This window comes from Chiloscyllium plagiosum, unplaced genomic scaffold, assembly GCF_037043375.1.
Source record: "Chiloscyllium plagiosum isolate Xiang-an unplaced genomic scaffold, Cpla_swu_hap1 HiC_scaffold_38, whole genome shotgun sequence".
Taxonomy (NCBI): Eukaryota; Metazoa; Chordata; class Chondrichthyes; order Orectolobiformes; family Hemiscylliidae; genus Chiloscyllium; species Chiloscyllium plagiosum.
Window position 1 is genome coordinate 12,215,473 of NW_028270176.1, and position 240,000 is coordinate 12,455,472.

At 45.9% G+C, this 240,000-nt stretch overlaps 3 protein-coding genes and 3 long non-coding RNA genes across 18 annotated transcripts in view; 4 read left to right on the plus strand and 2 right to left on the minus strand.

Annotated features, from left to right (window-relative positions):
• The first annotated feature begins 27,463 nt into the window (after window positions 1–27,463).
• Window positions 27,464–37,252, plus strand: prr19 (proline rich 19). The gene is made up of 4 exons (XM_087980874.1): window positions 27,464–27,538; window positions 32,762–33,568; window positions 34,346–34,488; window positions 36,357–37,252. The coding sequence occupies exons 1-4, from the start codon at window positions 27,472–27,474 to the stop codon at window positions 37,197–37,199; spliced, it is 1,860 nt and encodes a 619-aa protein (XP_087837000.1). The 5' UTR covers window positions 27,464–27,471; the 3' UTR covers window positions 37,200–37,252.
• A 24,831-nt stretch (window positions 37,253–62,083) lies between these two features.
• Window positions 62,084–115,365, minus strand: LOC148138994 (uncharacterized). Of its 13 annotated transcripts, none has more exons than XR_015753698.1 (5): window positions 115,251–115,365; window positions 82,940–94,084; window positions 76,224–76,338; window positions 68,925–69,134; window positions 62,084–64,704 (listed from the first exon to the last, which is right to left on the minus strand). XR_015753698.1 is itself a non-coding variant. In XM_087980990.1 (5 exons), exons 1-4 carry the CDS (start codon window positions 85,422–85,424, stop codon window positions 68,995–68,997), a joined length of 582 nt encoding a protein of 193 aa, XP_087837116.1. In that variant the 5' UTR covers window positions 85,425–98,348; the 3' UTR covers window positions 62,084–64,704; window positions 68,925–68,994. The 13 variants fall into 13 exon arrangements, 1 of the variants encoding a protein (XP_087837116.1); XR_015753697.1 differs by lacking the exon at window positions 115,251–115,365 and adding an exon at window positions 97,513–98,349; XR_015753688.1 differs by lacking the exon at window positions 115,251–115,365 and adding an exon at window positions 73,361–73,490 and having other exon boundaries at window positions 82,940–98,349.
• On the plus strand, window positions 110,569–132,015 carry LOC148138995 (uncharacterized). Its single transcript, XR_015753699.1, has 4 exons — window positions 110,569–117,020; window positions 118,072–118,969; window positions 121,604–121,661; window positions 131,514–132,015. It is a non-coding gene; the product is annotated as an uncharacterized LOC148138995 (long non-coding RNA).
• Window positions 132,016–136,780: 4,765 nt separating this feature from the next.
• On the minus strand, window positions 136,781–157,218 carry LOC122544226 (phospholipase A2 inhibitor and Ly6/PLAUR domain-containing protein-like). The gene is made up of 6 exons (XM_087980986.1): window positions 157,030–157,218; window positions 152,877–152,993; window positions 150,279–150,416; window positions 143,410–143,532; window positions 139,847–139,987; window positions 136,781–137,113 (listed from the first exon to the last, which is right to left on the minus strand). Exons 1-6 carry the CDS (start codon window positions 157,076–157,078, stop codon window positions 137,058–137,060), a joined length of 624 nt encoding a protein of 207 aa, XP_087837112.1. The 5' UTR covers window positions 157,079–157,218; the 3' UTR covers window positions 136,781–137,057.
• A 25,705-nt stretch (window positions 157,219–182,923) lies between these two features.
• The window catches only part of LOC148138996 (uncharacterized), a 70,590-nt gene continuing 13,513 nt past the window's right edge, over window positions 182,924–240,000 (plus strand). Inside the window, exon 1 of the long non-coding RNA XR_015753685.1 lies at window positions 182,924–183,103. This is a non-coding gene — a long non-coding RNA (uncharacterized LOC148138996). The remainder of the gene's footprint in view (window positions 183,104–240,000) is intronic.
• LOC148138997 (uncharacterized) lies at window positions 200,020–207,749 on the plus strand. Its single transcript, XR_015753684.1, has 2 exons — window positions 200,020–200,308; window positions 207,487–207,749. It is a non-coding gene; the product is annotated as an uncharacterized LOC148138997 (long non-coding RNA).

The following is a 240,000-nucleotide window of genomic DNA, read 5'->3' on the forward strand; positions in this document are numbered from 1 at the left end:
AGAGAGTGAGTGAGGGGAGGAAGGAAGGAAGGGGAGAGAGAGTGAGTGAGGGGGGAAGGAAGGAAGGAAGGGGAGAGAGAGTGAGTGAGGGGGAAGGAAGGAAGGGGAGAGAGAGTGAGTGAGGGGGGGGAAGGAAGGAAGGGGAGAGAGAGTGAGTGAGGGGGGAGAAGGAAGTAAGGGGAGAGAGAGTGAGTGAGGGGGAAGGAAGGAAGGAAGGGGAGAGAGAGAGTGAGGGGGGAAGGAAGGAAGGAAGGGAGAGAGAGAGTGAGTGGGGGGGAAGGAAGGAGTAAGGGGAGAGAGAGGAAGTGAAGTGGGGGGAAGGAAGGAAGTAAGGGGAGAGAGAGTGAGTGAGGGGGGAAGGAAGGAAGGAAGGGGAGAGAGAGTGAGTGGGGGGAAGGAAGGAAGGAAGGGGAGAGAGAGTGAGTGAGGGGGGAAGGAAGAAGGAAGGGAGAGAGAGTGAGTGTGGGGGAAGGAAGGAAGTAAGGGGAGAGAGAGTGAGTGTGGGGGGAAGGAAGGAAGGAAGTAAGGGGAGAGAGAGTGAGTGAGGGGGGAAGGAAGGAAGTAAGGGGAGAGAGAGTGAGTGAGGGGGGAAGGAAGGAAGGAAGGGGAGAGAGAGTGAGTGAGGGGGGAAGGAAGGAAGGAAGGGGAGAGAGAGTGAGTGAGGGGGGAAGGAAGGAAGGAAGGGGAGAGAGAGTGAGTGGGGGGGGAAGGAAGGAAGGAGGAGAGAGAGTGAGTGAGGGGGGGAAGGAAGGAAGGGGAGAGAGAGTGAGTGGGGGGAAGGAAGGAAGTAGGGGAGAGAGAGTGAGTGAGGGGGGAAGGAAGGAAGGAAGGAAGGGGAGAGAGAGTGAGTGGGGGGGAAGGAAGAAGGGGAGAGAGAGTGAGTGGGGGGGAGGAAGGAAGTAAGGGGAGAGAGAGTGAGTGGGGGAAGGAAGGAAGTAAGGGGAGAGAGAGAGTGAGGGGGGAAGGAAGGAAGGAAGGGGAGAGAGAGTGAGTGGGGGGAAGGAAGGAAGGAAGGGGAGAGAGAGTGAGTGTGGGGGGAAGGAAGGAAGGAAGGGAGAGAGAGTGAGTGGGGGGAAGGAAGGAAGTAAGGGGAGAGAGAGTGAGAGGAGGGGAAGGAAGGAAGGAAGGGGAGAGAGAGTGAGTGAGGGGGAAGGAAGGAAGAAGGGAGAAGAGAGTGAGTGAGGGGGAAGGAAGGAAGGAAGGGGAGAGAGAGTGAGTGGGGGGGAAGAGAAGGAAGGGGAGAGAGAGTGAGTGAGGGGGGAAGGAAGGAAGGGAGAGAGAGTGAGTGAGGGGGGAAGGAAGGAAGGGAGAGAGAGTGAGTGAGGGGGGAAGGAAGGAAGGGGGAGAGAGAGTGAGTGAGGGGGAAGGAAGGAAGGGGAGAGAGAGTGAGTGAGGGGGGAAGGAAGGAGGGAGAGAGAGTGAGTGAGGGGGGAAGGAAGGAGGAAGGGGAGAGAGAGTGAGGGGGGGGGAAGGAAGGAAGGAAGGGAGAGAGAGTGAGTGAGGGGGGAAGGAAGGAAGGGAGAGTGAGTGGAGGGGGGAAGGAAGGAAGGGGAGAGAGAGTGAGTGAGGGGGGAAGGAAGGAAGGGGAGAGAGAGTGAGTGAGGGGGGAAGGAAGGAAGGGAGAGAGAGTGAGTGAGGGGGGAAGGAAGGAAGGGGAGAGAGAGTGAGTGAGGGGGGAAGGAAGGAAGGGGAGAGAGAGTGAGTGGGGGGGAAGGAAGGAAGGAAGGGAGAGAGGAGTGAGTGAGGGGGGAAGGAAGGAAGGGGAGAGAGAGTGAGTGAGGGGGGAAGGAAGGAAGGAAGGAAGGGGGAGGAGGAGAGAGAGTGAGTGGGGGGGGAAGGAAGGAAGGGGAGAGAGAGTGAGTGGGGGGGGAAGGAAGAAGGAAGGGGAGAGAGAGTGAGTGAGGGGGGAAGGAAGGAAGGGGAGAGCGAGTGTGGTGAGGGGGGAAGGAAGGAAGAGGAAGGGGAGAGAGAGTGAGTGGGGGGGGAAGGAAGGAAGGAAGTGGGAGAGAGAGTGAGTGGAGGGGGAAGGAAGGAAGGGGAGAGAGAGGGTGAGGGGGGGTGGAAGGAAGGAAGGGGAGAGAGAGTGAGTGGGGGGGAAGGAAGGAAGGGGGAGAGAGAGTGAGTGGGGGGAAGGAAGGAAGGGGAGAGAGAGTGAGTGGGGGGAAGGAAGGAAGTAGGGGAGAGAGAGTGAGTGGGGGAAGGAAGGAAGTAGGGGAGAGAGAGTGAGTGGGGGGGAAGGAAGGAAGGAAGGGGAGAGAGAGTGAGTGAGGGGGGAAGGAAGGAAGGAAGGGGAGAGAGAGTGAGTGTGGGGGAAGGAAGGAAGTAAGGGGAGAGAGAGTGAGTGAGGGGGGAAGGAAGGAAGGAAGGGGAGAGAGAGTGAGTGGGGGGAAGGAAGGAAGGAAGGGGAGAGAGAGTGAGTGGGGGAGGGAAGGAAGGAAGGGGAGAGAGAGTGAGTGAGGGGGGAAGGAAGGAAGGGAGAGAGAGAGTGAGTGGGGGGGAAGGAAGGGAGGAAGGGGAGAGAGAGGTGAGTGGGGGGGGAAGGAAGGAAGGGGAGAGAGAGTGAGTGAGGGGGAAGGAAGGAAGGGAGAGAGAGAGTGATGAGGGGGGAAGGAAGGAAGGGGAGAGAGAGTGAGTGGGGGGAAGGAAGGAAGGAAGGAAGGGGAGAGAGAGTGAGTGAGGGGGGGAAGGAAGGAAGGGGAGAGAGAGTGAGGTGAGGGGGGAAGGAAGGAGGAAGGAAGGGGAGAGAGAGAGTGAGTGGGGGGGAAGGAAGGAAGGAAGGGGAGAGAGAGTGAGTGGGGGGGGAAGGAAGGAAGGAAGGGGGAGAGAGAGAGTGAGTGAGGGGGGAAGGAAGGAAGGGGAGAGAGAGTGAGGTGAGGGGGAAGGAAGGAAGGGGAGAGAGAGTGAGTGGGGGAGGAGGAAGAAGGGGAGAGAGAGTGAGTGGGGGGGAAGGAAGGAGAGGGAGAGAGAGTGAGTGAGGGGGGAAGGAAGGAAGGGGAGAGAGAGTGAGTGAGGGGGGAAGGAAGGAAGGGGAGAGAGAGTGAGTGGGGGGAAGGAAGGAAGTAAGGGGAGAGAGAGTGAGTGAGGGGGGAAGGAAGGAAGGAAGGGGAGAGAGAGTGAGTGAGGGGGGAAGGAAGGAAGGAAGGGGAGAGAGAGGTGAGTGTGGGGGGAAGGAAGGAAGTAGGGAGAGAGAGTGAGGTGAGGGGGGAAGGAAGGAAGGAAGGGGAGAGAGAGTGAGTGAGGGGGGAAGGAAGGAAGGAAGGGGAGAGAGAGTGAGTGGGGGGAAGGAAGGAAGGGGAGAGAGGAGTGAGTGAGGGGGGAGGAAGGAGGAAGGGGGAGAGAGAGTGAGTGCGGGGGGGAGGAAGGAAGGGGAGAGAGAGTGAGTGAGGGGGGAGGAAGGAAGGAAGGGGAGAGAGAGTGAGTGGGGGGAAGGAAGGATAGGGGGAGAGGAGAGTGAGTGAGGGGGGAAGGAAGGAAGGGGAGAGAGAGAGTGAGTGAGGGGGGAAGGAAGGAAGGGGAGAGAGAGTGAGTGGGGGGGAAGGAAGGAAGGAAGGGGGAGAGCGAGTGAGTGAGGGGGGAAGGAAGGAAGGGGAGAGCGAGTGAGGTGAGGGGGAAGGAAGGAAGGAAGGAAGGGGAGGAGAGAGAGTGAGTGGGGGGGGAAGGAAGGAAGGAAGGGTGAGAGAGAGTTGAGTGGGGGGGGAAGGAAGGAAGGAAGGGGAGAGCGATGGTGAGTGAGGGGGAAGGAAGGAAGGGAGAGGCGAGTGAGGTGAGGGGGGAAGGAAGGAAGGGGAGGAGAGTGAGTGGGGGGGGAAGGAGGAAGGAAGGGGAGAGTGAGAGGGGGGGGAAGGAAGGAAGGAAGGGGAGAGAGAGTGAGTGGGGGGGAAGGAAGGAAGGAAGGGAGAGAGAGTGAGTGAGGGGGAAGGAAGGAGGGGAGAGAGAGTGAGTGAGGGGGGAAGGAAGGAAGGGGAGAGAGAGTGAGTGAGGGGGGAAGGAAGGAAGGGGAGAGAGAGTGAGTGAGGGGGGAAGGAAGGAAGGGGAGAGAGAGTGAGTGAGGGGGGAAGGAAGGAAGGGGAGAGAGAGTGAGTGAGTGGGGGGGAAGGAAGGAAGGAAGGGGAGAGAGAGTGAGTGAGGGGGGAAGGAAGGAAGGGGAGAGAGAGTGAGTGAGGGGGGAAGGAAGGAAGGGGAGAGCGAGTGAGGTGAGGGGGGAAGGAAGGAAGGAAGGAAGGGGAGAGAGAGAGTGAGTGGGGGGGGAAGGAAGGAAGGGGAGAGAGAGAGTGAGTGGGGGGGGAAGGAAGGAAGGGGAGAGAGAGTGAGTGGGGGGGGGAAGGAAGGAAGGGGAGAGCGAGTGAGTGAGGGGGGAAGGAAGGAAGGAAGGGGAGAGCGAGTGAGGTGAGGGGGGAAGGAAGGAAGGAAGGGGAGAGAGAGTGAGTGGGGGGGGAAGGAAGGAAGGAAGGGGAGAGAGAGTGAGTGGGGGGGAAGGAAGGAAGGGGAGAGAGAGTGAGTGAGGGGGGAAGGAAGGAAGGGGAGAGAGAGTGAGTGAGGGGGGAAGGAAGGAAGGGGAGAGAGAGTGAGTGAGGGGGGAAGGAAGGAAGGGGAGAGAGAGTGAGTGGGGGGAAGGAAGGAAGTAAGGGGAGAGAGAGTGAGTGGGGGGAAGGAAGGAAGGGGAGAGAGAGTGAGTGGGGGGAAGGAAGGAAGTAAGGGGAGAGAGAGTGAGTGGGGGGAAGGAAGGAAGTAAGGGGAGAGAGAGTGAGTGAGGGGGGAAGGAAGGAAGGAAGGGGAGAGAGAGTGAGTGGGGGGAAGGAAGGAAGTAAGGGGAGAGAGAGTGAGTGAGGGGGGAAGGAAGGAAGGAAGGGGAGAGAGAGTGAGTGTGGGGGGAAGGAAGGAAGTAAGGGGAGAGAGAGTGAGTGGGGGGGGAAGGAAGGAAGGAAGGGGAGAGAGAGTGAGTGAGGGGGGAAGGAAGGAAGGAAGGGGAGAGAGAGTGAGTGGGGGGGAAGGAAGGAAGGGGAGAGAGAGTGAGTGGGGGGGGAAGGAAGGAAGGGGAGAGAGAGTGAGTGAGGGGGGAAGGAAGGAAGGAAGGGGAGAGAGAGTGAGTGGGGGGGGAAGGAAGGAAGGGGAGAGAGAGTGAGTGAGGGGGGAAGGAAGGAAGGGGAGAGAGAGTGAGTGAGGGGGGAAGGAAGGAAGGGGAGAGAGAGTGAGTGGGGGGAAGGAAGGAAGGAAGGGGAGAGCGAGTGAGTGAGGGGGGAAGGAAGGAAGGGGAGAGCGAGTGAGGTGAGGGGGGAAGGAAGGAAGGAAGGGGAGAGAGAGAGAGTGAGTGGGGGGGGAAGGAAGGAAGGAAGGGGAGAGAGAGTGAGTGGGGGGGGGAAGGAAGGAAGGAAGGGGAGAGCGAGTGAGTGAGGGGGGAAGGAAGGAAGGGGAGAGCGAGTGAGGTGAGGGGGGAAGGAAGGAAGGAAGGAAGGGGAGAGAGAGTGAGTGGGGGGGGAAGGAAGGAAGGAAGGGGAGAGAGAGTGAGTGGGGGGGAAGGAAGAAGGAAGGGGAGAGAGAGTGAGTGAGGGGGGAAGGAAGGAAGGGGAGAGAGAGTGAGTGAGGGGGGAAGGAAGGAAGGGGAGAGAGAGTGAGTGAGGGGGGAAGGAAGGAAGGGGAGAGAGAGTGAGTGAGGGGGGAAGGAAGGGGAGAGCGAGCGAGGGGGGAAGGAAGGAAGGAAGGAAGGGGAGAGCGAGCGAGGGGGGAAGGAAGGAGGGAAGGAAGGGGAGAGCGAGCGAGGGGGGAAGGAAGGAGGGAAGGAAGGGGAGAGCGAGCGAGGGGGGAAGGAAGGAGGGAAGGAAGGGGAGAGCGAGCGAGGGGGGAAGGAAGGAGGGAAGGAAGGGGAGAGCGAGCGAGGGGGGAAGGAAGGAGGGAAGGAAGGGGAGAGCGAGCGAGGGGGGAAGGAAGGAGGGAAGGAAGGGGAGAGCGAGCGAGGGGGGAAGGAAGGAGGGAAGGAAGGGGAGAGCGAGCGAGGGGGGAAGGAAGGAGGGAAGGAAGGGGAGAGCGAGCGAGGGGGGAAGGAAGGAGGGAAGGAAGGGGAGAGCGAGCGAGGGGGGAAGGAAGGAGGGAAGGAAGGGGAGAGCGAGCGAGGGGGGAAGGAAGGAGGGAAGGAAGGGGAGAGCGAGCGAGGGGGGAAGGAAGGAGGGAAGGAAGGGGAGAGCGAGCGAGGGGGGAAGGAAGGAGGGAAGGAAGGGGAGAGCGAGCGAGGGGGGAAGGAAGGAGGGAAGGAAGGGGAGAGCGAGCGAGGGGGGAAGGAAGGAGGGAAGGAAGGGGAGAGCGAGCGAGGGGGGAAGGAAGGAGGGAAGGAAGGGGAGAGCGAGCGAGGGGGGAAGGAAGGAGGGAAGGAAGGGGAGAGCGAGCGAGGGGGGAAGGAAGGAGGGAAGGAAGGGGAGAGCGAGCGAGGGGGGAAGGAAGGAGGGAAGGAAGGGGAGAGCGAGCGAGGGGGGAAGGAAGGAGGGAAGGAAGGGGAGAGCGAGCGAGGGGGGAAGGAAGGAGGGAAGGAAGGGGAGAGCGAGCGAGGGGGGAAGGAAGGAGGGAAGGAAGGGGAGAGCGAGCGAGGGGGGAAGGAAGGAGGGAAGGAAGGGGAGAGCGAGCGAGGGGGGAAGGAAGGAGGGAAGGAAGGGGAGAGCGAGCGAGGGGGGAAGGAAGGAGGGAAGGAAGGGGAGAGCGAGCGAGGGGGGAAGGAAGGAGGGAAGGGGACAGAGAGCGAGCGAGGGGGGAAGGAAGGAGGGAAGGAAGGGGAGAGCGAGTGAGGGGGGAAGGAAGGAGGGAAGGAAGGGGAGAGCGAGTGAGGGGGGAAGGAAGGAGGGAAGGGGACAGAGAGCGAGTGAGGGGGGAAGGAAGGAGGGAAGGGGACAGAGAGCGAGTGAGGGGGGAAGGAAGGAGGGAAGGGGACAGAGAGCGAGTGAGGGGGCAGGGAAGGGGGGAAGGGGACAGAGAGCAAGTGAGGGGGCAGGGAAGGGGGGAGAGAGAGAAAGTGAGGGGGGAAGGAAGGAAGGGGGCAGAGAGAAAGTGAGGGGGGAGGGAAGGAAGGGGGCAGAGAGAGTGAGGGGGGAGGGAAGGAAGGGGGCAGAGAGAGTGAGGGGGGAGGGAAGGAAGGGGGCAGAGAGAGTGAGGGGGGAAGGAAGGAAGGGGACAGAGTGGTTGTCGGGGGAAGGAAGGAAGGAAGGGGACCAAGAGAGAGAGAGAGAGTGAGGGGGGGAAAGGAAGGGGACAGAGAGTGAGGGGGGGAAGGAAGAAAAGAAGGAAGGGGACCGAGAGAGAGAGAGTGAGGGGGGGAAGGAAGGGGACAGAGAGCGAGTGAGGGGGGAAGGAAGAAAGGGGACAGAGAGCGAGTGAGGGGGGGAAGGAAGGAAGGGGACAGAGAGCGAGTGAGGGGGGGAAGGAAGGAAGGGGACAGAGAGCGAGTGAGGGGGGAAGGAAGGAGGGAAGGGGACAGAGAGCGAGTGAGGGGGGGAAGGAAGGAGGGAAGGGGACAGAGAGCGAGTGAGGGGGGGAAGGAAGGAAGGGGACAGAGAGCGAGTGAGGGGGGGAAGGAAGGAAGGGGACAGAGAGCAGTGAGGGGGGAAGGAAGGAGGGAAGGGGACAGAGAAAGTGAGGGGGGAGGGAAGGGGGGAGAGAGAGAAAGTGAGGGGGGAAGGAAGGAAGGGGGCAGAGAGAAAGTGAGGGGGGAAGGAAGGAAGGGGGCAGAGAGAAAGTGAGGGGGGAAGGAAGGAAGGGGGCAGAGAGAAAGTGAGGGGGGAAGGAAGGAAGGGGGCAGAGAGAAAGTGAGGGGGGAAGGAAGGAAGGGGGCAGAGAGAAAGTGAGGGGGGAAGGAAGGAAGGGGGCAGAGAGAAAGTGAGGGGGGAAGGAAGGAAGGGGGCAGAGAGAAAGTGAGGGGGGAAGGAAGGAAGGGGGCAGAGAGAGTGAGGGGGGAAGGAAGGAAGGGGACAGAGAGAGTGAGGGGGGAAGGAAGGAAGGGGACAGAGAGAGTGAGGGGGGAAGGAAGGAAGGGGACAGAGAGAGAGTAAGGGGGGAAGGAAGGAAGGGGACAGAGTGGTTGTCGGGGGAAGGAAGGAAGGAAGGGGACCGAGAGAGAGAGAGAGTGAGGGGGGGAAAGGAAGGGGACAGAGAGTGAGGGGGGGGAAGGAAGAAAAGAAGGAAGGGGACCGAGAGAGAGAGAGAGAGAGTGAGGGGGGGAAGGAAGGGGACAGAGAGCGAGTGAGGGGGGAAGGAAGAAAGGGGACAGAGAGCGAGTGAGGGGGGGAAGGAAGGAAGGGGACAGAGAGCGAGTGAGGGGGGAAGGAAGGAAGGAGGGAAGGGGACAGAGAGCGAGTGAGGGGGGGAAGGAAGGAGGGAAGGGGACAGAGAGCGAGTGAGGGGGGGAAGGAAGGAGGGAAGGGGACAGAGAGCGAGTGAGGGGGGGAAGGAAGGAAGGGGACAGAGAGCGAGTGAGGAGGGGAAGGAAGGAAGGGGACAGAGAGCAGTGAGGGGGGAAGGAAGGAGGGAAGGGGACAGAGAAAGTGAGGGGGGAGGGAAGGGGGGAGAGAGAAAGTGAGGGGGGAAGGAAGGAAGGGGGCAGAGAGAAAGTGAGGGGGGAAGGAAGGAAGGGGGCAGAGAGAGTGAGGGGGGAAGGAAGGAAGGGGACAGAGAGAGAGTAAGGGGGGAAGGGGACAGAGTGGTTGTCGGGGGAGGGAAGGAAGGAAGGAAGGGGACCGAGAGAGAGAGAGAGAGAGAGAGAGAGAGAGAGTGAGGGGGGGAAAGGAAGGGGACAGAGAGTGAGGGGGGGAAGGAAGAAAAGAAGGAAGGGGACCGAGAGAGAGAGAGAGAGAGAGTGTGAGAGGGGGGGGAAGGAAGGGGACAGAGAGCGAGTGAGGGGGGAAGGAAGAAAGGGGACAGAGAGCGAGTGAGGGGGGGAAGGAAGGAAGGGGACAGAGAGCAGTGAGGGGGGAAGGAAGGAGGGAAGGGGACAGAGAGAAAGTGAGGGGGGGAGGAAGGAGGGAAGGGCACAGAGAGAAAGTGAGGGGGGAGGGAAGGAAGGAAGGAAGGGGACAGAGAGAAAGTGATGGGGGAAGAAAGGAGGGAAGGGGACAGAGAGAGTGAGGGGGGAAGAAAGGAGGGAAGGGGACAGAGAGAGAGTGAGCGGGGAAGAAAGGAGGGAAGGGGACAGAGAGTGAGGGGGGAAGAAAGGAGGGAAGGGGACAGAGAGAGAGTGAAGGGGGAAGAAAGGAGGGAAGGGGACAGAGAGAGAGAGAGAGTGAGGGGGGGAGGAAAGGGACAGAGAGAGAGTGAGGGGGGGAAGGAAGGAGGGAAGGGGTCAGAGAGAGAGTGAGGGGGGGAAGGAAAGAGGGAAGGGGCCAGAGAGAGAGAGAGAGAGAGAGAGTGAGGGGGGGGGGGGGAAAGGAAGGAGGGAAGGGGACAGAGGAAGGAAGGAAGGGGACAGTGAGCGGGGGAAGGAAGGAAGGGGATAGAGATATGAGTGACGGGGGACGGAAGGAAGGAAGGTGACTGAGTGAGGGGGGGGGGAGGAAGGAAGGGGACAAAGTAGGTGGGGGGGGGAAGGAAGGGAACAGAGTGAGGGGGTGAAGGAAGGAAGGGGACAGAGTGAGGGAGGAAGGAAGGGGACAGAGTGAGGGGAGGGGACGGAAGGAAGGAAGAAAGGTCGGGGACAGAGGGAGGAAGCAAGGGGTCAGAGAGTGAGGAAGGAAGGGGTCAGAGTGAGGGGGGGGGGAAGGAAGGAAGGAAGGGGTCAGAGTGAGGGGGGGGGAAGGAAGGAAGGGGTCAGAGTGAGGGGGGGGAAGGAAGGAAGGGGTCAGAGTGAGGGGGGGGGAAGGAAGGAAGGGGTCAGAGTGAGAGGGGGGGGGAAGGAAGGAAGGAAGGGGTCAGAGTGAGGGGGGGAAGGAAGGAAGGGGACCGGGTGGGGGTGGGGGGGCGAAGGAAGGAAGGGGACAGAGAGTGGGTGTGGGGGGAAGGAAGGAACTGGACAGAGAGAGAGAGAGTGAGTGGGGGGGGGGGAGGAAGGAAGGGGACAAAGTGAGCGGGGGGGGGGGAAGGGAGGAAGGGGACAGAGAGAGAGTGAGGGAGGGAGGAAGGAAGGGGACAGTGAGCGGGGGGTGAAGGAAGGAAGGGGACAGTGAGCGGAGGGGGGGGAAGGAAGGGGACAGAGTGAGGGAGGAAGGAAGGGGACAGAGTGAGGGAGGAAGGAAGGGGACAGAGTGAGGGGGGGAAGGAAGGGGACAGAGTGAGGGGAGGGGAAGAAACGTAGTGGACAGAGGGAGGAAGAAAGGAAGGGGTCAGAGTGAGGGGGGTGAAGGAAGGAAGGGGTCAGAGTGAGGGGGGTGAAGGAAGGAAGGGGTCAGTGAGTGAGGGGGGGTGAAGGAAGGGATGGAGGAGGGGAATAGAGAGTGAGGGGGGTGAAGGAAGGGATGGAGGAGGGGAATAGAGAGTGAGGGGGGTGAAGGATGGAGGGGGACTGAGAGCTGGATGTAAAAGAGAGAGAGGGGGGATAATCGACGGAAGTGAGGAGTTGGCATTGAGTGAGTCAAAAGATATAAAGGGAATAAAGAAAAGGAATAAGAAAGGGAGTGATGGGGGTGTATATGTGTTTGCATTTGTATATGGGAAGGAAGGGGATCGAGAAACATGTAAATATAATATATTGTAAGGAAAATGTAGTTTGGTAGACTATATATCGCAGCTGACTATATGTAGCGAACGCAGTGGTGTATACGTTGAGGGAGAAAGACGATAAGGCGATGTTGACTGTAGGGACAGTGTGTAATGGACTCAAACCAAAACCATGTTTCTAATTTGACCTGAGAGCTTCAGTTCAGTTAACCACAGCCCACAATGAGGAAAAAGTGGGCCTGTTGCTAGTCTGGCAACCTCAGCAGGATTTGAATTCAACAAATGTCTGGATATCAAGTTTAATGATGGCCATGAATCCACCATCAAGTGTCATTTGAAAACAACCCACTTGATTCATTTTATGCCCTTTCGGAAAAGAAGCTGCCATTGATCTGGCCAAACATGACTCCAGACCCTTAACTGACTCTTCGTTGCCTTCTGAATTGGCCTCTGAGGTATATGACAACAAGAAATGGACAATAAATGCCAGCCACAATTCACGCATGAATATAAATAAACTCACCGCTCCTACTGATTACATCTCCTCATATCTATTCATTCTTGGGGATAAAAGCATAGAAGGTTGTGGGGAGAAAGCCTGAATTAGATGATCAGCCGTGATCATATGAAATGGCAGAGTCGGTTTGACTGGCCTCCTCCTCTTTTTTTTGTTGTCTCTATATTTCAATAATCAATTGAAACCCAATTAACTCTTCATTAACATATCCATCACTCTGCCCTCATTCATTTTGGTCTCAGGCATTCCTTTAAAATATACTATATGGAAGCAGGTTCCTCATTTTCATTTTAGATCATTGTGAAAGAAAGTAAAGACATACATAATGGCATACAGATTATCTTCCCTTTTCTTTTTCCTTACACATTGGTCCTTTACCCAGTATATTGAGTATAAAAGTTGCTGGTTTCTTTGTGAAACAATCAAATAGGTGACTTTTGCTCCCCTCACGTTTGGAGATCTTCCCATTCTTCTCTCTCTGTTTTAATCCTGCATTATTGATCCTCAATCTTTTTCATTTATATATTCTATTGAGTGCATGTTATCCCATAGTGACTTATTATTGACATGGCACTCAACGGATGTTGCTGCAGGATATCTTTTTCTTTCCATATTTTCACAAAACCTGAGCAAAAGAACATAGAACACAAAAACGTTAAGAGCGGGAGTTTCTGCTTCTGGGGTACGTTTTATCACTCTTCTCATCCTTTCCACTTTCCAAGCCAAAGGGCAGCATTTATTTCCCTTTCTGTCAAAAGAAATTATGCACCCTCCTGCCGTTGGCAACCCATTGAGACTTACAAAAGAAGCATCACTTAAGTTTCATGTTCTTGGCATCTCCCAAAGATGAAAATTACAAAACAAAATGCTCCACCTTAAATCTTTTTCAATATTTTGTTTGCTGGAATAATATCTTCCACCTTGGGATTTTGCGTAGCCAGACTCCGCTCAAAGCTAAGATTGCTGATGGGAAGTGACCAGTGATTCATTCTGCCTGATTTCCAATCAAATGTGCTTAAGAACCCTTCGACTTCTAATTCTGAACTCTGCTTTAAGCCCATTTATGTTTTCAACTTCACTGCTCTTACCCTAAATAAAACAGCTATGTGCGTCGCAAAGATGCCTACAGGCCGTCACTCACAATGCCATTAAAACATGACAGGGTCTGCTTTTCCCTGAAGACAACCCACGAAGCATCAAACCCACCCAAGGCCAATTTCTAGTTCTTTGAGACTTTGATTTGAATGAAAGCCTTGTTGTCTACATGCAGTGTATTCAAATGCTCCAATAACATCGAACTATGGTGGGGATCAGGCTTGGGAGGATGGGCTTTGATCATTTACTGCTGATGGAACTCTAGAATTCCTATCAGAAACTTATCAATCTGGATTGTATTCTCCTGAAACAAATTCTGAATGTGTACAACCTGTGCTAGTGCAAACAATAATTTACAAGTTGGCTGATAATTTGATAAACCATTTTGTCTATTATTGAATGGTTCATTTCACACCTGCCATTGCTAAAAGGGCTTTCTGCTATTCATAACTATCATGTTTACATTCACATACACACACACCTCTGAATATTCTTCTTGATAGAACGTTCCCCTGTCCGCATCGTTGACAGCGAGAAACATTTCCAATGGTCCAAGTCCCGACCCTTTGGGTGGCATGGTGGCTCAGTGGTTAGCACTGCTGCCTCATAGCGCCAGGGACCTGGGTTCGATTCCAGTCTCGGGCAGCCGTCTGTGTGCAGTTTGCACATTCTCCCTGTGCCTGCATGAGTTTCCTCCCGCAGTCCAAAGATGTGCAGGCTTGGTGAATAGGCCCTGCTAAATTGCCCATAGTGTTCAGGATATGTAGGTTCGGTGCATTAGTCAGGGTGTGAGAATGGGGGGAAGATGGTGTAGGCTTGTTGGGCTGAAGGACTTGTTGGGCCGAAGGAGCTGTTTCCACACTCCAGAGATTGTATGATTCCAACCACAGTTCCATTAACTTATCCACAATCTTTTTCTTACCTTTACTTTGCATTATTGTTGATTGATAAAATCATTTTGCTAAATCTATGGCCATTACTTGCTGAGGGCAGACTTGTTATTGGCCAGGACTCCTGTAACATTGAATAAAAGGTTTAATCTTTTAGAAGATAGACGAATTGCCTGTGTTATGAATTACAGCATTTAAAATGGATATGGATGGGTATATGAATAGGAAGCGTTTAAAGGGAGATGGGCTGGGTGCTGGCAAATGGGACTAGATTAGGTTGAGATACCTGGTCAGCATGGACAAGTTGGACCGAAGGGTCTGTTGCCGTGCTGTACCTCTCTATGATTCTAATACAATTGACTTTCTGTCTTCTAAATTATGGCACCCCTGTTGTCAGAAACACTTCTCTAATTTCTTTACTGGAAGTGTTGCATTTTTTATTCATTTGTAGGATATCTGCATCGCTGGCTGGGCCCAGCATTTATTGTCCATCTCTAGTTGCCCTTTGACAAGGTGATGGTGAGCTGTCTTCTTGACCTGCTGCAGTCCCTGTGCTGTAGGTAGACCCACAATGCCATTAGGCAGGGAATTCCAGGAGTTTGACCCAGTGGCACTGAAGGCACAGCATATTTTTCCAAGTTAGGGAGATGAGTGGCTTGGAGGGGAACTTGAAGATGATGGTGTTCCTATAAATCTCTGTCCTTATCCTTCTAGGTGGAAGGTTATGGTCCATTAAAGGAACCACAATTGTGAAAATTGCAAATTCGTAAATCTTCTCAGTGCAATATCTGTTGTTTTCCGTATCTGGTTTCATCTATGCTTTCTTCATCAAGGGTTTTTAGTGGATGCTACATTCTTGCTAATAAAATAATTGATTCTGGCTTTTTTGCAAGGAATAACTTGAATATTCTTTTCAATGATTTTAATACATTAACATCCCCAAGCCTAAAACTGGTGGAGCACTCAGATTCCTTAACTTTGTCCCGATCATTTTTACTCTCAAAATCTGGCTAACATTTTAGTCAGTCTATTCCACACAGTAGAGAAATGCATCTACTGTCTCATACTGGACAATTGAAAGACTCTGCCAACAATACATTCATCACTGGGCTGAAACTTCTTATGACCAATCTTTGATCTCCATCTTCTTCCTCCAAATCCTCCATTTCATGTTTCATGGTTTCGAATACTTTATTACAGTGTCCGTGACATAGTGATATTTTAAACTGAACTGAAAGATAACTGACTACAGTCTGGGCATTTCTGGGCATTGTTCACTTCATATAAATTGCAAATTCTCTTTCCTTCTCAAAATTATTAATGGCTTTTCTGTCTGCTTTTTCTATTAGGTTCAATTCTCATTTAATACTGAGGTTTGCAACCTGGAACTAGACAGTATCGCCAATTTGTTAATGTTGTGTCTTCCATTTTCTGTTGTAGGCCAATTATAAAAGTGTTGTTACAACTATATAAGGCATTGGTGAGACTACACTTGAAGTATTGTGTCCAGTTCTGGTCTCCTTACTTGACAAAGTATGTGGTTGTATTGGAGGCAGTTCAGGGGAAGTTCACGAGATTGATTCCAGGGATGAAGGGGCTGTTTTACAAGGAGCTTGGGCTTGTACTCGCTGAAGTTCAGGAGAATGAGGAGGAGATCTGATTGAGGTATATAAATGCTAAAGGGGATTGATAAAGTGGATGTTGACAGATGCTCCCCCTTGTGGGACAGTTTCAAACAACAGCACATATACATAGAGTGAGGAGGGTAGGTTTCAATTGGAGTAGAAACTCGAGGGTTGTGGATCTGTGGAACTCACTGGCCCAGGGTGCAGTGGAGGCAGCATCAATCAACACATTCAAGAAAGGCTCAGATATGCTTCTGATGACAAACAGGATAAAGGGCGAAGGGGATCAGGCGGGAAAGTGGAGGTGTGACAAGGATGAGATCAACTTAAATACCATTACAGGCTCAAAGGGATAAATTGCCTACTCCCATTTGTCCTGTCTGATGAAAGGAATTCTATGCAGGAATTTTTTTTTAGTGCCTCTGACATTTGTTCAAGAACTACATGTTTATCTGTAAGTTTAATGCTTATTAAAAATAGAAATCTGTCCTTGATACTCTGGTACTGTCTAATAGCTCAAATAGAGATTGGCATATGGTTAGAGATCAAACCATCCTCTTCTACCAACATTACAGTGTAACTCCAACAGAGATCATACCTAACACATTTATGTGAGATCTCTGTTTCAATTAGACACACTTCGTAAAACAGCTCTATTCCTGATGAAGGGCTTTTACCCGAAACGTTGATTTTCCTGATCCTCAGATGCTGCCTGAATTGCTGTGCTTTTCCAGCACCACTCTAATCTAGAATCTGGTTTCCAGCATCTGCACTCATTGTTTTTACCTATACGCCATAAAACAATCAGCCCACTGAATACAGCTCCCCATATTTATCATTCTAGCCAAGTTATCCTTCATTAATATATCTGTCACCAGTTCCTTCATTCTACTTGGTCTCAAGCATCCCTCCAGACCATACTAAATGATGCTTCAGATCATTCGGAAGGCTGAGGGGGTGATAGAGAGGGGTTTGTAGGGAGACAGTCACACCAGAGTTACAGGATAAAAGTAACTGCGTGACCATCAGGAGGGAGAAAGGGAATAGGCAGACAATGCAGGGATCCCCTGTGGCTGTTCCCCTCAATAATAAGTATACAGGTTTGGATACTGTTGGGGGTGGGGGAAGTGGTGGGGAACCGTACAAGGGGAAAGCTACAGCAGCTAGATCTCGGACACTGAGCCTGGCTCTGTGGCTCAGAAGGAAAGGAGGGAGAATAGGAGAACGATAGTGTTGGAGATTCAATATTTAGAGGAACAGGCAGGAGATTCTGTGGTCGCAAACGAGACTCCCGGGTGGTATGTTACCTCCTGGATGCCAGGGTCAGGGATGTCTCAGATCGAGTCTACAGGATTCTTAAGGGGGAGGGAGAGCAGTCACATGTTGTGATACACATCGGGACCAATGACATGGGTAGGGAAAGGGAGGAGGACCTGCAAAGTGAATATAGGGAGTTAGGTTGGAAGCGAAAAGGCAGGACGAGCAGTGTAGTAATGTCAGGAATGCTACCAGTGCCACAGGCTAGTGAGGCTGGGAACAGAGAGCGAGTGTAGTTGAACACGTAACTGCAGAGCGAGTGTAGGAGGGAGGGCTTCAGATATATGGATCACTAGGATACCTTCTGGGGAAGGTGGGACCTGTACAAGGAGGATGGGTTGTACCTAAACTGGAGGGGCCCCAATATCCTGGGCAGGAGGTTTGCTAGAGCTCTTCAGGAGGGTTTAAACTAGTAAGGGGGATGGGAACTGGAGATACGGATCAAAGGGTGGGGTAGCTGGAGAACAGGCAGATACAGTGCGCAGAGAGTCTGTGAGGATGGATAGACAGTTGATAGGACAAATTTGCAGTCAGTGTGATGGGTTGAAGGGTGTCTATTTTAATGCAAGAAGTGTCAGGAATAAGGGTAATGAACTTGGAGCATGGATCAGTACTTGGATAGTGGTGATGTTGTGACCATTACAGAGACTTGGGAATCATAGGGGCAGGAATAGGTGTTGGATGTTCTGGGGTTTGGATATTTCAAAAGAAATAAAGAGGGAGGTAAAGAGGTGGGGGCGTCCTAATCACGGATAGTATCAGAAAGGGAGGTCGTCAAGGAGGGTTTGTGTACTCAGCATGGGTGGAAGTCAGAAGCAGGAAAGAAGCAGTCACCATTTTGGGAGTTTTCTATATATACCTCAATAGCAACAGAGACATAGAGGAGCAGAATGGGAGACAGGTTTTGAAAAGGTGCAGAAGTGACAGAGTTGTTGTCATGGGTGACTTCAACTCACCTAATATTGATTGGAACCCCCTTAGGGCAAATAGTTTGGATGGAGCAGATTTTGTCAGGTCTGTGCAGGGTGGATTCCTGACTCAATATGTGGATAGACTGACTAGAGGGGAGACCATATTGGGGTTGGTGCTTAGCAACAAACCAGGCCAAGTGTCAGATCTCTCGGTGGGAGGGCATTTCAGTGATAGTGATCACTGGAGACGGATAGGAGCAGATGGTATGGGAAAGTATTTAATTGGGAGGGGGAATTTACAATGCTTTTGGGCAAGAACCATGGAGCATAAATTGGGAGCAGATATTGCTGACAGTGCTGGACAGGTTTGTCCCACTGAGGCAACGAAGGGAAGGTGGGTGAAGGAACCTTGGGTGACCAGGGATGTGGAACATCTTGTCAAGAGGAAGAAGGAAGCTTACTTAAGGTTGAGGAAGCAAGGATCAGACAGGGCTCTAGAGGGTTACAAGGTAGCCAGGAATAGCCTTAGGAGAGCTGGAAGGGGGCATGAAAAAGCCTTGGGGGGTAGGATTAAGGAAAACCCCAAGGCGTTCTACACTTACATGAGGAACAAGAGGATGGCCAGAGTGAGGGTCAAGCTGATCAGGAACAGTGGAGGGAACTTGTGCCTGGAGTCGGAGAAGGTAGGGGAGGTCCTTAATGAATACATTGCTTCAGTATTCACTAGTGAGAGGGAACTTGTCGTTTTGCCTTTGGTGATGATCTTTGCGTCCTCACTGGAGTAGTATCAGACGATTGTAGGGTGGCAAATGTTATTCCCTTGTTCAAGAAAAGGAATAGGGATAACCCTGGGAGTTACAGACCAGTCAGTCTTACATTCTGAGATGTATAGTTTATGATTATTTGGAAAAGCATTGTTTGACTAGAGATAGTTGGCATGCCTTTGTAAGGGGCAGGTGATGCCTCATAAACCTTAATGAATTGTTTGAGGATGTGACAAAACACATTGATGAAGGTAGAGCAGTGGATATGGTGTACATGAATTTTAGCCAGGCGTTTGATTAGGTTCTGCAAGGTAGGCTCATCCTGAATGTAAGGAGGCATGGATTCAGGGAAATCTGGCTGTCTGGATACTGAATTGGCTGGCCCATAGAAGGCAGAGGGAGATAGTAGATGGAAAGTATTCAGCCTGGAGCTTAGTGACCAGTGGTGTTCCACAGGGATCTATTCTGGGACCCCTACTCTTTGCGATTTTTATAAATGACTTGGATAAGGAAGTGGAAGGGTGGGTTAGTAAGTTTGCTGATGACAGAAAGGTTGGTGGAGTTGTGGATAGTGTGGAGGGCTGTTGTAGGTTGCAATGAGCTATTGACAGGATGCAGAGCTGGGCTGAGAAGTGACAGATGGAATTCAACCTCGAAAAGTGTGAAGTGGTTCATTTCAGAAGGTTGAATTTGAATGCAGATTACAGGGTTAAAGAAAGGATTCTTGGCAGTGTGGAGGGACAGAGGGATCTCGGGTTGCACCTCCATAGATCCCTCAGAGTTGCCACCCAAGTTAGAACATGGAACAATACAGCCCAGTACAGGCCCTTCAGCCCTCGATGTTGCGCCAACCTGAGAAACTAATCTGAAGCCCATCTAACCGACATTATTCCATTATCATCCATATATTTATCCAGTGACCATTTAAATGCCCTTAAAGTTGTTGGGTCTACTACTGTTGCAGGCAGGACATTCCAAACCCTTACTACTCTCTGAGTAAAGGAACTACCTCTGATACCTGTCCTACATCTATCACCCCTCAGTTTAAAGCTATGTCTCCTCGTGCTAGCCATCACCATCTGAGGAAAAAGGCTCTCACTGTCCACCCTATCTAATCCTCTGATCATTTTCTTACCTCTGTTAAGTCATCTCTTACCCTTCTTCTTTGAATGAAAACAATCTCAAGTCCCTCAGCCCTTCCTCACAAGATCTTCCCTCCATGCCAGGCAACATCCTAGTAAATCTCTTCTGAATCCTTTCCAGTGCTTCTACATCCTTCCTATAATATGGCGACCAGAACTGTACGCAATACTCCAAATGCAGCCACACCAGAATTTTGTACAGCTGCAGCATGACCTCATGGATCTGAAACTCAATCCCTCTACCAATAAAAGCTAACATATCGTACGCCTTCTTAACACCCCTATCAACCTGGGTGACAACTTTCAGGGATCTATGTACATGAACACCGAGATCTCTCTGCTCATCTACACTACTCTGTATTCCTGTTACTCCTTTCAAAGTGAATCACCTCACACTTTTCCTTATTAAATTCCATTTGCCACATCTCAGCCCAGCTCTGCAGCTTATCTATGTCCTTCTATAACGTGCAACATCCTTTCGCACTATCCACAACGCCACTGACTTTAGTGTCACCTGCAAATTTACTAACCCATCCTTCTATGCCCTCATCCAAGTCATTCATAAAAATGACAAACGGCAGTGGCCCCAAAACAGATCCTTGTGGTATACCACTAGTAACTGAACTCCAGGATGAACATTTCTCATCAACCACCACCTTTCAGCCAGCGATTTCTGATCCAAACCGCTAAATCACCCTCAATCCCATGCCTCCATAGTTTGTGCAGTAGCCTACCATGGGGAACCTTATCAAACACCTTACTGAAATCCATATATACCACATACCACTTTACCCTCATCCACCTGTCTGATCACCTTCTCAAAGAACTCAATAAGGTTAGTGAGACACGACTACCCTTCCCAAAACCGTGTTGATTGTCCCTAATCAACTTATTCCTTCCTAGATGATTATAAATCCTATCTATTATAACCCTTTCCAACATTTCACTCACAACCGAAGTAAGGTTCATTGGTCTATAAATACCAGGGTTGTCTCTACTCCCCTTCTTGAACAAGAGAACAACATTTGTTATCCTGCAGTCTTCTGGCACTATTCCTGGAAACAATGACGACATAGGCGGCACGGTGGCACAGTGGTAAGCACTGCTGCCTCGCAGCGCCAGAGACCCGGGTTCAATTCCCGCCTCAGGCGACTGACTGTGTGGAGTTTGCACGTTCTCCCCGTGTCTGCGTGGGTTTCCTCCGGGTGCTCCGGTTTCCTCCCACAGTCCAAAGATGTGCAAGTCAGGTGAATTGGCCATGCTAAATTGCCCGTAGTGTTAGGTAAAGGGGTAAATGTAGGAGTATGGGTGGGTTACGCTTCGGCGGGTCGGTGTGGACTTGTTGGGCTGAAGGGCCTGTTTCCACACTGTAAGTAATCTAATCTAATCTAATCAAGATCAAAGCCAAAGGCTCCGCAACCTCCTCCCTACTTCCCAGAGAATCTTAGGATAAATCCCATCCAGTCCAGGGGACTTATCTATTTTCACACTTTCCAGAATTGCTAACACCTCCTCCTTATGATCCTCAATCCTGTCTAGTCTACGAGCCTATATCTCAGTATTCTCTTCATCAAAATTGTCTTTTTCTGTGTGAATACTCATTTCGCACTTCCCCCACCTCCTCAAACTCCACGCAAACTTCCCACTACTATCCTTGATTGGCCCTAATCTTACGCTAGTCATCCTTTTATTCCTGATATACCTGTAGAAAGCTTTAGGATTTTCCTTGATCCTATCCGCCAACGATTTCTCATGTTTCTTCCTGACTGTTCTTAGCACTCTCTTTAGGTCCTTCCTGGCTAACTAGTAACACTTAAGTGCCCTAACTGAGCCCTCACGTCTAATCCTAATATAAGCTTTCTTCTTCCTCTTGACAAGAGATTCAACATCTTTAGTGAACCACGGCTCCCGTGCTCAACCACTTCCTCCCTGCCTGACAGGTACAGACTTATCAAGGACACGCAGTACCTGTTGCTTGAATAATCGCATTTCAATTGTGCCCATCCCCTGCAGTTTCCTTCCCCATCCTATGCATCCTAAATCTTGCCTAAACACATCATAATTGCCTTTCCCCCAGCTATAACTCTTGGCTGCAGTATGTGTCTGTCCCTTTCCATTGCTCAAGTAAATTGTGGTTACTATCATCAAAGTAATCACCGACCTCCAAATCTAATACCAGGCCAAGTTCATTACCCAGTACAAAATCCAATATAACCTTGCTCCTTGTTGGCCTGTCTACATACTGTGTCAGGAAACCAACCTGCACACATTGGACAAAAACTGACCCATCTTAGGTACTCGAATTATAGCATTTCCAGTCAATATTTGGAAAGTCAAAGACCCCATAACAACTACCCTGTTACCTTCTCTCCTATCCAGAATCATCTTTGCAATCCTTGGGAGTCCAGAACGAGAGGGCATAGGTTTAGGGTGAGAGGGGAAAGATATAAAAGAGACCTAAGGGACAACTTTTTCATGCAGAGGGTGGTGCACATATGCTGCCAGAGGATGTGGTGGAGGCTGGTACAATTGCAACATTTAAGAGGTATTTGGATGGGTATATGAATAGGAAGGGTTTGGAGGGATATGGGCCGGGTGCTGGCAGGTGGGACTAGATTGGGTTGGGATATCTGGTCGACATGGACAGGTTGGACTGAAGGGTCTGTTTCTGTGCTGTACATCTCTATGATTCTATGACTCTATCTCAGAAACATTTCGGAGGCCTATAGGAAACTCCCAACAGGGTGACCTCTCCTTTCCTGTTTGTAACCTCAGCCCATACCACCTCAATGGACAAGTCCTCATCAAACATCCTTTCTGCCACCATTATACTGTCCTTGATTAACAATTCCACACCTCCCCCTCTTTTACCACCTTCCCTGTTCTTACTGAAACATTAAATCCTGGAACCTGCAACAACCATTCCTGTCCCTGCTTTATCTATGTCTCCAGATGCTGCAGGTTCACCACCTTATTCCAAATGCTCCTGGTGTTGAAGTAGATGCACTTCAAATCATCTTCCTGCCTGCTGGTACACTTCTGCGAGCTTGAAGCTTTATTTATGACCTCACTACTCTCAACCTGCTGCACAGTGGAGCTTCAATTCCTGTTCCCATTCCCCTGCTGAATTAGTTTAAATCCCACCCTCCCAAAGATCATTAGCAAACCTCCCAGCCAAAGATGATTGGTTGATAGGGTTGTTAAGAAGGCATATGGTGTGTTGGCTTTCATTAGCAGGGGGGATTGAGTTTAAGAGCCGCAAGGTTATGCTGCGGCTCTATACAGCACTGGTTAGACCACATTTGGAATATTGTGTTCAGTTCTTCAGTTCTTATAGGAAGAACGTGGAAGCTTGAGAGAGGGTGCAAAGGAGATTTACCAGGATGCTGCCTGGGCATGTCTTATGAAGAAAGGTTGAGGGAGCTCGGGCTTTTCTCATTGAAGTGATGAAGGGTGAGAGGTGACTTGATAGAGGTGTACGAGATGATGAGAGGCAGAGATAGAGTGGATAGTCATGGTGGAAATAGCTATCGTGAGGAGGGCATAATTTTAAGGTGATTGGAGGAACGCTTAGGGGAGATTTCAGAGGTAGGTTTTTTACGCAGAGAGTGGTGGGTGCATGGAATGCACTGCCAACAGTGATAATAGAGTCAGATACATTCGGGACATTTAAGCGACTCTAGGATAGGCACATGGATGATAGTACAATGAAGGGTATGATCTTAGAGTAGGATAAAAGGTCGGCACAATTTCGAGGGTCAAAGGGCCTATACTGTTTTATGTTCTATGCTGAAGAGATATATCACATAGTTATATTAAGACAGGTAGTGATGGAAGGTGCTATTAAACAAGCTCACCAATAACCTACTCAGTGATGCCCAGTTTGGGTTCTGCCAGGGCCACTCAGCTCCTGACCTCATTACGCAGCCTTGGTTCAAATATAGACAAAAGAGCTGAATCGCAGAGGGGAGGGGAGAGTGACAGCCCTTGGCATCAAGGCTGCTTTTGACCGAGTGTGGCATCAAGAAGCCCTCGCAAAACTGGAATTAGTGGGTATAAGGGGCAAACTTCCTCTTGGTTGGAGTCATACCTTTCACACAGGAAGATGGTTGTGGTTGTGTCATCTCAGCTCCAGGCCATCTCTGCAGGAGTCCCTCAGGGCAGTGTCCTCAGCCCAACCATCTTCAGCTGCTTCATCAATGACCTTCCCTCCATGACAAGGTCAGAAGTGGAGATGTTCACCAATGATTGCACAGTGTTCAGCACCATTCATGGGTTTGAATCTCATCATGGCATTGAATTCAACAAAAACCTAGAATAAAAGTGGGCGGCACGGTGGCTCAGTGGTTGGCACTGCTGCCTCACAGCGTCAGGGACCCGGGTTCGATTCCAGCCTCGGGCAACTGTCTGTGTGGAGTTTGCACACTCTCCCCGGGTCTGTTGAGGTTTCCTCCGGGTGCTCTGGTTTCCTCCCACAGTCCAAAGATGTGCAGGTCTGGTGAATTAGCCGTGATAAATTGCCCACAGTGTACATGGAGGTGTAGGTTAGGTGCATTAATCAGAGGTAGATGTAGAGTAATAGGGTAGGGGAATGGGAATGGGTGGGTTACTCTTTGGAGGGTCGGTGGAGAAATCACCGGCATCAGAGTCGGGGTTCAACGACAGAGTTTATTGTACAAGGAAATACCGGAGCTCCTGGGAGAGAGAGAGAGAGAGACACCAACACCACAGGGGTCAGCTGCAAGTCTTCTCTCAACCCAGAACGCATGTCAAGAAACTTTTATACAATTTCTAATACAATAGGTCAGTGATGAGGTTATTGTGTCTGTAACATAGTTTGTTTATTGTAAACATTGCAGAATCGTTGATAGTTTCGGTGCAGTCATTGTCAGTTCCAGCGCAGCCTCTGTTAATTTCAGCATGGTCATTGTCAGTTTCAGTGTAGCCATTGTCAGTTTCAATGTCTGTGCTGAAGTCCATTGCTGTAGTAATGGGCACTAATTGCTCTTCCAGAGAAGGATAATTACTGCAGCTCTGGCTATTAGCATTTCGTATTGAGTTGGCTGGACCCAGACACTTTGGTGGGCAGCATATGCTATTCATGTATTCACTCCCCCACCTACCCACCTTAAACTAATCAACTGGGCTGTGAGTACCTTGTGCTGGCATTCTGGTGACCCCAGGCAGTGTCTGTGTTTGCTTTGCTGTCTCTCTCCATATTGTGGTCCGGCGGCCATCTTGTGTGTCCATGTGCCTAGTGTCACCCTGCCCCATGCCATCTCCCACTTCAGGCCGAATGGCCTGTTTCCACACTGTAGGGATTCGATGATTTTATGAAAAAGCTGGTCTGAAGACGACCATGATCATTGTCACTTATTGTAAAGGTTCACTAATGCCCTTCAGGGAATAAAATCCGCCATCCTTACCTGGCCTGACCTACATGTGATTCCAGACCCACAACAATTGATTTGACACTAAAGCTGCTCTCTGGGCAATTAGAACATAGAAGAATACAGCGCAGTACAGGCCCTTTGGCCCTCGATGTTGCGCCGATCCAAGCCCACCTAACCTATACTAAGCCACTATCCTCCATATACCTATCCAATGCCCGCTTAAATGCCCATAAAGAGGGAGAGTCCACCACTGCTACTGGCAGGGCATTCCATGAACTTACGACTCGCTGAGTGAAGAACCTACCCCTAACTTCAGTCCTATATCTACCCCCCCTTAATTTAAAGCTATGCCCCCTTGTAATACCCGACTCCATACGCGGGAAAAGGTTCACACTGTCAACCCTATCTAACCCCCTAATCATCTTGTACACCTCAATCAAGTCACCCCTAAACCTTCTTTTCTCTAATGAAAACAGCCCCAAGTGTCTCAGTCTTTCCTCATACGATCTTCCTTCCATACCAGGCAACATCCTGGTAAACCTCCTCTGCACCCGTTCCAGTGCCTCCACATCCTTCCTATAGTATGGCGACCAAAACTGCACACAATATTCCAGATGCGGCCGCACCAGAGTCTTATACAACTGCATCATGACCTCAGGACTCCGGAACTCAATTCCTCTACCAATAAAAGCCAGTACGCCATATGCCTTCCTCACCGCACTATTTACCTGGGTGGCAACTTTCAGAGATCTGTGTACATGGACACCAAGATCCCTCTGCTCATCCCCACTACCAAGTATCCGACCATTAGCCCAGTACCCCATCTTTTTGTTATTCTTCCCAAAGTGAATCACCTCACACTTAGCTACATTGAATTCCATTTGCCACCTTTCTGCCCAGCTCTGCAGCTTCTCTATATCCTGCTGTAACCTGCCACATCCTTCCTCACTGTCAACAACTCCTCCGACTTTCGTATCATCCGCAAACTTGCTCACCCAACCTTCTAACCCCTCTTCCAGGTCATTTATAAAAATGACAAACAGCAATGGTCCCAAAACAGATCCTTGCGGAACACCGCTAGTGACGGCACTCCATGAAGAAACTTTGCCATCACCTACTACCCTCTGTCTTCTTCCATCCAGCCAATTCCTAATCCAAACCTCCAACTCACCCTCAATGCCATATCTCCGAATTTTCTGCAGTAGCCTACCATGGGGAACCTTATCAAACGCCTTACTAAAATCCATATATACCACATCTACCGCTTTCCCCTCATCAACCTCCTTCGTCACCTTTTCAAAGAATTCAATAAGGTTTGTGAGGCACGACCTGCCCTTCACAAAACCATGCTGACTTATCCTTGATCACATTATTCCTATCCAGATGTGCATAAATCCTATCCCTTACAATTCTCTCTAAGACTTTGCCCACAACAGAAGTGAGACTCACCGGCCTATAGTTACTAGTACCAACAATTGTTGGTCTCACCAGCAGTGCCTATGTCATATTAAATCATATATATATTGTATTTGTATGGAGAGAAAAAGAGACAGGAGGCCTTCTAGAGGGAGTATGTGTCGAAATAGGAGGTGATTGGTTCTGAGAGGTATGTGCGATGCGGATTTAAGGTTATCATGAGATCAGCAATTATCTTATTGAATGGTGGAGGAGGGGCTGAATGGCCTCTTGCTGCTCCTGATTCGTATATTCGGAGAGGGAAGGTTAGAGACAGGGAGGTTGTTGGGGCAGGGGGAAAGGTGGGATATATATGTATATATATATATATAGAGAGAGAGAGAGAGAGAGAGAGAGAGAGAAAGAGAGAGGGCTAAAAAGGGGGAAGGGTCGATAAAGAGAGAGAGAGAGGCTGGAAGTGAAGGTGATCTTGACCACATTTACATCTTCCTGGGTAATCGCCCCACCCCGAGTCCTGAAGCATCGATTGCTATCTGTTTCTGTTCTGAATTTCATCAGCCACCCATACTTCTGCAGGCTGGAGAATTTTAAAGATTCTCAGTTACAGAGTCATCGGGCACAGAAGCAGACCTTTTGATTCAACTCATCCACACCCATCAGGTTTCCCAAACTAAACCAATCCCGCTTGCCTGCATTTGGCCCATATCCTGTCAACCTTTGCTCTTCATGTACTTATCTTAATGTCTTTAAAATCTTGTAACTGTACCTGCATCTACCACTTCCTCCTCTGGCAGTTCATTCCAAACATGAACCACCTTCTGTGTGAAAAATTTGCCCCTCAGGTCCCTTTCCCGAGAATGTTTAATGGATTTGAAATTTTATGTGTCTTCAAACCTTCGTTGTAGCTCATAACTTGATATTCCAATGCTCTCTCAGGCTGCTCCCTCTTGTTCTACCCTCTATAAACCCAAGGTCATCTGAAAGGTGTCTGAACTCATCATGTATCTCAGTCCCCCATCAGCCCCGTGCTCACTGAGTCACATTGGCACCAGCCAAGCAATTCAAGGCATTGGTTTCCGTTCCTGGCCTGATCATTGCCCCTGTCCATCTCTGTACATTCCTCCAGCCCCAAGATCTCCGAGATCATTGTTGTTGGAGAAATTTGCCCGATAGGTTAGAGATCACAAAGCACAGCTCGACGTGAAACTGACAAACAGTTTATTACAAGCAATATCGCTGGGAGAGAAACTGACTAGGCTGACACAGCACTGACAGTCTGTACAGGTAGATCAGACTTTCTCTTCCCAGAGCTGAGGATGAGACCAGTTTTTATTATAATGCTGCACAATAAGGCTGATTAAGAAATGGGGAACATACAACGTATCTGCAAATGGAGTAATCTAGTTGCAAGGATGCTAAATGGAAAACAGTTATCGGATGAATGTCCTATTCCTTCACACAGTGGAACATCCTGACAGTATCGATGGTTCCATTCCTCTTCATAGGTAAGTGTTAATATCTCCTCTGAAGTGGTGAGGTTCTTTCATTGTCCTGTTCCTGGAGCATATCCTTGTTGGTGCCTCTCTGTCTGACGTGCTCTTTGTGTGGCTTTGGTATTGCTGGGTTGTGAAGCTGCCCTTGGGGCTTTGAGATATCTGTGGTTTGAAAGCACAGCGCAGATACCACACCGGGGAGACTAAGCATCGGGGAACTCTGTGTTAATTTGTAAAGTGCTCATGCTGTTTTGTTTCACCTGCCCAGCAGTGCTGTGCCTCCCCATGATGATTGGCTGCTGTTACCTGATCTCAACAACCTTGAGCCTCGATTACAGACTGCTCCTAGTCTGTGAGTAAACCCCACACTCTTGCATGCTGTGCAGACTCCTCTGTATTGAATTCTCTTTCAATCATTCCCTGTGTGTCTGTGCAACTTCCACACCTCGCCACGGTCACTGCCTTTTGGATGTCGTCAATAAATACTGTCCTGGCTTATATTCCTCACGGGCTTTCTCTGATTTGCCTTTCCGCAAGCTTACTTACACTTCCTTTTCAACTAAACTTTCAATATCGTTCCTCATGCAAGTTTCCCAAATCTTGTCATCCTTCTCTGTCTTATCTCCAGGCATATGCAGGTCCTAAACTCTGATCACCTGGGCCTTTAAAAGACTCCCAGGTCAGATGTGGATTTACCCCCTCCCCCCCAGCAGCTGCCCTAACCTCATTTCTCCAGTTCCTACCAAATATTGTTGTAATTAGCGAATTAGCCTGCCCCCAGTTTAGCACTTTCGTCTGAAGGCTAGTCTTATACTTAACGCTAACTATTTTAAAAGTTAACTAAGTTATGATCACTGTTCCCAGTATGCTCCACCACTGAAACTTCAATCATCTGGCCAGGTTCATCCCTCAATACAGTAGAGAGGGAAAGTTCAAAGTAAAGGTACAAGGGGTGTGTTTTATATAGAGGGCAGTAGATGTCTGGAATGTGCTGCCAGGGAAGTGGTAGAAGCAGATACAATAGCAATGTTTAAAAGGCATTTAGACAGACACATGAACAGGCAGCGAATAGAGAGATAAGGACCATGTCCAGGCAGATGGGATTAGTTTAGAATGGCATCATGGTAGTGTTATATCATGGAGGTTAATTAAAACCAGACACCCAGAAAAATACACCTCGTAATCTGTTAAAAGTATGAGGGAGTGGAAGAGAACTCCTAATTTCCACGATTTATTTTCCTAACTCCAGTAGCGAACACCAAACAAAACCATTAACAAACTGAAATCCCATTCCCCTAACTGAACACAATCCTATTACCACACTGCTCCAGTAACACACTTATTACCTTGACTTCATCTTAAATCCACACAGTCTCTGTCTTCTCTGCTGCCTTCGATGTTTTATCTGCTGATCTCCCTGGTTCATCGTCTTTCTTCCATTGTGAGTATGTTTTACAAGAAAAAGGTACCTTTTCATATAGAGTGCTTTCTAATTTCTTTGAGAGTAAGATTTTAGATGGGCAGTTAGCTCTCTGAGTGTACAGCAATTGCTCTGCTGTTCTGTGGCAGTTGCTCTGACCAATTTTCATTTATACCCCCAACATCGTTCCCTGTCATTGGTCTGATATTGTCAAAACAATAAATTCAAACTTGATTGGGGTTAATTTAAGCTAGTTGGTTAAATTCAAATTGTTGTCAAAACAGCAACCAAAACTCAGGTATCCATTTCATGGCCAATTGTTACATGTATCTATTTTGGAACGTGTTCTTCCCCAGCCTTTCCATTTGGGCAGCTGAGCCTGCACTTGAAGTTTACTTCAATATCCAGAAAACACTCTCTATTTTAAAGTGAACATACATGCTTTTGGCCTAATAACAGTCGACACAGGTAGGATATAGGGTCTGTTCCTGTGTTTTATTTAATTCACTCATGAGATGTGGCTGTCACTGGCCAGGCCAGCATTTGCTAATTAGTGTGAAGTTTTGGGTCTGGAGTCACGTTTGGGCCAAACCAGGTAAGAATGGCAGTTTTGTTCCCTAAAATAATCTGACAACCGAGAATGGTTTAAATGAGTTCTAATTCCAGATATTTATGGATTTCACATTTTTGGAATCCACCGTCTGCCATGGCAGGATTTGAACCCAGGTCCCCAGGCTCTCTGGATTAGTAATACCACTAGGCCAACATCTGCCTACTATTTACATTATCTTTGTGCTGGTTTGTGAAAAGGATGACTTGTTGTAAAGACCAGATTTTAGCAATTTTGTATTTCCATAATTGTGGTCTGAATTGAGAAAATAACTGTTTGCTGACTGGTTTGACAGCAAGTAACTCGACCCTCATTGTGAGTACTGTTGGCATAGCTATGGGTTATAGCATGTTTGCAGACAAGCTGGAGTCAAGGGCCTGTGTATTGATGAAGATGCATCTAGAAGTGACTGGTTTGCAAGCTGGTGAATCAGTGACAACCATGTGATCGGCAAATGGAGTTTAATGTGGAAAAGTGTGAGGTGATTCACTTTGGAAGGAATAACAGGAATAAAGAGTACTGGGCCAATGGTAAAATTCTTGGCAGTGTAGAAGAGAAGAGAGATCTCGGTGTCCATGTACATAGATCCCTGAAAGTTGCGACCCAGGTTGATAGGATTATTAAGAAGGCATGCAGTGTGTTAGCATTTATTGGTAGAGGTATTGAGTTTCAGAGCCACATGCTGCAGCTGTAAATAACTCTGGTGCGGCCGCATTTGGAGCGTACCGTTCTGGTCACTGCATTATAGAAAGGATGTGGAAGCTTTGGAAAGGGTTCAGAGGCGATTTACTAGGATGTTGCCTGGGGAATGGCGAGAAGGTCTTGTGAGGAAATGCTGAGAGACTTGAGGGAAGAAAGTTGAGAAGTGATTTAATTGAGACATACAAGATAATCAGAGGGTTAGATAGGGTGGACAGTGACAGCCTTTTTCTTCAAATGATGATGGTTAGCATGAAGAGACATAGCTTTAAATTGAGGGGTGATAAATATAGGACAGATGTCAGAGGTAGTTTCTTTACTCAGAGAGTAGTAGGGGCGTGGAACGCACTGCCTGCAACAGTAATAGACTCACCAACTTTAAGGGAATTTAAATGGTCATTGGATGAAAATGGAACTGTGTAGGTTCGATAGACTTCAGATCAGTTTCACAGGTTGGTGCAACATCAAGAGCCGAAGGGCCTGTACTGCGCTGTAATTAGATTACATTACAGTGTGGAAACAGGCCCTTCGGCCCAACAAGTCCACACCGACCCGCCGAAGCGTAACCCACCAATACCCCCACATTTACCCCTTACCTAACACTACGGGCAATTTAGCATGGCCAATTCACCTGACCTGCACATCTTTGGACTGTGGGAGGAAACCGGAGCACCCGGAGGAAACCCATGCATCCACGGGGAGAACGTGCAAACTCCACACAGTCAGTCGCCTGAGGCGGGAATTGAACCCGGGTCTCTGGCGCTGTGAGGCAGCAGTGCTAACCACTGTGCCACCGTGCAGCCCACTGCCACTGTGCCGCCCACCAATGTTCTCTGTTCTGTTGGTTCCCAGGTAGAACCAGCCAGAAGCACTCTCCCTGTCTCTGCAGTAAGCCACTTTAAACCTGAAGAAAGCCAGGTTTTCTATCTTTCTGTCAGCAGTTGCTGTAACTTTTAATAGATAAGTTGGGCGCTTTGCCATCAGTGAAATAGCCACCCTGTGCCTCATACAAACCAGAGGCATTATCAAGATTCTGAATAAAACCTGAATCATAGAATCCCTGCAGTGTGAAATCAGGCCATTTGGCCCATCAAATTCACAGCGATCCTCTGAAGAGCAACCCACCCATATCCCTGAAACTGTGCATTTCCCCATGGCTGACCCATTTAGCCTACACATCCCTGGACACTATGAGCAGTTTAGCATGGCCAATCCACCCTAACCTGCACATCTTTGGATTGTGGGAGGAAACCAGAGCAAACCCACTCAGACACGGGAAGAAGGTGCAAACTCCACACAGACAGTCGCCCAAGATGGAAATTGAACCCGGGTCCTTGGCGCTGTGAGACAACAGTGCTAACCACTGAGCCACCGTGCTGTCCCAAACCAGAATCACTTCAGCAACCTTTGTGGAAGTTGAGTTCTTTCTCCAGGCGTTGGGTGGTAAGGGAGTGGCGGTGAAGGAGGCCCAGGATCTCCATGTCCTGAGTAGAGTGGGAGGGGGAGTTGAAATGTTGGGCCACAGGGCGGTGTAGTTGATTGGTCCGGGTGTCCTGGAGATGTTCCCCAAAGCGCTCTGCTAGGAGGTGTCCAGTCTCCCCAATGTAGAGGAGACCACATCGGGAGCAACGAATACAATAAATGACATTGGTGGATGTGTAGGTGAAACTTTGATGGATGTGGAAGGCTCCTTTGGGGCCTTGGATGGAGGTGAGGAGGGAGGTGTGGGCACAGGTTTTGCAATTTCTGTGGTGGCAGGAGAGGGTGCCAGGACAGGAGGGTGGGTTGTTGGGGGGCGTGGACCTGACCAGGTAGTCACGGAGGGAACGATCTTTGCAGAAAGCTGATAGGAGTGGGGAGGGAAATATATCCCTGGTGGTGGGGTCCGTTTGTCGGTGGCAGAAATGTCGGCGGATGATGCTGTTTATGTGGAGGTTGGTGGGGTGGAAGGTGAGGACCAGGGGAGTTCTGTCCTTGTTATGGTTGGAGGGGTGAGGTTTGAGGGCAGTGGTGCGGGACATGGATGAGATGCGTTGGAGGGCATCTTCAACCACGTGGGAAGGGAAATTATGGTCTTTGAAGAAAGAGGCCACCTGGTGTGTTCTGTAGTGGAACTGGTCCTCTTGGGAGCAGATACGGTAGAAGCGGAGGAATTGGGAATACGGGATGGCATTTTTGCAGGAGGTAGGTTAGGAAGAGGCAGAATCCAGGTAGCAGTGGGAGTCGGTGGGTTTGTAAAACATGTCAGAGTTGAGTCGGTTGTCATTGATGGAGATGGAGAGGTCCAGGAAAGGGAGGGAGGTGTCAGAGATGGTCCAGGTAAATTTAAGGTTGGGATGGAACGTATTGGTGAAGTTGATGAACTGCTCAACTTCCTTGTGGGAGCATGAGGTGGCGCCGATGCAGCCAGCAAATGTAGCAGAGGAAGAGGTGGGGAGTGGTGCCGGTGTAACCGCGGAAGATAGACTGTGCCACGTAGCCAACAAAGAGACAGGCATAGCTGGGGCCCTGAAGTTTGTCCATCCCAGTCCAACACCAGCACCTCCAAATCATGGCCATCAGCTTTATCATTTATAAGTCAGGGTTTAATAACTTTGTAACGAATGTCAATTCATATTGAGTGAGGCCACGTGCTCCTTCCTCTCCGCCAACCTGCTTGAGAAGACAGGAGATACTGGACGTGTTTTAAAATCTTTAATTTTTGTGACAACTGTGGGAATAGATTCCCAGTGAGGAGTGACGCCCAAACTGAAAACAGAGTAAGGAACTTGGAGAGTTTGATGGAAGGGTCAGTGCAGAGAGGGCCAAATGGTGTGAGTTATCAATGGCAGTCTTCGTCTTTTCAGGTCATGGGATCGGGCTGACAATGAGCCACCATCACACAGCAAACAGGAGCAACATCCTGAAGTACTTTGAGTCAGCGCTGAGGGGATCACCCCGTGAGAAGGGCCGCCCCCCCTCGGCCGTCACGAACACGCGTCCTGCACCAGGACAGACCTGCAACGCGGCCGTCAAAGTGAAGCGCAGGAAGACGCGGCGAGAGCTGAACCGTGCCAAGTTTGGCCGGGACCTTGACGAGAAGCCACCTCGACGCAAACCCTGGGCTCAGCGAGCGGGCAAAGCCAGCGGGTGTCACTGCCAGCGGGTCAGGGCTGAGCCGGGGGCTGCTGCCAAACCCTCCGCCTGTTCCAGTTGGGTGATCACCCAGAACCGCCTCACCCAGCGGCACCTGGGCATCTTCAACAAGGAGGTCAAGTCTGTCGCCGCCGAGAGGCTCCCCCTGAGCGACGGGCAAGGTGATGCCAGAGAGCCTGCACCCCAAACTGCCAAGGACGCCTCGCTGGGCGGCACACCTCTGCCAGGGAAGGAAGTCACCCCGCTGCCGGCCCCAGTGGAGGAACCGAGGTCCCCGACACCAGAGCCAGCGAGGAAGGGGTGCCAACCGACGGTCACACACCGACCCCCCGCACCCGTCGACGAGGTGGCACAGAAGCTCCTCCGGGCCCTGGGCACCCAGCGGGCATTCCCAGGTCAGACCCTGGTGCGGCAGACGCAGCAGCAGCTGCTGGAGCTCCTGGTCAAGAGGCATGGACGCTGGGCAGCGAGGCTGCTGGAGGGCAACACTTCTGCCACCAACGCCCCAGAGATATCAAGTAAGAGCGGCCCCTTGCAAATCAGTGTGACCCCCTCCCCCCCCATATTGCCCCCTTCACAGCTGATGGAACCGTCACACAGACAGACAAAGGGAGGTAAATGCCAAGGCGTAGCCTCGCATGTGGCTGCTATTCTGAACAGAGGTCCTGCAGTGCGGAAAGTAGTCGTTCGGCCCATTGAGTCTGCACCGACCATCCGAAGGGCCGCCTGAGGCCCAGTCCCTCCTTTCAGCAGCAATCTATTTGCAGTTTTTCCAATCAGATTGCCAGGGTCCGCTGTCTGCAGTGGGGTGGCTCTCCTCACTGGGCAGACCAGGCGCAGCCCAGGGTGACGGATTCACAAAGCAGCCCCGCTCAGGCCATGACATGAGCCTGACCTTGCAGTCACCCAGCGTTGCAAAGTCCTGCCTGGTGTTACTGTCCGCGGCTCACCGTACTGTGAGCCCAACAGTGAAGCCCAAAGCAAGCTGCCGAACCCAACTCCCCCTTTCCTCGCGGGCACTCTCCAGCCTCAGGACTCTACATGGCATTTAACAATTTCAGCGCGTAAGCCTGTTCTTGGTGCTGAATTCCCCCCCCCCCTCCGCCCCCACCATTTTGTCTGTCTAGTTTTGCTTTGATTTATTCTGCTGTTAACACCCACACCGTGTCCCTTCACTATAATCATCACCAGCCCCCTTCCCTTTCGTTCTGTGATCGTATTACTGTCGAATCTCCTGATGTTCTCTCTCTTTCTGATTTTGCTGCAAACTGACTGAACCCACTATGTCTTCTCAGGGCCACATTCAGGCACCGACCCACCTAAAGGGCACGTCATTGCCAGTAACACCTCACCTTCGGGGGACCAGCTAACACAGAAGACCTCCCTGGTCCGCAAGGAGCAGGATTGTGAATTTCCTGTGCATTCAACACCACTGATGGTAACAGGACCTTTTGAAGGGAGATGTCTGGGATTGGTGCTGGGTCCCCTTTTGTTTGTTATTTATATAAACGATTTAGATGAGAATACAGAAAATGGTAAGTAAGCTTGCAGACGGCACCAAAATTGGTGGCATAGTGGACAGTGAAGAAGGTTACCTCAGATTACAACGCGATCTTGACCAATTGGGTCAATGGGCTGAGGAGTGGCAGATGGAGTTTAATTTGGATCAATGCGAGGTATTGCGTTTTGGTACAACAAACAAGGATAGTAGTTAAAAGTAGGGCCCTGGATAGTGTTGTAGAACAGAACACGGAAACAGGCCCTTCTGACCATAATCCCAAACTAAACTAGTCCCACTTGCCTGTGCTTGGCCTCCAAACCCTTTCTCTCCATGTCCTTATCCCAATGTCATTTAAACATTGCAACTGTACCTAGGGGTTCAGCTATATCATTCTTTGAAGTTTGTGTCACATGTCGACAGGGTGGTGGAGAAGGTGTTCAGCACACTTGCCCTCATTACTCAGAGCTTTGAGTATAGGGGTTGGGAACATCATGTTGAGGTTGTACAGGACGTTGGTGAGGCCTCTTCTAGAATACTGTGTTCAGTTCTGGTCACCCTGTTACAGGAAGGATATTATGAAGCTGGAAATGGTTCACAGGAGATTTATGAAGATGTTGCCGGGTCAGGAGAGTGTGCGTTAAAAGGAGAGGCTGGATAGGCTGTGACTCCCTTCACTGGAGCACAGGAGGCTGAGGTTTAGAAAATCATGAGGTATATCGATAAGGTGAATGGTAGTTGTCTTTTCACTAAGAGTGGGGCATTTCAAGATTGGGAGCACATTTTTAAGGTGAGAGGAGAAAGACACTTTTTTTACACAGAGAGTAGTTCGTGTGTGAAATGAACTACGAGAGGAGGTGGTGGATGTAGGTACAGTTGCAATGTTTAAATGACATTGGGATAAGGACATGGAGAGGCCAAGCACAGGCAAGTGGGACTAGTTTAGTTTGGGATTATGGTCAGAAGGGACTGTTTCTGTGTTGTCTGACTGTGTGACTAGGTGGGGAGAGCTGTGACAGTCTCACTGTGTGATCTTACCCAATATCCTGCTGATAGTTACAGTCTGCTGAGAGCAAAGAAAAGTGAGAAAGAGGTGTGTGTGTCTGTCTGTGTCTGTGTGTGTGTGACTGCATGTCTGTCTGTCTGTGTGTGTGTGTGACTGCATGTGTGTCTGTCTGTCTCTGTGTGTGTGTGACTGTGTATCTGTGTGTGTGTCTGTGTATCTGTGTGTGTGTGACTGTTTATCTGTGTTTGTGTATGTGTGAGACTGTATCTGTGTGTGTGTGTGTCTGTGTCTGTGTGTGTGTGTGTGTGTGTGAGACTGTGTATCTGTGCCTGTGTGTGTGTGAGACTGTGTATCTGAGTGTGTGTCTGTGTGTGTGTGACTGCGTGTCTATGTGACTGTGTGTGTCTGTCTGTGTGTGTGTGTGAGAATGTGTATCTGTGTCTATGTCTGTGTGTGTGTCTGTATGTGTGTCTGTATATCTGTGTGTGTGTGTGACTGCGTGTCTGTCTGTGTGTGTGAGACTGTATCTGTGTGTGTCTGTGTCTCTGTGTCTGTGTGTGTATGACTGCGTGTATGTCTGTCTGTGTGTGTGTCTGTGTCTATGTGTCTGTGTGTGTGTGACTGTGTGTCTGTCTGTATGTGTGTGGTAGTGTTATGTGTTGAGGTGTAGTTTTTTTCCCCAGCTCTCCTTATAGGGCAGGTTGTGAATCTGAGCAGTCAGCATCATCCTTTATTCCAGCTACTGTCTCTTCCTGAGTATGTCTGCCTCTCACTGACACCTTCCCTTTGGTTTGGTCCCCAGATGAATCGCGTTTGGTATAGACAGCAGCAGAGCGATGGTTTCTCAGTATGTGTCCATGCTGCCACTGCCACAGCCTCTCCAGCCCCTTGTCTCCAGCAGGAAGTGACTGACGGAGCCACTCTGATCACTGCCTCTCAGGCCAGTCACCATCTCCTGAGGCCTAGGAGTCAGGTCCAGGAGAGGCCTACATCGCAGCACTGCGCCAGGCCTCAGCAAATGTGCTTTTGGGCAAACGCTGGGCCCTTGCAGACAGCCCGAGTGGGTGGTGCCATTTTTCCGAGCCCTGTCCTCTCCCCGAGCCGGTCAGAGAGCGCCTGGGATCTGCTGACCAGAGCAGTGAGCGGGATGGAGAGGAACTGTGGCCTGTCTCCACTGCCACCAGCCGCCAGCACACCCGAAGGTCAGCTCTTCACTCTGGGGAAGGACAGCGGCTTCCGGGCGAGATGCTGGGAGGCCCGGGATGGACCAGGCCGCAGCCACTTTCCCAAACGGTTACAGGGCCCTACCACTGGCGATCCCGAGGGGCACAGGATCAGGGGTCTGCCCTTAGGAGACATTGGCAACTTGTACCGCCCACAGGTGTTGGAGGGGGCCACTGAGTCAGCCACCGGTACCAGGGGGCGCCAGTCCATCTGTGGCAGTGCCGGTCTGGACCCCTGGCTGTGGCCAGCTCAGGCCCAAGCAGGGGCTTTGCCGCTTCCCCTGGCCTTTTATTACCCACCGTCAGGGGCCTTGGAGTGGGCTGATTCTCCAGTGCCAGGCTGGGGCAGAGCCTCTCAGACACCCACCTGGAAGCCCACAAGCCCTGAGCCCTGGGTCTACCCCAGGATGAAGCTGTACTGACCACTGACTGGGCAGGGGGCACTGCCTGGTCTGACCACTGCGTGGGGGGAGGGGAGGGTGCACTAACCACTGCCCAGGGTGGGTGGGGGGAGAGGTGGCACTGACCATCTACCAGCGAGGGGGCACTGCCCACACTGCCCGGGGTTGGGGGGGTGGTGGAGAGGGCATTGATGGCTGCCTGGGGGAGGGGAGCATTGATGGCTGTCGGAGGAAGAAGGTAGGGGAGGCGGAGAGGGAACACTGATGGCTGCCCGGGGGAGGGGGCACTGACAGCTCCCTGGAGATGGTGGGTTTGGTTATTATGTTACCTTTCCTTCACCCTCCCCCCCCCCCCCCCACCACCCCAATCCTCCACCCTCCCCCTCCCAATCCAGCCCAGAGCTGACCTCGATGGGGGTGGGTTTATTGAGGGAGGTTTCCTGTCCGCCTCAGTCTGGAGATCAACCATTTGACAGAATTAAATTTAACCCTTTTTTTGCTGAAAACTTTCTGCTTTCTTGTTTTTTGTCCCCATCCAACAATACCCTGGGCACCAGGGATATCCAGGTGAGGAAGGGGAGGGCGAGTCCGAGTGAGGGAGTGAGGAGAGTTGGAGCGAGGGAGGGGGAAGTCTGAGCAAGGGATGGTAGGGAAAGTCCCAGTGAGGAGGGACTCTGAGTGAGGGGAAGTCCAAGTGAGGGGGCAGTCTGAGTGAGGGAGGAGAGAGAATGTCCCAGTGAGGGGGAATCCAAGTGAGGGAGGGGGAGGGAGAGTCCCAGTGAGAGGGGACTCCGAGTGAGGGAGGGGAGGAAGAGTCTGAATGAGGCTGGGGTCTGAGTGAGGGTGGACTGGGACAGTCCGAGTGAGGATGGGTTCGAGTGAGGGAGGGGAGGGAGAGTCCCAGTGAGGGGGCATTCCGAGTGAAGGAGAGAGGGGAGAGTCCCAGTGAGAGAGGCATCCAAATGAAGGGGGTGGAGGGGCAATCAGAGCGAGGGAGGGGGCGTCTGAATGAGGGGTGTAGGGAGAGTCCCAGTGAGGGGGGATTCCGAGTGAGGGAGAGAATGGAGTGTCCCAGTGAGGGGGATGTCTGAGTGAGGGGGGGTGGAGGGAGATTTGGAGCGAGGGAGGGGTTGTCTGAATGAGGGGGGTAGGGAGAGTCCCAGGGAGGGGGGAGTCTGAGTGAGACAGGGGTGGGAGAGTCAGAGCGAGGTAGGGAGCATCTGAATGAGGGGGGTTTAGGGAGAGTCCCAGTGAGGGAGGGGAGGGAGAGTCCTAGGGAGGAGGGAGTGTCCCAGTGAGTGTGTGGTCTGGGGGAGGGAGGGAGAGTCCCAGTGAGTGTGGGGTCTGGGTAAGAGAGGGGAGGGAGTGTCCCAGTGAAGGGGGTGTCCGACGGAGGGAGGGAGTGTCCTCGTGAGGGAGGGGAGGGAGTGTCCCAGTGAGGGGAGTGTCCCAGTGAAGGAGGTGTCCGACGGAGGGAGGGAGTGTCCCAGTGAGGGAGGGGAGGGAGTGTCCCAGTGAGAGGAGTGTCCCAGTGAGGGAGGGGAGGGAGTGTCCCAGTGAGGGGAGTGTCCCAGTGAGGGAGGGGAGGGAGTGTCCCAGTGAGGGGATTGTCCCAGTAAGTGTGGGGTCTGTGTGAGGGAGGGGAGGGAGTTTCTCAGAGAGGGGGGAGTCCGAGTGAGGGAGGGGAGGGAGTGTCCCAGTGAAGGGGGTGTCCGATGGAGGGAGAGAGGGAGTGTCCTAGTGAGGGTGGAGTCCGACTGAGGGAGGGGAGTGTCCCAGTGAGTGTGGGGTTTGTGTGTGGGAGGGGAGGGAGTTTCCCAGAGAGGGGGGAGTCTGACTGAGGGAGGGGAGGGAGTGTCCCAGTGAAGGGGGTGTCCGATGGAGGGAGGGAGGGAGTTTCCTAGTGAGGGTGGAGTCCGACTGAGGGAGGGGAGGGAGTGTCCCAGTGAGGGAGGGAGTGAGTGTCTCAGTGAGTGTGGGGTCTGTGTGAGGGACGAGAGGGAGTTTCCCAGAGAGGGGGGAGTCCGAGTGAGGGAGGGGAGGGAGTGTCCCAATGAGTGGGAGTCTGAGTGAGGGAGGAAAGGGAGTGTCCCAGTGAGGGGTGAAGGAGTGTATCCGAGCGAGGAAGGGAATGGAGGATCCCAGCAAGGGAGGGTAGGGAAAATTGAGGGGGAGCCTGAGTGAGGGAGAGTTGAGGGAAACCTTGAAGTGAAGAGGTCTGGTGGACAGTTTGACTGCACGAGGACAGTCTATGTAAGTGTTCCGCATTTGACCCAGAAAAAAAGACGCTAAGGATTAACGTAGTAGTCACTGAGCACTTGACTGAACCTTGTGTTTGGATGCTTTTAGAGAATGGTGGTGTGATGTGAGACAGTTAACAGCCACATAGCAATATTTCTTCATTGTCAGGATGTGATTGTCCTAACCTCCCCAGGAGAGTGGCTGGGTTGTAAAGACAGCCACAGAGCTGTTTGAGAGAGGGGGTGGGGGAGATTGTAAATGATTTACAATAAATACCAGCACAAGCTGATTGAAGCCAGATTCTGTGGACCAATGGCTGTGTTAATGAGGGAACCGAGAGACTAACGGAGAATGAACATGGAGCCCTAAAGGAGGGTCGGTGAAATATACCCCGGCTGAGTCGGAGGGAAAACCAGGATTGAGACATCAAAAGGAGGTAGGATCAGGTGGACAGACATTGGGCTGAAGTACAGTTATGGTGTATGCTGGGATTCCTTGGAATCCGGAACGGCTTTTCCTGCTATCCAATCTTCAACATGGCTGTTCCCCAACAATATCGGAATTGGGAGCTGTCACGGGGTTCGGGGCTGATGGAAGAGGATTACAGAGTCAGGTCTAAATCCTTCTTCAGTGTAATGAGGGTTCCTGCCTGTCCCACCCTCACAGGCAGTCAGCTCCAGATTCCCCACCAGCCTCTGGGTGAAAACGATTTTCCTCACATCCCCTGCAAACCTCCTACCCTTTACCGTAAATCTCTGCCCCTTTTCATCAATCCCTCCATCAAGGGGGTAACATTTCTTTTTCTCTACTCATGCTCCTTCTGATGTTATTCATCACAATCCTGTTCCCTCTCAATCTCCTCTGGTCTAAGGAAGACAACCTGAGTCTATCCAATCTCTCTCCATCCCTGAAACTCTCCAGCCTCCACGGTAACATCCTGGTAAATCTCCATGTGTACCCTCTCCCAGTACGATCCCATCCCTCCCACAGTGTGGATTCCCGAACTGCACACAATACTCTCACTGTGTGGCCTAACCAACATTTTACACAGTTCCAGCGTCACCTCCCTGTTCTTTAACTTGATGCCCCGCCCAATAAAGGCAAGTATCCTGTGAGCTTCTTCACTACCTATCCACCTGTCCTGATCCTTTCAGGGTATTTGACCCTCAGTGTTTCCCAGGGTCCTATTGCTCATCATGTACTCCCAAGCCTTGTTGGTCCTGCCTGAGTACATCCCCTCACAGTTTTCTGGAGAGGATTCCGTTTTTCACTGAACAGCCCATGTGACTTGCCCGTCTATATTCAATTTTTGTAACATAGAATGATCAAATTTTACAGAAGGAGGCCATTCAACCCACTGTGTCTGTACTGGATCCTGAAAGAGCTACCCAGCTAGCCCCATTCTCCAACCCCATCTCTGTACCCTTCCAAATTCAACACTTTAAAATATAGATCCAACTCTCTTTTGGAACTTTGTATGGAATCCACCCCCATCACTCTCCCAGCGCGTTCCAAATCCTAACAACTCTCTGAGTAAAGAAAGTATCTCCTCATCTCACTCCTCATACTCTCACAATCTTGAATTCAGGTCACTTGTGACCTGAATAGTTTTTAACATACAATTTAGTGTGAACAGAATATCCTTCCTTACCCTGTCAAAATGGTTCATCATTTTGAACACTTCAATAAGGTCACCCCCTAATCCCCTCTGCTCCAAGGAGAATAAGGCCAATCTCTCTAACTTTTCCTTGTATCTAAAGTCCCTCGTTCCTGGTATCATTCCAGTAAAATCTCCTTTTCACTCTCCCTAGGGTTTTAACGTCCTTCCTTAAGTAAGGTGCCCAGATCTGAATACTCCAAATACGGTCTGACCGATGATCCATGAACTCACTTTCAATGTTCAAGCCTAAATTGTTTATATAAACCACAAATGGCAAGGGCCCCAAGACTAACTCTGTGGGACCCCACTGGACACAGCCTTCCAGTCAGAAAAACCATCCTCTCAACCTTTGCTTTCTGCCACTCAGCCAATTGTGGATCCAATTTGCCAAATTCCTTTGGTTTGAATGCAATCTTATCTTTTCTATCAGTCTGCCATGTGGGGGACCTTTCTTAGTCTGTGTTTTACGGTAATGGACCAGACCAACACCACCTCCCCCGCACCCCATCCCAAACATATCAATGAGATAGCTGAGACCCTGCATTTTTCTTATTTTAAAGGTGTTGGGGAAAAGTAAATCTTTGCCGGATCGTTTAGATCAAAATAGTCAGGAGTCGAGACCTTGAGCAATTAACTAGCTTTTAATCATGGCCGTGGGGCATGATCATCTTTGTTTGGAGAAGTCCAATGCACTCCAATGAAATACAGAATGTTGCAAGTTATATAGTATATCACAAGCCCACTGCCCATTATTTATGCAACCGAGGGGCAGTCGTAAGGTCCACATCCATTGTCCAGATCTACATTTCTTAATGTCTACAAAACTGAATGTTACCTTATACTGCAGGTTTAGTTAGGCAGAAATAAACCGATAAAGGCCTAATGAACAATACATCATTTATGAAGCAGAACTGTGTCTCAGGGGCCAGAGGAATGGAGCCAGTTTGTAGCTGCAAGGGCGTGTTATCAAAACCAATTCTTCAGCTTAGGCTCTACCAGCACTTTGTTAGCAGTCTACATTCTACTGCAAAGATTCTTTGTGACAAAGATGGCTTCCACACATATGTGTCAATTCTGGTCAAATTCTTCCACAAAAAGCAAGTCCCAGGCATTGCATTCCAGATATAATTCTATTTGTCAAACTATCAGGCTTGAAGCAAAACACACTTTATTCATACACGATCGTTAAAGAAAGAATTAGAATAACTTAGCCATATTGGAAAACATAACAGAACAACAGATTAATTAATTACTAAGCAGTAACTGTTCCAATATAGTAACTTCCCAAAAACCCACCCTTTCCAAAGGCAAATTCAGTAAAACAGATTGTCTCACATGCAATTCCAGCAGCAGGAAGAGAACCCCAGCTTCCAGCTGTAACCGAGAGGGAAATAACAGCTCCCTTACCCAGCTTCAAGACCCCCGCAACAGCTACTGAAAAATTAAAACTAAAAATCCTGGTTCTGTGGGAGCTGGGCTCCACCCATTCAGGCTGCTTCTATTGTTCCACTTCAAACCAAAACCCAGTGCTTCACAAAGTGTTTACTGGCTTTGAGCAGACCGCTTTTACCTCCGTCTCAACCTCTCTTCATAAAAACCCAGGAGAAAATATACCTCTTTAATCCATAGTATCGTCACATTGTTATAAAGATGTAGAGGATGGTTTCATTCTTTGCCTGCCAACTGATATATACAGCAGCAACTGCAGAAATCTACCCATGTTTCCTAGTAATCACTTTGAACTGAGATAGCTGGACCTTGATAAGATTGGAGTGGTTGTGCACAGGCCCATGTTGTACATGGGAATATGTCTATGATTTACCAGGAGGGATTCTAAATGCTCTGCACTTGGGCGGTCCCAAATGGAAGCCTCAACGGAGAGAGGAGGACAATTGCCAGCACAATACGGGTTGTCGCCATTGGCTGGAGGACTAAAATCAGGAATCACAGCAATGCAGCAAGGAAGCTGAAAACAAGGCAAGAGCATTGAAAACAAACAATACAGAGGTACATTTTGCCATTCCCTCAGAATCAGAGGTCTCTTTGTGTTTTTGTGCAAAGTCAAATGATTATAGATTCATACAGCATGGAAACAGACCCTTTGGTCCAACCAGTCTATGCCAACCAAACATCCCAATCTGACCTAGACCCATTTGCCAGTATTTGGCCTCTCTCCCTCTAAACCCTTCTGGTCCATGTACCCATCCAACTGCCTTTTAAAGGTTAGGATTGTGAGGTTTGATTGAGAATTCCATATTCAGCTGTAGTCTGAAGAGTCATAGACATCGCTGTCCTTTAGAAAAATCGTTGGTTGTATCACTTAAAGGTTTCAACTTCATATCAAAATTGGGTGAGGGTGAGGAGAGGGCACCCCGTGAAAGGCCGTCCTGCAATTGACCTAGTGCTATGAACAGTGCTCTATCCTCTACCCAATGGGCTCCAGTCAACTTGGAGTTAGACTGTTTTCTGTTTAATCTTTCAGAGAACCTAATGGTCTTTATTATCATTACTTTAATCTGGGCTTTGTGTGGGTGAGTGGCAAATTATATTCACATCACTCTTTCACATCACATCACCTGTTCTCTTTCCCTTCCAATTCATTCTATCTCTCCTTTCTTCTCTATAATTCCTCCCTCCGTCCACCTACCTCTCTCTCTATCCCTCCCCATCTCTTTCTCTCCTCCCTCCCTATCCTCTCCCTTTTTCTTTTCCTCTCTCTCTCCCAGTATCCCTCCCCCAGTTTCCATCTCTTCCATTCTCCCTCTCTAATCTTCCCAAACTCTCTCCATCCATCTCTGGCTGTCACTATCACTTTCTCTATCCCTCCCTCACACTCCAACTCTCCCATTGTTCTCTCTCTCTCTCTCTCGCACACACACACACATACACACACACACGTTTGCCTTCATTCTCAGCCCTTTGAGTATAGTAGTTGGGACGTTATGTTGAGGTTGTACAGGACATTGGGGAAGCCTCTTCTGGAGAACTGTGTCCAGGTCTGGTCACCCAGTTATAGGAAGGGCATTATTAAGCTGGAGAGGGTTCAGAAAAGATCTCCAAGGGTGTTGCCAGGAATGGAGGGTTTGAGTTATAAGGAGAGTGTGGGAATTTTTCACTGGGATGAAGGAGGTCGAGAGGCGACCTAATAGAAGTTTATAAAATTATGAGGGATATAGATAAGGCAGATGTCGTTTCCCGAGGGTGGCGGATTTCAAGACTAGGGGGCACATTTTTAAGATGAGACGAGGAAGATTTAAAAAAGACGAGGGGTAATATTTTTACACAGAGGATGGTTCGTTTGTAGAATGAACGTTCAGAGAAAGAGATAGTTGCAGGTACAGTTACAACATTTAAAAGATGTTTGGACAAGTACATGGATAGCAAATGTTTGGAGGGATATGGGCCAGGAGCAGGCAGCTGGGACTGGTTGTGTTTGGGATTATGGTCAGCACAGACTGGTCAGACCAAAGGCTCTGTTTCTATGCTGTATGATTCTATAACCTGCTATAGCATACAGTAGGATCATAGCTGATCATCTATCTTATTGTACGCACCCATCTTCCCCTTTTATGCCTGACTTTCCATTGGATCCCAGTACCTGTTGCCCTATGCCAGACGTGTACTCAATGACAAGGCAGCCACGAGGCTCGGGAGGAGGGGATTCCTGAGGGAAGGAAAGTCTCCACATCTCAATCCAAAATGTCCGCCTCCTCATCATGATTGCCCCATTCCCCAGATGGTGAGGCTCTTTCAAAGCTGGGAAACTGCCCCTTGTCTTTTCTCGGTCAAACACACTTGGACCTTTGGTATTTCGATGAGATCTCCTCACAAATTCGAAGAGTGCTGACCCACCTTACACAACCCTTCTTCATTGGACAATAGCTGATCTCACCAAACAGTCTGACGAATCAGAATTCAGGAGGTCATAATTGTACACAACACTCCAGGTGCTGTCTCACTCAATGGGCTGATTGGCCTACCTCATTCCTCTTTTCTGCACTTTCATACCCCAAACCTCCTCTGGGATTGGATTCTGGGTAAGCCAAGAATGGACGATGGGAAAAATTTCTGGCTGTAAGAGCTGCTCCTTGTTTTGAGGTATTTTAGGTGTTGGAGGTGACTTCCTCGAATTCCAGGAGCAGCAATTACTGTTTTATATGCTGTTGCATTGTTTTGGAACTTCGGAAACAAAAAGTCAAAACAACAGCAGTTTTAAAAGGGAGAAGAGCAGACAAAGGAAACACATGGTGAGGACAGTGCAGGAGAGAGAGAGACAGAGAGAGAGAGAGACAGAGAGAAAGACAGAGACAGACAGACAGAGAGACAGAGAGAGAGATAACACCTGCACAGTTACTGCCTTTGCTGTTTTGAATTCATGTGTCGCTGGACATCGGAGTGCGTCTGGGAAAATTAACAAACAGTGAATTTCACAACTAATCTTGAAGGATCCGGTTTGGGCGAAGTTCACAACACAGAATCAGATAAGTTAATTGTTGTTTTAAGTCTGACCAAGAGAAAGACTGTATTAGTGAGTACAGTGGGTTCTTTCTTGATTATATGTTTTTAGAGATAAGTCTCTTGATTAAACTTAAAATATGAGCCATAGCTCTTAATTTAATCTGGGTCAGTGTTTTGTAGAGGAATAAGACGGTGTTATTTTCTGGGTCTGTAGATTGTGAAGGAGCAAAAATGGCCTTTGCAGTGATATGTACTTCTTGTCAGATGTGGGAGTTTAAAGAGAGTTTAAAACTTACAGCGGATTATATCTGCAATAAATGCTGTTGGATGCGAATCTAATCAGATCGACCTGGATCGGTTGGAGAGACAGAGAGAAGTGATGAGGAATTTGCAACAGCAACAGTATGTGATGGATGGTAGTTATAGGAAGGGGAGGGGTGAAGTCTCAGATACAGTCACATAGATGGGTTAACTCCAGGAAGGGTAAGAGAGGTTGGCACCTAGGGCAGGGGTCTTTTGTGGATATACCCATTTCAAATAGGTATGCTGTTTTGGGAAATGTCAGGGGTGATGGATTCACTGGGGAACGTAGTACGAACAGCCCAGTTTCTGGTTTTGAGACTGGTTCTGATGCAACGAGGGATACGTCAGCTTCCAAGAGATCAATTGTGTTAAGGGATTCTGTAGTCAGAGGTACAGACAGACGTTTCTGTGGCCAGCAGAGAAAAAGCAGAATGGTGTGTTGTTTCCCTGGTGCCAGAATCAAGGATGTCTCCAGAGAGGGTGCAGAATATTCTCTCGGGGGAGAGGGGCCAGCAGGAGGTCATTGTCCACATTGGAACCAATGACATTGGAAGGGAAAAGGTTGAGACTCTGAAGGGAGATTACAGAGAGTTAGATAGAATTTTAAAAAGGAAGTCCTCAAGGGTAGTAATATCTGGATTACTTCCAGTGCTATGAGCTAGTGAGGGCAGGAATAGGAGGATAGAGCAGATGAATGCATGGCTGAGGAGCTGGTGTATGGGAGAAGGATTCACATTTTTGGATCATTGGAATCTCTTTTGGGGTAGAAGTGACCTGTACAAGAAGGACGGATTGCACCTAAGTTGGAAGGGGACTAATATACTGGCAGGGAAATTTGCTAGAACTGCTTGGGAGGATTTAAACTAGTAAGGTGGGGGTGGGAGGGACCCAAGGAGATAGTGAGGAAAGAGATCAATCTGAGACGGTACAGCTGAGAACAGAAGTGAGTCAAACAGTCAGGGCAGGCAGGGACAAGGTAGGACTAATAAATTAAACTGCATTTATTTCAATGTAAGGGACCTAACAGGGAAGGCAGATGAACTCAGGGCATGGTTAGGAACATGGGACTGGGATATCATAGCAATTACGGAAACATGGCTCAGGGATGGGCAGGACTGGCAGCTGAATGTTCCAGGATACAAATGCTACAGGAAGGATAGAAAGGGAGGCAAGAGAGGAGGGGGAGTGGCATTTTTGATAAGGGATAGCATTACAGCTGTGCTGAGGGAGGATATTCCCGGAAATACATCCAGGGAAGTTATTTGGGTGGAACTGAGAAATAAGAAAGGGATGATCATCTTATTGGGATTGTATTATAGACCCCCCAATAGTCAGAGGGAAATTGAGAAACAAACTTGTAAGGAGATCTCAGCTATCTGTAAGAATAATAGGGTAGTTATGGTAGGGAATTTTAACTTTCCAAACATCGACTGGGACTGCCATAGTGTTAAAGGTTTAGATGGAGAGAAATTTCTTCAGTGTGTACAAGCCAATTTTCTGATTCAGTATGTGGATGTATCTACTAGAGAAGGTGCAAAACTTGATCTACTCTTGGGAAATAAGGCAGGGCAGGTGACTGAGGTGTCAGTGGGGGAGCACTTTGGGGCCAGTGACCATAATTCTATTCATTTTAAAATAGTGATGGAAAAGGATAGACCAGATCTAAAAGTTGAAGTTCTAAATTGGAAAAAGGCCAATTTTGATGGTATTAGGCAAGAACTTTCGAAAGCTGTTTGGAGGCAGATGTTCACAGGTAAAGGGACGGCTGGAAAATGGGAAGCCTTCAGAAATGCGATAACAAGAATCCAGAGAAAGTATATTCCAGTCAGGGTGAAAAGGAAGACTGGTAGGTATAGGGAATGCTGGATGACTAAAGAAACTGAGGGTTTGGCTAAGAAAAAGAAGGAAGCATATGTCAGGTACAGACAGGATAGATCGAGTGAATCCTTAGAAGAGTAGAAAGGAAGTAGGAATATACTTAAGAGGGAAATCAGGAGGGCAAAACGGGGACATGAGATAGCTTTGGCAAATAGAATTAAGGAGAATCCAAAGGGTTTTTACAAATATATTAAGGACAAAAGGGTAACTAGGGAGAGAATAGGGCCCCTCAAAGGTCAGCAAGGCGGCCTTTGTGTGGAGCCACAGAAAATGGGGGAGATATTAAATGAATATTTTGCATCAGTATTTACTGTGGAAAAGGATATGGAAGATATAGACTGTAGGGAAATAGATGGTGACATCTTGCAAAATGTTCAGATTACAGAGGAGGAAGTGCTGGATGTCTTGAAACAGTTAAAGGTGGATAAATCCCCAGGATCAGATCAGGTGTACCCAAGAACTCTGTGGGAAGCTAGAGAAGTGATTGCTGGGCCTCTTGCTGAGATATTTGTATCATCGATAGTCACAGGTGAGGTGCCGGAAGACTGGAGGTTGGCAAATGTGGTGCCACTGTTTAAGAAGGGCGGTAAAGACAAGCCAGGGAACATTAGACTGGTGAGCCTGACCTCAGTGGTGGGCAAGTTGTTGGAGGGAATCCTGAGGGACAGGATGTACATGTATTTGGAAAGACAAGGACTGACTCGGGACAGTCAACATGGCTTTGTGCGTGGGAAGTCATGTCTCACAAATTTGATTGAGTTTTTTGAAGAAGTAACAAAGAAGGTTGATGGGGGCAGAGCAGTAGATGTGATCTATATGGACTTCAGTAAGGCGTTCGACAAGGTTCCCCACGGGAGACTGGTTAGCAAGGTTAGATCTCATGGAATACAGGGAGAACTAGCCATTTCGATACAGAACTGGCTCAAAGGTAGAAGGCAGAGGGTGGTGATAGAGGCTTGTTTTTCAGACTGGAGGCCTGTGACCTGTGGAGTGCCACAAGGATCGGTGCTGGGTCCTCTACTTTTTGTCATTTACATAAATGATTTGGATGCGAGCATAAGAGGTACAGTTAGTAAGTTTGCAGATGATACCAACATTGGCGGTGTAGTGGACAGCGAAGAGGGTTACCTCAGATTACAACAGGATCTGGACCAGATGGGCCAATGGGCTGAGAAGTGGCAGATGGAGTTCAATTCAGATAAATGCGAGGTGCTGCATTTTGGGAAAGCAAATCTTAGCAGGACTTATACACTTAACGGTAAGGTCCTAGGGAGTGTTGCTGAACAAAGAGACCTTGGAGTGCAGGTTCATAGCTCCTTGAAAGTGGAGTCGCAGGTAGATAGGATAGTGAAGAAGGCATTTGGTATGCTTTCCTTTATTGGTCAGAGTATTGAGTACAGGAGTTGGGAGTTCATGTTGCGGCTGTACAGGATATTGGCTGGAATTTTGCGTGCAATTCTGGTCTCCTTCCTATCAGAAAGATGTTGTGAAACTTGAAAGGGTTCAAAAAAGATTTACAAGGGTGTTACCAGGGTTGGAGGATCTGAGCTACAGGGAGCAGCTGAACAGGCTGGGGCTGTTTTCCCTGGAGCTTTGGAGGCAGAGGGGTGACCTTATAGAGATTTACAAAATTATGAGGGGCATGAATAGGGTAAATAGGCAACGTCTTTTCCCTGGGGTGGGGGAGTCCAGAACTAGAGGGCATAGGTATAGGGTGAGAGGGGATAGATATAAAGGAGACCTAAGGGGCAACTTTTTCACGCAGAGGGTGGTACGTGTATGGAATGAGCTGTCAGGGCATGTGGTGGAGGCTGGTACAATTGCAACATTTAAGAGGCATTTGGATGGGTATTTGAATAGGAAGGATTTGGAGGGATATGGGCCGGGTGCTGGCAGGTGGGACTAGATTGGGTTGGGATATCTGGTCGGCGTGGACAGGTTGAACCGAAGGGTCTATTTCCATGCTGTGCATCTCTATGATTCTATAATTAATGGCTAATTATTCAATTAACAATAGGATGGAAAATCAACAGAACGGAAAATGGCAAAACCATTAGCAAGTGTCTGATTTGATTTGTGTGCTTCATCAGATGAAGGTGTCATTGGGCCTGTTATTTATTGTCTGTCCCTAGTTGACCCCTTGGGAAGATGATGGTGGTGAGCTGCCTTCTTGAACCCCTGCAGTCCATGCGCTGTAGGTAAACCCACAGTGTTGTCAGTGGGCATGTCCAAAAGTGAGTGTCTGTGAGAGAATACGTGTATGAAGGAGTGTGTTTGAGTGTATTTCTACACCCTTCCCTATTTCTGTCACTTCCTCCACACAGTGTGCCTCTCTTCATTCTTTGTAACCCCCTTCCAGCACCTACACCCCTCCCTATATCTGTAACCCCCTCCAGCCCCTACACCCTTCCCTATTTCTGAAACCCTCTCCAGCCCCTACACCCCTCCCAATCTCTGTAACTTCCTCCAGCCCCTACACCCTTCCCTGTTTCTGTAAACTCCTCCAGTCCCTACATGCCCTCCCTATCTCTGTAACCACCTCCTCCAGCCCCTACATCTCTTCCTGACTCTGTAACCTTCTCCAGCCTCTACTTCCCTCCCTATTTCTGTAACTTCCTCCAGCCCCTACACCCCTCCCTATCTCTGTAACCCCCTCCAGCCCCTACACCCCTCCCAATCTCTGTAACTTCCTCCAGCCCCTACACCCCTCCCTGTTTCTGTAAACTCCTCCAGCCCCTACATGCCCTCCCTATCTCTGTAACCACCTCCTCCAGCCCCTACATCTCTCCCTGACTCTGTAACCTCCTCCAGCCTCTACTCCCCTCCCTATTTCTGTAACTTTCTCTAGCCCCTACACCCCTCCCTATCTCTGTAACCCCCTCCAGTCCCTACACCCCTCCCTATCTCTGTAACCCCCTCCAGCCCCACACCCCTCCCTATCTCTGTAACCCCCTCCAGCCCCGACACCCCTCCCTATCTCTGTAATCCCCTCCAGTCCCTACACCCCCTCCCTATCTCTGTAACCCCCTCCAGCCCCTACACCCCTCCCTATCTCTGTAATCACCTCCAGTCCCTACACCCCCTCCCTATCTCTGTAATCCCCTCCAGTCCCTACACCCCTCCCTATCTCTGTAACCCCCTCCAGCTCCTACACCTCTCCCTATCTCTGTAACCCCCTCCAGCCCCTACACCCCACCCATGTGTATCACATGGAATCACACAAGCCCCTTGACTGACTGGAAGGGGTGTTGGGGTCGGAGGGGGTTACAGAGATAGTGAGGGGGTGTAGAGGCTGGAGGAGGTTTCAAAGATAGGGAGGGGATGTAGGGGCTGGAGGAGGTTACAGGGATAGGGAGGGGGTGTAGGGGCTGGAGGAGGTTACAGAGATAGGGAGGGGGTGTAGGGGCTGGAGGAGGTTACAGAGATAAGGAGGGGGTGTAGGGGCTGGAGGAGGTTACAGAGATAAGGAGGGGGTGTAGGGGATGGAGGGGGTGTAGGGGCTGGAGGGGGTTACAGAGATAGGGAGGGGATGAGAGCAAGGAGGGCAGTGACAAATGAGAGGTCGATAATATTGTGATGAAATTGTTGCTGATTGGAACATTACAATGATCCTTTCTCCATTCCTCGGTTTGTAACCTCCTATACTCGCCAATGGAAATAAAGAATGTGACTGGGATGTGACCAGAACTGGAACAACTACAAAACGGGGGCTGGACAGAAGAGGATTCAGAGGGAGAGAGAGAGAGAGAGAGAGAGACAGAGAGAAGACTGTGGGAATCCAGGGACAGTACTGCAGCAGATTATGTTCCTGATTAACGTCCCAAGGTAAAGTCCTGAATGAATACCATTGCGATTTATATTCCAGAGTACAGTCATAGAGGGATTATGTTATTATTTCATATTCCAGAATATAATAGTGTAAGGATTAAGTTATTAAATAATAATCCAGGGTACAATGCTCTAGGGATTAATAAACCAAGGTACCGTAATGTAGAGTTTATTGTACTGAATAATACTCCCCAGTCGAGAGTGTAGGGATTATATTACTGACACAACAGGATACAATAGTGTAGAGGTATTGTTACTGATTTAATATCCAGGGTGTAGTAGAGTAGGGATTATGTTACCATTGACAGTAGTGTAGGGTTTTTTATGTCATGGATTAATACTCCAGCGTACAGTAATGTCAGGATTACTTTGTTGAATTTCTCAGTTTTTTGTTGTGTTGCTGACATTGTCCATCTTTCACTTCATCATACCTTCTGTCAGGGGTGTTGATTCCCTTAAAAGCTGCCAGGATGTTCTGTCTTCATCAGATGCCTCCAGACCCCCAACACTGACCAGATGTGGTCCCCAAAGTGTCTCTTTGGTCTTAAGTCTTCAAAGAGAGAGAAGGCAGTGCCTCACAAACTGACAATCAGAAGCAGCGACACACAGATACACAGCGATACACTTCCAGCAGGCAGGTCTATCTCCCACCCTCCTTCCTCCTTCTCGGACCCTCATTTTATCTCTCTCTTTGATTTTCAGTTCCACCCCAGCTGTCTCTCTATTTCTCTCTCTGGCTCTGAGGGGCTAACTTGAATACAACCCACTCCACATGGATAGTGAGGGCTCAGACAGCAGACTGAGAGAACGAAAAATTGAAAATGATAAATTAATGGAGAAAATGTGAGGCACAGGGCTTTGGATAGAGAGATAGTGAGTTACTGAGAGAGAGAGTGAGTGAGTAATCTACACACAAGGCTGAGAGATCATTTTTGTTCTCAGTCAATATCTAACTCATTCCCCTCGGCTTCTCTGCTCACTTCTCTCCTTCTCAATCTCTCTCTCTTTCTCTCAGTTTCCCTCTATCTCACTCTCTCACGCACAGTCTCTCTTTCTCTCTCTCTCTCTCTCTCTCTCTCTCGCTCGTTCTCTCAATCCAGCTCTCTCTCTCTCGGGCTCCCCATCTCTATCTCTTTCCCTCTGTCTCACTCACACTTTCTCTCAGTTTCTGTCTGTCTCTCTTGATCTCTGTTTCACTCTCTCTCTCTCTCTCTCTCTCTCAGTCTTTGTCTCACTCATGCGCGCTCTCTCAGTATCCCTTTTTCTGTCTCTCTCTCTCACACTCTCAGTTTCTCTGACTCACTCACTCATTCTCTATCTCTCGGTCTCTCTGTCTCTGTCTGTCTGTCTGTCTCTGTCTCAAAGTTCACCTTGGAGGACGGTCACCCGAAGATCGGAGGCTGAATGTCCTGGACCTCTCACATTCACACACACACACACACTCTCTCTCTTGCGAGCGCATGCACACATGATGAAGGGGTTTATTTAATTTAAGATTCTTCTCTGTCAAAACAAAGCTGGATCTCAGCTTAAAACAATGATTTGAAATGGGATCTCATACCTAAAGTACATTATGTTATAGACGAGCCAGACCATTCAAAACATTCTTAAGCAGGCAGCCCCAGACTATAATTTTACAATTTGTTTCGGTAAGTGTACAGTGAAAATTACCCAGATTAAGTTAGCTAGGTTGACTACTAGATTTTAAAACAGACAAAAATTTACTCATAAAATTACACAATGAAACCCAAAAAGCAGAATAAAGAATCCCTACAGAACTCAGCCTATCCAACTAGACTTAATTATGCTGTTCCGAATGTACACAACAGTCCCAATAAGCAAACTCCCTTTAAAACCCAGTATAAATGGAACACATTCTTACAGGTTGAAGTTCAGAGGCAGAAAAGAGAGAGAGTTTCCACACAGCTCCCTGCACAACTTTCCAGTTCAGGGCTGAACTAAAACTGCTCAGCTCAGCTAGAAAGCTGACCACTCTCCTTTCATTATACAGGGCACTTCTAAAACATGACCACCTTGGCCTGAAGTCTCACCTGTTTACATATAAACAAAAGGCCTCTCAAAATCCTTTCCATCTCTGTGCCAAACCAGACTGATCGGAGCCCAGCCCGGTCTATTGCCCCTCCAAACAAAATCAAGGACAAAATCCTTGAGCCAAGGAACAGCTTTTAGGAAAAAAAGGGACTAGCTTTGTGACACCTCCCCCCTTAAAAAACATCAATACCAAAAGATGGCTTCATTTTTAACCCTTCAAAACCTGATTAGTAGTCTAAACACACATATACATTATACTGTAAAGATGCAAACATGCACAACCACATGCAAATTCAGGCTGTGATACACCTGCCACTGAACACCTCTGTATCTCATTTGAGTCTCAATAACACATCGGCAATCACGTTTTCACAACATACCGCATGTGCACAATTGTCACACTGAATGGCGGCAACAACAAGCTCCGTCTAAACAGTCTGGTATTTTCGTCTGTAAACTTTTCCACAAATGTCAGTGGGTTATGATCAGTGTATACGATTGTATCAGATGCATTGTTGGTAATATAAACACTGAAATGTTTTAATACCAACACCAAGCTTAAAGCCTCTTTCTCCACCGTTGACTATTTCAGTTGATGAACATTCAAATTCCTGGAAAAATACTCAAAGGGTTTTTCTATTCCCTCGTCATCCTCCTGCAGGAGCACCACACTGACATCCACATCACTGGCATCGATAGCCATCTTGAAAGGCTTCATGTCATCTGGTGTGGCTAATACTGGGGCAGTGGTTAACACAGTTTTTAGGCTGTCCAATGCCTTTTGACAGTCGGCTATCCATTGAAACTTTTGACACTTTTTTAACAGTTCGATGAGTGGAACAGCCACACTGTTAAAGTTTGACACAAACTTTCAGTAAAATCCGCTCAACCCCAGGAACCGTAGTACTGCTTTTTTTGTCAGCGGTGTGGAAAATTTCCCAATTACTTTCATTTTCGCATCCAATGGGGCCATTTGCCCATGTCCAGTAACATGGCCCAGGAAGGTGACTTGGGCTTTGGCAAATTCACCACCAAGCCTGCCTTCCAAAGTCGATCGAACAAGTCTGATAAATGTTCCTTCCATGAGTGACTAAAAATCACCATACAGTTGAGTAATCCAGCAAATAGCTTATTAGTCAATCTCTGAAATGTGGCTGGAGCATTCTTCAAACCAAATCGCATGACTTTGAACTGATATAGTCCATTTGGCATTACAAAAGCCAAAATTGCCTTTGCTCTCTCTGACAGAGGTACTTGCCAGTAGCCTCTGAGCAAGTCCAACTTAGAAATCTAAGTTGCTGGTCCCACTTTTTCAACACAGTTCTCTAACCATGGAATTGGATATGCATCAGTCTTTGTAACGGCGTTGACTTTGCAATAGTCCACACATAACTGTTGGGTACCATCTGGCTTTGGCACTATGACCATAGGTGAGCTCCAGTCACTGTAATTCACTTGGATTATGCCATCTTGGAGCATGCACTCTATCTCCTTCTAAATCTGTGCCAACTTTAGAGGGTTATGCCAATAAAAATGTTGCTTAATCAGAACAGCATCTCCTATATCTACGTCATGCACAATTAGGTTAGTACCTCCCAGTTTATTTCCGCATATCTCCCCATGTGATCGTAATAACTCTTTCAGGTCATTTCAATTTTCTTGTGGAAGGTAACTCAATAATGTATCCCAATTTTTGACAACTTCCTCACTGTCCAATTTGATTTGAGGAATGTCCAATTCAGAATCCTCTGAGCTTGGCTCTTCCTTCTGTGCTGTAATCATTAACACCTTCTCCACTTGCTTTCCTTCCCTCTCAAAATACCTTTGATACACTCTGTGAGATTTCTTCCTGTCTGGAGTCCTTATCAAGTAGTTCACCTCACTCAATTTCCTCTCAATTTGATAAGGTCCACTAAACCTTGCTTTTAAAGGCTCACCTGTTACTGGAAGTAAAACCAATACCTTATCCCCAATTGCAAAATTGTGAATTTGTGATTTCTTATCCGCTTCCTGTTTCATTGTATGCTGTGTTACCTTTAAATGCTGTCTAGCCAACTCACCAGCTCGATTTGATCGTTCTGTAAAATTTGACACATAGTCCAAATGGGTGGCCTCTGAATTCTGACCTATTAATTTCTCCTTAGTCAGTTTTAACGGTCCTCTTAGTTCATGCTCAACAATTAATTCAAATGGACTGAATTTGTTCGATTCATTCGGTGCATCTCTGATCGCAAAAATTACAAGCAGCATTCTCCTATCCCAATCATCTAGATATTCCTGACCATAAGCCCGCAACATGGTCTTTAGTGTTTGATGCCATCTCTTCAGCGTTCCCTGTGATTCCGGATGGTACACAATAGATTTGAATTGCTTTATTCCCAAGTTAGCCATAACCTCCTTGAATAGTTTAATGTGAAGTTAATCCTTGATCTGACTGGAACTCTATTGGCAGTCTGTATCTAGTAAAAAATTTAAGTAATTCTTCTACAACCCTTTTAGCTGTGAAGTTGTGTAATGGGATTGCCTCTGGAAATCTAGTCGACACATCCACTATTGTTAGTAAATACTTCTTCCCACTTTTTGTTTGAGGTAAGCAATTTGGCACTTTCTCTTTAAACAACCTCTGATCATCTTACACACTCTGAGGCAGTTTCTAACTTCCCTTGTGCTTTTTATTACTAGTCCAACAAAACTTCCAGGCTTGTCTGGTTTTCTACAACTGACTTTCTCCTAGCCCACCAACACTGATTTTATGTGGCCCATTTTATTACAATGAAAACAGCAGAGCTTTTTAACTTCTTTGTCCCCCTCAAGGGTTTCCTTTTTACCCTGTAGTAAGTTCTCCTTATGATCTTCACTGAGATCTACCTTTCCCTTTCCACGTGAGGATATGTCTTTGCCCCAGTTTCTATCCCTCATGGACTGAAATTGATTCTGAAAGTCAAACCGTGTTTTATGGACCAGCTCATAATCATCAGCCACTTCAGCTGCTAACCTTGCTGTTTTAACTCTCTGCTCTTCCACATGAGTTTGCGCTACTTCAGGCAGTGAAATTTTGATTTCCTCCAAAATAATGACCTCTCTAAGGGCATCATAGGTTTGCTCGATTTTTAAAGCTCTTATCCATCTATCAAAATTACTCTGTTTGATCCTTTCAAACTCAATATAGGTTTGACCAGGGTCCCTCCTTAGATTCCTAAAACGTTGTCTATAGGCTTCTGGTAGAAGCTCATATGCACTTAAAATGGCTTTTTTCACCTCCTCTGATGCTGATGCAAATACCTCACTAGCTCTACCTACAAGTTTCGTTTGAATCAACAAAACCCACATTGCCATTGGCCACTGCATTTGTTTAGCCACCTTTTCAAATGAAATGAAAAAGGCTTCCACATCCTTCTCATCAAATTTAGGCAATGTTTGAGCATACTGAAACAGTTTCTCACTCGGCTTCTGAAACCAGGGGCTTGCTCATCCTCACTCTCTTCCTCGGTAAGCCTCCCCTCAGCCTTTATCTCCACCCTTTTACGCTGACTTTCTTTTTTGAGTGTCAGTTTTTGAAGTTCAAAAGTTCTCTGTTTTTCTTTCTCTGCTGTCTTTTTCCCTACCTTCTGCTTTTCATCATACCTCAAACGGTTTCATTTCTGCTGCCCTTTCCCTTTCTTTCGCCTCTAGCTCAAGCTGCTTCATTTGCAATTGAATGCTTGCCATCTCTATAGATTCTGATGGGTTTCCCCAGCAAGTTTAAATGCTGACCTCCTGCTGTAATGATCTCTCCTTTCCTCGCAGAAGCAGGCAGTTCCAATTCCAGCTTCTCTGCTAATTCTTGCAACTTGGTCTCATTCACTCTTTGCAAAACATCCAAAGTCACCGCATCCACACCTAGAAAACATTTGGCGACTGAAAGAGCCATTCCTATCCCAAGCTTTGTCTACACAACCAAACCAACACCCGAAATAAAGACACTAGCACCTACCACTCGCTGTTTAAAATCCTGCAAAGAACCCCCAGGCTGTTATGGACTAGGCCAGACCACTCAAAACATTCTTAAGCAGGCAGCCCCAGACCATAACTTTGCAATTTGTTTTGGTAAGTGTACAGTGAAAATTACCCGGATTAAGTTAGCTAGGTTGACTACTAGATTTTAAAACAGACAAAAATTTAGTCACAAAATTACACAATGAAACCCAAAGAACAGAATAAAGAATCCCTACAGAACTCAGCCTATCCAACTAGACTTAATTATGCTGTTCCGAATAGACACAACAGTCCCGATAAGCAAACTCCCTTTAAAAACCAGTATAAATAAAACACATTTGTTAGAAACGAAAATCGCTTCTCAATAATCGCTCTCGACAAATTCAGGAAAACAAAGTTTTATTAGCAAGTCTGCAGAGTTGGGCACCCTTCTGAGAAAAGGCGAGCCAGGCTAACAAAGTTTCTGATTAAATACATCACAAGTCCCTCCCCCCTATAGCTCTAAAGAGTCACGAGGTTCACATTTTAAACCGTCAGTATTTTTCCATTCTGGACCCATATCACAAAGTCTGCAGCAGATGTCTCCCGAGTTGTTTTTCTACCCTGTAGTCTTATCAGTCAAGGACTTATTCTTCTCTGTCAGAGTTAGTGGTCTTATCAATCAAGGACTTGTTTTTCTACTCTGTCAATGTGAGTGGTCTTATCAATCCGTAGCAGCAGATGTCTCGTCCTTTATTATAGAGAAGCATGTTTTACCCTACCCCTATGGCTCTATTCCCCTTAGACTCTGGGGTCATGCACATCTCAATTGTTTGTACCGAAATCGTCTCTCACACATTCTTACAGGTTGAAGTTCAGAGGCAGAAACGAGAGAGAGTTTTCACACAGTTCTCTGTTGAACTTCTCCGTTCAAGACTGAACTGAAACTGCTCAGCTCAGCTAGAGAGCTGATCACTCCCCTTTCTTTCTACAGGTCATTTCTAAAACATGACCACTTTGGCCTGAAGTCTCATCTGTTTACATATAAACAAAAGGCCCCTCAAAATCCTTTCCATCTCTGTACCAAACCAGACTGATCAGAGCCCAGCCCGGTTTATTGCCCATCCAAACAAAATCAAGAACAGAGTCTCCTTGAGCCAAGGAACAGCTTTTAGGAAAAAAAGGGACTAGCTTTGTGACAATTGTCTAACCTAGGATATCACCCCTTGTACATTGATAAAAATTTAATTATCTAAAGATAAAGACTTGAAAGGAATCTGTTTTTTCCATTTTAAGCAGCAGTTTACCTCCTAACTGATTAAAGGATTCAACAAGGGCAGCTGGTTTAAAAGTTGTTAACTTTTTGTTTATAAATAAAAAAGTGAGTATGCGTGTGTGTGAGTTGTGTGAGTATTAGTCTGAACAGTTAGATAACATGCCTTTACATAGTTCAGCAACAAAATTGACCTGTTTCCACACTGTAGGGATTCTATGATTCTAGACAGTTCTTTCATTGACAAGTGAAACAAAGCTTACAGAGACAGGGAGGAGAGTGCAGGTACGACCACAACCAGGCCATCCTTTCTCTTATTGAATGGTCATGAGGCAGCAGGAAATCAAGTCGTTGTTACCCTCCCTCTCCCAGAAAATAGGTCATGTTGCTTCAATTCCCTTTTCCAGGGTTAATTGGCATGTTGTCTTTAATTCCTCTAGTTCGTTGCTGTCCCTTTCATCTCAGCAACCAGTTTACTCTAGAAAGAGTTATTGTTAATTATTTAAATCCATGGATAGGTATTAAAGTTCTGAAGGTTACACAACTAATGTCAAACCCTGGTGACATAGATCCAACACAGGGTATGTGGATACAGTACTGAAGAGAAGCAATTTTATAATCATAGAGTCAGACAGTACAGAAGAGGGCCTTTGGCCCATCAAGTCTGTACTGCCAAGAATAAACAACAGTCAACAACAGAAAGGGTAATCTGGGATATTTGCTCCGGAACATAATGCAGGGGTTACGTTGTAGGAGGGATTGTAGTCTCAATGGTGCAGCTGGAGGTGGGGAGTGGGAGTAGGAAGGAATGCTGTTGGGGATAGTGAACCTACAAGGAGTTTCTACAAGGTAGGGCCTTCATGCATATCAATGCATTTTACAAATGGACATTAAGTGGTTACACAGATCTATTGCACAAATTTATTGAACAAATGGGCATGAGATTGTTCATACATTCATTAGATACAGGAGCAGAATTAGGCCATTCGGCCCATCGAGTCTGGTCTGCCAATCAGTCACGGCTGATGTGCTCCTCACCCCTATTTTCCTGCCTTCTCTTCACATCCTTTCAACCCATTACCAACTAAAAATCGGTCGAACTCCCCCTTAAATTTACTAACTGTTACCAGCATTCCACTGCACTTTGGCGGAGCAAATTCCACAGATTCACAACCCTTTGGGAGAAGTATTTTCTCCCACATTCCATTCACTTTCTTTATTATCTGCTGTACTTGTGTGGTAGCTTTCTGTGACTCATGAATGAGGACACCCAGATCCCTCTGCACCAGAGCACCCCGAAGTCTCTCCCCATCTAGAAAAACAGGTCGCCTTCCCATTGTTTCAACCAAAATGCATGACCTCACACTTAGGCGAAAGTAAGTACTGCAGATGCTGGAGATCATATTCGAGAGTGTGGTGCTGGGAAAAACACAGCAGGTCAGGCAGCATACGTTTCGGGCAAAAACCCTTCATCAGGAATCTGATGAGGAGAGACTTTGGGGTGCTCCGGTGCAGAGGGATCGAGGTGTCCTCGTTCATGAGTCACCGAAAACTAGCACACAGGTACAGCAGATAATAAAGCAAGTGAATGGAATGTGGGCTTTTATAGCTAAAGGAATAGAATATAAAGGTAAGGAAGTATTGTTGCAACTGTACAGCCTGCCTGATGAAGGGCTTTTGCCCGAAATGTCGATTTTCCTGCCCCTCGAATGCTGCCTGACCTGCTGTGCTTTTCCAGCACCACATTCTTGACTCTGACCTCACACTTATCCATGTTAAACTCCTTCTGCCATGTTTTGGCCTGGTCTCCTAACCTATCTATATCCATTTGGAAGGTTCTTATTTCCTCATTGCAATTTACCATCCTACCTATTGTTGTGTCATCCGCAAATGTGGCTATAGAGTCTCCTATCCCTGCTTCCAAGTTGTTAATGTAGATTGTAAATAGTTGGGGTCCAGGGACCGAACCCTGTGACCCCCACTAGGTACTTCTTGCCATCCAGACAAAAACAAATTTATCCTGACTCTCTGCCTTCTGTCCATCAGCCGGTGGTCTATTCAAGCTAATAAATTACCCCAGGGAACAGGAGAATCGACGTTTCGGGCATAAGTCCTTCTTCAGGAATCCTGAAGAAGGGCTTATGCCCGAAACGTCGATTCTCCTGTTCCCTGGATGCTGCCTGACCTGCTGCGCTTTTCCAGCAACACATTTCCAGCTCTGATCTCCAGCATCTGCAGACCTCACTTTCTCCTAATAAATTACCCCAATCTCATTTGATCCAACCTTGTCAATTAACCTTTTGTGCGACACTTTAGCAAATGCCTTCCAGAAATCCAGATATATTACAGCTACACGATCCCCATTATCCACTATCACTGTTCTTCACTGTTGTTAGTCTGCTCAACCTCTTCCCTGCCAACAGACGGAGGGACATTGTGTCTGTCTATGTGTGTGAGTGAGTGTGTGTTTGACCAGCTCTGCCTGCAATGGGACACACTTCTTCCTGGGGGGAATTAAGACTGTATGAATAAAAGTCTCAAGAGTTTTTTTGAAAACAACAAATGTTTCCAGCATTTGTTACATTGGGTACAGATTCCATCTGCAATAACTTGCTCCTTCTCAGAGCCTCTCTCTGCCTCCTTATGCCTTTCCCTATTGTGCTGAAAATGATACAATGCTGCAGTCTGCTGATCACTCCACTTCAATGTCATTCATGTAGTACGGCCCCCACCCTCTCTCTCTCTATTGGACAGACCTGCCCCCAGTCATCGCCTCTTTCAATTACTATTGGGCAGATCATCCGTCGGTCAAGGTTTTCCGTTTTCCCCCATGGTCAGTCCCGCCTTCAGGTACGGTTTCGCTCTCACCAATGGCCATGCCTGCCGTCAGTCACTGATTACCCTCGTTCTATTGGTCAACCCCGCCTTCAGTCACTGCATCTCTCTCTCTCTATTGGTCACTCCTGCCTTCACTCAACGGTCCGCTCTTTTTATTGGTCTATCGACAATTAACGCACGTGCAGAGGGCGGGTCCTTCGGTGTGCGATGACGATTAATAAACCGTCCGTGGCGGCGGGAAACAGAGGGATTCTTCAAAAATGAGAAAACTTGTATTTATTCAGTGAAACTCCAAACTGTAAGTGAACCTGTAATGGTTTGTTTATTAATTACAGAGCACGGTGATGGGTTGAACGGCCTGAGTCCCGCTTCCTACTGTTAGAAGCAAAATCAATAAAATTTAGACGAGACCACCAAAACTGGAAACAAGACAATTTATTCTACGATCTTGCAAGAAAGGGCATCAAATGCAGAAGCAAATGAGCAATGAACATTCAAACTAGTACAGTTATACTTTTGAGTTGCGTGAGGTCACCCCTCCTGACTCTTGTGGACACCTCCTCCTACTGCCCCCTTGACCATGACTCCACCTCCCACAACCAAACCATCATCTCCCAGACCATCCATAACCTCATCTCCTCAGGGGATCTCCCATCCACCGCCTCCAACCTCAGAGTCCCACAACCCCGCACCTCCCGCTTCTACCTCCTGCCCAAAATCCACAAACCTGACTGCCCCGGCCGACCCATTGTCTCAGCCTGCTCCTGCCCCACCGAACTCATCTCTGCGTACCTCGACACGGTCCTGTCCCCCTTAGTCCAAGAACTCCCCACCTACGTTCGGGACACCACCCATGCCCTCCACCTCCTCCATGATTTTCACTTCCCCGGTCCCCAATGCCTTATCTTCACTGTGGACATCCAGTCCCTGTACACCTCCATCCCCCATCACGAAGGACTCAAAGCCCTCCGCTTCTTCCTTTCCCGCCGTACCAACCAGTACCCTTCCACTGACACCCTCCTTCGACTGACTGAACTGGTCAACACTCTGAACAACTTCTCTTTCCAATCCTCCCACTTCTTCCAAACCAAAGGAGTAGCCATGGGCCCCAGCTATGCCTGCCTCTTCGTAGGATATGTGGAACAGCCCATCTTCCACAACTACACTGGCCCCACCCCCCATCTTTTCCTCTGCTACATCGATGACTGTATCGGTGCTGCCTTGTGCTCCCACGAGGAGGTTGAACAGTTCATCCACTTTACTAACACCTTCCACCCTGACCTCAAATTTACCTGGACCATCTCAGACTCCTCCCTCCCCTTCCTAGACCTCTCCATTTCTATCTCAGGCGACCGAATCAACGCAGACATTTACTATAAACCGGCCGACTCCCACAGCTACCTAGATTACACCTCCTCCCACCCTGCCCTCTGTAAAAACGCCATCCATATTCCCAATTCCTTCGTCTCCGCCACATCTGCTCCCAGGAGGACCAGTTCCAATACCGAACAACCCAGATGGCCTCTTTCTTCAAAGACCGCAATTTCCCCCAAGACGAGGTCGACCATGCTCTCCACTGCATCTCCTCCACTTCCCGCTCCTTCGCCCTTGAGCCCCGCCCCTCACTGGTCCTCACCTACCAACTATTCCTCACTATGGAATGGGATGAAAGTGCAGCATTCTTCACCAATCAGAGAATAGGTTCCCCCTTTTTCAGCCAAGAGATAGTCCAAAGCCATTCGATTCTGTGAAGCTGTTAGTCTTGTAGCAATCATTTCGGTGATTATGGCCGATATTTGGGACTGAGTTTCTCCCAGTGCATCGACGGTATCATTAATTAAATTCTCAAGGGCAGCCGCCAGTTTCTGTATTTCTACCCCTGCCCTTGCAGTACCGTAGTTTGGGAATAGTGTCCACAGCAGACGGTCTCCTTCAGAGACCTCTCGAGCCTTGCGTCTTATTTCCCCCTCCTTTCTCAGGTTGTGCTCATGTTTTCTAGTCGGAGGTGAGGAACTATATAAGCGAGGTAACAGCAGCCACTCCAGCCTTTCTAGCTTTGAGGCAGTGTTTCATCAACATCATAACATGCATGCATTCCTATACATTTGATCACACGAATTTATTTTTCCCCGGGAATAAATGGATAGGCCTTCAGGCTGCATACACAATATGTTCCGTTTAATATTCGGGGAGTGGTCGTGGCAGTGGCTTGGCTGGTGTAGACACAAGATGATTTTCCTAATTGGAAGGGTAAGGCATCATTCTGATTACAGAAACAGGTGGTATTTACTGCTCCTTTTGGTGGGGAAACCCTAAGGCCATCGATAGCACCCTGGGTTTTCGGGGCTGGTCTAGGGAATCATCCCACGAAGTTACATTTACCCCTGTCAGATCTCCACTTTGTATCATTTGAGCCTGAGTCAAATTGTTATACATCGTACACTTTTCTCTTTTGGTGAGCGGTATTTCTGCGGTGGGGAGCCCACATTCGCCATTGTGTGGGACCTCTGCACAGACCCAACAGTCGGGAAGTCCCTCTTGTTCAGCATAATTTTGGCATAGTGTAGTGAAGTGATTTTTCCCGCCTCCTTGAACAGTTAGTACTACTAACATTACAATACTATACCAGTGTCCGCCCATCTCTGACCCCTGCCTACCGTCCTGTCTATCTGTCTTAATCTTTTAGGCACCAGGGAGAGGTGAGTCCACACAGCCCTTACAATTAATAACAATAGATATCATCCGACGTTTAAAGAGTCTTTTGTCTCAGTTCATTCCTTCTTTCTTAGCTTAATTTTCAGAGGGTTATCTGTAGGTTGAGCATGCCACTCCGCCAATGGGGTGTTCACGGGACCTTTAATGTGAGTGTGATGACTCCACCCTTTCTCAGCAGTTCGGATAGCTGTCTCAGTAGTCAGGAGGGTTAGGAATGGTCCCTCCCAGCTCGGGTGCAGTTTGGTATCTTTCCAGGTCTTGATCAGGACCCAATCACCCGGTTGTCGAACTCAAGTGGAGGTGCCTGGGTCAACAGACTCTTCTTCCTAAGGACAGACAAAGAAGAGTCGAGTACCACAATATAGTTCTTTAAGAACTTATCATTGAACTCTACAGTTGGTAATTCCCCTCTTCCACCCAAGAAAGGTAATCCAAACATCATCTCATAAGGAGAGAGGCCTATATCACGTCTAGGCGCAGTCCCAATGCGTAGCAACGCGATAGGTAAACATTTTGTCCATGGTAATCGAGTCTCTAGGACTAGCTTAGACAATTGCTTCTTTAAGGTTTGATTCATTCGTTCCACCCGTCCAGAGGAAGGCGGGTGTCAAGGAGTGTGGAATTCTCCAAAAGATTTCTAATCCCGCCATTACTTCTTGTAGGATCTTAGAGGTAAAATGGCTACCTTGGTCTGAATCTATACTTTCCACCACTCCATATCGAGGAATTATTTGTTCTGAAAAAGTTTTCACTACTCCCTTTGAGGTAGCTGAGGACAATGGAAATGCCTCCACCCACCCAGTTAGGTGATCCATTAGGGCTAATAAGTACTTTTGTTTCCCTACTGGAGGTAATTCTGCTTAGTCGACCTGTATTCTTTGAAAAGGTCCTACCCCAGGGTTTCTTCCACCTCTTGGCCCCCCCCCCCGTTACTTTTTTATTAATCTTTTGACAAGTCAGGCATCCTGAGCATACCTGCTTAGCTAAGGTGTATATCCCTTTACATCCATACTTCCTTAACACTATGTCACACATAGCTTGCGCTCTCCAGTGACTCCCCTGATGTAGGACAGCCATACTCTCTTGCATCATCATTTTATTCAACATTTCCCTCCCATCGGGTAACATCCAGCACCCAGCTGCTGTCTTTGCAGCTCCTAAATCTTTTAGTCCCTTTTCCTCCTTTGCAGTAAACAACGGGGCACCCTGGAGATCTGGAATTGTAGGTATTAGGGAGTATATCACTGCTCCTTGTGGATTCAGGGTCACTTCTTTAGCTACCGCATACTTCCGGTTCATTCCCCTTCTGATGTAACTATTGCTATTTCTCTCGGGAGTAACAGGGATTCCAGCACTTGTTTTATCAATTTCTCATGAGCTAGTTCTTTTCCTTTGCTATTTATCAGTCCTCTTTCTTGCCAAATTTTTCTCGAAGGTATGTACCACTCCAAACGCATATTTGGAGTCTGTTCCTTTTTTGTTTTCTAAGGTTCTGAGAGCTCTTTCTAGGACAGAGTTCACAAGTTTGGGCTGACCAGCCGTTAGGCAGTCTATCAGCCTCGCTAACGCTTCTCTCTATCCCGCCTACTACAGCATATCCATTGTGCCTTTTACCCTCAATCATCCGGGAGGACCCATTGATAAACAACTGAGCTCCCGCATGCAACGGTACGTCTCAAGTCCATTCACACTTTAGTCTGATATTCAGTAATATCAAGGCAGTCATGTTCTGGATTGCCAAGGGCCACCCCCTCTCCCTGCCACAGAAATGCAGCTGGATTCAAGCAACTGTCTGTGACTAACACAAGGTCATTCTGCTCTATTAAGATTGTCTCATATTTCAAGATCCTTGAGTCTGTGAGCCATTGACCTGGTTTCTGATTTAGTATGGTCTGTACCTGATGTGGGGTGCTGACTATTAAGGCTCCCCCAAAAGTAAGTTTCTGACTCTCCTCTACCAATAAGGCTGTTGCTGCCTCTGCCTGCACACACTCTGGCCAGTAATGTAGCTTTCCATTCTTTAATTAACAATGAATTAATGCAGTCATGTTTTAAATTAACCATGACTCAATATGACAGGTCACTGAGAATGTGTGAAGGAATCTTGCCAATTAATATTGATTCAGGCTAATACAATTGATTTATTATAAATATTGATTATTAATGATATATATTATATAATTCAGGGCGGAAATGCCACAAGTGACTAAAACATTTTAACAACTGTAATCGCGCAGTTCTGTTTGTTTACCAGTCACTTGTGATTTCTCATTCTGTTTCTGTAATTGTTTTGCTCGAGCACATTCATTTTTAAGAACCTCAACAGATTCTATAGCACCATTTGCAGTAAATTCGATCCCCAATTTGGTGGCAATATCTTGTCATGAACACAAAACTCATTCTTCGTGCCTCTCATCACAAAACTGTTGCCATAATCCAATTAACTTTTTCGTTCCCACTCCCTTGGGCTTAAAATTTAAGGATGACCTTGCTGCCCCCGTATCGACTAGGAAAACTACGTCCTCTTTGTAAGGCCCCACCTTTAAATTTATCAAGGGTTCCTGGTGGGTCCCCAGGAGCAGGAACCCCTGACACCCCTATTTTTCATCAAGGTTCATAAACGGCACTGCCTTTACTTCTTTTTTCAGATCTGGACACTCTTAAAGTAACCTGTCTTTCCACAGTAATAACATCCCGCCTGTGGGGATTTCCACTTTGATCCTTGTTCCCGTTTACCAGACCCCTTACCATCTCCTCCCCGATCCTTTTTCCTCCCTTTATTTTCAACATGCTGCCCACCACCATTTTGGTTTCCTTCTCCTTTTAGTTTTGTCCTTTTCTTTATTACCTCATCAACCGTGGCTATCATTATTTTTGCCTTCTGTTTCTGCTTCTCATGTTACGTTGCCAGAGCCGATTTAACCAACTGAACCGCTTTACGGCCACCTCGTGGCCATTCCTCATCACCCAATGTTTTGTTTAGACCTTGATTTTTTTTTAAAAGAAATATTGCAATATTTCTTGCTCCCTGTAATCTCAAATATCATTTATCAATTTATGCTTTCTTTTCTTTAAAGCCTGTTCCTAACTATACATTTTGGAATCTTACTTGTAAATATATATTTATATATTGTAAATTTATTTACTCAGTGTTTAATATTCAAAATGCACACAGTTCCCGACTCTGAAATCCACCACCCGGTTCCAGTCCCCCGTTTCAAATCCAAAACTAGTCCTCCCAAGTAATCCTGACCTGTCATTGCTCAATTACAATGCTAGAGGTCGTGGAATAACCAGAGCTGCCTTAAAAGGATTTGTCTATTTAAGTTAAAACTTCAACTGTCCTCCATAAATCGCTTTTATGTAAGGATAAGAGATTAGTTAGAAACTAATAGTTAGGCAGTCATGACCTGTAAAAAGAGCAGGAGTTAACATTTTATTTCATAATCTGTAAAATCCTTCACCTTAAACGAAATCATGTTAAAATTTCCATAATAGAAATCAGATTCAAAACAATCCCAGATCTCAAGCTGCAGGGAACAAAGCACAAACATTCAACCTCCAACAAACGAATGTGCATTCAAACCGAATCACAAAGGGTTAAACTTTCTGTTAGCTGTACAGCGTTTTTCTCTCACACCCACACTCTCACACTCACACACAGTACCTCACAGACACTTTGAGCTTCCCGCAACGACTCCTCTAGCTTTTGAATACTTTTCTGGATGTCTGGCTATAAGTTCGTAACGAAGTGTACCATTAGTAGCCCTTCAGCTACTAGCCCTTCTGACACGAAGCATAATCTGATTCCTCCTGACTGTAAGGCTGTTTTTTCATTGACATTTTATCATTTGTTTTTATCCTTTCCTCGCGTCTGAGGATTGTACTTCCAATCTCTTAACATTTTTCCGAAAGGACTGTCCGTTGGGATGTGGTCCTCGGACGTCCCTCTCATGTCCCCTTCGACACTTAAATCGCTATTATTATTTCTCATTTCAATACTCGGCCATTTCTTTATGTAATTTAATTAACCTGACTGAGGTCCGGTGTCACCTTCTTCCACACCCACTTCAGGGTCCTGACCTTCGCGTGGGGGATTTCCCCTCTTAACAATCGGTCTAAGGCTGGGTGATCGAATCAGGTAGACACCTTAATTGTCAGATTAATCTAGCCAATTAAATACTTTATTTTATATGTTGCCAATTCCCCGTACTTCTTGTACGTCCCCGACCACCAAGGTAATACTTAAAGGTCAATTTTCTTACCTTGGTCTGTGCACAAGAGTTACCTGGTCGAATCAGCGCAACCTTTCCTGCGGCAATACCTGGCAACCACTACCGTTGCCTATCCCGGTCGCTTACCCGACCAAACCTCCCACTGCATGTCAGCGCGCCCTGTCCTGCAGCAATTCCCCAGATATATCCAACTGGCAGCAGTAACTATCGCTGCCTACCCTGGTCCCCTGGATCCCCGGATATATCCGACTGGCAGCAAATACCGCTGCCTACCCCGGTTGCCCGGATAAATCTTTTAAGACCCTTCTTACCCGGGTCTTGTGCACACAAGAGTCACCCGACCGAACCTGCCGCGTCTGCCCGTTTTGTTTCCAGGGTCTATCAGTCCGGATCACGCTCGCCCAAGCCACCGCCGCAAGGAGGGAAACTAGAGACCGCTGAAATCAGCGAGGTGCACCTTCTCAGTTTTCCCAAAAATGCCAAGTGACCGGAGCTTGGGATCCCGGAACAAGCCCCCAAATCTGTTAGAAACAAAATCAATAAAATTTAGACGAGACCACCAAAACTGGAAACAAGACCATTTATTCTACGATCTTGCAAGAAAGGGCATCAAATGCAGAAGCAAATGAGCAATGAACATTCAAACTAGTACACAGTTATACTTTTGAGCTGCGTGAGGTGACCTCTCCCGACTCTTACATTATCCAATCTTTCTTATTGTATTCTACCACTACCCAGCTGCGCTCCGCCCTTTATTGCCCCCTTTTCTCCAAGTTGGCAACCTTTCCCTCTAAGTGCTGACATAAGGCTAAACTTGTATCTTGATGTTCTTTTACTTTGCTTGTAACATCTTCCGTTGTTCATAGGTACATTCCATTCCTGAACATACGTTTTGACAATGTATCTTTTCTTGCCTAGTTTATGCGTTTCAGCTATCTCAGCTATTTTGCTGAGACTAAATGATTTAAAACACGATTAGATTAGATTACATTACATTACAATGTGGAAACAGGCCCTTCGGCCCAACAAGTCCACACCGACCCGCCGAAGCGCAACCCACCTATACCCCTACATTTACCCCTTACCTAACACTACGGGCAATTTAGCATGGCCAATTCACCTGACCTGCACATCTTTGGACTGTGGGAGGAAACCCACGCAGACACGGGGAGAACGTGCAAACTCCACACAGTCAGTCGCCTGAGGCGGGAATTGAACCCGGGTCTCTGGCGTTGTGAGGCAGCAGTGCTAACCACTGTGCCACCGTGCCGTGATGAAAGAAATTATTTGCTTTAATAATTCTGCACTAAAGTTAGTATTCAATTATCCACAATTATATATTAAAGATAAAGATATATTTCCCTAATGCTTGCCTAGTTGATATTTTTCCCTGTTCCCCTTTTCTGCACATAACCACTCTCTTGCTTTTCTATATCTGCAAAAACAATACACTTCCCCATTTCTTACACTACCTCCCTCCAGTGGGAGGTTTTAGTTTTAAAGGAGAACATCGACCGTAAACAGTGAGTTAGGCACAGAGTGCGGTAGAGGGATGATGCGCATTTAAGTAGTGCCTGAGTCTGAGACGAGACACATCGACTGGGATCCTAAGCCCTGGACATATGAAGATTTGGTCCAGCTGGGAGTTGGGGAAAACGGTGTGGGTGTTGGTGGAGTAAAGAACAGGAGGCCCTAGGGGGTGGTGGGTGGCTGTTGGAGCTGGGTGACGTTACAGAGATGGGGAGGGGATGTAGGGACTGGGTGAGGTTACACAGACAGGGATGAGTAGAGTTGGGGTCGCAGCGGATGAATAACTACTGTGACGTGAGATGGGAGGTGCTGGGACTATAATCTGAGTGTGTGTGTGTGTGTGTGTGTGTTTATGGGGATGTGCCTCTGTTCATGCATGTTGGTGTATATGTATATTGTGAGAGACGATTTCGGTACAAACAACTGAGATGTGCATGACCCCAAAGTCTAAGGGGAATAGAGCCATAGGGGTAGGGTAAAACATCCTTCTCTATAATAAAGGACGAGACATCTGCTGCTACGGATTGATAAGACCACTCACATTGACAGAGTAGAAAAACAAGTCCTTGATTGATAAGACCACTAACTCTGACAGAGAAGAATAAGTCCTTGACTGATAAGACTACAGGGTAGAAAAACAACTCGGGAGACATCTGCAGACATTGTGATAAGGGTGCAGAATGGAAAAATACTGACGGTTTAGAATGTGAACCTCGTGACTCTTTAGAGCCAAGGAGGGGAGGGACTTGTGCTGTATTTAATGAGAAACTTTGTTAGCCTCAGGGCGCCTTTTTCTCAGAACGGTGCCCAACTCTGCAGACTTGCTAATAAAACTTTGTTTTCCTGAATTTGTCTAGAGCGATTATTGAGAAGCGATTTTCGTTTCTAACATATATGAAAAGGTTCAGAAAAGATTTACAAGGGTGTTGCCAGGGTTGGAGAGTTTGACTGTAGAGAGGCTGAATAAGCTGGGGCTGTTTTCCCTGGAGTGTCGAAGGCTGAGGGGAAATCTTTATAGAAGTTTATAAAATCATGAGGGGCCTGGATAGGATAAATAGACAAGGTATGTTGTGGCCATTTCAGAAACATGGGTAGAGTAGGGACAGGAATGTTTATTGCAGGGTTTGGGATTTAGATGTTTCAGTAAGAACGGAGAAAATGGTAAAAGAGGGGGTGGTGTGACACTGTTAGTCAAGGACAGTATTACAGTTGTACAAAGGATTTTTGAGGACTCATCTACTGAGGTAGTATGGGCTGAGATTAGAAACAGGAAAAGAGAGGTTACCTTGTTGGGAGTTTTCTATAGGCATGCAAATAGTTCTAGAGATGTAGAGGATAGGAGAGCAAAGATGATCCTCGATAGGAGCGAGAGTGACAGGGTAGTTGTTATGGGGCCTTTAACTTTCCAAATATTGACTAAGAATACTATGGTTCAAGTACTTTAGATGGGTCAGTTTTTGTCCAATATGTGCAGAGGGTTTCCTGACACAGTATGTAGACAGGCCAACAAGGGGCCAGGTCGCATTAGATTTGGTAGTGGGCAATGAACCCAGCCAGGTTTTAGATTTGAAAGTAGGTGAACATTTTGGAGATAGTTTACCTTCGTGATAGAAAGGGATAGGTATATACTGCAGGGTAAATGTTATAGCTGGGAGAAAGGCAATTATGGTGCAATTAGGCAAGATTTGGGATGGACAGAATGGGGAAGGAAATCCAGTTACTGCAGGTCCTTGATGATAAATATATACCGTTCAGGCAGGGAGGAATGAACCTCAACTAACCACAAAGACATGACCCACTCTCACTAGTATCTTTACATACAGATGAGGAAGGACACCACTTCGACTGGGACAATACATCCATCCTAGGACAAGCCAAAGAGATGCACAAGAATTCCTAGAAGCATGGCATTCAAAATGGAACTTTATCAACAAACACATTGACTTGGATCCCATTTTCCACCCCCTGAGAAAAGGAACAGGAAATGACATCACCATAGGAAACTATATCACCAGCCCAAAGAAACCTAAACACACAAATAAAAAGCTGGCCATACAACTACTGCTTCACTGTAGGCTCACTAATTATATTAACTATTGTGGTGACGCAACATCTCAAAACAAACCTTCCAGCTCAGCGAGCAAACTTACATCCATGGAGGAAGTTGTCAATCGAGGGAGCTGTGGTTTACTAAAGACGTTGAATCTCTTGTCAAGAGGAAGAAGGCAGCTTACATTACGATGAGATGTAATGGGTCAGTTGGGGCACTCGAGACTTGCAAGTTAGAGTGATTTAGTGGTTTTAATCAGAAATTGGCTAGCTGAAAGAAAAGAGGGTGGTGGTTGATGGGAAATATTAATCCTGGAGTTCAGTACTAGTGGGGTACTGCACGGATCTGTTTTGGATCCACTTTTATCATTTTTATAAATAACCTGGATGAAGGCATAGAAGGATGGGTTAGTAAATTTGCAGATGCCACCAAGGTTGGTAGAGTTGTGTATAGTGACGAAGGATGTTGTAGGTTATGGAGAGACATGGATAATCTGCAGAGCTGGGGTGAGAGGTGGCAAATGGAATTTAATGCGGAAAAGCGAGGTGCTTCACTTCGGTAGGGGTAACAGGAATGCAGAGTACTGGGCTAACAGTAAGATTCTTGGCACTAGAAGAGCAGAGAGATCTGTGTTCATGTACAAAGATCCTTGAAAGTTGCCACTCAGGTTGATAAGGTTGTTAAGAAAGCATGCGGTGTGTTAGCTTTTATTAGTAGAGGCATTGAGTTTCGGAACCACAAGATCATGCTGCAGCTGTACAAAACTCTGGTGTGGCTGTACTTGGAGTATTGCATACAGTTCTGGTCACCGCATTATAGGAAAGAATGTGGAAGCTTTGGAAAGGATTCAGGGGAGATTTACGAGGGTGTTGCGTGGTATGGAGGGAAGGTCTTGCAAGGAAAGGCTGAGGGACCTGAGGCTGTTTTTGTTAGAATGTTGGCAGGTTGGTGCAACATCCCTCATGCATGTGCTCCCTCTCCTTACGCACCTATACCAACACTGGGAGAATATGCAAACACTGCACAGATGGTCTTTTGAGGCTGGAATCAAACTCACCTCCCTGGTGAGGGAGCAATGCTAACCACTGAGCTACAGTGTTGCTTGTCTATGAAGGTTCACATGAAGTGACTGAATACAGACTTGGAAAATATGTTTGTCATTGTTACCTGGAAAGAGTGTGGCCTTGTTGCACAGGTTGCTCTCACAGCACTTAGGCATATGACTGAACTGCATCCTCATGTGTGATGTCAAATCTTCCTGGGGATGAACAGCCTCTTAATTCTGCTTCAACTCCCCCTGTTCGGCACAGAGTCATTTATGATATGTTGATATCTTCTTCAACAATAAGAACTATTACCTCATTGAATGTTGCTGTACCACCACAACTGAATGATAGAAACTGCACAGCAGGACAAGCTAGAAACTGATGTTTTACTTCATTCAAATGAACTGCAAACACTTGGCATAGGAGGTCAGGCCAGGCAAACCAGTCTAGGAATACACACTCCTTGCTAGATCTTGCATATAACTGAAAGTAATTTGGTGGAATTTTATAAAACTTCCAGATGGATACAACAAGAGAGGAGGGTCCTGAGACAGGCAGTTGGTATCACCTTGAGGAGCAAGGGGGCGAGAGAGGTGGTGTCCTGAGCCAGGTAGTCAGCAGCACTTTGAGCAGGGTGCAGGAGTGGTGGACGGGTCCTGAAATTATTGTTCAAGGTTCTCTGTAAGCTAATTTTCAAATACAATAAAACTTTTTATTAGCTACTTAAAGACCATTAACAGGAAAGTAAATGGAATTTTAAGCTGGGGCAAATACTGGTAATACAACTATTCCAATGGAAAATTAAGTGAAGTTGTGTAAACTGAATGAGTGGGAGGACAGCTCTGTTACATGAAAATGTGCATGTGGGAGTAGCTGATGTCAGCCCTCTGTTTTGTTAATATTCCCCCCCACCCAATCTGTTTAAGAAGGGAGTAAGACAAATGACAAGAAATTGTTGGCTGATTAACTTGACCTGGATTGTTGGGAAGATTTTTGGAGTCCGCTGGAGATTTCTGAATGCTTGGAAGTGCATGGTAAAATAGGGCAAAGTCAGCATGGTTTCATCAAGGGGAAGTCATGCCTGGCAAATCTGTTTGAATTCTTTGAGGAGTTAAAAGAAGTTTTGCAGATGATACAAAGATAGGTAGAGGGACAGGTAGTATTGAGGAGATGAAGATGCTGCAGAAAGGTTTAGATACGTTAGGAGAGTGTGCAAAGAAGTGGTAGATGATATACAATGTGGGAAAGTGTGAGGTCATGCATTTTGGGAGGAACAATGGAGCCATGAACTGTTTTCTAAATGGAGAGAAAATTCAGAAGTCTGAATTGCAATTGTACTTGGGAACTCTAGTCCAGGATTCTCTCAAAATAAACCTGCAGGTTGAGTTGGCAGTCAGAAAGGCAACTGCAATGTTAGAACGAGAGTATTAAAGCAAGGATGTACTCCTGAGGCTTTATAAAGCTCTGGTCAGACCACATTTAGAGTGGTGCAAGCAATTTTGGGCCCCATACTTCAGGAAGAATGTACTGGCTCTGTAGTGGGTCAAGCGGAGGTTCACAAGAATGATCCCAGTAATGAAAGGTTTAACATATGAGAAATGTTTGAGGAGTCTGAGTCTATACTTGTTGAAGTTTAGACTGAACTCCATCTGCCACTTTTCGGCCCATTGACCCACTTGATTCCCTTTGTAATCTTAGAAAACCTTCTTCGTTGTTTATCATCACCATCTACAAACTCACTAACCATGCTTTCTATATTCTGATCCAAGTCACTTGTATAAAGGACAAAACATAAGAGGGCCCAGTATTGATCCCTGTGGAACACTGCTGGTGACAAGCCTCCAATAAGAAATACATCTTTCGGCTATCACTGTTTCCTGCTGTTAAGCCAATTATTTGTCCGATTGGTGGAGGTGGCCCAGGACTTGCATGTTCTTGGGGGAATTGAAGTGGTCGGCCACAGGGTGGTGGGTTTGTTTGGAACGTGTCCCAGAAATGTTCCTTGAAACGTTCAGCGAGTTGGCATCCTGTCTCCCCAGTGTAGAGGAGACCTACAGATGGCCTCCTATTTCAAACACCGCAATTCCCTCTCCCATGTAATAAACAATGTTGTCCAGCGTATCTCCTCTACTTCCCGCACCTCCCTCCTTGAACCTCACCCCTCTAACCCCAACAAGGATAGACAACCCCCGCCTCGACCCTCACCTTTCACCCTTCCAATCTCTAGATTCAGCACATTATCTTCCGCTATTTCTGCCACCTACAATCAAACCCCAGAGATATTTTCTCCCCACTCCTATTGGCATTTTGCAGAGACCACAGAGGAGACAGGACGCCAATTCACGGAATGTTTCAGGGAACGTTCTGGGATACGCACAGTAAACAACTTCACCGCCCTGTGGCTGACCCCTTCAACTCCCCCTCCCACTCCGTCAAGGACATGCACCGTCAAATTCAAGCTGCCCGATGCCTGGGGGAAGAACACCTCATCTTCTACTTTGGGAACCTACAACCACATGGCATCAACGTCAACCTCACCAGTTTCCTCATTTCCCCTCTCCCCACCTCATCCCAGATCCAACCATCCAACTCGGCACCCTGCCCTCTTGAACTGTCCTACCTGTCCATCTTCCTTTTCACCTATCCACTCCACCGTCTCCTCTGACCTATCACCATCACCCCCCACCTATTGCTTTCCCAGCTTCCTCATCCCCAACCCCATACTCCTATTTATCTCTCAGCCCCCTTTCCCTGCCCCCTGATGAAGGGTTAATGTCTGAAATGTTGATTTTCCTGCTCCTCAGATGCTGCCTGACCTCCTGTGCTTCTCCTGCGACACACACTTTTCATCTGAAATATTTTCTGGATCCAGCTCCCAGCCACCCCCATGATATCCCTTTAACCAACTGAATTAACTCCTTGAACACAAATGAAGCATTTAAATCTGTTATCTTAACTCTGTAGCAGTTTAAATGTGTAATTACCAAATTGGGTAGAAGTGCTAATGCAGCGATCCTCAGTCCCGGAACATTTCACAGTGCTCGTGGCATTGGAGTCTTCAGGTGAAGTAGTATAGCACTCAATTCTGGATCAGTGGTGCTGGAAGAGCACAGCAATTCAGGCAGCATCCGAGGACAGGCAAAATCGACGTTTCGGGCAAAAGCCCTTCATCAGAAATAAAGGCAGAGAGCCTGAAGCGTGGAGAGATAAGCTAGAGGAGGGTGGGGGTGGGGAAAGAGTAGCATAGAGTACAATAGGTCAGTGGGGAAGGAGATGAAGGTGATAGGTCAGGGAGGAGAGGGTGGAGTGGATAGGTGGAAAAGGAGCTGGGCAGGTCGGACAAGTCCGGACAGGTCAGGGGATCGAGTTTCTGGAGGTTAGAAGCTAGGATGAGGTGGGGGAAGGGGAAATGAGGAAACTGTTGAAATCCACATTGATGCCCTGGGGTTGAAGTGTTCCGAGGCGGAAGATGTGGCGTTCTTCCTCCAGGCGTCTGGTGGTGAGGGAGCGGCGGTGGAGGAGGCCCAGCACCTCCATATCCTCAGCAGAGTGGGAGGGGGAGTTGAAATGTTGAGCCACTGGGCGATTTGGTTGATTGGTGCGGGTGTCTCGGAGATGTTCCCTAAAGCGCTCTGCTAGGAGGCGCCCAGTCTCCCCAATGTAGAGGAGACCGCATCGGGAGCAACGGATACAATAGATGATATTGGTGGATGTGCAGGTAAAACTTTGATGGATGTGGAAAGCTCCTTTGGGGCCTTGGATAGAGGTGAGGGAGGAGGTGTGGGCGCAGGTTTTACAGTTCCTGCGGTGGCAGGGGAAAGTGCCAGGATGGGAGGGTGGGTCGTAGGGAGGCGTGGACCTGACCAGGTAGTCACGGAGGGAACGGTCTTTGCGGAAGGCGGAGAGGGGTGGGGAGGGAAATATATCCCTGGTGGTGGGGTCTGTTTGGAGGTGGCGGAAATGTCGGCGGATGATTTGGTTTATGCAAAGGTTGGTAGGGTGGAAGGTGAGCACCAGGGGCGTTCTGTCCTTGTTGCTATTGGAGGGGTTGGGTCTGAGGGCGGAGGTGCGGGATGTGGATGGGATGCGTTGGAGGGCATCTTTAACCACGTGGGAAGGGAAATTGCGGTCTCTAAAGAAGGAGGCCATCTGGTGTGTTCTATGGTGGAACCGCTCCTCCTGGGAGCAGATACGGCGGAGGCGGAGGAATTGGGAATACGGGATGGCATTTTTGCTAGAGGTAGGGTGGGAAGAGGTGTAATCCAGGTAGCTGTGGGAGTCGGTGGGTTTGTAGAAGATGTCAGTGTCAAGTCGGTCGTCACTGATGGAGATGGAGAGGTCCAGGAAGGGGAGGGAGGTGTCAGAGATGGTCCAGGTAAATTTAAGGTCAGGGTGGAATGTGTTGGTGAAGTTGATGAATTGCTCAACCTCCTCGCGGGAGCACGAGGTGGCGCCAATGCAGTCATCAATGTAGCGGAGGAAGAGGTGGGGAGTGGTGCCGGTGTAATTACGGAAGATCAACTGCTCTACGTAGCCAACAAAGAGACAGGCATAGCTGGGGCCCATACGTGTGCCCATGGCTACCCCTTTGGTCTGGAGGAAGTGGGAGGATTCAAAGGAGAAATTGTTAAGGGTGAGGACCAGTTCGGCCAAACGAATGAGAGTGTCGGTGGAGGGGTACTGTTGGGAACGTCTGGAGAGGAAAAAAACGGAGGGCTTGGAGGCCCTGGTCATGGCGGATGGAGGTGTAGAGGGATTGGATATCCATGGTGAAGATGAGGCATTGGGGGCCGGGGAAACGGAAGTCTTGGAGGAGGTGGAGGGCGTGGGTGGTGTCTCGAACGTATGTGGGGAGTTCCTGGACTAGGGGGGATAGGACAGTGTCGAGGTAGGTAGAGATGGGTTCAGTGGGGCAGGAGCATGCTGAGACAATGGGTCGGCCAGGGTGGTCAGGCTTGTGGATCTTGGGAAGGAGGTAGAACCGGGCAGTGCGGGGTTCCCGGACTATGAGGTTGGAAGCTGTGGGTGGGAGATCTCCTGAGGTGATGAGGTTGTGTATGGTCTGGGAGATGATGGTTTGGTGATGGGGGGTGGGGTCATGGTCAAGGGGGCGGTAGGAAGAGGTGTCCTCGAGTTGGCGTTTGGCTTCAGCGATGTAGAGATCAGTGCGCCAGACTACCACTGCGCCCCCTTTGTCTGCTGGCTTGATGGTGAGGTCAGGATTGGAGCAGAGGGATTGGAGGGCTGCGCGTTGTGAGGGTGAGAGGTTGGAGTGGGGGAGGGGGGTCGACAGGTTGAGGCGGTTAATGTCCCGGCGGCAGTTGGAAATGAAGAGGTCGAGGGCAGGTAATAGGCCAGCGCGGGGTGTCCAGGTGGATGCAGTGTGTTGGAGGTGGGCGAAGGGGTCCTCGGAAGGTGGGCGGGAGTCCTGATTATGAAAGTAAGCTCAGAGGCGGAGGCGATGGAAGAATTGTTCGATGTCACGGCGTGTATTAAATTCATTGATGCGTGGACGGAGGGGGACGAAGGTGAGTCCTTTGCTGAGGACCGATCGTTCGTCCTCAGTGAGGGGGAGGTCTGGGGGGATGGTGAAAACTCGGCAGGGCTGGGAGCTGGGAGCTGGTGTGGGTGTAGTATAGCACTCAAGGCCATTCAAGTTGGAAGGTACCTCTGAAAAGTTGGCACAGAATATTGTTATGAAGGTGTAGTTGTGAACTGTACCTTTTTGAGAGAGAGGAAGCTGGCAAGGACTGAAAGCACAGGGTGTGCTGAACAATTTAAAAATGTACTTCTGGTTGACACAAATAGCTGTGCCGTGTTGCCATGGTACATAAACAAATTCAAATTTAGCCAATCAGTTTAAGTAATGCCCCAGAGACCAAAATCCAATCTAATTTGAATTTAATGTTTTGATGACATTAAACCAATGAAATGGTCCGATGTTTTGAGGTCTAAAACTGGACATTTTGAACTGTTAGGGAGAGAACGGCTTAGAACACCAACAAGTATAGATTGCTAGCTGAATAGCTGTCTGTTCAGGTGTCTGTCCATAAGAAATTTGTACAGCAGAAGACCGAAGAAAACCGACTTAGAAATATCTACAGAGGAAAATGACTTTTTTTATTTGTAAATCTTAATTTTTTTTTAATCAGACTTGTAGAGTGGGAGTAAAAGATAGGTTTAAGACAAAGGTGTTGTAAGTAGTTGTCTCATGTTCTCTTTTGGACTTAAAAATTGACAATTTTTATTCTTTACTTTAAATAGTGACCTCTAGGAAAGTTCTTTGCCTCTCCAAATGTAACAGATTATGGGGCGAAGTGAGCTGTTGGGTTTAAATTTGCAGAGGAGTTTACCCCATGTTGTAACAATATTTAACTTTAGGTAAACTTTGGCTGCACACACATGGGCTGGAAGACTTTGCGGTAAACGTTACATCTCAGCATTTCAAATACAACATGCGCAGATATGTGAAGCTTCTCACAATCCGTGCTGAAGTAGGACATGGCTAGATCTTTGAACTTGCTCTGCCATTCAGTACAACCGTGGCTGATCTTGTGTATGAGCTCCAAGCTGTTTCTCATATCCTTGAGAGATTTAAAACTCTCTTGAGATCTGACTGAAATATACTCACATTGAAACTCTTATTGCAGATGTACTGAGATACAGTGAAAGATATTGTTTGCGTGCTCTCCAGACAAATCCTACCTTGCACAACTACACCCGGGTAGTAGAACAGAATGCAGAATGTAGTGTTACAGCTACAGAGAAGGTGCAGAGAAAGGTAAAGTCTAATATGAGAGGTGTATTCAAAAGTCTGATTACAGTGGGGGTGGCGGGGTGGCGGGAGGAAACTGTTCTTGAATCTGTACATATTTTCAAACTTTTGTATCTTCTGCATGATGGAAAAAAGTATAACTGGGTTGGGAGGGATATTTGAATAAGTTGGCTGCTCTGCCAAGTCAGAGGCATGTATAGACAGAGTCACTAGTTGGAAGGCTGATTTGCGTGATGGACTGCATTCACAGCTTTCTGTAATTTCACGTGGTCATGTGTAGAGCAGTTGCCATACAAAGTTGTGATGCATCCAGATAGCACACTTTCTATGGTGCAGTTAGAAAAAAATCAATTAGAGCAGTGGTGAATTTCCTTAGCCCTCTGAGGAAGTAGAGGTGTTAGTCTGTTTCCTTAACTGTAGCATCAATGTGAATGGGCCAGAATTGATCATTTGGTGATACTTGTCCCTCTCGACCATCTCCTTCTCAGCACCATTGATACATACAGGAATGTGTCCTCCACTCTACTTGCTGAAGTCAATGATCAGATCCTTCATTTTGCTGACATCAAAGGAGAGGTTGTTGTCTTTACAGCATGCCACTAAGCACTTTCTCTTTACTAACTTGTCTCATCGTCGTTTAAGATCCAATCCGTTATGGCCATGGTTGTATTGAATGACAGAGCAAGTTCAAAGATCTAGTTCTATTCCAATTCATATATCCTTGGAGCATGGGTGTACCCAGTGCTTGCTTCTTAATTGTCAGAGAGAAGACAATGTAATCCCAATTCTTGGTAATGAATTTCATTTGCTTTCCCTCCTATTCCCTCACTGCACTTAACTGTAGCACAGGCTGCTGTCATTTTTGTGAGTACACACACCTAAAATGCTCGGAGAAAGTCAAGACTGCAGATGGAATGCCCTTCATCAGGAATGATTTGGAGATGCCGGTGTTGGACTGGGGTGTACAAAGTTAAAAATCTCACAACACCAGGTTATAGTCCAACAGGTTTAATTGGAAGCACACTAGCTTTCGGAGCGACGCTCCTTCATAAGGTGATAGTGGAGGGTTCAATCCTAACACAGAATTTATAGCAAAAATTTATAGTGTGATGTAACTGAAATTATACGTTGAAAAATTGATTGTCTGTTAAGCCTTTCATCAATTAGAATACGGTGATAGTTTCACTTTTTTCATGTGTAAATCACAAAACCTTTTTTTTAAAACGTTGTATTCTCGGGTTAGCTGTTAACAATGGTGATAGCTAGACAATATGTTGAAGGTGTTGGCCCCCTGTGTTCTCTGTCTATGCCATGATGCTTAGATTGATTCTAATCTAAGCATCATGTAAATTTTTGCTCTATATTCTGTGTTAGGATTGAGCCCTCCACTATAACCTGATGAAGGAGCGTCGCTCCGAAAGCTAGTGTGCTTCCAAATAAACCTGTTGGACTATAACCTGGTGTTGTGTGATTTTTAACTTCATCAGGAATGTATTTTGCCTGAAACGTTGACTCTCCTGCTCTTTGGCTGCTGTTTTTTCCATCACCACAATCTTTAACTCCTAAAACGCTGACAGTGTACAGCGCTATGAAGATATTTTATCTGAAATATTAATTTAGAATATCATTGACTAATTTTTAGACATTCTAGAAAGCACTCTTTTTGCAAAGTGACAAATCACACCGTCAGATTATAGTCCAACAGGTTTATTTGGAAGCACTAGCTTATTAAGCACTGCTCCTTCATCAACCACCTGATAAAGGAGCAGCACTTCAAAAGCTAGTGCTTCCAAATACAGAGGAACCTTGATTATCTGGCATTCAATTAAACAATTTTGGATTATCAGAACAAGATTGCAAGGTCCCAATGCTTGGCTAACTGTTGTCTGGCATTCGATTCTCTGGAATTTGATTAACCGAACAAAATACTTCCCATCTGTGCCCTTCGGGTAATCAAGGTTTCATCTGTAAACCTGTTGGACTATAACCTGGTGTTGTGATTTTTAACTTTGTCCACCTCAGTCCAAAACTGGCACCTCCAAATCATGACTTTGCAAAGTGAAACAGATTAGCTGCAGTATCCCAACTTGCAAAGCTGTTTGACTGGACTGAGTGTTCAAAATGTTCAGAGAGAGGTAGTTGTGGGTTTGAAGTTTTGGATTTGAACACAATCTGAGCAATCCTGTCTCCCTCTTGCATGTTTATTTTTCTCTTAAAACTTTTGTTATTAATGTTTGAGTTGATCTCTCATCTGAAGTGCTCGAGGGGAATTTGGAATACAGTGCCACTACCTTCAGAGAAAGCATGTTCAGCCAGCCACAACTGAGCCAGGAAGACATATTATGGATTGTGTGCAAAGTGACTTTGGCTGCAGTTGGGCATTTGATTTCACAATTTTTTTTTCTTTCTGACACTTGGCAGAATTGTACTTCCAAGATCACATTTTTATATGTTTTCACCTGAACCAGAGATGCTGTGTGCGCATGTTGGTCAGTATGACTTTGTGCAGCATTGTCTGTGTTGTGTTGAATTTGTATAATAGTGATCCAACATATACTTGCAGTTCACCCTTACTGAATTATTTCTAAACTTTGTTCCTAGAGTAATTTTTGTTTGCAATCCGCTAATTCTTCATTTGAAACCAAAACAAAATGCTGTAGATGCTGCACTTCTGAAATGAAAACATTTGGCACCTCAGTCTTTGGGAAAGTAGGCAGTACCACTCAGCCAATGTAAACCCTATATCTTTAATGGTGGCTGGGCTGGATGGGCCGAATGGCCTACCTCTGCTCCTATTTTCTACGTTTTGAGAGAGGTTGAAAACCAGAATGTGAGGACTGTTTAAACTTCGAAGGATGTACCACAAAGGGTATAGTTTTGCGACAGTGAAGATTTTGGTTTGTTCGTCTGCACATTTCTGCTCACCTGTGAAAGGCTCATTGTTACACAGATTAGTATTGCAGTTTTTGCGTGTCTGTTTGACATTCTTGAAACCAAAATGCATTGATATGTTTCCTTCACATGTTCCACAGTCTTTAAAAAGTGTGGTTTGCTTAATTCCAGCTGCAAACATAAAGAACATGGTTCACCTTCCAATATTTAAGGTACGTCCTTCATCACTTTACAACAATGTGTTTACTCCACCCGTTTCCCATCCATCTATCCACCTATTTGTTGATTATACCTGTTCATTAATGTATTTGTTTGCCTATTTGATTAGTAACTCTCCAAATTACTTCATCCATTTGTGAATTGATAAATATGTTTTATAGCATACCTTTGAGGTAAACTTGCTCTTGTCCCAGCAGAGCTTCAGGCTGCTCAATAATCTAAAAGGCATTTGAATCAGTGCCAACACAGAGCTGAGGAAAGCCGTTTGGGGGGACTGGCATTAATCGTTCAAAAACCGCGCACACAGATGAAAGATATTAGAGGCATTCAGTTTTGGCAAAGAGGAGGGAGGGGCAGAGAGAGAGAGAGACTGACTGACTGTGTTACCCCAATTTTTCATGACAAATTCATGTACTCTGCATATCCCTGCACACTATGGGGCAATTTATCTTGGCCAATACACCTAACCAGCACATGTTTGGACTGTATGAGAAAACCAGAGCACCCAGAGGAAACCCACCCACACACCGGGCAGCACGGTGGCACAGTGGTTAGCACTGCTGCCTCACAGCACCAGAGACCCGGGTTCAATTCCCGACTCAGGCGACTGACTGTGTGGAGTTTGCACATTCTCCCCGTGTCTGCGTGGGTTTCCTCCGGGTGCTCCGGTTTCGTCCCACAGTCCAAAGATGTGCTGGTCAAGATGTGCTAAATTGCCCGTAGTGTTAGGGAAAGGGGTAAATGTAGGGGAATGGGTGAGTTGCGGGTCGGTGTGGACTTGTTGGGCCGAAGGGCCTGTAAGTAATTTAATCTAAGTAATCTAATCTAATCTAATCAAACACCACACACAGCCACCTGAGGCTGGAATCTAACCTGGGTCCTTGGTGCTTTAAGGCAGCAGTGTTAACCACGGAAGTTACATGGAAGTCATTAGGGTAAATATTAATGGGTCTGGCCCTAATTGTGTTACTATACATTCTAGATCAAGAATCCCCAACCAATTGAAATAGTTTATCTTTATTTACATTGTTTTTTCCTGTTGCTATCATAAAGATTTGAAACAGATTGCCCTTTAACTTCCTAAGTTCTATAGAAAATGGGCCTGGTTTGCAATTTCTCCTCATAATGTAACTCCTAAAGGTCAGCTATCATCTTGTAAACCTATGTTGTACTCCCTTCAAGGCCATCTATCCTTCCTAAGGTCTGGTAGTCAGATCTGGTCACAGAGCTCCAAGTAGAGTCTAACCAGAATTTTGTATAATTACAGCATAACTTCTGCATCCTTATACTCCAGTCTTCTAGATACAGCATTTCATTGGCTTTCTTTCTATTTTCTATATCTGTTCATGGCATTTTAACTGCCAAATCTCTTAGGACATTCACTGTATTTAACTTCATAGTATCTTAAAAAGTATCCCATCTATCCTTTTTATGTCTACAATGGATAACCTCACATTGCATGTTAACTTTACATACTAGCTTGTGTAACATATAATACAATGATTGGGTTCTTACTGAGACAGAGATATCTTGAAGTTTTTTTTGCACTATTTATATTTCTATATGACCTCAGACTTCGAACATAAAACATAGAAAAGTACAGCACAGAACAGGCCCTTCAGCCCACGATGTTGTGCCGACTTGTGTATAGAATGTGTTCTATTCTTACTGATATTACTGTAGGTTGTATGCACATAACTGACTGAACACACTCCACTGACCCCATTATACTCCAATAGTGACTGAAACTGAGGCTAATGCTTTTATACTGCAATGTCACATGTTGTCATGACATAGAACTGTCTTTAAATGTACACTGCCTCTCTGACCTATAAGCTATGCTTGACACAACAGATTCAATCAATGACAACAAGCAAAAGTTAGAATCTCCAGAAAATTACCAGCCCTTATTGAGATTGAAATTGTCTTGCAGCTGTTGATTCCAGAGACCCAAGTGATTTGTTTGGTCATGCATGTACGCCCTTGGGCGTTGCAAAAGTAACAGGTGAGAGATTGCACTGGAAAGAGAGAGAGAGAGACAAATTTAGCCAGTTAAATACTGTGGCTACAGGAGCAGGTCAGAGACAAGGAATGCTGCTGCATGTAACTTGCCTTCTGATTCCCCAAAGCCTGCCGCCATCAACAAGGCACAAGTCAGGATGTGATGGAATATTCCCCAATTGTCTGGATGGATGCAGTTCCAATGACACTCAAGAGACTTGACACCATCCAGGACAAAGCATCCACTCCTTCCACCATCGATGCTCAGAAACAGCAGTGTGTACCATTGACAAGACATTAAGCATTGTTCCTTAGCTAGCACTTTCCAAAGCCACAGCTACCATCATTCAGAAGGACGAGGGGTCAATCCTTCATTTAAAAAAAACATGGTGCAGCCAATTTAAGACAGGGATGCATTAGTTTATGACTTGGAAGAAGAAAACAAATGTACCACAGCAAAATTTGCAAAACTAGGTGGAAAATAGTTTGAGAGAGGCAGACACATAATTTACAGAGAAATATTGAGAGATGAGTTGCAGGACTCTAAATCTTAACTACTAACAATTTCTGTTTTTGGCCTACTCCTGTTCCTATTTCTTATGGTCATATTGTCTTAATATAGAGTAAAAAGGAACAAAAAAAATCAGGAAAGGAACAGGCCCTCTAAGCTTGCGCAACACATTTTACCCTTCTATATTAAAGCTGTCTTCAGTTACAGGATCTGTATTCCTCCGATCCTTTCCTATCCATGTGTTCATCCAGGTGCTACTATATCAGCTTCTACCAACTCCTGGAGGAGCAACTTCCATGCACTCACCATACTTTGTATAAAAAGACCTGTGTTAATTTTTAAAATGGCTTCTAAAGGGATGGTGGGCCAATTTGAGGTAATTGTCATCCTAGGCGGACTAGTTTCCTCTTCTAAGTGAACTTGGGACCTTTGGAACATGCTTCATGGAGTCTTTAAACTTTCTGGTGGAGTAAAGGCACACATAATGGCCTGGTTTCTGCAGTGATGATTCATCTGTCTCCTGTCACAAAGCAGGCAGAACCTTGTAAAGTCATAAGGTTTTCAAAATTTGAACATTTTTCTCCATTGATTCATCATGCCATGACAAACCATTGACACACAATGGAGAGCGATTGATAGCACCTGTTCCTACTCACAAGGGCTCTGATTGAAGTGCGCAAAGGTCTGAGGGTCATAGACTGAGTACACAGGAACCTCGATTTTCCAGCATTCAATTATCTGAATATCAGATTATCCGGCAAGATCGTAAGGTCCCGATGCTTGGCTAAACTATGTTATCTGGAAGTCAATTATCTGGAATTCAATTCACCAAATGAAATACTCCCTGCCTATGATAAATGGATAAATGATAGGGAGAATCCTTTCCCATTAATAGAAGGGCCAATAACCAGGTGGCACAGTTTTATGAAAAAGAGCAGGAGTGTTTGAGGGGATTTGAGGAATTTTTTTTTCACCCAGAGGATGATAGGAATCTGGTATATACTGCCTCCAAAGGGTGGTAGTGACAGGAATCCTTGCAACATCGAAGAGTATTAGGTGTACAATTCAATCATCACAGCATACAAAGACTATAGACCAAGTGCTGGAAAATATGATTAGAATAGATAGGTGTTTGATGACCAGTACAGCCATAATTGGCTGAAGGGCCCCCTTCTGAGTTTTAAAATAATCTTCGACCATCTAGAAGCACAAGGGCAGCAAATAAACAGGAACGTTATGCCCTGTAAGATCTCCAAGCCATTCAACATCCACACTTGGAAATATGTTACCTTTCCTTCAATGTCACTGGATCAAAATCCTGGAATTTCTCCCCTAAGGACGTTGTAAGTCAACCCACAGCATATGAACTGCAGAGGGTCAAGAAGACAACTTGCCAACACCTTCTCAAGGGGCAACTAGGGATGGGGCAATAAATTCTGGCTGAGTAAGTCATATGCACATTCCACAAATGAAGTGAAGTTGCTGAGTTTCAGCCCACTTCCATCAACTGAATAAACCATGATTTACAACACCTGTATTGAGCATTTCCCAATGTTCTCAGGCTACTGCCATCATTCAAGAAGACTGGCACGCTAGCACTGTGCTGCTGTTTCGAAAAGAGAGAACTGGACAGTTTGAGTTACCCGAAGCAGACTGCCCTCACCTCACTGCTGGGCAAATAGTAGGTCACATTGCTGCATAAGTCATCCCTTCAAAAGGCACACATTAGCATTAAATGTCGGCAGGGTTTAGTCAAATGAAAGTCAAATCTGATGAGTTGGATTGAATTTTTCAAGCAAGCTCACAATGAGAGCCAATGAAAGTCAGGCATTTAACATGAGAAGTTGACCTTAGCAAGGCTTTGGCACAGAAGGTTATAATCTTCTGTCTGGACTGGGAAAGGACTAAAAATGCAGGTCTTTCAGTATCCAAAATAAAAAGTAACAGTTGACAGGGGGTTTCCACCAGGATTTCAGTACTTGCTGTTTTCCTGCCATAAAGCAGGATGAAGAATCTTTCTGACAATCTGGGAGTTGGTTACATGGTTAACAATGAGGAACAAGTTGTGGACTTCAGGCTTGTTACAGGAGACTGAACGGAGTAGGCTGAAGTTGTCTCTCAGGAAAACAGAATTGAAATTTGTGACCTGTAAAATTACAAGGAAACACATGAAGTGGATAAAAAGGACTTATTTCTGTTAGCAGGATGGTCAAAGCAATTCATAGAGGTTTTGGAGGGATGTTGAGGGGAGTCTGTGAGCGTAGAGTAAGTCCACTAACTCAATGGGTGGCCATGTGAGAAACCATCAACACACTTCAATAACCCTCATTTGCACATTTGACATCCCTGAACCTTTGAGATTTTAGAGCAAAGGGGATATTGAAAACTTTAACACTTCTCTGAACAGTACTTGATATCCACCAGATTCAGAAACTGGCACAAGGGAAGAGGCAGTCACCTCACTTCAAGGTTAAATGTAGCCGTGTGACTGAATCTTGAATACAGTTATACAAATTCTGATTGCCCAAGACTACAAGAAAGTATAAGAGAGTTGTGAATGCAGCCCATCATGCAAACCAGCCTTCTGTACATTGACTCTGTCTAGAGTCGTAGAGTTATACAGCATGAAAACAGACCCTTCAGTCCAACCAGTCCATGCCGATCATAATCTCAAACTAAACTAGTATCACCTACCTGCGCTTGGCCCAGATCTCTCCAAACATTTCTTTTCGTGTATTTCTCCAAACATTTTTTGAACATTTGTAACTGTACCCGGATCAACCACTTCCTCTGGAAGTTCATTCTACATGAAACACTTCATATGTAAAAAGGTTGCCTTGGCTGAGGGATGACCTTATAGAGGCTTATAAGATCATGAGGGGCATGAATAAGATAAATAGAGAAAGTCTTTTCCCTGATGTGGGTGAGTCCAGAACTACAGGCCATAGGTTTAGGGGAAAGATATAAAAGGGACCTAAGGGACAACTTTTTCACACAGAGGGTGTGTGTGTATGGAATGAGCTGCCAGAGGAAATGGTGGAGGTTGGTACAATTGCAGCATTTAAAAGGCATCTGGATGGGTATATGAATTGGAAGGGTTTAGAGGGTTATGGGCCAAGTGCTGGTAAACAAGACTATATTAGGGTGGGATATCTGGTCGGCATGGACGAGTTGGACCGAAGTGTCTGTTTCTGTGCTGTACATTTCTATGACTCTGTCTCTTTTGAATCATTCTCCTTTCACCTTAAAAGTATTCCCCCAGACTTAAAATCTCCCAACATGGGAAAGACATCTGTCATTCACCTTATCTAACCCCTCAAGATTTACAAACATCTATAAGGCCACCGGTCAACCCCTATGCTCCAGTGAAAAGGTTCCAACCTCTGCTTATAACTCGATCCTTCCATTCCCAGCAACATCCTGGTAAATCTCTTCTGAACCCTCTCCAGCTTCCTAATATCCTTCCTGTAACAGAACTGCAGGTACTACTCCAGAAGAGGCCTCACCAACGTCCTGTACAACTTAGCATAACCTCCCAACCCCGATTCACAAATGTCTGAGCAATGAAGGCATGCACTAAATGCCTTCTTAACCACCCTGTCTATATGTGATGCAAATTTCAAAGAATTATGAACCTGAACTCCTCGGTCTCTCTGTTTTACAACACGACCCAATGCCCAACTTCTAATGGTATAAGCCCGACCCTTGTTTGTTGTACCAATTTGCATTTGCCCAAATTAATCTCCATCTGCCATTCCTCAGCCCATTAGGACTCTTGATCAAGTTCCATCTTTAAGCTTTTATCATTTTCTTCATTGTCCTGTCATGATGCTGTTCCTTTAAGAAGGTTATGTTGTCCTTAGTTTTTTTTTTGGTGCAGCTATAAAAACACAGGCTCCAGGAGGCCTAGGTTTGAAGGGTTTCAGTGCCAATTTGATTATATCTAACAGATACTGCTGTAGGTAAAAGGCTTTCAAGTTTTTTTTAAAAAGTGTACAATGAAAGGGGAATGGTCAGTTCTCCCAGCTCAGCTTTTATCTGGGTTTGGTCTTGGTTTTAGCAGGCAGAGTTGTGAAGTTGCTGGATCCAAAGAAGCAAATCCATGCTGATCCTCCTTGTCCTTGACATCTCTCCTGTAAGACCCTGTGTTTGATTTTTACCTTTTTTGCCAAGGGGTGTTTATGGGGATTGTTGCAAATATTTGGAACAGCATCATTAAATTGGGATAATCTGTTGGGTTTTTGGATAGGTTTAGTTATTCTATATACTGTTCCATTTTGTTCGCGTTTCATTCAGTAATCTTGCAAATAAATTCTGTTTTGTTTAAAACTAAGTGGTTGGGTCAGCTGCATCACTCCTGGGATATCCACTGTACACCTGCTTAAAACAATGAGTAAAGTTACGGTCTGAGCTACTTTCTTGAAATGTTTTGATGGGGTCTAGCCTGGCCTGATCCATAACAGTTCACTATACCACAATTTTGGTGTCATCCACAAACATACTAACCAGGCTTTCGATATTTTCATCCAAGTCATTTACATAAATGTTATCAGACTTGTGAATGGACCTCTTGTATATTAGACTTGATCTTTCTCCACCCCTTCTTTGTAGCTGCAACATTATATTCTGCATTCTATTCTGTTACCCTGATGTATGATTTGTCTGGTTAGCATGCAAAACAATACTTTTCACTGTATTTCACTGTACTTTTCATGGGCAGTGCGTGGTTAGCTGCTCATACCACCAGGGACCCAGGTTTGATTCCAGTCTTAGGCAACAATCTATGTGCAGTTTTCACACTCTCCCCATGTCTGTAGGGGGGTTTCCTCTGGGTGCTGTGGTTTCCTCCGCACTCCCGAGATGTGCAGGTTTGGTGGATTGGCTATGCTAAATTGCCCATATTGCCCAGGCATGTGCAGACTAGACGGGTTACAGGGTTAGGATGGTGGGAGTGGGATACTCTTCAAAGGGTCGTTGTGGATTGAATGGGCCAAATTGCCTACTTCCACAATGTAGGGATTCTCTGTATATCGATACATGTTGCAGTAGTGAATGCAGGAACAAGATTAGACTCAGCCTCTTCAGCCTTCACCACCATTCAGTGTTGTTCTGGATCTAGCCTCAAATCCACATTCCCAATTACCCCTCATAACCTTTCACCCCTTTGATTAACAAGAATCTATTCACCTCTGCCTTAAAAAGAGAAAAATGAAACTTGCCCAATCTCCGGTTTAAATGGCTGAGCTTTGATTTCGAAACAGTAGCTGCTTTTTCTCCCAGCAGAGGAAGTATCCTCTCCACAGCTGCTCTGTCAAGAACCCTCGGGATCTTTTTATGGTTCCTTCCAAGCCACTCACCATACTGATTTGGAAGTTTTTTGCTGTTCCTGCAGTGTCACCGGGCCGAACTCCTGGAGGTCTGTTCCTAAGTCATGGAGTGGTTTGAGAAGGTCCGTTTTAATCGATGCGCCACATTATGGATTGGCACTGCACCTGTCCAGTGACAACCTCTTCCTATGACAGAATTTAAAAACAATGTTCCAATCGAGTCACTTCTTATTCTTTGAAAGTCCAGCAGATACAAGCCTGGCCTGTCTTGCCTTTCCTCATAAGATAGCAGACTCACTCCCAGTCCACCGAACCTTCTTTGAACAGCCTTCAACATGTGAGAAACAAAAGCTCACTCACTGTAATAATTTCAGTCCGAGACTAATTTCTGATCAGCCATTTATTTGTACACCTATAGATGGGTGCTTTGTCTAATTACCTGGTAAGGTAATGACAAAATGCACACCAAATCCAACAAACTCTCGAAATTTATACAGTTTGAATCCCCATATTTTTCCTTATTCCATTGTTTGTTCCCTGCTTCGCTTACGTCACAGATTTACTTAAGACTGATCCCACAACTTCTGTTTATCCTGTCTTGTCCGTGACAAACTCTTATCTCTGACTTCCATAAGGGTGTTTTACGTCAGTCTATTGTAGATTATTGATTAGGCATATCTTTTCTTCTATCAGCATCTATTTCCATCCAGAGGCCACTTTGACCTCTTTGATTAGGGTTTGTTCCTGTGTCCCCGTGTAAGGGGGAAACAGATGCTTTCCTGTTTGCCCATATATCCACCATTGTTCTGTATTCACGTCTCATGCTAACATATCCTTTCTTTTTGCTGAATATGTATTTCTCATTCCTATTCTGTATCAGAATTTATACTTGCAGAAATAACATTAATTGATTTATATCCCACAATTTCCCCTTTTTCTTTTCATTACTATCTGTTATCTTCTGCATTTTTGTCTCTTTTTTTTTAAACATTGTTCCCAAAATTCGCAAGCATCATTTCAGAGATTTCATCCATCTTAGTCTCACTCATCTCCTTATTATTTAGTTGATAAAGTTCCTCTGTCTCATTCTCCTCAGGGGCATTCGTTTCACCAAGGCTGTTTCAATCAGCCTCTGGGTGAGCCCTCGTATACAGGGTATGACCTGCTGTGCTGTTCCAGCAATAAAGTTTCAACTTTGATCTCCAGCATCTGCAGACCTCACTTTCTCCTCTATGACACAACAGCCAATGGCCACCAATACCCCGACTACTACTATCAGGGAAGTAAGGATAAAAACCACCACCCCCTTTCTCTGCTAAAATCATATCAAGGGCTATTCTGTTTTCCCATGCCATCCTACTTGTCGCATCAAGCTGTTCTGATATTCCTTTAACCGCCTCTCTTGTATAATTTTATAAATCGCTGTTGATTATAAAAAAAATGTAATTTATACAGTCTACATTTTTATTAATTGTTGCCCACCAGAAGAGAGCTGACTCAAAGCCTGCTGCAATCTGGTTACGAGCTTTGAATTCAGGTACTCCCCTAGGAACTCCTACCGAATCAAGATAAATCCCGTCATCAAAAGAAGTATCTAACAGTAATCTCTTACCCCTTCCCTTTGTCCCTACTATCTTTTCCTTCTCAAATGCCAAGGTAAATGGAATTGCCAATTGTACAATTGCACATATCCCTTTCCAATCCGGAGGTAGGGTGGGTCACAATATTTTTCCTCCACAGTACCACCACAGATCCGCTCGGGGAACCTTCAGTGCTGAGTAGTTCCCTCCCTTCTCCGTTTCGGTAACATTCTTAATCTCTGTACATAATTTCAGCTCCCCCAAATCTCTCGACCGACTCGTACCTCGCCAGTGCACACATGACATGTGATTTCCAACTGCGGCGGAAAATGTGGGGGGAACTTTTGCATCTTTCTCCTCCAAGGGAGGGAACATCAGAGATAGGGAGGTACAATTCCTATCATTCCATGCAGTCTCATCCTGATACAGGGCTATCATACATTTCATGCCCTTCCTGTCTTGCTTCCACCCGAGCGGAAAGGGAACCACCTGGGCCACTGGCCTACCGGAGGCACATCCATAGCAATTGCTTTTGTTCAGACTTTTTACAGTATACTTTACCAATTCAACCCAGGCATTTGCATCCCCGTACCCAGTTTCTATCTCGATGGTCTGTTTCAAATCATTTACCTCTATAATTTTTACTACTTTAGGATCATCGGGAGGGGTGAAAGGTTGTATCTCATTACCCAGTAATTCTACCCATTTTTCCCTGTCCTATGCTAATTCGAAAACAACAGCCCACGAACTCCTTCCCATTTGCTTTCATTTCAATCCCAAATGTTTCATTTAATTGTACCTCATATGTGCCACCTCCCAAAACTGCTTCGTGCCATGTGGTTTTTCTTATTGTTAAATATATGGGGTTACACTTTTTATCGGGACAATCGGTGCTGGTCGAAAGGGGGCCTGGTGTATTGTGACAAGACCATTATACCAGGTACCATCCCTGAGGCCATCCCCATAGGACTTAAGATGTATCTCCGAGTTGCGGTATTGTCTCTGATTAGCTACATTCCCACAATTTACTAAGCTACATATATCAGTGTCTATTACTTGTGGATTATCAGATTCAGGAACCATTAATAATACATATGAAAATGATAAGTGACAAAATCCTAATACCAAGAGGGCTAGCATCATAACTCTAAGCATTCCCAGTATTCTGATCATTATGCTAAAACACAAAAAGGCTTAATATACAATCTTACAGAAATAATCCCGCGCTCGCATCGCCACTGTATAGTCAGTTACTCAAAGTCTCTTTAGTCTGAGTTTCAGCGGGTCTTGCGTTGATTCGGCTGTCCAGACTTCTTCCTCAACTGGAGGGTCCACTGGCCCTTTGATCCGAGTGTAGTGAGTCCAGCCTTTCTCTGCCGTCCTTATTGCCGTTTCGGTAGTCAAAAGAGCCTGGTACGGCCCTTCCCAGTCTGGCTGCAGCTTAGTCTCTGTCCATGATTTTATTAAGACCCAATCTCCTGGCCGGATGGGATGAACAGCAAATTCAAGGGGCGGAGTCTGTGCCAATAGACCCTGTTTTCTGAGGAAAGATAAAGAGGAGGACAAGCCCAGTATATACTTCTTTAAAAACAAATCTTTAGTTTCGGGAATTGGCAATTCTCCCTGTGTTCCCAGATAAGGTAATTCAAATAAGATTTCATAGGGGGATAGTCCCAAATCTTTCCTCCGCCAAGGGACAAGCCCAAAAGGCATCCTTTAAATCTATCACACTAAACCATTTGTGATCATGAGGGATCTTACTTAATAATGTGTAGGGGTTTGGCACCGCTGGGTGCCTGACCTGTACTATCCGATTTAATGTTCTCAAATCCTGCACCAATCGATAAGTTCCATCAGATTTCCGCACTGGTAGAATTGGGGTATTATAAGGAGACATACATGGCTCCAACAGTCCATCTCTAATCAGTCCCTCAATTACTGGTTGCAGTCCTCGTTTACCTTCTATGGAAATAGGATATTGTCGTTCACAGATAACGTCTCCTTTTCGTTTTAAATTTATTGTAAGGGGAGGGATCTGTAGTTTTCCACGATTCCCTTCTCTAGCCCATACAATAGGGTCTATCTTTCTCTCAGCATCCTCTGTCAACATCGCCAGTTGTACAACTAATTCTCTTTCCTGAACTCCAATCTCCAGTCCTAAAAGGATAATTAAGTCTCTCCCCAGTAAGTTACTTCCTATATCAGGGATATACAGCAGTTCCCCTGTAACCCTACCTTTAGGACCTTCTATCACCATAGGTTCAAATACTGGAACAGTAAATCCTTCCCCTTTCACCCCCGAAACAGTAATTGACCGTGTAAACATTTCTACTTTCTTTGGTTTAAAATTCGGCGATGACCGTGCTGCCCCGTATCTACTAGGGAGATTACCTCCTCTCTACACGGTCCCACCTTCAAGTTTATCAAGGGTTCCTGGTGGGCCCCTGAGGGCAGGAACCCCTGACACCCCTATTCTTCATCATAATTCATAAGCGGAATTGCCTTTTCTTCCCTTTGTAGATCAGGATACACCGTGCCACCTGAGGCGGCACGGTGGCACAGTGGTTAGCACTGCTGTCTCACAGCGCCAGAGACCCGGGTTCAGTTCCCGCCTCAGGCGACTGACTGTGTGGAGTTTGCACATTCTCCCCGTGTCTGCGTGGGTTTCCTCCGGGTGCTCCGGTTTCCTCCCACAGTTCCAAAGATGTGCAGGTCAGGTGAATTGGCCATGCTAAATTGTCCGTAGTGTTAGGTAAGGGGTAAATGTAGGGGTATGGGTGGTTTGCGCTTCGGCGGGTCGGTGTGGACTTGTTGGGCCGAAGGGCCTGTTTCCACACTGTAAAGTAATCTAATCTAAAGTAAAGTAATCTAATCTAAAGGATACTCCCGCTTAAAATGCCCTATCTTTCCACAATAATAGCATCCTGCCTGTAGCGACTTCCATCTCTGCCCCTGTCGCTCAAACCCTCTATCAAATGTTCCCCCTTGTCCTCTCCCTCTCCCCTTTCCTCTCTGTCCTACATGCTGCCTCCCGCCGCTCCGGTTGCCCACTATCGGTTCCATTCTCCCCTTAATTACCCTATCACCCATAGCTACCATCATTTTCACCTTCTGTTTTTGTCTCTCATCCTCCCTCTTTACAAACACTTTCTGTGCCTCTCTCAACAATTCATCTAATGGTTTTTCGCTCCATCCTTCTATCTTCTGTATCTTTCTCTGTATGTCTGGCCATGCTCTTGTCACAAAATGTACTTTCAAAAGACCCTGTGCCACTGGGTCCTCAGGGTTCATTCCAGAGTAGTTCCGCATTGAGTCCCTTAATCTTTGCAAGAAAGCTGAGGGAGTCTCATCTTTCTCCTGTCTAATTTCAAAGGCTTTAATCAAATTCTGTGACTTCGGAACTGCCTCTCTTATTCCTTTTAGAATCAGGTCTTTCAATTCCCTCATTTCTTCTCTATGCTCCGGGTTTTGGTTTTCCCACTGGGGGTCTCTGAGGGGAAACTTCACCTCTCCCTGTCCAGCATCCCCATCTCCAATCGGGTGTTCCCTGTCCCATATTTTAATGGCAGTTCCTCGTATAAGTCCCCTTTCCTCCCCAGTAAATAATATATTCAAAATAGACATTAATTCAGCCCAGGTATACAGACTGGGCCCCAAAAATTGATCAATTTGTTCAGACAACCCCACCGGATCCTCAACCAGGACCTCCATTTCCTTTTTAAATGTTCTGACCTCCCCACTGGTGAGGGGGGTGCACTTACAAACCCAATCTCTTTGTCCCCTATGGGTACCTCCCAAAGGGGATAAGTCGTTACGTTTTTCCCCTTTATCTTTTTTTTTAAAAAGAAATATTGCAATATTTCTAGCTCCCCATAACTTCAAACACCAATTCATCAATTCATGCTTGACTAACCTTCAAAGCCTGTTCCTAACTTATAAATATATTTATATATATTTACGTTCATTTCTTCAGTATTTAATAGTCAAAATGCAAAATGCATACAGTTCCCAATTTTGCAATTTACTGTAATTACCCAGTTTTAGTCCTTTAATTTAGATCCAAAATTAGTTTTCTTAAATAGTCCTGACCAATCATTGCTCAATTACAATACTATAAGTCATAAAATAATCAGAGCTTGCCTTAAAAGAATTTGTCTACTCAAGTTTTTTTAAAAAAAAACTTCTAATGCATGAACAATGGCTGAATCCAAGGTCACAGATATTAACCATAGAATTTTGCTTTTACCACAATCTAATGTTGAACTGAAACTTCAACTGTCCTCCATAAATCGCTGTTATGTAAAGATAAAAGAGATTAGTTAGAAACTGATAGTAAGGCAGTCATGATCTGTAAAAAGAACAGGAGTTATCATTCCTTTTTTTTTAATCTCAATAGAATCCTTAACCTTAAAAGAAATCATGTTAAGTTTCCATAACAAAATCAGATTCAAAACAGTCCTGGAACACAAGCTCCAGGGAATAAAACACAAACATTCAATCACCAACAAACAAATGTTCACTCAAACCAAATCACAAAGGGTTAAACTTCCTACCAGCTGTACAGCTCTTTTCATTCTCTCTCTCTCTCTCTCTCTCTCTCTCGCACATGGACATATAAACTCAGATATTCACAAACCCAGTCTTCGTCCGATCTGTACTTTGGCCAGAAGACAGCGGGACGAAGAATGGAGTCCTTAGTCCATACAAAGCAACAATATTTAATCATCTTTCTCCCTTGTACAAGTATTATTTTGCCAATTTCCACAACATCCTGCCCAAAGGACTTTCCGGAGGAATGTTGTAAGGGACCCCGCCTCCATTTCCATTGCCGTTTCCTTACTTTGTTTCCCCGGAGGCTTTTTCCTTACCCAAAGCGCAAACCACAGTGAGTTCCTTCGTTAGTCCCTTATTAACTACTAAAACTCAATCCCGGCCACCAAGGCAATACTTAAAAGTCAATTTTCTTACCTTGGTCTGTGCACAGAGTTGCCTGGCCCCTTTTGTCACCGTATTTTCTATCGAGCTCCTATCACTGTCTGATTCAGATGTCTCTCTTATAGGATTCACATCAGTCACCCAAGGGAGCAGACCAAACCGGGACACGAGACGGTTCCTCAATGGGGAACGGGACGCGTCTTCCCAGTGTCCAAGGCCAGCCACTCCCCCCGGTGATGGAAGAAAATCCCGGACACGAGCCCCCAATTGTGAGAAACAAAAGCTCCCTCACTTTAATAATTTCAGTCCGAGACTAATTTCTGATCAGCCATTTATTTGTACACCTATAGATGGGTGCTTTGTCTAATTACCTGGTAAGGTAATGACAAAATGCACACCAAATCCAACAAACTCTCGAAATTTATACAGTTTGAATCCCCATATTTTTCCTTATTCCATTGTTTGTTCCCTGCTTCGCTTACGTCACAGATTTCCTTCAGACTGATCCCACAACTTCTGTTTATCCTGTTTTGTCCGTGACAAACTCTTATCTCTGACTCCCATAAGGGTGTTTTACGTCAGTCTATTGTAGATTATTGATTAGGCATATCTTTTCTTCTATCAGCATCTATTTCCATCCAGAGGCCACTTTGACCTCTTTGATTAGGGTTTGTTCCTGTGTCCCCGTGTAAGGGGGAAACAGATGCTTTCCTGTTTGCCCATATATCCACCATTGTTCTGTATTCACGTCTCATGCTAACATATCCTTTCTTTTTGCTGAATATGTATTTCTCATTCCTATTCTGTATCAGAATTTATACTTGCAGAAATAACATTAATTCATTTATATCCCACAAATATATTTATATTGTCCCATAAATCAAACACCTAAGGCTCTATCCAGTACTCCATGTGTGGTTTCACTTGTATAACAAAAGCATAACTTCCTAATTTTTGTATTCAATTCCCCCCACATTAATTATAACACCCTATTCGCTTTCCTGGCCATTTGCCTGATATGCACAGTACCCTTTTGTGCTTCAAGCAGGACAACATGCTTCTATCTAAGTGGGCAGTTGCACATTTCCAACACCTTTGTGCACACCCATGGCTTATCTGTATTGTTTTTGGAAATGTCCTTATCGCCACTTCGCCGCTTTCCTTCCTCATCATTCTTTGTGTGATCCGTAATTTTCTCAACCATGCCTTCCATTCTTGCATCTAGTCTTTTTGATTTTATTTCATTTAATTTACTGTTGTCACATGTACTGCGAAGCAGTGATAAGTCTTGTTTTGCATGCTCCACACAAAGTACTTCAGGGAAGCAGAACAAAGTGCAGAATACAGTGCCCCAGCCACAGAGGAGGTCAGAGAGAGATCAACATTAACACTTGAGAGGTTTATTAATAAGTTTGATAACAGTGGGGATGAAGCTATTCTACGTGTGTTCAAACTTTTAGATCTTCAGCTCAATGTGAGAGGGTGAAAGAACGTTTAATTGGGTAGGAAGGGTCTTTGATTTTGTTAGTTGCAGTGGGAACTATAGACAAGAGTCAATGGGAGAAAGGCTAGTTTGTGTGACGGACTGGATTATGTTCACAAATTCTCTGGAGTCTCTTGCAGTCTTGGGAAGAGCAGTTGCCATACCACCCTGTGATACATCCTGTGCTTTCTGTGGTGCATCTATTAAAACTGGCAAGTGTCTTTGTGGATATTGAAAAGTCCACTTCTTTGAGGCTTTTTCAATCCAGAAGTGATATCACTTCAACTGTCTCTACCCCTCACCGCAGTAAATTGCTGGTGTCTCCCACCCAATAAATTACAGACACTCTCCGACATAAATGATCTCTTGCCTTGGTTCTCACTGCATGCTGTGATAAGCAATGCCCTCACTTCGAGGAACTGCCTATTATTCAGTTTGAATATTGTCTAAAGTTTAGACATTTTAGGACATATCTCCAATTAAGCAATTGAGCATAATTACAGTTATTCAGCTTTATCAGTAGCACACAAATTGCAATCACTAATTTAATTAATAAACTCTCACTTTCAGCAACAAAAATACTGATAAGAATGCTTTCAAACAGCTGCATTTTGAACTGTTACTTTATCAGAGCAGAAGTCCCTCCTTCTGAACTAACGAACCAGAGATCAGAAACTGCTGGTTCACAGCAATTTATTGAAAGCTTGCTTGAAATGTCAATGTCAGCGGAGCAAGAGGATGTCTTCATGAAACAGGGTGGTTGTTTTTTCCGGTGGCAAATGCTTTAAATTGGTTGAATAAGAGAAGAGAAAGAAGTTTCAGTTTGCACACAGGATGTCTGAAAGGCTGGAGGTTATGAGACTTTACACAAGTAAATAGTTGGTGCTAGGAGAAAGCGAGGACTGCAGGTGCTGGAGACCAGAATCGAGAGGGTGGTGCTGAAAAGCACAACAGGTCAGGCAGCATCCGAGGACCAAGAGAATTGATATTTCGGGCATAAGGAAGGGCTTATGCCAGAAACGTTGATTCTCCTGATCCTCGGATGCTGTCTGACCTACTGTGCTTTTCCAGCACCACCCTCTCGACTCTGGTCTCCAGCACCTGCAGTCCTCGCTTTCTTCTATAGGAGTTGGGACGTTATGTTGAGGTTGTAGAGGACGTTGGTGAGGCCTCTTCTGGAATGTTGTGTTATAGGAAGGATATTACCAAGCTGGAGAGGGTTCAGAAGAGATTTACTAGAATGTTTCTGGGTATAGAAGGTTTGCCTTATAAAGAAAAGCTGGATAGACTAGGACTTTTTCACTGGAGTGTAGGAGGTTGAGGGGCAACCTGATAGAAGTTTATACAATAATGAGGGATATATTTGATTTAATGATAGTTGTCTTTTCCCTAGGATGGGGGATTTCAAGATTAGGGTACATGTTTTTAAGGAGAGAGAATTAAAAAAGACGAGAGGCAAATTTTTGTGGAATGAACTTCCTGAGGAAGTGGGGGATATGGGTACAATTACAGTGTTTAAATGAAATCTGGATAGATACACGAATAGGAAAGTTTTGGAAGGATTTGGGCCAGGAGCAGATAGGCAGGACTTGTTTAATTTGGGATTGTGTTTAGCATGGACTGGTTGGACCAAAGGGTCTGTTTCCGTGCTGTATGACTCTATGGCTTTATGATCATCCTCAATTCCATTTTCCCAAGAACCTTTTGATTCCCTTGCAGATTCAAAATCCATCTTGAATGTACTGGACGATGGACCCTCGTCAGCCTTCTGCAGCAAAGAATTCCAGAGACTCGCTCCCCTCTGAGTGAAGAAATTCCCCTCATCTCTGGATCATGGGTGATCCTTATTCTGAGATTAGAACATAGAATATTACAGTGCAGTACAGGCCCTTCGGCCCTCGATGTTGCGGTGACCAGTGAAACCAATCTGAAGCCCATCTAACCTACACTATTCCATTTTCATCCGTATGTTTATCCATTACACCCTCTGGTCCTAGCCACTCTCACATGGGGAAACAACCTTTTCATATCTACCCTGTCAAGTACCCGAAGAATCTCGTATGTTTCAAGAAGGTCTCCTCTCATTTTTCTAAATTTCAGTGAGTCCAGGCCCAATCTCAAGGCATCATAAAATTTGTAGGGGGGTAAATACAGAAGGATATAGATGGGCTGATCAGTGGCTCATGGAATTCAATCCAGATGAATGTGAGGTGATGCACTTGGGCAGGACAAAAAAAACGACAAAGGAATATATAATGGGCCGTAGGACCCTGGAAAGCATTGAGGATCAGAGGAACCTTGGTGTGTCTGTCCACCGATCCCTTGAGGTATCAGGTCAGGTAGATAAGGTGGTTAAGAAGGCACATGAGATACTTGCCTTTATTAGTTAAGGCACAGAGTTGAGGAGCTGAGTGGTTATGCTGGAACTGTATAAAACTTTGGTTAGGCCACAGTGACAGTATTGTGCACAGTTCAGGAATCTACATTATAGGCCGGATGTGATAGCACTGGAGAGATTTCAGCAGGAGATTGTGGGAGAAAATCCGCTTCCCTGTCCACCCACAGCATGGCCACAAAGAGCAGAAGGAACCATGTCTGCGTGAGCCACAACAGAAACTACCCAGAGTGCTTCAGTCTTGACCAAACAGGCTAGCTAAGACACAAGGCAGCAAACAGGAGATGACTCAAGCCACTTCCAGACTGGGGAATACACTTCCCGAGACAGCCTGACAATAGAGTTCCTAGCACTCAGTAAGCACAACTGTTCCTGAAGCCCTAAGGGCAGCCTCACTTCTCACACGTACTGGAACTCCACAAAGGATGCTCAGACTGAAAGGTACCTTGCTTGCAGACTAACTACAATGGAAACCCATTGATGCCAGGATGAGAGACATTAGCACCTGCACTCACAGAGGATCGGGATCTTCTAACTCAATCATGGACGGATTGCTGCTCCTGGATGGCTGATTGTCCTCCCATTGATTGTGCTTTACTCTTGATTGTACTGTAATTCACACCACATTACCCCTGTAAAACTGCCTGTGCCCACTGCTCAGGGAAGAGAACCCTTGATCTACCTGTAGAGACCCTCAGTTCTGTGTCAGCCTAGTCAATTTCTCTTCCAGCCATATCGCTTGTAATAAGCAGCTTGCCAATTTCACCCGATCTGTGCTTGTGTGGTCTCTGTTCAATTGGGCTCAATTCTCTGACAGAGATTGACAGGGCATAGCCTGGGCTGGAGAGTTTCAGTCATGACGAGACATTGGACAGACTGGGGTTGTTATCCTTAGAGCAGAGGAGGTCAAGAGAGAATATATTGAGAAGTATAACGTCAGAAGAAACATATATAGGGTAGAGAGGAAGAAGCTTTTCCCTTGATGGATGGATCAATGAACAGGGGACAAAGGTTTAACTTAAGGGGCAGAAGGTTGGAGGAGATGTGAGGATAACTTGATCACCCAGGGCTGGTGGGAATCTGGAACTCACTGCTTAAAAGGGTGGGAGAGGCAGAAACCCTCATCATCTTGAGGAAGTGTTTGAATATGCATTGCAATGTCAAGGCACACAGGGCTATGGGCTGGAAAATGGGATTTGAATAGTTAGTTAGTTGCTTTTGACCAGTATTGACTGGATGGGCTAAAGGGCCCTTTTCGGTGCTGTCGGTCTCTGTGACTCTATATTCATTTCCTCTGCTGATAAAAGCCAGTTTGGCCTTTCAGAAGTGCAGCAACAAACTAACTGCAAAATTAAGATAGAGTTGAAAGAATTCAGTTGATTAGTTTGTGGTTCAACACATTTAAACAGAAACTAATACCTGGAAGTTAGCTTTCGATTCATCCCTTCACTTTTGATTTCTCAGATGCTACTTCTCTCAATTCTGATTATGTAAGTTTTAATTCTCCAGTTTCAAGGTACTTGATGTGGTGTCACATGGGAGGCTGGTTAGCAAGTTTGAAATGCTTGGGATTGATGGATTCTTGGCAACATGGATTAGAAGTTGACTAGACAACAGGAGATGGAAGGGAGGTGTTGATTGGCATTTCTCAAACTGGTTGATGTTCCCAAGGGAATGGTGTTGAGGCCCTTGCTTTTTCTGATTTGTATGGAGATTGGTGTTGAGGGCAAAATCTCTAAATTTGCAGATGACACTAAGCTAGGAAGAACAGTGAGGATGATGCTGAGTGACATCAGAGGGACATTGACAAGTTGGTCAAATGGGCAGACACCAGCCAGAGAAATGTGAGGTGATGCATTTCAGTAGAAGAAACATGGAGTAGGCAAGACAATGCAGATAAACATTTGTAAACCGTTTGCTTATCACACTATGAGCTAAAACTCTAATCCTGTCATAAATTCACCCTTACACACATCTACATGTGCACACACACACTAACACAGAGTCATATACACACACGTGCAAATGCGCACACATACACGCACACACATACTTGCAAACGTGGACAAAAACATAGGTGTAATGGATAGTGGGAAAGACTAGGGAAGCAGTATTGGTGGTTCCTGTTTACACGATCTGCTGGGTTGGTTCTTGTGCTGGTCAGAATGCAGCTTTGAGATGATGATTATCAGATCAGCCTTAATCTCATTGAATGGCTGAGCAGATTAGATTGGATCAGATTACCTACAGTGTGGAAACAGGTGTTCAGCCCAACAGGTCCACACTGACCCTCCGAAGAGTAACCCACCCAGACCCATTTCCCTCTGACTAATGCACCTTGCACTATAGACAATTTAGCATGGCTAATCCACCTGACCTGCACATTTTAGGACTGTGGGAGGAAACCGGAGCACCCACACGGGGAGAATGTGCAAACTCCACACAGACAGTCGCCAGAGGTTGGAATCGAACCTGGGACCCTGGTGCTGTGAGGCATCAGTGCTAACCACTGAGCCACCGTACCGTAATGAGTCAATTTGTCCAGCTTGGTAAATGGTGAGTGAAATGTTGCTTTGATGTCAAGGACAGTCACTGTTTGATTTGTCATGTTTGTGCCAAGAGATGCCTGGGGTGAGTGGTTCTAGTGGAACCCAAACTAAATGTCGGAGAACAAATAATTGGTGTGTGGCTGAGAGTATGTACTAATAGGATGGGAATTTGCTGCTTTTGATTTCTCTGAATTGTATGGCCTGATCGATTGGCCATAACTGGGCAGTTTCCACATTCTCAAGCAGATACCAGCTGGTCCAGCTGTACCACAGGCTGACCCCAGGGAAGGGGAGTGAAGAAGTGGGTATGGGAGATGGATTGTTCTAGAGCATTTTGAGGAGATGCCATTGGAGTCTTTGCTGCTTCAACCACTTCCAGCGATTGGATAGAACTGATGAAGATCGGCAGTTGCGACAAAGAAGGCTGATGTGAATCATTCACTTTGCATCTGGTCCTGAGGGAACTGGTAACTATTTCCACCTTAACATTTGGGCAAACATCATCATCGCACCTTTCTCTTCTCGGTTGTGTAATTGTCCGCTATCGTTCTCGATTGGAAATGTCCAGTGAAGAAGATTGCCTTAGAGTACAAGGGGACCTTGATCACATGGGCCAATGGGTCAAGGAGTTTAATTTGGACAAATGTGAGGTGTTGCTTTTTGGTAAGGCAGACAGGGTTAAACTTATACTGTAAATGATAGGGCCCTGGGAAGTGTTGCTAAACAGAGAAACCTTGGGGTGCAGGTGCATAGTTCCTTGAAAGTGGAGTCACAGGTAGACAGGGTAGTGAGGAAGGCATTTGGCATATTTGCCTTCATTGGTCAGTACATTGAATATAAGTATTGGAATGTCATGTTGCGACTGTGCAGGATATTGGTGAGGCCACCTTTGGAACACTGCATACCGGTCTGGTCCCCCTACTGTAGGGGGACGTTGTTAAATTTGAGAGGGTGCAGAAAAGATTTATAAGGACGTTGCTGGGACTGAAGGGTTTGAGCTATAGGGAGAGCTGCATGGTTACATAGTGGTTCGCACTGCTGCCTCACATTTCTAGGGATCCGGGTTCAATTCCAGCCTCGGGTACTGTGTGGAGTTTCCACGTTTTCCATGTAGCTACATGGGTTTCCTGCAGGTGCTACAATCTCCTCCCATAGTGCAAAGATGTACAGATTAGAGTGGATTGGCCGTGCTAAATTGCCAATAGTGAGCAGGGATGTGCAGGCTAGGTCAGTCAGCCATGAGAAATGCAGGGTAGCTGGGACAGCGTCGGGATGGATGGATCTGGGTAGGATGATCTTCAGAAGGTTGGTGTGGACTTGGTGGCCAAGTGACCTGCTTCCACACTGTAGGGATTCTGAGAGAGGCGGAATAGGCTGGGTTTTTTTTCCCTCGAAGTGGTTTATAAAAATGAGAGGTCCCGATAAGGTATTTTTTTCAAGGATGGGGCGGAGATGGGGTGCAAAACTAGAGGGCATGAGTTTAAGAACAAAGAAAATCTACAGCCCAGGAACAGACCCTTTGGCCCTCCAAGCCTGAGCCGATCCAAATGTACTGTCTAAATCTGTCGGTCAGTTCCTAAGCATTTGTATCCCTCTGTTCCCCACCAACTCATACATCTGTCCAGACGCATCTTAAATTAATCTACCGTGCCTGCCTTTACCACCTCTGCTGGCAGCATGTTCCAAATGCCCACCACTCTCTGTGTGAAGTACCTGCCACATGTATCCCCCTTAAACTTTCCACCTCTCACCTTGAAAGCGTGACCTTTCGTTATTGAATCCTTCACCCTGGGAAAAAGCTTGGCTCTCTCCACCCTGTCTATACCCTTCATGATTTTGTAAACCTCAATCAGGTCCCCCCTCAAACTCTTTTTTTCTAGTGAAAATAAACTTAACCTACTCAACCTCTCTTCATAGCTAGCACCTTCCATACCAGGCAGTATCCTTATAAACCTTCTCTGCACCCTCTCCAAAGTGTCCATATCCTTTTGGTAATGTGGCGACAGGAACTGCACACAGTATTCTAAATGTGGCCGAACCAATGTCTTGTACAATGTTAACATGACTTGCCAGCTCTTATACTCAATACCCCGTCCAATGAAGGCAAGCAAACTATATGCCTTCTTGACCACTCTATCCACCTGTGCAGCAACCTTCAGGGTACAATGAACCTGCACTCCCAGATCTCTTTCCCCATCAATTTTTCCCAAGACTCCTCCATTCATTGTATAATTCGCTCTATAATTAGACTTGCCTAAATGCATCACCTCATATTTGTCTGGATTGAAAGCCACCTGCCACTTTTCCGCCCAACTCTCCAGTCTATCTATATCCTCCTGTATTCTCTGACAGTCCGTTATGCTTTCTGCTACTCCACCAATCTTTGTGTCATCTGCAAACTTGCTGATCGTACCAACAGTCCCCTCATCAGGATCATTTATGTATATCACAAACAACAGTGGGCCCAACACTGACCCCTGTGGAACACCACTGGTCACCTTTCTCCATTTTGAGAAGCTCCCTTCAACTACTGCTCTCTGTCTCCTGTTGCTCAACCAGTTCTTTATCCACCTAGCTAGAACACCCTGCACACCATGTGACTTCACTTTCTCCATTAGTCTACAATGCCTTACTAAAGTCCATGTATATGACATCAACAGCCCTTCCTTCATCTAAGGTTAAGAAGGGAAGGATTTAAAAGGATCTGAGAGACAACATTTCCAGAGATCACAGCAGGTCACAATTTTAGCTTGCTATCTCTCCATGGATGCTGGCTGACCCACTGTCATCTCCAGCATTTGTTGTTTTCAATGCAGATTGCAGTGTCTGTGGTAATTTGCTCCTTTTTCACACAAACAGTGGTGTATTCATGGAACGAGCGAAGAGGTGGAAGCAGATACAATGACAACATTTAAAAAGCATCAGGATGGGTATATGAATAGAAAGGGTTGAGAGGGATATGGGTCAAGTCCTGGCAAATGAGTCTAGGTCAGATTGGGATGTAGACGTGGATAATTTGGACCAAAGGGTCTGTTTCCATGCTGTATGACCCATGTCTATATGTCCATCTAATCTGCTAGTTATCAAGTTGCTGTTTTATCTGGACCTTTAAGTACACCCACTGCTGCTCTTGACATTGTCTCCTATAGAACTTGTCGAGTCAATATTGATCCCAGGCTCGATGGCAGTCAGAGAGTGAGAGATGGAAGGAGTAACAGGAATGCACACTACTGGGCTAATGGTAAGATTCTTGGTCGTGTAGATGAGCAGAGAGGTCTCAGTGTGCATGTACATAGATCCCTGAAAGGTTGATAGGGTTGTTAAGAAGACATACATTGTGTTAGCTTTTATTGGTAGAGGGGATTGAGTTTTGGAACCGAGAGATCATGCTGCAGCTGTGCAAAACTCTGGTGTGGCCGCACTAAGACTAATGCGTACAGTTCTGGTGACCGCATTACAGGAAGGATGTGGAAGCTTTGGAAAGGATTCAGACGAGATTTACTATGATGTTGCCTGGAATGGAGTGAAGCTTTTAACGAGGAAAGGCTGAGGGACTTGAGGCTGTTTTTGTTAGAGAGAAGAATGTTGGGAGGTGACATACTTGAGACATATAAGATAATCAGAGCGTTAGATAGGTTGGACAATGAGAGCCTTTTTCCTCAGATGGCAATGGCTAGCACGAGGGGACATAGCTTTAAAGTGAGGGGTGATAGATGTAGGACAACAGTGAGAGGCTGTGGGACCCTGTCCCAGTTAGAGTCAGTGTGTGTGTTGGAACCTGTCCCAGTAAGAGTCAATGTGTGTGATAGGGGCAGTGTCGAGGGGTGAGGTATCTGAGGTAGTTTCTTTACTCAGAGCAGTAGGGGCATAGAAAGCACTGCCAGCAACAGTAGTAGACCCGCCAGCTTTAAGGGCATTTAAATGGCATTGGATCGGCATCTGGACGAGAATGGAATAGTGTAGGTTAGATGGGCTTCAGATTGGTTCAACACTTCAACTCCCCCTCCCACTTCACCAAGGATATGCAGGTCTTTGGACTCCTCCATCGCCAGACCACAACAACACGACGGTTGGAGGAAGAGCGCCTCATCTTCCGCCTAGGAACCCTCCAACCACAAGGGATGAACTTGGATTTCACCAGTTTCCTCATTTCCCCTCCCCCCACCTTGTCTCAGTCAAATCCATCGAATTCAGCACCGCTTTCCTTACCTGCAATCTTCTTCCTGACCTCTCCGCCCCCACCCCAGTCTGACCTATCACCCTCACCTTGACCTCTTTCCACCTATCACATTTCAGACGCCCCTCCCCCAAGTCCCTCCTCCCTACCTTTTATCTTAGCCTGCTGGACAAACTTTCCTCATTCCTGAAGAAGGGCTTATGCCCGAAACGTCGATTCTCCTGTTCCCTGGATGCTGCCTGACCTGCTGCGCTTTTCCAGCAACACATTTTCAGCTCTGATCTCCAGCATCTGCAGTCCTCACTTTCTCCTTCAGATTGGTTCCACAAGTTGGCGCAACATCGAGGGCAGAAAGGCCTGTATTGCGCTGTAATGATCTATGTTCTAGATGTGTCGAGCCATGAGGTGGCAAAGCATGCTGCAGGGGAGTTGCTGTTAAATGATGGCCACGGCACTGACCGGATGCCTAGTTTTGATTCATGACCTGTTTTCTGTGGTTAAAGCTTTTATTGGTGGTGGCACACAACATGATCATGTCCTCAATGTTGATTAGATTACCTACAGTGTGGAAACAAGCCCTTTGGCCCAACAAATACACACCGACACTCCGAAGAGCAACCCACCCAGACCCATTCCCCTCCATTTTCCTCTTCACCTAACACTATGGGCAATTTAACATGGCCAGTTCATCTAACCTGCATATTTTTGGACTGTGGGAGGAAACCGGAGCAAACCCACGCAGACAGGGGGAGAATGTGCAAACTCCACACAGTCAGTTGCCTGAGGTAGGAATTGAACCCGGATCTCTGGCGCTGTGAAGCAGCAGTGCTAGCCACTGTGCTGCTTGTGTTGAGACAGAAGTTTGTTTCTGGAAGGATTTGTGCGCTCATCAGTCTTGATGGTACTGTCAAGCACAGAGGCATCAATCAGCAAATGACTGAGGATCACGTCAAATAGGATTATCCAACACTGGGGTACGGCTCCCACACAAATGCTGTCTCTCACTGAGGTATGGGTCCCACACACACTGACTCTCATTGGGGTACAGGTCCCACACACACACTGACTCCCACTGGGGTTTGGGACCCACACACACTGACTCTCACTGTGGTATAAGTCCCACACCCACACTGTCTCTCACTGAGATACAGGTCCCACACACACACTGACTCACACTGGGGGTACGGGTCCCATACACACTGACTCTCACTGGGGTACGGATCTCACACACACATTGGCTCACACTGGGGTACGGGTCCCACACACACTGACTCTTAGTGGGGTACAGGTTCACCACACCCTGACTCTCACTGGTGTAGGGGTCCCACACACACATTGACTCTCACTGGGGTACAGGTTCAACCCACCCTGACTCTCACTGTGGTACAGGTCCCACACACACTGACTCTCACTGGGGTACAGGTGCCACGCATACACTGACACTCACTGGGGTACAGGTTCCACACACACATTGACTCTCACTGTGGTACATGTCCCGCACACACACTGTCTCTCACTGAGTTACGGGTCCCACACACCACTGACTCCCACTGGGATAGGGGTCCCACGCAGACACTGACTCTCACTGTGGTACGGGTCCCACACACGCACACAATCTCTCACTGTGGTACAGGTCCCACACACACTGACTCTCACTGGGGTACAGGTGCCACGCATACACTGACACTCACTGGGGTACAGGTTCCACACACACATTGACTCTCACTGTGGTACAAGTCCCACACCCACACTGTCTGTCACTGAGGTACGGGTCACACACACACACTGACTCTCACTGGGGTAAGGGTCCCACACACACACTGACTCTCACTGGGGTACAGGTTCCACACACACACACACTGACTCTCACTGGGGTACAGGTGCCACACACACACTGACTCTCACTGGGGTACAGCTCCCACACACACACTGACTCTCAGTGGGGTTTGGGACCCACACACACTGACTCTCACTGTGGTACAAGTCCCACACCCACACTGTCTCTCACTGGGGTACGGTTCCCACACACCGACTGACTTACTGGGGTACAGGTACAACCCACCCTGACTCTCACTGGGGTAGGGGTCCCACATACACACTGACTCTCACTGTGGTACAAGTCCCACACACACATTGACTGTCACTGGGGTATAGGTTCCACACATACTGACTCTCACTGGGATACAGGTCCCACACACACACTGACTCTCACTGGGGTACAGGTCCCACACACACACTGACTCTCACTGGGGTACAGGTCCCACACACACACTGACTCTCACTGGGGTACGGGTCCCAGACACACACTGACTCTTACTGGGGTACGGGTCGCACACACACACTGACTCTCACTGGGGTACGGGTCCCGCACACACACTGTCTCTCACTGTGTTACGGTGCCACACACCCACTGACTCCCACTGGGATAGGGGTCCCACACACACACTGACTCCCACTGGGATAGGGGTCCTATGCACACACTGACTCTCACTGGGGTACAGGTTCCACACACACACTGACTCTCACTGGGGTACAGGTGCCACACATACACTGACTCTCACTGGGGTACAGGTCCCACACACACACTGACTCTCACTGTGGTACAGGTTCCACACACACATTGACTCTCACTGGGGTACAGGTCCCACACACACACTGACTCTCACTGGAGTACGGGTCCCACACACACACACAGTCTCTCACTGAGGTATGGGTCCCACACACACACACTGACTCCCACTGGGATAGGGGTCCCACACACACACTGACTCCCACTGGGATAGGGGTCCTACGCACACACTGACTCTCACTGGGGTAGGGGTCCCACACACACATTGACTCTCACTGGGATACAGGTTCCACACACACACTGACTCTCACTGGGGTACAGGTGCCACACATACACTGACTCTCACTGGGGTACGGGTCCCACACACAACTGACTCCCACTGGGGGTACGGGTCCCATACACACACTGACTCACACTGGGGGTAGGGGTTTCATACACACTGACTCTCACTGGGGTATGGATCTCGCACACACATTGGCTCACACTGGGGTACGTGTCCCACACACACACTGACTCTCACTGGGGTACAGGTTCAACATACACTGACTCTCACTGGGGTACAGGTTCAACACACACTGACTCTCACTGGAGGTACGGGTCCCATACACACTGTCGGACACTGGGGTACAGGTCCCTCACACACACATTGGCTCACACTGGGATAAGAGTCCCACACACACACTGACTCTTAGTGGGGTACAGGTTCAACACACACTGACTCTCACTGGGGTATAGGTTCCACACACACATTGACTCTCACTGTGGTACAGGTCCCACACACACGCTGACTCTCACTGTGGTACGGGTCACACACACTGACTCTCATTGGGGTACAGGTCCTACACACACACTGACTCTCACTGGGGTACAGGTGCCACACACACACACTGATTCTCACTGGGGTACAGGTGCCTCACACACACACTGATTTTCACTGGAGTACAGGTCCAACACACACACTGACTGTCACTGTGGTACAGGTCCCACACACACACTGACACACACTGGGGTAAGGGTCACACACACACACTGACTCTCACTGGGTTACGGGTCCCACACACACACTGTCTCTTACTGGGGATACAGGTCCCATACACACTGACTCTCATTGGGGTACGGCTCTTACACACACACACATTGGCTCACACTGGGGTACGGGTCCCACACACACACTGACTCTCACTGGTGTACAGGTCCCACACACTGACTCTCACTGGGATACAGGTGCCACACACACACACTGACTCTCACTGTGGTACAAGTCCCACACCCACATTGCCTCTCACTGGGGAACGGGTCCCACACACACACTGACTCACAGTGGGGTGCTGGTCCCACACACACTGACTCACACTGGTGTACAGTCCCACACACACGCTGACTCTCACTGGGGTACGGGTCACACACACACACTGACTCTCATTGGGGTACAGGTCCTACACACACACTGACTCTCACTGGGGTACAGGTGCCACACACACACACACACACACACACTGACTCTCACTGGGGTACAGGTGCCTCACACACACACACTGATTCTCACTGGAGTACGGGTCCCACACACACACTGACACACAATGGGGTAAGGGTCACACACACACACACTGATTCTGACTGGGGTATGGGTCTCACATACACACACACTGACTCTCACTGGGGTATGGGTCCCACACACACACTGTCTCTCACTGGGGTACGGGTCCCACACACACACTGACTCTCACTGGTGTACAGGTCCCACACACACAATCTCTCACTGAAGTATGGGTCCCACACACTGACTCTCACTGGGGTACGGGTCCCACACACACACAGTCTCTCACTGGGGATACAGGTCCCATACACACTGACTCTCACTGGGGTACGGGTCCCACACACACACACACACACACATTGGCTCACACTGGTGTACAGGTCCCACACACACACTGACTCTCACTGGGATACAGGTGCCACACACATACACTGACTCTCACTGTGGTGCAAGACCCACACCCACATTGCCTCTCACTTGGGTACGGGTCCCACGCACACACTGACTCACACTGGGGTACTGGTCCCTCACACACTAACTCACACTGGTGTATAGTCCCACACAAACACTGACTCTCACTGGGATATGGCTCCCACACACACACACTGACTCACACTGGGAAAGACGTCCCACACACATTGACTCTCACTGGGGTACAGGTTCCACACACACTGACTCTCACTGGGGTACAGGTCCCACACACACAGACTCTCACTGGGGTACAGGTTCCACACACACTGACTCTCACTGGGGTACAGGTCCCACACACACATTGCCTCTTACTGGGGTACAGGTCCCACACACACACTGAATCTCACTGGGGTACAGGTTCCACACACACACTGAATCTCACTGGGGTACAGGTCCCACATACACACTGTCTCTCACTGGGGTACGGGTCCCACACACACACTGACTCTCACTGGTGTACAGGTCCCACACACACAGTTTCTCACTGAAGTATGGGTCCCACACACTGACTCTCACTGGGGTACGGGTCCCACACACACACTGTCTCTCACTGGGGATACAGGTCCCATACACACTGACTCTCACTGGGGTACGGATCTTACACACACACATTGGCTCACACTGGGGTACGGGTCCCACACACACACTGACTCTCACTGGTGTACAGGTCCCACACACACAGTCTCTCACTGAAGTATGGGTCCCACACACTGACTCTCACTGGTGTACAGGTCCCACACACACACTGACACTCACTGGGGTACAGGTGCCACACACACACACTGACTCTCACTGGTGTACAGGTCCCACACACACACTGACACTCACTGGGGTACAGGTGCCACACACACACACTGACTCTCACTGTGGTACAAGTCCCACACCCACATTGCCTCTCACTGGGGTATGGGACCCACACACACACTGACTCACAGTGGGGTACTGGTCCCACACACACTGACTCACACTGGTGTACAGTCCCACACACACTGACTCTCACTGGGATATGGGTCCCACACACACACACTGACTCACACTGGGGTAGGCGTCCCACACACACTTACTCTCACTGGGGTACAGGTTCCACACACACTGACTCTCACTGGGGTACGGGTCCCACACACACATTGACTCTCAGTGGGGTACAGGTTCCACACACACACTGAATCTCACTGGGGTACAGGTTGCACACACACACTGACTCTTACTGTGGTACAGGTTCCACACACACTGACTCACTGGGATGTGGGCCCCACACATACACAGACTCACACTGGGGTAGGCGTCCCACACACACAGACTCTCACAGGGGTACAGGTTCCACACACACTGACTCTTACTGGGGTATGGGTCCCACACACACACTGACTCACACTGGAGTACAGGTCCCACACACACACTGACTCTCACTGGGGTACGGGGACCACACACACACTGACTCACACTGGGGTACAGGTTCCACACACACACTGACTCACACTGGGGTATGGGTCCCAAACACACACTGACTCTCACTGGGGTACGGGTACCACACATACACTGTGGCTGGTTTGAGTGAATGGCTAGTGAATAACAAAGTATATAATGTGTGAAAGCTCAGAGGCTGTCACATTGGCAGGAAGATTGGTGCACCACAATGTTATTTCAAGCGAAAGAGAAAGCAGAGTGTGGCCTTTAGTACATAGAACGTTACTGCACGGTACAGGCCCTTCAGCTCTCGATGTTGTGCTGGCCTTTTATCCTACTCTATGTTCAAATTAACCTACATACACTTCATTTTACTATCGTCCATGTACCTATACAAGAGTCGCCTATATGTCCCTAATGTATCTGTCTCTGCTACCACCGCAGGGAATGCATTTCATGACCGACCACTCTCTGCATAAAGAACCTAACTCTGACATTTCCCCTCAACCTTCCTCTAATCACCTTAAAATTATGCCCCCTCATGATCGACATTTCCGCCCTGGGAAAAAGTCTCTGGCTATTCACTCTATCTATGCCTCTCATCATCTTATACATTTCTATCACGTCACCTCTCATCCTTCTTCACTCCAATGTGAAAAGCCCGAGCTCCCTCAACCTTTCTTCATAAGATATGTCCTCCAGTCCAGGCAGCATCCTGGTAAATCTCCCCTGCACCCTCTCTACAGTTTCCACATCTTTCCTATAATGAGGCAAACAGAATTGAACACAAAGTTCCAGGTGTGGTTGAACCTCATGGCTCTTCAACTCAATCGTCCCATTAATGAAAGCCAGTACACATACGCCTTCTTAACAATCATATCAACTTGGGTGGCAACTTTGAGGGATCTATGGACATAGACCCCAAGATCCCTCTGTTCGTCCACACTGCTAAGAATCCTGCCTGAGGGATTTCTGAGGGATCAACTATGACACAAGGAAATGTTGGGACAACTGACTGGAAGCATTGGTCAATATTTGATTTATTTAGTGTCACATGTATTTTGTTACAAAATACAGTGAGACATGTTGTATACTGTCATCGCTCTCCCGTGACTTCTTAGAACTCAGAAAAATAAACCAAAATATAGAAGTAAAGGCAGAAAAATAAAGACCTGGTGTTCACCTTTACAGTCTTTGTTAAGTGCTGGGCCATGGGCCGTGGTCAGGCACGAGTCCCCTCTGCCAATGGAGTGAAGGTTGCCCGTTCTTCGGTGCCATCTCGCCTCCACCAATGCCCTTGACACAGACTCCTCGCTGGACCTCACCAATGCAGATGGTACCGGGTACCGCACCAGCTCAAACCCAACTCCACCACCACCACGAGTCCACTTCAGGTCCACCTCACTGATGCTGCCAGGTCTCCTCTCATGAGCCTACACCTGAAGCTCTGCATTGCAGTTGGGTCTCCTTTCTAAAGAAGCAGTTCAGAGAAGCTTTATTCAGCTGATTCTTGGTGTGGTGATGCAGTGTGTCCCCACAGAGCTGAAACAAATGTGAGATCACAGTGGAAGACATAGGGGCCTTGTTGGGATTGATGATGACAGAATGCTCTTCCTCTTGGTGAGAAGCTCCAATGAAGGGGTTCATTTCTATGTGACCTTACATTCACCTCTTTGTTTCCTTCTCCCCAACTCTAAACTAGGGTAGAGTTTGTCCCAAGTGTTAGATTGGTTAGAACCATTGGAATGGGGTCAGTGGACTTTTCATTTGCCAGGCAACACATAGAATGAGAAAGCCCCTATACCCAAAGGAATTGGCCAGAATAAAACCAAGGACAGCGCAGATACAAAAAAAAAGAAAGATAGAAAGTTCTGGAGGAATTCAGCATCTGTGGGGAGAGAGAGAGAGAGCGAGAGAGAGAGAAAACAGTGCTAAAGTTTGAATTACTGTTCTGATGAAAGTGTTGCAAAATGAGGCGAGCAAGGAAACAAAGCCATCAACTAAATTCAGGGAAATATTTCCAACTCCCCAGAAGGAAATGATAGCTGCTGTTAATTGTCAGAAATAATCCACTTGAATCACTAAGGTCTTTCAGAGAAGAACCTTAGGAACGGCCTGAAGAGAGGAAGTATGATATTGTTGACAGATTTTGCTTCAAGGTATTTTTTTTCCCCTGGAGCTCAGATTTTTTTAAAAAAACAACCTTTTCTGTGCCTGGCAATTGCCTGGGAACATTCCTAGTCTCCCGCCCACTGGAAATACGTAAACAGAATGTATCTAATTCTGGAATGTTCCAATTCAACATGAAACTTAGCGAGAAACGAAACTAATGACTTTTATCAGTAGTTTACAGAGTCCAAGTTATCTCACTTCACTTCCCTTCCCTCACTACTTTTCTGCCACCAATTCTGTAAAAGGTTTCACTTCCCATTCCTGTTGTATTTTTACAAACCAAATTTAGCACTTAAAACATATTTTTGGGTACATGTTCTGAATAGCTGTAGAGGATGCAGACTCTGTATTGGATAGGAAAGCCATCAGACAATCTAATTAAAATTGTGATTTGGAGATGCCGGAGTTGGACTGGGGTGTACAAAGTTAAAAATCACACAACACCAGGTTATAGTCCAATAGGTTTAATTGGAAGCACACTAGCTTTCGGAGTGATGTTCCTTCATCAGGTTATAGTGGAGGGCTCAATCCTAACACAGAATTTATAGCAAAAATTTACAGTGTGAAGTACTTTGCTCAAAAACTGCATGCATTCATGTAGAACTCTGAGCTCAAAAACTGCATCAATTTATGTAAAACTCCATTATCTCTCTTTTTAGATAGAATCAATCTAAGCGTCATGGCATAGACAGAGAACACAGGGGGCCAACACCTTCAACATATTGTCTAGCTATCACCATTGTAAACAGCTAACCCGAGAATGCAACTTTTTCAAAAAAAGGTTTGTGATTCAAAGTTTGTGCAAAGATTTGTAGCTCGGGTGCTCGTTGTTGTGGTTCTGTTCGCCGAGCTGGAAGTTTTTGTTGCAAACGTTTCGTCCCCTGGCTAGGCGACATCATCAGTGCTTGGGAGCCTCCTGCGAAGCGCTTCTTTGATGTTTCCTCCGGTGTTTATAGTGGTCTGTCCCTGCCGCTTCCGGTTGTCAGTTTCAGCTGTCCGCTGTAGTGGTTGGTATATTGGGTCCAGGTCGATGTGTTTGTTGATGGAGTTTGTGGATGAATGCCATGCCTCTAGGAATTCCCTGGCTGTTCTCTGTTTGGCTTGCCCTATGATAGTAGTGTTGTTTCAGTCGAATTCATGTTGCTTGTTGTCTGCGTGTGTGGCTACTAAGGATAGCTGGTCGTGTCGTTTCGTGGCTAGTTGATGTTCATGTATGCGGATTGTTAGCTGTCTTCCTGTTTGTCCTATATAGTGTTTAGTGCAGTCCTTGCATGGTATTTTGTACACTACGTTCGTCTTGCTCATGTTGAGTATCGGGTCCTTTGTTCTGGTGAGTTGTTGTCTGAGCGTGGCTGTTGGTTTGTGTGCCGTTATGAGTCCTAGGGGTCGCAGTAGTCTGGCAGTCAGTTCCGAGATGCTCCTGATGTATGGTAGTGTGGCGAGTCCTTTTGGTTGTGGTATGTCCTCGTTCCGTGGTCTTTCTCTTAGGCATCTGCTGATGAAGTTGCGCGGGTATCCGTTTTTGGCGAATACCTTGTATAGGTGTTCCTCTTCTTCTTTTTGCAGTCCTGGTGTACTGCAGTGTGTTGTGGCCCTTTTGAATAGTGTCCTGATGCAGCTTCGTTTGTGTGTGTTTGGGTGGTTACTTTCATAGTTTCGGACTTGGTCTGTGTGTGTGGCTTTCCTGTATACTCTTGTAGTGAATTCTCCGTCTGGTGTTCTCTGTACCATCACGTCTAGGAATGGGAGTTGGCTACCCTTTTCCTCTTCTCTCGTGAATCGGATTCCTGTGAGTGTGGCGTTGATGATCCGGTGTGTTTTTTCTATTTCAGTGTTTTTAATGATTACAAACGTGTCATCGACATATCTGACCCAGAGTTTGGGTTGAATTTGTGGTAGGACTGTTTGTTCTAACCTTTGCATAACTGCCTCTGCTATGAGTCCCAAGATTGGTGATCCCATGGGCCACAACACACTGCAGTACACCAGAACTGCAAAAAGAAGAAGAGGAACACCTATACAAGGTATTCGCCAAAAACGGATACCCGCGCAACTTCATCAGCAGATGCCTAAGAGAAAGACCACGGAACGAGGACATACCACAACCAAAAGGACTCGCCACACTACCATACATCAGGAGCATCTCGGAACTGACTGCCAGACTACTGCGACCCCTAGGACTCATAACGGCACACAAACCAACAGCCACGCTCAGACAACAACTCACCAGAACGAAGGACCCGATACCCAACATGAGCAAGACGAACGTAGTGTACAAAATACCATGCAAGGACTGCACTAAACACTATATAGGACAAACAGGAAGACAGCTAACAATCCACATACATGAACATCAACTAGCCACGAAACGACACGACCAGCTATCCTTAGTAGCCACACACACAGACAACAAGCAACATGAATTCGATTGGGACAACACTACTATCATAGGGCAAGCCAGACAGAGAACAGCCAGGGAATTCCTAGAGGCATGGCATTCATCCACAAACTCCATCAACAAACACATCGACCTGGACCCAATATACCAACCACTACAGCGGACAGCTGAAACTGACAACCGGAAGCGGCATGGACGGACCACTATAAACACCGGAGGAAACATCAAAGAAGCGCTTTGCAGGAGGCTCCCAAGCACTGATGATGTCGCCTAGCCAGGGGACGGAACGTTTGCAACAAAAACTTCCAGCTCGGCGAACAGAACCACAACAGGTTTGTGATTTACACATGAAAGAAGCGAAACTATCACTGCATTCTAACAGATGAAAGGCTTAACAGACAATCAATTTTTCAATGTCTAATTTCAGTTACATCACACTGTAAATTTTTGCTATAAATTCTGTGTTAGGATTGAGCCCTCCACTATCACCTGATGAAGGAGCGTCACTCCGAAAGCTAGTGCGCTTCCAATTAAACCTGTTGGACTATTACCTGGTGTTGTGTGATTTTTAACTAATTAAAATCAACCCTTGACATAAACAAGGTGTGCTTTACGGCATGTGATGAGAGGCTTGGTATGAATGACATCCATCAGATAGATATTGTAATATGAAATCATTGGAGAGCTGGGATAACTACTTTCACATTGTGAGGGTCAGCTGCTTTCCTCATGGCACCACACCACATGTCTTGTTGGCATCATCCAATTGGGCGGAGCTCAGTGCCAACTTCGATTACCTTACATCATTGCATGCACATAAAGCAATCCTGGTACCAGCCAGTGAATGCAGGCCAGTGTCTATGGTGGGCACTCGTGTTGGCATACGCACAACGGCTGGTTGTGTATCACTGATTCTGTCACCTTGGCCAGGAATTACAATACTCAGCTCAAGGTAACACCTTCTGTTTCCATATGGTTTCATCTCAGTTGAAATAGCAGGGAGGAATTTAGCTGAATGAAGCACTCCAAGACGACTCACTGCAGGATGATAACGTAAAGTGTGCTACTGAGCCACATGATGAGGTACTAACTCAGAATACAAAAACCTTAGAGAACTTTTAGGGGGAATCTTACAGGTCAGCATGGAGGGTTGGTAGAAATGACAGTCGGGAGGTTGGCTTTATTTACTTGTCTGTACTTATGCTAATTGATTAGCTAAACATTAAAAGATTGATGATCACAAAGGGTTACCTAAGGCATTGAGAAGCTGGTATTGCACAGTTGGAGAGCTTCTGAATCATTGAATCCCTACAGTCTGGAAGCAGGTTATATGACACATCAAGTCCACACTGACCCTCTGACAAGCCAACCATCTAGACTCACACCCCAACCCTATTTCTATAGCCCTACACTTCCCATGGCTAATCCACACAACCTGCATGTACCCTCGATATCACGGGATAATTTAGCATGGCCGATCTACTTAATTTGTACAGCTTTGGACTGTGGGAGGAAACCGGAGCACCCTGAGGAAGCCCATGCAGACACAGGGAGAATGTGCAAACTCCGTACAGTCAGTCGCTTGAGGGCATAGTAGCTGTAAAATATCATAGTGCTGCACATCACCCTGTTGTAGGAAGGATATGCTCAAACTGGAGAGGGTTCAGAAAAGATTTGCCAGGATATTGCTGGGAATGGAGGGTTTGAGTCATAAGGAGAGCCTGGATTGGCTGGGATTTTCTTCACTGGAGCATTGGAGGTTGAGGGGTGACCTTTTTAGAGAGGGTGAATGGCAGGTGTCTTTTCCCTCGGGTGCGGGATTTCAAGACTAGATAGCATATGTTTGAAGGTGTGAGGAGAAAGATTTAGAAGGGAAATGGAGGCACATTTTTCCACAGAAGTGGAAGGAACTGCCATAGTAAGTGGTGGATGTTGGCACTGTTATAACGTTTAAAAGACGTTGAAATAAGTTATTGAATAGGAAAGGTTTGGGTCAAGTACAGGCAGGTGAGGTTAGTTTAGTTTGGGAATATGGTCAGTGTGGACTGGTTGTATAAGTCTTGCCTTTGTGTGTTTTATGAAAATACAGTACCAATTAAATTCCATCTGCCACTCCTCAGCACATTGACCCAATTGATCAAGATGTCTTTGTCATCTTTGATAATCTTCTTCACTGTCCACTCTACCACCAATTTTGTTGTCACCTGTAAACGTACTATCCATGCCTTCTATAATCTCATCAAAATGATTTATACACTTATATTTGTGGTCTCACAAGTATTGATCATAAGGAAAGGCTTGGGTGTTATAAGCAGATGGTGGGGGCAGATAAGCTCTGAAGACAGAGTCATCAAGTCGCAGAGTCATACAGCACGGAAACAGTCCCTTCAGTCCAACGGATAAAAGAAAATTACTGCGGATGCTGGAATCTGAAACCAAAAGAGAAAATGCTGGAAAATCTTTGACAAGCTTTGACAAAGGGGCAGTTAAACTCGAAACGTCAGCTCTTTTCTCTCCTTACAGATGCTGCCAGACCTGCTGAGATTTTCCAGCATTTTCTCTTTTACCTTCAGTCCAACGGTTTGCCAAACTAAACTCGTATCATTTGCTTATGTTTGCCCCATATCCCTCTCAACCTTTCCTATTCATGTACCAGTTTAAAGCTCTTTGAAATGTTGTAACTCTACTTGCATCCATCACTTCCTCTGCAGTTCATTCCACAAATGACCCATTATTTTTGTGAAGAAAGTTGCCCCTCAGGCCCCTTTTAAATCTTTCTCCTCTACCCGTAAAAATATGGCCTCTGGTTTTGTACTTCCACACCCTTAGGAAAAGATCTGTCCAGTGGAAAAAATGTGCCAGTGTATCTACCCTCTCCTTGTAACTCAAACCCTCCAGTCCTTGTAACGTCCTTGCAAATCTTTTCTGCACCTTTTTCCAATTTCATAATATCCTTCCTATTGCAGGACAACCAGGACTGTACACAATAATCCCGTTGGAATTAGAGGACTCAACACCATGCAAGTAAATAAGCTGCATCCTGCTTCTACAGTAAAGAACTGACATAGAGTTTATTTTATGCCAATGCTGCATGTAACCATTGTGATCCAGATATGTACGAATATCTTGTTTTGACCTGTAAATGGTCCTTTGCTCCTCTATTCTATGCCCAGCTAATGAGGACAACCATCCTGTATGCCATCCTGACACCTTCAGGGATTATGGACTTGGATACCAAGGTCACTTTGTTTCTGAGTACTCCTTAGGGACCTACTCTTCTTTATGTACATCCTTTCCTTATTAGACCTTCCAAAATGCATCACCTCACTCTTATCAGGATTAAATTCCATCTGATATTGCTCTGCCTAATTTACTTGCTGATAAATATCAGTCTGCATCCTGAGACCATCCTCTTCACAAACACCAATTTTTGTGTCATCTCCAAAATTAATAATTTTACTTTCGACATTCACATTCAAGTCATTAATGTATATAACAAATAGCAAGGGTTCGAGAACTGAGCCCTGTCGTAGACTGCTGGTCACAGGCTTCCAATTACAGAAATGTTCCTCCACCTTTACCTCCTAGTTTGAAGCCAATTTTAGACCCGGTTTGCCAATTTGCCTTGGATCCCATGGGCTTTTATCTTTTGGACCAGCCTTCCATGTAGTATCTTGTCAAAGGCCTTATTGAAGTCCATGCAAACCCCATCAACTGCAATACTCCCATCAATATATTTAGGCATCTTTTCAAAAACTTCATTTCAGTTAGTCAGGCAAGATCACCCTCTAACAAATTCTGGAATATTATCCCTGAACAATTCCTGCCTATCCAAGTATTGATTAACCCCATTCTTTGAAACATTATCCAATAGTTTCCCAAGCACTGGTGTCGGACTAACTGTAATGACCTGGCCTACCCCCTGCAGTCCTTCTTGAACAAAAGAACCACGTTAGCTATCCTCCAGCTATCTGGCACTTCGCTTGTAGCCAGTGATGTAGTAAATACCTCAGTGCTGACCATCCGACAATGCGGCATTTCCTCAGTACTGACCCTCCGACTGTGCAGCACTCCCTCAGCACTGACAGTGTGGCACTCCCTCAAGGTTTTTGATAAGGTTCCTCACAGTAGGCTCATTCAGAAAGTAAGGAGGCCTGAGATACAGGGAAATTTAGCTGTCTGAATACAGAATTGGTTGTCCCATAGAAGATAGAGAATGATAGTAGACGGAAAGTATTCAGCCTGGAGCTCGGTAACCAGTGGTATTCCATAGAGATCTGTTGTAGGACCTTTGCTCTTTGTGATTTTTATAAATGATTTGAATGAGGAAGTGGAAGAGTGCGATAGTAAGTTTGCTGATGACAGAAAGGTTGGTGGAATTGTGGATGGTGTGGAGGGCTGTTGTAGGTTACAACGAGACATTGTTTGGATGCAGAACTGGACTGAGATGTGGCAGATGGAGTTCAACCTGGAAAAATGTGAAGCAATTCATTTTGAAAGGTTGAGTCTGAATGCAGATTACAGTGTTAAAGGCAGTGTGGAGGAGCAGAGAGTTCTTCGGGCCCATATCCATAGATCTCTCAAAGCGGCCAGCCAAGTTGATGGGTTGGAAGAATGTGTATGGTGTTTTGGCTTTCATTAGCAGGGAGAGTGATTTTAAGAGGCGCGAGGTTATGCTGCAGCTCTATAAGGCCTGGTTAGATCGCACTTGGAATATTGTGTTCAGTTCTGGTTACCTCATTATAGGCAGGATGTGGAAACTTCAGAGAGGGTGCAGCAGAGATTTACCAGGATGCTGCCTGGACTGGAGGGATTGTCTTATGAAGAATGCTTGTGGGAGCTAGGGGTCTTCTCATTGGAGCAAAGAAGGATAAGAGGTGACTTGATAGAGGTGTACAAAATGATGAGTGAATAGCCAGAGACTTTTTCCCAGGAGGAAATGTCTATCACGAGGGGGCTTAATTTTAAGGTGATTGGAGGAAGGTTTAGGGGAGATGTCAGGGGTAGGTTATTTACAGAGAGTGCTGGATGTGTGGAATGCACTGCCAGCAATTGTACTGGGGTCAGATACATTAGAGACATTTAAGTAACTTGTGGATAGGCACATGGATCATAGTAAAATGTATGTAGGTTAGTCTGATGTGAGAGTAGGATAAAAGGTCGGCACAACATCGAGAGCCAAAGGGCCTGTACTGTGCTGTACTGTTCTACGTTCTAAGTTCTATGTTCTTCAATGTTGTAGTGTGCCCAGGCAGAAGATGATGTGTTGTTCCTCTAATTTGTGGTTTGATTCACTGTGGCAATGGAGGAGGCCTTGGTTTGTTCCACTCTCTCCACCAACACCCCAATCCGCTTGGTAATTTCCCCGTCACCAAAAAAGATGCAACGCCTGCTGGCATATCACTTCCCTCACCTGCATTCAGGGCCCTAAACAGTACTTCCAAGTGAAACAGAGGTTCACAAGCTTCTCCTCCAACCTGTTCAACAGTATCTGGTGCTCCCGTTATGTTCTTACCTACGTCGGTGAGTCCCAATGAAGACCAGGTGACTGTTTCACAGAATATCTTTGGGTTCCTCCTGGTCACCTCCCATTTCAGATCCCCCTCCTGCTTCCTGACCAACATGACCATCCTCGGCATCGTCCTTTGCCACAATGAATCAAACCACAAATTGGAGGAACAACACCTTATCTTCTGCCTGGGCAGCCGGCAGTCTGGGGATTTAACATTGAGTTTCTAATTACACATAATCTTCCCACCCATCCTCCGGCTCCCTTCACAGCCCCAGCTCCTTCCTTCCAGCTGCCGACCTGAATCATCCACCATCCCCCCCCTTCGAGCAACCAGGCCGTACCCACTGCCTGTGTTCACCTATCAATACCTCACAATTCCAATACCTCCCCACCTCCAAGACCCCTACCCTTTATCTGTAGGTCTCCCAACTCCCACATCTAGTCCTGAAGAAGGGTTAATACATGAAATGTTGGCTTCTCCACCTCCTGATGCTGCCTAGTTTGCTGTGTTTTTCCAGCTTCCTCTTTGTCTACTTTGGATTCCAGCATCAGCAGTTTTTTTTGTCCCCCACTCCCTCAGCACTGACCCTCCAACAGTGCAGCACTCCGTCATCACTGACCCTCCAACACAGCACCACTCCCTCAGCACTGACCCTCCAACAGTGCAGCACTCCCTCAGTACTGACCCTCCAACAGTGCAGCACTCCCAGAGCTCTAACCCTCCAGCAGTGCAGCACCCCCTCAGCACTGACCCTCCAACAGTGCAGCACTCCCTCAGTACTGACCCTCCAACAGTGCAGCACTCCCACAGCACTGGCCCTCCAACAGTGCGGCACTCTCTCAGTACTGACCCTCCGGCAGTGCAACACTCCCTCAGCACTGACCCTCTGGCAGTGCAGCACTCCTTCAGTACTGACCCTCTGACATTGCAGCACTCCCTCAGTACTGACCTTCAAACAGTGCAACACTCCTTCAGTACTGACCCTCCAACAGTGCTGCACTCCCTCAGCACTGACCCTCCAACGCAGCACCACTCCCTCAGCACTGACCCTCCAACAGTGCAGCACTCCCACAGCACTGACCCTCCACCAGTGCAACACTCCCTCAGCACTGACCCTCTGGCAGTGCAGCACTCCTTCAGTACTGACCCTCTGACATTGCAGCACTCCCTCAGTACTGACCCTCCAACAGTGCAACATTCCCTCAGCACTGACCCTCTGGCAGTGCAGCACTCCTTCAGTACTGACCCTCCGACTGGGCAGCACTCCCTCAGTACTGACCTTCCAACAGTGCAGCACTTCCTCAGTGATGATCAGCAGGATATTCACCTTCCTTCAGTATCGTCACGTGCTGGTGGTTGCCACTGGTTCCCAGGTAGTTGTATTGGGGTCTGCACCGTGACCCTCTGAGTCTGACATGATATTGGTATAACTACAGATTCACAATTCCTTGAAGTGGAATAGGAAGTAGACAGGATAGTTAAGAGGACTTTTTATTAATTTCAAAAATATACTTTATTCATAAAAACCTTTTGGTATCTGTACAGTTAGTGATGCCATTCATATGTATACATTGCATGTCTTTACATACAGAGGTCTGTATGTTAACCGTCCAGGTGTTTAGCCGAGGCATTAGAAGAGCCCAATTACTGAGTGGGCACCGCGTTCTTCTTCGGCAGGCAGGCCTTACCCGGTGGTCTTTCCCCACCGCGCCTTGGCAGCTGGCCCAAGCTTCAGTGCATCCCTCAACACGTCCTCCTGAACCTTGGAAAGTGCCAGTCTGCAACACTCAGTTGAGGTCAACTCCTTCAGCTGGAAGACCAACAGGTTTCGGGCAGACCAAAGAGTATCTTTCACCGTGATGATGATCCTCCAGGCACATTTGATGTTTGTTTCAGTGTGTGTCCCAGGGAACAGGCCATAGAGCACGGAGTCTGCAGCTGCTCAGGACGAACATCGACAAACACCACTGCATTCCCCTCCAGATTTCCTTTGCGTAGACACATTCCAGAAGGAGGCGTGTGACAGTCTCGTCCCCCCCCGTAGCCGCTTTGAGGGCAGTGTGTGGTGTGGCTGAGAGTCTGGGCGTGCATAAAGGATCTCACAGGCAGAGCCCTTCTCACCACCAGCCAAGCCATGTCTTGGTGCTTGTTGGAAAGTTCTGGCGATGAGGCATTATGCCAAATGACTTTGACAGTCTGCCGGGAACTGCTCAACAGGATCCGCCCTCTCCTTTTCCCGAAGGGTCTCAAGGACACTGTGTGCTGATCACTTCCTGATGGACTTGTGGTCAAAGGTGTTTTTCTTCATAAGTTTCTCCATGAAGGACAGGTGATACAGAATGGACCAACTACTTGGAGCGTTCCGCGGCAGCGAGGCCAGGCTCATCCTTCGTAGCACTGGGACAGGTAGAACCTCAGTACGTAGTGACACTTGGTGTTTGCGTACCGGGGATCCACGCACAGCTTGATGCAGCCACACACAAAGGTGGCCATCAGGATGAGGTTGCCATTGGGTGTGTTTTCTCCCCCATTGCCCAGATCTTTATACATGGTGTCCCTTTGGACCCGGTCCATCTTTGACCTCCACATGAAGTGGAAGATGGCCTGGGTGACTGCGGTGACACAGGTTCTGGGCATTTGGTACGCTTGCCTTTATTGGTCAGTTCATTGAATATAAGAGTTGGGAGGACATATTTTAACTGCACAGGACAGGTTACTCTGAAGAGTAACCCACCCAGACCCATTTCCTTCTGACTAATGCATCTAACACTGTGGGTAATTTAGCATGGCCAATTCACCTGACCTGCACATCTTTGGACTGTGGGAGGAAACCAACGCAGACACAGGGAGAATGTGCAAACTCTGCACAGACAGTCACCCGAGGCTGGTATTGAACCTAGGACCTTGGTACTATGAGATAGCAGTGCTAACCACTGAGCCACAAGAGTTGGGAGGTCATGTTGTAGCTGCACAGGACATTGGTTAGGCCACTTTTGGAATATTCCTGATGAACGGCTTTTGCCCAAAAGTGCTGCACTGTCAATTGTCCTACTAACTACCACACTAGATCTTGACCTTGACCACATGGCGATGATCATCTGGTCTTCTTCCCCTGCTGGTCTCAGGGGTGTCTTCTCTTCACGGTAGTTGGTCTCGAATTATTGCTCCTGAGGGTGATGTTGCAGCCTCTTATACTTAAGGGTCTTGGCCCCGTTTTGTGAGGGTCTTCACTGCTCACCAATAGCTCGATAACCTAATCGATCGGACCCAATAGGGCGTTGACATGTCAATCGCAGCATGGTCCTTGGGCATCCATTCCTGGAGCCTTTGGAAGCATATCAGTCAGGTGGCCCTTTCCAAAGCCTTTCCAAATCCTTTTACAAAAGCTGTGTGGCGCTTCTTCATCTGGTAAACAACACGATGTTTCCAATTGTCCTGGGGATGATATTCAGGTCAAATCCATTCAATTCAAAATCAAGTGTATATTGTATGGTCTGCAGCTGCTGGGTCAATTATATGCTACCTGTCTGTAGCTGTAGCCTGTCTGGATTCTGTAGCTTGTTTATTTCAGAGTCTTTTAAGCAGTCACCTTGACCAAGGCTGCCTCAATTTCCCAGTATTCCTCATTCAGTTGTCCGTTTTCTTAATAAGTCCATCATTTTGACTAGGAGAAAGTGAGGACTGCATCTCCCACTTCCTCCAGACCAAAGGGAATCTGCATGGGCCCCAGCTATGCCTGTCTCTTCATTGGGTAGGTGGAACAATCCATCTTCCACAGCTACTCCGGTACCTTTTCCTCCGCTACATCGATGACTGTATTGGCACCACCTCGTGCTCCCAAGATTGAACAGTTCATCAACTTCACTAACACCTTCCACTCTGACCTTAAGTTCACCTGGACCATCTCAGACGTCCCTCTCCCCTTCCTGGACCACTCCATCTCCATTTTCGTCAACCAACTCAACACAGACATCTACTTCAAACACACTGACCCACACAGCTACCTGGGCTACACCTCCTCCCACCCTGCCTCCTGTATAAACATGATCCCTTATTCCCAATTCCTCCGCCTCTGCTGCATCTGCTCCCAGGAGGGCCAATTCCACTATAGAACATCCCAGATGGCCTTCTTCTTCAAAGGCCGCAATCTCTCGTCCCACATGGTTGATGATGCCCTCCAATATATCTCCTTCACTTCCTGCACCTCAGCCCTTGAATTCCACCCCTCCAATCAAAACCAGGACGGGACCTCCCTGGTCCTTACCTTCCACCACAACAACCTCCGGATTCATTGCATCATCCCCTGTTATTTCTGCCAAGTACAAACAGACCCCACCACCAGGGATATGTTCCCCTTTCAGCATTCCGCAGAGATCATTCCCTTGTTGGGTCCACGCCCCCCACCAACCCAACCTCCACTCCTGACATCTTCCCTTGCTGTCACAAGAGCTGTAAAACCTGTGCCCACACCTCCTCCCTCACCTCCATCTAAGGGCCCAAAGGGTCCTTCCACATCTGACAGAGATTTACCTGTACTTCCACACATATTGCACCCAGTGTGGTCTCCTCTACATTGGGGAGACAGGACTTTCAGAGAACATCTCTGGGACACACGCACTAAATGACCCAGGTGGCTGAACACTTTAACTCCCTCTCTCACTCGGTCAAGGACATGCAAGTCCTGGGCCTCTTCCACTGCCAAACCCTAACCACCTGACACCTAGAGGAAGAACATCTCATCTTCCATCTTGGAACTCTCAATCATGCGGGATCAATGTGGATTCACAAGTTTCCTCATTTCCCCTCCCTCCACCTTAGCCCAAATCAAACCTTCCAACTCGGCACTGACTTCTTGAACTGCCCTACCTGTCCATCTTCCTTTCCATCTATCCCCTCCACCCTTCTCTCCAACCTATTACCTTCTCCCCATCTTCATCCATCTATCGCAATCCCAGCTACATTCCCCCAGCCCCACCCTCTTCCCATTTATTTCTCAGCCCCCTTGGCCACAAGCTTCATTCCTGATGAAGGGCGTATGTTTGAAATGTCATCTCTCCTGCTCCTCGGCTGCTGCCTGAAGGGCTGTGCTCTTCCAGCACCCATCATTTTGAATGTCCAATCTGGTCCCACTACATGTTCTTGAGTATAAATTCTTAGGGAAAAAAATGGAAAATTAACGGAATATTAAGTTCAGCATTGCAGACCTTCAAAAGTACAAAATCAGCATAATAAATGACAAAAAACCTCCAGGTAAAGTGATAAAACAAACTATCACTTTCGTGTGAAGATCAAAATGAAGCCGACTTTTGCAGTATGCTACTCACAAATTTCCTGTCTCCCTTTCCATTCTGGGTAGGATTTACATATTTTCTCCCTAAGAATGATTTCTATCCACCCTCCATTAATGGGAATATGTCACGTTACTGATGCCACATTGTAAAAGAGCTGGTACAGTGTGTGATATCGAAATGTTCGTATGTGTTTTAATGTGAACAGGAATGTGGCGCTGCCCTTCTTACCATGCAGAGACATGCCTGAGTATCCAGCAAGGTTGGATCTAGCGCTGAACTGTTCAGAATGGCCAAGGAAATCCTCCAGAATAAGGCAGGGCATGCCAGAAAAGTGTACAGTCTTCACAACATGATCAAAAGGTGGGGAGGTGGGATATGTTCAACAAATCATCTCGTTTCTTCATTCGGTGGGAATAACAGAACTTACTGTGTTCATATAATCCACGTTCACACTCTCAGGATGCCCCTAACCATTTAAACAGCTTGTCAAACCTTTCAATTCTGTACCCAAGAGGAATTTGCGTCCACTTCTAAGTTGGCTATGCCATTGAAATGGGACAGGACTATAAACTTCCTGGATTATCTCCTTACCTGAGAGAGTCTATTGGCTGTTAATATCTGGGATACAGACACAAAAATTGGGTTCAGTCAGTCACCAGTGATAACAGAAATTGAAATGATCAAAATCTCCTTTAAAAGTAAGAGACAATTTAATCTCAATACTGTGCTTCCAAAGCAGGACCAGGAGTTTAAATGACAAAGTGTGTACTTGTCAGGGAAAGGCAACGTGCCTGTATATTTCAATTATTTTTGAGAGGAGGAGGAGGACAAGGGAATGTACATTCACCCTTCATTCATTTCCATGCGCCATGGCCTGGCTAACTCCATAATGATCCAGTTCTACCCACTGAACATAATAATGTATTGACCATCATGTGAATGAAGGATCAGGAATAAAAAAGAGGTGCTCTACTAACAAAATGGAATCTGTATGTTCTGATTGTCTCTTGTCACTCTGAGGAGTGTGAACTGTTGAGAGATCAGGAGGTCACTGAGGGAATTCGATTTTTCCTCATAGATTGAACATCCTTCCTTCTGTTGTCAATTGGAATGCATCCTTCAACAAAATCCATCTGATCATTCTACTTTCATTGCTAAAGGGATTGAATTTAAGATCAAGGAGGATCTGCTGCAATTGTACAAGGTGTTGGTGAGGCCGCATCTGGAGTACTGTGCGCGGCTCTGATCTCCTTACTTTAGGAAGGATATATTGGCTTTGGGGGTGGTGCAGCAGAGATTCACCAGGTTAATTCTGGAGATGAGGGGATTACCCTATGAGTAGAGGTTGAGCCACTTGGGACTACTCGCTAGAATTTAAAAGAATGAGACGGAATCTTATAGAAATATATAAAATTATGAAAGGGATTGATAAGGTCGAGGCATGCAAGATGTTTCCACTGCTGGCTGAGACTAGGACTAGCGCATGGGCCTCAAGATTAGGGGAGCAGATTTAGAACAGAGATGAGGAGGAACTGCTTTTCCCAGAGAGTAATGAATCTATGGAGTTCTCTGCCTGAGGAAACAGTCGAGGCAGCTTCATTAAATGTATTCAAGACACAGCTGGATGAGTTCAGGAAGCTCCGGGGCTGGACAGAGCAATGTCAGGAGCTGGATTCTGCTGAACTCAACAAATACCATCAGTGAACAGCCTCAGATTCTCTCAGGTTGTTCAATGGAGGGAGAAGAGTTTGAATGAGGGATGTGTGGGGTCATCCACCATGCTGTTGGCCTTACAGATGCAGCGTGTGGTATAAATGTCTATAAAGGAGGAAAGAGAGACCCTGATGATCTTCTCAGCTGTCCTCACTATCCATTGCAGGGTGTTTATAATCTGAGACGATGGAATTCCCAAACCAGGCATTGATGTAGCAGCTCAGGGTACTCTCAATAACCCCTCAAAAAGTGGTGAGCCTGGAGGTACATCAAGTCATAATGATGTACGCATGAGTTTATTTATCTGAAAAATACTGCCCCACACTCCACTAATCACAATTTTATTTCATTGTACCTAGGTACATGTGACAGTAATAAATCAAGTCACATAATCCCTGATGTACCAGTTATCAGATTCTAACTGAACACTGAACATTGTGAGAATTAAATGAGTTCAGCAGCTGAGAGCATACAAAAATACAACTCGGTGAAAGGCATTCTTTGGTATGCCTGACATTTGTTGATCTTCCAGAACAAGGAGTTGATGCTGACTGAGTGTTGAAATCTGGCACATTCCAAGGTCCAGGACTCGTGCTGGGGGATGCACTAAAGAGTGGGGCAGCTCCTACCAAGGGACAGTGGGGAAAGATCACTGTCTGAGGTCTTCCCGTTGAAGATAATTGGGGGCCCATTCAGTTATTGAGCCTCCTATTACCTGAAATGCATGTTAAGTGCAGTCTTGCATGTGTAAGAGATGCCGATGACTTTGGTTTGTTTCCTTGATACGCTACTGTACAAAATTGAACTGCATTTGTGACAATGTATAAACGCAGAGATTTTTACAAATAAAGTAGTATTGACAATAAACCCGACTGGATTCAACATATAAATACAACGGCTAAAAGAGCAGTCAAAAGGCTGAGAATACCACAGTGAGTATTCCTGACTCCCTTCCTGAGTCACTTCCTGACTCCCCAAAGCCTATCCATCCTTCCTTATCGGTACAATCCGCACCAGCTTAGCTGCGACTACTATTAACATGTCTACAGCCTCCTTCTTCATTCCTCAGCCAGCCCATGCAAGACTCCAGACCTTCTCCAGTCTTACATTTCTGAAACTACTACCTGCCCAGTTTCTGCTCGGTGCCCATGAGACAGAGCCCATAATCAACCTGCTCAGCGATGTTAGAACACATGCCTGGAGAAGATGAGATTTGACCCCATTCATCTAGTCTGAGGGCAACAACACAGCCATGAGACTACAAGTCTGCAGAAGTGCATGGATGTGTTCGCAAGACAGAGAGAGAAAGCTCATTAATAAAACCACAGAAACACAAGGTTATTTCTCAAATAGACACAAGCGTTTTGTGTAAATGAGCACAAATCAGGACAGAGGCAGCAGATCAAGGTCAGTCTCGGAGGCAAGTCTGAGGCCAGGCCCGCACAGGGGGAGAGATGTCCAGGCAAATCCCAGAGGTGAGTGGGGTGGAGTGGAGTCTAGCACGGAGGTGGACTGCAAGCGAGGCCTCCAGGATTGATGCCCAGCATCTCCTGTACACAAAGCCTGGTAGTCTGAAAGCTGGCATGGACTTGGTTAAAAGACTAAAGTGTGAGTACTTCTTAAAGACAGCTCCTTTATCCTTTATTCTCACATTGAACTTTTATTTATGATTTGCTCAATTCTGTAACACATACGTAAGTATTCTGTACCACGGTACCCTGTTCCTAAGATGTTGCCAAGAAGCAATATTATAAACATTTCACTGCAATCATTTGAGTGCACGTGACAATGAAGGCTAAGTCATTCAATGAACACACTGCATAAATGAACACAAGAATTTTGCACAAATGAACACAGGTTTATTACACAAATGAGCACAAAATTCTTGCACAACTGTGCACAACATTTTTTGCACAAATTTAATGAAACTGAAACTGATAAATCTTAATGAGTTTGAGATTTAAACAAATGAACACACTGTGTTTATAATTTAACACAAGACTGTTACAAATGGACCATGAATTTGTTTTAAAAAATTGAACAGAAGGGTATGATTAAATTGAACATTAGATCATTAAACAAATGTACTTCATTCTGAGGAATATGTCAGGGATGTTCCACTTTCTCATTGACATTTCATCTGTCAATCCTGCCAAGTAGCAACAGAAAAGGCCTGCGGGGTCAGTGGTATGGGGAGTAGGTTTCGGGTGATCATGGTATCGATGCTGCTGCTGTTATCTGCTTCAACGATGCTCGTATTAATATACCCATCCTTGCAGCTGATGGTCGAATTCATCTCAAGCAACATTGATGGCATTTCTCAAGGGCCTTAAAGTGGTGTCTATACACAGTGCAAGTTTTGGACCATATCGGAAAGTCGGGTGGATGACTGCCTTATACCTAAGGAACAAGCAAGCTTCTCCACAGCAGCAAGATAGCCTTTCACATAAAGGATTTAGAGCACTGGTTACAGGATTGGACACTTCAGTTAAAGGAAAGCTGAAAATGCATTGGAGCCAGTTCAAAGAAGGTTTACCAGACTCATATCTGGAGTGCGCAGGGGAAATAGTAGGGAGAGCGAGAAATATTTTACATGGTACATTGTAGAGATCAAAAATGCACTGACCAAAAAAAAGTCAGTCTTCACTTTCAAAAGAAAGCTGGATAATTAATTGAAGGAGAAAAATTTACACAGCTGTTGGGAAAGGATTGGGGATTGGGGGAGAGAGAAATCGGAAAGCTATTTCCTGGAGTCAGCATGGCTATAGTGACACAAAAGCTGCACTATTTAATGGATAGACACCCAAATGCTCAGGATTGCCACGAGATTTGGGAGCTCTCGTTTATGTATCAAAAGAAGCCAGCATCCAAGTTCACCGACTTATAGGGAAAGTAAATGGACTGCTGGTCTTTATTTCAAAGGCAATCGAGTATGAAATTATACGAGACACTAATCAGACCACAAATGGAATATTTGGGGCCTCTTACCGAAGGAAAGATCGATTGGCATTGGAGGCAGACCAGAGAAGGTTCACTCAGCTGATCTCAGCTATGGAAGGGCTGTCTTATGAGGAGAGGTTGAGTTGATTGGACCTGGATTTGCTAAAACATAAAGGTAGAGATGAAACATTATTGAAATATACAAGATTCATAGAGGATTTTCCAGGGTAGATGTGGAGAGATTGTTTGCCTTTGTGGATGAGACTCGGACCAGAGGACATCATCTCAGAAAAAGGGCTTGCCCATTTAAGACAGAGTCATAGAGTCATGGGGATGTGCAGCACGGAAACAGACCCTTCAGTCCAACTTGTCCATGCCAGCCAAATATTCTAACCCAATCTAGTCCCACCTTCCAGCACCTGGCCCATATCCTTCCAAACCCTTTCTATTCATATTCCCATCCAGATGCCTTTTAAATGCTGTATTTGTACCAGCCTCCACTACTTCCTCTGGCAGCTCTTTCCATACATGTACCACCCTCTGTGTGAAAAAATTGCCCCGAAGATCTCTTCTCTATCTTTCCCCTCTCATCCTAAACCTATGCCCTCTAGTTCTGGACTCCCCCACCCCAGGGAAAAGACTTTGTCTATTTATCCTATCCATGCCACTCATGATTTTATAAACCTCTATAAGGATACTAGTGAGAGAGGGTCATGTCTTTTTGTGGCTAAACCTTTCCAATTCATTTACCCATCCAGATGCCTTTTAAATGTTGTAATTGTACCGCTCTCCACCACTAATTCTGATAGTCTGTTCCACATAGGCACCACACTTGGATTGAAAGATTTCCCCCTCATCTTTTTCAAATCTTTCCCCTCTCACCTTAAACCTATGCCCTCTACTTTTGGACTCTCCTACCATCGGAAAAAGACCTTGGCTATTCACCCTCTCCATGCCCCTCACGCTTTTATCAAACCTCTACAAGATCACCCTTCCACCTCTGATGCTCCGGGGAAAAAAAGGTCCCAGCCTATTCAGCGTCTCCCTATAACTCCCATTAGATCTCCCCTGATTCTTCTAAAGTCCAGTGTATGTAACCTAAGTGGTCTAATTCCACTTCATTCATCAGTTCTGCCATTTCGAGATATCAGGCTGGTAAATCTTTGTTGCACTTCGTCCATTGCCTGAATATTCTTTCTTGGATAGGGAGACCAGATTGCACACAATATTCCAGGTATGGTCTCACCAAGGCTCTGCACAATTGCCGCAAGACATCACTGCTTGTGAGAAACAGAGCTCACAATATAATAAATTTCAGTCCGAGTCAAATTCTGAAGCAGCGAATTTTATTGAAACGTTCCTGCAAGAAGGGGTGTCTAGGAAGTAGGCACCCTGATCCAGAAATTACTCCACAATTTATAAAGTTTAATTGTCGGTACTTCCCCGTTTACCTCATTGGCCTTCAAACCTATCAATATTCCTTATTGTGTTATGCTCCTGCCTAGCTGGACTCCGCCCTTGTTTACTTCTCCCCCTACTCCAAGCCAGGCGAACCTCACCCCTATCCCTTATTTGTAAGTGACTTGGCTCGCTTCAGTGCTGACATGAGGGAAATGTACTGAGCTTGGCATATCTTGATGTTCTTTTTCACCTTATCTGTTTGTCTGTTACATCTTCCATTGTTTGCAGGCACATTTCATTCCTGTATGCACATTTTTATTAATGAGAAGTAACTATGTATTTCTTCCACATAGTTTTCATTCTGTGTTAGTTTATTTTATTTAATAAGCAATTCTTAATTTGGCTGAAACAGTTATATACTGATGTTAATAAGGGATTATGGTTTGCAGAAGTAAGACTGTGTTATCTATATCCCACACTGCTCCTGTACTCAAATCCTCTCACTCTGAAGACCGATATACCATTTGTGTAAATGTAACAGATTTATCCTTCACTATTCTCTGAAATCAGTCCGGGAACCTTCACATACTCTGACAGGAGCCAGCTTTGTGAAGAATCCAAATCTCTTGAACAATGTCACTTGATAAAATCCAGTTTGTGTTTATTTTATTTCTGTTTCTCATTCTATCTCTTGTGTTGTAAGCTGGAGCCGGCTTTGCACACTTTTCACTGTGTTCATGTATTCGAATCCAAATTCAAATCCAAATTCAACCCGAAACAAACAAACAAACAAACAAACAGGAAGGATGGAGCTGACAACTTTTGTAGCAGTGACATACAGGAATGAATGCAGTGTCTTCATCAATTAACATTGGACAGAATGGTTTTGATTCAGGGACATGACTGAAAGAAGTCAAGGATAACTGTCACACTCCGCCAAACATCTTCATCAGCCCAACAAACCATTGGAGAAACTTGGCAGGTCAGGCAGTGTCTCTCTGGTACAGAGAGAAACAAAATTAATGTTTCGAATCTGGTATCTTCAGAACGCTACCCTGATTTGGAAATATATCGCTGTTTCCTCTCTCTCTATTGGCCAGATCCGCCTTCAGTCACCGTTCCCCTCTCCCCATTGGTCTGTAGCTGTACGTGCAGCGGGCGGGACCTTCAATGTGCGGTGACCGTTACAAACCGCCATTGGCGCTTCGAGCATCTGGGGGCGATGGGAAACAGAGGGATGCTTCAAACGGGGAAGGACTCGTAGTTATTCAGTGAAACGCCAAACTGTAAGTGAACCTGTAATGGTTTATTTATTAATTACAGAGCACCGTGATACATTTTCATTCTGAATGTGACACAATTCCGAGTGACAGGAGCCGTCCCGGTGGAATGAAAACACACAACAGGAGGTGAGGAAAAGCCCGGGGCGGCACCAAATCGCGGGTTTTGTTTGTTTTAATGTTGTTTATTTACTTTGGTCGGGCCGGCGGCTGAATCTTGCAGAAAGCGGGGACGTGACAACTCGGTGCCCCCTGAGGGATGTGTCAGTGTCTGGTCCCCATTCACAACCACGTCACCATGACAACAGCCGCCAGGATGGAGAGAGAAATCCCGGAGCCTGGGAACAAAGGGAAGGTCATCAGGTCAGCACGTGATCGGGGGGGGTGGCGGGCACTGCCTCGATGGGCTGAACGGCCTGAGTCCCGCTTCCTTCCTACCTCCACTGGGCCCAGTGGGAGGTTTTAGTTGTAAAGGAGAACATCGACCGTAAGTAGTGAGTTTGGCGCAGAGTGCGGTACAGGGATGATGTGCATTTAGGTAGCGCCTCTCTCTACGCCTGAAGGATACTGACACGCTCTGAAGAAGATCTCAGGGCCCTGGACACCAGAAGGTTTGGTCAAAGGGGTACGTTTCCAACCCTGGGGGGTAGAGTAGGGATTGCTGTTTGGAGAGAGTCAGGGATATGTTGCCTTTGAGGCAGGGATGGGATGTTTGGGCCTGAAGATGTGGTGGAGGGCAGGGAGAGGATGAAGAAGTGATGGAGGGGATGGTGGAGTGGGTAGAGCTATATGCTGTACAAAGATGTAAACCAGTAGCTGTTTTTAAGAGCAACAACAAGGTCAGATTAAAATGAAAACCAGAAGTACCTGAAGAGAAAAATCCAGTAACAATAAGATGGTGATCAATGGAGCTAGGGGTGGAGAGAAGGGTTGACAGGCAGATTGGAAGGGTATATGATCAAGAGATGGCTTGTTGGGGTAGACTGAAGGAAGGTTTCAGTTCAGGGGGAGGACAGGGCAGAGGTTTTGCTGGAGGGGGAGGGGGGTATTTTGACCTGGTTTGCAGAGTGGGAGATGGCAACTGACTCGCTTAATCTTAATCACAATGAACTACGTTATCATTGCATTTCATGTTATTGTTGCAGTTTGAGAGGAACGGGCTCATGTTGGAGTAAAAAAGCCTTGGTGGTTCTGGTTTCGTTCTCTGGTTAGGTTGGTTGTACTCTGAGGCAGGAGCATCCCCTGAGAGTGCTTCATATCTTCCAGACAGATCTAGAGATGGAGCGCTTGCAATGACTGCATTAATGTGGAGGGACAAGGCTGGTGGGAATAGGAATACTGTGGGAATGTGGGTTGGGCATATCAGTGGGTGTGGGAATGTGGGTGTGGTATACAGGTGGATCCAGGATGTGACTGGAGCTGAGTTGGGGTAGCAATGATGAATAACTGCTGGGACATGAGTGAAATAGAAGCTGCTGCGACAGAGAAAGTGTATCTGAGTGCATGTGTTCTTTTTGGCATATGTAAGTGTGTTTATGTATGCTTGTGGTTTCTAATGTGTGTATGTATCTGTTTGAGTGATTGTGTTTCAGTGTTTATGTATGGCAGTGTGTATGTTCATGTATTTGTTTATCTGCCTGTCAGTTTGTTACAGAGATGGAGTAGGTGAGTCTCAGTATGTGTATATGTCAGTGTTTGTATGCCTTTGTTTACCTATGTGTGTATATCCATGTGAGTGCATGTCTGTTTGTGTCAGAGATTATGCATGTGTATGTGTTTGAGTCTGTGCCCGTGCATTCCTCCTTGTGTGTGAGCCTGTATTTGTGTTGTATATTTTCGCATGTTTGTGTCTGAGTCTCTGTTTGTGAGTGTGTGTGTGTGTGTGTGTGTGTGTATGTATATATCTATATGAGTTTGTGGCTGTGCAGATGTAAAAGTGGATATGGCTTTGTGCATGCCTGTCTGTGTGCCTCTGATATGTGAGTGCATATGTCTGTTTTTCTTTGTGTGTCTGTTTTTGTTTGTCCTGTCTGTATTTGCTTCTTTATGTGTATTTTTGAGAATGTACTATGTGTGGGAGTGTACCTATGAGAGGGTGTATCTGTGTTCACTTGTATATACTTGTGTGAATGTCTGTAAGTGTGCTAGTGAATATGTCTGTGATTTTTAATTTGGTGTAAGCATCTCTGGTTATATCTGTGTGAATGTATTTCTGCATGTTGGTGTATTTGTAGCCTAGTGTGTACTGTGTATATTCTTCGAGGAGAAAGTGAGGACTGGAGATCAGAGCTGAAAATGTGTTGCTGGAAAAGCGCAGCAGGTCAGGCAGCATCCAAGGAACAGGAGAATCGACGTTTCGGGCATAAGCCCGAAGCCAGAAGTCCTGAAGAAGGGCTTATGCCCGAAACGTCGATTCTTCTGTTCCTTCGATGCTGCCTGACCTGCGCTTTTCCAGCAACACATTTTCAGCTCTGTACTGTGTATATTGCCAGTCTGAGTCTCTGTGCCTGTGTGAGAGTATGTGTGAATATCTGAGTCTTTGTCTGCATTTTTGCTTGTGTGTCTGTATGAGTGTGTGCAAGTATTTGTCCCTTTTTACTTGTGTCTGTTTCTATCTATCTGTTTGTGTATCATGTGCAGGAGTGCTGTTGCGTCAGTCACATTGCCCATGCAATGAATCATAGAATCCCTACAGTGTGGAAGCAGGTGATTTGGTGGATATGGCCATACTGATCCTTCGAAGGGTGTCTTACCCAGGTTCTCCTTTTCCACCCCATCCCCCGGTGTTTCCCTATGCCTAATCCATATAGCTTGCACATTCCTAGCCACTATGGGCAACTTAGCATGACCAATCCACCTAACCTGCACATCTTTGGACTAAGAGGGAACCAGAGCCCCCACACAGACACATGGAGAATGTACAAACACCACACAGCCACTTGCCCAAGGGTGGAATTGAACCTGGGTCCCTGGTGCTGTGAGGCAGTAGTGCTAGCCACTGAGCCACCATGCCACCTGGAGTGAGTGGTTACTGTGAATACAGACTTAGAATATGTGCTTGTCATTATTACCTGGAAAAAGTACAGCCTTATTGCACAGCTTGGGCTCACAGCAGTTTCCGGTATAACTCAGCTGCATCCCCATCGTTGATTGGTCAATGGCTTGACAAGCTTCACTGGATGCACAACCTCTCAGTTCCATTTTAACTCCCCCTGTTGGGCATACAGACATCAATGTGTTATAAATGTCTTCTTTAAGAAGAACTATTAGGTAATTTAATGTTACTATAGCACCATGACTGAATAATAGAAATTGTACAGTAGGGCAAGCTCGAAACTAGTGTACTACTACATTCAAATGAGTTCCAGACATTTGGCACAGGCATTTAGGCCAGCACACAAATCTAGAAATATGCACTGCTTGCTCGATCTCGCTTACAACCGCAAGTAATTTGGTAGCATTTTGTAAAACTTCTAACTGGATATTACAAGAGAGAGGCATGATCCTGAGACAGGCAGTCTGCAGCACCTAGAGGAGTGGAGAGAAAGGAAGATTGCTGAGAAAGGCAGTCAGCAAGACCTAGAGAGGAGGATTGTTGGATTAGCTAGGCGCAATGACCATGGGAAATGGAAGGTTACAGGGATAGAGTAGGGGGTTAGACCCGGGTGGGATACTCTTCAGAGGGTTGCTTTGGACTTGAAAGACCTGCTTCAACACTTCAGGGATTTTGGCTCCATAATGATTGATTCACGTATTCCTAATGAATCACTATGAGAGGCCATGTAGGTTGAGCTAGGAATTATTTACTAAAAATTTAAAAAGCCTCAGCACCAGAAGCTATGCATAGAACCCAAATAGAAAGAGGAACCTTTACTGGGTCATAGCATTGAGTATAGGAGTTGGGAGATCATGCTGTTAGGTCACTTTTGAAATATTGCATGTGATCCTGGTCTCCTTCCTATCAGAAGGATGTTGTGATGCTTGAAAGGGTTTAGAAAAGATTTACAAGGATGTAGCCAGGTTGGAGGATTTGAGACATAGGGAGAGGCTGAATAGGCTGGGGCTGTTTTCCCTGGAGCGTCGGAGACTGAAGGATGGTCTTATAGAGGTTGATAAAATCATAAGAGACATGGATAGGATAAATAGACAAAGTCTTTTCCCTGGGATTGGGAAGTTCAGAACTAGCGGGCATAGGTTTAGGGTGAGAGGAGAAAGATAGATAGAAAAGGGACCTAAGGGGAAACTGTTTTGTGCAGAGGGTCATGCGTGTATGGAATGTGCTGCCAGAGGAAGTGGTGGATGCTGGTACAATGACAATGTTTCATAGAATCGTTACAGTGTGGAAACAGGGCCATTTGGCCCAACAAGTCCACAATGACCCTCTGAGTATCCCACCCAGATCCATTCCCCTACCCTATTACTCTACATTTACTCCTGACTAATGCATCTAACCTACATATCCCTGAACACTATGGACAATTTAGCATGGCCAACTCACCAAACTTGCACATTTTTTTGGATTGCGGTAGGAAACCGGAGCACCTGGAGGAAACCCACACAGACAGTTGCCTGAAGCTGGAATCGAACCTGGGTCCCTCGTGCTGTGAGACAGCAGTGCTAACCACTAAGACATTGTTTAAAAGACATCTGGATGGGTGTATGAATAGCAAGAGTTTAGAGGGATATGGGCCAAGTGCTGGCAAATGGGACTAGATTAGGTTAGAATATCTGGTTGGCATTGATGAGTTGGACTGAAGGGTTTGTTTCCATGCTGTACTTCTCTATGACTGTGACCCTAAGAACAAATATGTATAGGCAAATGTCTGAGTGTTAAAAAGGACAAGAATAGCTGAAGACATTAACTAATAGAAAACCATGTCAAGTATAAACAGTGTGGAAATCCTGGGAGAGAACACTGTTCTTGAACTGCCTTCAAAGGATTTTGTTTTGAACCTAACACAGCCCAATGAGAGGAGGCAATTCTCAATTTAAGCTCAGGAAATGAAGGATGAAATAGCAGTGGGTGTCAGTTTTGGAGACAGTGATCTTAACATAGCTTTCACATCATCATATGGCAAAGAATAAGATAGAAAAGGAGTAAAAGTTCCCTGTTGGGGGAAAAACAAAGTTTGTGAAGCTGAGAGTTGATCTAGTATGGTGTGTATGGATGTAGCTACTTGAAGACAAGTCAAGAATGAATTAGTGAGAAACATCAAAAGTGAGATTCTAGAGGCTCAGTGTAGACACATCCTCACAAATGGAATGAGTGCTGCTTCAAAACCTCGTTGTTCAGAAGCACAAAGGGGAAGATAAACCACAAAAAAAGTCACAAGAAATATAGTTTAAAAACAAGTTAGGAAAACGATGAGAAAAGATTGGCCTGAAAAATTAGGGAAAATTTCAAGATAACCTATCAGTACATAAGTGTAAGTGGGTGACTAACAAAACGTTGAGTTTGTCTAAAATATACTCCATGTGGGAGTGGAGGCAGAAACACTCAACTCATTGGGGAAAAAAAATCTTGACATGCATCTGATGCGTTGTAACCTGCAAGGCTAAAACGAGTTACTGGCCTATTGGGTCCAACAAACCCACAGTGACTCTCCAAAGAGTATCCCATTCCCCGACCTTTATTACTCTATGTATACCCCTAACCTATACATCCCTGAACACAGTAGGTAATTTAGCATGGCCAATTCATCTTTGGATGAAAGAGTGAGTGTGAGGAAGACTGGGGAGAAGTAAGGCAGGGATGAACGATAAAAGGATTTGCATTTACATAGCTGAGAATGTAGTGCTGGAATAGCACAGCAGGTCAGGCAGCATCCGAGGAGCAGGAGAATCGACATTTCGGGAATGAGTCTTGTGGATCGGGGCTGAGAGATAAATGGGAGGGGGTTGGGGGTAAATTAGCTGGGAAAGCAATAGGTGGATGAAGGTTAGGCAGAAGGTGATAGGTGAGAGAGGGGGAGTGATGGACAGGTCCGGAGGGTGGTGCCGAGTTGGAAGCTTGGGACTCAGATAATGTCGGGGGGAGGGGAAATGAAGACGGTGTTGAAATCCACATTTATCCCAGGTGGTTGCAGGGTCCCAAGGTGGAATATGAGGCGTTCCTTCTCTCGGCTTCGGGTAATAACGGTTGGCAGTGGAGGAGGCCCAGGACCTGCATGTCCTTGATGGAGTCGGAGAGGGATTTGAAGTGTTCAGCCGCAGGGTAGTGGGGTTGGTGGGTGCGGTTGTCCCAGAGGTGTTCTCTGAAATGATCCGCAAGAAGGTGTCTTGTCTCCCTGATCATTTTTGAGTGTGGAAAGAATGCTAATTCATTCAACAGTGTGTAACTTGTGTGTAGTGTAACTGTTTCACTGTGGGATTGATTATGGACAATGGAGGATACCAAGCCAGTGAGAGTGAATTTAAGGGAACCAGATTCTCTTGATGAGCTTTTTAAACAGTCCTGCAATGATTTGTAAATGTATCATTCTCTCCATTCTTGCAGCTGTCTGAAATAACTGACAGGGAAATCTCAAAGTATCCTAGATCTGTTGCCCTCCATGATATACCTTGTACCAAATTGAACACCTATGAAGCATTTCAAACTTATTGTAACTCTGTAGCAGTTTATACATGTAATTACCGAAATTGCCAGAAGCAGTGAGGCAGCGATCCTGAGTCCCGGTACATTTCACAATGCTCATTGCATTGGAGCCTTCAGGTGAATTGGAATAGCACTCGAGGCCGTTCAGGTTGGAAGGTTCCTCTGAAAAGTTAACACGGAATATTTAACATTGCACAAACTTTGGCTGCACCCACATGGGCTGGCAAATTTTGCAGTAAATAGTACATCTCGGTCTTTCAAATACAATATCCCCCAGATTTGTGAAGCTTTTCGCATCCCATTCTCTGAGGGCATTATGATTGGGACGTGACTCGATCTTTTGAGCTTGCTCTGACGTTTGATACAAGTGTGGCTGATTTTATGTATAAATTCCAAGCTCTTAGCCATTTCTCTTGGCCCTGACTGTTTGTTTGAAATCTCTGACTGAAATATATAACACCACAGAGAAATCAGCAATCCTGGCTAAGCCACGCGACTTGATTTGATTCATGAATGTCACCTGTACTGAGATAATGAACAGTATTGTTTTGTGTTGACCAAACAAATCATACCTGACATAAGCAGAACAGGATAATAGAACAATGCACAATATAGTATTGCATCCACAGAGGAAGATCAGCACTTGGATGACAGGTGTGTTCAGAGGTTTGATAACACAGGGAAGAAGCTGTCCTTCAACCTGTTGATATGTGTTTTCAAATTTTTGTTTCTTCTGCTCAATGGAAGTGAGTGTAGCCAGGGTGGAAGCAGTCTTTGATTATGTTGGCTGCTGCCTTGAGGCGACAATTATAGACAGTCAATGGATAGAAGGCTGGTTTGTGTTATGGACTCGCATCTACCTGAAATTTCCTGTGGCGTTGGGCAGAGCTGTTGCCATACTGGGTAGAATGTTTTCTGTGGTGCATCAAAGAAATTAGTGAGAGTCATTGTGGACCTGCAAAATTTGTTTTGTCTTCTTCATAAGCTGGTGTACTTGTGACTGTAACTTTGATGTGGATGGACCAGGACAGATTGTTGATGATATTTACTCTTAGGAACTTGAGCTCTTGATCACCCTCCACAGTTCAGCACCATTGATACATACAGAATTGTGCAGCAGGTCAGGCAGCATCTAGGGAACAGGAGAATCGACGTTTCGGGCATTAGCCCTTCTTCAGAAATAATGCCCGAAACGTCGATTCTCCTATTCCCTAGATGCTGCCTGACCTGCTGCGCTTTTCCAGCAACACATTTCCATCTCGGATCTCCAGCATCTGCAGACCTCACTTTCTCCACATACAGAATTGTGCCTTCCACTCGACTTGCTGAAGTCAATGACCAGCTCCCTCACTTTACTGACATTGAGGGAGCGATTGATGTCTTTACCATATGCCACTGAGCTCTCTATCCCTTTTTCCTGTACTCAGTCTCATTGTTTAAGATCTGACCCACTCTAGCCATTCTTGTATTAACTGACAAACCACGTAAGAACCTAAGAAATAGGAGAAGGCCATCTGGCCCTTGCTCATTCCTAATGAAGGGCTCTGGCCCGAAAGGTTGGTTGGTTGATTGATTGATTGATTGATTTATTATTTTTTATTTTGTTTTTATTTTCCCTGCTCCTCAGATGCTGCCTGACCTGCTGTGATTTTCCAGCAATACGCTCTCAACTCTGATCTTCAGCATCTGCAGACCTTACTGTCTCCCATCTGGCCCTTCAAGCCCAGTCATAGAATCATAGAGATGTACAGCATGGAAACAAGTCGTTCAATGAGATCATGGCTGATCTTTTCATGGCATTAGCTCTATTTATCCACCCTCTCACCATAACCCTTAATTCCTTTACTGTTCAAAAAATTATCTATTTTCACTTTAAGAACACTCAATGAGAATGCCTCAACTAGTTCACTGGGCATGGAATTCCACAGATTCTCAACCCTCTGGGTGAAGACATTCCTTCTCATTTTAGTCCTAAATCTGCTGTTCCTAATTTTGAGGCTATGCTCTCATGTCCTAGTTTCACCTGGCAGTGGAAACATCCTACTTCTATCTTATCTATTCCCTTCATAAGCTTAAGTTATAAGATCCCCTCATTCTTCTGAATTCCAATGAATATACTCCCAGTCTACACGGTCTCTCCTCATAAGCCAATCCCCACCAATCTAGAATCAAGCTAGTGAACCTCCTTTGTACCCACTGTAGTGCCAGTACATTCTTTCTCAATTAAGGAGATCAAAACAACAGCAACACTCCAGGTGTGGCCTCACCAGCACTTTATACAACTGCGACATATCCTCCCTACTTTTAAACTCCTTCTCATGGCAATGAAGCACAAAATTCCATTTGTTGTCTTAATTATCCATTGCACTGAGAAAGTTTATAACCTTAAAACTTGTCCTTAAACATTTAGCCTCTGAATTATAAAACACATAATTCAGAAAATAAACAGTTCAGGCAGGGAGGTGTCAGGCCACAAAAGAGAGGACCCAGGATGTGCAGAAGATAAAAACATCTGTTCTCATTAAGTAATAACAGGATGCTCTAAGGCAATTAAGAACATGAATCCATTTAAACAGGACACAGTGATAACATTCATGGCTGTTCCCTTGTGAAATTAATGAGTGTTTCTTCATCTTGTAAGCATGTCAAAAGCCTTGTAATTAATGGTTAGGTCCTATCAATTATAATGGATTCTTATTATCCTTGAAAGCTAAGCAGACAGAAGGAAAAACATTTTTCTGTTACAGTCTCTGACCTGAGTGTTCAAAAGGGCAAGAGAGAGAGAGACCATTTTAGCACTGCTGAAGCCAGTAGAAAATTAACTCATTGTGCTTACTTGCAATGGATTGAATGTTTTTAAATTTAGTTGCATTTTGGGACGTTATGATGATGTTGAGTAGTCATCACTGGTTATGAAATGCAAACTCTGCAAAGGCTAATATTGATGAAGCTTTAACTTGCAGACCATGACTGCCCCACTGTCAATTTTAACTAGCCAGTCTTATGTCTTATTTGAATTTGAATCTCAATCCCAAAAAGAAAGCATGTTTTCAAGACTAATGAATTTTTGAATCATTTTAAAATTCAACCTTACGGTAACATTTCAGCCTCAGGCACAGAATGATTCTGTTCTTAAGATAAAAAGCAGGAGTCTGCTAATAGCTTAAAAAAAATATTCTAAACCTAACATTGAAGAGATTCTGACACAATCTGTCAAGAAGCCATTTTCTGGTCAAAGTTTGCCCTCCTAAGGAAGCCTGTTTATGACAGAAGAGTGGAGTAGCCTGCGAGGGCTCTGAAAGGAAGAGCTGGTACCCTACTCTCCAAGGTTTTAGAAGCTTAGCTAGCCTGGCTTAAAGGTGTCAGTGTTATGTTGTAATAGTGATACCAACGGTAAATGAAGGGGAAGACTAAAATTAACCTGTAAGAGGTTTATTTCCAGACAACCAAAGAGTAAGATCTCCGGGACAAACCAAGAGAGGCTTACAGGTCTGAGTCCACAAGGGACTCCCTGAGCTGTCTGAAATCTGTACTTTAACAGCATCTGCCAACCACCTTCTGTCGGTCACCCAGGTCCCTCTGCACAGTAGCACGCTGCAATGTTTTGCCATTCAAATAATAGTTTCTTTTACTGTTAATCCGACCAAAGTGGAAGACTTCACATTTATTAACGCTGTACTCCATCTGCCAGACCTTTGTCCATCCGCTCAAACTGTATGTGCCCCTGCAAAGATTCAGACTCCTCTGCACACTTTGCTGTACCACTCATCTTGGTGTCATCTGCAAACTTTGACACACTACATGTGGTCTTCAACTCCAAATTGTCTACGTAGATTGCTGAAATTTAAAGGTCTGCAAGAAGAAGCAGACTACTGTGGTATCACAACTTGTAAAGCCGCTAGACTGGAGTCACTGATTAGGAGAAAGTGAGCACTACAGATGCGGAGATCGAGTCAAAAAGTGTGACAGCTGGTCAGGGAGCATCTGAGGAGCAGGAGAGTCGACGTTTTGGGCATAAGCCCTTCACTAGGAAATTGAGTGTTCAATACACGGTGGCACAGTGATTAGCACTACTGCCTCACAGCGCAGAGACCCGGGTTCATTTCCCGCCTCAGGCGACTGACTGTGTGGAGTTTGCACATTCTCCCCGTGTCTGCTTGGGTTTCCTCCGGGTCCTCCGGTTTCCTCCCACAGTCCAAAAATGTGCAGGTTATGTGAGTTGGCCATGCTAAATTGCCTGTAGTGTTAGGTGAAGGGGTAAATGTAGGGGAATGGGTCGAGGTGGGTTGCGCTTCGGCGGGTCGGTGTGGACTTGTTGGGCCGAAGGGCCTGTTTCCACACTGTAAGTAATCTAATCTTAAAAAAAAAGACCTGTGGTCGTGTGGGTTTGTATTTTTGGATTTGAGCACAGTCTCTTGCAAGTTTCTTTTTTTTCTTTAAAACTGCTATTAATCTTTGAGTTGATAGTTCATCTGCAGGCACTCACAAGTGGATGGTGCTGAAGGGGAATTTGGAATATACTGCCAGTATCTCCAGAGAAAGCATGCTCAGCCAGTCACAACTGACCCTGGATGTTATTCCAATGCTTATCACTTGCGTGCAGATGAGTATTTGTGGTGACAATTTATTTTTTCTTTCTGACCTTATCTGGCGCTTGGCAGTCACTGCTTTCAATATTATATTGTACATTGTTGTTATGTTTTCTCTAGACCTGGTGATTGTGTGTACATGTCTGTCAGTGTGACTTTGTATAGCAATGTGTGTCAGTTTTCAAAGTGTTGTTGCATTTTCTTGGAGGTTATCCTTTAGGTTATTTTTACATCTTGAGATTTTGGGGAATATTGTAGCTCAGGTTATGGAACCGATTGTAAATTTGCTCACTGATCTGGGAGATTTGTTCTCAGACACTAAGTAACATCATCAGTGAGCCTCCAGTGAAGCATTGGTCTTCTGCCCTGCTTACTATTTATCTGTCTTGGTTTGTTGTGGTAGGTGATATCATTTCTGGTGCTGTTTGTGAGAGGTTGGTAAATGGGGTCCAAATCTATATGTTTGTTAATGGAGTTCAGGTTTGAATGCCAGGCCTCTAGGAATTCCCGTGCGTGCCTTTGTTTAGCCTGTCCCGGGATGGATATATAATCCTATTCGAATTGGTGTCCCTCTTCGTCTGCATGTATGGATATCAGTGATAGCTGGTCATGTCTTTTGGTGGCTAATTGGTGCTCCTGTACCTTGCCCGTTTGTCCAATGTAATGCTTGTTGCAGTCCTTGCAGGGTATTTTGCATATGTCATTCGTTCTGCTGGTTGTTGGTACGGATCTGTTTCAATGTGGTGGTAAGTTTGTGGGTATCATGATGCCTAGGGGCTGGAGAACTGTGCTTATTGGGTACCCACTGTTCCTGAATATGTTGCATAGGTGTTTTTCCTTGGTTTCTCGTCGTTCCTGTGTGTTGTGGCTCACTTAAATAATATTCTGATGCAGCTCCATTCGTGAGTGTTGGGATGGTTGCTGCTGTAGTTGAGTATCTGGTCGGTGTATGTGGCATTCCTGTGGGTACTAGTCTGCAGCTCTCCATTAACTTTTTGTTCATAGCATCCCTATAGTGTAGAAACAGGCCCTTTGGCCCAACAAGTCCACACCGACCCCCCTCCGAGTAACCCACTCAGAACCATTCCCCTACCTTATTACTCTACATTTATTCCTAACTAAGCACCTGACCCACACATCCCTGAACACTATGGGCAGTTTAGCATGGCCAGTTCACCCAACCTGCATATCTTTGGATTGTGGGAGGAAACCAGAGCACCAGGAGGAAACCTATACAGACACTGGGAGAATATGCAAACTTCACACAGTTGCTCGAGGATGGAAATAAACCTGGGTCCCTCATGCTGTGTGGCAACATTGCTAACCACTGAGCCGCCGTGCCAACATATTCTACTGTGATGTACAGGAAGGGGAGTCTGTTATTCTCTTCTTTGAACTTCATACTGGTAAGGATGATGTTTGTGGGTTTCTTCTGATTTGTTGTGCTTTGTAATAGCAAGGGTCTCATCCACACAGCAGATTCAAAGCTTGGACTGGATCGTGGGAAGGGCTGTTCATTCTAACCTCTGCATAATTGCTTCTGCTAAAAGTCCTGATATTGGTGATCCCTTAGGCATCCCATTGATTTTGTTTGTAGATCTCACCTTTGAAGGTGAAGTGGGTTGTGAGGCACAGGTCTCCTAGTTTGAGGCTGCTGTCCTTGCTGATGGAGTTGGTGCATTTGTGACTGGTTTGTCAAGCAGTGAGGTCAGTGTTTTTTTAGCGAGGGTACACTGACATACAGACTAGCAAAGAAACTGCAACGCAAACAGGAATGTGTAGGAGAAAACTCCACCCATTTCATTGACTCCACCCAGGAATTCCTTATGAAAGACACCAAGGTAGAGGACGACAAGGCCATGGTTTCCTTTGACGTGACTGTCCTATTCACATGAATAAACGTCACCGTAGCCAAGGAAACCCTGGCCTTGCTGCTAGATGAACCAAGGACATATAATCTTTACACCTTTCTCTTGAGTAATTTTTCTTTGCAATCAGCTAGTTTTTCATTTGCAAACAAAATAAAATCCAGCAGATACTGGATTCCTGAAATAAAAGCAGGTAGTGTTGGAGAAACCTATTACTTCAGTCTTTGGGTTGGTGCGCAATACCACTTAGCCATCATGAACCTTCTATCCTTAATTGTGGGCTGGGCTTGATGGGCTGAATGGCACACCTCTGCTCCTATTTTCTATGTTTTGAATTTTGAGAGAAATTGCAAGCCAGAATGCGAGGAGTGTTTAAACTTGAGGGATGTGCAAAGGGTTTGGTTTCATGTTACTGAAGAGCTTGGCTTGCAAGTCTGCATGTCTCGCTTACCTTCAAAAGGATGATCGTTACACAGATTGGAACTGCAGCTTTTGCATATCTGCGCGACATTGATGAGACCAAATTGCAATGAGATGTTTCGTTCACACACTCCACAGTTTTTAAAAATCATGATTTGCTTAATTCCACCTGCAAACATAGAGAACATGGTTCACCTTCCAATATTCGATGGACATCCTTCATCACTTGTCAACAATGTGTTTACTCCACCTATTTCCCATCCGTCTATCCTGTTTATTTAATGTCTGTCTTCACTTATTTAGTTAATAACTCACCAAAGTATTTCACCAACCATTTGCGAATTGATAAATATGCTTCCAAAACATTCCTTTATTTGTAGAGGTAAAGTTGCCATTGTCCTAGCATATGCTCAATAATTTAAAAGGTATTTGACTTGGTAGCCCATACAGAGCTGAGGAAAAACCCTGAGTGGGCTTGGGGGAATGACATTTCTCATTCAGAAACAGCAAGTGCAGACCAAATGCACCAAGCAAGTGCATCTGCTGGAGGCATTCAGCTTTGGTGTAGGACAGAGAGTCAGAGTGTCTGCTTTCACTTTTCAATATATTAGCAAGGAGCCCATGATCAATGATTCTGTTTTCTGTGGACAGTGTTAGTACGCACGACAGATAATGCGTCTGTGTTACAGAATCCCTACACTGTGGAGGCAGGGTATTTGACCTAATGAGTCCACACCAGCCCTCTGAAGTGCCAGTATGAAATGGCCTTAGTCCTATCCTTTAGGCCCTTCAGCCTGTTCTGCCATTGAATGATATCATGGCTGATCTGCGGCCTAACTTCATAGATTTGCCTTTGTCCCATTGCCTTAATATCTTTGCTTAAAAAAAGAAAATCTCTCTCAGCTTTAAAGTTAGCAACTGTTCTAGCATCCAGTGCTGTTACTGGAAGAGAGTCCTAACCATCCAACTCCCTTTGTGAGTAGCAATGTTTCTAACATCTCTTCTGAATGGTCTGGCCCTAATTCTCAGACTATGCCTCCTCGATCTAGAATTCCCAATTGGTGGGAATAGTTCATTTTACCCTGCCTTTTCCTCTTAATATCTTAACTTTAAAGATTGCCCTTTAACCTTCTAAATCATAGAGAAAACAGGCCTAATTATTTTGTTGCTCAATTGTAACCGCTGAAGTTCGGATATCATCTTGTAAACCCACATTATACTCCCTCCAAGGTGAATCTATCCTTCCTGAGATGAGGTCGAGTGTGGTGCTGGAAAAGCAGAATCTGAGAAACAAGAGAATTGATGTTTCAGGCATCAGCCCTTCATCAGCCTGACCTGCTGTGCTTTTCCAGCATTGCACTCACGACTCTGATCTCCAGCGTCTGCAGCCCTCGCCTTTCTCCTTCCTGAGATGTAGTGCCCAGATCTGCGCTCAGCACACTAAGTGAGGTCTAACCAGGATTTTGTATAATTGCAGCATAACTTCTACAGCCTTATCCTCCAGTCCTATAGGTATAAAGTTCATCATTTCATTAGCAATCTTGAACATTTTCTGTATCTTTTCGTGGCATTTTAACCTCCAAGTCTCTTTGGACATTCACTGTATTTAACAGTGTCTTAATCTATCCTTTTCAGTCTAAAATGGATAACTTCACATTTGCTCACGTCAGCTTCATGTGCTAGCACGTGTAACGTATAATGCATTGGTTAGGTTCATATTGCCTTTATTGGCTAATGCATTGAGTGTACAGGTTGGGACATGTTGCAGCTGTACAGGACATTTGTTCGGCTGCTTTTGGAATATTGCATTCAGTTCTGGTCTCTCTGTTTTAGGAAGGATGTAAAGAAACTTGAAAGGGTTCAGAAAAGATGTACAAGGATGTTGCTGTTATTGGAGCATTAGAGTCATAGGGACAACTGAATAGGCTGGAGCTATATTCCTTGGAGTATCAGAGGCAGAGGGGTGGCCTTACTGACGACTATAAAATCGTGAGGGATGTGGATAAGGTGAACAGCCGAGATCTTTTTCCTGGGGTTGGGGAGTCCAAAACTAGAGGCCATAGGTTGAAGGTAAGAAGGGAAAGATTTAAAAAGACCTAAAGGGGCAACAATCTCACACAGAAGGTGGTGCATATATTGAATGAGCTGTCAGAGTAGGTGGTGGAGGTTGGTACAATTGCAGCATTTAAAAGGTATCTGGATGGGTCTCTGAATAGGAAGGATTGTGAGGGCAATGGGGCAATGCTGCCAAATGAGATTAGATCAATGGAGAATATCTGGTCAGCATGGGTGAGTTGGACCAAAGGGGCTGTTTCCATGTTGGACAGCTTGATGACTCCGTTATGACAGATACCTTGAAGTTTAATCATAACATATTTACGTTGCTATAATGCTACAGACTTGTATGAAGCATGGGTTCTGTTCTTACTGATATCACTGTACATTACATGCTCATTACTGACTGAGCACACTCCACTGACCCCATTGTAGTCTGGTAGTGACTGAAACAAATGCCTTTTATAGAGCAGTGTCACACGTTGTGGCGTAATGTAATTGTCTTAAACGTACACTGCTTCTCTCAAGTAAAATCTGTCAAGACAAACGAAAGTTAGAAATTCCAGAAAATTACCTGCATTCGTTGAGACTGACATTGTGATGCAGCTGTTGATCCCAGGGGGGCAAGAAGTTTGTGTGGTCTCACATGTCTTGCCTTGTGCAGTGCAAGAGTGACAGGTAAGAGGTTGCACTGGAAAGAGAGTGAGACAAATTGAGCCAATTAAATACTGTGACTATAAGAGCAGGTCAGAAACTTGGAATGCTGCTCTAGATAACTCACCACCTGATGCCCCAAAGCCTAATCACAATCGACAAGGCACCGGTCAGGAGTGTGATGGAATACTCTCCATTTGCCTGGATGGGTGCAGTTCCAAAAACACTTAAGGCTCAACCATCCAGAATAAAGTATCCCACTTGATTGGCACCACATCTGCAATCATCTATTTCCCCCCCAACACTGAAGGTCAGAAACACCAGTGTGTACCATTGACAACATGCACTGCAGGAATTAAATAATGCTCCTTAGAAATTAGGCAATGCACCTTGCAAACCCACAGCTCCTACCATCTAGAAGGACACAGAGAGTCACTGCTTCATACAACAAAATGTGGTGCAGCCAATTCAAAGGCAGACATGAGTTAGTTGATGACTTGGAGAAAAGAAATTGCAAAAATAAGCAGAAAGCAGTTTGTGAGAAGGATACAAATAATTTACAGAGAAATGTTAAGAGACGGATCACAGGACTCAAAATCTTAACTCCTTTCTCCCTGCAGATACTGGCATGTGTTGAGCTCCTCCAACAATTTTGGTTTTTGATTCCGATTTTCAGCATCTGTAGTTCTTTGTTTTATTTGGAGTACTTTGAGCAGTTTTGGTCCTTTTCTTTAAGGAACAATATTTCTTCACTGCAGGCAGTTCAACGAGGGTTCACTGGTATGGTATACACTGTGGAGGGATTATCTTGTGAACCAAGGCTCAACAGGTTCAGACTCTACTCACTGAAGTTTAGAGGAATGGCTGTCCTGTGCTAGCTAGCAGATATGGATTTAGACTAAGAACTTGTGCAACAGAGTCTATCAAATGTTCACTAGACTGCTTCTCTGGGTGAGAGAACTGACATTTCAAGAAAGACTGGATTGACTGGGCTTGTACTCACTGGAATTTAGAATGGCTGGGGAATAGGGAATGGTTGATCTCAGAAACAACTAAAATCCTGATGGGACTGGACAGGATGGATATGGAAGTATGTTCTCAATGTTGAGTCCAACACTAAGGGTCAGAGTTTTAAAAATAAAGGGTAAGTCATTCAAGACTCAGATGAGGAAGCGTTTCTTCACTGAGAGTTGTGAGCATGTCGATATCTCTCCCACAGCTGTGGGGCCATTATTCAAGACAGAGCTGGGTGTGGCCCTTTCAGTTGAGGAATTAAGGAATATGGAGAGAAAGAGTAATAGGATACTGAAATTGCATGGTCAGCCATGATCATATTGAATAGTGGTGCAGGGGTCGAATGCCTTATTCTTGAATTGAACTTTAGTCTTGTTCTTGTTCAGGTGCAGTGCTGACAAAAGCAGAGATGACATTCCCTAAGGCTGTAGTGTGGCTATGTCCATTGTTATCAGCTTCTGCAATTTCCAGATGTTGGGCCAACTTGTACCTTCCAAACCCATGGCTTTCCCTAAAAGATCCTTAAAAGCAACAGGACAAATAGAATAGATTGGTTGAGGTGGGATCTTTGGCTTCATTAGTTGAAGCATTAAATGGAAGAGTAGGCAGCTTATGATGGAGTTGTATATAATGTTAGTTGAGCTACAACTGGAATACTGTATGCAGTTCTGGTCACCATGCTAGAAGGATGTGATTCATAAGTGAGGGCGCAGAGGAGATTCACCAGGATTTGACTGGGATTGAGCAATTCAGCTTCAAAGAGAAACTGGGTAGGTTAGAGGTATTTCTGTTTGAGCAGAGAAAGTTGGGGGTGGCAGGGTGGGAGATCTGATTGAGGTGTACCAAGTTCTAAGTGTCAAAACTGAGGGAGAAACCTTTCTTTCCCATTTAGTAGTGCGTTCAATAACCAGTGGGCACAGTTTTAAGGCAGGAAGCAAGAGAGTTTGAGGAATTTATTTTTTCCGAGAGGGTGATGGGAATCTGGAATGCACTGCTTCAAAGGGTGGTGGTGGCAGAAACCCTCATAATATTGAAGAGGTATTTCCATGTACACTTGGAACCATCATAGCATACAAGGTTATGGGCCAAGTGCTGGAAAATATGCTTAAAATAGATAGATAACTGATGACCAGCATAGCCATAATGGGCTGAAGGGCCCCCTCCTGAATTTTAAAATAATCTATAACCATCTAGAAGTGCAGTAGCTATATGGGAAATCACATTCTGCAAGTTCCCCTCCAAGCCACTCCCCATCCTCACTTAAAAATATAGTGCTGTTCCCTCAATTTTGTTTTCCCTAAGGACATTGTGGATCAACCCACAACATGTGCACATCAGAGGGTCAAGAAGGCAGCTCAGCACCACTTTCTCAAGGAGGCAAATAGGAACGGGCAATAAATGCCAATTCCTACAAATGAAAAAAGTTGCTGAGTTTCTGTTTGAAATGCTCGCCCAGCTACTTGCATCAACTGAATAAAACAAAACACAATTTGCCATGTCTCTACTGAGCAGTTCCCAGTGTTTGTGGACTACAGACATCATTCAAGAACATTGGTGAATTAATGCTGTGCTGCTTTTTCAAAAAGAGAGCACTGGACATTTTGAATAACCCCAAGGCACCCTGTCCTCACCTCAATGCTGGGCACATTTCTGCACAAATCATCACTTTGAAAGAATTAACATTTGACAGGGATTAGTCAAGTGAAAATCAAATCTCAGGAGTTGGGTTGCATTTTTCAGGTAAGCTCAACAAGAGTTGGTGGAGGTCAGGCATTTGACCTGGGAATTTAGCAAAGCTTTGGCAGAGGAAGGTAGTCAGTTTATCCACCCGTGTCCCTCATGTGGAAAGAACTGAAACTGCAGATGTTTCTGTATCAGGAAGTAAAAAGGTACAATTGACAATTGTTTTCTGTAACGGCAGGTTGGGATTTTCACCAGAGTTTTGAGGACTTGCTGCTTCTGTTTGTGGAAGGGTACATAGCAATGATTCAGCCCTAAAGCTGGGTGTGTGATGAAGAACCATTTTCTGACCGTCTTGGAATTCTTTACATGGTTAACGATGAGGAGCGAGCTATAGACTTTAGGAGTAGACAGGCAGAAGAGAAATTTGATTGTAACATGTAAAATTATGAGGAACATGTGAAGTGGATATAAATACCTATTTCTGTTAGCAGGGCAGTCAAAGCAATTTGTAGAAGTTTTGCAGAGAAGTTGAAGGAAAATTGTTCCACTCAGAGGGTGGAGTGAGCGTACCCTTCATGGTTCAATTATACAAATATTGTTGTTCAAGGGGGAAATTACAGCAATGTGAATGTAGCCTAGTCCATAATACAAACCGGCCTTCCTTCTATTGACTCCATTTACACTTGCTGCTGACTTGGGAAAGCCGCCAATATAATCAAAGACCCCACCCCCACCCCCATCCTGCACGTACAGTACTTTCTTCCATCAGGCAGAAAATACAAATGTTTGAAAACACATACCAGCAGATTCAAGAATAGTTTCTTCCCCACTGTTATCACACTTATGTACTGGCTTGTCATATTAAACTTGGTCTTTCTCTGTACCTTCTCTGCAGCTGTAACACAATATTCTGCATTTTGATCCATTGCCCTGATTTACTGAGGTAAAGTATGATTTGTTTGGATAGCATGCAAAGCAATACTTTTCACGCTCACATGTACCGAAACAAAATAATAAATTAAGTCAAATGTAGGAGCAAGATTAGACCCTGTCAGTAACACCCTCTTCCCCTAAGAGAATTTAACAACAGTGTTCCAGTCAAGTTGCTTCTTACTCTTTGAAAGTCTTGAGGATACAGGCTTGGCCTGTCTCTCCTTTCCTAAGACAGCCTACCCATTTCTTGCCCAAGTGCTTGCAGCACTAATCGGTAAGCGATGCCATCACTTCAAGGGATTGCTTATCATTCAGTTTGAGTATTGTCTAAAGTTTAAACATTTAGGACACACCTCCAATTAAACAACTGAGATAATTACATTTATTCAGCTCCAATAGTACCACACAAATTGCAATCACTAATTTAATTGATAAACTCTCACCTTCAGAAACAAAAGCGCAAATGATAAGAACGCTTGGAAGCAGCTGCATTTTGAACTTTTGATTTTATCATCGACCAAAAGCTGTCTTGGTAGTTGAAGATCAGAAGCTGCTGTTTTTAATCTTCTCAATGAACTTTCTTCCTGTGGTCACAGCAATTTATTACAAGTCTGCTTGGAATGCCAACGTCAGCAGAGTGAGAACTTTATGTGAAAGAGGGAGGTATTTATTTTTTGCTGTTAGCAAATGCTTTATATTGGTTGAATCAGAGAAGAGAACAAAAGTTTGGTTTGCACACAGGAATTGTGGAAGGGTGGAGCTCATGAGATATTGTACAAGTGAATAGTTGGTGCTGCCTGCATTAGGAGGACAGTCAGGAGTGTGTGAAAACTGGAAGAGGTCCGATATTTATGATAATGAATAGATGCCCTGAGAATGCAGTGAGAAAAACAAATTTTGGTGTATGTGAAATAAAGGGACAAAAATCACAGCATACTACCCTAAGAAGTATGAACAAGGGTAGGCCATTCAGCCCATCAAGTCTGCTCTGCTCTTCAATAAGGTTATGGTTAATCTGATCGTCCTCAACTCTATTTTCCTGCCATTTTCCCCATAACCCTTGATTCCCTGATTAAAAATCCATCTTGAATATACTGAATGGCTGAACCTCATCAGCCTTCTGCAGTAAAGAATTGCCGAGATTCACTCCCCGCCCCCCCACCCCCCCCGAGTGGAGAAGTTCCTCCTTGTCTCTGCCTTAAATGGGTGACCCCTTGCTCTGACATTATGCCTATGGCCCGAGATTGTCTAACAAGGGAGACTTTACTAAGTCACCTAAGAATCGTATGTGTCAATACGGTCTCCCCGCAATCCTCTAAACATCAATGAGTACAGGCCTAATCTCAAGTCCTCCTTTATGATACAAAATTAGTGGCATGGTAAATAGTGAGGAGGCGAGCCTTAGTCGACAAGAGGGTATAGGTGGGCTGATCAATGGCTAGAGGAATTCAATCCATATAAATATGAGGTGATGCACTTGTGCAGGACAAGAAAGAGAAGGGAATATATGAAAAGGCGCACCCTGGGAAGTACTGATGATCAGAGGAACTTTTTGTTGTGTGTGTCCACTGGTCCCTTGATGTATCAGGACAAGTAGACAAAGTTGGGTTGTACATTTGCTCGCTGAGCTGGGAGATTTGTTCTCAAATACTAGGTAACATCATCAGTGAGTCCCCAGTGAAGCGTGTTCTGCCCTGCTTGCTACTTATCTGTCTTGGTTTGTTGTGGTAGGTGATATCATTTCTGGTGCTGTTTCTTAGAGGTTGGTAAATGGGGTCCAAATCTATATGTTTATTAATGGAGTTCAGGTTTGAAGGCCAGGCCTCCAGGAATTCCCATGTGTTTCTATGTTTAGCCTGTTCCAGGATGGATGTATTGTCTCAGTCGAACTGGTGTCCCTCTTCATTTGTGTGCAGATACCAGTGATTGTTGGTCATGTCTTTTGGTGGCTAATTGGTGCTCATGTATCCTGGTGGCTAGCTTCCTGCCCCTTTGTCCAATGTAATGTTTGTTGCAGTCCTTGCAGGGTATTTTGTATATGTCATTCATTCTGCTGGTTGATGGTACAGGGTCCTTTTTTAATTCATCAGGAGCTGTTTTGGTGGGGTGGTAGGTTTGTGGCTGTCATAAAGCCTAGGGGCCAGAGTAATCTAATATCTCTGCCTTTGTATGGTAGGGTGGCTAGAGTCTCTGGGTGTGTTATGTCGCAATGTGTCGTGGCTCGTTTTAAATAATGACCAGATGCAGCTCTGTTTATGGATGTTGGGATGGTTGCTCCTGTAATCAAGTATCTGATCTGTGTGTATGGCTTTCCTGTAGATGCTGATCTGCAGTTCTCGAATGGCTTTTTGTTCTACTGTGACAGCCTGGAAGGGGAGTCTGTTATTGTTCTCTTCCTCTTTGGTGAACTTTATCCTGTTTAAGGATTTTATTTTCGGTAGGTTTCTTCTCATTTGTTGTGTTTCATGATTACAAAGGTCTTATCCAGCCCAAGGTTTGGGTTTACTGTGTGGATCGTGGGAAGGGCTGTTTATTCTAACCTCTGCATAACTGCTTCTGCTAAAAATCCTGATTTTTGGTGATCCCTTAGGCCTCCCACTGGTTTGTTTGTAGATCTTGTCATTGAAGGTGAAGAGGGTTGTGAGGCACAAGTCTACTAGTTTGTGGATGCTGTCTTTGTTGATGGAGTTGATACTGTTGTAATGTTAAAGTATTAAATTGTACTATCTCTCTGAAGGTTAATGCAATATGAAAGGGTTAAACTGCACTGTCTTTGTGTGGGGGCGACAGCCGTGAAGGAATGTGAATGACCCCCCACTCCAATGAGACAGTCATTTGCTGCTACTCCCCCTTGCTATTGTCAAGTTAAACTGTCATTCAATGTCTTCCATTCAGAAATGCTTTATGGCCAGAGAAATGTCGCACCTACATTGTCTTGGGAAATCACTGAGTCAGGAAATTGTCTGCAGAATGATTCCCCAGGATTAGGGCATTACCATTTACAATATCTCAACGGATAATCTCATCCTGCCATTGTACCTGGGGTAAAAATCTTCTAGGAGAAAGTGAGGACTGCAGATGCTGGAGATGAGAGCTGAAAATGTGTTGCAGGAAAAGCGCAGCAGGTCAGGCAGCATCCAAGGAGCAGGAGAATCGATGTTTCAGACATGAGCCCTTCTTCAGGAAGCCTTATTATTGTATTATTGTTGTGTGAGAGCTCGGTCCATTTTTCTTGATAGAGCTGGTCTTTTCTTTGTCTTGGTCTGATGTTTATTGTAGGTGGCTCATTCTAGCGTACTTATCCATTCATGGTCAGTTGTGTTAGTGTATAGTGTATTCGGGCACAAAATTTTCCGTTCGTATTTGTGGAGTTTCTTGTGGGCATCGTTTATCATTTTCTCGTAGCATTCTGAAGCCGTTCTGTTCTGCTGTTCTCCTGGCTTGTGGGTGTTGAGTGATGGTTTCTATTTGACACATTGTAGTAATGTCTGTTTCCTGAGAAATTCTTGTAGGAGGTACAGTTTTTGGTGGGTAGTGCTCGGTTGGATGGCATTGGTCTTCCACCTTCAGGCTAGTATGAATGTATTGTGCCTGTAGGGCTTGGTAAATTTACCCTGATCCGCAACATGAACCACAAATCCTCTCCAAAACCACAGATAGATAATGTAGTCAAGCAGGCTTTTGGGATATTTGCCTTTATCAGTCAAGGCAGAGTTTAGGAGCTGAGTGGTTATGCTGGAACTGTATAAAATGTTGGTTAGGCACAGTGAGGGTATTGTGTGAAGTTTGGGAATCCACATTGTTGACAGTGCAGAGAGAGATTGACCAGGATGTTGCCTGGGCTGGAGAGTTTCAGTCATGAGAGATTGGACAGACTGGGGTTGTTATCTTTAGAGCAGAGCAGAGGAGAATGAGGTGGGGGATATGATTGAGATGTATAACATCAGGAGGAGCATAGATAGGGTAGCGAGGAAGAAGCTTTTCCTTTGGACAGATCAATGATCAGGGTGCATGAAGTTAAGGTACAGGGCAGAGATTTTGAGGGAAGATGTGAGGAGCCTTTTCGCCTAGAGTGTGGTGGGAGCCTGTACCTCACTGATGCAGGTGTTTGAGGCAGAAATTCTCGTCACAGTGAAGAAGTATTTAGATATGCACATATGATGCTTAGGCAGACAACACTGTGGCCCAAGTGCTGGAAAATGGGATTAGAATAGTTTGGTGATTGCTTTTGACTGGCACAGACTGGATGGGCTGACGGGCCTTCTTCCTTGGTGTAGTTTTCTGTAACTCTATATTCACTTCGTCTGCTGGTAAGTCAGCTTGGGGTTTCAGTAGAGCAGCAAAGATCTAATTACAAGATTAAAGAACAACTTGGACAGAGTTCAGTTGATTTTGATTTGATTACTTAGTGTGGAAACAGGCCTTTTGGCCCAACAAGTCCACACCGACCCGCCGAAGAGCAACCCGCCCAGACCCATACCCCTACATTTACCCCTTCACCTAACAATATGGGCAATTTAGAATGGCCAATTCACCTAACCTGCACATTTTTGGACTGTGGGAGGAAACCGGAGGACCCGGAGGAAACCCATGCAGACACTGGGAGAATGTGCAAACTCCACACAGTCAGCCGCCTGAGGTGGGAAATGAACCCGGGTCTCTGGCGCTGAGAGGCAGCAGTACTAACCACTATGCCACCCAAGAGGCAAGGCCAGCTTGTTATGTTGAGTTTAAATGCAGCAATGGTTAACACATCGATATGCCAACTGCGACTCTCAAGAAAGGCAGCGGTTAACTTTGAACCCATGCCGCCTTTTGAGACTGAAGCCTTAATTCAGCACCTTGCACCGCTTGGCCACACTACCAGATTGGTTTGTGGTTTAACATGTTTAATCAGAAACTAATGCCTGGAAGGTAGCTTTCGATTCATGCCTTCACTTTGATTTCTCCAATCCTACTTCTGTCAATGCTGATTATGTAAGTTTTTTAATTTTCCAGTTTCAAGTTATTTATTTATTTCACCATGTTTGATATGCTGCCACATGGCAGATTGGTCAGCAGATTTGAAATGTTTGGGTTTGTTGGGTACTTGGCAGCATGGTTAAACTATAGAAAACGGAGGGGAGGTATAGATGGGCATTTCTCAAACTGGAGTTGAGTTGAAAGTGATGTTACCAAGGGAACAATGTTAGGGGCAAAATCTCTAAATTTGCAGATGACAGTAAGCTGAGAGAATAGTGAAAAGTGAGGATGATGCTGAGCGACTTCAGAGGGCATTGACAATTTGGCCAAAGTGGCAGACATCTGGCAGCTAAACCTCAATGCAGTGAAATGTGAGGTGATGCATTGTAGTAGGACCAGGAGAAAGCATTGGCTTATAAGACTGCTAGTCAAAACAGTAATTTAGAATCCCTACGCTGTGGAAACAGGCCATTTGGTCCAACAAGTCCACACTGACCCTCTGAAGAGTAATGCACCCAGACCCATTCCCCTACCCTACATGTACCTATAACTAATGCATCTAACCTACATATCCCTGAACACTATGGGAAATTTAGCATGGCCAATTCATGTAACATGGACATCTTTGGGTTGTGGGAGGAAACCAGAGGAAACCCACACAGACAGTTGCAGAGGGTGGAATCGAACCTGGGTCCCTGGCGCTGTGAGGCAGCAGTGCTAACCACTGAGCCACCATGGGCCCCCCAATCCCCTCTAATTATCTCTCAAACTTACATGCACAGACACACATAGACAAGAAAACAATAACATGGGTGTTATAGATGGTGGAAAAGTCTGGGGAAGTGTTTTGGTGGTTCCTGTTTACAGGATCTGCTGGGCTGGTTCTTATGTTGGTCAGAATGCAGCTTTGAGATGATCATTATCAAATCAGCCTTGATCTCATTGAATGGCAGAGCAGGTGTAATGAGCTCATTAGCCGACGTTGGTTAATGGTGAGTGAGATGTTGCTTTGATGTCAAGGGTCTTCAATTTGTCATGTTTGTGCCGGGAGATGCCTGGGGCTACTGGAACCTAAGCGAAATGCCAGAGAGCAAGTACAGGGGAACGTTGATTATCTGAATGAGATGGGCGGGCACTATTTCGTTCGGATCATCCATTTATGGTTAATAGATTTAAATGCCTTTCCTCTTGGGCTCGGAGTTTTAAAAATCTGCTCCTCCTTCAGGAGACTGTTGCAGCACACAGCGGGTGAGACCCTGCCCCCTGCCTCCAACCCCATGCAACACCTCCCCCCGCTGCCCCCCCCCCAACTCATTACACACCCACCCCCTCTCTGGGGCAGCTGGACTGGACACCGTGCATGCGCACACACACGCGCACAACGTTTTGCTGCAACATTTTGACAGGTTCCACCTTTGCCCTGTACAGAACAATGTTGGAGAGATTATGTAGGAAAGCGGGGTTGAGGGTCAGCCCTGTGTAGAACTCCAGATCAAGTGTTGGGAGAGAGGGAGGGCGGGCAGTCCGTCATTTGGAGACAGTGCCTGTTTAATCACTGTAAACAAAAGACATGATTGCTGTTAGAAACACGTCTTTCGCGTACTGTTTCTATCGGGGCCTCGAGATCTTGGATAATTGGTATTTGGATAATCGAGGTTCCTCTGTAATTTGTGTGTGATGCTTGAGAGCATGTACTTTTAGGGTGGAATTTGATGCTTTTGATTTATCTAACACGTGGGCCATATGTGATTGTTGGGCCAAAACTAGGCAACTTCCTTTCTTGGGCAAATACCAGCTAGTGCAGCTGTACTGCAGCAGGCTGACCTGGATGAGGGATGTTGGGGAAGAGTAGTAGAGTCATTGAGATGTACAGCATGGAAACAGACCCTTTGGTCCTACTTATCTATGCTGACCAGATTCTCCATTAATCTAGTTCCATTTTTCAGCTTTTGGTCCACATGCCTCTCGACCCTTCCTGTTCATATACCCATCCAAATTCCTTTTTAACTACTGTAATTGTACCAGCCTCCTCCACTTCCTCTGGCTGCTCATTCCATACACACGCTACCCTCTACATGAAAAATGTACCGCTTAGAACCTTTGTAAATCTTTTTCCTCTCAACTTAAACCTATGCCGTCTAGTTCTGGGCTCCTCTACCTGGGCTTTTCACCCTATCGGTGCGCCTGATGATTTTATAAATCTCCTATAAAGTTAGTTGTTGGCGCCTGATGCTCCAGGGAAAATAGCCACAGCATATTCAGTGTCTCCATGTAGCTCCGTGACTACTTTGAACTCTGGGGAAAATAAGCAACATAATGAGTACAATTGCAGGGAAAATAAAGGTCTGATGTTCACCTTTACAGTCCTTGTTAAGCACTCTGCAAGAAGGGGTCCAGGCTCCTGGTTAAGTGCTCTGCAATGGGTCTGGTGGTCAGGCAGGAGTCCCCTCTGCTGCTGGAGCCCTTGACACTGACTCCTTGATGGACCTCACCAAGGCAGATGGTACCGGATACTGCACCAGCCCAAACCTGACTCCGCTGCCGCCATGAGTCCACTTTGGGCTCATCTCACCGATACTGCCGCTGCTGATGCTGCCAGGGTTCCCCTGAAGCTCTGCATTGCAGTTGGGTCTCCTTTCTAAAGAAAGGATATGATTGTGTTAGAAGCAGTTCAGATAAGCTTTATTCAGCTGATTCTTGGTGTGGTGATGCAGTGTGTCCCCACAGGGCTGAAACAAATGTGAGATCACAGTGGAAGACATAGGGGCCTTGTTGAGATTGATGATGACAGAATGCTGTTCCTCTTGACGAGAAGCTCAAAAGAAGGGATTCATTTCTATGTGACCTTACATTCACCTTTTCATTCCCTTCTCTCCCCCTGTAAGCCAGGGTAGAGATTGTCCCAAGTGTTAGATTGGTTAGAACCATTGGAATGGGGTCAGTGAACTTTTCATTTGCCAGGCAACATATAGAATGAGAAAGCCCCTATACCCAAAGGAATTGGCCCAAATGAAACAGGACAGTGGAGATATGAAAAAAAGAAAGATAGAAAGTTCTGGAGGAATTCAGCATCTGTTGTAGAGAGAGAGAGAAAACTGTAAAATTTGAATTACTGTTCTGATGAAAGTGATGCAAAGATCAAAAAATGAGGCAAGCAAGGAAATAAAACCGTCAACTAAATTCAGGAAATGACTCCTGCTCCCTGGGAGTAAATGAGAGCTGTTGTTGATTGTCAGAATAATCCATCTGGATTACTAAGGTCTTTCCGATAAGAACCTTAGGAACAGCCTTAAGAGAGGAATGATGGTATTGTTGATAGATTTTTGTTCAAGGCTTTTTCTCCCTGAAGCTCAGTTTTTAAATAAACATCAAGCTTTTCTGTGACTGGGAACATTCCTAGTTTCCTGCCCACTAGAAATACATAAACAGGGAGTGTCTCAATGCTGAAATGTTCTGACTCAACTTGAAACTTAGCGAGAAACGAAACTATTTTCAGTAGTTTACAGGAAATGGGCTCCTGCAGCAAGAACCCAAGTTATCTCACTTCACTGCCCTCCCTACTTTCATGACTGATTCTGTAAAAATAAAAAAAAATTCTCTCCCCATTCCTATGTATTTTTACAAACCAGACTTAGCACTTAGCACTGAGTACTGTGAACGTATTTTTGAATACATGTTCTGAACAGCTGTAGAGGACACACGACTCTGTATTGGATAGGAAAGCCATCAGTCAGTCTAATTAAAACCAACCCTTGACATAAACAAGGGGTGCTTTACGGCATGTGATGAGAAGCTTGGTATGAATGACATCCATCAGATCGATGTTGTAATATGAAATCATTGGAGGTCTGGGTTAACTTCCAAGTTGAGGTTCAACTGCCTTCCTCACTGCTTCACACAAGTCTTGCCAGCGTCATCAAATTGGGCGGAGCTCTGTGCAGTCTTCAATGTTAACCCTTTCAGGCTATTACCTTACACCATCGTGGGCATATAAAGCAGTCCTGGTACCAGCCAGTGAATGCAGGCCAGTGTCTATGGTGGGCACTCGTGTTGGCATATGCACAAGGGCTGGTTGTGTATCACTGATTCTGTCACCTTGGCTAGGAATTACAATATCCTCTCAAGGTAACACCTTTTGTTTCCATATGGTTCCGCCTCAGTTGAAATAACAAGGAGGAATTTAGCTGAATGAAAACCCCCAAAACGCCTCATTGCTGGATGATAACATAAAGTGTGCCACTGAGTAACATGAAGAGTTACTAACTCAGATGACAAAAACCTTCGAGAAAATTTAGGGAGAATCTTCCAAGAAAGCATGGAAAACTGTGGAGGGTTGGTAGAAATGATAGCTGGAAGGTTGGCTTTATTTACTTATGCTAATTGAGTAGCTAAACATTAAAGGATTGATGCTCACAGTGGATTACCAAAGGCGTTGAGAAGCTGGTATTACATAGTTGGAGAGCTTCTGAATCATTGAATCCCTACAGTCTGGAAGCAGGTTATATGACCCATCAAGTCCACACTGACCCTGTGACAAGCAAACCATCCAGACTCACACCCCAACCCTATTCCAATAGCTCTACACTTCCCATTGCTACTCTACGTAGCCTGCACAGGACCTGGACACTATGGGAAAATTTAGTATGGCTGGTCCACTAATCTGTACAGCGTTGGACTGTGGATGGAAACTGGAGCACCCTGAGGAAGCCCATGCAGACACAGGGAGAGTGTGCAAACTCCACCCAGTCAGTCGCCTGAGGGCATAGTAGCTGTAAAATATCAGTGTTGCACATCACCCTGTTGTCGTAAGGATATGCTCAAGTTGTAGAGGGTTCAGAAAAGATTTATCAGGATGTTGCTGGGTACGGAGGGTTTGAGTCATAAGGAGAGCCTGGTTTTGGCTGGGATTTTCTTCACTGGAGGTTGAGGGGTGACCTTGTAGAGATTTTTAAAATCATGGTGGAGATAGGGTGAATGTCATATGTCTTTTCCCGAGGATGGGGGATTTCAAGACGAGACAGCATATGTTGAAGGTATGAGGAGAAAGATTTAGAAGGGAAATGGAGGCACACTTACACAGAATGGAAGGAACTGCCATAGTAAGTGGTGGATGTTGGCACAGTTAGAACATTTAAAAGACATTGAAATATGTTCATGAATAGGAAAGGTTTGGGTCAAGTGCAGGCAGGTGAGAGTAGTTTAGTTTGGGAATATGGTTAGTGTGGACTGGTTGTATAAGTCTTGCCTTTGTATGTTTTATCAAAATACAATACCAATTAAATTCCATCTGCCACTCCTCAACACGTTGACCCAATTGATCAAGGTCTCTTTGTAACCTTTGCTAATAGAGTCCTAGAGATGTACAGCATGGAAACAGACCCTTCGGTCCACGCCGACCAGATATCCCAACCCAATCTAGTCCCACCTGCCAGCACCCGGCCCATATCCCTCCAAACCCTTCCTATTCATACACCCATCCAAATGCCTCTTAAATGTTGCAATTGTACCAGCCTCCACCACATCCTCTGGCAGCTCATTCCATACACGTACCATCCTCTGTGTGAAAAAGTTGCCCCTTAGGTCTCTTTTATATCTTTCTCCTCTCACCCTAAACCTATGCCTTCTAGTTCTGGACTCCCCGATCCCAGGGAAAAGACTTTGTCTATTTATCCTACCCATGCCACTCATAATTTTGTAAACCTCTATAAGGTCACCCCTCAGCCTCCAACACTCCAGGGAAAACAGTCCCAGCCTGTTCAGCCTCTCTCTATAGCTCAAATCCTCCAACCCTGGCAACATCCTTGTTCATCTTTTCTGAAACCTTTCAAGTTTCACAACAGCTTTGGACTGTGGGCGGCACGGTGGCACAGTGGTTAGCACTGCTGCCTCACAGCGCCAGAGACCCGGGTTCAATTCACGCCTCAGGCGACTGACTGTGTGGAGTTTGCACATTCTCCTCGTGTCTGCGTGGGTTTCCTCCGGGTGCTCCGGTTTCCTCCCACAGTCCAAAGATGTGCAGGTCAGGTGTATTGGCCATGCTAAATTGCCCGTAGTGTTGGGGGTATGGGTGGGTTGCGCTTTGGCGGGTCAGTATGGACTTGTTGGGCCGAAGGGCCTGTTTCCACACTGTAGGTAATTTAATCTAATCTAAAAAAAAACATCTTTCCGATAGGAAGGAGACCAGAATTGCATGCAATATTCCAACAGTGGCCGAACCAATGTCCTGTATAGCCGCAACATGAACTTCCAACTCCTGTACTCAATACTCTGACCGATAAAGGAAAGCATACCAAACGCTGCCTTCACTATCCCATCTACCTGCGACTCCACTTTCAAGGCACTATGAACCTGCACTCCAAGGTCTCTTTGTTCAGCAACACTCCCTAGGACCTTACCATTAAGTCTATAAGTCCTACTAAGATTTGCTTTCCCAAAATGCAGCACCTTGCATTTATCTGAATTAAACTCCATCTGCCACTTCTCAGCCCATTGGCCCGTCTGGTCCAGATCCTGTTGTAATCTGAGGTAACCCTCTTCGCTGTCCACTACACCTCCAATGTTGGTATCATCTGCAAACTTACTAACTGTACCTCTTATGCTCGCATCCAAATCATTTATGTAAATGACAAAAAGTAGAGGACCCAGCACCGATCCTTGTGGCACTCCACTGGTTACAGGCCTCCAGTCTGAAAAACAACCCTCCACCACCACCCTCTGTCTTCTACCTTTGAGCCAGTTCTGTATCCAAATGGCTAGTTCTCCCTTTACTCCATGAGATCTGACCTTGCTAATCAGTCTCCCGTGGGGAACCTTGTCAAACACCTTACTGAAGTCCACGTAGATCACATCCAGTGCTCTGCCCTCTTCAATCTTCTTTGTTACTTCTTCAAAAAAACTCAATCAAGTTTGTGAGACATGATTTCCCACGCACAAAGCCATGTTGACTATCCCTAATCCGTCCTTGCCTTTCCAAATATATGTACATCCTGTCCCTCAGGATTCCCTCCAACAACTTGCCCACCACTGAGGTCAGGCTCACCAGTCTATAGTTCCCTGGCTTGTCTTTACCACCCTTCATAAACAGTGGCACATTTGCCAACCTCCAGTCTTCCAGCACCTCACCTGTGACTATCGATGATACAAATATCTCAGCAAAAGGCCCAGTAATCACTTCTCTAGCTTCCCACAGAGTTCTCGGGTATACCTGATCAGGTCCTGGGGATTTATCCAACTTTAACCGTTTCAAGACATCCAGCACTTCCTCCTTTGTAATCTGGACATTTTGCAAGATGTCACCATCTATTTCCCGACAGTCTATATCTTCCATAGCCTTTTTCACAGTAAATACTGATGCAAAATATTCATTTAGTATCTCCCCCATTTTATGTGGCTCCACAGAAAGGCCGCCTTGCTGATCTTTGAGGGGCCCTATTCTCTCCTCCGTTACCCTTTTGTCCTTAATATATTTGTAAAGTCCCTTTGGATTCTCCTTAATTCTATTTGCCAACGCTATCTCATATCCCCTTTTTGCCCTCCTGATTTCCCTCTTAAGTATACTCCTACTTCCTTTATACTCTTCTAAGGATTCACTCGATTTATCTTGTCTATACCTGACACATGCTTCCTTCTTTTCCTAACCAAACCCTCAATTTCTTTAGTCATCCAGTATTCCTGATACCTACCAACCTTCCTTTTCACCCTGACAGGAATATACTTTCTCTGGATTCTTGATTTCTCATTTCTGAAAGCTTCCCATTTTCCAGCCGTCGCTTTACTCGTGAACGTCTGACTCCAATCAGCTTTCAAATGTTCTTGCCTAATACCGTCAAAATTGGCCTTTCTCTAATTTAGAACTTCAACTTTTAGATCTGGTCTATCCTTTTCCAACACGAATTTAAAACGAATAGAATTATGGTCGCTGGCCCCAAAGTGCTCCCCCACTGACACCTCAGTCACCTGCCCTGCCTTATTTCCCAAGAGTAGGTCAAGTTTTGCACCTTCTCTAGTAGGTACATCCACATACTGAATCAGAAAATTGTCTTTTTCACTGTCCACGAAACCACCAAATTTGGTGTGGTCTGCAAACTTACTGTCCATGTCTTCTCATTGAAATAATTTAGATACTTTATATTTGTGGTCGTACAAGTATTGATCATAAGGAAAGGCTTGGGTGTTATGAGCAGATGATGGGGGCAGATAAGCTCTGAAGACAGAGTCATCAAGTCAGAGTCATACAGCACGGAAACAGTCCCTTCAATCCAACGGTTTGCCAAACTAAACTAGTCCAATTTGACTATGTTTGGCCCATATACCTTGAAACCTTTCCTATTCATGTACTGAACCAAAACTTGTTTGAAATGTAACTCTACTGCATCCATCACTTCGTTTGCAGTTCATTCTACAAATGACCCATCTTCTTTGTTTAAAAAAAAATTGCCCCTCAGGCCCCTCTTAAATCTTTCCCCCCTCACCTTAAAAATATGCCCTGTAGTTTTGAATTCTTCGGAAAAGATCTGTCCAGTGGGGAAAAAAGTGCGAGTCCCTCTTGCCTCTCCTTTTCACTCTAACCCTCCAGTCCTTGTAACATCCTTTCAAATCTTTTCTGCACCCTTTTCCAATTTAATAATATCCTTCCTACTGCAGGGCAACCAGAACTGTACACAGTAGTCCCATTGGAATTAGAGGACTCAGCACCATGCAAGTAAGTAAGATGTATTCTGTTTCTCCAGTAAAGACCTGACATGGAGTTTATTTTATACCAATGCTACATGTAACCATTGTGATGCAGATATGTGCATGTACCTTGTTTTGACCTGTAAGTGAGGGCAGAGTGTCTTGGAGTTTGACTCTGAGGCTTCTCCCACAAGTTTGAATAAAGGCTGCCTCGTTATGTTCCACTCTGATTCATCTAATTCCTTCCAACATACTGCTCTGGTCCTTTTAGATGGTAGTGGTCATAGGTTTGGAAGGTGCTATCTGACGAGCCTTGGTGAGTTACTGCAGTGCTGCAACTGAGCATTGGTGCTAGAGAGAGTGAATGTTTGTGGATGTGATACCAATCAAGAAGATGTCAAGCCTCTTGAGCATTGTTAGAGCTGTACCCATCCAGGTAAGTTGGGAGTATTCCATTAAAATCCTGACGTGTGCCTTGCAGATGGTGGACAGCATCTGGGGAGTCAGGCGGTGATTCCCAGCCTCTGATCTGCTCTTGTAGCCACAGCATTTATTTGGCCAGTCCTGTTCAGGTTCTGATTGGTAACCAACAGGATGTTAGTGTCATGGAATGACACAGTCCTACAGCATAGGAATAGGCCCCTCAGCCCACCATGTCTGTGCTAACTAACAAACGCCAAAGTACAGAATTCCCATTTACCTGTGCTTGGTCCATAACCTACAATGCCTTGGCTAGTACTTGTCCAGATGCTTCCAAAATGGTGTGAGAGTACCTGCCTCTACCATTCTTTCAGGCAGCATGTTCCATATTTCTACCATCCTCTGGGCGAACAATCTTGTCTCAGAACTCCTCTAGAACACTTACTCATCACTGTATACCTATGCCCTCTGGTGTCTGACATGTCTGCCATGGGGAAAAGATTCTCACAATCTACTCTGTCTCTGCCTCTCATAATGTTGTATACTTCAATCAGATCCCCCTTCATTCTCCTGTGCTCCACAGAAAACAAACCCACCCTGTCAAGTCTCTCCACATAACTGAGGCTTTTCACCCCCAGGCAACATCCTAGTGAACCTTTTCCACACCCTCTCCAGTACAATCACATCCTCCCAATCGCGTGGTGACCTAAACTGCATGGTATTTTGAAAGTGAAGTCTGATTTTTTTTTCTTTTAGTCAGTGCATTCCTGATCAGTACAACATGCCATGTAAAGTATTTCTCGCTATCCCAACTCTTTCCCCTGCTCACTGCAGATATGAGTCTGGTGAACCTTCTTTGAACTGCCTCCAATGTATTTTCAGCTTTTCTTTAACTGAACTGTCCAATCCTGTACCCAGTTCTCTGGAACCTTTCTGTGAAAGGCCATCTTGCTGGCAATGTCTAGCAAAATTCAACTACATCCTTGCACAGTTCAGAACAGGAAAATAATGTTTTTGCATTTTTCCCTTTAGTTTTTTTACCCCAAACTGATCTCCTACTGAGAGTTCATGTGTTATCTGCATCACCTCCTCTGAGAAAGTGAGGTCTGCAGATGCTGGAGATGAGAGTCAAGAATATGGTGCTGGAAAGCACTATCTGCATCACATCCTTTCTATAATCCACTGGAAATACGACTTGATGAATGTCTGCCCATTACTTATCTGCCTGAATGTGTGATGGTCTCTATTTCTTCAGTAAGATGTGATTTTTAAGATAGGAACACACTGGGATAAGCTCAGATTCATCTACTGTGTATTTTTTTAATACAATTGCTTCAGTTTTTCATCTTTCTGTTGTAACTCAGTTAATTTCTCTGAGCTAAAAAATATCAACGTCGTTCACCTGTTCCTGTTTTGCCTCAACCATTCGATCAATCACTGTTTCTGATAGTTCTGCTTCAACTTTCTTACCAGTAGTCTTTGATTTCTCCTCCTGTTTCAACTGGTGACTTTGTGACCTTGTTACCACACAGTAAGGAAAAATCCCAGGGTATGTTTCCAGTTATCTGACATTCCACTGGCTTTTTGAACACAGTAGACAGCACTCCTACCTGTGACCCGGCTATATCACTAGCAAGGACAAGTTGTATTCCTGGAGTCGAGAGTTTGTCCAGTTCTCCCACTGCTTCTGTACTTTTCACTGGACACTCTTTATTGAGTCCAGGCCAGCTCAAACCTGGGAGATGGATAAGTAGTGGGAATCTGGGTGAATCAGATGCTCTAGTTTTCCGGAATGAGCAGTTTGAGTTTGTTGAAGGATGCATTCCAATTGACAACAGAAGGATGGATGTTCAATCTATGAAGAAAAATAGAATTCCCACAGTTACGCCCTTATCTCTGCCACTCCTCAGAGTGATGAGTCAATCAGAACAAATGCTTATCCATTCTGTTAATAGAACATCTCTTTTATTGTTCCTGATCCTTTATTCACTTGGTAGTCAATAAACTATTAAGTTCAGTGGGTGGAACTGGATCATTATGGAGATGGCCAGGCCATGGAAATGAATGAAGGGTGAATGTACTTTCCCCTGTCGTCCTCCTCTCAAAAATAACTGAATATACGTAGGCATGTTGCATTTGCCTGACAAATGCACACTTTGTCATTTAAACTCCTGGTCCTGCTTTGAAAGCACAGTATTAAGATTAAATTGTCTCTTTTTGTTTAAAGCAGATCTTGATCATTTCATTTTGTTATCACTGGTGATTGACTGAACTGAATTTCTGTGTCTGTATCCCAGATATTAACAGCCAATAGACACTCTCAGGTAAGGAGGTATTACAGGAAATTGATAACCCTGTCCCAAGCTGGCTCAGAAATGGCTCAAATTCCTCTTGGGTACAGAATTAAAAGGTTTGACAAGCTGTTGAAGTGATTAGGAGCGTCCTGACATTGTGAGCATGGACTATATGAATGCATTAAATTCTGTTATATCCAGCTAATGGTGACGTGAGATGATTTATCGAATGTATCCCACCCCCTCACCTTATGATCACGTCCATGCATCTTCTCGCGAAGACTGTACACTTTTCTGGCATGCCCTGCCTTATTCTGGAGGATTTCCATGACCATTCTGAACAGTTCAGCGCTAGATCTAACCTTGCTGGATACTCAGGCATGTCTCTGCATGGTAAGAAGGGTAGCGCCACATTCCTGTTCACATTAAAATACATATGAATATTTCGATATCACACGTTACACCAGCTCTTTTACAATGTGGCATCAATAACGTGACATATTCCCACACAGAGGGTGGGTATAAGTCATTATTAGGGGAAAATATGTAAATTCTACCAGAATGGAAAGAGACAGAAATTTGTGATAGTAGCATACTGCAACATCCAGCTTCATTTTGATCTTCACATGAAAGTGATTAGTTTGTTTCATCACTTTACCTTGAGGTTTTTTTATTATACAGATTTTGTACTTTGAGGTCTGTAATGCTGGACTTAATATTCCTTTAATTTGCAATTTCCCCCTCCCCCATCCCACCCCCCCACCCACCCCAAAGAATTTGTACTGAAGAAGCTGTACCTAGGCTGCTTTGTACCTAAGATGGCGCAGTAAGTGGCAATTTGTAAATTTTTCACTGTACTGCAAGTACATGTGACAATAAAGTGAATCCCATCCAGTTTAATTCTGCATTGCTTGTCTATCCAACTGCCCTCTTTAGTGACAGAATCCCATTCTCTCACACTCCTAGATCTGGGCACGGTCCCTATAACCTCCTGAATTCAGGTGTTTCAGTACTATTAATCCTCTTTTAGATCTGGTCGAGGTTATTCCACCATCCAGATGTATGACGCAGTTGATTTTGTTTAAGTCTTTCAGTATCCTGTTGAAATATGAAGTATTGCATTTTAGTACGATAAACAAGGACAGGGCTTATACAATTGATGGTAGCGTCTTGGGGAGTGTTTTCTAATAAAGGAACCCGGGGTGCAGGTACATAATTCCTCAGAGTTTGCCTCACACGTAGACAGGGTGATTGATTAAAAAGGCAAAAGTGAGGACTGCAGGTGCTGGAAATCAGAGTCTCTATTAGAGTGGTAGCTGGAAAAGTGCAGCAGGTCAGGCAGCATCCTAGGAGCAGGAAAATTGATGTTTTGGGCAAAAGCCCTGAAGACATTCAGCATGCTTGCCTTCATTGCTCAGTCCTTTGAGTATAGGAGTTGGGATGTCATGTTGAGGTTGTACAGGACATTGGTGAGGCCTCTTTTGGAATACTGTGTCCAGTTCAGGTCACCCAGTTTTAAGGAACGCTATTTAAGACTGAGAAAGATACGTTTTTGAGTACCAAGGGTTATGGGGAGAAAGTGGGACAACGGGGTTGAGAAAGTTGTTAGCCATGATTGAATGGTGGAGCAGACTCAATAGGGCTGAATGGCCGAATTTCTGCTTCTATGTCTTATGGTCTTATCAAGCTGGAAAGGGTTTAGAAGAGATTTACCAGAACGTTGCTGGGTATGTTTGAGTTAGAAAGAAAGACTAGTTGGCTGGGACTTAATCCACTGGAGCGTAGGAGGTTGAGAGGCAATCTCACAGAAGTCTATAAAATAATGAGAGTTACAGATAGAGTTAATTGTCTTTTCCCAAGGATTGTGAGTTTCAAGACTGGGGGGGGGGGGCACATTTTTAAGGTGAGAGGAGAGAGATTTTAAAAAGATGTAGCAATTTTGTTTTACACAGAGTTCGCATGTGGAATGAACTTCCTGAGGAGGTGGTGGATGTGGTTACAACGTTTGAAAGACATTTGGATAGATCCGTGATTAGGAAAGGTTTGGAGGGACATGGGCCATGAGCAGGCAAGTGGGGCCAGTTTAGTTTACGATTATGTTTAGCATGGACTGGTTGCACCGAAGGGTCTGTTTCTGTGCTATGACTTTGTGCGAATTAGCTGGTTGTTTGGTCTATCTTCTTGATGCCAGTTTTTCAGCTCCTTAAAATCCTTCTCCCTCTTTGATCTTCATCTCTCTCCAACAATACAGGTACAGCCGTGTAGTAGAAAAGGAAACCGTTCTTTGTAGTCACCCACATAACAAAGAGAAGAGCAATCTACATTCCCTGTTCTAATCTGAGAGCTGGTCTCTTTTAAAGGGAAGTTGAGGTTTGAAAACTGAGGAACTAGATGTTTCTGTTTCTGAGAAAGACCACAGAGTCATCATCATGTAATTGGCACAAAGACATTCTTTGGAAATACAGAAGGCAGTTTACTATGCAGTAAGATTGGCTGTAAGGCCTCTTCCGGCCTGGAATACTTGAATGTGGAAGGTGCTCCCACTCAGAGGCTGAGATGGAGTGTCACCACTGGGAGGCTGGATTCTGCTGAACTCAACAAATACCATCAGTGAACAGCCTCAGATTCTCTCAGGTTGTTCAATGGAGGGAGAAGAGTTTGAATGAGGGATGTGTGGGGTCATCCACCATGCTGTTGGCCTTACAGATGCAGCGTGTGGTATAAATGTCTATAAAGGAGGAAAGAGAGACCCTGATGATCTTCTCAGCTGTCCTCACTATCCATTGCAGGGTGTTTATAATCTGAGACGATGGAATTCCCAAACCAGGCATTGATGTAGCAGCTCAAGGTACTCTCAATAACCCCTCAAAAAATGGTGAGCCTGGAGGTACATCAAGTCATAATGATGTACGCATGAGTTTATTTATCTGAAAAATACTGCCCCACACTCCACTAATCACAATTTTATTTCATTGTACCTAGGTACATGTGACAGTAATAAATCAAGTCACATAATCCCTGATGTACCAGTTATCAGATTCTAACTGAACACTGAACATTGTGAGAATTAAATGAATTCAGCAGCTGAGAGCATACAAAAATACAACTCGGTGAAAGGCATTCTTTGGTATGCCTGACATTTGTTGATCTTCCAGAACAAGGAGTTGATGCTGACTGAGTGTTGAAATCTGGCACATTCCAAGGTCCAGGACTCGTGCTGGGGGATGCACTAAAGAGTGGGGCAGCTCCTACCAAGGGGCAGTGGGGAAAGATCACTGTCTGAGGTCTTCCTGTTGAAGGTAATTGGGGGCCCATTCAGTTATTGAGCCTCCTATTACCTGAAATGCATGTAAGTGCAGTCTTGCATGTGTAAGAGATGCCGATGACTTTGGTTTGTTTCCTTGATATGCTACTGTACAAAATTGAACTGCATTTGTGACAATGTATAAACGCAAAGAGACTTTTACAAATAAAGTACATTTTTGAAATAAAAAAAGTCAGCTGAATCTGACCAATAGATCTCATAGGAGAAAGTGAGGACTGCAGATGCTGGAGACCAGAGTTGAAAAATGTGGTGCTGGAAAAACACAGCAGGCCAGGCAGCATCCGAGGAGCAGGAGAATCGACCTTTCAGGCATAAGCCCTTCTTCAGGAATCTCATGCTTTGCTGAGCAATGGCAGGGTGTCAGCATCAGCAAATACCAGTTCAGTCCAACAACTCCCTGCTTTAACCTTCCCTACTCACCAACAAGGACTTTCCTCACCCTCTCCCTGTGGCTGGGCAAGGTGACCCTCAGGTTAAACCACCACCAGTTGCCTCTGTTTACTGAGGACTTTGGGGACTTTACCTTCTTCAATGCCCTGAATTACAATTACATCAAAGAGTTTGCTCCATCAGTAAAACTCCATCTTTGCGGTTAAACAGCTGTTGTAGTGAGTGCTTTTTCACAGTTTTACTTGATTCAGAATATCTGTAAAAGTACACCGCAATGTATTTGGACTGGAAACTGCAGCTACTGTAATGAAATTGCACCTTTTTCCCTAAAATATGTTCACCTATTTGTTGCATCATTGGAACTGAATTCTCCACGTCCTGGGGGTTAGTATTGACGATAAACCTGACTGGATTCAACATATAAATACAATGGCTAAAAGAGCAGTCAAAAGGCTGAGAATACCACAGTGAGTAATTCACTTCCTGACTCCCCTAAGCCTGTCCATCCTTCCTTTATCGGTACAACCTGCACCAGCTCAGCTGTGGATAGTATTAACATGTCTCCTTCCATTCCTCAGCCAGCCCATGCAAGACTCCAGACCTTCTCCAATCTTACAACACATTTCTGTAACCACTGCCTGCCCAGTTTCTGCTAGGTGCCCATGAGACAGCTTCCACAATCAACCTGCTCAGCGATGTTAGAACACATGCCTGGAGGAGATGATTTGAACCCTGTTCTCCTGGTCTGAGGGTAACAACCCAGCCGGGACACTAGTCTGCAGAGGTGCATGGATGTGTTCACAAGACAGAGAGAGAAAGCTCAGTAATAAAACCACAGAAACACAAGTTTATTTCTCAAATAGACACAAGCGTTTTGTATAAATGAACACAAATCAGGACAGAGGCAGCAGATCAAGGTCAGTCTCGGAGGCAAGTCTAAGGCCAGGCCCGCATAGAGGGCGAGATGTCCAGGTGAATCCCAGAGGTGAGTGGGGTGGAGTGGAGTCTAGCACGGAGGTGAACTGCAAGTGAGGCCTCCAGGATTGATGCCCAGCATCTCCTGTACACAAAGCCTGGTAGTCTGAAAACTGGCATGGACTTGGTTAAAAGACTAAAGTGTGAGTACTTCTTAAAGACAGCTTCTTTATCCTTTATTCTCACATTGAACTTTGTTTATGATTTGCTCAATTCTGTAACACATACGTAAGTATTCTGTACCTCAGTACCCTGTTCCTAAGATGGTGCCAAGAGGCAATATTATAAACATTTCACTGCAATCATTTGAGTGCACGTGACAATGAAGGCTAAGTCATTCAATGAACAAACTGCATAAATGAACACAAGAATTTTGCACGAATGAACACAGGTTTATTACACAAATGAGCACAAAGTTCTTTTACAACTGTGCACAACATTTTTTGCACAAATTTAATGAAACTAAAACTGACAACTCTTAATGAGTTTGAGATTTAAACAAATGAACACACCATATTTATAATTTATCACGACTATTGTACAAATGGACATGAGTTTGTTTCTACAAAATTGAACAGATGTGTATGAAGAAATCAAACATTAGATCATTAAACAAAGACTTGATTCCTAGGAATATGTCAGGAGACGTGACAAGGCTGTTTCACTTCCTCATCGACAATTCATCTGTCAATCCTTCCAAGTAGCAACAGAAAAGGCCTGCGGGGTCAGTGGTATGGGGAGTAGGTTTTGGGTGATCATGGTATCGATGCTGCTGCTGTTAGCTGCTTCAAGGATGCTCGTATTAATATACCTATTCATCTCAAGCAACGTTGATGGTATTTCTCAAGGGTCTTAAAGTGGTGTCTATACACAGTGCAAGTTTTGGACCATATCGGAAAGTCGGGTGGATGACTGCCTTATACCTAAGGAACAAGCAAGCTTCTCCACAGCAGCAAGATGGCCTTTCGCATAAAGGATTTGGAGCACTGGTTACAGGATTGGACACTTCAGTTAAAGGAAAGCAGAAAATGCATTGGAGCCAGTTTAGAGAAGGTTTACCAGACTCCTATCTGGAGTGGGCAGGGGAAAGAGTCAGGATAAAGAAAGAATAAAGAAAATTTACAGCCCAGGAACAGGCCCTTCGGCCCTCCAGGCCCATGCCGATCCAAATCTACTGTCTAAACCTGTCGCCCAATTCCTCAGCATCTGTATCCCTCTGTTCCCCACCTACTCATGTATCTGTCCAGACACATCTTAAATGAATCTACCGTGCCTGCCTCTACGACCTCTGCTGGCAACGGGTTCCAGACGCCTACCACCCTCTGTGCATCCCCCTTAAACTTTTCACCACTCGCGTTTAAAGTGTGACCTCTTGTTATTGAACCCTTCACCCTGGGGAAAAAGCTTGTCTCTATCCATCCTGTCTATATCCTTCATGATTTTGTAAACCTCAATCAGGTCCCCCGTCAATCTCCTTTTTTCTAATGAAAACAAACCTAACCTACTCAACCTCTCTTCATAGCTCGCACCTTCCATACCAGGCAACATCCTCGTAAATCTTCTCTGCACACTCTCCAAAGCGTCCACATCCTTTTGGTAATGTAGTGACCAGAGTTGTACACAGTATTCTAAATGCAGCCGAACCAATGTCTTGTACAATTTTAATATGACTTGCCATCTCTTATACTCAATACACCGGCCAATAAAGGCAAGCATACTATATCCCTTCTTGACAACTCAACCAACCTGTGCAGCAACCTTCAGGGTACAATGGACCTGCACTCCCAGATCTCTCTGCCCATCATCTTTTCCCAAGGCTCTTCCGTTCATTGAATGTTTCGCTCTCGAATTAGTCTTGCCTAAATGCACCACCTCACATTTGTCTGGATTAAAATCCATCTGCCACTTTTCTGTCCAACTCTCCAATCTATCTATATCCTCCTGTATTCTTTGACAGTCCCTTTTGCTTTCTGCTACTCCACAAATCTTCGTGTCACCTGCAGACTTGCTGATCATGTCAATAGTGCCCTCTTCCAGATCATTTATGTATATCACAAACAACAGCAGCCCCAGCACTGATCCCTGTGGAGCACCACTGGTCACCTTTCTCCATTTTGAGAAACTCCCTTCAGCTACTACTCTTTGTCTCCTGTTGCTCAACCAGTTCTTTATCCACCTAGCTAGAACACCCTGCACACCATGTGATTTCACTTTCTTCATTAGTCTACAATGGGGAACCTTATCAAACGCCTTACTGAAGTCCATGTATATGACATCAACAGCCCTTCCTTCATCTATCAACTTGGTCACTTCCTCGAAGAACTTTATTAAGTTGGTAAGGCACGATCTATCCCACACAAAACCATGTTGCCTATCACTGCTAAACCCATTCTTTTCTCAATTTAAATAGATCCTATCCCTCAGTACGCTCTCCAGCAACTTCCTCACCACTGACGTCAGGTTCACTGGTCTGTAGTTACCTAAAATATCCCTACTACCCTTCTTGTGCAGGGGGACAACATGAGCAAGATTTCAGTCCTCTGGTACCTCACCTGTGTTTAAGGAGGCCACAAAGATATCTGTCAAGGCCTCAGCTATTTCCTCTCTCGCCTCCCTCAGCAACCTGGGATAGATCCCATCCGGTCCTGGGGATTTGTTCACCTTAATAACCTCCAGCCTACCCAACACATCTTCCCTACTTATGTCAACGTGATCCAACTTCAAACTTCTATCTCTAATCTCAAGATTCATCATGTTCTTCTCTTCAGTGAACACTGCTGCAAAGTAATCATTCAGAATCTCACCCATTCTCTCAGGTTCATTATTCTTTAGTGAACCAATCCTTTCTCTAGTTACCTGCTTGCTTCTTATATAAGAATAAAATGCTTTGGGATTCTCCTTAATTCTGCTCGCTAAAGCCATTTCATGAACCCTTTTAGCCCGCTTGATTCCTCGCTTAAGACTGGTCCTTCTCTGCTGATATTCCTCCAGGGCCCATTCTGTTCTTAGCTGCCTGGACCTATGTACACTTCCCTTTTCCCCTTGGCTAGTCCTACGATTTCTCCTGTCATCCATGGTTCACAAATCTTGCCCTTCCTATCCTTTGCCTTCAACGGGACATGCCTATCCTGCACTATCTTTGAAAGCCTCCCAAATACCAAATGTGGACTTTCCTTCAAATAGTTGTGACCAATCCACATTTCTGAGCTCCTGCCTAATTTTGATATAATTGGCCTTGGCCCAGTTTAGAACTCTTCCCTTCGGACCAGTGTCATCTTTATCTACAAATATTCTGAAACTTACAGAATTGTGGTCACTGTTCCCAAAGAAATCCCCTACCACAACTTCTACCACCTGTCCTGGCTCGTTCCCCAGTACCAGTTCCAATATGGCCCCTTCCCTCGTCGGACTATTGACATATTGCTCGAGAAAACTCTCCTGGACGCTTCTTACAAATTCCACCCCACCCAGACCTCTGACGCGAAGTGTATCCCAGTCAATGTTGGGAAAATTAAAATCTCCTATCACTACTACCCTATTGCCTCTACATCTTTCCATAATCTGTTTACCTTTTGTTCTTCTACCTCACACTCACTGTTGGGAGGCCTGTAATACAGCCCCAACAATGTAACTGCACCCTTCTTATTTGTCAGCTACACCCATAATGCCTTCACTACCCAAGACCTCCATAGTGTCCCCCTTTAGCACAGCCGTGATATCATCCCTGACTAGCAATGCAACTCCACCCCCCCCTTTTACTTCCCTCCCTGTCCTGCCTAAAGCGTAAATATCTTGGAATATTTAGTTGCCAATCATCATGCCCGTCCTTCAACCAAGTCTCTGTGATCGCAACATTGTCATACTCCCAGGCACCAATCCAAGCACTAAGTTCATCTGCCTTACACACTATCTTCCTTTCATTAAAAGTAGATGCATTTCAGGCCACCAGTTGTTTTGCACTCATCTGCTATCTGCCTACTCTTCCCTTTATTAATGCTATCTTCATAATTCTTACAGTCTCCAGTCTCCACCTTGCTGCCTATTTGTTTTCTCTTCTGGTTCCCAGTCCCCTGCCATATTAGTTTAAAATTTCCCCAGCAGCAGTAGCAAAATCTTCCCCAAGGATATTGGTTCCGGTCTGGTTTGGATGTAGACCGTCCAGTTTGTAATAGACCCACCTTCCCCAGAACCGGTCCCAATGTCCAACAAATCTGAACCCCTTCCTCCTACACTATCCCTCAAGACATTCATGAATCAAAAGGAACCAGTGAAGTGGGAGGTGGCATGGGCCAGGGTGACTCTTGGCACACAGACACACAAGATGGCTGCTGAGCCATAAGATTAGATTAGATTACTTACAGTGTGTAAACAGGCCCTTCGGCCCAACAAGTCCACACCGACCCACCACCCACCCATTCCCCTACATTTACCCCTTTACCTAACACTACAGGCAATTTAGCATGGCCAATTCACCTGACCTGCACATCTTTGGATTATGGGAGGAAACCAGAGCACCCGGAGAAAACCCACGCAGACACGGGGAGAATGTGCAAACTCCACATAGTCAGTCACCTGAGTCAGGAATTGAACCAGGGTCTCTGGCGCTGTGAGGCAGCAGTGCTAACCACTGTGCCACCATGCCACCCACTGTCACATCTAAGCCAGACCCTAAGGGACTTTAGTGATCTAGAATGTATTTTTTTTGGCCAAAGTTGGCCACTTGGCACACAAGTTGGCTGCCGGACCACAATATGGAGAGAAACAGCAGAGCAAATACAGGCACTGCCTGGGGCCACCAGAGTGCCAACACAATGCACCCACAGCCCCGTTGATAAGTTTAAGGTGGGTGGGGGAGTGAATACACATGAGTAACGTACACTGCCGGCCGAAGTGGATCCAGCCAACACCTTTGATAGAAATGCTAACAGTTTGATATAGACTCAATAGAAAGTGCTAATAGCCAGGGCTGCAGTAATCGTCTTTCTCAGGAAGAGCAATTAGCGCCCATTACTACAGCAATGGACTTCCATGCAGGCATTGAAACTGACAATGTGTACACTGAAACTAACAATGACCATGTGGAAATTAACAAAGTATGTGCTAGAACTGACAATGACTGCACCGAAACTATCAACGATTCTGCAATGTTTACAATAAACAAACTATGTTACAGACAGAATAACCTCATCACTGAGCTATTATATTAGAAAATGTATAAAAGTATCTTGACATGTGCTCTGGGTCGAGAGAAGAATCGCAGTTGACCCCTGTGCTGTTGGTGTCTTTCTCTCCCTAGAGTCCGGTATTTCCTTGTACAATAAACTGTTGTTGAACCCCGACTCTGACTCCGAGGCTGGTGATTCTCCCTGCAACAATTGGTGCTGTTCTTATTAGGCCACGATTGGGGAGCCGGTGTAAGAACCAATTTGTACCTGCAAACGGGAAGAGTCAGACCAGGCCAAAGACACAGTTTAAAAGGTATACCAATTGTAATATCTAATTTGCTGCAGTACTGAGATAAAAAACAAAATATGTGCATGTCTGTGGAGAATAAGTGTTAACCGTATTAACTGCTGTGAGAACCTACTGCTTGTGCTGAAACAACCAATGGACAAGTACGTGCATGTCTCAAAGACCCTGCCCTAAACCAGTTGTTCAGAGGGGTAGCCCCCCTCACACGAAGGTCAGGATTTGAAGTGGGAATTGAGGCACCGAGGGCTGTGAAGCACAAGTGGCAAAGTCAAGTAAAATTGGACTCTGTAGGGGCGAACAAAGCAGAGTCCAGTTAGAGTTTAATTTAAAAGTTGGGTGCTGATTGTATTTATAATTTCCAATGTGGTGAGGAAGAGGAGCTGATCATTCCGACCAAGAGCGAAACCTCAGTGGGGCGCATGTTACCAAAGCAGGGAGCATGGACACTGAGAAACTGTGACACTCTGTCAGTCCATAGTAGAAAGACAGAATAATGGCATCCGGAAGGGTAAAGAGTCCCACCGGTAGAGAACACACCAGGCTAGAGGTAGGTTTCTGGGCCTATCGGGAGGCATCAGGTCAGTAGAGGTGGCTGGGAGGGCAGAGGAGGCCCTGGTAGAGAGCACACCCTATTGAACCAGCATTCCCAACTGACCGGTAAGTACCAACTGGTAGTGGTGGCCAGGTGGGTAGAGAGGTCCCACCGGTAGAGAGTACAACATGCTTGGAGGCTGCTACAGCCGTACAGACGGTACTGGGACAGTATTATTGGTCAGGGGGTAGAGAAGTTCCCATCCACTCGGCAACTTAAAGAGGAAGGAGCCTCTGAGTATGGAGAACAATTATTTAGGATCTATCAGGAATGCTCAGTGCAAGCGAATCTAGATCGGGGGAACATCCAAGCTTTTAAAGACGGGCTTTCTACTGCACACCAAGCCCTCCTGAAAATGGGAGGAATAATGTCCCCGGATTACGATGATCTAGTTGAGTGGGCTAGCAGGGTGCAGGAGGCAGAAGCTCCTGTGATAAGGGCAAGACCTGACAAAGCAGCCTACCAGAATGGAGGAGAGAGCAGAATAAAACTATCCTGCTGCAACTGTGGCCAACAGGGACACTTTGCTAGAGAATGTAGGGCTCCATGAGCGGGGAATAGAGCAGGGAACAATGTAAAATACTGCAGCCACTGCAACAAAATAGGACACATAGATTCAGTGTGCTGGGAAAAGCATAGGGCACCCCCAAATACCACCAGGAAGACCGTGGAACTGCAGGAGTCAAGAGGTCAGCAGAGCTGTCAACTGGCTCCTCCCATTCGTGAGGGGAAGGGAGATGGGAGAATTTACACGCCTGCAATAATAGGACGGAGGGAATGTGAAATGCTAATGGACACAGGAGTGGCCATATCTATCACAAACTTACCCTTACCCCACACAAATAAAATGATTCACTTAATGGAGGTAGGAGGGGATAAAACACCAGCTTACCTAAGCAAAACTACCCTCGTAGAAATAAACAATATATATATATCCCCATTAAATTCTATGTATGCCAAAATAATGAGGGCACCATAATGAGCAATGATCTCATGAAAGAATATAATGTTCTAATGACTTGTGCAAAAGGGAAATTGATTTAACCCAGACAGGATGGTCGAGAGACCGAAATTGGGAAACTTGCAAGTCACCTTGAAAGTATTAAAGTGGTTACAGTAGGGACTGGAACCTCAAAGGGGGGGATTCAGATTCATCTGCCCCTCAATCCCTGCAGCCTGGATGGAAACAAAGTTTCTGACCTGCTGCGCTTTTCCAGCAACACATTTTCACCCCCAAATGTTAAAAGGTATAGTTAACATAGACCCTATAAGGGTTCCCGGAGTGAAGCATAAGCCCCACCGGCAAAACTCAATAAAACCCAAAGCAGAACACGCAGTTGTGGAGATAGTGAAAGGACTAATGAAACCGGGAAACCTGAAAGAAACTACAAGTACAATTAATTCCCCGATGTGGCCAGTACTAAAGCCTGATGGGAGCTACAAGCTCACCATTGATTATACAGGACGAAATAAGGTCACACCCAAATTGCAGAGGAGAAAGTGAGGACTGCAGATGCTGGAGATCAGAGCTGAAAATGTGTTGCTGGAAAAGTGCAGCATGTCAGGCAGCATCCAAGGAGCAGGAGAATTGACGTTTCGGGCATAAGCCCTTCTTCAGGAATCATTCCTGAAGAAGGGCTTATGCCCGAAATGTTAATGACGAGAACGAGGGTAGGTCCAAATGTGTTGGACATTTTGAACAACTTGAGGATAGACAAGTCCCCCGGGCCTGATGGGATATATCCTAGGATTATGTGGGAAACAAGAGAGGAAATTGCAGTACCGTTGGCAATGATCTTTTCATCTTCACTGTCAACGGGGGTGGTACCAGGGGACTGGAGAGTGGCGAATGTTGTGCCCCTGTTCAAAAAAGGGAATAGGGATAACCCTGGGAATTACAGGCCAGTTAGTCTTACTTCGGTGGTAGGTAAAGTAATGGAAAGGGTACTGAGGGATAGGATTTATGAGTATCTGGAAAGGCACTGCTTGATTAGGGACAGCCAGCACGGATTTGTGAAGGGTCGGTTTTGCCTTACAAGTCTGATTGAATTCTTTGAGGAGGTGACCAAGCATGTGGATGAGGGTAGAGCAGTGGATGTAGTATACATGGATTTTAGTAAGGCATTTGATAAGGTTCCCCATGGTAGGCTTATGCGGAAAGTCAGGAGGCATGGGATAGAGGGCAATTTGGCCAAGTGGATAGAAAACTGGCTAACTGGTCGAAGTCAGAGAGTGGTGGTAGATGGTGAATATTCAGCCTGGAGCCCAGTTACAAGTGGAGTTCCGCAGGGATCAGTTCTGGGTCCTCTGCTGTTCGTAATTTTTATTAATGACTTGGATGAGGGAGTCAAAGGGTGGGTCAGTAAATTTGCAGATGATACGAAGATTGGTGGAGTTGTGGATAGTGAGGAGGGCTCTTGTCGGCTGCAAAGGAACTTGGATATGATGCAGAGCTGGGCTGAGGAGTGGCAGATGGAGTTCAACCCTGCCAAGTGTGAGGTTGTCCATTTTGGAAAGACAAATAAGAATGCGGAATACAGGGTTAACGGTAGGGTTCTTAGTGTGGTGGAGGAACTGAGGGATCTTGGGGTCTATGTTCATAGGTCTTTGAAAGTTGCCACTCAGGTGGATAGAGCTTGTACGAAGGCCTATGGTGTATTAGCGTTCATTAGCAGAGGGATTGAATTCAAGGGTCGTGAAGTGATGTTGCAACTGTACAGGACTTTGGTTAGGCCACATTTGGAGTACTGTGTGCAGTTCTGGTCACCTAACTTCAGGAAAGATGTGGAAGCTTTGGAGAGGGTGCAGAGAAGATTTACCAGGATGTTGCCTGGAATGGAGAATAGGTCGTACGAGGATAGGTACGAGGATAGGTTTTCTCATTGGAACGGCGAAGGATGAGGGGTGACTTGATAGAGGTGTATAAGATGATCAGAGGACTAGATAGAGTAGACAGTCAGAAACTTTTTCCCCGGGTACAAGAGAGTGTTACAAGGGGACATAAATTTAAGGTGAAGGGTGGAAGGTATAGGGGAGATGTCAGGGGTGGGTTCTTTACCCAGAGAGTGGTGGGGGCATGGAATGCGCTGCCTGTGGGAGTGGTAAAGTCAGAATCTTTGGTGACCTTTAAGCGGCAATTGGATAGGTACATGGATGGGTGCTTAAGCTAGGACAAATGTTCGGCACAACATCGTGGGCCGAAGGGCCTGTTCTGTGCTGTATTGTTCTATGTTCTATGTTCTATTTTCACCCCCAAATTGCACCCCATTGTAGCAGATCCCTCCACCATTTTAAATGATTTGGCTGCCGAGCACAAGATTTTTACTGTTTTAGACATAGCCAACTGGCTCTGGTCTATCCCCTTACACCCAGAGTCCCAGAATAAATTTGCTTTACAGTAAGGGACAGGCAGTATATGTGGACTCGCCTGCCACAAGGGTTCCACAGCAGCCCCACTATTTTTCACAGGGTGATGAGTGACATTCTGAACAGACTAGATTTACCAGAGGGTAGCACTGCCCTCCAATATGTAGATGATATGCTAATTGCCTCAGAGTCCAAGTCAGGACAGCAGGAAGTTTTATGTCTAGTGTTATAGGAATTGACAACTGCAGGGTTAAAAGATGGCCCCACAAGGGCACAAATTGGCAGAAGACAAAGTCTTATACCTGGGACACCTCATATCCTAGGAACCCAAAGAAATGCCCAATGACTGTTAGAAAGCACTCCAGCAGATGCCACGACCTGCGACAGTCAGTGGAGTCAGAACGGTCTTGGGGCTATTTAATTACAGAAGGAGCATTATACCAGAATTCGCAAAATTGGCTGAACCGATCCAGAGACTAATTAAAGGAGGCAAACCCGCCTTGGAACCTGTGACCTGGGGGCCGGAACAGGAAGAGGCATACAGTCAGCTGAAGTCTCGACTCATATCGGCCCCTGGGATAGGGCTGCCAGATCCCAGCAAGGATTTTCACATCCACTGTAGTAATGAGAGAAGATTTTACTCCACAGTGGTCACCCAAAACCACGGTAGCAGGGGAAGGCCATAGGGTACTACTCAACTACAGGAGGGCCAGTAGTGACCGGGTTGCGCAGGTGCAAAGCAGCCTTAGACTGTGCTGCTTGGGCAGTTAGGATTAGCAAGCCCATATTAATGACAGAGAATGTCACCCTCCACACTAAACACATCCGAGTAGAGATGCTAAACACAGGGAAACTGAGTGCCATTTCCAATATGAGAAGGGCAAAGTGGGAAGCAGTTCTTTTACCTTCAAGTTGGTCCGTGGTAATAGTCAGGGATATGGGAGAAAACCCAGCTGAGGGAATTCTAGACACGGGGAACCGCACAGCTGTGGCGATATAGATGGGGATGATGATTGGTGGGAGAGTAAAAGATACCCTCCTAGACACAGCTGAGGAAACCCTCTTCATGGACGGTCACAAAAATACGTAGCTGGGTCTCCCCAAACAGGATGGGCTGTGGTAAATGATAAGTTAGAAACAGTTATGTTTGGGAGGATTGACGGAAGTCAGTCTGCACAGGTAGTAGATCTGGTGGCACTCACCAAAGCACTGAAACTAGCAAATGGAAAAATGGTGAATATATATATATACGGACAGTCAATATGTCTTCAGTGTAGTCCATGACTAGGTGGTGGCATGGGGGTGGAAGAGGGTTCATGACTGCAGGAGGAACCACTATCAGACACCAATTAAGAATTCAGGCACTATTGCATACCAGTGAACAGCCAAAACAGGCTGCAGTAATTAAAATAATGGCCCATTGAAAAGAGCCAGCAAAGGAGAGTCCAGGTTGGCTAAAATTCAAAGGAAATCAGGCAGCAGACTGAGCAGCTGAGAATGCCCTAGAACAACAAGCCATTGACGAGGCTGCAATAGCCACCATTGAATGAGCAAAAGACACGATCCAAATTCAGCATCTACAGGAGGACACCCCACAGGAAGAGAGAGAGAAATGGGAAGTGCAGGGGGCATTCAAAGGGGAGGATGGTGTCTGGAGGTGAGCAGACACGGTGGTAGCGCCAATGTGAATACAGAACATATTGCTTGAACTACACCACAGGCTCTCCCATACAAGTAGAGAGGCCATGATAGCAAGCCTAGGGAGAGAGTGGTGGTGGAAGTGAATGGGAAGAGATGTGGCCAAATACTGCCACAGATGCATGGTTTGTGCACAACATAACCCAGGGAGACCCATAAAAGTTAGGATGGGACACCAGCCCAGACCAAGGGGACCCTGGAAACACCTTCAGGTAGATTTTACAGGGTCACTACCATGTCTTGTGGGAAAACATACTGCCTGGTCATCATAGACTAATTCACCCGGCGGGTAGAGGCATTCCCGACCAAAAGCTGCACTGCGATCAATGTGGCCCGAATATTAGCAGAGGAGGTAATCCTGAGGTGGGGGGATGCCTCTCCAGATCAACTCTGACCAAGGGACGCATTTTACAGGAAAAGTCATGAAGACTCTGCCAAATACTCGGCATTAGACAAAAATTTCACATTCCCTATCTCCCCGAGAGCATGGGAGAGAGAATGGATAGAATGCACAAAAATACTTTAGCTAAGGCTATGCAGAACTTCAGGCAGAACATGGCTGAAGTGCTGCTTGCCATACTAATGACATTAAGAGCTACCACGAATCAGGCAACCGGGTTAACACCATATGAGTTAATGACCGGGCGAGCAATGCAATTGTCAGAGACAATAATCACAGGTGGCACCGATGTGGTCCACTAAAAGACAGAATTCGGCAGTATGTGATAGAATTAAGGACCCAATTGAAAGGGATGTGGAAATCTGTAATCGACAGACAGGGCAAAAAGGACAAGGCAGGGGAACTCAAAATCTTCCTTGAGGTCCCAGCAGCAGGAACCGCATCCTGGTGAGCACTGCCTGACAAACCAGGCTTTGTCCCAAAATGGAAGGGGCCATATGACGTGGTGATAAGTGGGGACACCTGTGCCTGTATAGATATTAAAGGAAAAGGTACATGGAAGCATTGGACCCATCTAAAACCGTTTAAAGACTCCCCAGGTTCAAACGGGAACGGCAGACAAGACGGTCATCCCGGGGGGAGTACTGAAAACACAACAGAACAAACCACACAGAAGCATGACTACACCTCCTGACGAAAACAAAGACCTTGACTGATAACTTTATTTAACTGCAATACGTATGTACTTGTCTGTACTTTACTGTGTTTAACTGTTGTGACTGTCGGGAGCATGTCAGGATTTGAAGATAACCTCTTCTATAAAACCCACCTAAGTTTATATGCAACCGCAATGTCTGCTACCCACTGGTGTGATCAGTAGGATCCCTATTTGTGGCCACCCTAGTGAGGTCCTCTTGCGAGCTATATACAGTAGACACCTTGGGAGCACTATGTAAGGGGCAGATAGGGAAATTCAAATAGGTACTCCAGGGTAGATGTGTGCATGTGGGCAGGACTACCGGTCCATGGGGCCGGGTCCCCCAGCTGAGGGAAGGGAAGACTAATTTAAAACCCAGTAATTACCCACTCTGCTTCACAGGACAGGGATGGGGATGCATTTATGCCTTGGTTCCCAAAACCGACTCATGCATCCAGACACAGTGCACTGTACAGTCACTAGGGGACAGTTTACCTGCACCTGCAGCAAGCAGGCATGCTTAAATGTGACCGCGGGCAGACAATTCATATGTGGTCAGTGTAATGGCACCAATGTCAGCTCTGCCACATGGACATACCCGTTCAATATTTCCCAGCTGGGGCTGGAGGGGGAGCACTCGGGATCAGGGGGCGACACGGGTGGGCAGACAATTGGAAGGACAGGACAATGTCTGTTACCCAGCGACGAAGGGATTTGTTTTGCTATTTAAGGGGACAAATGTGACAGGCGCCCCAGCCCTCCCAAATCTGTTTGCAGTAGGGATGATTGCACCCTTTACTGTCCCATGCCCCAGTGGGGGATATGTTCGGAGAAGGATAGTGACCTACTCCATCAGTCAGGGGTTCTGTGCTGACTGGCAGGTTCTCACCACTTTGGGGTCATCATTGGGATACAGATTCTTGGGATCTCTATCTTTGGAGGCGCAGCAGGGGTCGTCAGTGCTAAAAACTGAAATTACCTTGTACAGAGGAACCTCATTTATCTGAATGTCAATTATCCGAATTTCGGATTATCCAAAGAAGATCTCAAGGTCCCAATACAAACGATACATCAAAGAGGTGTTTCTAAAACTGAGCATGTCTCTTGTTTGCAATGATTAAAATGAATTCAGCTTCCTGAAATGCTGCTGAGAACAGTCCTGGACATTGATGGGAGCCCAGGCACTGTCTCCAAATGATTGACCAACCGCCCTCTCTTTCTCCTCACGTGTACCCTAAATCCCTCTTTTCCAGATAATCTCTCCAACATTTTCCTGTACAGGGCAAAAGGTGAAACTTGTCACAAAGTTGCAGTAAAAAGGTGTGTGTGTGTGTGTGTGTGTGTGTGTGTGTGTGTGTGTGTGTGTGTGTGTGTGTGTGTGTGTGTGTGTGTTTGAGAATCACCCTCCCAAAGATAGCAGCAGTCTTACTGTTGGTGTCCAGTCCAGCAGCCCTGGAGGGGGACACAGATGGGAGGGGTGGGTTGGGGGTGGACGGGATTGGGGGTAGGGGCGGACAGGGGGTGGGATTGATGGGGTTTTGGGGGAGGACAGGGTGGCGGGGGTGTGGAGGCAGATTGGAGGGTGTGGGGGTTTGCATGCAATGTGCTGCTGCCCAGTCTCCAAAATGGGGAGCAGATTTACCAAGCGTTCATTGTGTTAATCCCATTGAGCTGATTAGGGAAGTGGGGGGGGGGAGGCTTCAGCAATGCTGCAGGTCATGTGTCTGCTCAGATACAAACCCTGAGACAAAGAGGGAGAAAGGCAGGCAGAGCAAGGAAAAAGGAAACTTCAGAAAATTCCAACCCCAGAGGAGAGCCATTGAATCAATTAGCTGAATAATCAACTATCCAAACGATACAATGCCCACCCATCTCGTTTGGATAATTGAGGTTCCTCCATATGTGCTCTGACTATCTTAGGCAATAATACCTCAAAAGCTCTGGAAGCAATTAATAGAGAGTTGGCTGAATTCAGACTCTACACACAGCAGACAAAGTTACATGGTGGATTATCAATTAGCACAGCAAGGGGGAGTTTGTACAATTATTGCTGACAATTGTATTACCCATGTTGTTGATGACTCTTATAATATTACAGAAGCCATCAAGAATATCAAGACCAGCTAGATAATTTTTGACAGGGAGCTACAATTACAGACAGCTGATTAAATTGGTTGATAGCCAAATGTTGGGGACCCTATTTGGCACATGGGATAGTTCTCCTCATTGCACTCATGCTGGTATTCTGTGTGGGCCTCGGGTGTTTAAAGTCTGCTGTAAGGAGCTACTGTAGGGCTCTGCTGTAATTGTGTTGTGTGCATCCATTTGGCCCTCCCCTTCACCTTGACTACTGAATGGGTGCCCTGCAGGACGAGGAACGGGCCTTTCCATCTCGGCTCCAATTTGCCCCAGTCCTAATTCTTAGGCTTGGCGTACCTGTGAATGTCAGCTTTGAAGAGTTTTGGTTAACTGATGCAGATATTTCCCACTTGTCCAACGCTATAATGGCAGCTGTATCAGTCTTTGGGATGGTTTTGATTCATCTACTAAATACATCTATTATTGTTAGACAATATTCATAACAATGTGCGTGAGGTGATTGTATAAAAGCAAATTGTAGACAAGTAAAAGGTCCACCAGGCAAGGAAGTGGTGAACAACCTCAAGGTAGCCCTTTTACAGCATGTGTCTTGCTTATTTACAAGTTAAACATGCTTCAGCTCTTTTCTTTGCTGCTTTCTGAAAATCTGGGTGCCACCAAGTTTGTAATAGAGTATTAACTACTCCCTCCTTGCCCAACGGTGTACAATAATGCACATAATCAACTAAAATAGGCAGCAGCAAAGGAGGAATATAAACCTGTCCAGCAGGGGTCACCCACGTTTTAGTTTGAGTATCGAGGGAGCACCCCATTTGATTCCATAGTTTGTGCTCTTCAGCAGGGGCTTCCCCTGTGAGTTCTGTACCTTACTCAGGTCTGGCATACCCGTTCCTATATTGTCTGTAACCAGGTTTTGCTGCGGACCCAATGGGACCAGAAGTTTGGGGTGTAAAGCTGCCTGCCTGGCAGCAGCATCTACTCACTCATTTTCTTTGGAGACTGTATCATTTACCTAGTGTGAGCTGAACATTTTAATTACTGCCAGACTAGTGGTTTGCACTGCTGCCTCACAGCGCCAGAGACCCGGGTTCAATTCCTGCCTCAGGCAACTGTCTGTGTGGACTTTGTACATTCTCCCTGTTTTTGCTGTGCTGTGATTTCCATCCAAAAATGTGCAGGTCAGGTGAATTGGCCATGCTAAATTGCCTGTAGTGTTAGGTGAAGGGGAATGGGTCTGGGTGGGTTGCTCTTCGGAGTGTCAGTCTGTACTTGTTGGGCCGAAGAGCCTGTTTCCACACTGTGGGTAATCTAATCTGATCAAAGCAACATTACTAATAGATTGTCCTGTGTAGGTTAAGTTCTCTATGTTCTCATAAGGCTCTGTAATCGTATGTCACACCAAAAGCACAACAAAGGTCAATGTATATATTTACAGATTATCCTTCTGCTAGGATGCAAGCAAGTCGATCCCCACATTAGCTCCAATGTAATGATAAGGACACGCCGCTGCCCAGTGGCCACATTTCCACAGTTAATGCAAGGGCCCGCCATTTGTCCCTCGGGATTTTGCAGTTCTGTTCCCAGTCTCAAAGGTGTTGTTCTGGGGATCCACCTGTCCCCACTTCCATGGTCCCCTCAGGAAAGGGTTGCTCATCAGTCATTGCTGAGCGGGCATCTGAGGTAGGTTCTGCCCCCAGTGTGTATCCTGGTCCCAATCAACCCTGTCAGGGCTGGCTCAGGGCATTTGGGACCTCGAGGGCGCTGGATATAATCGGTTTTACCTGTAACTTGGATCGTGGTTCAGTCTGGTTCTGGCCATCCCAATAGAAAACCACTGCTCACCTCATTTGCGACTGGAAATTCCTGGACTCGTTCATATTGTTTCTCCGAATCATGTCAGTGACACCAGGAGGAAAACATTGCAAAAACATAGGGTCAAACAAAGGTGAATCAACTTCTTGATTATTTTTCAATTTTCAGACAGACGGCGACATATTTCAGTCTTATAACACAAACCATTCGTATTCAGGCCACTCTGAGAATTTTGTTGCGTTTACATCTGTGTCATCCTTTTGGACATATTGAACAAATTGGGCTGGTTTGTTATTGCGGTCAGGGGCATGCTTCATTAAAATGGCTGATTCCCAGGATGGCCCCTGGCTTCGGATTGCTCAGGCCGTTTATCCCCATGATATCAGCTATGAAAACTGGACGCTTCATTTTCAAATGAAGGAAAGGTTTGTCATAACGGGGGTTGTGCTGGAGACAGTTAGGAGATGTTAGAGGCTCAGCAGGTATCCAGGAATAATATCCCCATCCCGATCAGTGTCATCCTCATCCTCAAATAGGGTCAGTATGCCAGTTAAAGATTCCACTCAGAATCCCAAGTCTAAGTTCTTTATTTTACAGCGTTGTTGCTTTAACCCTGTTTGTACATGCTCAGCCTTAGTGGCCTTGCACTGTTTCTCATGTTCCCTTTGTTTTTTCATCTACGAATTCACAGTCAGCATTTGGGAGTTCCATCTGCTGTACATACCTCTATCATCCAATCACATGCAGAATTCCTTCAACTGGCCAGTCAGGTATCTTTCCATTCAAATTAACCATGAGGCAATGAGAAAGGTCACTGACAATGTGTAAAGGAATAAAACCAAGCAATCCTGCCAATTAATTTCTGATTTTGTGATCAGGGCTAATACAATTGGTGATTCAAAAATAATAACTAAAATAATCATTATATGTAATTCAGAGGTGGAAACTGAGCAAGTGACAAAGACATTTTAAAAATCATCAATATGAACTGGAAAATCACTTTTTCAAAATTCAATATTTAAAATGTAAAATGTACACAGTTTCCAACTCTGAAATCCTTTATAGTTACCTGATTCTAGTCCCTTAATTTAAATCCCAGATTAGGTTCTGTAAGTGGTTCTGACCGGTCAGTGCTTATTTACAATGCTATCGGCTGTGAAATGACTGCAGCTGCCTTAAAAGGTCTTGTCTACTCACATGGTAACAAAATACTTCTCATGTACAAATAATGGCTGAATCCAAAGACACAGATATTAACAATTAATGTTGTTACATGATTTATCACAACATAATGTTGAACTGAAACTTCAATTGTCAATGAGGGAGGGAGGTTGATATGGAATAAATCTACGACTGGCACTCCATAATCAACAATGAGATGCAGCAGTCTTAAAATTAAATGGAAACAAACTAGTCTGAAACAAGACTTAAATCTGCTAATATCATTTTCTGAAAACAATGCTATTGGTTTGGGATATTTTAGATCTATCTTTCTACTTCCAGTTTTACAATATTTAACTAAATGAAACAAAGTTCATGCAGTTCCTCCACTCACTGAGCAAATGTTGAAGTCTGAAGTGATTTTCCTCAATGTAAGGTTTAGATTAAGATTGAGCAGAGACCTGCTCTCATCCTGGAACAGAATGATTCTGCAGCTGAGGCCCAGATTTAGTGCTCCTGCTTTACTTCCTTTAGTCAATTCTTTCATTAGTCCAACACGTCGGGGTGAGGGGGTGAAAATAATCTTTGGCAGTAGCATGAGATTATGGGGAATTTGAGAGGAAATTTATACTGAGGTCAAATGGTGCGGAATCAAAGGAGAAGACTTTTTTTGAAAAGATTGTAATGTCGTCTTCCTCCATATTAAACTGATTTGAAATTAAATAAAATTGGTTTTCATGTAAGCATAAAAGTGATCAGTTAGAAATTGACAGGCGGGCAGTCATAGCTTGTAAAAGAATGGAGGTGGCGGGGGCTGGTTGAGGGTTAATATTTAATTTCACAATCACTGATGATTCCTTAATCTTAAAAGAAATCATCTTAAATTCCCTCCAAAAAATCAAATTAAATCAAACAGTCTCGGCTCTTGAGCTCCAAGGAACAGAATACAAACACTTAATCACCGACAAGCAAATGGGCATTCAAACCAGACCATAAAGGGTGAAACTTCTGCAAGCTTCAGTGAATCAGTGCTGAGTCAGTCTCTATCTCTCTTTCTGTCTCTCTCACTCACTCTCACACACATGAACATTTTCCAACTTTCTTCATATCTCAGTTTTTCACTTTTGTTTATTCCTTGCTTGTAAGGGTAACAAGGCACTCATATTCCAGAACAGTCAAAGTTAGGGAATTTAGCCTCATAAATCCTGTCTGTGACATATGGCTGCTTAACCAAGTGGGCAAAATCTAAATACCTCTCAGCCGTTCCATTTGCAATTCTAACAATATTTTCAAGGCAAGTTGTTCATGCGTCTGCACTAGTCCATGACCCAGGTGAAGCACAACGGAGTCTTTAATAGTTGCCCAATGTGTCCCATATGCCAAATTCATTAAAGTCTGGTTGTCCTGAAGTTAGCAACTAAAATTACAGCAGATTTGTACTCGCCAATTAAAAAAATAATGTTGGCACTCGAACAGATCGTGGGTGTCTTGAAGCACGCCATGGACCTTAGCATGGGTCCAAAGCTCATCAAATGGGGTTTCACCTGTCATAACCCTGGGGCAAGCAAATTCTGTATTATTAATTTTGTAAAGCATAAGATGCCTTCAGCATCACTTTCCATCCAGACACTGGGACCCTGTTGAGTACACACACTTGTGTCTTGTGGCCAGCTAACGAGAATTGTATCAGCGTTTTGAACAGCATTTTGTCCCTCGCCAGTTTTCCTTTTATTTTGGATGCGACAAAAGCAACAATCACTGTCTATATTTCATCCCTGGCAGGAACAGGGTATCTCCTGCTTTACTCTTGATGCAAACATATTTAACACAGCGTTTCCATCGAGAAAGCAACCAGACGTGGGCCGCCCAGCTCAGTGAGACAAGATTTATTTGTCCCCTGCAATAGCCCTTCTCTTGCATTGAGAATTCAGCAATCCCACTACCCTGGAAGCAAACAAACAAGAAGCAAAGAACAACCACCAAAACAAACAGAACAAAACCTAGCAGACAAACAAGACAAAGCAGCAAAGCAAGACAAGTGAAGCCAACAACAGAGAAGCAGAAACAGACAAGAGAATTTGGGATCCTGGCCAACAACTCAAGGCGAATGCCGTCGAATTAGTCACAAAGTCTGGCACAGTCTCCTTCAGCCCAAACTTGTCTCAGCATCTCACAACATCCTGTAGCTACAAGAGAACCCAACTCCCTACTCAAGCTTGTTGGCATAGAGGAGGAACGGCCACAAACTGCTGGGGGGACTGTGGAGAAATGAGGATTCTGGGTAATCCAAGATGGAGGATGGGAAAAATTTCTGGCTGTAAGAGCTGCTCCTTGTTTTGAGGTATTTTAGGTGTTGGAGGTGACTTCCTCGAATTCCAGGAGCAGCAATTACTGTTTTATATGCTGTTGCATTGTTTTGGAACTTTGGGAAAAAAAAGTCAAAACAACAGCAGTTTTAAAAGGGAGAAGAGCAGACAAAGGAAGCACATGGTGAGGACAGTGCAGGAGAGAGAGACAGAGAGAGAGACAGAGAGAGACAGAGATGGAGACAGAGACAGAGAGAGAGAGAACACCTGCACAGTTACTGCCTTTGCTGTTTTTGAATTCATGTGTCGCTGGACGTCGGAGTGCGTCTGGGAAAATTAACAAACAGTGAATTTCACAACTAATCTTGAAGGATCCGGTTTGGGCGAAGTTCACAACACAGAATCAGATAAGTTAATTGTTGTTTTAAGTCTGACCAAGAGAAAGACTGTATTAGTGAGTACAGTGGGTTCTTTCTTGATTATATGTTTTTGGAGATAAGTCTCTTGATTAAACTTAAAATATGAGCCATAGCTATTAATTTAACCTGGGTCAGTGTTTTGTAGAGGAATAAGATGGTGTTATTCCTGGGTCTGTAGATTGTGAAGGAGCAAAAATGGCCTTTGCAGTGATATGTACTTCTTGTCAGATGTGGGAGTTTAAAGAGAGTTTAAAACTTACAGCGGATTATCACTGCAATAAATGCTGTTGGATGCAAATCTTATCAGATTGACCTGGATCGGTTGGAGAGACCAGAGAGAAGTGATGAGGAATTTGCAACAGCAACAGTATGTGATTTTGGCCCAGTCACGGTGAAGGAACAGCAATATATTTCCAAATCAGGGTGGCATTCTGAAGATGAGATGCTGGATTTGAAACATTAATTCTGTTTCTCTCTGTACCAGAGAGACACTGCCTAACCTGCTGAGTTTCTCCAGTGGTTTCTTGTGGGTGATGAAGATGTTTGGTGATGATGAAGAAGTTATCTTTTGACTTCTTTCAGTCATGACAATGAATCAAAACCATTCTGTCCAATGTTAATTGATAACGACACTGCATTAATTCCTGTATGGCACTGCTACAAAAGTTGTCAGCGCCATCCTTTCTGTTTGTTTCTTTTTTGGGTTGGATTTAGATTTGGACTCAAGTACATGAATACATTTTCCAGCTTTTGGCCTACATCCCCCCTCAACCCTTCCTGTTCATATACCCATCCAAATTTCTTTCTAACTAGTGTAATTGTACCAGCCTCGTCCACTTCCTCTGGCTGCTCACTCCATACGCGTGCCACCCTCTGCATGAAAAGCTTACTGCTAATGTTCCCTGCTCCACCTAAAGCCATGCCCTCTGGTTCTGGGCTCCTCTACCTGGGCTATTCACCCTATCCATGCACCTCATGATTTTATAAACCTCCTCTGGCGTCTGATGCTCCAGAGAAAATAGCCTCAGCCTATTCAGTGCCTCCATGTGGCTTCCGTGACTTCTTAGAACTCTGAGAAATAAAGCAAAATAAAGAGTATAAAGGCAGAAAAATAAAGACCTGGTGTTCATCTTTATAGTCCTTGTTAAGTTGAAAGTTTTTGTTCTTTAAAGGACTCTGCGAGAAGGGGTCCAATCTCCTTGTTAAGTACTGGGCCATGGGCCTGGTGGTCAGGCATGAGTCCCCTCTGCTGCTGGAGTGAAGATTGCCCACTCTTCTGTGCCATCTCACCTCCATCGATGCCCTTGACACTGATTCCTCGATGGACCTCACCAATGTAGATGGTACCGCACCAGCCCAAACCCGACTCCGCTGCTGCAGGAGTCCACTTTGGGCCCATATCACTGATACTGCTGATGCTGCCAGGTCTCCTCTCGTGAACCTACACTTGAGGCTCTGCATTGCAGTTTGGGTCTCCTTTCTAAAGAAAGGATATTCTTGTGTTAGAAGCAGTTCAGAGGAGCTTTATTTGGTTGACTCTTGGTGTGGTGATGACCTGTTTCCCCACAGAGCTGAAACAAATGCCTTGATGGGATCGATGATGACAGAATGCCCTTCCTCTTGGTGAGAAGCTCAAAAGAATGGGGTACGCTTCTATGTAAACTTACATTCACCTCTTTATTCCCATTTCTCCCACTCTAAACCAGGGTAGAATTTGTCCCAAGTCTTAGATTGGTTAGAACTGCTGGAGAGTGGGGTCAGTGGACTTTTCATTTAGAAAGCCCCATACGCAAAGGAAACAATTTCTTAAAATTTTATAAGGGACAGTGGCGATATGAAACGAAGACAGACAGGATTTGCTGGAGCAATTCAGCATCTGTGGAGAGAGTGAGAAAACAGTGCTGAAGTTCCAGTTTTTAATCTGACGAAAGAGTCACAAGGATTGAACAATGAGGCAAACAAGGAAACAAAACCATCGATTCATTTCAGGAAATGACTCCTGCTCCCTGGGAGTAAATGAGAGCTGTTGTTGATTGTCAGAATAATCCACGTGGATCACCTAAGGTCTTTCAGAGAAAAACCTTAGGAACAGCCTTAAGAGAGGAAGGATGGTATTGTTGACAGAGTTTGGTTCAAGGTACTTTTTATTTCCCAGAGCTCAGTTTGTTTTTAAAAAAAAAACCTTTTCTGAGCCAAGCAACTGCCTGGGAACATTCCTCATCTCCGAGCCACTGAAAATACATAAACAGGGTGTGTCTCAATGCTGGAATGTTCCAACTCAACATGAAACTTGGCAAGAAACGAAACTAATGACCCTTATCAGTAGTTCACAGAAAATGGGCTCCTGCAGCAAGAGTCCAAGTTATCTCACTTCACTTCCCTCTTCTCACAATGTTTCTGCCTCCAATTCAGTAAAAAAAATTCACTTCCCATTCCTGTTGTATTTTTACAAACCAGACTTCGCACTTACAACGTGTTTTTAGGTACATGTTCTGAATAGCTCGACTTTGTATTGGATAGGAAAGCCATCAGAGCTGAAAATGTGTTGCTGGAAAAGCGCAGCAGGTCAGGCAGCATCCAAGGAGCAGGAGAATCGACGTTTCGGGCATGAGCCTTTCTTCAGGAATGAGGAAAGTGTGCCAAGCAGGCTAAGATAAAAGGTAGGGAGGAGGGACTTGGGGGAGGGGCGTTGGAAATGTGATAGGTGGAAGGAGATCGAGGTGAGGGTGATTGGCCGGAGTGGGGGTGGGGGCGGAGATGTCAGGAAGAAGATTGCAGATTAGGAAGGCGGTGCTGAGTTCGAGGGATTTGACTGAGACATGGTGGGGGGAGGGAAAATGAGGAAACTGGAGAAATCTGAGTTCATCCCTGGTGGTTGGAGGGTTCCTAGGCGGAAGATGAAGCGCTCTTCCTCCAAACATCATGTTGCTATGGTCTGGCGATGGAGGAGTCCAAGGACCTGCATGTCCTTGGTGGAGTGGGAGGGGGAGTTGAAGTGTTGAGCCACGGGGTGGTTGGGTTGGTTGGTCCGGGTGTCCCAGAGGTGTTCTTTGAAACGTTCCGCAAGTAGGCGGCCTGTCTCCCCAATATAGAGGAGGCCACATCGGGTGCAGCGGATGCAATAAATGATGTGTGTGGAGGTGCAGGAAAGCCATCAGACAGTCTAATTAAAATCGACCCTTGACATAAACAAGGCATGTGATGAGAAGCTTCGTATGAATGACATCCATTGGATAGATATTGTAATATCAAATCATTGGAGAGGGAAAAGGATTCTGGGTAATCCAAGTTTGAGGACGGGAAAAATTTCTGGCTGTAACAGCTGATTTTTTTTTGAGGTATTTTAGGTGTTGGAGGTGATTTCCTCGAATTGCAGGAGCAGCAATGACTGTTTTATATGCTGTTGTATTGTTTTCGACCTTTGAAAAAATAAAGTCAAAACAACAGCAGTTTTAAAATGGAGAAGAACAGACAAAGGAAGCGCATGGTGAGGTCATTGCAGAAGAGAGAGAGAACCTGCACAGTTGCTGCCTTTGTTTTAATTAGTGTATTGCTGGACATCGGAGTGCGTCTGGGAAAGCTTTCAAACAGTGAAATTTACAACTGATCTTGGAGGAACTGTTGGGCGAAGTTCACAGCACAGAATCAGATAAGTTGATCGTTGCTTTAAGTGTGGCCTACAGAGAATCTGCAGTAGTAAGTAGAGTAGGTTCTTTCTTGATTGTGTTTTTGGAGATATGTCTCTTGATTAAACTTAAGCCATAACTGTTAATTTAACCTAGGGCAGTGTTTTGTAGAGGAATAAGACGGTGTTATTTTCTGGGTCTGTAGATTGTGAAGGAGCAAAAATGGCCTTGAGTACAGTGATATGTACTTCTTGTCAGATGTGGGAGTTTAGAGAGTTTAAGGGTTACTGCGGATTATATCAGGCATAAATGCTGCTGGCTGCGAATCTTATCAGATCGAATGGATTGATTGGAGAGACAGTTAGAAGCAATGAGGAATTTGCAACAGCAACAGAATGTGATGGATGGCAGTTATAGGAAGGGGGGGCAGTCTCAGATACAGTCATATAGATGTATGGTAAGAGAGGTAGGCAGCTAGTGCAAGAGTCTTTTGTGGATACACCCACTTCAAACAGGTATGCTGCTTTTGGAAAATGTCAGGGGTGATGGATTCTCAGGGGAACGTTGCTCGAAAAGTCAAGTTTCTAGTATGGAGTCTGGCTCTAATGCAATGAGGGGTATGTCTGGTTCCAAGAGATCAATTGTGTTAGGGGATCCTGTAGTCTGAGGTATAGACAGATGTTTCTGTGGCCAGCAGAGGAAAAGCAGAATGGTGTGTTGCTTTGCTGGTGCCAGGATCAAGGATGTCTCAGAGGGTGCCGAATGTTCTCACGGGGGAGAGGGGCCAGCAAGTAGTCATTGTCCACTTTGGAACCAACGACTTAGGAAGGGAAAAGGTTGAGATTCTGAAGGGAGATTAGAGTTAGGCAGAAATTTAAAAAGGAGGTCCTCAAGGGTAGTAATATCTGGATTACTCCCAGTGCTATGAGCTAGTGAGGGCAGGAATAGGAGGATAGAGCAGATGAATGCATGGCTGAGGAGTTGGTGCATGGGAGAAGGATTCACATTTTTGAATCATTGGAATCTCTTTTGGGGTAGAAGTGACCTGTACAAGAAGGACGGATTGCACCTCAATTGGAAGGGGACTAATATACTGGCAGGGAAATTTGGTAGAACTGCTTGGGAGGATTTAAACTAGTAAGGTGGGGCGGCGGGGGGCGGGGGTGGGACCCAGGGAGATAGTGAGGAAAGAGATCAATCTGAGACTGGTACAGTTGAGAACAGAAGTGAGTCAAACAGTCAGGGCAGGCAGGGACAAGGTAGGACTAATAAATTAAACTGCATTTATTTCAATACAAGGGGCCTAACAGGGAAGGCAGATGAACTCAGGTTATGGTTAGGAACATGGGACTGGGATATCATAGCAATTACAGGAACATGGCTCAGGGTTGGGCAGGATTGGCAGCTTAATGTTCCAGGAAACAAATGCTACAGGTAGGATAGAAAGGGAGGCAAGAGACGAGGGGGAGTGGCATTTTTGATAAGGGATAGCATTACAACTGTGCTGAGGGAGGACATTCCTGGAAATACATCCAGGGAAGTTATTTGGGTGGAGCTGAGAAATAAGAAAGGGATGATCACCTTATTGGGATTGTATTATAGACCCTCTAATAGTCAGAGGGAAATTGAGAAACAAACTTGTAAGGAGATCTCAGCTATCTGTAAGAATAATAGGATAGTTATGGTAGGGGATTTTAACTTTCCAAACATCAACTGGGACTGCCATAGTGTTAAGGGTTCAGATGGAGAGGAATTTGTCAAGTGAGTACAAGAAAGGTTTCTGATTCAGTATGTGGATGTATCAACTTGAGAAGGTGCAAAACTTGACCTAATCTTGGGGAAATAAGGCAGGGCAGGTGACTGAGGAGGTGTCAGTGGGGGAGCACTTTGGGGTCAGCAACATAATTCTATTAGATTTAAAATAATGATGGGAAAGGATAGACCAGATCTAAAAGTTGAAGTTTGAAATTGGAGAAAGGCTAATTTTGACGGTATTTGACAAGAACTTTCGAAAGCTGATTGGGGCAGATGTTCACAGGTAAAGGGACGGCTGGAAAATGGGAAGCCTTCAGAAAAGAGATAACAAGAATTCAGAGAAAGTATATTCCTGTTAGGGTGAAAGGAAAGGCTGGTAGGTATAGGGAATGCTGGAAGACTAAAGAAATTGAGGGTTTGATTACGAAAAAGAAGGAAGCATATGTAAGGTACAGACAGGATAGATCGAGTGAATCCTTAGAAGAATATAAAGGAAGTAGGTGTATACTTAAGAGGAAAATCAGGAGGGCAAAAAGGGACATGAGATAGCTTTGGCAAATAGAATTAAGAAGAATCCAAAGAGCTTTAACAAATATATTAAGGACAAAAGGGTAACTAGGGGGAGAATAGGGCTCCTGAAAGATCAGCAAGACGTCCTTTGTGTGATGCCACAGAAAATGGGGGGGATACTACACGAGTATTTTGCTATTAGTATTTAATGTGGAAAAGGATATGGAAGATATAGACTGTAGGGAAATAGATGGTGACATCTTGCAAAATGTCCATATTACAGAGGAGGAAGTGCTGGATGTCTTGAAATGCATAAAGGTGGATAAATCCCTAGGACCTGATCAGGTGGCACCCAAGAACTCTGTGGGAAGCTAAAGAAGTGGTTGCTGGGCCTCTTGCTGTGATATTTGTATCATTGATAGTCACAGGTGAGATGCCAGAAGACTGGAGGTTGGCTAACGTGGTGCCACTGTTTAAGAAGGGTGGTAAGGACAAGCCAGGGAGTTTTAGACCTGTGAGCCTGTTGTCGGTGGTGGGCAAGTTTGGAGGGAATCCTGAGGGATGGGATGTACATTCATTTGGAAAGGCAAGGACTGATTAGGGATAGTTAACATGGTTTTGTGCATAGGAAATCATGTCTCACAAACTTGGTTGAGTTTTTTGAGGAAGTAACAAAGAGGATTGATGAGGGCAGAGCGGTAGATGTGATCTATATGGACTTCAGTAAGGTGTTTGACAAGGTTCCCCATGGGATACTGATTAGCAAGGTTAGATCTTATGGAATACAGAGAGAACTAGCCATTTGGATACAGAACTGGCTCAAAGGTAGAAGAGAGGGTGATGGTGGTGGAGGGTTGTTTTTCAGACAAAGATCAGTGCTGGGTCCTCTACTTTTTGTCATTTACATAAATGATTTGGATGCAAGCATAAGAGGTACAGTTAGTAACTTTGCAGATGACACTGAAATTGGAGGTGTAGTGGACAGTGACCTCCGATTACAACAGGATCTTGATCAGATGGACCAATGGGCTGAGAAGTGGCAGATGGAGTTCAATTGAGATAAATGTGAGGTCCTGCATTTTGGGAAAGCAAATCTTAACAGGACTTATACACCTTAATGTAAGGTCCGAGGGAGTGTTCTTCAATAAAGAGATCTTTGGTGAGCAGGTTCATAGCTCCTTGAAAGTGGCGTCGTTAGGTAGATAGGATAGTGAAGGCGGCGTTTGGTATGCTTTCCTTTATTGGTCAGAGTATTGAGTACAGGAGTTGGGAGGTTATGTTGCGGCTGTACAGGACATTGGTTAGGCCACTGTTGGAATATTGCGGGCAATTTTGGTCTCCTTCCTATCGGAAAGATGTTGTGAAACCTGAAAGGTTTCAGAGGAGATTTACAAGGAAGTTGCCAGGGTTGGAGGGTTTGAGCTATAGGGAGAGGCTGAACAAGCTGGGGCTATTTTCCCTGGAGTGTCGGAGGCTGAGGGGTTTACGAAATTGAGGGGCATGGATAGGGTAAATTGGCAAAGTCTTCTCCCTGGGGTTGGCGAGTCCAGAACTAGAGGGCATAGGTTTAGGGTGAGAGGGGAAAGATACAAAAGAGACCTAAGGGGCAACATTTTCATGCAGAGGGTGGCACGTGTATGAAATGAGCTGCCAGAGGAGTGGTGGAGGCTGGTACAATTGCAACATTTTAAGAAGCATTTGGATGGGTATATGATTAGGAAGGGTTTGGATGGATATGGGCGGTTACTGGCAGGTGGGAATAGATTGGGTTGGGATATCTGGTCGGCATGGACAGGTTGGACCGAAGGGTCTGTTTCTGTGCTGTACATATGTATGAGTATCTGGGAGAACTACTTTCAAATTGAGGGTCAGCTGCTTTCCTCATGGCTCCACACCGTGAGACATGTCGGCGTCATCCAATTGGGTGGAGCTCAGTGTCACCTTTGGTTACCTACACCATTGTGGGCACAGAGCAGTCATGGTACCAGCCAGTGAATGCAGGCCAGTGTCGACGGTGGGCACTCGTGTTGGCATATGCAATAAAGACTGGTTGCGTATCATTGATTCTGTCACCTTGGCCAGGAATTACAATACTCAGCTCAAGGTGACACCTTCTGTTTCCATATGGTTCTGTTTCAGTTGAAATAGCAGGGAGGAATTTAGCTGAATGAAACACCCCAAAACAATTCACTTTAGCATGATAATGTAAAGTGTGCCACTGAACCACATGATGAGGTACTAACTCAGATGACAAAAACCTTTAGAGAAAATTTGGGGAGAATCTTACAGGACAGCATGGTAAACCATGGAGGGTTGGTAGAAATGATAGTCGGGAGGTTGGCTTTAATATGCTAATTGATTAGCTAAACATTAAAGGATTGATGATCAATGGGTTACCTAAGGCATTGAGAAGCTGGAATTAAACAGGTGAAGAGCTTCTGAATCGTTGAATTCCTACAGTCTGGAAGCAGGCTATGTGACCCATCAAGTCCATACTGCCCCTCTGACAAGCAATCCCCTCAGACCCACATCCCCACCCTATTCCTTTATCCCTAAACTTCCCATGGCTAATCCATATAGCCTGCATGTACCTGGGACGCAAAGGGTCAACTTATCATGGCCGATCCACCTAATCTATACAGCTTTGGACTGTGGGAGGAAACTGGAGCACCCTGAGGAAGTCCATGCAGATGCAGGGAGACTGTGCAAAATCCACCCAGTCAGTCTCCTGAGGGCATAGTAGCTGTAAAATATCATTAGTATTGCACATCACCTTGTTGTAGGAAGGATATGCTCAAGCTGGAGAGGGTTCAGAAAAGATTTGCCAGGATATTGCTGGGAATGGAGGGTTTGAGTCATAAGGAGAGCCTGGATTGGCTGGGATTTTCTTCACTGGAGCATTGGAGGTTGAGGGGTGACCTTTTTAGAGAGGGTGAATGGCAGGTATCTTTTCACTAGGGTGCGGGATTTCAAGACAAGGGAGCATATGTTGGAAGGTGTGAGGAGAAAGATTTAGAAGGGAAATGGAGGCACATTTTTCCACAGAAGTGGAAGGAACTGCTATGGTAAGTGGTGGATGTTAGAACAGTTAGAACATTTAAAAGACATTGAAATAAGTTCATGAATAGGAAAGGTTTGGGTCAAGTGCAAGCAGGTGAGAGTAGTTTAGTTTGGGAATATGGTCAGCGTGGACTGGTTGTATAAGTCTTGCCTTTGTGTGTTTTATCAAAATACATAACCAATTAAATTCTATCCTCAGCACATTGACCCAATTGATCAAGATGTCTTTGTAATCTTTGATAACCTTTTTCACTGTTCACAATACCACCAAATTTGGTGTGGTCTGCAAACTTACTGTCCATGTCTTCTATATTATCATTGAAATAATTTAAATACTTTATATTTGTGGTCTTACAAGTATTGATCATAAGGAAAGGCTTGGGCGTTATGAGCAGATGGTGGGGGCAGATAAGCTCTGAAGACAGAGTCATCAAGTCAGAGTCATACAACATGGAAACAGTCCCTTCAATCCAACGGTTTGCCAAACTAAACTAGTCCCATTTGCCTATGTTTGGCCCACGTCCCTCGAAGCCTTTCCTATTGGTGTCCAAAAATATCCAAGCTGGTCCAAAGCTCTTTGAAATGTTGTAACTCTACCTGCATCCATCACTTCCTCAGCAGTTTAACCCACAGATGACCCATTGTCTTTGTGAAAACAGTTGCCCCTCAGGCCCCTTTTGAATCTTTCCCCTCTCACCTTAAAAATATGCCCTGTAGTTTTGAACTCTGTCACCCTCAGGAAAAGATCTGTCCAGTGGGGGGGGGGGGGGTGAAAGTGCCAGTGCATCTAGCCTCTGCTTATAACTTAAACCCTCCAGTCCTTATAACATCCTTGCAAATCTTTTCTGCACCTTTTTCTGATTTTAATAATATCCTTCCTATTGCAGGGCAGCCAGAACTGTCCACAGTTGTCCTGTTGGAATTAGGAGACTCAGCACCATGCAAGTAAATGACTGCATTTTGTTTCAACAGTGAAGTACTGATATTTAGTTCATTTTATACCAATGCCATATGTACATATCTGCATCGCAATGGTTACAAGTACCTTGTTTTGACCTGTAAGTGGGGACAGTGTGTCTTGGAGTTTGACTCTGTGGCCTCTCCCACGCTGTATCGATACACATTTGAATAAAGGCTGCCTTGTTATGTTCCACTTAGATTGGAGACTTGATTCATCTAATTCCCTCCAACAGCACTGCTGTGGTCATTTTGGGCAGTAGTGGTCATAGGTTTGCAAGGTGCTATATGAGGAACCTTGGTGAGTTACTGCAGTGCATCTTGAAGATGGTACACACTGCTGCAACTGAGCATTGGTGCTAGAGGAATGAATGTTTGTGGATGTGATACCCATCAAGTTGATATCAAGATTGCTGAGTGTTGTTAGAGCTGCACCCATCCTCCTATGCTCCACAGAAAAACAAACCCAGCCTACCAAGTCTCTCCACATAACTGAAGCTTTTCATCCTCGGCAACATCCTGGTGAACCTTTTCTGCACCCTCTCCAGTACAATCACATTCTTGCAATGTATGGTGACCACCACTGCACAGTATTCCATCTGTGGCCTAACTAATGCTTTATAAAAATGTAACAAGGCTTCCTCACTCCTGTGTTCTATGCCCAGCAGTATAGAATCCTTCTGTATGCCATCCTGTCTACCTGCATTGACACATCAGGAATTCATGGACTAAGACACCAAGGGCACTTTGTTTCTTAGTACTCCCTGGGAACCTACTGTTCATTATGTACATACTTCCCTTAGTAGACATTCCAAAATGCATCATCTCACTGTGGGATATAGGTAAAGTAGTGTTACTTCTGCAATCATAATGACTTATGCAAGGTAAATGAACTCACACCAGTGTGTAATTGTTTCAGCCAAGAGCTGAGTCAACAAGAATGAAAACAATGTGAAGGAAATACATAATTGTTTTTGTATTAGCTAAAATGTGCATGCAAGAATGCAATGTGCCTGCAAACAAAGGTAGATGTTACAGACAAATAGGTGCTGTGAGGGGAGGGGGGGTTAAGCTAGATATGCTTGTACAAACAGTAGTTATAAGCATCTAGTTCCTGCTTCTGCAAAAACAAGAACAAACCACAATCAAGAAGTCATGAGGTCATAAGGTCATAATAAGTAAGGGAAATGGATGATCATGAAGGAGGATATACCTAACAATGTACCACAGAGGGAGGTGGTCAAACGGCCTTGTGAGGCCAGGCATAAGCATTTTGTCACAGACAGGGCCGGGTAAGCCAAGAGATAAACAAGAGTAATGGGCGCCGGTCTTAGAGAAGTGGGAGTTGTAAACAGGGGAGGAGCAATGGGAGAAGAGAAGGGAAACAAATTACATAAATTATGTACTAGTTGAACTCTGTGTGTGTGTGTGTGTGACTGCCTTTGTACACAGTAGACACCACACCCCTCTTGCAAGAGTGAAATAAATGACACTACTGATTCAGATCTTGTCTCTGACTGAAATTACTGAAGTGAATGAGCTTCATTCTCACATCACTCTTATCTGAATTAAATTCCATCTGATATTCCTCTGCCCAATTTACTTGCTGATAAATATTCTGAGACCATCCTCCTCACAAACACCTATTTTTATGTCATCTGTAAAATTAGTAATTATACCTTCGACATTCACATCCAAGTCATTAATGTGCATGACAAATAGTAAGTGTTCCAGCACTGAGCCCTGTGGTAGACTGCTGGTCGCAGGCTAAAAGGTGAGGTAAAAACAATGACTGCAGATGCTGGAAACCAGATTCTGGATCAGTGGTGCTGGAAGAGCACAGCAATTCAGGCAGCATCCGAGGACAGGCAAAATCGACGTTTCGGGCAAAAGCCCTTCATCAGGAATAAAGGCAGAGAGCCTGAAGCGTGGAGAGATAAGCTAGAGGAGGGTGGGGGTGGGGAAAGAGTGGCATAGAGTACAATAGGTCAGTGGGGAAGGAGATGAAGGTGATAGGTCAGGGAGGAGAGGGTGGAGTGGATAGGTGGAAAAGGAGCTGGGCAGGTCGGACAAGTCCGGACAGATCAGGGGATCGAGTTACTGGAGGTTAGAAGCTAGGATTCCAATCACAAAAGCATCCCATCACTGTCAGCTTTACCTCCCACTTCGAAGCCAGTTTTAGACCTGGTTTGCCAATTTGCCTTGGATCCCATGCGTTTTACCTTTTGAACCAGCCCTTTCAAGTGGGACCTTGTCCAAGGCCTTACTGAAGTCTATGCAAGCCTCATCAACTGCAATACTCCCATCAATAGATACAGTCATCTTTTCAAAAAACTAAATTCAAGATCACCCTCTCGCAAATCCTGGCATATTATTCCAGATCTATTCCTGCCTATCCTGGTATTGATTAATCCCATTCTTCAGAACACTTTCCAATAGTTTCCTGAGCACTGGTGTCAGACTAACTAGTCTGTAATGACCCAGCCTAACCCTGCAGTTCTTATTGAACAAAGGAACTACATTAGCTATCTTCCAGTCATCTGGCACTTCACCTGTGGCCAGTGAATTATTAAAGAGCTGAGTACAGACCCTAAGGCAGTGCAGCGCCCAGTCTGCCATCCCCTCTGGCACTTTGTTAACATGTCCTTCTACCAGAATGGGAAGTTGCACATTTTCAGCACCTTTGTGCTCTCTCACGATTTATCTGCATCCCTTTTAGCAGTCCCCTTGGCCTTCATCAGAAATTTCTTTCCTACCCGTGCTTTGTGTGGTCTGTAATTTTCTCAACCATACCTTGTATTCTTACAATTTTTTTTGCTTTGTTGTATTATTGTTGCACGCATAGAGAAACAGTGAACAGGGTAGCTTTTCGGTCAGATCATACCAGACAAAGTACAGTAAGAATGTGTAATACAGTGTTATTGCAGAGAGTGAGAAAGATCTGTAAAGTCTGATAAAAGCAGAGACAAAGCTGTTCTTCAATCGATGTGCATGTGTACTCAAACTTTTATATCTTCTGCCCGACGGGAGATGGTGGAAGAAAGTTTAATCGGGTGGGAAGGGATTTCTTTATTACTTGCTTCCCAAGACAGTGGGACATATAGATTGAGTCGATGGACAGAAGATTAGTTTGCATTATTACAGGGCTGTGCTTACTACTGTGTATTTGTATTTGTTTTTGTGGTCTTGGGAGCATCAGTTGCCAAACCACACTGTTGTATCTGGATAGGATGCTTTTGATTTAAAAACTGGTAAGAGTCCTTGTGGACGTCGCAAAGTCCCCTTTTTTTTGTCAACCTTTCTGATTTTGGAAGTGATATCACATGAAACTAAACATTGTTTCTACTCCCCCACAGCCAGAAAATTGCCTGCGTCACCAACCTAATGAATTACAGTCATTACCCGACATAAAAGATCTCTTGGCAAAGTTCTTGTAGCACTCTGCGATAAGCAATGCCATTATTTCAAGGGATTGCTTATCATTCGGTTTGAATGTTGTCGCTTGATGTATCAGGACAGGAAGATAAAGTTGGGTTGTAAATTTGCTAGCTGAGCTGGGAGATTTGTTCTCCGACACTAGGTAAAATCATCTGTGAGCCTCTGGTGAAGTGTTGGTCTTCTGCCCTACTTGCTATTTATCTGTCTTGGTTTGTTGTGGCAGGTGATATCATTTCTGGTGCTGTTTCTGAGGAGTTGGTAAATGGGGTCCAAATCTACGCTTGTTTCTGGAGTTCAGATTTGAATGCCAGGCCTCCAGGAATTCCCGTGTGTTTCGTTGTTTAGCCTGTTCCAGGATGGATGTATTGTCCCAGTTGAACTGGTGCCTCTCTTCATTTGTGTGCAGATACCAGTGATTGTTGGTCATGTCTTTTGGTGGCTAATTGGTGCTCATGTATCCTGGTGGCTAGCTTCCTGCCCCTTTGTCCAATGTAATGTTTGTTGCAGTCCTTGCAGGGTATTTTGTATATGTCATTCATTCTGCGGGTTGATGGTACAGAGTTCTTTTTAAATTCATCAGGAGCTGTTTTGGTGGGGTGGTAGGTTTGTGGCTATTATGAAGCCAAAGGGCCAGAGTAATCTAATATCTCTGCCTTTGTATGGTAGGGTGGCTAGAGTCTCTGGGTGTGTTTTGTCATCTTGTTTCGGTCTGTTGTGCAGGAGTTGGCGGACTGCGCCTATTAGATTAGATTAGATTACAGCGTGGAAACAGGCCCTTCGGCCCAACAAGTCCACACTGCCCCGCCGAAGCGCAACCCACCCATGCCCCTACATTTACCCCATACCTAACACTACGGGCAATTTAGCATGGCCAATTCACCTGACCTGCACATCTTTGGACTGTGGGACGAAATCGGAGCATCCGGAGGAAACCCACGCAGACATGGGGAGAACGTGCAAACTCCACACAGTCAGTCGCCTGAGGCGGGAATTGAACCCGGGTCTCAGGCGCTGTGAGGCAGTAGTGCTAACCACTGTGCCACTGTGCCGCCCACTGGGTACCTGTTGTTCCTGAATACGTTGTGTAGATGTTTTTCCTCCACTTTTCATAGTTCTAAGGTACTGCAGTGTGTCATGGCTCATTTGAGTAATGACCAGATGCAGCTCTGTTTATGGATGTTGGGATGGTTGCTCCTGTAATCAAGTATCATGTGTGTGTGTGTGTGTCTTTGTCTTTCCCGTAGATGCTGATCTGCAGTTTTCGAATGGCTTTTTGTTCTACTGTGACAGCCTGGAAGGGGAGTCTGTTATTGTTCTCTTCCTCTTTGGTGAACTTTATACCGTTAAGGATTTTATTTTCGGTAGGTTTCTTCTCATTTGTTGTGTTTCATGATTACAAAGGTCTCATCCAGCCCAACCTTTGGGTTTACTGTGTGGATCGTGGAAGGGCTGTTTATTCTAACCTCTGCATAACTGCTTCTGCTAAAAGTCCTGATTTTTGGTGATCCCCTTAGGCCTCCCATTGACATGTTTGTAGATCTTGCCATTGAAGGTGAAGTGGGTTGTGAGGCACAAGTCTACTAGTTTGTGGATGCTGTCTGTGTTGACAGTTGGTGCTTTTGTAATGTTAAAAGATTAAATTGTACTATCTCTCTGGACGTTAATATTAAAGGCAATGAAGGATTGCTAATTGCCCCCACTCCAATTAGACTGTCACTTGCTGCTGCTGCTGCTACCCCTTGCTATTGTCAAGTTAAACTATCGTTCAATCTCTTCCATTCAGAAATGCTTTCTGGACAGATGTGTCCCACCTACATTGTCTTGGGGAGTCACTGAGTCAGGAAATCATCTGCAGCACCATTCCCCAGGATTCGAGCATTAGCATTTGCATTATCTCTGAGGATGATCTCACCCTGGCATTGTACCTGGGGTAACATGCGACTCTGAATCACTAGAGGTTGTCTTGGGTGGCATGTGACTGTGTAGGCTGGCCAGAACATCTGGGAGCATTGCCATTGACCTATATAAAGGGGATGTGTTTTCTTTGTTCAAGGCCTCACTTTGACTCAAACTCGCACGCCTGCGAGGGCGGGTCAAAAGGTCACCTAGCTTGTAGAAGCTTTAATAAACTTTAACTGAATGCAGAACTTGGTTTGTGCGAATTGCATCCCGTGTGTGAAACCTTGGGAAAGAACCTGACTGGCGGTGAGGCCAGTGTGTCTTTGGCCAAACTTATTGACGTGAATCAGGCAGTCATGAAGCCGAACGAAACCTTCGGAGAATTGAGCCCAATGGATCAGAGGCCGCAAACGAGGATTGTAGTGAAATTGACAAGCGGTTTATTACACAAAGCGATATCGCGGGAGAGAAATTAGAACTGATTCTCTGCACATAGACAAATGCGCTTACCGAACAGAAAGTGTAGGCATGCTTTATAGGGATATAACACAAATATGATAATTGTGAAGCAGTTATCGTACAATGTTGAAACTTGTAAAGAAGTTAAAACAATGATTAATTTCCATTATGTTTTTTAAGTGTCCAGCAGTAGCAATTCATTTATAATTGACACAGGAGATTCCAGCCATCGCCATGAGTGGGTGAGAACGTCTTCTGGAGGATTCTTAATTGTATTTCCTGTCCGTGTGAATATGTGCAAGTGTCCCTTCTCCTGATATTCAGATGTGTCCATTGTGTTCCTCCTGTGAGCGAAGTCTTCTGGGGCATTTTGGTCTGCCTGTTTGTGTATATGGTATCAGTTTCAATGGGAAATGATTCTGGATTAGTGGTGCTGGAAGAGCACAGCAGTTCAGGCAGCATCCAAGGAGCAGCGAAATTGACGTTTCGGGCAAAAACCCTTCATCAGGAATAAAGGCAGAGAGCCTGAAGCGTGGAGAGATAAGCTAGAGGAGGGTGGGGGTGGGGAGAAAGTAGCATAGAGTACAATGGGTGAGTGGGGGAGGGGATGAAGGTGATAGGTCAGGGAGGAGAGGATGGAGTGGATAGGTGGAAAAGGAGATAGGCAGGTAGGACGGAGGGAACGGTGACTACCTGGTCAGGTCCATGCCCCAGTACAACCCACCCTCCCATCCTGGCACTTTCCCCTGCCATCGCAGGAACTGTAAAACCTGCGCCCACACCTCCTCTCTCACCTCTATCCAAGGCCCTAAAGGAGCCTTCCACATCCATCAAGGTTTTACTTGCACATCCACTAATATCATTTATTGTATCCGTTGCTCCCGATGCGGTCTCCTCTACATTGGGGAGACTGGGCGCCTCTTAGCAGAGCGCTTTAGGGAACATCTCCGGGGCACCCGCACCACTCAACCACACCGCCCCGTGGCCCAACATTTCAACTCCCCCTCCCACTCTGCCGAGGACATGGAGGTCCTGGGCCTCCTTCACTGCCGCTCCCCTACCACCAGATGCCTGGAGGAAGAACGCCTCATCTTCCGCCTCAGAACACTTCAACCCCAGGGCATCAATGTGGACTTCAACAGTTTCCTCATTTCCCCTTCCCCCACCTCACCCTAGTTCCAAACTTCCAGCTCAGCACTGTCCCCATGACTTGTCCAGACTTGTCCTACCTGCCTATCTCCTTTTTTCTCCCCACCCCCACCCCCCTCTAGCTTATCTCTCCACGCTTCAGGCTCACTGCCTTTATTCCTGATGAAGGGCTTTTGCCCGAAATGTCGATTTCGCTGCTCCTTGGATGCTGCCTGAACTGCTGTGCTCTTCCAGCACGACTAATCCAGAATCTGGTTTCCAACATCTGCAGTCATTGTTTTTACCTCAGTGGGAAATGAGCTTGCCCTTAGATGTTGGGACTGCAGTGTTAATCTAGGCTGGAGACTGATTGGGAAAAGCTGTTTTAGGGAGTGTATTCTCTGGCCTAGGAAGGGGCTTGGCCATGTCTGGTTTTTGCTGGCCTGTTTGGTAAAGACTGGTGCACTCTGGGTAGTTTCTGTATATGTTGGCAGGCTTGGTTTGTGTTTTACAGGTCAGCTTCTGTTTGTGTGGCCTTGCTGTGAATGAGCAGGGTAGCAGGTCTTTTTCTCACAATCCCTTTATCATTTTAAGGGAAGATTGAAAAGGGGTACTGTAGCCAGATCCAGGGAGGTTCAAGTGGTGGGGGTTCGGTGTCAGAGAGGTAGTCGTCAGTGTCTGAACCTGAGAGGGTGGAGGCTGTGTCAGGGGTGGGAATGTCAGTGCAGTGGACTTGCATTAGTTGGGTAGTGACAGGGGCAGGGTGTAACAATGTTGTACACAACTGGGATTAGCACATACGGGGGGGGGGGGGGGGGGGGGGGGGGCATGATCAGGACTATGATACCCATAAGAATGGCAATAAGGGACATCAGACCCTCCAGCAGGGCTGTGGCCCATGAGCCAAGCCAGGAGGTTGCCCAGCTCCACAAGTCCCAGTTGGACTCTTGTCCATGGAGGACAGCAGCAGCCTGTCAGATGTGGTGCGTCAGGTTTGTTATATTTTAGCTGGGGTAAGGGTGCAGTAGTCCACGCCAATGATGGTGCATGTGCCCTCTTTTTCAGCCAACAAGTAGTCTGTGGCCATTTGATTTTTGTAGGGCGACAGTGCAAAAGGTGATAGCTGCCGCATTCAGCTGGGCAAGCACTTCAGCTGCGGCATTCCCTTATCTTCTGTAGCTTGGTGGCCAGCTGATGTGCCCCTATGTCCAGGCACAGGGTTGCATAAGTGGGCACAAATAGGGGGAGTACCTTGTTGAGGGCAGGGAGGGCACATTTGCTGCAGGTGGTAAGCTTCCAGAAGGAAGAGGATTGGGAGTGGTATGGTAGATGGAGGGTGAACAGGGTGCAATATACTGCAGCAGCATAAACTGTGGGGCTGTCCACATACCCTTGGGGAAGCTGGGTCCATGTATATTAGCAGCCGCCGTATGTAAAAGCAAAAAGGTATTGGCTTTCAGGGGACAATTTAATGGCAAAGAAGGCTGAACATAGGTTGATTACAGAGAAGCAGATGGTGGAGGTGGGGATACTGATCAGCATAGTATTTGTGTCCAAGACAACTGGGGAGCAGGGATCAACAATGTGCAAGATCTCCGGGCTGTGAATGCCAAAGCACCATTTGCTGCGTCTCCCGAGCTTTGGGATGGTAAGATGGGTATGTTACATGGGCTGGGTGTGAGTACTAGGATTTCCTGCTGCAGAAGTGACTGAATATCTGGTTTGATCCCCTCTACTGCTGTGTGTGATAATGGGTATTGTTGCACTGATGGGAGGATGGCTCCCTGTCTGAGTGAAACTGAATGTGGTGGGGCAGACAATACCTGGCGTGTGTGGTTGGAGTGCTGTGCCCACAGTGAGTTTGGGAGGTCAGCTAATAAGAGGGGGCTCTTGTAGGAGGGGTCAGTGCCTGGGCTCTGTTTTATTAAAGGAGCTTGTCGTAATGCGGGGGCGCAGCGTGCACAGAAGTCGTCCTGTCCAATCTCTATTCAGGGGTCTCTGTCTTGCCAAAGTGGTGTAGAATGTAGTGGTGGCTGCAGTATCATTGTTGCTAAATCTTTGGGGAGCCACAGGCTTTTAATAAGGGGAATGTGCAGGACCGCCGTTGGGTCGTTGCAGGCCAGCGCGGCCTACTCTGAGCTGAGTTGCCCTTCTGCTACAACACCCTGCGGTCCTACAAAGTACCTACCAATGATCGTTAGTGGGGAGGTGAGCTGGAGATGTGAGTCTGTGAGAGCAGCATTTGTTGAGGCAGGTTCCTGTGGGCCAGAAGCTGCACAGTGAAATTGACAGTCAAAACAGCCTGTCATATCAACCACTGGAGGAAAAATAATGTGGGGGTTCATAGTTGGGAGAGGAGAGGGTCAAGAAGGGCATAGATAGGTTCTGGTGGGCACAACCAGGCGGAGTGGCGGTTTGCCTGATGGGGGGCGATGGGTTAAGGGTTGTGGGAGATGGTTGCTCATAGCATAGAATAGTTTGCTTCTGAGGTCTTGAGCAGAAGTCCTTGGAGAGAGCAGGGGATGCTGGCATTTAACTTGCATAGTGTCTGGTGACCCAGGAGGGCTACTGGAGAGGAGGCAGAGATGATTGCAGCATCTGGGACTGTTGCGGGTCCAACGCTGAACTGCACGGGATGGGAGAGCGGTTATACCATGGGTATCCCTGAGGCCCCCATGGTTTGGACTGTGTTGGAGCTTGGGGTGAGTACCGCTGAGCGAGGTGCAGATGAATGCATGGCCCTGGACCCCTCCAGGAAATAAATGAGCCATGCCCCCAACCTCGACATGCATCATGGGATTTTCAGACGGAGAGTGGGAGAAGGGGTATTGAAACAGACTGCAGAGTTTCCCTCTGAGTTGGATCCCTCCAGCCCAAGTTGGATTCCTGGTCATGGGTAAAGGGGTTTGTCAGGGTAGATGTATCCGATCGAGGCTGCCTCTGGGGGGGCAGTGGTCTGTAGCAATGCTGCAGGGGGCTGGGGAGGTGTAGGGGTGTCTGGGCGACCCTGCCTAACTCCTGACCTTCACTACCTAGCCCAATGTCCCACTCTCCCACAGTTCCAGCATTGCCCTCTCTGGCGTCCCCTGAGCCGTTGTGGTGGCCCGATGTTGTGTGACCGGTGGTCCAGTTGGGCAATCTCAGGGAACATCTCTTTCTGGCTGGGAGCTGGCTGATTTCTGTCTAGGTGATTCAGTGTTGTTAATATGTCCCTCCCTTCTACTGCTTGCCAGGATAAGTTGTGACTTATATATTTGAGCCTAGGCTGGCAACATGCAGTTTACAAGGGTCTGTACTTCAAGTTGTTCGCTTTCTAGCAATGGGATGTCTGCTGAACAATCCCAGACTTCTTTAAAATGGGTATGAAGTCTGGTAGGGATTCATCTGCGTTTTGCAGACACAGGGTCACAGCACCAAAATCAGCATGCAGCTGTTTTTATGGCCTCTTACAGTATTGTTTAGCCAGAGCTCCTGTGTGAAGGGGAGTCCCAGGCTCGGGGAGGGAATTCTACGGAGGAACGGGGGAGTGGGATACGTATGCTAGTTGCAGCAGGGTCTTTTTTTTTCTTTTTTTTCTTTTTTTTAATTTTTTTTTCACTTTTTTTTTCTTCCTTTAACCCCCACACTACCACCTAAGTGCGGTAGTGCTTATTTTTTTCCCCCAGCACCCATGGTGTGTGTGTGCAGGTGTGAGACACAGTGAAAGACACAAAGTGCACGAATCTTTATTCAATTTCCACCACCAGGAAGATAGGAAAACACCCGAGTGGCCAGTGACAAGCAATGCCCTTCACATCAAAGTGCAGTGCTGTGTGATCAAAACAGTGAAGGGGAGGGTAGGGACTAAATCAAAATAGAGTTGGAAGCAGGGTCTTTATAGCTTGGGGCAGGCAATTATAGATGGCTGAAATTTGCACTAGCCAATTATGGAATGGCATTGGCCTTTATAAGGGGTCTGGGGCAACCTGCAGCATAGTCCAAACCTCAGCATTGTCCAGAGTTTGTCCATCAGAGTGGAGCTGATCACTGTGAGTGATTTGATGGTCTGTGTCCTGTTGGTTTTGGACAGCAGCGGCAATTGTGCTGCTGGTAATTATGTTTTTGGCGGTGTCTGACAGCGGTGCTGAATTGGGCCACCCCATGGCCTTTGTGTCTCGCTGCGATCCCTCCGCGGCTGGGTGGTGATGAATGCAGATACCTCCTCGAGCGTGCGGGTCTGATTCTGGAGATGGTCGGGGTAGTTTGGGGGACTGTGCAGCATAGGGCAGCGGGGCTGTGACTGGGGGTTGTGGCGGGGGTCTGTTTTAGGGGGGCTCTGGCTGTGATCTTTGCCTTTGAGGGCTGGTGCCACTTTGCAACTTCCTTGAACTTCCCCAGACACTACAGCAGGTAGGCAGTGTCCCAGGAGGGGTCCCCATTTCCTCCCACAATGGCCGTAGTCAAATAGTCAATTTCCTTGAAATTTCAAAGGCCCCTCCCATGTGACCAATTTCCGTTGGACCAAGTGTGCAGGTCCCAGGTGAAGGGGATAACGCACCAGCTGTCCTGTGTTTCTTTGAGCGCTGTGTCTGCCAGGGACCTGGGTGTTCGAGGATCTCCTATCTTTGTCTTGAAGGTAACATATTTACCGTGCCTTTTAAGCATCTTTTTGTACATTGTTGGTGGCCGTGACCCATTGTCCTCTCACCTCGGGCATTGATGTGCCAGTGATTGGCACTCCCCGGCAGTAGGTATATTTCTGTGCTCCCATGCTGTAAAACGGCTTCTGAGTTGAGCTTGCAGGCTTTGAACGCAGCTTTGAGGAATTCAGCGAATGCACCTGCCTCCAGACAGCCCAAGGCAGAGGGATGCTTTGAAAATCACTCAGGCATGCAATGACAGGCCACAAACTAATACTTACAAACCACAAAACAAACACTTAAGAAAACCACAAGCATACAATGCAAACCAGAAGACAAAGAAACAGGCCAGCAGCTGCTTCTCTTTGTCCATTTCACCAATCTGTTGATTTAGTCAGCGAGAATTTAATAGCACTCTCTCCTCATATCTTGCTGGGAGCCCCTCCTGGTCTGTCTTTCTCCTGGCTGCATTAAGCATACTGCTGCTCTTCCCACTGAAGTCAGTTCACACGTCTGCCTAAATGGGTACAATTTGGGACCTCTCTGGCCTGCTGTTCAAGTAGGATAAAGCAGCTCAGTGCCAAAATGCTGCCACAGTAGATTAGAATTATGGCTACTTCCTCCAGACGCCCAACCCTTTCTAAGTACGACCCGTTGAGGCAAAGCTAGCTGCCAGGTCCAAACTGGGCATAGTTTAAAATGTTAGGTTCGTTTACCCTGTTGAGAGACTGATTAACACCAAATTGTTGGAGAATTGAGCCCAATTGAACAGAGACCACAAACATGGATTGTAGTGAAATAGACAAGCCGTTTATTGAACAAAGTGATACAGAGGAAGAGCAAATAACTGGGCTGACACAGAACTGATTCTCTGCGCAGGTGACCAAATGCTCTCTTCCCAGAACAGAAAATGCAGGTAATCAAGTGTCCAGCAGTAGCAATTCATTTATAATTGACAGGGAGATTCCAGCCATCTCCATGAGTGGGTGACAATGTCTTCTGGAGGATTCTTCATTGTATTTCTTGTCGGTGCGAATATGTGCTAATGTCCCTTCTCCTGGCATGAGGTGTGTCCATTGTGTTCCTACTGTGAGCAAATTCTTCTGAGGCCTCTCGCTCTGCCTCTTTGTGTATGTGGTATTGATTTCAATGAGAAATGAGGAGAAAGTGAGGTCTGCAGATGCTGGAGATCAGAGCTGAAAATGTGTTGCTGGAAAAGCGCAGCAGGTCAGACAGCAGCCAGGGAACAGGAGAATCGACGTTTCGGGCATAAGCCCTTCTTCAGGAATGAGGAAAGTTTGTCCAGCAGGCTAAGATAAAAGGTAGGGAGGAGGGACTTGGGGGAGGGGTGTCGGAAATGTGATATGTGGAAAGAAATCAAGGTGAGGGTGATAGGTCAGACTGAGGTGGGGGCGGAGAGGTCAGGAAGAAGATTGCAGGTTAGGAAGGTGGTGCTGAATTCGATGGATTTGACTGAGACAAGGTGGGGGGAGGGGAAATGAGGAAACTGGTGAAATCCGAGTTCATCCCTTGTGGTTGGAGGGTTCCTAGTCAGAAGATGAGGCGTTCTTCCTCCAACCGTCGTATTGTTGTGGTCTGTAAAAACGCCATCCCATTCTCCCAATTCCTTCGACTCCGCCGCATCTGCTCCCAGGAGGACCAGTTCCAAAAACGTACAACCCAGATGGCCTCCTTCTTCAAGGACCGCAATTTCCCCCCCGCCGACGTGGTCGACGATGCCCTCCACCGCATCTCTTCCACTTCCTGCTCCTCCGCCCTTGAGCCCCGCCCCTCCAACCGCCACCAGGACAGAACCCCACTGGTCCTCACCTACCACCCCACCAATCTCCATGTACAGCGCATCATCCGCCGTCATTTCCGCCGCCTCCGAACGGACCCCACCACCAAGGATATATTTCCCTCCCCTCCCCTATCAGCATTCTGTAAAGACCACTCCCTCCGTGACTCCCTCGTCAGATCCATACCCCCACCAACCCAACCTCCACTCCCGGCACCTTCCCCTGCAACCGCAGGAGGTGCAAGACTTGCGCCCACACCTCCCTCCAAGGCCCCAAAGGAAACTTCCATATCTGCCACAGATTCACCTGCACCTCCGCACACATCATCTATTGCATCCTCTGCACCCGATGTGGCCTCCTCTATATTGGGGAGACAGGCCGGCTACTTGCGGAGCATTTCAGAGAACACCTCTGGGACACCCGGACCAACCAACCCAACCACCGTGTGGCTCAACACTTCAACTCCCCCTCCCACTCCACCAAGGATATGCAGGTCTTTGGACTCCTCCATCGCCAGACCACAACACGACGGTTGGAGGAAGAGCGCCTCATCTTCCGCCTAGGAACCCTCCAACCACAAGGGATGAACTCGGATTTCACCAGTTTCCTCATTTCCCCTCCCCCCACCTTGTCTCAGTCAAATCCATCGAATTCAGCACCGCCTTCCTAACCTGCAATCTTCTTCGTGACCTCTCCGCCCCCACCCCAGTCTGACCTATCACCCTCACCTTGACCTCTTTCCACATATCACATTTCTGACACCCCTCCCCCAAGTCCCTCCTCCCTACCTTTTATCTTAGCCTGCTGGACAAACTTTCCTCATTCCTGAAGAAGGGCTTATGCCCGAAACGTTGATTCTCCTGTTCCCTGGCTGCTGCCTGACCTGCTGCGCTTTTCCAGCAACACATTTTCATCAATGAGAAATGAGCCTGTCCTTAGGGTGTTGCAGTGTTTATCTGAACTGGGGATTTATTGTGAAAGGGACTGATATAGGGAGTGTATTCTCTGGTCTAGGAAATGGCTTGGCCATGTATGTTTTTCTTGTTAGCTTGTTTGGTCAAAACTAGAGCACTCTGGGTAGTTTCTGTATATGTTGGCAGGCCTGGTTTGTGTTTTACAGGCCAGCTTCTGTGTTTGTCGCCACGCTATGGGTAAGCAGAGTGGCAGATCCTTTTCCTACAGAAACAATGACCTCGTTGTCTGCTACCTTGGTGTCTTTGATGTTAAGGAATTCCTGGAGTTTGGAGAGGATGGAATGGGTTGAGGCTTCTACTAGGTGTTTCAGTTCGCGTTGCAGTTCCTTTGCAGGTCTGTATGTTGGTGTACCAGGAAGTGAAACTATAGGTCTGGGGGGGGGGAAGGGGGGGGGGGGGATGCCCTTGTTTATGTGCCTTTTTAGTAATCCACGGAAACTAGATGAGATTAGATTCCCTACTGTGTGGAAACAGGCGCTTTGACCACACCGACCCTTCGAAGAGTAACCCACCCAGACCTATTTCCCTCTACGTAATGCACCTAAACACTATGGGCAATTTAGAATGGCCAATTCACCTGACTTGCACATCTTTGGACTGTGTGATGAAACTGGAGCACCCAGAGAAAACCCACTCAAACATGGGAAGAATGTGCAAACTCCACACACTCTCCCAAGACTGGGATCGAACCTAGGTCCCTGGCACTGAGGCAGCAGTGCTAACCACTGAGCCACCGTGCCGCCCGTGTGTTGGATCCTTTGCAGTTTATTCTTTGGAGGACCATCTTGTTAATCTCACCTGTCTTGTGTAGTTTTCTCAGTAGTGCTGTATTGCTGTTTTCTAGCTGTGGAGTTGGGTCCATCGCCACCTGTTGGTAGGTATCAGTATATGTGAGTAGTGTGTTTGCTTTTTCAATGTATTGTGTTTTGTTCAAGAAGATAGTCATGCGCCCTCTGTCTGCTGGCATGATTATGATATTTCTGTCTTTTGAGTCCTTCCAGGGCTTTCCTTTTTCCAGTATGTTGAGAGTGTCCTTTCTGCTTAATGTTGGTGCTACTGTTTGTCTGACAGTCTGCTGGGTTTCTTGTAAGTCCGTTGTCTTTCGGAGTGGATTCCAGTGCTGCTAGGAAGTCCTTTTTTATCCACGTCCCTGTATTAGGACGGCTTTTTCCTTGTCTGAGTGTGGTTGGTCAGACAGGTGCTTTATCCAAGTCTCTGAATTGTCTGTATTATTGTTGTGTGAGAGCTTGGCCCATTTTTCTTGTAGAGCTGGTCTTTTCTTTATCTTGGTCTGATGTTTAGTGTTGGTGGCTCGTTCTAGCATACTTGTCTATTCATGGTCAGTCGTGTTAGTGTCCAGAGTTTGTCGGCACGAAATTTGCAGTTTGTATTTGGAGTCGGTTGTGGGCATCATTTATCATTTTCTCATACCATTCAGGAACTGTTCTGTTCTGCTGTTCTCCTGGCTTGTGGGGTATTGAGTGGTGGTTTGTATTTGACACATCATTTCCTGAGACATTCTCGTAGGAAGTACAGTTTTTGGTGGGTGGTGCTTGGTTGGATGGCATTAGTTTTCCACCTTCAGGCTAGTATGAATATATTGTGCCTGTAGGGATTTGTAAATTTGCAACCTGATCCACAATCTGAAGTACAAATCTTCTCCAAATTTGCAGATAGATAATGTAGTCAGCAGGCTTATGGGATACTTGCCTTTATCAGTTAAGGCAGAGTTTAGGAGCTGAGTGGTTATGCTGGAACTACATAAAACGCTGGTTTGGCACAGTGAGTGTATTGTGTGAAGTTCAGAAATCCACATTACAGAAGGGATGTGATAGCACTGGAGACTGTGCAGATGGAGATTGACCAGGATGTTTCCTGGGCTGGAGAGTTTGTCATAAAGAGAGATTGGACAGACTGGGGTTGTTTTCCTTTAGAGCAGAAGAGAATGAGGGGGGAATATGATGTATAACATCAGGAGGAGCACAGATAGGGTAGTGAGGAAGAAGCTTATCCCTTTGGACAGATCAATGATCAGGGTGCATGGAGTTAAGGTACAAGGCAGAGATTTTGAAGGGATGTGAGGAGCCTTTTCCACCTCGAGGGTGGTGGGTGCCTGTACCTCACTGCCTGTAAGGATGGTTGAGGCAGAAACTCTCATCACATTTGAAGAAGAATTTAGATATGCACTTATGATGTTTAGGCAGACAACACTGTAGCCCAAGTACTGGAAAATGGGATTAGAATAGTTTGGTGGTTGCTTTTGACTGGCACAGACTGGATGGACTGCCTTCCTTGCTGTAGACTTCTGTGAGTCTGTATTCACTTCGTCTGCTGGTAAGTCAGCTTGGGGTTTCAGTAGAGCAGCAAAAAACTAATTACAAGATTAAAGAGTGACTTGGACAGAGTTCAGTTGATTTTGGTTTGTGATTTAACATGTTTGAACAGAAACTAATGCCTTGAAGTTAGCTTTCGATTCATGCTTTCACTTTATGATTTCTCCAATCCTACTTCTGTCAATGCTGATTTTTAAATTTTCCAGTTTCAAGTTATTTATTTATTTCACCATGTTTGATATGCTGCCACATGGCAGATTGTGAGCAGATTTGAAATGTTTGGGTTTGTTGGGTCCTTGGCAGCATGGCTAAATTATAGGAAACAGAGGAGAGGTATAGATGGGCATTTCTCAAACTGGAGCTAAGTTGAAAGTGATGTTACCAAGGGAATGGTGTTCGGGGCAAAATCTCTAAATTTTCAGATGACAGTAAGCTGGGAGAATAGTGAAAAGTGAGGATGATGCTGAGCGACTTCAGAGGGCATTGATAAGTTGGCCAAAGTGGCAGACATCTGGCAGCTAAACCTCAATGCAGTGAAATGTGAGGTGATGCATTGTAGTAGAACTAGGAAAAAGCATTGGCTTATTAGACTGCTCGTCAAAACCCTAAATTAGAATTCCTACGGTGTGGAAACAGGTCAATTAACCCAACAAGTCCACACTGGCCCTCTGAAGAGACTCATTGCCATACCCTATATTTACCCCTAACTAATACACCTAACTCTCACATCTCTGAACACTGTGGTCGATTTAACATGGCCAATTCGCCTAACCTGCATATCTTTGGGTTGTGGGAGGAGACCAGAGTATCCGGAGGAAACCCACGCAGGAACAGGGCAAATATGCAAACTCCGCAGATGGATAGACAAGTCTACAGACTCTCCGTGTGCACACAGACAGGCAGGCAGACAGACAGACTCGGGTGTGCACGCTCACAGACAGACAGGTGTGCAGACTCATGCATGTGCACATACAGGCAGCCACACAGACTCGTGTGTGCACAGACAGACAGGCATACATTAGCAGACATTGACAAGAAAACAATAATGTGGGTGTTATAAATGGTGGGAAAGTCTGGGGAACTGTTTTGGTGGTTCCTGTTTACAGGATCTGCTGGGCTGGTTCTTATATTGGTCAGAATGCAGCTTTGAGATGATCATTATCAAATCAGCCTTGATCTCATTGAATGGCAGAGCAGGTGGATGAGCTCATTAGCCGCCCTTGATAAATGGTGAGTGAGATTTTGCTTTGATGTCAAGGGCAGTCACTCTTCAATTTGTCATATTTGTGCTGGGAGATGCCTGGGGCTAGTGGAATCCACGCGAAATGTCAGAGAGCCAAGTAATTGGTGTGTGGCTGATGCTTGAGAGTATGTACTTTTACGGTGGGAATTTGCTGCTTTTGGTTTCTACGACACATGTGGGCCATATGTGATTGTTGGGCCAAAACTGGGTAACTTCACTTTCTCAGGCAAATACCAGCTAGTGCAGCTGTACTGCAGCAGGCTGACCTGACTGAGGGATGTTGGGGAAGAGTAGTAGAGTTATGGAGATGTACGACATGAAAACCGACCCTTTGGTCCTACTTGTCTATGCTGACCAGATTTTCCATTAATCTAGTTCCATTTTCCATCTTTTGGCCTACATCCCCCCCCTCAACCCTTCCTGTTAATATATCCATGCAAATTCCTTTTTAACTAGTGTAATTGTACCAGCCTCCTCCACTTCCTCTGGCTGCTCACTCCATACGCGTGCCACCCTCTGCGTGAAAAACGTACTGCTAATGTTCCCTGCTCCACCTAAAGCCATGCCCTCTGGTTCTGGGCTCCTCTACCTGGGCTATTCACCCTATCCATGCCCCTCATGATTTTATTAACCTCCTATAAAGTTACTTGTTGGTGTCTGATGCACCAGGGAAAATAGCCTCAGCCTATTCAGTGTATCCCTGTGGTTCCCGTGACTTCTTAGAACTCTGAGGAATAAAGCAAAATAAAGATTATAAAGGCAGGAAAATAAAGATCTGGTATTCATCTTAACAAGGATTGTAAAGTTGAAGGTTTTTGTTCTCTAAAGCGCTCTGCGAGAAGGGATCCGATCTTCTTCTTAAGTGCTGGGCCATGGGCTTGGTCAGGCACGAGTCCCCTCTGCTGCTGGAGTGAAGGTTGCCCACTCGTCTGTACCACCTCACCTCCACCAATGCCCTTGACACTGACTCCTCGATGGACCTCACCAATGTAGATAGTACCAGGTACTGCACCAGCCCAAACCCAACTGCACTGCCATCATGAGTCCACTTTGGGCCCATCTCACCGATACTATCGCTGCTGATGCTGCCAGGTCTCCTCTCGTGAACCTACACCTGAAGCTCTGCATTGCAGTTTGGGTCTCCTTCCTAAAGAAAGGATAAACTTGTGTTAGAAGCAGTTCAAAGAAGCTTTATTCGGCTCATTCTTGGTGTGGTGATGTCCCGTTTCCCCACAGAGCTGAAAAATGTGAGATCGCAGAGGGGCTTTGATGGGATCGATGATGACAGAATGCCCTTCCTCTTGGTGAGAAGCTCAAAAGAACGGGGTACACTTCTATGTAAACTTACATTCACCTCTTTATTCCCATCTCTCCCACTGTAAACCAGGGTAGAGTTTGTCCCAAGTCTTAGATTGGTTAGAACTACTGGAGTAGGGTCAGTGGACTTTTCATTTAGAAAGTCCATACCGAAAGGAAACAATTTCTTAAAATTTTATAAGGGACAGTGGCGATATGAAACGAAGACAGACAGGAATTGCTGGAGAAATTCAGCATCTGTGGAGAGAGAGAGAGAGAGAGAGAGAGAAAACAGTGCTAAAGTTCCAGTTTCTATTCTGATGAAAGGGTCACAAAGATCGAACGATGAGGCAAATGAGGAAACAAAACTATCAATTAAATTCAGGAGATGACTCCTGCTCCCTGGGAGTTGTTGATTGTCAGAATAATCCACCTGGATCATCTAAGGTCTTTCAGAGAAGAACCTTAGGAACAGCCTTAAGAGAGGAAGGATGGTATTGTTGACAGAGTTTGGTTCAAGGTACTTTTTATTTCCCAGAGCTCAGTTGTTTTGAAAAAAAAACCTTTTCTGAGCCAAGCAACTGCCTGGAAACATTCCCAGTCTCTGAGCCACTGAAAATACATAAACAGAGTGTGTCTCAATGCTGGAATGTTCCAATTCAATATGAAACTTGGCAAGAAACGAAACTAATGACCTTTTATCAGTAGTTTACAGAAAATGGGCTCCTGCAGCAAGAGTCCAAGTTATCTCACTTCACTTCTCTCCCCTCACTACTTTTCTGCCTCTGATTCTGTAAAAAAATTCACTTCCCATTCCTGTTGCATTTTTACAAACCAGACTTAGCACTTACAACATGTTTTTGGGTTCTGAGTAGCTGTAGAGGATGCATGACTCCGTATTGGATAGGAAAGCCATCAGGCCCCTTTTAAATCTTTCTCATCTCACCTTAAAAATATGCCCTGTAGTTTTGAACTCTGTCACCCTTGGGAAAAGATCTGTCCAATGGGGGGAAAAAAAGTGCCAGTGCACCTAGCCTCTCCTGATAACTTAAACCCTCCATTCCTTATAATGTCCTTGCAAATCGTTTCTGCACCTTTTCCGATTTTAATAATATCCTTCCTATTGCAGGGCAACCAGAACTGTACACAGTTGTTCTGTTGGAATTAGGAGACTCAGCACCACACAAGTAAATGAGCTGCATTTTGTTTCAACATAAAGTACTGATATTTAGTTCATTTTATTACCAATGCTACATGGACGTATCTGCATCACAATGGTTACAAGTACCTTGTTTTGACCTGTAAGTGACGGCAGTGTGTCTTAGAGTTTGACTCTGAGGCCTCTCCCACGCTGTATCGGTACATGTTTGAATAAAGGCAGCCTTGTTACGTTCCACTTAAATTAGAGACTTGATTCATCTAATTCCCTCCAACACTACTGCCCTGGTCATTTTGGACAGTAGTGGTCATAGATTTGGAAGGTGCTATCTGAGGAGCCTTGGTGAGTTACTGCAGTGCATCTTGAAGATGGTACACACTGCTGCAACTGAGCATTGGTGCTGGAGGGAGTGAATGTTTGTGGATATGATACCAATCAAGATGATGTCAAGCTTCTTGAGCGGTATTAGAGCTGTACCCATCCAGGTAAGTAGGGAGTATTCCCTCAGAATCCTGACGTGTGCCTTGCAGATGGTGGACAGCGTCTGGGGAGTCAGGGGGTGATTCCCAGCCTCTGACCTGCTCTTGTAGCCACAGCATTTATTTGGTGAGTCCTGTTCAGTTTTTGATCAGTGGTAACCAACAGGATGTTAGTGTCATGGAATGACAGCGTCATACAGCATGTCTATGCTAACCAACAATCACCAAAATACAGAAATCCCATTTACCTGTGCTTGGTCCAAAGCTGACAATGCCTTGGCTAGTACTTGTCCAGATGCTTCTAAAATGGTATGAGAGTACCTGCCTGTACCACTCTTTCAGGCAGCATGTTCTATATTTCTACCACCCTCTGGGTGAAAAATCTTGTCTCAGAACTCCTTTAGACCATTTACTCATATCATGTACCTATGCCCTCTGGTCACAGATATGTCTGCCATGGGGAAAAGATTCTCACAATCTACTCTGTCTCTGCCTCCCATAATGTTGTGTTCTTCAGTCAGATCCCCCTTCATCCTCCTGTGCTCCACAGAAAAACAAACCCAGCCTACCAAGTCTCTTCACATAACTAACTGAGGCTTTTCATCCTGGGCAACATCCTGGTGAATCTATTCTGCACCCTCTCCAGTACAATCACATCCTTGCAATCACATGGTGACCAAAACTGCAGAGTATTCCATCTGTGGCCTAAGTGTTTTATAAAAATGTAACAAGACTTCCTCGCTCCAGTATTCTATGCCCAGGAGTATGGAATTCTCCAGTATGAAACAAAGACTGACAGGAATTGCAGGAGAAATTCAAACCCAGCTTATCAAGTGTCTCCACATAACTGAGACTTTTCATCCTCGGCAACATCCTGGTGAACCTTTTCTGCACCCTCTCCGGTACAATCACATCCTTGCAATAGTGAGGTGACCGAAACTGCAGAGTATTCCATCTGTGGCCTAACCAATGCTTTATAAACATATAACCATACCTCCTCACTCCCATGTTCTATACCCAGGAGTTTAGAATCCTCCTGTATGCCATCCTGTCTACCTGTGCTGACACCTTCAGGAATTCATGGACTAAGACACCAAGGGCACTTAGTTCCTTAGTACTCCCTGGGAACCTACTCTTCATTATGTACATCCTTCCCTTAGTAGACATTCCGAAATGCATTACCTCACTCTTATCGGAACTAAATTCCATCTGATACTGCTCTACCGAATTTATTTGCTGATAAATATCAGCCTGCATCCTGAGACCATCCTCTCAACAAACACCAATTTTTGTGTCATCTGCAAAATTAATAATTATACCTTTGACATTCACATCCAAGTCATTAATGTATATAACAAATAGCAAGTCTTCCAGCACTAAGCCCTGTGGTAGACTGCTGATCACAAGCTTCCAATCACAAAAGCATCCCCTCACTGTCACCTTTACCTCCTAGTTCGAAGCCAGTTTTAGACCCAGTTTGCCAATTTGCCTTGGATCCCATGGGTTTTACCTTTTGGACCAGCCTTCCATGTGGGACTTTGTCAAAGGCCTTACTGAAGTCCATGCAAACCACATCAACTGCAATACTCTCATCAATAGATATAGTCATCTTTTCAAAAAACTCAATTCAATTAGACAAGATCACCCTCTCACAAATCCTGGCATATTATGCCAGATCTATTCCTGCTGATCCTGGTATTGATTAATCCCATTCTTCAGAACATTTTCCAATAGTATCCTGAGCACTGGTGTCAGACTAACTAGTCTGTAATGACCCGGCCTACCCCCGCACTTCTCCTTGAACAAAGGAACCACATTAGCTATCTTCTAGTCATCAGGCACTTCACTTGTGGCCAGTGAAGTATTAAATAGCTGAGTACAGACCCTCGGGCAGTGCGGCGCCCAGTCTACCTGGACCCTCAGACAGTTCGGCGCCCCCTCTGCCCTGACCCTCAGGCAGTGCGGCACCTCCTCTGCCCTAAACAAACAGGCGACCGGAAGAGCACATCAAGTGAGGCAGCATGAGGGGGTGGAGAAGTATAATGCGTATTAAGCCTTCTTCAGAACTACTTATGGGGCTCGGGAGAGCTACACATAAAGAGGGGGGTGTGGGGTAGGGAGAGTAGTGGAATGGCACGGTAGTGATAGGTAGGGGTACGACCTGGTTGGTCGATGAGAGGGATGAATCCAGTTGGTCATTGGGGGAATGTAAGGGAGGAGGCAGGGCTGGAAAGAAAATTGGAGGATGTGTGGGAAAGTTATTTGAAATTAGAGAACTCCATTTGAGAACCAAAAGAAAACACTGTGTGTGGAGACTTGGTAAGGTAAGATTCTTAAAATCTTGTTTGGCAATTTAGAGCAGAGGGGATGGAAGCTAGAGCAGTTGCATGCTCGTCTTGTAGGATGTGGGAGGTAAGGGTCCCCACTGATGTCTCTGCTGACTTCACCACCTGCGGGAAGCGTACCCAACTTCAGCTCCTCACAGACTGCGTTAGGGAGTTGGAGCTGAAGCCGGATGTACTTCTGATCATTCGGAAGGCTGAGGGAATGATTGAGAGAAGTTATAGGGAAATAGTCACACCTAGGTTACAGGATAAAGGTAACTGGTTGACCGACAGGAGAGGGAAAGGGAATAGGCAGACAGTGCAGGGATTAGCGTTCATTAGCAGAGGGATTGAATTCAAGAGTCGTGAAGTGATGTTGCAGCTGTACAGGACTTTGGTTAGGCCACATTTGGAGTACTGTGTGCAGTTCTGGTCGCCTCACTTTAGGAAAGATGTGGAAGCTTTGGAGAGGGTGCAGAGAAGATTTACCAGGATGTTGCCTGGAATGGAGAATAGGTCGTACAAGGATAGGTTGAGAGTGCTAGGCCTTTTCTCGTTGGAACGGCGAAGGATGAGGAGTGACTTGTTAGAGGTTTATAAGATGATCAGAGGAATAGATAGAGTAGACAGTCAGAAACTTTTTCCCCGGGTACAACAGAGTGTTACAAGGGGACATAAATTTAAGGTGAAGGGTGGAAGGTATAGGGGAGATGTCAGGGGTGGGTTCTTTACCCAGAGAGTGGTGGGGGCATGGAATGCGCTGCCTGTGGGAGTGGTAGAGTCAGAATCTTTGGTGACCTTTAAGCGGCAATTGGATAGGTACATGGATGGGTGCTTAAGCTAGGACAAATGTTCGGCACAACATCGTGGGCCGAAGGGCCTGTTCTGTGCTGTATTGTTCTATGTTTTATCTCCTGTGGCCATTCCCCTCAATAACAAGTATACTATTTGGATACTATTTGGGAGGTAGGGCACCTTCCAGGATAAAGCTACAGCAGCCAGATCTATGACACAGAACCTGGCTCTGTGGCTCAGAAGGGAAGAGGGGAGAATAGAAGAACGATAGTGATAGGAGATTCAATAATTCAAGGAAGAGACAGGAGATTCTGTGGTCGTGAACGAGACTCCCAGGTGGTATGTTGCCTCCTGGGTGCCAGGGTCAGGGATGTCTTTGATCGAGTCTACAGGATTCTTCAGGGGGAGAGAGAGCAACCAGAAGTCGTGGTATACATCGGGACCAATGACATGGGTAGGGAAAGGGAAGTGGACCTGCAAAGTGAATATAGGGAGTTAGGTTGGAAGCTAAAAGGCAGGAAGAGTAGCGTAGTAATGTCAGGAATGCTACCAGTGCCACAGGCTAGTGAGGCCAGGAATAGAGAGCGAGTGTAGTTGAACACGTCACTCCAGAGCGAGTGTAGGAGGGAGGGCTTCAGATATGTGGATCATTAGGATACCTTCTGGGGAAGGTGGGACCTGTACAAGGAGGATGGGTTGTACCTAAACTGGAGGGGCCCCAATATCCTGGGCAGGAGGTTTGCTAGAGCTCTTCAGGAGGGTTTAAACTAGTAAGGGGGATGGGAACTGGAGCTCTGGATCAGAGAATTGGGTAGCTGGTGAACAGGCATATACAGTGTGCAGAGAGTCTGTGAGAAAAGATAGACAGTTGATAGGACAAATTTGCAGTCAGCAGTGTGTCTATTTTTAATGCAAGAAGTGTCAGGAATAAGGGTGAAGAACTTCGAGCATGAATCAGTACTTGGAACTGTGGTGATGTTGTGACCATTACAGAGACTTGGAAATCACAGGGGCAGGAATGGGTGTTGGATGTAACTCTTGGATAGGCATATGGAAGATAGTACTATGAAGGGTGTGTTGGTTTGTCTGATCTGAGAGTAGAATAAAAGGCCGGAACAACATTGAAGGCTGAAGGGGCTGTATTGTTCTATGTTCTATGTTCCTCCAGGAAATAGCTTTCCAGTTTCTCTCATCACCGTCCCTAAGCCTTTCCCAACAGCTGTGTGAATTCTTGTCCCTCAATTAGTTATCCAGCTTTCTTTTGAAAGTGAAGTCGGATTTTTTTTTCCTTTAGTCGGTGCATTCCTGATCAGTATAACATGCCATGTAAAATATTTCTCGCTATCCCTATTCTTTCCCCTGCCCATTCCAGATACGAGTCTGGTAAACCTTCTCTGAACTGCCTGCAATGCATTTTCAGCTTTCCTTTAACTGAAGTGTCTAACCCTATCCCCAGTGCTCCAGATCCTTTCTGTGAAAGGCCATCTTGCTGGCAATGTCTGGCAAAATTCACTTACATCCTTGCACAGTCCAGACCAGGAAAAAATATTTTTGCATTTTTCTTACCCCTAATCGGCAGATTTTGGAAAAGTGTGAATGTAGTAGGGTTGTTGTAATGGGTGACTTTAACTTTCCCAATATTGATTGGAACCTCCTTCGAGCAGATGGTTTGGAAGGAGCTGTTTTTTGTAAGGTGTGTTTAGGAGGGTTTCCTAACTTAGTATGTTGACAGGCTGACGAGGGGAGAGACCATTTTGGATTTGGTGCTCAACAATGAGCTGGGGCAGGTGTCAGATCTTGCGGTGGGAGAGCATTTTGGTGATAGTGACCACAACTGCCTCACATTCTACATAGCTATGGAGAAGGAGAGAAGCAGGCACAATGGGAGGATATTTAATTGGGAAAAAGGAAACTATGCTATCAGACGTGAATTGGGAAGCATGGACTGGGAGCAATTGTTCCATGGAAAGAGCACTATAGACATGTGAAGACTGTTTAAGGAACAGTTGTTGCGAGTGATGCATAAATGTGTTCCTCTGAGACAGACAAGAAGGGGTAAGATAAAGGAACCTTGGATGACGAGAGCGGAGGGGCTTCTCATCAAAAGAAAGAAGGCAGCTTACGTAAGGTGGAGGAAGCAAGGGTCTTGCTCAGCTCTAGAGGATTACAGGCAGGTGAGGAAGGAGCTCAGTAATGGTCTGAGGAGAGCCAAGAGGGGGCACAAAAAAGGCTTGGCAGGAAGGGTTAGGGAGAATCCAAAGGCATTTTACGTGTATGTGAGGAATAAGAGAATGATCAAAGAAAGAGTAGGGCCGATCAGGGATAGCATAGGGAACTTGTGTATAGAATCTGAGGAGGTAGGGGGAGCCCTAAGTGAATTTTTTGCTTCTGTCTTTACTAAACAAAAAGGACCTTGTAGTGAATGAAACCATTGAGGAGCAGGTAAGCATGCTGGAACGGATAGAGATTGAGGAAGCTGATAAGCTGAAAATTCTGACAAACATTAAGATTGACAAGTCGCCAGGGCCAGACTAGATTTGTCCTCGGCTGCTTTGGGAAGCGAGAAATATGATTGTTTCGCTGCTTGCGAAGATCTTTGCATCCTCGCTCTCCACTGGAGTCGTATCAGAAGACTGGAGGGAGGCAAATGTAATTCCTGTCTTCAAGAAAAGAAATAGGGAAATCCCTGGCAATTACAGACCAGTCAGTCTAACGTCTGTCGTCTGCAAGGTGTTAGAAAGGATTCTGAGGGATTAGATTTATGATCATCTGGAAGAGCATGGCTTGATTAAATGCAGTCAGCACAGCTTTGTGAGGGGCAGGTCATGCCTCAAATCTTATTGAGTTCTTTGAGGATGTTACTAGACAAGTTGATGAGGGTTGAGCGGTGGATGTGGTGTATATCGACTTCAGCAAGGCATTTGATAAGGCTCCCCATGGTAGGCTCGTTCAGAAGGTCAGGAGGAATGGGATACAGGGACATTTAGCTGTCTGGATACAGAATTGGCTGGTCGACAGAAGACAGCGAGTGGTAGTGAAAAGAAAATATTCTTCCTGGAAGTCAGTGGTGAGTGGTGTTCCACAGGGCTCTGTTCTTGGGCCTCTACTCTTTGTAATTTTTATTAATGACTTGGATGAGGAGATTGAAGGATGGGTTAGCAAGTTTGCAGACGACACAAAGGTTGGAGATGACGTTGACAGTATAGAGGACTGTTGTAGGCTGCAGCGTGACATTGACAGGATGCAGAGATGGGCTGAGAGGTGGCAGATGGAGTTCAACCTGGATAAATGCGAAGTGATGCATTTTGGAAGGTTGAACTTGAAAGTTGAGTACAGGATTCAAGACAGGATTCTTGGCAGTGTGGAGGAACAGCGGGATCTTGGTGTGCAGGTACATAGATCCCTTAAAATTGCCACCCAGGTGGACAGGGTTGTTAAGAAAGCATGTGGTGTTTTGGCTTTCATTAACAGGGAGATTGAGTTTAAGAGCTGTGAGATCTTGTTGCAGCTCTATAAAACTTTGGTTAGACCACACTTGGAATACTGTGTCCAGTTCTGGTTGCCCTATTACAGGAAAGATGTGGATGCTTTGGAGAGGGTTCAGAGGAGGTTTACCAGGATGCTGCCTGGCTTATCTTACGAAGAGAGGTTGATTGAGCTCGGACTTTTTTCATTGTAAAAAAGAAGGAAGAGAGGGGACCTAATTGAGGTGTACAAGATAATGAGAGGCATTGATAGTTGATAGCCAGAGACTTTTTCCCAGGACAGAAATTGTTAACATGAGGGGTCATAGTTTTTAACTGCTTGGCGGAAAGTATAGATGGGATGTCAGAGGCAGGTTCATTACACAGAGAGTTGTGAGAGCGTGGAATGAGTTGCCAGCAGTAGTTGTGGAAGCGAGGTCATTGGGGATATTTAAGAGACTGCTGGACATGCATATGGTCACAGAAAGTTGAGGGTTCATACATTAGGTTTACCTTACATGAGGATCAATGGTCGGCACAACATCATGGGCTGAAGGGCCTGTTCTGTGCTGTACTGTTCTATGTTCTAACTGACCTCCTACTGGGAGTTCATGCGTTACCCGCATCACCTCCGAGAAAGTGAGGTCTGCCAATGCTGGAGATCAGAGTCATGAGTATGGTGCTGGAAAAGCACTATCTGCATCACATCCTTTCTATAATCCACTGGTAATATGACTTGATGAATGTCTGCCCATTTCTCATCTGCCTGCATATTTCTTCATTAAGACATGATTTGGAGATGCCGGTGTTGGACTGGGGTGTACAAAGTTAAAAATCACACAAGGAGAAAGTGAGGACTGCAGATGCTGGAGATCAGAGCTGAAAATGTGTTGCTGGACAAGCGCAGCAGGTCAGGCAGCATCCAAGGAGCAGGAGAATCGACGTTTCGGGCATGAGCCCTTCTTCAAGATATCACTTTCCTGAAGAAGGGCTCATGCCCGAAACGTCGATTCTCCTGCTCCTTGGATGCTGCCTGACTTGCTGTGCTTTTCCAGCAACACATTTTCAGCTAAAAATCACACAACACCAGGTTATAGTCCAACAGGTTTAATTGGAAGCACACTAGTTTTCATAGCGACGCTCCTTCATCAGGTGATAGTGGAGGGCTCGATCGTAACACAGAATTTATAGCAAAAATTTGCAGTGTGATGTAACTGAAATTATACATTGAAAAATTGATTGTCTGTTAAGCCTTTCATCTGTTAGAATACAGTGATAGATTCACTTCTTTCATGTGTAAATCTCAAAACCTTTTTTTAAAAGTTGCATTCTCGGGTTAGCTGTTAACAATGGTGATAGCTAGACAATATGTTGAAGGTGTTAGCCCCCTGTGTTCTCTTTCTATGACCTGATGTTTAGATTGATTCTAATCTAAAAAGTGAGATAACAGAGTTTTACATAGATTCATGCAGTTTTTGAGCTCAGAGTTCTATATGAATGTTTGCAGTTTTTGAGCAAAGTGCAATGTAACTCTGCAAGTACAAATTCATCCCACAAAATATATGTGTGCATGTGAGTCTTTGTCTGTCTGTCTGTGTGTGTGTGTCTGTCTGGGGTGGGGGTTGTGGGTGTGAGAAAGTGTGTGTGTGTAGTGAGTGTAGAGTGTCTTAAGTCTGTGAGGCGGTGCATGTGTGAGTGTAGGAGTGTGTGTGTCTATAAGGCTGTGTGCGGGTGTCTGTGTGCGCGTCTGTGTGTACCTGTCTCCGTGTGTATGTGAGAGTGTGTGTGTAGGAATATCTGTGTGTGTGTGTGTGTAGTGCAATGGTGATCACCTGTAATGTGACATGAACCCAAGGTCCCGGTTGAGGCCCTCCCTACGGGTACCGAACTTAGCTATTAGCCTCTGCTCGGCCACTTTCCTCTGCTGCCTGTCCCGAAGTCCACCTTGGAGGATGGTCACCCGAAGGTGCGAGGCTGAATGTCCTGGACCACTGAAGTGTTCCCCAACTGGGAGGGAACCCTCCTGTCTGTTGATTGTTGTGCGGTGCCCATTCATCCGTTGTCGTAGCCTTTGCTCGGTTTCCCCAATGTACCATGCCTCCGGGCATCCTTGCCTGCAACGTATAAGATAGACAATGTTGGCTGAGTCATGAGTACCTGCCATGTACAAGGTGGGAGGTGTTCCCATGCGTAATGGTGGTATCTATGTCCACAATCTGACACGTCTTGCTGCGTCCACCATGACAGGGTTGTATGGAGTTGTCCTGAGAGCCGGGCAGTTTGCTACGAACAATGATCTGTTTGAGGTTTGGCGGTTGTTTAAAGGCAAGTAGTGGAGGTGTGGGGAAGGTCTTGGTGAGGTGCTCATCCTCATTGATAATGTGTTGCAGGTCACGAAGAACATGGCATAATATTTCAGCCCCTGGGAAATACTGATCAACGAAGGGTACCCTGTCAGTTGCAGCATGTGTCTGTCTCCTGAGGAGGTCATTACGGTTCTTTGCTGGGGCATGTCGGAGCTGGCGGTCGATGAGTTGAGCATTGTACCCCGTTCTTGTGAGGGCATCCTTGAGTACTTCCAGGTGTCCGTCACGTTCCTCCTCATCTGAGCAGATCCGGTGTATGCGTAGGGCTTGTCCATACGGAATGGCTCTTTTAATATGTTTTGGGTGGAAGCTAGAGAAATGTTGCATTGTGAGGTTGTCTGTGGGTTTGCGGTAGAGTGTGGTGCTGAGGTGTCCATCCTTGATGGAGACGCATGTGTCCAAGAATGAGACAGACAGTCGAGAGTAGTCCATGGTGAGTTTGATAGTGGGATGAAACTTGTTGATGTCACTGTGTAGTTTTATCAGTGACTCCTCGCCATGGGTCCAGAGGAAGAAAATGTCATCAATGTACCTGGTGTATAATGTTGGTTGGAGATCCTGCATAGAGAAGAAATCTTGTTCGAACCTGTGCATAAAAACTTTAGCATATTGGGATGCAAATTTGGTTCCCATGGCTGTTCCGTGTGTCTGGATGAAGAATTGGTTGTCAAAGGTGAAGACGTTATGATTGAGGATAAAGCGGATGAGTTGTAGGATGGTATTTGGAGACTGGCAGTTGTTGGTGTTGAGTACTGAGGCTGTTGCCGCGATGCCATCCTTGTGGGGGATGCTGGTGTAGAGTGCGGAAACGTCCTTGTCATGGATAGGGTAGATAGACAAAGTCTTTTCCCTAGGGTTGGGGAGTCCAAAACTAGAGGGTGTAGGTTTAGGGTGAGAGGGGAAAGATATAAAAGAGAACTACAGGGCAACCTTTTCACAGAGGATGGTACGTGTATGGAATGAGCTGCCAGACGAAGCGGTGGAGGCTGGTACATTTAAGATGCATTTGGATGGGTGTATGAATAGGAAGGGTTTGGAGGGATATGGGCCGGTTGCTGGCAGATGGGACTAGATTGGGTTGAGATATCTGGTCGGCATGGATGGGTTGGACTGAAGGGTCTGTTTCCATGCTGTACATCTCTATGACTCTATGAATCTGGATGGCAACTTAGAGGAATCTATGAACGTGGATGCCAAGATCCCTCTGTTCCTATACACTGTGAAAGAATCCTGCCTTTAACTATGTAATTTGCATTCAAATACGACCTTCCAAATGAATCACTTGACAGTTTTCCAGGTTGACCTCCATCTGCCACTTATCAGCCCAGTTCTGCATCCTGTCAATGTTCCGTTGCAACCGACAACAGCCCTCCACATTATCTATCCACCAACCTTTGTGTTGTCTGCAAACTTACTAATCCACTCTTCCATTTCCTCATCCAAATAATTGGTAAAAATCATAAAGAGCGGAGGTCCCAGAACAAATCCCTGCAGAACACTACTGGTCACTGAGCTTGAGGCTGAATATTTCCCATCTACTATCACCCTCTGTCCTCTATGGATCAGCCAGTTCTGTATCCAGACAGCCAAATGTCCCTATATCCCATATCTCCTTACTTTCTGAATGCGCCTGTCATGGGAAACAATATCAAATGCCTTGATCACATCCATATACACATATACATCCATTGCTCTACCTTCATCAATGTGTTATAAAGGTGTAGAGGTCCTATACCTTCAAGAGAGTTGAAAAGCTAGCAAGGTATGCCTGACACATGAAGTGTTTTGAACAACGTAACAGTGTAACATTTGGTCGAAACAGCGAAGAGCTGTGTTGCCAGGATACAAAAACAAATTCGAATTTGGCCATTCAGTATAAATTATGCCCCAAGTTACCAAAATCTAATGGAATTTGGAAAGAAAAATGTTTTGATAACACTAGACCAATGAAATAATCCGATGTTTCGGGGTATAAATATCAGACATTTTGAACAGTTACCCAGAGCGGCAAAGAGCAGCAAGCCACCAACAAATACAGATTGCCAGCAGAACTGCTCTCTAAAAGGTGCCTTTACCTATCAAAGACCTGTGAAGCAGAATCCTAAAAAGCAAGAAAGAAGACAGAGAAGAATCAACAGAGGAAACTCAGCAAAGCTGACTGGTTTTGAAATGTGATTATATTTTTTGGTAAATCGTAATTGGGATTTTTTTTTCGGACCAGTATCGTAGAGAAGAAGGTAAAAGATAGATTTAAGAGAAAGGAATTGTAAATAGTTGTTAGTTAATATTCTCTGTTAGACTTAAAGAATATCATCTCTTGTCTGATGATTCCTCACGGCAGAATGATTGGATTCTCTCTGTCTCTGCATCGTCCGAGTTTCAGCTCCCAGATCAAATCTCCTCCTCAGGAGAACAGAATGTTGTAATGTAGGCCACTCTGCAGGTAATTTGAGACACAGCAAGATCCCACAAGTAGCATTACTCTGATATTAGAATGGGTCTTTGGATCAAGTTTCTCATTTGGGGTTTTGATTCCCTCCTTGGGGAGTCCTGTCTGTCGGAGGCTCGCTGGGGATTGATGTGTTTGTGTCAAATCCCAGGCCCCGGTTGTTTTGACCCCTGGTTTCGAATCTGTTTTGAAAATGACAGGGCAGCAATCTGACTGGAGC

Coding starts and splice junctions, on each gene's coding strand:
- prr19 (XM_087980874.1), top strand. CDS start 27,472: ATGATGATTGGCTGCTGTTACCTGATCTCAACAACCTTGAGCCTCGAT. Junction 33,569..34,345: donor CAACGCCCCAGAGATATCAA/GTAAGAGCGGCC, acceptor ATGTCTTCTCAG/GGCCACATTCAGGCACCGAC. Junction 34,489..36,356: donor TGCATTCAACACCACTGATG/GTAACAGGACCT, acceptor TTTGGTCCCCAG/ATGAATCGCGTTTGGTATAG.
- LOC148138994 (XM_087980990.1), bottom strand. CDS start 85,424: ATGTCTTGTCAATGGTACACACTGCTGTTTCTGAGCATCGATGGTGGA. Junction 85,144..85,237: donor AGGCTTTGGGGAATCAGAAG/GCAAGTTACATG, acceptor CTCTCTTTCCAG/TGCAATCTCTCACCTGTTAC. Junction 69,135..82,939: donor TAACAATGAGCCTTTCACAG/GTGAGCAGAAAT, acceptor TGTTTCTAACAG/ATTTGGGGGCTTGTTCCGGG.
- LOC122544226 (XM_087980986.1), bottom strand. CDS start 157,078: ATGCAGCTGCTTCCAAGCGTTCTTATCATTTGCGCTTTTGTTTCTGAA. Junction 152,994..157,029: donor TTGCGCTTTTGTTTCTGAAG/GTGAGAGTTTAT, acceptor CTCTCTTTCCAG/TGCAACCTCTTACCTGTCAC. Junction 150,417..152,876: donor GTCAGTCTCAACGAATGCAG/GTAATTTTCTGG, acceptor CTATGTTTGCAG/GTGGAATTAAGCAAATCATG.